Below are 288,358 nucleotides of genomic sequence, written 5' to 3' on the forward strand. Positions count from 1 at the left end.
GGATGAACCTCTCTTCTGATAGATTTAGTAACACCTATTGGGCTGGGATGTAACTCTCTTCTGATAGATTTAGTAACACCTATAGGGCTGGGATGTACCTCTCTTCTGATAGATTTAGTAACAGCTATTGGGCTGGGGTGTAACTCTCTTCTGATAGATTTAGTAACACCTATTGGGCTGGGATGTAACTCTCTTCTGATATATTTAGTAACACCTATAGGGCTGGAATGAACCTCTCTTCTGATAGATTTAGTAACACCTATTGGGCTGGGATGTAACTCTCTTCTGATAGATTTAGTAACACCTATAGGGCTGGGATGTAACTCTCTTCTGATAGATTTAGTAACAGCTATTGGGCTGGGGTGTAACTCTCTTCTGATAGATTTAGTAACACCTATTGGGCTGGGATGTAACTCTCTTCTGATAGATTTAGTAACAGCTATTGTTATCCGTAACATGGACCAAAAAAAAAACCCCAATATTCTATGGCAATATAATCTGGATCAAAGTGTGCTGCTCACGTTTAGGTATCTTTGACGCTTACAATTTTCAGCTTGTCAATAAGTAGAACAATAGTCTCGAATGTTTCTAATATTCTTTTAAGTGCTGCAGCTTCCAGGCGGTCTTCCTCCTTTTGGAAATACAAAGTAATTAGTGTTAACATTTTTATTATACAAACTATCTGAATCTCATTGTTGTCAGTGCATCTTTGTTTAATGGCCACCTTCGTGTGTATAATTTTCAGAGTGTCCTATAGACCTAAACTATATGCTCTCCGTTTTGGTTTCAAGAAGCGCCCCCCAAAAAATGCATTTTGTACCAAGTCATTAAAATCTGAAAATTCTTAAACCCAGCTGACGGAATAATTTGGTTAGCACAACGAACTTAATGCGCAAGTGGATGGTGTTATTGAAGCAATGCCTGAAAGTAATTATACTGTCCACTCATAGTGGAGACACCATTCATTGCAGACAGTTCATTTAAAGATAAATGGGGATTTTTATTCATTCATGGAATATTTTTTTTCACTCAATTTTAGTTTTCACAACTATGAAAACCTAGAGATGACTCTGATTGCTATTTCGTTTTGGTATTCCGTCATCGGAGATCACAAAACATAATATCGCATTATAATGCTAATTTGATGACATTTTTAGTATCTTGTGTGCTGTAAACAATGATAGAGAAAAATGGTGGGATTGGATCTCCTTTTTACTCGAAGTGGTCTATAAGTCAATTTTCTCGTTTTGAATCAGTGAGGTGATTAATTGCGTTTTTTTTTTAAAGAAGTTCTTCCAACATTGGGAAATCCAAACTAGCTATAGGCTACAAAACCCCAGTTTGACATATAGATTTCATGACTTCCAAAAATAATTGTGTATAATTTGAAAATAATCAGTTGACTCCACATTTGAGACCAATAGAAAATCCGCTACAGAGGACAGACGTACACGCGGAAAAAATAAATCTAAATCGACCACCGGCGGACAGTGGTTATGCTTGTGGTACTGTGGCAAAATATGTAGGTCACAGCTGGGGATGAGAATAGCCAAGTGAAATACTGTATTCCTCATTTATCTTCAGACTCGAAAACAAGCCTAATTATAATTTTTAGCGGCCCCCGAAAGGGGAATAGACGCTATTACTTTTGTGCGAAATGTCTGTCCGTCTGCCCGTCCGTCCCGTTTAGATCTCGTAAAGTAGAATTGAAAATCCGACATCACAATATTTTAGACCATTCAAAGTTCTGATGCAACGGCTACTTTTTTTTTTTCTGAAAGCGAAAAAATTAAATTTTTAAAATCAGTTATGCAAGCAGTTTTTTAAAGAGAAAAAGCTAATTAGTATGCATTATAAGTTAGACCTAAATTAAAAAGAATAGTAATCTTGTAAACGTCATTTTCGTGAACAATTTTTTAATTGCGGAAATATTTCAATTTTTTTTATTTTTTTTTTTGAGCATTCGAATAAGAGATTGATCCTTTTCAAAACAATTACATCTATTATAAGACTTCAGTTAGGCCAGGAGAGGCGCGGTAGCTGAGCGGTAAAGCGCTTGGCTTCCGAACCGAGGGCCCCGGGTTCGAATCACTGGCGGATCCAGGGGGGGCGGTAGGGGCGATCGCCCCCCCCCCACTCGGACGAATTTTAGTGTAGAGTTCACATAATTTGTATACGAATGTATTACTTATGTAAATAATATGAATTAATTATTTTTATTTCAACCTATTTTTAGATTATTTCGCCCCCCCCCCAGTATGTTGGCCGATATGGTGGGGTCGGGAGGGGGCGATGGCATCAATCCCGCCCCCCCCCCCTAAACTTTCGAGTGGGTATTTGTAGAAATCACAGCTTGCTAACAGAATCAATTAAATATCTATATGATTAAAACTTGTTATTGATATTTTAACCAATCTTTAAATTATGTCTTTCCCCTGTTAGCCGATTGGGGGGGGGGTGGCCGAATACATCTACTGCCCTTCCAACCTAAACCCTTTGAGTGGGGGGGGGGCGGCGGTCCTACTTTTAATTAGAAATCATAGTTTGTGAACAAAATTAGTTGAATTACAATATAATTATTATATTATGTCGCTACACTTCTGGTATCTTAGCCGATTCGATGAGGTGGGGAGATGATTGCTTCTGCTGCCCTTCCCACTTTAGCCCTCCTATTTTTATGGAGAAATCATAGTATGTGAAAAAAATTAGTTGAATATCTATATAATATAAACTACGTATTGATATGTGAACCCATTGTATATTATGTCGCACCACACTCTAATCTCAAATGTTTTTATTAGTAAATATAAATGAAAAAAAGGTTGTACAAGATGGTAAGGTCGATACATGCAATCACCTTCTCCCCATCGGACAAACCAATACTTTTTTTCTTTTTGTATTTTAGTTAAGAAATTACAAAATAAAAAAAAAAATCTGTGACTAATATAATTCATATATGCTATAAATTAAATTCTTATATCGAGTCGCCCCACCCTTTTCTTTAATGCCAAATACAATCAATAGCAAAAATTATAAAAAGGAGCGTGGTTTAATCATTTTCACTCTACCGCCCCTCCCCTTTCCAGACATAGTTTATGTAATTTCACATGAATTTATCATAATTATTTTAAGAAAGACTTTGCTTTGGAAAAGTTATAATTCAAACGAAATTTTTCAGTAAAAGAGTCACGATTGAGATGAGTTCTAAACCAAGATAATCTTTTCCTAGTCGCCTTTTCCCAACCTTTACTCAATCTGATATTTTTTCTAGTTAAATAAAGTAGGGACTATAACTCACAAATGTTATTGAATTTTGTTTTTTTTCGAATATTTTTTTTTCGGCGGCGATCCTCAAAGCCTTAATTTAAATATGTGGGGTATCTTATCTTTTTAAGGAACAAATCGGTTTTATTTGCAATATATTAAGGGCCTATACATTCATATTAGAACATTTTCAAACATTATTCAAAAGGTCCTTTATAATACGATGAATAATGAGCTATAGGTCAGGAGAATGCTCTTCTTCAGTGATGAATGCAAGGAAACGCTTTTGGCTTCGGGGCTTCGCCCCGAACCTCACTGATAAATGATAAGCTGTAGATGTCAGGAAAATGCGTTACAGCAATGAAGAATGCAAGAAAATGCTTTTTGCGTCGGGGCTTCGCCCCGATCCCCACTGACGAATAATGAGCTGTAGATGTCAGGTGAATGCATTTTTGCAGTGAAGAATGCAATAAAACGCTTTCGGCTTTGCCCCTAACCACACTGATAAATAATGAGCTGTAGCTGTAGGCTAGATGTCAGGAGAATCCGTTTCTGCAGTGAAAAATGCAAGAAAACGCTTTTTGCGTCGGGCCCGAACCAGGGGTAGCTTACAGCGCTCTCCCAGACCCCCAAGTTTGCAATAGAAATATATGTATATGCTGTACGCACGTTTATGTATAGGGTTAGGGTTTACTGGGCGTTAGGGTTAGGGTTTGAAAAAAAATCGCCCCCCCCCCCACTCCAGAGTTCTGGAGTCCGCTAGTGGTTCGAATCCTGGTGAAGACTGGGATTTTCAACTTCGGAATCCTTAGGTGCCTCTGAGTCCACCCAGCTCCAATGGGTAGGCTACCTAATATTAGTTGGGGAAAAGTAAAGGCGGTTGATCGTTGTGCTGGCTACATGACACCCTCGTTAACCGTAGGCCACAAAAACAGATGAACTTTACATCATCTGCCCTATAGACCACAAGGTCTGAAAGGGGAACTAGTTAGGCCAGGTTCACATATCTAACTTTGCATTGACTTGCACCTATCCTTTGATCTGCTGTACCGTTGGGGCACTACACAAGATCTGTTAACCTTCTTTCTCCATTCTTATCTCTCATTTGTCTTTGATATAATTTCATTTGGATGTTCTTTCTGAAAATATTGAAGCCTGCCTGGATGGACCATTTCGGGGGCCGATTTTGAGTTTGTGTTTCCACACAAACTGTCTTTTGTAACCTTGTTTTCTTAATATATTGGGAAATCAAGATAGACAAATAGGCCTATAATGATCTTCGCTATTCATAAGTCTCTTCAAATGTGGGCCCCCATTAAGGTGGGTTCAAGCGCACTGAGGTTACTACACCACATGCTGTGGGCCCCTAATGGTCGTGGGCCCGGTTTCATTGATGCTAAGCCATTGGAAGTGGGAGAAAAAAAGGTCTAAAAGAATCCTCTCGAAGACGGACAGCTAAGAGTGAATAGAATATATGGATTATAAGGTTTGCAGAGTGAGTTATGGTTACTTTTCACCGATCTAGATAGATAGTAGATCTAGATATAGAATACACTGCATATGTAATTTTAAAAAATGTAAAATACGAATTTCATGTCGTATGAACGAAACGAATTTAGATCTAGATAAGATCTATAATCTATAGTTTATAACTATAGTCACTATAGAATAGATCTATATTCTATATACTAGATCTATAGAGAGTGAATAGAGTCTAGACTCTATTAGGACTTTAGTTATTCTAGTAACACCCATTGTTGACATTTTTCATTTGTAGATTTACCTTGATCTAGATCTATTCTATCTATCTATATTAATATTACTAGGTCTATATAATATAAATATATAATATTATATATATATTTAATATTAATATTTATATGTTTTATATATATTATATAATTATAATATAGATCTATATATTAATATATATATAATAATATATATATATAATATATATATTATATAATAATATATAATATATATTTAAATATATTATAATATAGTTACATAGTAGATACTAGATAGTAGATCTGTTATATATGTGAATTAGTATTATTCATGATCAGAACTTTGTCTTTAGCCTTTAGCAAGTTTCTTAAGTTAAACCATTTGATTTTCTTAAACTGACAAAACTAAAACTGACTAAACTGTCAGGTCTAAAGACAAAGTGTAACTAAAGACTAAAGAGCTTTCTAAATTCTAATCTAAATTAGAAAAAGTCTTAACTAAATCTTTTTTTTTTCTATAGATCTAGATCTAGACTATTGTCACTATAGTCGTATAGATCTAGAGTAGTTTATGCTATTCGGACACCTATAGGTCCAAATTTGAAAGTTTGACTTTGACAGCGCATTATTTTACAATGGTTTGACATAGAAAAGAAAATGACGTATCAAAATCTTCTTTAGTTAAAGGAGAATAAGGATGACTACTTATATTTGTTCCCAAAACCTATATTTGTTATTATATTTAAGGTCAAAGAGGCCGTGTGTTTTCATTTAATTCGGACACATTTGACCCACATTATTTGATTCCGGACACCATAATTTATTTCGGACAGTCTCTATATTTAGGCATCAATAAACTCAGATTTTAATTCCATATTAACATTAACTAAATTTTAAGATCCCCAGGCATAGCCCCTCACATGAAATCATTACGATGTTTTCAAACTATGCATAAATACGAACACAAAAAATAAAATTATGAACACACTTATTCTATCAAAATTAGGTCACTGGAATAGTGATTTCTGCACCGACTTTTAGACTTATTTTTTGTTTGTTTATTTTATGTGTGTTGAATGTTTCAGGTTTGCATGATTAGATGTGTGTTGAATGTTTGTGTTTTTTTTTGTTTATTAATTTAATAAATTTGTAATACAGATGATCTTTTGTAGTATAGTAGGCCCCTACAGGTTACGATAGCCATTCTTGCCTAACTGAATTCTCTATATTCTCTCTATATAAATCTAGATCTATCTAGTAGGTCTAGATCTAAGCATTTAACTTCATTCAATGTACCAAGCTCACTCCAAACATTTGCCCATTTATTCTCTATTAAAAAAAAACAACAAACGAACAAATATAATATAAGATCATTTTTATTGATGCCCAAAACTGGCTGTCCGAAATAAATTTTGGTAAGAAAATCGTAATTTAATTCGGACACCGTATTAATTTTTTTTTGGTATGGAATTAGAAAACGTAGCTTATGAATCAAATAAATTAGATCGAAAAACAGAATAAATATTGCCGGGCTCATTAGTACAGACTTAGCCAATCAAAAAATATAGTCTTAACTCTAGGAAGAGGTAAAGTCATCCGGGTAACATAGGAAAAAACAACAACCTGACTAACAAAATTTGAAATTCGTTTTTCTTACATAAAAAGACAGCTAAATGGAAGGAAATTGGGTTAGAATCATTGGAAAATGGACAAGCACATTATACAGCGCACTAGTTTTATAATACATATTAAAATAATTATTTAATGACCACAAAAAAAACAGCGAATGTCCGAATTCATGTAATGTCCGAAATAAATAAACTACTATAGATCTAGATTCTAGCTAGATTAGTCAACTACTATAGTAATAGTAGTCAAACTATAGATCTAGTAGCCGTAATAAGTGAAATTTTAAGTATAGTCTATCTCTATACAGTACAATAATACTACTAATACTAATACTGTAATACTTGTGTCTAGTCTATAGTCAGTATAGTTAATAATAGAACAGTTATAAGTTATAGTCTAGACTCTAGTCACACTCTAGTGTCTACTGAGTCTAGTGTCTCTAGATCTAAAATAATCTAGAATCTAGATCAGACCTAGAGTAGCCTAGAGACAGTCCTAGTTAGTAGATCAAGTAGAGTCAGAGTCTAGTCAGTCTATAGAGTAGTATAGAGTAGTATAGACCTATAGTCTAGTCTCTAGTCTGTCACTACTAGTAATAATAATAATAATAATCTTTATTATCTGTAAGGAAATTTGTCTTACAATTTGTGCATTACACCAAACAAAAAACATTATAACTATAAGAAACCAAAGTGTACATTCACACCAGACTCACTCATAATTTACATGTGACAAAGTTTATACCAGATTGTTCTTATTTAATGATTTGATTGCCAGGGGAACAAAAGAGTGTTTGTGTCTGTTTGTCTTTGCTATCGGTGTCTTGTATCTCTTTTGTGATGGTAAAATCATAAAATCCTGACACAAAGGGTGATTCTTTATTTCGAGGATCTTGTTAGCTTTTTTTATAGATGTTTGTCTCAAACAACTGCCCATATGGGGTTTGTTTTTTGCCAATGATTTTGCCAGCAGCATTGAGGATTCTATTAAGTTTATTCCTATTTTTTAATGCTCAGATTGCCATACCAGGCAGTGATATTGAAACTGAAAATATTGCAGATGTGAGCGTGATAAAACATAGCCAAGGCCTTTTCGCTAACATTAAACGAGGACAGTTTTCTTAGTAGTCGTAATCTTTGCTGCCCTTTTTTGCTGATATAATCAGTATTTGCAGTAAAATTTAGTTTATTGTCTAGGATAGTACCAAGGTATTTAAAGGTTTGCATAATTTCAATAGTCTCTCCAGCTACAGAAACACTCTACTCTGTACTCTCTAAGTAACTAATATGAGACAGATAATGGTTCGACATAGAAAAGAAAATGAAGTACATCAAAATCTTCTTTAGCTAAAGGAGGATAAGGATGACTACTTATATTTGTACCCCTAACCTATATTTGTTATTATATTTAAGGTCAAAGAGGCCATGTGTTTTCATTTTTAATTAAAAAATCAAACAAATTTGACACATATTATTTGATTCCAGGCACCATAATTTATTTCAAACAGTCTCTATATTTTGGCATCAATAAACTCAGATTTTAAAATTATATTAATATTAACTAAATTTTAAGATCCACAGGCATAGCCCATCACATGAAATCATTAAGATGTTTTCAAATTATGCATAAATACGAACAAAAATAAACATGTGAACACACTTATTCTACCAAAATTAGGTCACTGGGATAGTGACTTCTACACCGACTTTTAGACTTATTTTATGTTTGCATGGTGGGAAGCGTGGTCGAGAGGCCAAGTGCGCTTGAACTTGGCTTGGCTTGACTACCTAGAAGGGGGCTCGAGGTTCGACACCCGACTCGGGCAGAGTTGTGTTTACTGAGCGCCTAAAGGCAGCACGGAAAACCAACTCCTAGATACCCCCTCCCCCCCACCGGTCCACAAATGAGATTGGACCAAAAGCGCTCTGAGCATGCTATAAGCATGAAAGTGGCGCTATATAAAAGCTATAATAATAATAATAATAATGATTAAATGTGTGTTGGATGTTTTAGTTTTTTGTTTATTCATTTAATAAATTTCTTATACAGATGATCTTTTGAAGTATAGTACAGGTTAGGAAAGCCATTCTTGCCTAAATAGCTGAATCCTCTATATATTCTCTCTCTATAAATCTAGATCTATTTAGTAGGTCTAGATCTGGGCATTTAACTTCATTCAATGTACCAAGCTCACACAAAACATTTGCCCATTTATTCTCTATAAAAAACAACAACAAACAAACAAATATAATATATGATCATTAAAATTGATGTCCAAAACTGCTATCCGAAATAAATTTTGGTAAGAAAATTGTAATTTAATTCGGACACCCTATTAAATTTTTTTTTGTATGGAATCAAACAACTTGGCTTATGAATCAAATAAATCAGCTCCAAAAACAGAATAAATATTGCCAGGCTCATTAGCATAGACTTAGCCAACCAAAAAATATAATCTTAGCCTAAGGAAGAGGTAAAGTCATCCTGGTTACATAGGAAAAAACAACAACCTGACTTACAAATTTGAAATTCTTTTTTCTTACATAAAAAGACAGCTAAATCAGGGGTTCTCAACCTGTGGGTCATGACCCCCTTGGGGGTCGATTGACGATTTGCCCGGGGTCGCCTAAGACCATTGAAATTATGGTTTGTTATTGTCCATTCTTCTATTGCTGTATGTGTGTGTGTGTGGGGGGGGCCGCTGCAGAGTTGGGAATTGTAAAAAGGGGTCACCGAGCATAAAAGGTTGAGAACCGCTGAGCTTAATGGAAGGAAATTGGGTTAGAATCATTGGAAAATGGACAAGCACATTATACAGTGTGCTATAAGTTTCATATTAAATATCAAAATTAAAGATGTAATGTCCAGATTAAATAAACTACTCTAGATATATTTATCATAATATTTTAAATTAATAATATTATTAATATTCCTAGACTCTAGGGCACAGGATAGATAGATAGATAGAATTAACAACTCTTAGCTTAGCCCTTAGGACTAGATCTAGAAATCTAGACCTAGTCAAGTCAGTCTAGTCTAGTTTTAGTGTTAGACTTAGACTTTAATTAAGGCTTTAGATCTACTAATCATCTACTAATACTACTAATAATAACTAATAGTAATATTCTATATAGTTAATTATACACGTAAATATATTGATCTAGAATTAGATCTAGTCTAGGTCCATATTTTGAATTTAATAAACCATTTCATTTGATTTAATTGTCATTGTAAATTAGCTTTCAATTTAGATTTAGACATAAATTAGGCATTGTAAACCTTAAACTAGATTTAGACCCCTTTAAAAACTAAAATCAACAACAGTCATCATGAAGTTGCTCTGGCTATTTATCCTAATAATTACTAAATACATACTAGCTGAACACAGAACCAGATCTACCTTAGTCAACACTAAACTTAAAAAAGAAACAACAGTCATAATCAATCATCACACTTTAGATCAAAGCAACTTAAAAAATAACCTAACATACACATCCATAACACTAAAGAAGATTACCCATCACAAATGGAAGTTCTCAATCAGACACAGCAGAAATAAATACCTATCACTGTTAATATTAATAGCAGGAGATGTAGAGTCAAATCCAGGGCCTAGATCTAAAGATAGATGCAACATCTGCAAAAAAGTATGCACCATGAAACAGAAAGCCATTCAATGTGACACCTGCGATGAATGGTACCATGCATCATGTCTCCATATGAATACACCTGTGTATTATGCCTTAGGCAACAAAGATGCATCATGGCACTGTGTACCGTGTGGGTTACCTCAGTTTACATCAGGACTGTTTGATTCCTTTGATGCAGACACTTCTAACCCATACAACATCCTAAACACCATCCCAAACCAAACTCACCAACCACTAGCCAGATCCACTCCTGTTAAACCTAAATCTACTAAAATTAATACAACAGCCTCACTAAACAAACCTACTAAAGAAGTAACACCAAAATACCTTAAAACCTTAGTAATAAATTTTCAAAGCATTAGGAACAAAACAGCAGACTTAGAAATTTTATTAGAATGTGAGAAACCAGACATAATTGCAGGCACAGAAACTTGGCTACATCCTGAAATTTATAATGCAGAAATTTTCAATAGTAATTATGAAATTTTTAGAAAAGATAGGGCTGATAATCATGGAGGAGTTCTTTTAGCAATAAAAAACACTCTTATAGCAGAAGAAATTACCTTACCTAACTCAAAAAATATAGAATCAACATTTTGTAAAATTAATACCACCTCAACATCCCTAATAATAGGCAGCATTTACAGACCACCAAATTCTAGTTTAGAATACATGCAGGAACTATGTAATCAGATTACGACACTTAAAGAGACAAATAAAAATGCAGTTTTTTGGATTATGGGTGATTTCAACCTACCTGATATAAATTGGAAAACACTAACCATAGATAAACACCAAAACCTTAAGGACATAAATGAGCTTTTCATAGAAACTTTACACAACCTAAGTTTAGATCAAATCATTAAAAAGCCAACTAGATTAAACAACACATTAGATCTCTTCTTAACCAACAGACCTGGATTAGTAGTTGATTATGATATTATCCCTGGTCTATCAGACCATGAGATCATAAAAATACACAGATAAAAGCAGTAGCCAATACAAAACCCAAAAGAAAAATCTTACTCTGGAATAAATGTAACCTAACACAACTACACCAAGCTGCATTAAACTTTCAACAAACATTCTTATTAGAAAAAGACATTAACCAACCAGTCGATGACCTCTGGAATTTCATTAAAAACCATCTTAAAAGCATTATAGAAAATCAAATACCAACTAAATACACATCAAACAAAATAAATAAATGCTGGTTTAATAATAGACTAAAGAAGCTTTGTAAACAGAAGGAAAACCTATATAGAAAATTTAAAGAAACTAATGCAGAAAGAGTTTACAAAAAGTATATAAAAATTAAACACTTAACCCAAAAAGTAAGCAGACAGCTGCAGAGTGAATACATAAACAATGTAATATCTAAAGACAACAACAAAAACCTATGGTCATACATTAAGTCTAAGAAAATGGAAACAACAGGCGTAGCGCCATTAAAAGATGAACATAACATAATACATAATGATAATGAAACTAAAGCAAACATTCTAAACAAATACTTTGCATCAGCATTCTCAGCCCCAGGAGACAAAAACATATTACTGAATTTGAACCAAGTAGACAACATAGAAGATATAGTAGTACAAGAAAATGGAATTCAAAAACTATTAGCCAACACCAAACCAAATAAAGCTTCTGGACCTGATGGTATTCCAGCTAGATTACTCAAAGAACTAAGTAATGAGCTAGCCCCAGTGTTCAAAATACTCTTTCAGGCTTCACTTAACCAGGGCAGAGTACCAAAGGACTGGAAAGAAGCTAATGTCACCCCCCTATTTAAAAAAGGAGAAAAATCTGACCCAGGAAACCACAGACCAGTATCACTTACCAGCATCACATGTAAAATCCTAGAACACATAATATGTAGCAACATCATAAACCACTTAGACAAACATAATGTCCTCACACCATACCAACATGGCTTTAGGAAATATAGATCATGTGAAACACAACTAATAGGACTAATTGATGATTTTTCAAAAGGTTTAGATAATAGTGAACAAATAGATGCTATCTTACTAGATTTTTCTAAGGCTTTTGACAAAGTTCACCACCATAGTTTGCTTAAAAAATTAAAATATTTCGGCATTAATGGTCCACTGCATCAGTGGATTAAAGACTTTCTGATAGGGAGAGAACAAACTGTAATAATAAATGGCTCTAAATCAACACCGATAACAGTAAATTCAGGTGTGCCTCAAGGAACAGTCTTGGGTCCACTACTATTTTTAATTTACATAAATGATTTACCAAATTGCATTAGTTCAGGAACAAAAGTCAGATTATTTGCAGACGATTGCATAATATATAGAACAATAAAAACAACACAAGACACAGATATTTTACAAAGAGAATTAGATGAATTACAGAAATGGGAATCAAATTGGAGCATGTCTTTCCACCCAGAAAAATGTCAGTTGTTAAGAGTAACAAAAAAACTAAAACAAATTAATTCCACTTATCTTATTCATGGCAAACCAGTAACACAGACTAAAAACGCAAAATACCTAGGTGTTATAATAAATGAAAAACTGTCATGGAATCCACATATTGATGAAACTACAAAAAAATCAAACAAAGCATTTAGGATTTATTAAAAGAAATTTCTATAAATCAAATAAGAACATAAAACTAAAATGTTATTTAACCTTGGTTAGGCCAATAATAGAATATGCATCCTCTGTTTGGGACCCCTCAACTCAAGAAAACATTAAGAAACTGGAACAGACACAAAATAGAGCAGTGCGATTCATAACAAACGAATATTCACATTTGACTAGAGTAACACCTTTAGTAAAATCACTAAATTTAGAAAGCCTTCAGGACAGAAGGCTCAAAAGTAAAGTAGCAATCATACATAAAACACTGAACCATAATCTTCAAATACAAAAACAAAATTTAATAAAATACTCTGAAAGACACAAAGATAAAGGCACATTCCTCGTCCCATATGCTAGGACAAATTTGTACAAATACTCCTTCTTCCCTAGTGCTATTAGAGCATGGAATGGGTTGCCTGAGCTAGCCAGGAAAACCAGTGACTTGGCAGAATTTAAGTCATTGGTTAATATGCATGACTAAATGCATGACGCGTAGGACGTAATCATCTTCTTTTTTGAAGTAACGTCTGTATTATATAAGATAAGATAAGATACAATATTTAATATAGTTAATAGATCTATTTTTATTACTATATTATATATAACTTAATATAAGTATAACTGTAAGTGTAAGATGTACTGTCTATGACACTATCACTGGGTGTCATTGTGTGTAAATGATAAATGTGAGTTATAATTCATTTAGATCTAGGTCTAGTATTAACTTACTGCTAGTCTAGACTAGTCTCTAAGTAGTCTAAGACTAAAGTGAAAGTTACTAGATCTAGAAGCTTCACTAAAGAAATTAAAATGATTTAGATCTAGATTCTATAGTTACTAACTAGTAGAACTAGCCTAGCTTCTAAAATGTAGATCACTATTATGATATAGTCAATAAAAGTAGATCTATAATAAATAAATTAAATATAATTATTTTATTGATTGTGTAGATTGTGTAACTTTGCATTCAGTTGATACAGCTCACCTTAATTTAATTTATTTTGATGGCTATAATGAAACTACTAAATTGTAGCCTAGTGCACAGACCCATATATAATGCTTTTAAAATAGATGTTGTGGATAAAAAAACTTTCTTAGTCATTATAGTCATTGTAGGTGATAAATGGTGATCCATGATCTATAGATATATGCTGTAAAAAAAGAAAAATTAATAAATTATCCATGTCTAGATCATGATTATATTTAAAATACATCTTAACATTTCCTTATCTTAGAAATTTATTGAAGAATAAACAAAAAACAAACATTTAGCACATAATAAATCCTTCAAACATAAAATAACAGTCTAAAAGTCAGTGTAAAAGTCACAATCCCAGTGACCTAATTTAGGGTAGAATAAGAGTGTTCAAATTTTTATTTTTTGTGTTTGTATTTATGCGTAATTTGATAAAATGTTTATGATTCATGTGAGGGTTAGGGTTAGTCAATTTAGTTAATATTAATATAGAATTTCTTGGTGCCAAAATATAGATACTGTATGGAAAAAAGTTATAGTGTTCTGAATCAAATAAAGTGTGCAAAATTTGTTGCAATGAAATGATGACACATGGCCTCTTTTACCTTTAATGTAATAACAAATATAGGTTAGGGGTACAAATATAAGTAGTCATCCTTATTCTCCTTAAACTTAAGAGCGTTTTGGATTCTTTTCTATGTCAAACCATTACCGAATAATTTGTGATCAAACTTAAATTTTCGGCCTAGAAGTGTTTGCAGTGAACACTGTATGTCCTGGGGAAGTAAAAATAAAATGAAAAATTTCCATACCTGTTGACTTTGACCTTCAGTTTCACTTTGTTTTATAATTTGAAATATTAGGTTGGAAATGTTATAAATATGGAGCATGTGAAGTACCTATATAATTGTTAATAGTAAAGCTGCTAAAGCATGATAATATGGTGATGTATCTGCTGTCCTTCAACACAGATTATCATAAATTACTCTATTATGTTACTACAACTATAGTATAAGATAAGTTGTGATTACAATAACACAACAGAAACATTCCAGTAAATAAAACAGACACAACATAAAGAGTTCATTCAGCGACTACACACAGGCATCTTGGTCCTTTTCATGTATCTTGATCAAATGGTGATGTTGATAAAGTCTGACTGATTAAGATACAAACAAGTTTTTGTACCCCCCTGTTCTTGTCTTGATCGACAGTAGTCGCCCACTTCACTACGTCTTGACGTAGTTATGATGTAGCTGGTGGCTGTTGATTTCCAAGATTTTTTCAATTTTTCTTTTGTAAACTCTTCTATCTTGCTTTGATACTGAGTTTCGTCTCCTGAAATAAGACTGACTATGACAGTATCATCAGTGAATTCAATGAGTTAAACTGAGTCATTAATGCTTCTTATATCATTAGCGTAAAGAGTATACAGTACAGGAGAAAGTACATGACCTTGAGGATCACCCATACATAGTACTTGAGTTGATGATTTGGTGTTGTTGACTTTAACATACTTGGGGACGTTGGGTTAAAAAGTTTAAAACCCATGCTTGTACATAATGGTTGACATTTAAGTTACGAAGTTTGTTTATCATTAGATGTGTCTGTATGGTATTGCAAGCCGAGGAGAAATCTACGAAGAGCACTCGTGCATATGGTTTGGATGTGCCGAGATGCTTGTAAAGCTGGTCCATAGGCATAGAATTTGCTTTTTATGCAAAATTGGTGAAGGTCTAGGCTGTTATTGACTTTTGCTACAAGTTGTTTAAGCATATATTTTTCAAAACATAGGTGTAGTGCTACTGGGCAGAAATCATTTAAGCTATCTATTTTTGGTTTCTTTGGTACTGGTACGATCTCTGAAGTTTTCCAGATGTGTTGAACTATGCACATTTGTAACGAGTGGTTAAAGATGTGAGAGAAGATAAAAGAGATTTGTTCCGCACATAGCTTGATCAGCTTGCCACTAATTTTATCTGGTCCAGAAGCTTTTGTTACATTTACTCTTCTAAATAATAAAGTCACCTCATCTCCAGTTACAAAATTGACGTAGTGTTCTTGTTTTTCTTTGGTCAGAGTGTTGAAAATTTCTTCTTGTAGGTCAACAAAATCTTCTTTGTCGAAACGAGAATAAAAATCATTTGGTTCTTTGGCGAATTTCTCCTCATCATCCACTGAAAGTCGTTCTCGTTTTGAGGCGCAGCCTGTTATTGTCTTTAATCCTTCCCAGCATGCTTTTGAGTTGTTATTTCCAAAGAAATTCGTTATTTTCTTATTTTTTAAAATGTTTTTTCCCTTCAATTATTGTTTTTTTAGTGCACTCTCTAAATTGATACAGATGATCACAGCAACCTGTTAATTCTTCCATTTTATTTAGTAAATACCTTTGCCTGTTACGATGGGTGGAAGGAAGCCTCTTTGTCTTCTTCTTCTACACTTAACTTGTATTCTTCCTCTACGTCCTCTCTTCTTACAATTTGCGCCAGGGATTTGTTTGGTTAAAGCCTTAGGCTTAGGCTCGTTATTAAGTTCCAAGATGGCGGTATATTGTCCATACTGTCAAGCATTTTACCAAAAAACTCAACTGAAATACTAGTTTCCACTCAAATTAAATTCCATACCAACATTAGAATCCAAAAGACACAGTGCACATCCATTTAAGCTCTGGAGTATTAACAAATTTCATAAAATATTAACAGAAAAATTGAGTAAAAGAGTCCAGTATAATCAGGTCGCCTGCTGTGCAGCGCCCCAGAATTTAATTCTAGTAATCTAATTGTGTATCCTGAGTGTCTCTACTTTTAAGAACTAAATAAAGACTTTACCTCTAAATATTGATTCTAAATCTAGTTAGCAGTCATGACTCTATGCTACTTCAACCTGTCTAGACTCAAGCTAAGAAATCTAACAAGAGTATCTAGAATAAGTATTCTTCAATTTATAATGTTATCTTTCTAAAAAGGTTTAGGCAGGCAGGATAAAATTTACTATGGCAACAAAAAATCATACACATAGAGACTACGACTCTAAAAGCTCTAAATATGATGATTATATCAACTTTTCAACATCTATGTCTCGTGATGAACTTTTAAAAAAGAAACATATTACATTTTTAAAGAGAGTTTTGCAAGTTCTACCATCACAGCAACTTGACACTCACAGGTAATTATACTATTCAGAATTTAAATATAGACTTGTGTGTAGCAGAGAAATTACTAGATTTTCTGATGAAAACACAAAATAATTGAATGGATAGTTGATTGTAAAAAAAAAAATGTAATGGACCCCTCTCAGACCTTGCAATCTTTGGGTTGATTTTATTCTAATTTAAATAAAAACATTAAAATGATGTACAAAATTGTCACAGAGAATATTTGTTTAAAATAGAAGACTTCTTTCTTTGCTTATATTAAAAGAATGTGTTCAAGGCTTTACTAAGTTGTATTTAAGATTTAGTTTGAATCATGAATTGATTCTAGAAATTAAAGGAAGTCAAGGTTTTAGTTTTATTTGTTGTTAGTCAATTTTTTTGTTTCATTTTAAAATCCTTTAACCTCAGAGTTTCAGTTGCCTATTTTGCCATATCTGGACTTGACGTTCTAGATGCAATGAAAGAAATTGATGATCAACGTAATAATCTAATTCATTGGATTTACAGTTTACAAGTGCAACCTGATCCTAGTGGTAGGCACTTCTTTTACTGACATAAATTTATAATGTACATATAGAATTGTGTCAGATGTAATCATTGCATTATGAGATTCACTTTATCACTAACTATTGTTTTTATAGAAACACAATTTAGTACCTAAGCACAGTAATATAATTAGTATCAAAGTACCTAATCAGTACTGATTGGAAGTCAACATTTCACTTCAGCTTTTTATTTTTTTAAATATTGTTTTACATACATTTTAACAAAGGTTATATCAACTCATAAAGGTTATATCAACTCAATAAAGGTTATTTATATCAACTCACACTGTCATCATGGCTTCACACAACATAAAGCAACACTATGGCACTCCTGTAATAATGCAGTGGGTACCGAGTCATATAGGTGTCACTGGCAACACTATTGCAGCCTCCTTGGCACACTAAGGTGGGCAATTTTCACCCACTGAACAGGCTGTAAGTCTTCATCATGCTCTGGCTATAATTCAAAAAACAGAAATGGAAAAGTGGTTTGAGTGCTGGGACAAGTCCCAAAAAGCCTGTGGACTCTGGGAGCGCATGAGGCGCCTTGACCGCACTTCCCCATGATGGAGGCTGTCCAGGCCTCAGCAAGCTGTTATAGCACAGTGCAGGACAGGCCACTGTCCTGTTGGCTCATATTTCTCATATGGCCGAATTTAAATTCACCGCTACGGGTAAGAAGAGGAAACCGTTCCTTATATTCTGTTTGGCTGCCCCAGACTTGCTGATCTCCGTCTCAACAGGTCTGGGCAACCAAAAATTCTCGACCTGTATGGTGACATGCATGCACTATGCAAGACAGCAGGGTTCTGTCCAGGGCTTTTGCAAGAGAGGATTTGAGCCTCTCAAGCCTCACTCAGGTGGTGTTTGATGATGATGATGATATCAACTCACAAAGGTTATATCAACTCACAAAGGTTATTAACTCACTCTGTCTGTCTGTCTGGTACAATTTTTGTACACTTCCCATTTTCAAATCAAGTTGAAACTTTACACAATTATTAATTGTTCCTACAAAATATAAATCAATAAAAAAAAAATTACCATTTAATTAATTAATTAGTGGTAATATTTTAATTTAGTTTGATATTAATTAAATGAAATAGATCTTACAGTATTGATTAATATGGCTATAAATATACAGTTCTTCCCCATAAACAGGCTTCGTTGTTGTTTTTTAAGTATTTTAAAAATATTTTGCTTGTTATTAATATGTAAGTTTTCATTTAATTTTCACCCTATTTTGCATTTTTGAAGGTAAAAACCTGAGCCAGTGTGGGTTTCGTGGATGTTCAATGCTAGGTCATCTGTATGACTCTCACAAGGTACAGTGAACAATAGTTGTTTATTTGTTATAAAGTACAATATTTCCTTGTCTCCTTTCTGATGCAATGTTCTATTTGTGTGTAGGCTAAAGGTCAATTAATACCATATGACAGCAGCAATATTGCAATGACCTACACATCACTAGTGTCTTTGTTAATCCTTGGAGATGATTTGTCCCAAGTTCACAAAAAGTCTGTGATAGCAGGAATACGAAGTCTACAGCAGTCAGATGGAAGGTGAGTTCTTGGTCTTCTGTGAAGCTTTAGTTATTTCAGTTGCGCTTTGTTTCTATCCATTAAATAAGAGACGAAAAAAAGCCAGCTAAAACTTTGTATAACATTATCAGTCAATTAAAATATTAATTTGTTCAATGTTTTATTTACTTAATTAAAATAGAACATTTCATTCAGCCATTATAAAGGGTGATAAGTTGAAGATAAGTAAAATGATCTTTTTTTCACAAATTTTATTATTTTTTCAGTTTCGTTTCAGTTCTTGAAGGGAGTGAAAGTGATATGAGATTTGTTTACTGTGCTTGTTGTGTCTGTTACATTCTTGATGACTGGACTGGGATGGATGTAGAGAAAACTGTAGCATATATTACCCAAAGTCTTGTAAGTGTTTCTATTCAACTGTATAGTTACAATTAAGACTTGGTTTGACTTGACAAACATAGATAAAGATGACACATCAAGACCAGGATGGTGTGTTTAGACTAACCTGACATCTAGACTAAGCTAACACATCTAGACTAAGTTGACACATCTAGACTTACTGAAAATGTCAAAACCTAATGTGACAAAGTCAACTAAATTAAAAATATGACAGTATAAATAACTCAATTCATCTGTATGCTGGTAAGGCACCGGGACTAGACTCCATCCCTGCTGAAATATACTCAATTGGCAGTTCAGAGCTGACAGCTAAACTAACTGAAATCTACCAGATAATGTGGGAACAAAAGAAACTACCACAAGAGTTCAAAGACGCCTCCATCATTCACCTCTACAAGAGAAAGGGAAATAGGCAGTTATGCGATAACCATCGTGGCATATCCCTCCTATGCATTGCTGGCAAGATTCTGGCTAGGGTGCTATTAAACAGACTACAACACCACCTAGAAACTGGCCTACTTCCAGAAAGTCAATGCGGCTTCAGGCAGGGTAGAGGCACGGTTGACATGATCTTTGCAGTCTGCCAACTCCAAGAGAAACGTAGAGAGCAAAATTCAAATCTCTTTACTGCATTCATAGATTTGACTAAAGCTTTTGATAATATCAGTTGTGAAGGCAAATCATGTCCAAATTCGGTTGCCCGGATCAATTCATAACAATGGTGCGCCAATTCAATGATGACATGTAAGCAAGAGTCCAAGACAACAGATACTACTCCAAGCCTTTTCCTGTCTCAAATGGCGTGAAGCAGGGCTGTGTGCTGGCTCCAACGCTTTTCAGCATAATGTTCACCGCCATGCTGAAAGATGCCTTTCGCATAGAAAGCATTGGAGTTCGCACTGATGCAAGTTTATTTAATGCTCAGAGACTCAAAGCAAAGACCAAGGTAAACTATGACTGCATCAGAGACCTGCTATTTGCAGATGACTGCCCTAAACGCCGCAAATGAAGAAGACCTTCAAAAGAGCCTGTCCCTCTTCGCTAATGCCTGCAAAAATTTTGGCCTCACCATTAATGTAAAAAAGACAGAAGTGCTGCACCAATCTCCTCCAAATAAAGCTGTCACAGAACCAGACATTTTCATAGATGGCCAGAAATTAACAAATATCAAAAAGTTTGTCTATCTGGGAAGTACCATATCAGCAAACGCCCATCTAGATGATGAGGTTGACTTCCGTATTGCTTGTGCCAGTGCTGCTTTTGGCAGACTTCAAGAACAAGTGTGGCAATGGAGAGGACTCAGCATATCTACAAAACTGAAAGTCTACAGTGCTGTAGTTCTCCCGTCACTCCTATATGCATCAGAGTCCTGGACCCTATACTCCCGCCACACCAAAAAGCTAAACTCCTTCCATCTACGCTGTCTAAGGAGTATCCATAAGGTGCGTTGGTCCGACCACATACCAGACACAAATCTTAAAGCTGTCCAACATGCACAGTATCAATGCAACAGTAAAAAGGTCCCAACTTTGATGAGCGGGACATGTAGTCCGCATGCCAGACAATCGCCTTCCCAAGCGACTTCTGTACGGGGAGTTGTGTGCCGTATAAGCGCTCCCAAGGAGGCCAATACAAGCGCTACAAAGACACTCTCAAGAGCTTCATCAAGGAATGCGATATCGACATTCACGGCTAGGAAGCACTAGCTCTCGATCGCTCGTCATGGCGTGAGGCTGTGAGTCTCAGAGTCTCAAGATTTGAAGCAAGAAGAGTGTCCAGGGCGTAAGAGCACCGAACCAACAAAAAGCTGGGAGAAGAAGCAGGCCTATCTGCAACTGACCTAACCCACCCATGCCACATATGCGGGCGGCTTTTTAAAGCGAGGATTGGACTTTACAGCCATCTTCGAGTCCAAAGGAAATGAGAAATGTGCTCATCTTTGACCACGAAGGAGGAGCTATATGCTTCTAGATGGCAATGTGTAGACAATTATGCCTGTCATTTAGCCTACACACTTTTTTTTTTTTTTTACTGTACTCCTGTTTGTCATTATGCATAAAGCTTTTTCAATTTTCTTAACAATTCTGTGATATTTCTATTTCTTTAGTCATATGAAGGCGCCTTTGGTCAGAAGCCATTTAATGAGGCACATGGTAAGTTGATGTGATTTATTGTATTAGTTGCTGTTCTTATGTTTACATGTTGTTGGTATTGTCACATATGTGTGTCATGTTTACTTTATTCAGTGTATATTATAGGCATACTATACAGACATATTTTTTTTAATCTAGTGTTTAATATGTCTGTATGACCGAGAGGCTTAAACGGCTTGACTACCATTTGAGAGGGGGGGGGGGGGCTTTAGCTCAACACTTGAGCAGATTAGATTACTGAGTGCCTAAAGGTGACATGAAAATCTCCCAGATACTACAAAAAGAGATTTGATCATAGTACTTTGAGCATATCATAAATATGTGTGCTATATAAAAGAGAAATAAGAGACACCTGACTTTGTGTACAAAGAGATGTCTAAAGTCTGAGAAGAGTCATTTCAAAGCTATTATAATAGTAGTACCAGTATCTGGACATAACCATTTATAGGAGAAATAGTCTGTCCATAAGTGTTGATCATTAAATTCTGGTAATTTTTAACTCTCCATTTTGGAAAATAAACAAAACTAAAAGCACTATACAAATTTACTTGCATCATTGCCTTAACAGTACTGGAAGTTCAAAAAAGTAGACCATTATGTTTTTATAATTAAGTTTGCAGATTCTAAGCTAACCATAAAAAAATCAAAACAAAATGAAAAAGCCAATTTCTTTTGTACTGTATTCAACTATATGAGATGATGTTTGACCAAGTTTGAAACATCTTTTATGGATTGTCAAGTATGTGTCCAGTTTGTTCTCAAGGACAATCCTATTACCATTTATTTTTTTTTACAAATTAACAAAAATCGTTTAATCAGTAGTATCTAATTTTTTAAAACAGGATCAGAAAACTGCAAAAAACTTTGTGGTTAGTTCTTTTATCACACCTTATTTTACATCTTCCTACACTGTTGGATCTTCTAAAATGATACAGGTTTGTGGTAATATATAAATTACTATAAAATGAATAATTGTATGCTACAGGAGGATCCACATTTTGTGCTGTAGCCTCTCTTGTGCTTCTGGACAGACTTAACAGTGCACTTACTGAAAATCAGCTCTCTAGACTCAAGAGATGGTTGTTACGTCGTCAGGAAAGTGGTTTTACTGGCCGACCCAATAAGCCAGCTGATACTTGTTACTCTTTTTGGGTTGGAGCAACGTTGCAGGTAACATAAACTTTTTCTTTTTTGTTAGTGTGACTAGTATTACCTTGGTTGTGTCTTAATCTACAATTACTTTGTCTTTTTGATTTTTGTTTCATCTGATTGCATAATTACTTTGCCTCATTTCAAATATTTTATTTTTTATGCTGCCATTTTTTAGTCATTGAAAGAACAAAAAAACATAAAAAAAAAAATGAAAGAACTTTGTGTTATTCCATCCCTAATTCTACTTGAATTATTTGGTCTGATACTGGCAAGCTGATTTGCAGTTTCTGAACTATTTTAATTATTAAATGTAATTTATCAAATGGTGATCATTGTTGAAAAATGTATTAATGTTGCTATGTATGACCTACTTCTTCTGTTTTCTGTATCACTTTAAGATGCTTGGTGTACTAGTTTTATCTGATGTGACACTCAACAGATCCTTTGTTTTGAGCACACAATCCCCAGTCACTGGTGGCTTCTCTAAATATCCTGATCATGTTCCTGGTATGTTGGATACATTTTTTTGGTATTATTACTGTCTTGAATAGACTTGAAATGTGTTTTGTGTTTTGCTCATTTCATGCACAATAGAATCACAAATTTTATCCCAAACTAAATGCCAAAAAATTTAATACATTTATTCAAAAATATTTATAAAAAAAACAAAAAAAACAACAACAACTAAACCTTCAAAAATATTAGAAATTATAATCACTAACCAAAATTAAAATTTGTACTAGATTGGGAATTATATTTCAAATAGGAATCACCCATTCTTCTAGTGTGTTCAAATGACATACAAGCCAGTTTTGGAGCCAATCTAAAAATATTGTACATGAATTATTTATTAAAGCATTGAGTGAAGGCTACATAGACTTAGGAACATTTAATCAGATTATCAAGTTTGTTTTAGACGAAATCGCACACTAAAAATTATTGGTATAAGATAAATAGACATATGAACTTAGAAAACATTTTTTTTTCTTTCTAAAGGCAAGTTTACATTGTGCTACAAATAGTTTTCTTATTAAAATTTTCCTTCTAATAGTTTTAAGTCCTTTTAAAAATGTCAATATTTGGAAAAAAAATTGTTCAGAATCTCTAGTGACTGAGTTGAACATGACTCTGAAATCTATTGACCTAGTTGAATATTCCAAAATCTGTTGACCAAACACACCAAAATTTCTAACACTAAAACCAAAATGTGTGTGAACTTTTATATACAGGGTGCGTCAAAAAAATGTATACACACTTTGAACTGTCATAGACAATTTTTTTCCAACTGTCCCCATGTCTTGCCCATCTGCTTCCAAATCATGGGCCATGTATTCCCTCTTCTCACTTTCCTTGGTAGTTCCAAGTTAAGGCTTGTCTAGTTATGTTGGATGTAGGCTTGTAAAGGCTGTGACCTATCCATCTTGAGTGTCACTGAAGGATATCTACTTCAATAGGCTGCTGCTTTGTTCTTGGCCACAGTTCCTCATTAGAGATCTTGTCTGGCCAGTGGATCATAAGAATCTTGATGAATACCTGAATTTTTTTCATGGTGGTGATGGTGGTTCTCCAGGTCTCTGCTCCATAAAGTAGTATTGGCTTAACAATGGTGTTTTAGAGAATGTATTGGTCAGCTTGAGCCAATTATCACTTTAAAAATACTTTGCGCAGGCTGGAGGCAATGCAGTAAAAATCATAATTTTTGTAAAAGATTGTTACTAGTATACATGTTTTGTATGAGTCTATATTTTCTTTTTCTGTCAATCCTGGTTGCAAAATTTTCTTGTAATCCAGCAAGACACATGATGTAGAAAAAGGATGTTTTTCTTGATATTTTGTAATGAATCATTTTTGTCTTATGTTTTTTCAATGGTATTTTTTTATATGAAAAAAAAGGTTTGTTTTTTTCCTTAGTTTTTACAAATTTTTCATGCTTTAAATAATCTTGAAAACTTGGATAAATAAAATATAATTTATTTTATACTTGTATAATCATCATCATCACCTGTCCCTTGAATTTCGTCTTAGGGGTGCAGTCACAGTTAGTGTAACCAATTCCTGGTCAGCAGCTGCTCTATTTATCTTTAATGCTAAACTTAAAAACTATTGTACATTTTTTCTAAAGCTTACCATTTTTATGGAACATTTTCAATGTTATGTCCAACCTTATTATAATACCTTCATTTATTAATTACACTTTTCTATTCTTAGTTGTGACAAAGTATTATATCTTAATTTTTTAAAATATTATATTGGTGATTGTGTTTTGTAATAAACATATTCTTTTCTTTTATGTTTTCTAGATCCTTTACATTCCTACCTTGGTCTGTGTGGCTTGTCACTTATAGGAGAGCCTGGCCTTAGCCCAATATTTCCTGCCTTGAATTTGTCACAGAGAGCTTATGATCATTTATCAAATTTACAAAGACAGTGGCGTGAGAAGCACTAGACAGCAGCTAGATGACTTTGAGCTTAACTTCTCTTATAATTACACATCTTGATGATTTGAGACAATTGTGGCTGTGTGGGGATGTAACTCTGGGAGAAATGTGATCCTCGGCCAAACTGTTTAGAAAGTACTGAAGTCTTGTTGGAGACATTTGAAAAAGGGGACTCTTCATTTTTAGATTAGATTAGTTTCAAGTGTTCACTTCAGTGATACTACCTAGAGTACTTGCAGCAGCACTATTAGTAGTAGGTAGTGGCATTTATAGAGTAGACAGAGGGGTTGTGCTAAACTAATGTTAAAAGGACTTTGAGGAGATCAAACAGTTTTATCTGACTTCAGAGTCCCCCCCCTTCCTTTTGTAATCATTGTGGAAGTTCAAATTGTTATCCACTGTCTGTGAAGAACTTTTCTATTTGTCCAGGTCATTGAACATTTGGACAAGGTGAGAAGTAGTTGCCTCCCTAAATGTAAGCTAAGAAAGTGAATGAAATGTTTCTTTGTCAAAAGCTTTTTGTGTACCATACAGGCTCAATGAAATAATAAAATTTTGTCCATTTGTTGAGATCTTTTAAGTTATTGTACAGTTTTAATAAGAAAAAAAAAACAATAATTATATATAGTGGCCATTTGTAAATGTTATCATGTTTTGAAAACAAAACATTTATTAATACATTTTTTATATATTTTTTTTTAGTCAACCCAATTAGCTAGTGCTTCTCTCATTGCTTCTACCATGCATGATGAACATTGAAAGCATGTTCAATCTGATGGAGGAAATCTAGCAAGTCACATGTCCAATAGGATCATTTCACCTTTTGTTTTTGTTCACCTGTTAGTAGCACAAGAAAATACATCAGTATGTAATAAAAAATAAATAAGTAATATAATTCTTGTTACATAACATTATTTTTACAAGTAACAAAACTTTAGATATAAATGTTAAACAAAATAAAACAAAATTGCCATTCATCCAGTGTAATCCTTTCCAAAAACTATTCTTAGCAAATACAAGACGTTTAACTCTTTAACAAATTGTAAAGACACTACCAGCATCTGGCTTTAACCCTTTACAACCTAATGATGCTACCAGGACTCTGTTGCTTTCTATGTGTTTTATATGTTTTCTCTTCCAATCCAGCTTTGTATTATCAAAATAATTTCCGGGATAACTTGACCAGCCGTTTTAAATTGTGTTTTGTTCTGATACTAAGTTTAAACCTTTTGTTATAATTTTAATAATTTTTCTATGTAATTCACTGTTGCTAGGATATGTTTTTACAATGGCGGATCGTCCTTCTACATCTGGCTCTAGGCTAAATCATTGTTGTACTGCCCATCAGGTTAGAAGATTATTTATAGATATGGATGAGCGATCAGGAAGGATCTAGATCTAGATAGAGTTGACTTGAAAATAACATGGTCACAGTATGAGGGGGCCTACCCCAAGAGTGATTAGTACTAAAAGTAAAGTTCACTTTTCAGACCATGCAGTCTATGGGGTAGATGATGTCAAGGGTGTCATGTGGCCAGCACAACGACCAACTACCTTTACTAAAGTCAGGTACCCATTACAGACTCAAGAGTGACAGTGTATATAAAAAGTTTTATAAAAAACTAATGTTTTTGTTTGAAATTGAATACACTCAAATTTGACATGAATTTTGTTTAACTAGCAGTGTGTAGGAGGATTTTATGCCCCATTGCTAAGTGAATACTTTTTTTGTTTTCTTCATTCAAAAATGTTTTCTTTTCCTAACTGCCAGATTCATTCTAAGACTAAAGTAAGAAATTCAATGCCCTACAATTCTTTAGAGAATATGTATAAATGTTATCTATGACAGGAAAGACAATATTTTGTTGTTATTTCTACCTACATGCTGTATATTCGCTTTTGGCCCTAATTTTTTATCCAATGGCTGATTACACAAAAGTACTGTAAAAAAACATAACTTTTAAAAATCAAATTCAATTCTGAAAAGTTTTCGATGCTAAGAAATGAATACACTTTCACATGGTAGTTGAAATGTTTGAAAAGGCAGAGTGTAAGGTTTGTTTATAATATATGATGTGTGATTTTAATGTTTCAAATTAAAGAAAAAAAACAAGGTTGCAAAAACAGTTTGTTTGGAAACTTAAAATCGGCCCCCGAAGTGGTCCACCTAGGCAGGTAAAAAGGCAGGTTTCAATATTTTCAGAAAGTATATCAGAATGAAATTCTATCCAAGGCAAATGACAGAGAACGGAGAAAGAAGGTTGACAGATCTTGTGTGGAGCCCCAATGGTCCAGCAGACCAAGGGATAAGTGAAGGTGAAGTGAAATGTGAACCTGGTCTAACTGATGTCTTATAATGATTATCTAATTAATCTAATTGTTTTATTAAGAGTCAATCTCTTATTCAAAGCCAAAAAAAAAACAAAAATTTTTCATGCCATTGACGTGCGGTGCAGTTTACTCAATAATATGAAAAACTTATTAATTGTTGTTTTAAATTATGTTCCACTTATATGCATATTAAATAGATTTTTTTTCTCTTTCAAAAAAAGTAAACATCTTTTTGATGAATGTAGTAGCTAGTATGACAGAACTTATATACTTAGCAATACATTAAAAAAGATTTTTTGCATAAAGGTGTTATAAATATATGGTAAATATTCATCTCCCTTACTAAATAGCCTCCTGTGTTTGTTACTATTAATAGTGAATAGTTTGTTAAAGTTGTATTTTATAAAAAAAACTGCTTGATTTTAAAAATTTAATTTTTCGTTTTCAGAAAAGAAAAAAGTAGCAAAGTAGCCGTTGCATCAGAACTTTGAAAGGTCTAAAATACCATGATGTCGGATATTCAATATCATTTCTAGTTTAGGAGATCTAAACGGGACGGACGGACAGACTGACCATACAAAACTAGTAGTGTCTTTTCCCATTTCGGGGTCCGCTAAAGATTACCCCTCTTAATAAATAGATTTTTTTTTCAGTTTGGCAAAAATATATACAAATAAAAAAAGAATCTTATAGTAAATTCAATGCCTTCAATTCCATATACAATATGTCAACATTTCCTTATAATAGTTACAAAAGTAAATAAATGAAAAAAGCTGGAATGTCTGAACTCAACATTGCAGCTCAAACATAGAAGCATACAACTGTCCACCAATGTCACTGATCATCTCCTCCCAGATTTTTTTTGAAATGTAAGCCACCAATGAATAAAATAATTTATTTTCAACTATTGTGTATAACAAGTTGTTTTTATTTGGGGTATCTGGTGTGCAGAAGATAGGAAATCTTTATAACCTTTGTATTGTTGAAAAGGTTGTATGGTCATTTGTGTGCCTTGTTGAGCAGCTGCTGAATCAAAAGTTCTCAAGTCTTGTGTTTAAAACCGAAAGTAAGAGCAGTATCACAGTAGAGAGGAAGTAGTACTATTTCCTCTGTGACAAGGGCTACAACTCAAAATATACTCTGTATAAAAAAAACAACTGGACAACAGCTAAAGGCAATAAAGCAGAATTGATGAGGAAGATCAACTCTTGAGATATTTCATTGACAAAAATGATCTTACAATTAAGCATCCTTGACATTGCTTATTGGATCAAAACTTTCTCAATTTTCCTAGTTCTTGTGTTTTCTATAGGTTTCAATCGTTCCCCCGACACATTTTCCCAGATCACTCCCAGATCTATTCCTTGTTCTTGATTGCTGACTGTGAGATGTGAACACTTGTGATGAAAATGGTCAGTAGTGTACAACTTTCTGTTTCCACTAAGTAAATAGTATTTTTGTAAACAGAACACCCAAACACTGACATGTGTATCAACAAATGTCTAACCTATGTTCAGATTCTTAAAACAAAATTAAGTAATTCTCATAAGCATTTATTTGACAATGTAATAGCAAGAATGTAGACTAACTGTTGGATTCCTGTTTAGCTTCTGACAGCAAGATTTCAGTTATAATGTGTTGCTGAAACATCGTTAAAAAAGTAAAATTCTTCTTTTAATAACAATATTAAACTAGTTTGCTTTGGGCAGAGAAATGTTTATTAATTGCCAATCTGATGTATTTCTTCTATCAATGCAAAGAGCTGAAGATATCACTTTGTATTCACCTGAATATAATATGTAATAACTGGCCATATATAACATACTACTAGCTCAAAATAAAATGTGGACGTAATGACTGGCCATATAAAACATAATAACTTGAATATAAAATATAAGTGTAATAACGTACTGACTACATTTGTTTTGGAAATGTTGATTATCTCATCTATCAAGTCCTCTTACTGCTAGATGAATTGTTATCTTCTCTATATCAAGTCCTCTTACTGCTAGATGAATTGTTATCTTCTCTATATCAAGTCCTCTTACTGCTAGATGAATTGTTATCTTTACTATGAAAACTTGACACTCGTAATATTTTCCATAGCAAACGACAACGTCACGTGTCCACGTCAAAAACAGAAACGAGATTTCCTTATGGGAGTTTCTCCAGACGATTGGTTTATAACTTTTTGCCTTCATGGACAGAAATTCAGAAAGAATTGGAAATATTTCCAACTTTGATTCATTAAGAAAAAGATTTTCTTTAAAAAACTTTCTCCTATGTTTTGCACACGTCTACCTATGATTTACCCAAGTTTTGGGGATTTACTGGCTAGTAAAAACTTGTATTAACCAAAGTTGTGAGTAGGTCAACACTTTTCAGGCACTGACTGCCCGCGCCAACAAACTTTGGCTTGGTGTTTTCCCCGCACTAAGTATTAATATTTATCATTTAAGTATTTATATCATTTAGGAAAATTAATTCTTGGAAAATAAAAAGTACGCAAGTATCACTTGGTATGGCCATAGACTATATATTACATGGTCTACCAACACTTAGGTAACTAAGAATAAGTTCCATTCACCGAGGCGTCTTTGGTTGCATGGTAAATTGACTTCCAGTAGAATTTTTTACTATATATAGAAACCATTCGCGAAGATTTTTATCACCACTTTTACAGCAAATCATAAATGGAAACTTAATTGTCATATACGATGTTACAGAGGTAAGTGTGCACAAATCAATTTGTGACATAGATCTATGACTATAAAGCTTTGTAACTGATTTTCTTCGCCAATATAGACTAATTAGCCAAGCCTGTATTTCGTGTATTCTTGTTTACGACATTGATTGTCTGCTAATTGGTGCTGCCAGTTTGGATTATTTGTTTGTTGTTGTTTTTTTTTATCTCATTTGATAATTATTATTATTTTTACTATGTATATTTTAAATGTGATAAGCGATTTACTGAAAGAGTCAATACATTTTTGAGAGTGTCATTTATTAACTTTGTATATAATGGGTGATATAGACCTAAGTTAAGTCTGTGAATGAGTCAGTCTAAATAAAATAACAATATAGTGAATCAATAAGCCTACAATCTTACACCTTTACCAACTTTTGTTCAGATCTACACCTATTTTTTTTTATTATTCAATTTGATTTTAATTTCAAGATAATGTGCATTTTTATCTATAGTAATGGAAAATCAACCATAAAAAAAAATAATTAATGATGTATGTATGACTAACTGAAAAATCTGCATAAAAATTTCGGCCTTCAAGTTTTTAGTTGTTTTTTTTTTTAACAAACTAGAATCCCAAATAACATCAAATTCTTCTAAAAGCTATAAAAAGATCTGATATTGTTTCCAATATTTCTTCGCCCAATAAAATTTTAGAATCATTAGGCTCTACTTCAATAGAAAGTGATTGTACACATAAACATATAGACTTTCACCCAGATGTAGTGACCTATGGCTTTAAACTTTATCTACAAATATGACCGTACACACAACACACTATATATATATATATATATATATATATATATATATATATATATAATAGAACACTATTTATGCATGGAACTATACTGATTTATGTAAATGCCCCTTTTTTAAGTTGGTAAAATAATAATTTGATTTTATAAAAATCTGGCTATGCCTATAGTACTCTTAACAAAATTATGACTAAAAATATGAACGTCGAATTGCTAGATTCATCTTTGTGTACCTGATAAACCCAGAGAATCAAGATATAGAATCTATATAGGCCCCCTATTATATAGAATCTAGCTCTAGTCGACTCTAGACTAGATCTAGGGTAAATCTCAAGTCTAGATGATCAACTTCATCTTACCTTGATCATGGCATGATCAACATGATGATTAAAAATAAAATTAATCTGACTTCCTGACTTGTTAACTTAAACTTCGTCTTAGCCTTAGCTTCTTCATATCATATGTGAATCAAGAATGGAAGTGCTTGGCTCACAGTGTCACAGATCGTTCTTTAAACTATTTGAAGATCTACCCTATCTTTACTAACGACTCTAATCTATATCTAGTTTCTATATTTTATATAATAATAATAGACCTAGACTCATATACTTATAAGATCTAGAATCTGTATCTAGATCTATTCCTATACACTGATTATACACTACACTGTAGTCTACAGATTTAATGTTTATGATAAGCAATAGGCTACTACTTTCTACAGCCATTGCCGCCCATTGCCCATTAACATAGGCCCTACTCATGTACTAGATCTAGCTCTTTTGATCACAACTCATATCTTGCCTAGATATAAACAACTGTACTAGATTGGACTAGACATTCTAATTGGTTCTATTTTCTTTTTTCATTATTCTCACACAATCCAGTAGGTACCAAATTGTGCTATTTATTCACTGTAGATCTAGATCTTAACTTTTCTCTTAACTACCAAAGAAGTACACAAAGGATGTTGAATGGTACCCAAAGGGCTCTAATTGCTACCATTCAATGTGTGGATTCAAGTATTTACCCAGATACTGCCACAGTATGTTCTTATTGTTTTCAAAGGAGTTTGCACACAGTGCCAGAAGCTGTATAAATACATATTTAACAGTAAGTTTTTAAGTAATTAATAATTTATTTTTAAACGTTATGTAAGTCTATTTTAATTGTAAGAATCCATGTGCTATTTTATTTAAAGCTAATTTTCTAGGTGAATATTTACACAACATTGTTGTTATGTTGTAAATAAAACATATTATATTCCCTCCAGCCTGTGCAGGGTATTTTTAAAGTGATAATTGGCTCATGCAGGCCAATACCACTCTTTTGTTATCTAAGGTCTTTTCCTTCAAATGATACTTTCTTGCATAAGAATTAAATATATTATGCAACAATTCTCAATTAGAAGTACAGATTAACCAGTTATTTTGTTGGAAAAGGATGTCAGATGAGTTGAGAAAATGCTTAAAGAAAGTCTTTACATAATTCTTTGAACTAAGTCACTATAAATATTTTGGAGATTTTAAAAATTTAATTAGAATTTTATTATTGCTCACATTAAAAGCAATTGTTCTTTTCTTTTCCGCAGATGTATATTTCAAGAAGAAATGATGCTTTCTTATTCCTAAGAGTTTATCAATAGGATGGATGCCATAAAACTCACTTGTTATGCCAGAAACTCTTCCTACGAAACTTCCAGTAAATAAAAAAAAAGTAAAGTTTCCCTTTCAGACCTTGTGATCGATAGGGCAGATGATGTAAAGATCATCTGTTTCTGACAATCTGTTGCCTACGGTTAATGAGGGTGTCATGTGGCCAGCACAATGACCAACCGCCTTTCTTTCCCCAACCAATGTCAGGTACCCATTAGAGCTGAGTGGACTCAGACTCAAATTAAAAATTCCAGTCTTCACCAGGATTCGAACCCCGGTTCAGAAGCCAAGCACTTTACCGCTAAGCCACAAGGCCTCCTTCCAGTAAGTAGGGCAGCTTAAAATTTAATACTTTTATCTTAGTGCAAAAAGAATAAAAGCAGTCTTCGAATTCTCCCTTTAAATTTGCAAAGATATGTTTATATTTTAATGTATGCAGTAAAAAATTGTTTCAAACACTCAGTACAATATTCAATGACTCTCTTTATTTGGGTTACCTCAGCATGCTTGTGCAGAAAATTTCCTGAAGTTATTTTTAAATCTGTTCCCTTCACTTTCAAATGCATTTAATGATTCATTAAATTTTCTTAATATTACTGAATATAATGTCAAAGATTAAATATTGTTATTAATTATACTATTCCTTTTTTTTGTGTAATATTTTTGTTTCATAATATGTTCCCATAGCATTATTTATGTACAACCTCTAATATACTTTACTATACTCCTAATATACTTTTATTGAAATATTGTGTTTATAATATTAAGAAAGTGAAGATAATATTGTTCTTACTAATATTATTGACTTATTAAAATAGAAAGCACATCATTACCAATATTCACTTGTCAATAAATGTTAGCATTTTTCAATTTTTAGTTACATGTTCAGACTATTAAATTTTATTATTTAAATTAAAGCAACTTTCTCTTTCAGTCAAGCTTAAGATACATTCATGTAAAAAGTCTATAATAATAAGTTAATGTCGATGTAGTATTGTTCTGACACTTACAAGTTTAATCATCTATGCTTCACAAAAAAAATTATTTGAATCGTTTTCATTTGTTTGTACATCAAATATGTATTAATATAATTATCATTTTTAAATGAAACATTAATTACTGAAGATGACCATTTCAATTTCTGATGTAGGCCTATTCTTATTTCATAAAACAAACAGAATATTATCTGAAATTTCATCCCTTCATTGTTACTGTAACTGGCTTAATTAAAAAATGGAGTGATGACTGGGTTAACAATACATTTTTGTATAAATAATTTAATGCATCAATGAAAGTAGCTTATACTGTTCTATTCCTCATCTTGGAATGTGTGGACTGACAATTTGCTGTTGCATTTTGTTTTCATTAGTCAATGACACATGATACTCTAAATGACAAATATCTTCTACTCATTAGAATAGCACATTTCCATGCTGTTTGTCTAAGTGGAAGCAGATAAAATTTGTTCCTCTATTTGCTGTACAATCTCAAAATTCATGAGCAGCTGAGAAAAAAAGAAAAGAAATTCAAACTAGTTTAGACATGTTATAAATATATATATTTGCTAATAAAAAAATGTAAGACTACTTTATAACAACAATGGACAGCATCTTTAAAGCTGATTTCAATGCAATCACAAGAAATATTTTTTTCTCTACAATTAGGCCTGCTTTACTGATTTTTTTAAAAATGTAAATGAATTTTATGCATAGGATTAAATATAACATTATAACATGTAATTAAGGTGATTTTTTACCTATTATTTCACAAGGACAAGTAATTTAAAGTGATATATGTATGTTTTTAAAAATTACAACACACAATGTTATTGGAGAAAGTAAATAAAAATCTCACTTGTAGTAGATCCCCTTCAATTTGAAAGTTAGTGACAATCAAATCATTCAATTTGAAAGTTAGTGACAATCAAATCAGGTTTTTGGATGTAGTATTCTCCTTTAGTTTAAAAAAAAAAAGAAAAGAAAAATGCATTATAAAAAGTTTTCGTTTTAAATAAAATTTCTCTTGGGTGACTTGAGTAGAAAGTAGTAGAAATATGAACTTCACTTAGCAATATGCTCACACTAAGCAGATGTGGTTTTTACTAGTGAAAATTGTCTGTCCGAATATGCTATTGAAACTACTGTCAGCTTCACATGATAGGAACTGTAAAGTTTGACAGTTCTTCCTCTAAGACTTTTAGGTACCGGTATCAAGATCAGGGTAAAACAAGGATGGGATTTGGCCATCAACACTATTCGGAATTGTTTCGTCTGTACTCTCATAGCGCCTTGGAAGATGGAGTATATATCCACAGTAGATTGGATGGAAGGCTTCTTAAACTGGCTTGACCAAAACGAGGAGAGGACATATCCTGATTAGGGAACTGATGTTTGACGACGATGCGGCTCTCACTACCATTCGCAGTAATGATTACAAAGGCTAGTCAATACTTCGACAGCTGCAGGTCACTAGTTCTGTCTTACAATAACTCACCAAGACAGAAAAAAGGGCATAAAAAGTCACCATCATCATCATCAAACTCCATTTGAGTGAGGGCTTGAGAGGCTCAAATCCTCTCTTGCAAAAGCCCTGGACAGAAACCCTGCTGTATTGCGTAGTGCATACATGTCACCATACAGGTCGAGAATTTTCGGTTTCTCTGACCTGTTGAGACGGAGATCAGCAAGTCTGGGGCAGTCAAACAGAATATGAGGCACGGGGGCACCGGGATTCGAAATTTGGCCATAGCCGTGAGAAACACGAGGCAACAGGGCAGTGGACTGTCCTGCACTGTGTTATAATAACATGCCATAAAACATCACAGAATGTACTTTTTCTATTCTAGCATCGACATCATATATAGGCCAAACATATTTTTCTTACATTTTTCGACTCGGAAAATAAATTAACATCTAGACTTATTACTTTTACTTTAGGCCTACACATAATAAAGGACTTTTTAAAAACTTATAAACGAAAGTTCATTTTAGCCAATTATAGTAAGAGCATATAGATCTAAATGTACCGGGTTATCCTTCTGAATAAGTCTTACTATTTGGTTTATATATATATATTTAGGCTATGCTCTCACAAGAACCTCAATTCAATGTCGTAAACAAGAAAATACACGAAATACAGGCTTGGCTAATTAGTCTATATTGGCTAAGAAAATCAGTTATAAAGCTTTACAGTTATAGATCCAAGTCAGAAATTGATTAGTGCACACTTACCTCTGTAACATCTTCTATAACTATTCAGTTTCCATTTATGATTTGCTGTAAAAGTGGTGGTAAAATTCTTCGGAATGGTTTCTTTATATAGTAACAAAAAATCTACCGGAAGTCAATTTACCATGCAACCAAGGACGCCTCCGTGAACGGGACCTGTTTATTGAAAAATATAGGCTTAGTGCGTAGAGTTGGCAGTTCATGTAATATATATAGTCTATGGTATGGCTTGAAGTTGATCCAAAGGTTTCATAAACTATATATATATAGTCTGAGTGGTTCGCATAGTGAAAGAATCTTCACGTCAGTAAATGTGAAGATAGGCCTAGCTAGTGCCTACATGTTCTTGTATGGTGGTGCTTATGTTGTAGACTATTCCAAATATATTTCAGCGTACAATACAATTTATTTTTTAAATGACTGCCTAGTCGTGTAGCATACGCTCTTGACTGTCGTCTCAATGGTCTCGGGTTCAAACCCCTCTCCGTCCCACTGGAAGTTTTGGACTAGAATGTAAGCCTAATAGTCTTGGACTAGGATGTAGGCCTAATAGTCTTGGACTAGGATGTTGGCCTAATAGTCTTGGACTAGGATGCAAGCCTAATAGTCTTTGTCTAGGATGTAGGCCTAATAGTCTTGGACTAGGATGTAGGCCTAATAGTCTTGGACTAGGATGTAGGCCTAATAGTCTTGGACTAGGATGCAAGCCTAATAGTCTTGGACTAGGATGTAGGCCTAATAGTCTTGGACTAGGATGTAGGCCTAATAGTCTTGGACTAGGATGTAGGCCTAATAGTCTTGGACTAGGATGCAAGCCTAATAGTCTTGGACTAGGATGTAGGCCTAATAGTCTTGGACTAGGATGTAGGCCTAATAGTCTTGGACTAGGATGTAGGCCTAATAGTCTTGGACTAGGATGCAGGCCTAATAGTCTTGGACTAGGATGCAAGCCTAATAGTCTTGGACTAGGATGTAGGCCTAATAGTCTTGGACTAGGATGTAGGCCTAATAGTCTTGGACTAGGATGTAGGCCTAATAGTCTTGGACTAGGATGTAGGCCTAATAGTCTTGGACTAGGATGTAGGCCTAATAGTCTTGGACTAGGATGCAGGCCTAATAGTCTTGGACTAGGATGCAGGCCTAATAGTCTTGGACTAGGATGCAAGCCTAATAGTCTTGGACTAGGATGTAGGCCTAATAGTCTTGGACTAGGATGTAGGCCTAATAGTCTTGGACTAAGATGCAGGCCTAATAGTCTTGGACTAGGATGTAGGCCTAATAGTCTTGGACTAGGATGTAGGCCTAATAGTCTTGGACTAGGATGCAAGCCTAATAGTCTTGGACTAGGATGTAGGCCTAATAGTCTTGGACTAGGATGCAAGCCTAATAGTCTTGGACTAGGATGCAGGCCTAATAGTCTTGGACTAGGATGTAGGCCTAATAGTCTTGGACTAGGATGTAGGCCTAATAGTCTTGGACTAGGATGCAGGCCTAATAGTCTTGGACTAGGATGTAGGCCTAATAGTCTTGGACTAGGATGTAGGCCTAATAGTCTTGGACTAGGATGCAAGCCTAATAGTCTTGGACTAGGATGCAAGCCTAATAGTCTTGGACTAGGATGCAGGCCTAATAGTCTTGGACTAGGATGTAGGCCTAATAGTCTTGGACTAGGATGCAGGCCTAATAGTCTTGGACTAGGATGCAGGCCTAATAGTCTTGGACTAGGATGCAGGCCTAATAGTCTTGGACTAGGATGTAGGCCTAATAGTCTTGGAAATGTAATTTCTCTTTTTCTTGAATGTTCCTTTTGAGGCTATAAAAAAGAAAACTTGGTGTCATGTGTGTGTGTGTGTGGTGAATACTTATCTGCCTATAAAATGTGTATTCATATGTGATGTAGAGTTACTTCTGTATGAGCGTGTTAGCGTTTTAAGTATTTCTTTGAGTGTTTGTATAAATTATCTTATCCAACAAAATTTGATACTGACAACGATCTAGTTTGATTGTTTTTAAACTCAGCAAAGTTTGAAAGGATAGCGAAACGTTATTTGATTAATCTTTTTAAAATACAATAACTACAGTAACACCAAAAAGCAACTTGTTTATTTCTGCAGTATACAGTCACAGACATTATGCAATATATACACTATGATATTATGTATGTCCTTTGACCGTTTTTATTCTGTGCAAGCAGCTGACATCACTTTTATCTACGTGGATAAATCTATATTCATGCACATTACTAATTCTTGGTATGTATTTAAACATTATTTGATCCTTGTTTGACACTCTTTGATCCATGTATTTGACTACTTAACTCTAATGCAGCTACCTAGATTTTGTCTTTATTTATTTTTTCAAATCTAGTAAATGGTCCAAACGGTCATAACGAAAGTCATAGTCAAACAAATGTCCAAACAATCTATACAAGTCTTGTGTCAGTTAAAAGTCTAATCTACGGTACTCTAAAAATTCTCTCTCTAAATCCCTAGATGGCGATATGCCAAGATGGCCAATGCAACCTAATCGGGATGGGATGATCGGTTTTATCGGATGATTCTAGAATGAAATTTCCTAATTGAATCAATTGAAACAATGAAGTGGGCTAAAGAACTGGATGACCTAATGTTATTTTCGGCGTAAAATGACACACACAAACACAATCCTGTTTATTTTATTAAAGGTATACTTTAAAGTCTAAATATTTTAACTGATCCTGTTTCAAGTATTACCAGAATCTATAATAAGTGTCTTTAACTTTTTCCTGGGGACGAAGTTACTGATCCCTTTCTTCTGGTCTCTCAATGCCTGAAACATCATAACGTTTTTATTTTTATTCTCAATATTCAGATTGCCATTCCTGGCTGTGATGTTAAAAACTTAAAATACAGCAGATGTGAGCACGATAAAGTATAAATGTGGTCTTTCTAACACCAAAGGATGACATTTTTCTTAGTAATGTTCAATGTTTCTTGTCTTTAATCTTTGTGAAATACTCTCTGCATTGGAAGTGACATTGAATGCAGCCTCAGGATTGTACAGACTACGTCAACGTTTGGACTATGTCAATGTGCTCTCCAGCCACAAAATCTCATTTTCCTTCTTTTCTCTACGAAATTTGATTATCATTTTTTTTCTCAGTTTCTGAAATAATCATTTTCATCTGTATTCTCTGAGAGCCGGACAAGGACATCAGGGCAAAGAGAGCCGAGAAAGTAGAGCATGGCAAAGAGAGCAGGACAAGGACATCAGGGCAAAGAGAGCCGAGAAAGTAGAGCAGGGCAAAGAGAGCCGAGAAAGTAGAGCAGGGCAAAGAGAGCCGAGAAAGTAGAGCAGGGCAAGGACATCAGGGCAAAGAGAGCCGTGAAAGTAGAGCAGGGCAAAGAGAGCCGAGAAAGTAGAGCAGGGCAAAGAGAGCCGAGAAAGTAGAGCAGGGCAAAGAGAGCCGAGAAAGTAGAGCATGACAAGGACATCAGGGCAAAGAGAGCCGAGAAAGTAGAGCATGACAAGGACATCAGGGAAAGAGAGCCGAGAAAGTAGAGCATGACAAGGACATCAGGGCAAAGAGAGCCGAGAAAGTAGAGCATGACAAGGACATCAGGGCAAAGAGAGCCGAGAAAGTAGAGCACGACAAGGACATCAGGGCAAAGAGAGCCGAGAAAGTAGAGCATGACAAGGACATCAGGGCAAAGAGAGCCGAGAAAGTAGAGCATGACAAGGACATCAGGGCAAAGAGAGCCGAGAAAGTAGAGCATGACAAGGACATCAGGGAAAGAGAGCCGAGAAAGTAGAGCATGACAAGGACATCAGGGCAAAGAGAGCCGAGAAAGTAGAGCATGACAAGGACATCAGGGCAAAGAGAGCCGAGAAAGTAGAGCATGACAAGGACATTAGGGCAAAGAGAGCAGGGCAAAGAAAGCCGAGAAAGAGCAGGGCAAAGAATGCAAGGCAAAGAAAGCCGAGAAAGAGCAGGGCAAAGAATGCAAGGCAAGAAGACCAGAGCAAAGAGCCGGGCAAGGAGAGACACATCCTCTACGAATTTAAGGATGTTAAGAATAGACAAGATTACATAGAGAGTTTGTGTTGTCACACAAACTCAGAGGCGGCCCCCGTCTGAGTCGGATCCCTTTCGGATCCGCCTATTCGCAAGGAATATTCAAGACGTAATTTTGTTTTGATTGTCTAAAGTAATAATGTTTCAAAGATTCATTTGGCGTTGTAAAAAATTGTTTTTTATTCTGTAAAATGTTTTTACATGTTTTGGATGTTCCTTCAAAGTTAAAGATAATTTACTTTCTTATCTAAATCTCCCGATGGACGATGGAGGATGGCAGCTAGCAGGGTATGAAACCGAGACCGTCGAGATAATCAGTCCAGCGCGCTAACTGCACGACCAGGTATTGCTGTTAACTTAATAACAAACTAATAACCTATTATTGATAAAGAGATATATTACACATTACCTGATATGTACAATATGTCAGACCAGCAATTTTAGATAATCTTTTGGTATTGATTTGTAATTGAAAAAGAAAAGAACGAGGCATAGAGCTTGTACTTCGGCAACGTCTGCTCAATGTCCCAACACAGTTACCAACAGAGCTATTGGCATTTTCATTGAAATGGAACTAGAATGAGGATGTAGATCTACCTAAATTAAACTTCTGAATTAGCGCTCTTAAAATCTATATCTACTAGATCTATATCTAAAATATAAATTTGGAATAATGTAGATGTAATTTAGATAAGATTTATGTAAAAAAAAGGCCTAGATAATTTATTAATAGACTGAGTGCAATATTAAATTTAAAAATAGTAGATTAGTTTTAGTATTTTATAACATTGCAATATTGATCTAGACTAAAAATTCTAGACATTTGGAAAAAAAATTACACTTTAAGTCTAGAAATTAAAATTATAGTCTAGATCTAGTCTAAATTGTGGCTGTCTGGTCGTGCGGTTTGCGCACTGGACTGTCGTTTGGATTTATCGATGGTCCCAGGTTCAAACCCTGCCCGCTCCCATCCGACGTCGTCCTACGGGAGGTTTGGACTAGGAAGTAAACATCTTCAACTCTGAAGGAACATCCGAAACATGTAAAACAAACATTCTAAACTAGGCCTAGAAATTCTAGATCTGGAATCTACAATGATTTTAATTAGAATATAAATCTAAATCTAGTAAAAAAAAGGTGTAAAATATCTAGCTCTAGTGTAAAAAAATCTAGATCTATTGTAAAAAATATAGATCTAAATCTAGCTATTATGTCTTTTTTAAATACGAGTCAGATTACGAGGCTTAATAAACATTACTATACCGAGTTGTTTTAGCAATTCATTTAAAGAATTAACGTCAAAGAAAAAAATCCATTACGTCACAATGGGCTAGTTAGACTAAATATATATGTATGTATATATATGGGTGACCCGACTAAATAGCACCGACAAAATAGCGTACGCATACACAGCGCGAAATTTCCCGACCAAATAGCGCAAGACAAAATAGCTCGGACTTATATATGATTTGCATAAAAGTACCGGATTATTAGTAATGTAATATCCTGGGCAGCATTTTTGTTGATATCTCTATCTTTTTCAATTGTAATCGATCGGAAAGTAAGCCAAATTTGCAGAGAACGAGAGTACTTTATATTTTATAACATTCCCAATGTTTAAAATACATAACTTGCTAAAAATAGGATTTTGAATGTGGTGACTTCGTTCAAGCAGTCATGGAATTTCTACTTGACATTTCCTACAATTTAACTTTGTGAAAGTTTGTGTGTGTGCGTGTGTGTATAAATCTTTGCCTGTTTTCAAATTACAATTTTGGAATATAAATATACGATATATCTTTTGCTTATTTATTTTAGTTTTTTATAATTTTTACTTACTGTTTACATATTTTTGTTTTAAGATAGTTAAAGTGTTCCCTCAAAATGACTAAAAAATAATGATAACATTAAAACAAAAAAAATATTGGCCCTATTACGATATCTATAGTATTTCTTTCAAAATGACTAAAATATATTTTTCTGCGCTATTTTGTTCGCACTATTTTGTCGGCGCTATTTTGTTCGCTCTATCTAGTCCGGGTACCATATATATGTATATATATATATATATATATATATATATATATATATATATACTAGACATATGTTACCCGCGACCCGCGGGTCTTTATTTGCGCATTACTTTCGATATAGTCACTGAGAGTGTTTTGTAAACAATTAAACGAAATAATAATGTAATAAGTAAAGCGAATGTGTCAATGTAAAAATAGTGTGAATGAAGCTATCAAATCAAAATAGCTAATAGGCTTAAATCCATTTTTTTTTTCAAATTAAAACTTTTGCTTGTAGGCCTACATATATTTGATTAAAATTTGAGATGAATGGACTAAATTTTGTATGTTCATGTGTATAAAGTAGATCTTGAGGTAGACATAGATCTAAATCTACACTAATCTAGAGTTAAAAAGTGGCTTTTATAGAGTTCATTCTGTGCTGCGCATGCGTGAACTTTTTTTCATGAATGAATATAGGCCTATCTCAACACGGCTACGCAGCTTTAACGAACAGCGAACGAATGTATTAAAAATGCTTTAGAAAAACAAATTTGAATGTTAATTTGATTAAAATATGAAATGAATGGACAATAATTAGTATGTTTATGTGTTAAAGCAGTGATGCCCAGCCATTTTTATTTCTGACAGTCTTGTCGCGGGCCACATGATCAAAAAGCCTACAATACGATATTGACCTTAATTAATGGGATATTTGAAATGTATCTTTTTTCCCCGCTTCTGAAGATGGCTTCATTTCTCTACTTAAAATATCAGCAACATTGTAGCTAGCTTTACATCCGAGTCGTTTTCCTGTCTCTTTTTGGTAAATATTCCCATCAATCCTCCAATTTGTAGGCGTAGTTTAACAATCTTTTTTTCGCGGCTCAAACCAAGAATGCCGTCATATTTGTTTCATAATGTCGTTTATATGTTTTTGTTGTTTTTTTAAATAACCACACTTTCTTTATAAAACCAAATATGTTGGCTTATTATCATGTTCCACAAAAAAGTAAAGAACCGTTCACTTTTCCTGCTAGAAAATGTACATTCTAAACTCAGATACCTAATTCATAAACGCACAAATGTTAAATATCATGGAAAACATCAGGAGAAAAATTGAGGGCCCTAAGCCCCTAATGTAAGTAAAGATACATTTTTACAATTCAATTTTTTTTTTGAAAATGGGGGGATTTTCTACACTTTTCGGCGGGCCGGATGGACTCACGTTGCGGGCCGGATCTGGCCCGCGGGCCGTACTTTGGGCATCACTGTGTTAAAGCATAAAACTATCTTTGCGAAAAGAAGTTTTATCATCTTAGAGTTCAATAAGAGTTTTAGACATAGGCCTAGGAATAGACTCAGTAGAGAGATGTGTTAATGTGTAACCATTTGGTAATGTCTAATGAAAGAATGTTCGCCAGGAAATCTGTAGTCACAGATATCAGGAACTAATTTATGTAAAAAATGCTTTTGAATAATCCACTGGATTGGATTTAGATGTATGTTAAACGAAGCTAATGATCCTTTCACGTTATTTCTCTTTCGCTACGAAAATAAAATTAGTTTTGCGAAAATGGGTTTACCCGAAGTCAATACATTCTTATCTATTAAAAACGAAAAGAGCGATAGCTTTGTTAAATGAATGGGATTATAAAGTGAACAATTAAACGAAATAATTTTTAGTACGCGATTCATGAACGAATATAGATCTAGGCCTATCTCAACTCGGCTTCGCAGCTTTCGTAAACGAATGTGCTTTAGAAAACCAAATTTGAATGTTTATTTGATCAAAATATGAAATGAATGGACTTTAATTAATATGTTAATGTGTTAAAGTATAAAACTATCTGTGCGAAGAGAAGTTTTATCATCTTAGAGTTGAATTGGAGTTTTAGATCTAGGGATGGGATTATAAAGTAAACAATTAAACGAATTAATATTTAGTACGTGATTCATTACGGTATTGTCTAATGAAAGAATGCTCGTCAGGAAATCTGTAGTCACAGATATAAGGATTTAATTTATGTAAAAAATGCTTTTGAAACACAAAATTGAAGGTTAATTTTATTATATAATGAAATCAACGGATCTTCTTTTGTATTTTCATGTGTCAAAGTAAAAAACTATGTGCGCAAAGTGTATTTCTTAAAATTAGATCTAGGTCTAAATCCTTTCTATCTTTTCTCATGTCAACATTGTAGACATGGCCTAGATCCATAAAATACTATAGCTGTAATAGAGTCGGGCAACTTTATTTTTTTTTTAGGGTCTTAAGTTTGTTTTAGGGCTACAATACATACACTACGGTCTAAGTTAGTACCCAAGGAACATTCCTGCCTAGTTTTATCAAGATTGGTCAAGCGGTTTTGATGTCTATAAGTAACATACATACATACATACATACATACATACATACACCTCACATTCTACTTAACCCTTAAAGTGCTGAGCTTCTTTACAGTGAGTGCAAACAAAATGGAATTACAATTCTTATGTTTAGAGGCTAAACTACCACACGCGTTTTAAGGGTTAATAATATAGATAAGGATTAAAGACGCTTTTTTGTGCGTTTTATCTGTCGGTCTTTCTGTCCATATTATTAACGATAATAAATTTGTTTTAAGTAGAAAATACGGAACAATTTGATATCGATAAATAAACTATAGTGACGTATTGTCAAAGAATAAAAGCAAATCAATGCCAACGAATGTTTGTTTGCTCTTCTAACTTCTATTACATTTAATTTCCGTGCTTAAACGTTGCAAAAACACATGATCAATAATATGATTGTTCCGATTTTTTAACGTAAATAGCATATAAATGCTAAATGAAAATCTCTATACTGACTTATATTTCATTAACTATAAAGTTGTTCCGATATTGTTTTATAAAAATAAATTATGTCAAATGATTGTTTGAAATCGCATAATTGACTAATATTGCGCTTTTATTCTTGACAAAAAGCTGCTTAAAGCTAAAAGCTATTGAAAATCTGATTTAACCTTTAATGTTCCTTTCGAAATATCTCAAAAAAATTAAGTATATATAATATATTGTTCCGGCTGTTTTTTTGTGCTTTTATTGCACCTAAACTTTTCAAGCTGTATCCCATGGTGAACAAATATTTTTCATTTCTCTTCTAGTTTTGGAGATCTGAGTGTGACAGACGGACATTTTGCACAAACCTAATAGCGGCTTTTTCCCTTACGGGGGCCGCTAAAAAGAACTATAGATTGAAAATCCTTGGTGTATAAAATGTACTAGAATGGCGATGTCTCCTTGGGGCGCTCCTGTGTTTAATAAACGTCTGTTAGATGATGTGCTCTTTACCCTCTGAGCCTACTCTGAGTGTCTATGTGTCTGAAACTCATTAGCTCATAATATCAAATGCTATCATTTTTATTGCAATATTCTTATTCTTGCTATAAATAACAAACCATGCGGAGTTATTAACGTTACACAAATCTGAGAACCTCTGAACAGCTCTGTCATGTCAACATTTTAATTTTGTCATTCAGAAACTGCATGAAACACTTTGGAGACATTGAACACAGCCACCACCATATTAAGTGGCATTCATTAGACAGAGCCATTGGGCTGTTCCAGGGAGATAAATCACGTCAGGTGAATGAAACGGGATCAAACAGCGACAGACGAGTTTTGTTCAGGCAAATCAAATGTTTTCATTTCACTCTGCTGTAAATAATGCATTTCTCTGAGGACTACATCCAATCAACTAGATTACACCAAATACAATGCCATGTTCGAGTTGCGTTGTCACCGGGCGTTTCACTAAGAAAAAACATCTTCATATCTTCAAAAGTCACTTTATAAGTATGTTTGAATTTGTCTAACAAGTAGATTACTTACTTAAGGTTAGGGGTACGTAGGACATAAATCCTTAAAAAAAAACAAAAAACAAAACTACATGGTCAAACACCCATATGGCACATACGTAAAGAGAAATAGACTTACTTTAGCTTAATATGGGGTACACAGGACATAAATTCAGTGGCGTCGCTAGGGTAGGCGTCATCTGGTACAGTATACCCATGGTGTCTCCCTATTACTCCCTCGCTCTAAAAAAACAACTTCCCAAATAAAAGATAAATATCTTTGGTTTGTTATCATCGCTGGCGGATCCAGGTGGGCGGTAGGGAGGATCTCCCTTCCCCCCACACATAAAAATTGGACGCCTCCCCCAACTCAAAGGGGTTGGGTGGAGAGGACAGTAAATGTAATCACCCCAACCCCACCCCACTGAATCGACCAACATACCAAATGGGGGCGACATAATACAAGATTTGTTAAAGTATCATTAATTAGCTTTATCAAATAGAAATGTAACTAATTCTATAAACAAACTATGACTTCTACACACACACAAATTGGACCGCCCACCCCCACCCCTTGAAGTGTTAGGGTCAGGGGGAGGGACGGGATCGACGCAATTGCCCCCCCCCCCCACACACACACACATCAAATCTGCCAATATACTAGAAAGGGTGCGACATGATCCAAAACATTGGTTAAAATATAAATAATTAGTATATATTATTAACACAAGTAAAAAATTCGTATACTAATTGTGTGATTTCTCTACTTTTATTCGCTCGCACCCCACCCCCCGTGTCGAGCGAGTGGGTGGGCGATCGCCTCTACCGCCCCCCCCCCTCCCGCATCCGCAAGTGCTACTAATATCAATATTGATATTTTTCTTATTTCTTCTACTATTAGTGTTATACTGCTACTAAGTATATACCTTCTGGAAGTCAGTACTACTATTAGTTTTTGCAGTACTTTTATAAATTTTATTTATTACTGCTACTAGCTACTAGCAATACTTCTCTCTCTCTCTCTCTCTTTCTCTCTCTCTCTCTACTTCCAAGCTCTACTCCTTCCTGTACTAGAAACACTTCTTCAATTCAATAACTTATAAATGCTGCGCGGCTTTTCTGTGTCTCAGTACTAACTGTTGTTTGCAACTAGTCCGCCCTAGTGAGTAAACCATTGATTCATCCTGGGAAGTAGTTCACTAGTTACTTGTCACTTTTCTCTGCTCTAAACAATAGAGTACCAGTGCAATGATCATCTGTTGATATTTGTACCTGACTCCTGCACTAATTACCTGCTAACACACACACACACATCTTTTCTATCACGTGAGGTTTGGCAACTTGAGTTCCATGCAGTGAGATCGATGACACATCGACAGACAGACCGGATTAAGACCGGGGGTGATGGCGTGAGAACACGAGCAGGTCTCTATAAATAGAAGCCGCAAGACGACATTTAAAGCTTTTACGCAAATAGATCAGCTGGAGTTTGGAAACGGGGTTGTACTTGCTGGGATGCAAGAAGGTAAATATACATCTACCTGTACACCTTTTTAATATTGGATACTTACTTTTTATCGGAAAAAAAATGCTACCAAGGTTCATACAGTATGACAAGTATGTATTCATTAAATCTAATTAATTTTAAAAAATAGAATAAATAAATAAATCTATTTAATTTGAAAGAAAAAAGTTTTTTTTTAACTTGACAGACTTTGAGAGCCTTGAGTTTGATCATTATCAAATGATGCTGCAAAGAAAACTAATAAACGCAAATATTCCTGTATTTAAAACCTTAAAAAAAAGTTAATAAACTTATACTTTATCATAACATCTATACCACAGATGTTACGGTATGTAAACATAGCCCTTTAATCTGTCCATCACAAACTTTTGATTGGTCAATATTAATGTGATCAATTTGTTTTGGCGCTGAAAGTTTCCTAGACCATGCCCTTATACAAAAGAATTAAATATCTTCTAACAACAGAATAGAAATTCAGTATTTTTAGCTGCACCGTAGGGAAAAGAAGAAATTGATTTTCTGCTGTCCGTCTGTGAGTTTGTCACGTTTAGATCTCAAAAGATAAAAGTACTATTGAAAATGTGCTGCGGGTCGTGATCACACAATAGAGAGATCTGGACTCGGCCGTGATCACACAATAGAGAGATCTAGACTCGGCTGTGATCACACAATAGAGAGATCTTGACTCGCCTATGATCACACAATAGAGAGATCTGGACTCGCCTATGATCACACAATAGAGAGATCTGGACTCGGCTATAATTAATCACCCAATAGAGAGATCTGGACTCGCCTATGATCACACAATATATATATTTTGACTCGGCTATAATCAATCACCCAATAGAGAGATCTGGACTCGGCCGTGATCACACAATAGAGAGATCTGGACTCGGCTGTGATCACACAATAGAGAGATCTGGACTCGGCTATAATTAATCACCCAATAGAGAGATCTGGACTCGCCTATGATCACACAATAGAGAGATCTGGACTCGGCTATAATTAATCACCCAATAGAGAGATCTGGACTCGCCTATGATCACACAATATATATATTTTGACTCGGCTATAATCAATCACCCAATAGAGAGATCTGGACTCGCCTATGATCACACAATATATATATATATATCTTGACTCGGCTATAATCAATCACCCAATAGAGAGATCTGGACTTGGCCGTGATCACACAATAGAGAGATCTGGACTCGGCTGTGATCACACAATATATATATCTTGACTCGGCTATAATCAATCACCCAATAGAGAGATCTGGACTCGCCTATGATCACACAATATATATATATATATCTTGACTCGGCTATAATCAATCACACAATAGAGAGATCTGGACTCGGCCGTGATCACACAATAGAGAGATCTGGACTCGGATGTGATCACACAATAGAGAGATCTGGACTCGGCCGTGATCACACAATAGAGAGATCTGGACTCGGCCGTGATCACACAATAGAGAGATCTGGACTCGGCTGTGATCACACAATATATATATCTTGACTCGGCTATAATCAATCACCCAATAGAGAAATCTGGACTTGGCCGTGATCACACAATAGAGAGATCTGGACTCGGCCGTGATCAACCAATAGAGAGATCTGGACTCGGCCGTGATCACACAATAGAGAGATCTGGACTCGGCCGTGATGACACAATAGAGAGATCTGGACTCGGCCGTGATCACACAATAGAGAGATCTGGACTCGGCCGTGATCACACAATAGAGAGATCTGGACTCGGCCTCGATCACACAATAGAGAGATCTGGACTCGGTCGTGATCACACAATAGAGAGATCTGGACTCGGCCGTGATCACACAATAGAGAGATCTGGACTCGGTCGTGATCACACAATAGAGAGATCTGGACTCGGCTGTGATCACACAATAGAGAGATCTGGACTCGGCTGTGATCACACAATAGAGAGATCTGGTCTCGGCTGTGATCACACAATATATATATCTTGACTCGGCCGTGATCACACAATAGAGAGATCTGGACTCGGCTGTGATCACACAATATATATATCTTGACTCGGCTATAATCAATCACCCAATAGAGAGATCTGGAATCGGCAGTGATCACACAATAGAGAGATCTGGACTCGGCCGTGATCACACAATAGAGAGATCTGGACTCGGCCGTGATCACACAATAGAGAGATCTGGACTCGGCTGTGATCACACAATAGAGAGATCTGGACTCGGCTGTGATCACACAATAGAGAGATCTGGACTCCGCCGTGATAACACAATAGAGAGATCTGGACTCGGCCGTGATCACACAATAGAGAGATCTGGACTCGGCCGTGATCACACAATAGAGAGATCTGGACTCGGCCGTGATCACACAATAGAGAGATCTGGACTCGGCCGTGATCACACAATAGAGAGATCTGGACTCGGCCGTGATCACACAATAGAGAGATCTGGACTCGGCCGTGATCACACAATAGAGAGATCTGGACTCGGCCGTGATCACACAATAGAGAGATCTGGACTTTGAAACACAGCTATTTTAATCTGCTGAAAGTGGATTGGATTGTTTTGAAAATTAAGGATACACATTTGTAAAGTATTTTTTTTAAAGTTTGCGTTTACCTTAAAACCAAAGTTTTAGATTCGGTTTTTCTGTCAGCTTTACCTTAACTTATACCGGATACAAGGGCTAGGTCTATGGTTAGTATGCTGTTCTTTAAAAATGCTTTAAAAATAAAATATGAATTTTTATTTAAATGCATAGTAACATAAACACCATTTTTGAACAACTGTAAAATTATTCTATTTTATAATAATAATATTGAAAATGCATTCCAGCATGTCTCCACACAAGTTACCTAATAATAATAAAAACACTATTTGAATATGGGTTCATGAGGCTGGCCATACTTAGACATTCAAATAACCCTATGTTAAAATAATGCTAACGAATGCACACATTTGCTTTGTAGAACACTACAAGCCATACTGCACGTCGTTTGAAAAGAGCATTTAAAAGGCATTTTCTATTGCAAGGATCGAAACGATCCACAACTGTTTTGATTTGAATTGGTTTGAAACGTAGTAAATGGATATCACTAACCCACAGTGGACGCCTATGAGTTTATGTGTTACACAAACATCTTCCGTTGTCTAGTTTTCTTTCAATTTTTCTTTCTGTTTGACTTTGAAATTATTGATAGGATAGGATTATGTTGATAGGATATGATCATGTTGATAGGATATGATTATATTTTGTAGGTTTTACTTCTGGTTGAATCAGTCAGTAAAATGCACATTTGTCAAACTAATTGACTTTGGTAAACATGACATTGAAATTATTTTTATGAATAATTTAATAATATTCCCTGGCAATGACACATTCGAGCCATGATCTAGGTCATGAAAATCTATCGCTATTCTCAAATAGTGTCCACTGAGAATTGTTCTTATGATGGTGTGTGACGGTGTCTTTCACGTTTAGATTTTAGAAACCAACAGAAATTAAAAATCCGATTTTCTCCTTTTCTGTAGCTTACAGAAAGTAGTAGCAAGTGTAACCTTTGACCTTTCGTTGTTTTTAGATTCAACATGTGAACCTATTTTATCTTTCCAACTTTTCAAAGAAGAGCGTACCATACACTTGGTATGTGCTTAGAAACCACAAAGATTGTTAGTATAGCAAAAGGAAGGACATAGCATTTTTCTATTATATATCAATAAATATTGATGGGAATTAAACTACATTTTAAGAATTATGAAAATGAAACTAAAACTAAGCTTAAACTTTAGAAAAAGAAATGGTTCAACTAATTTCTAAAATTTTTTCACAAATTAAAAAAAAAAAAATTAATCAAACTATAAACATTAAAACAATTTAAAAAAAAAAAAGAAAACCATTCCGATAAACTTGATAGAATTACGTTCTTTTGATTCTAATCAAGCCAAAGAAATCCTTGCAGTCCTTTAGAATTCATTGGTTTATTATAAGGGTTTAGGATTTATAAAACTTGAATTACATGCAGGGCCGCCGCCAGGTTTGTGGCCTCCTGCTTACGAAATACAAAATGCCGCCCCTTATTTTTTTCTAGAAAAAAAAATTCTTACTTTGGAGTTTCTTATTATATGTATGTAGATGCATGATGTAAAGGTGCAAGTGTTAACAGTTGAACACTTGTTGCTTAATCCAAATCTAGGTTCTCGAAGTAAGTATTTCACATTAAAAAATAAATCAGCACATTTTCACTAGAAGTTCTTGTCAAATAAAACAATGAACATATTTTAAAAAAATACATTATTTAATTCATTTAATTTAAATCAAAAAATTTAAAATTTCTTCCTTGCTTTCTGTGAAGCAAAATTTGAATGAGTGATTCTAAATAGAGTGATTCACTTACCTGGCTTCTATTGAGACCATCGCTAGCGCCGATAGATTTTCTTGTGAGATTGTTGATCTTAGGTAATTTTTTATCAGTTTTAATTTTGAAAATGACTTTTCGCCACTAGCCACTGACACAGGGAGAGTAAGAAAAATTCGCAGGACAGTTACTAAATTTGAGCAGGTTGAGGATAAATTATTTTTACAAATATATTCAAGTACTTCAACAGGTTCCCTTTCGGAGTTTAAATAAATTTCAATTGCTCTTAGTTCTTCATACAGCTCCTTTCCATTTCTATCAGTAGGGTTTATCGAAGGATCAGTTAGTTTCAACTACAGATTAGAACAATGTTTTTGTAAATCATCGTTGCTCATATTTTTAATGTTATTTTATATACAATTTGAACAAATGACTGTATGATCTTTCAACATCTCAAATCTGTTATTTAAAGCATTTATCGTTGTATCAAGTATGACATAGAAAAATATTATTTTTTTTTGCGGCATCATTAAGTTACGACTGGGAGCTCAACATGGTACAAAAAACGCCTTAGGATTTCCAATGCTGCTTTTCAACATCATACAATCTTTGCTGAGTTGCATCTATTGTTGTTTTATTTTCAAGAGCAAGTAATAGTTCTGACATTTTTTTAACGTTTTTGATATGACCTGCCTTGTATTTGTGTCTTTTCAAAATGAATGAAATATGGCCACACTCATTTACTCCTTTTGTACCCGCAATGTTTTCTTTATTTATTTTATTTCCTCAAATAACCGACGCGGGCAACGTTGCACAAAATAAAATGACTCTGAATACAAAAGCCATTGGCGGTGTACTTTTTCACCGTTCGGTAAATGGCGATGATGATAAAATGGAGAAAATTTTCTACCATTTTCATTGCGTGGAAAAGGTATGTTGTATATTTGTTTGGGATAATTTTGAATTAAAAATTGAACATCATAAGCATTACATTTTTCAGGACACTTCCTTGGATCATGTGACATTAAGGTGAATCCTAGATTGCCTTGACTGTCCAAAGGTTTATATTTAGATGAATTAGTCTGTGATATTAATGTTTGATCCTCTGCCATAAAAACTTGTTGTTCTTCTGGAGGTATATAACGTTCACTGTCTGGTTTTTCTAGCGATGGTGATGTAATAGACACTTTAGCACTGGATATACGACATTTGCACAATCATTGGAAGCAGGTTTTTCACTTTCAGTATTTTTATAAGATTAATAAAATTTGTTTTATGATCCTTTTCATTTTTTTTTCTACTTCGTTTTTTCGTAACTTTTGTTGTCGATACTGAGCAGTGGTTTTCTTTTCGTTCTGACATTTTTTGAAAACTGGGGGGTACAATTGTAATGAAAATTAATTTAAAATTTGCACCAAACATTAAAAAACTTCAATCTATCACTTTAATATATAACGAATTAGCAAACGTTAGCCACCATACCCACTTAATACAGTCCACTTCAACACTGCACCATTTTTTAAATAAAAAAACAAACAAACATTAATTTACATACCGTAATATTGGAATAATTGGAATTGAATATGACGTAATGTATTTATAAAATAAATAAGTTTTCATTGATTTGAATAAAAGATTTAACATGAAAATATTAGAATGAAGTAAATGATCTAGATCTATATTTAAATGTAGATTTCGATCTACACTTGAAGATATACTATCCAAGGCAAAAACAAAGAGGGAGAAAGAATGTTAACAGATGTTGTTGTGGTGCCCCAACCGTCCAACTAAGGGATAGGTTAAGGAGAAGAGGTGAGGATCTCGAATTTAAATGTAGATTTCGATCTACACTGGAAGATATACTATCCAAGGCAAAAACAAAGAGGGAGAAAGAATGTTAACAGATGTTGTTGTGGTGCCCCAACCGTCCAACTAAGGGATGGGTTAAGGAGAAGAGGTGAGGATCTCGAATTAAATTATTCTAGATCTTTAATGACCCAGAAATATTCTGCTTCATTATTTTGAGATCAATAACTCATCCAAAATGAGCGTGTGAATATTTAAGACTATACAAATACTATACATTCAATAACTACTTACGGGTTAGGGCTGCTCAAAATAAAAAAAATATTTACATTTATCTGTAGTAGATCTACGTACTTTTTTTTTTTAAATGTGTAAACTGGTCTATTTCTGAAAGAAGACTCAATACATATTAAAATAGTATAAACTATTCGCGAAAATTCAAGGTCAGGAAATGAGTGGCATCTCTGGAAAAACCTGTGGGAATCCCTCGCGTGCACGACTGATTTTTTTTTATTGATTCCGAAATAACTTTCAAGTACGAATATCATTGCTGCTTTTTTATGTTTTCCAGGGCAATAATAATTAGAACTATGCATTATATTCAATTAATTTATCAAAATTAAAGTAAATTATTTGTTAAAAAAAATAAAAAAATAAAAAAAAACTTTAAAGTAAGGATTTGGCCTTATTGCACAATAGGTAGCGGCGGCCCTGTAGATGAATGTAGTTGCCAACCTTAGCCCATGGGTTGGTGGAGGGCTTGACTCTGCTATTTCCGCGCCCACTCGTGTAGCTGGTGGATCCACTAGAGACCACAAACTTTTGATTACAACTTAGCAATACTATTGCAGCTAGTAACTGTTTCAATGGACCTCATTCACCAACCGTAAACAAACAACATTTAGCCACGTGGCGCTCTATATCTTCTATATAATTTACGATCTCATGTTTAATTCATGATGGTTGTCACGTGACTGTTTTTTTTCGTTGTTTTATCAATATGATCACGTGACTAAATGTTGTTTGTTTACGATTGGTGAATGAGGTCCATTGCTTTTTTTATTTTTATTTCCTGATTTGTCAGTTTTGTTACGCGATTGATTTCTCTCAGTCAGCTTCGTCTACAGCGCGACACCCTAACGTACTATCGTCTGCTCTATTTCCGCTAGAACTCTGTCAATGATGAGAATGTATTTCAATTAGAACTCTGTCAATGACATCATGACAATGTATTTCAATTAGAAGTCTGTCAATGACATCATGAGAATGTATTTCAATTAGAACTCTGTCAATGATGTCGTGAAAATGTATACCCGTTTACGTCGAATCATTTTCCATTGCAGCTTTTGGTTCAAACCAATAGCCTATAATGATAAGAAGAAATTCTTTGCAATGTTTCTCAAAAGGTGACGTGTACACGTTGATTACCCCAGTGCATAGAATCTAGACGCAACAAACTTTTGGTATGCTCCGTATTCACTCTGGCATCAAATGAGGCTAAATCTTGAGGTTACATGGTAAAACATGGACTTTGTCACAAATCACTTTGTCCCGAATTGACTTGAAATTAATGCTCTAAAGAAAGGGTTCATCCAATTCAATTTGGACATTTAGAAGTTATAGCATTATATATATATATTTAAAGTTTGGATTTATATTATAATAATCTAGTATAAAAAAGGTATAATTACACTGCATAATTTAGGTGTAGGCCTACATCTGGATTAAATCTAAGTCAGTTGTCTATTGAAGTAATTATCGTATTGAAATATATTTTCTGGTTCATGTAGGTCCTAGATAAGTGGAATATGTTTTAAGTGTGATTAAAGCTGCAGGTATTTTCACTGGAATAATGAAAAAAAAAGTTAACAGACGAACTTCAATTAAAATAGCTTGGGAAAGGGGGGGGGGAGAAGGATGCAAAAGATCATTATTAAAATAAATGTCAAACATTGTCAGTATAAAAGTGTACTAAATCAATCTCTTTGACTTACTTGTGTATTCAAAGCTTCATCCATAATCACGAGTAAGCTTGTATAATAATTTGGCTTGTCTTTGAGTCCAAAGAGTCAAGAGAGCAACATTTCACGTGGATACGTAGTCCCAACTGTAACCTACATATTTAGCCACATCCAGCGCAGACATAAACGTCTTCCGCGGTGGTCAATTTAGATTTTCTTTTCGCCGTCTACGTCTGTCCTAGGCAGAAATTTTTCTTTTGGTCTCAAATGTGTATCTCGCGGCCTTTGTAAGCGATCTCCAGCTGTCTCGTTTTGATGCCGCCTGCAACCAGGTGCTGTCTTTCATGTCAGTTTTTAATATATATTTATACATATACCTTTAAATTTTAAAGAAAATCGTTAGAGCCGTTTTCGAAATAAAATTTACATATATACACACTCACACACACACACACATATATATATATATACCATGGGCGTAGCCGGAGGGGGGGTTCTTGGGGGGTTGTTAAGATCAAAATCCCTTTCCGTGGGGGAGGGGGGAAATGCGATTAAACCCCCACTTATTTAAAAAAAATGAAAACGAAAATCCCCAAATTCCAAGAGCATAGCCATGTGGGGTTTTGATTTTACACCCCCCCCCCCCCCGATTTTTTTTAGCGATAAAACCCCCTCTTCACTATAAGACTAAAGCATACACCAGTCACCAGATGCTATGAGTGTAGTGAATAGGGGTTTTGAGTTTACACCTCCCCCCTCCAGCGGGGTTTGAAGATAAAAATCAAAACTTCAAAATAAAAAAACCAAATAACACACTCAAAATTTTATGAGCTTAGCCAAGGAGATTTTGAGTTTAAACCCACTCCTCTAAAGAGCTTTAAGTTTAAAACCCCTCCAGATTGTTTTGAGTTTAAAATCCCCCTACAGATAGTTTTGAGGTTGAAAACCCCCTCTTCAATATTATTCTAAAGCAAACTACAGTCACCAAATTCTATGAGCGTAGCTATGGGGTTTAACCTCCCCCCCCCCCCCCCCCCCCAACAGATGGTTTTGACGATAAAACTTCCATGGTCGATATAAAATCTAAAACAAACAACAATCACCAAAATTCCAAGAGCGTAGCCAAGAGAGGTTACACATTTCTACCAGTCGCTGGGCTCCATTTATAATAGCATGGAATAGCATGGAAGTCATCTGCCGAAATTGAAAAAAGACTAAATGTGGCTCAACAAAGATGGTTTAGACGGATTTTAGGAGTCAGTTATAGAGATAGAGTCTCAATCAACCTATGCCGAACTGGGAGTCGAACACTAAGTGAGGTTGTGACAGAGCGTCGCACGAGGTTTGCGGGACATGTTCTCCGACAAAATGAATTACGCATACAAAGAGTTGCATGACACCGAGGCCGTTACGAGGAAAGCGGAAACAGGGAAATCCTAGTAGGCCCATAACATGGCGCCACACTTTCAAGGAGGACCTCAGAGCAGTAGACACCAGGTGAGAAGAGACTTCCGACATTGCCAATGACAGATTTTTGTGACATCTTGCTGCCCAATGTGCCAAACGGCGCAGAGAATCTAAGTCCTAATTAAGTTTAGGTTTTTGAACTAAAATTTTTAAATAGCAGGATAATGCACTGTAGATAGGCCTACCTCAGAATATGCATTTCTTTTGTTTTAAAAGTTTTTAAATTTCTTGAACTAATTTTACGAATAGTTTTTTTAATTTTGTTATTGTCTTTTTACATCACAACATTTCACCACAAATGTACAATTGTATTTAATGTGAAGCATTTAAATGTTTACATCCGTGCATAATGTTCTGTAACTGTAGAACTAGCTTACTAGTTGTTTAGTACTTGCGACTGCTGTCAAATTACAGTCAGTGAGCATCGACCTGTTCTAACACTTCATAATTTTCAAACAAATGAAATAAAGTGTGTTCACAGATGAATCAGGTTCCGAATAATGTGAAAGCTTCGCAGCAAAGTTGTCTTAAGTATGTGAATACAGCTTCTGGCAGTCATGAAACTTCTGTGAAAGAACTCACTGGAATTACTCTTTCAGATCATAATTAGCTTGGAGGTATGTCATCTGGAGCTAAATCAGCTTCTGCATTAAATGGTGAGCTGATGGTATAAAAACTAGTTCCAATTCTTAAAATTTATTTTCAAATTCCACAATAAAGGAATCCAAAATAAGTCTTGTACTTTCAACCATTTCACTAGAGATAGTTTCACCTTTCAGCTAAGGAAAATGATAAGACCCGATTTCACCGCTGGCTCGAGAAGTAGAAAAACTTTGTTTGAAAAAATTTAAGATGCAGATACATTTCATTTGCAAACAAAACACTTCAATGTCTCCAATGATAAGCATGAAGTCTGTCTTCAACTCTTCGTTAGAAATATTAGTAACACAGTCAATGTCCTTCAATGAACCTAACTATTTCTTCCTTGAGATTCCATATTCTTCTAGTCCAGAGGATGTAACCGAACATCGGAATGTTTTGTTTCCAAATCGTCAAGTACTTCTCGGAACTGCCAGTCATGGCAGGCAGTTAATTGGAAGCCCTTGGCAAAGTGACAACAGTAAAATATTCAATTTATTAAAAACCTATTGTACTTCAACAATAACATTGAGGACAAGTTTCGCTATTTCTTCTTTAAATAATAAAACCGTAGCTAGTGTAAGGCCCTCACCAATTGGGAACCCTAAGCAGTTTGTCTATGCCTAAGGCTGGCCCTTTGCCTATAATAAGATCATTGAGGAATCGATTTCAACAATATATTTGATATTCAATGCTTTATTTAATTAAAAAGCCTGTTTTTCTTAGTCAAAGCACGAGCTCCATTAGTTGTTACACTTGCCATCTTGTACAAGCCGATCCAACACTTTCAACACAGTTTTTGATAGAATTGAATAAATACTGGCTTGTGTTTGTCTTTGACTGAGTGTTTCGAAATATTGCCATTTTAAATAATCTTCGCTTACTTTTTAGAATGACGTTTAAAGACAATGTTTATTTTGCCTCTTCATGATAAGTGATAAGAATCAGAAGTTTCAACTATTTCTAGATCTATAGATATTTACAATTATTTATTTAAATATTTTTGCATTTTTATATGTGTAATGTGTGGGAACATCTGATCTCTTTAGGCGTCGGCGGGCCGCATAAAACACTTCGGCGGGCCGCATGTGGCCCGCGGTTCGTAATTTGCCCACCCCTGTTCTAGAGCTATAGTCTAGACCTGTAAAGTAGATAGAGCGATTATGATCAGTATTAGTAGGCCTCCTAGTGGGTAATAGTGCACTATGCTGTTCGCATAGCCCGTATACTCCAATATATTAATCAACATTGTTGGAGAGAGAGGTACGTATCTGGAAGCAGTAGAGTCACTAGGGGGTGCAAATGGTGCGGTCACACCGGGTGAAACCATTTTGGGGTTGACAATCAAGTTGAAAAAATTATATCTTGGCAAAAGCAGACACATCGGAAAAGATAATTATATTAAAATCTCTAGATATATGCCCAAACATGCCTTAAGTTTAAATGTCAAAGCACAACGTAATACCACTTCTGTGTTAAACTATAACAAAAGAAATCTGTTCAGGTGATGTTAAGTCTGTTTCTAATTTTAATTAAATATCATTGTAAAATTTGCAATAACATTTGAATAAATGTCATAAACAGTTGGATTTTATATTAGAATTGGCGCTCATTTTACATTTGAGTAAAAATCAATAATAGTAGGTAATCAGCTCACTGTATTTGTTCAACAAAAAGAACTAACTAGCAATAGTGTTTATTGGAACATATTTGAAGAAAGTTGATGGGAAGGGATGACACCCTGAGCTACCGCACCAGGTGCCACCGACACTGTCTGGGAGGTTTCCATTCTATTTTTAGGTGATCAGTTCGATCTCTACTCTACTTATTCCAGAAGAGTTAGAAGAGTCTTATCAAAGACGAAGTGTTGTCCTGTTTGCTTTTATGTGAAAAAAAAAACGCCAAATGATTTTTTACAATTTTATTAATTTAAACAACTAAAACAAGACTATGGCTTAAATATTCCTGGTCCATTGGTGACTTCAATGGGGGCCGCCTCTGAGTTTGATAACACAAACTCTCTTTGTAATCTTGTTTTGTAAAAAAAAATAGGTGCCGGTACTCAGTGATGAATTGCCTAACTTTTAACTACTAATATATTAATAATAAACATTAAAATACAAGAAAAGTAATCATTTATCCCCCACATTGAAAAAGGTGCCGGTAAGCCGTGCCGTTGCGTACCGTCACAAAAAAGCCCTTATATATATATACAAGAATTGCTTGTTTAAGAGTATAAGGTTAGAATACATGTACAGAACTGTTTTAGACTTTCCTTTGTTCTTGTAGATTCATTGTGGACATACATCAGACTAAGAATAAATAAATAAAACATAAAAATATGAAAATTTAGCTAGTAGCCTAATGTATTTTTATCCCGTAGCAGCTAAACAATGAATGCTACTCTAGAACCCGGTTCTAACTCCAGGAAGCACGCAGCCAGCCCTAAACTGAAGGACTTGTTTGGACTTCAACGTGAAACTGACAAACGGAAAAAAGCTGAGATTGAACTGGACAATCTTCACTTTAAAATAGTAAGTATCTTTGTATCTTTGTAAGTATCTTTGTAAGTATCTTTGTAAGTATCTTGGTAAGTATCTTTCTATTTCTTCCATTAACGTAGTGTTTATTATATCTATTCTCAATCAAAGAACTAGAAAAAAAAAACGTAAACCTTCTTGTGCTAGGGTTTATAATTTTTAAAGCGAAAATTTCATTTCAAAACCAAATTTTGATGCTTCTCAATGTCTACTGTTATAAAAGAAACTTTCATGCTTCTCAATGTCTACTGTTATAAAAGAAACTTTCATGCTTCTCAATGTCTACTGTTATAAAAGAAACTTTGATGCTTCTCAATGTCTACTGTTATAAAAACAACATTTCATGCTTCTCAATGTCTATCTTTTGTTTTGGTACAATTCAAATTGAAAGCAAGTGAATCTCTAGGCTACATTTTTCCAAACTTTGTACAGAGCAGAACCTATATATTCGATCTCTATTCTTCTCAGGATGCAATGTTATCCAGCATGTCTTCAGACTCAGCAAGCAGGAGAGTTCCACTAGACGAAGAGGTATGGTTAATGTTCAAATCAAACTTAAATGACGAAACAGCTAGTAATCACTTGTGAAGTCCAAGGTACCAGACATGAAGTTTTGTTCGAATAAATAATGAACCCTGCACTAGAGTGCTTCTCCAGTCTCATATACTGGTTACATTGAATAAACGTCCACCAAAAGTTTAATTGGTGATATGTCTGTACTTGGTGACATGTCTTAGCACGTGGTGATATGTCTTTGTACTTGGTGATATGTCTTTGTACTTGGTGGTATGTCTTTGTACTTGTTGGTATGTCTTTGTACTTGGTGATATGTCTTTGTACTCGGTGACATGTCTTTGTACTCTGTGACATGTCTTTGTACTTGGTGATATGTCTTTGTACTCGGTGACATGTCTTTGTACTCGGTGACATGTCTTTGTACTCGGTGACATGTCTTTGTAATTGGTGACATGTCTTTGTACTCTGTGAAATGTCTTTGTAATTGGTGACATGTCTTTGTACTTGTTGGTATGTCTTTGTACTCGGTGACATGTCTTTGTACTCGGTGACATGTCTTTGTAATTGGTGACATGTCTTTGTACTCTGTGACATGTCTTTGTAATTGGTGACATGTCTTTGTACTTGGTGATATGTCTTTGTACTTGTTGGTATGTCTTTGTACTTGGTGACATGTCTTTGTACTCGGTGATATGTCTTTGTACTCAGTGGCATGTCTTTATACTTGGTGATATGTCTTTGTACTCGGTGACATGTCTTTGTAATTGGTGATATGTCTTTGTAATTGGTGATATGTCTTTGTAATTGGTGACATGTCTTTGTACTCGGTGATATGTCTTTGTAATTTGTGATATGTCTTAGTACTTGGTGACATGTCTTTGTACTCGGTGATATGTCTTTGTACTTGGTGATATGTCTTAGTACTTGTTTACATATCTTTGTAATCGGTGACATGTCTTTGTACTTAGTGACATGTCTTTGTACTTGTTGACATATCCTAGCACTTGGTAATATGTCTTAGCACTTGGTGACATATCTAAGCACTTGGTGTCGTGTTTGTGTAAAATAACGACGTGTCTTTAAAGAATAAAATTATTTAAATCTTTCTTAAGGAGCTCTTCAATCTCTGAACGAGGCCAATATTGGGGGAGGGGGAGGTTAGGAAGTAATATAAATGTCATAAACCACGACTTGCCTGCAATAATTTTCATTGGCTGTTTTACAAGATAGCGTTGTGACAGGTGGGGAAATGTGACGTGTGTTTGGCGCGTTTAATGTCTAGGGGATGATTATTTTTAAAGCTATCACACACCAACCTATCTTATCTTATATAATACAGACGTTACTTCAACATATGAATCGGGAGCAGACACGCAACGAGACAAAGCAATGAAAGATAGATACAAAAGTTAAAAATGAAGAATATTTATTTACATAAATACACATATAAGAATAAAAAGGGGGAGGGTTTGCTTCTATCTCTAAATAATACTAGATTTAATCATCACTCTTGCACCTAATAAGAGGGTATGTCACTTTGTCCTCTGACTTAGCTGGTATTCCTGTTGATGTCGCTGCTGGCTGTGTCCTGGCTTGAGGTTCTGCAGCTGGAGGTGGCGCTCTACTGCGGGCAGAGCTGATCTACTGTGGGCAGCGTAGTTGACAGGATATGTCCAGTGAGTTGCAGAGGGTTGGCGTAGCTATGACGTCTCACACAGATCTGACTCTATAGGGACGTCGCACCTAATAGCTTGACAGGTGGGCTGTCGAATAGGCGGGCAATGCCGATAGCGCCAAGTGGTAGAGTTGAGTAGATCTCAGTAGACAAGTGCAGTGCTGAATAGCACTAAATAAATAGGCAGGTCAGTTGAGTGGCGTCGAGTAGACACTGAACAGCAAATAGCAAATAAATAGGCAGGTAAATAGGCAATAGGCAAGTCAGTGGGCTGGTGCAGTGCTGAATAGCACTCAGCACATAGATAGGCAGACACCTGAGGGAGGCTGCGGATAAATAAAGACAAGTTAGGACATGTCTCTCATGCATCTTATCGATGCCCTCGACTGAGGTAAAATTGGTAAAATTGCTTTAGAGCACAATGGGGAGATGATGACAAATGGGATTTGGAGAATAGATGGAGAATAGATGGCAGATAGTAGCAATATAGAAATGTACATAAAAGGGGAAATAATAATACAAGAATGTACATAGAAGGGGAAATACTAATCTCAAATAAACAACACAGGTGGATAGAGAAAGAGAAGGGGGTGGGGGAATGGGCGGTGGTCAGCGACCCAGACGATTTGTTTACATATGACCTTGGGTCGAGAACAATGGAGCGCGCTTGAATGGAGAGGGTGTCCGTTCAAGCGGCGCAACTCTCACTAGAGTAAAATGAGTAAAGGGGAGATAATTCAATACAGGGGAGATAACTCATATCTCCTTTCTAAGCGCAGTATTAGTGCGATAGTAAAATCATCAAGGCGATCAACCGAGATAAAGGAAATAAAATAAGATGTACACATATATACATGGTTGCATCAACGATCAATTGAGCAACGTAGCATTAATAGATTAATGCAATTCATAAATACACACATAGGACATGTCTACGTTCTCTACTTACGCCAGTGAGAAATACACAATGCACTAATTAAATATAAATGAAATAATAAACTACACATGATAAAATCCAATGGAAATATACACAGAGTAATTAAGATGGAACTTGTGATTAAGTTCGGCTTACCACCAGGTATTCCTCTAGGAGTAAGGATAAATGAAGTAGTCCAGACTCAATTGCTCAGCGGTAGAGAAACAAGAGGGTCTGATTTGATTTGGATCTACTTTATATAGGCCTGGAAAATGTGGGCGGACACAGGAAATGTCCTAGGCTAAGAATTATCTTACACGTGGGTGAATTAGACTTAAGATGGGAGTGTCGAGAGGCACTTTGACTCGAGTAATCTCCTAGATGAAAGAGAGACGTAGGAGAAAGGGTGGGGGGAGTGACTTGCATTCCACACAAGGTGGTGTCCACTGCGGCTGTCAGACATCCTGTCGATAAGATCAAAGTCTGTGCGTATCTTTGCCCCGGTCAAGGGAAGATAACTTGAAAAACGTGGCCTTGCTATCTCCAATGTGGTCAACTAAGTCTAGCCTGGAGCGGAAAATGTGTGGCGGGTGAATAATTTAGGGGTAGGATGGGGAAATAATTAAAATAAAATAAATAAATAATGAAAAATAATAATTAATGCTGTGATAATTTTGAGTGACTCTGACAGCGAGTTTTTGACTTGTCACATACGCCGCCGCTAAGATGGATCTATCACAGAAGATCCATAAAGTGCGAGCAGACTGATGTCACTCTAACTTTAAGATCAGTTGTTATCACAGCATTAGAAAAAAAAAATCTGGAAAATAAAGGGATAGCCATGCCAGGAGGAGAGTCTGTCCAAGTTTGTCCGTGGTCTACTTCCCGTCCCTGAGTATGTAGTCACCTGGGTGAAACAGTTGGGGTTGCTTGGGAGAGTAGATTGGGCGATTGGATGAGTGATAATTCCTTCCTGGGGCGGATTGGGGAGCGTGATTGGGGCTTAGGCGGGGTGCCCAAGGCACGTGTGCTCGTTGGGGCTTACCTCCGAAGCCGCTGTGAGGCGCTTCTTCACGAGAGTAAGTAGTCAGCTTACCTCGGTATCGTCTGACACGATCAATGTCAGGGAAGAGTGGCCTGATAAAGAATGTGGAGTTCTGCCGGAGAACGTCCCCACAAGTGCGATAATCTGGCTTACATCGTGGCTTCCTGACCCGGTTAATGCCAGGGGAAGGTTGATATTGAATGGTGGCTGAGGAGCCAGGGTGAGAAGAGTCTTCACGAGCGCGAGGGTTCGGCTTACCTCGTGACTTCCTGACACTATCAATGCCAGGGGGGGGTTGATTCGGAATGGTGGCCGAGGAGCCATGAAGAGGAGTGAGTCCACGAGAGCAAGGGTTAATCTTACCTCGGGGCATTCTGACACTGTCAATGTCAGAGGAATGTTGCATGATTTTGGCTGAGTAGCCTGGGTCAAGTAGACCCTCACGAGTGCGCGGGCACACTTTAACTCGTGACTTCCTAGCAGTGTCAATGCCAGGGCAGAGTGGTTTGAGCTTCGCTGATGAGTCGGGACTAGGCGTGTCAGTGTGGCGACCAGGGCTTCCAACCGGCTGGTTGCGGCCACGTTTCTGCTTCGTCGATCTACCGACGGGCAGAGAGAAGTATGGTTTGTTGACTACTCCAAGAGGGACATATTTGGAGCCTAGGATGAAGTCGTACACTGGCGTGTCCATGACGGCGGCGTCAATGGTGCCATGTACGTACCTACACTCTACGTGTACCCTCGCGACGGGTAGAACCTGCGGAGGAGTGCCACGGTCTATAGACTGGATTTGTCACTGTTCCACCAGTGAGATCCAACGGGTCAATCAGCGTTCTATTTATAACCGCGCCAAACGAACAGCCTGAGTCGTAAAGGCCCAAGACTTCAACACCGTTGGCCAGAATGTTCTCTACTCCCGGAGGAGAAGAGGTGGGGTGAGGTGGCACGGGTGGGAGTTCTGGTTGGCCGAGTTCAATGGCAGTGGGTTGAGGAGCCACGGCCATCGTGGAGACGAAGTATGTGTCCTCCTCCGGTTGGTCAGAAAGATCGATCGCGGAGGGTTGAGAGACTGGCGTCACCGTAGATAGGGTCCGTGGGGCCTGCTGCTGCCGTTGTGGAGTGGGTCTACTGTCACGCGCGCCATGACGTGAGTCACGCTGAGAGTAGTTAGCCTGGTTATAGCGAGACAGGTGGTTGGGGCGGTTACTGTGGTTATTAGGGGCTGATTGCCGGCCTGGTGCCTGGTTGTGCTGGGGAGTTTTAGGAGGAAGGTTGGATTGAGCAGGGGAAGTTGGTTGGTCTGTTTGCTGGTCTGTCGCGGTTGCTTTACCTTTTAAGTCCTTACGGGCGTTCAAGTACCGGTCAGCGGCGGAAGCTATGTCAGCGGGTGCAGTTGCTTGTTTCTCCTTGACATAAACTCTGACCTCCGGGGACATGCATTCTAACAGCTGCTCAGAGAGTATGAGGCATGCTAGGCCATCAAAAGTCTCTGGCAATTGGCTGAGAGCGTGCCACCTGATAAGGTACTTATCCAGCCTTTCGCAGAGGTTGCCGTAGGTCTCTCTGCGTTCGAGGCGGGAGCCTCTGAACTTTTTGTGGTAGGCCTCGGCGGTCAGCTCAAATTGGATCAGTAGCGCCTGCTTGAGGGCTGCGTAATCTTCTCACTGGCCGGAAGGGAGTTTGGAGTAGACTTCGTAGGCTTTGCCTCGGAGGCATTGGGATAGCCGGAAGCACCATTTCTCCTCTGGCAGACCGTAAAAGCGCGCAACTTCCTCAAAACGGACAAGATAAACTTCGATGTTCTCTGTCTTGTCGTCGAAGTGCTCCATTGGCATGTGGGGTAGACCGTTCAAGGAACTTTGAAAGGATGCTGGGCTAGCCGGGCGAGACTCGGATGAAGCCTGGCGGGCGGCCTCGTTCTCTTTGTCCGCGGCTATCTTTTCTCTCGCCGTTATTTGTTGCTCTCTTTCTCGCTCTGTGACTTCCTTAGCAATAGCTATTTCAGCCTCCTTTCTTTCTCTTTCTTTAGCAATGGCTATTTCAGCTTCCTTTCTTTCTCTTTCTTTAGCTATAGCTATTTCCGCTTCCTTTTTTTCCTTCTCTTTTATAGATAGCATGGCCAATTCGTGCTCCCTTGCTAATCTCCTTTCTTCCTTTTCGTCTTCCTTTCTTTCATGCTCCCTTGCTAATCTCCTTTCTTCCTTTTCGTCTTCCTTTCTTTTTTCTTCCTTTTCGTCTTCCTGTCTTCTCAACGCCTCAAATTGTGCTCTCACATATTCTTTCCGTTCTGCCTCATCGTCAAATATGGTGGCTGCGAAGTCCTTCAATTCAGCTAGTTTCTGCCTCATGTCAGAGTCCGCTTTCGAGCGTGTGCCGCTGGCCATAATGATGAGAGGTGGGTAATGAGGGGGATAAAGCAGAATATAGAGTAAGAGGTGGAGACGAGGAAGGAGCTGCTGAAAGCAATTACTTAGAAGTTATAGGGAAGAGTGCAAAAGGAATGTGGTGTCTGCCTAAGCTAATCACAAAGTTCCTGCAAGAAAATATTACACATGAAATGCAATAATAGTAATAAATAAAATATGACAGAAGTGACACTCTTGATAATGCGAAGTGATGATACTTATAAATATTTTAAGGAAAAAAATATTGCTATGGAATTTAGTTATTGCTGCCTGTTCGTGCCTGCTGTACTAATGGGTTAAATCCAGGACGGGCTCGCCAAAATGTGACAGGTGGGGAAATGTGACGTGTGTTTGGCGCGTTTAATGTCTAGGGGATGATTATTTTTAAAGCTATCACACACCAACCTATCAGCATATGAATCGGGAGCAGACACGCAACGAGACAAAGCAATGAAAGATAGATACAAAAGTTAAAAATGAAGAATATTTATTTACATAAATACACATATAAGAATAAAAAGGGGGAGGGTTTGCTTCTATCTCTAAATAATACTAGATTTAATCATCACTCTTGCACCTAATAAGAGGGTATGTCACTTTGTCCTCTGACTTAGCTGGTATTCCTGTTGATGTCGCAGCTGGCTGTGTCCTGGCTTGAGGTTCTGCAGCTGGAGGTGGCGCTCTAGCGGATAGAGGGACGCCGGTGATATAGTTCTTGTGGAGTCTCAATCCCCAAAATCTAATCTCTGTAGTGGGCACAGTAGGGCGGGTGGCCGGCTACCGTGGGCACAAGTGTACTGCGGGCAGAGCTGATCTACCGTGGGCAGCGTAGTTGACAGGATTTGTCCAGTGAGTTGCGGAGGGTTGGCGTAGCTATGACGTCTCACACAGATCTGACTCTATAGGGACGTCGCACCTAATAGCTTGACAGGTGGGCTGTCGAATAGGCGGGCAATGCCGATAGCGCCAAGTGGTAGAGTTGAGTAGATCTCAGTAGACAAGTGCAGTGCTGAATAGCACTAAATAAATAGGCAAGTCAGTTGAGTGGCGTCGAGTAGACACTGAACAGCAAATAGCAAATAAATAGGCAGGTAAATAGGCAATAGGCAAGTCAGTGGGCTGGTGCAGTGCTGAATAGCACTCAGCACATAGATAGGCAGACACCTGAGGGAGGCTGCGGATAAATAAAGACAAGTTAGGACATGTCTCTCATGCATCTTATCGATGCCCTCGACTGAGGTAAAATTGCTTTAGAGCACAATGGGGAGATGATGACAAATGGGATTTGGAGAATAGATGGAGAATAGATGGCAGATAGTAGCAATATAGAAATGTACATAAAAGGGGAAATAATAATACAAGAATGTACATAGAAGGGGAAATACTAATCTCAAATAAACAACACAGGTGGATAGAGAAAGAGAAGGGGGTGGGGGAATGGGCGGTGGTCAGCGACCCAGACGATTTGTTTACATATGACCTTGGGTCGAGAACAATGGAGCGCGCTTGAATGGAGAGGGTGTCCGTTCAAGCGGCGCAACTCTCACTAGAGTAAAATGAGTAAAGGGGAGATAATTCAATACAGGGGAGATAACTCATATCTCCTTTCTAAGCGCAGTATTAGTGCGATAGTAAAATCATCAAGGCGATCAACCGAGATAAAGGAAATAAAATAAGATGTACACATATATACATGGTTGCATCAACGATCAATTGAGCAACGTAGCATTAATAGATTAATGCAATTCATAAATACACACACAGGACATGTCTACGTTCTCTACTTACGCCAGTGAGAAATACACAATGCACTAATTAAATATAAATGAAATAATAAACTACACATGATAAAATCCAATGGAAATATACACAGAGTAATTAAGATGGAACTTGTGATTAAGTTCGGCTTACCACCAGGTATTCCTCTAGGAGTAAGGATAAATGAAGTAGTCCAGACTCAATTGCTCAGCGGTAGAGAAACAAGAGGGTCTGATTTGATTTGGATCTACTTTATATAGGCCTGGAAAATGTGGGCGGACACAGGAAATGTCCTAGGCTAAGAATTATCTTACACGTGGGTGAATTAGACTTAAGATGGGAGTGTCGAGAGGCACTTTGACTCGAGTAATCTCCTAGATGAAAGAGAGACGTAGGAGAAAGGGTGGGGGGGAGTGACTTGCATTCCACACAAGGTGGTGTCCACTGCGGCTGTCAGACATCCTGTCGATAAGATCAAAGTCTGTGCGTATCTTTGCCCCGGTCAAGGGAAGATAACTTGAAAAACGTGGCCTTGCTATCTCCAATGTGGTCAACTAAGTCTAGCCTGGAGCGGAAAATGTGTGGCGGGTGAATAATTTAGGGGTAGGATGGGGAAATAATTAAAATAAAATAAATAAATAATGAAAAATAATAATTAATGCTGTGATAATTTTGAGTGACTCTGACAGCGAGTTTTTGACTTGTCACAAGCGTAGATATCTAAAATGTCATTTGTTCAGTTGTCTTGATCTACTTTTCAATGTGTCCTCAGTGTGTTATCTGTTTCTCTGCACCTGCCATCATGCAGACGTTTCCATGCGGCCACAAAGTTGTCTGCAGGCGATGTTTCGTCAAAACAATTCAAATGGCCGTCTGTCAACGATGTTTGCCACTGCGCTGTGTTGTCTGTCGAGATCAAATTTTGAGACTCAACAATACATTGCCCCACCATAGCCCCTCCACAGCAAGAGTGGTCACCCCAACATTCTTCACTCCACCATTATCAAAATCCAGTCGACTGTCCATTGGTCCACTACTGACCATTAATTTACTGCACAAACCATGGAAACCTAACAATTGCTCATTTCGTGCAAGGCATTCACCAAAGTCAAAACCGGAAAGCAAGATTCCTGCAGTGGAATCCACAACGAGAATGTCTGTAACAGACTCACACAAAGATTCCAGTGATAGAGATTGTGATATAGAAACTTTAGTCTCATCACATAGCGATACATTTACTCGGAATATGAAGACACGAGACTTGAGACAACAGACACCAGACATCAAACAGAAGACACCAGACATCAAACAGAAGACACCAGACATCAAACAGCAGACGACAGACTTTCGATGTCGTATGAAACCAAATGACAAGACATTGGACCATGACGTGTTACGAGGAGGCCAGCACTGTAAAATACACCCAGAATCAAGTCAACCTGTGTATTCCTTTTTAGAGTCGAACCAAGCAGTTGGCGGACCGACTTCTCTGTCTGGTGCTACACCAAAACTTAACAAGGCCACACAATTTTTTAGCAAATTTTGGCCAAGGTCAAGTCGCCATAAACAAACTTCAGCTCTTAAAAAGGATTGATTCAATTATTTATTTAAGTCACACATTAATTAGAAATAAAAAAAAATGTCAATGTAGACTAGTGTATTTCTTTGAAAACTCTGTATCGCCAAAATCACTTGTGCACATCAACCTTGCATTCATGAGGAGTCAAACATTCTATAGACTCACTTTGTAGTCAATGGAAGAAAATACAATTTATTATTTCAAAGTTTTCAATTGTGAATCTTTTCAATTTGTGAATCTTTCTGTCGTGACCTTTAGATGTTTTATTTGATGGTAAGACAATGCCAGCGAATACAAATGTGAAGTTTTCTTTGGTTACATAATAAATTTGTTGAAACATTTTAATTTGAAAATTGATAGGAAAAAAATAAGAAAACTAAAAGTGGTATTTGATAAAATAAAAGTGTTTTTTTTTTCTGAAAGACTCATCTCAGACTTTGAACACATCTATTACTGGACGTATTTACTTGAAATTTTACAAACATTATCCACATAAAGTTCTACTTACTCTCCAACACGATATTCCAAAACACAATGCTATAAAGTTTAACAAACATTGTTCAAATCCAAAGTTCAAATACTAGTCTTAATATCAGAGCAAATAAAGATGTCAATACCATTATACAACTGTGATCTAAAACAAAATAGAAAAGTAGGGGACTTAAAATGTTTGAAGTCTTGACAGTCACAAGTACGTAGTCCTGAAGTAGATGAATTTCTGTCATGTCAGACCTAGTGAACATTGAGACACAATTGAAGCAAACAATCGCACCAGACCTAGAACAGTCTTCTTTATTGCACACCTAGGCATGGGTCATTGTTTGTCTGTTTCTTTGTTTGGTTGTGTCTTTGTTTCTTTGTTTCATTTTTGTGTCTGTTTCTTTGTTTCTTTGCTTCATTATTTCTTTGTTTACTTGTTTGTTAGTAAGCCCCCTTTATGTACTATAATTCGATAAAATACAAAATCTAACCTCAATTTTATCAGGGCTGTCAACTTAAAATTTTATAAGTAACATTGACAGACAAAAGGGATTCAAACTCATCTCGTCAGGTGACCAGCAGAGAGTTTCTTCCAGAAATGTCAGACCAAACTACAGCTCTTAACAATGTTACAAAGGATGTGAATTGTGGAACTAATTGTTCTCTAAATAGAGATGATCTCAACTAAATACAGTCTCTAGGTGAATGTCAAATTGATATTTGTGTTTGCAGTTACGTCATTGGCCAAACGTCTCCCACAGGAGACACACACTCAAACAGCACTGACACAGACACAATGAGTGGATCTATAATTGTACAGTCTAGATTTGTTCACTCAGTGCCGATGTCTTCCGCTAGCTTAGGAAGGAAGGCAAGGGTTGTAACTCTTGGTAGCTATTTCGTAATCCCCCTACCCCCAACAAAATTTCATTGGATAAGTGATAAAGTTTCGGGGTGTTTGTGCGTGTGTGTGTGTGTGTGTGATTGTTTCACCTCAAAATGTATAACTAGTCTTAGTATTCAGGATGTTTATAAAATGTTTTAGATGTTCCATCAAAGTTGAAGACATTCTACATCCTAGTCCAAACCTCCCGCAGTATGACGTGGGATGGCAGCGGGGAAGGTATGAACTATGTACCCTCGAGACAACAGAACGACTGTCCAGGGCGCATACCACAACATCATGCGACTCTCATATTAAATCTTTTTTACATGTTCTGATATTAAATGTTTGTAGATATGTTGTGATGTAAATATTTCTTCTCCCCGCAAAGGTCGCCGATAGCCAGTTGACCTTTGCCCCGAAATCACTAGTAAATGTCCGAACATAAAATTTCAGCTACATCGTGTACATGGTAACTGTTCCGGAACGTCTGACCACTGCCGAATGAAAGCAATCTCCTGAAAACGTTCTTGTACAACTGCAAGTCTGTACCCAAGAACTGGACGAAATGGAAATCAGTCTACACGCTTTTGTCCTTATATTCTTCTGTGCCAAAGCCACCACATATAATCTATTAAATCGTTGTCCTGTTAGTAGGAATATTGTTTCAGAAAGATTTACTTAAATGTGTTCAACTTTTAAAATACCTATATTCTGTCCACAACAGCTGCCAGTGTAAGAGGAATAATTACCATTTGACAGACCTATACTGATATCATGTGATTTCTTTCAAAGTAAGCGGTTTCTAGCAAATCAAAACTCTTTGGTTTGAAATGTCCTCGTGTACTTCATGAAGTCTTGAAACGTCGAAAGTTGGCTCTTCCAAAACAATGTAGAGATTGACATCTCTGTGTCTGAGCACGTGATCTGTCACATAGAGGTTGCTGAGGGTCCAAACACTTAATTCAATATCTAGAACCAAAGAAAATAGAACACGTGACCAGACAAGAGTTACCTCCATTTGTTAACCTCTCCACAGATACGCGGATTCACATTGTTCTACAGCATTAGAGAGTTGAAGTCAGGAGCGTGATAAGTTGGAGTCTTGATTTAAACAAAATAATTCATAAGATACTGCAGTCCACAGAGTGATTCGTCAGAAGGAATGATAAATCGACTCAATGAACTTGTTTGGCATATCTTTGTTGTGCGTTACGATAGAAAAACAAAACACTATCTAGCGTTGTAGTTCATTGTGGTTGGTCGCTTTGTCCAAATGTTTGTCACTGAGAGAATCCATGAAGATTTCTAAATACTAGTACCTTTAGAGATATTTACTTGATCACTACAGTTTAGAGATTCATTCACTTGATCACTACAGTTTAGAGATTCATTCACTTGATCAATACAGTTTAGAGATTCATTCACTTGATCAATACAGTTTAGAGATTCATTCACTTGATCAATACGATAGAAAAACAAAACACTATCTAGCGTTGTAGTTCATTGTGGTTGGTCGCTTTGTCCAAATGTTTGTCACTGAGAGAATCCATGAAGATTTCTAAATACTAGTACCTTTAGAGATATTTACTTGATCACTACAGTTTAGAGATTCATTCACTTGATCACTACAGTTTAGAGATTCATTCACTTGATCAATACAGTTTAGAGATTCATTCACTTGATCAATACAGTTTAGAGATTCATTCACTTGATCAATACAGTTTAGAGATTCATTCACTTGATCAATACAGTTTAGAGATTCATTCACTTGATCAATACAGTTTAGAGATTCATTCACTTGATCAATACAGTTTAGAGATTCATTCACTTGACAAATACAGTTTAGAGATTCATTCACTTGATCAATACAGTTTAGAGATTCATTCACTTGACAAATACAGTTTAGAGATTCATTCACTTGATCAATACAGTTTAGAGATTCATTCACTTGACAAAAACAGTTAAGACACATTCACTTGATCAATACAGTTAAGACACATTTACTTGATCAATACAGTTAAGACACATTCACTTGACAAATACAGTTAAGACACATTCACTTGACAAATACAGTTAAGACACATTCACTTGATCGATACAGTTAAGACACATTCACTTGATCAATACAGTTAAGACACATGCACTTGACAAATACATTTAAGACACATTCACTTGAAAAATACAGAAAAGACACATTACTTGACAAATACAGTTAAGACACATTCACTTGACAGATACAGTTAAGACACATTCACTTGATCAATACAGTTAAGACACATTCACTTGATCAATACAGTTAAGACGCATGCACTTGAAAAATACAGTTAAGACACATTTACTTGACAAATACAGAAAAGACACATTACTTGACAAATACAGTTAAGACACATTCACTTGACAGATACAGTTAAGACACATTCACTAGACAAATACAGTTAAGACACATTCACTTGACAAATACAATTAAGACACATTCACTTGATCAATACAGTTAAAACACATGCACTTGACAAATACAGTTAAGACACATTCACTAGAAAAATACATTTAAGACACATTCACTTGACAGATACAGTTAAGACACATTCACTTGATCAGTACAGTTAAGACACATTCACTTGAAAAATACAGTTACGACACATTCACTTGATCAATACAGTTAAGACGCATGCACTTGACAAATACAGTTAAGACACATTTACTTGACAAATACAGAAAAGACACATTACTTGACAAATACAGTTAAGACACATTCACTTGACAGATACAGTTAAGACACATTCACTAGACAAATACAGTTAAGACACATTCACTTGACAAATACAATTAAGACACATTCACTTGATCAATACAGTAAAGACACATTACTTGACAAATACAGTTAAGACACATTCAGTTGATTAATACAGTTAAGACACATGCACTAGAAAAATACAGTTAAGACACATTCACTTGAGCAATACAGTTAAGACACATTCACTTGATCAATACAGTTAAGACACATGCACTTGACAAATACAGTTAAGACACATTCACTTGAGCAATACAGTTAAGACACATTACTTGACAAATACAGTTAAGACACATTCAGTTGATTAATACAGTTAAGACACATGCACTAGACAAATACAGTTAAGACACATTCACTTGACAAATACAGAAAAGACACATTACTTGACAAATACAGTTAAGACACATTCAGTTGATCAATACAGTTAAGACACATGCACTTGACAAATACAGATAAGACACATTCACTTGATCAATACCGTTAAGACACATGCACTTGACAAATACAGTTAAGACACATTTACTTGACAAATACAGTTAAAACACATTCACTTGAACATGTTGAAGGTCTGGAAAAACGAAACTTGAACTATTTCAGTGAAATATTTATTCTCAGCCTAAGAGTATTCTGCCCATAAGATCAAACAACCAAAGCATGTTGTGTGTGTGTGTTTGAGAGTGGCGAGAGAGAGAGAGAGAGAGAGAGAGAGAGAGAGAGAGAGAATGCATAGAAGGCTATAAATAAATTTTAAGTGGTTAAGTAGTAGCTGAACAAGACACACACAGACAACAGCTTTGGCTGTTTTATTTGAGAAAAAATATGTAGGTCACTGCTGGGTCAGCGAAGCCTCAAGAAATAATGCATATTTCTTCTTCCGATTCCAACATGAAGTTTTGTCATTAAAAAACCCAAACCTGCTAGAATAGACATTGAAAACACTGGAACAGAACCACTTGAGCCACAACTTGGTAACCTTTGCTTCACCAACAGTGCGCTACTAGTTTAGCGTACGGCCAGATACATCTTCCTTTTCTTTTTCTTTCTGTTCTTCTTGCACTCCTAGCCAGTTGAAATGATTCCTACATTTCCCTTCACCAGCAGCTGGTTCTAAGTAGGTCATCTGCTGTGCTGTGCGCGTGTACGGCTGATCGTGTGCTCACGACTAGGTCGATATTGGCCCAGATTGTCTCCGGATGTTGAGCTATTGAGATATGTTCTGTCTCCGGACATAAGTTTACTTCCACTAGACACTGGTCCACCGAGGGAATGCTAAATTACATGTTGTTGCTATTTTTTTCAATGAATACACAGTTTCTTATTAGCGCAGAGATGGATGAAAGAGGTAAATAATCTCTGGCTAGAAATAACATAGAAATCTAGTTTTAGGTAGATACTATTTTTAAACGAACTGGAAACAACGAATTATTGCCCCTGTTTTTTCTGTTTATTCTTGTAAGTACTGTATAACGATGGTTCCCCTTACTAATCAGTCCATCATATGAAGTGATACAAGTTGTTATGAATGAATAAAAATATGCACAACTTCTTTAGGCTAGATCTCTATTCAGATACAACTTGAGCTGAGTTATAAGCCCTGTAAGGTTTACATACATTTAAGAAGGAAATGATCATTATCTCCAGTACTGAATGACTCTGATGAAGTATCACTCAGGTGCTTAGGTGATCGCATGGAGACACTTCACCAAGGGAAACTGCATTGGGTCGCACGTTAACAATGTAAACAAAAACAAAATTAACACGGGGGATTTTTGAAGGAGGTGGGGGAGGACTTCATAGCTCTTGAAATTTATTTCGTCTGAAATTCCCCAAGCCAATCTAAAAGAGACAAGGGTGTAGGTAACGGACGTTTCTAGCCACATTGTTTTCTCTTGGAACTATGGACAGGTGTTTCAATTGCCTTGAGTAGGTATTACTAGACTACAAATCATGGAACACTGGGCCGTTATATATTTCTTTTTTCTATTCTATTTGTTGTGTTAAAATGAACTCCGTAATTTTGAACGAACATTCACTCACATTTGATAGAGACTTTTAGGAGCTGTAGTGAATGAACGCTTAGCATTCCGTCTAGAGATCTTCACATTCCAAGACACTTTCAAATGTTTTCACCAATAACGTTTTTCTTTCCAAACAATTTCGTTTACTGACTAGAAATAAGAGAGACTGGGGGGGGGGGGGAGTTAGGCAGAGAGGATAGAAGAGAAAAGAAGAATAAGGATTGAAACATCGCCACAAGCAGAGATTGTAGTAATGCATTCATTAAGGATTGAAACATGGCCGCAGGGAACAAGCAGAGATTGTAGTAATGCATTCATTAAGAATTGAAACATGGCCGCAGGGAACAAGCAGAGATTGTAGTAATGCATTCATTAAGGATTGAAACATGGCCGCAGGGAACAAGCAGAGATTATAGTAATGCATTCATTAAGGATTGAAACATGGCCGCAGGGAACAAGCAGAGATTGTAGTAATGCATTCATTAAGAATTGAAACATGGCCGCAGGGAACAAGCAGAGATTGTAGTAATGCATTCATTAAGAATTGAAACATGGCCGCAGGGAACAAGCAGAGATTGTAGTAATGCATTCATTAAGGATTGAAACATGGCCGCAGGGAACAAGCAGAGATTGTAGTAATGCATTCATTAAGAATTGAAACATGGCCGCAGGGAACAAGCAGAGATTGTAGTAATGCATTCATTAAGAATTGAAACATGGCCGCAGGGAACAAGCAGAGATTGTAGTAATGCATTCATTAAGGATTGAAACATGGCCGCAGGGAACAAGCAGAGATTGTAGTAATGCATTCATTAAGGATTGAAACATCGCCACAAGCAGAGATTGTAGTGATGCATTCATTAAGAATTGAAACATGGCCGCAGGGAAGAAGCAGAGATTGTAGTAATGCATTCATTAAGGATTGAAACATGGCCGCAGGGAACAAGCAGAGATTGTAGTAATGCATTCATTAAGAATTGAAACATGGCCGCAGGGAACAAGCAGAGATTGTAGTAATACATTCATTAAGAATTGAAACATGGCCGCAGGGAACAAGCAGAGATTGTAGTAATGCATTCATTAAGAATTGAAACATGGCCGCATGGAACAAGCAGAGATTGTAGTAATGCGATCATTAAGAATTGAAACATGGCCGCAGGGAAGAAGCAGAGATTGTAGTAATGCATTCATTAAGGATTGAAACATGGCCGCAGGGAACAAGCAGAGATTGTAGTAATGCATTCATTAAGGAATTAAACATGGCCGCAGGGAAGAAGCAGAGATTGTAGTAATGCATTCATTAAGGATTGAAACATGGCCGCAGGGAACAAGCAGAGATTGTAGTAATGCATTCATTAAGAATTGAAACATGGCCGCAGGGAACAAGCAGAGATTGTAGTAATGCATTCATTAAGAATTGAAACATGGCCGCATGGAACAAGCAGAGATTGTAGTAATGCATTCATTAAGAATTGAAACATGGCCGCATGGAACAAGCAGAGATTGTAGTAATGCATTCATTAAGAATTGGAACATGGCCGCATGGAACAAGCAGAGATTGTAGTAATGCATTCATTAAGAATTGAAACATCGCCACAAGCAGAGATTGTAGTAATGCATTCATAAAGTATTGAAATAATACCCCCCTCTATATTTCTCTCTACATTCTTTCTCTTTCTCTCTCTCTCTCTCTATCACACACACACGCAAACCACTTTATTCATCGATATAGAAAATCTGATGATTGAGAGGCGGTTTACGTCAAACTAGTTGGCAACGTTGAGACTATTGAGACACTCCAAGACAAGGTGGCAAAGACATAGACATTCATAGAGTAGATGGCAACGATAGAGATCCTTGTAATACGATAAGATACGATAAGAAGATAAGATAAGATAATTTTATGGGTCCAAACAAATAGAAACTCAATTTGACAACAATTGTCCACCTCAGCATTAGTACTCGAACAATACAAATAGAAATACAAACACGAACAACATTCATATCTTATCTTATCTTATCTTATATAATACAGACGTTACTTCAAAAAAGAAGATGATTACGTCCTACGTGTCATGCATTCAGTCATGCATATTAACCAATGACTTAAATTCTGCCAAGTCACTGTTTTTTTCCTGGCTAGCTCAGGCAACCCATTCCATGCTCTAATACAGGGGTCTCAAACACGTGACCCGCGGGCCACAGAAACTATTTTGTGTGGCCCGCGACCACGTCCGCGAATTAAAAAAAAAATTAGATAAAATTTACAATGACCACATATAAGCCGTGAAATGATTTACAGCTGCACAAATCAGTAAATGAGGTGTCACTGTCGCCCACCGACCGCTTAGGCTTTCAGCTGGGTGAACGGTGGCCTGATTCTTACCGCTGGCCGATAGCGGCTAGAATCTGGCCACCATTATATCACTGCTCCGACCGTTTGGCCGCGCGGCTAGCGAAACAGGAGAAAGAAAGGGAGATGGGGAGAGATGGGGTACATGTGTCAAGATTCCGTGAAAGCAAGCTTTGTTGTTAGCGAGATGATAGCAAAGGCATCACGACCATTCACTGAAGGCCAGTTTGTAAAAGAATGTATGTTACAGGCGTGTGAAATTATCTGCCCCGAGAAAAAGAAACTCTTCGAAGGCATACGTTTGTCTGCGAACACAGTTACAAGCAGGATCACCGAGTCAGCGACAAATGTTCAACAGCAACTGATTGCCGCTGCAAAAGACTTTGTAGCATATTCCATTACACTGAACTAGTCTACTGGTGTAACAGACACCGCATACTGTGCCGTATTCATTCGTTGGGTCGACGAAAACTTGAACATTGTTGAAGAGCTATTGGACTTACTAGCCATGAAAGGAACGACGACTGGACGCGACGTATTTCAAGAACTGGAAGCTTGTATTGGCAGGTGTGTGGTCTACGTGGGAAAAACTTGTTGAAGTGGCTACGGATGGTGCACCAGCAATGTGTTCAGAGAAGGTTGGTGTTGTTGGATTAATGGTAGAGAAACGGTATCAGCTCAGCTTGGCGGGACCTTTTGCAGCCATACACTGCATTCTGCACCAAGAAGCATTCTGTGGCAAAAGTCTACAAATGAAGAACGTGATGGATGTTGTCGTGAAGACGGTGAACTTCATACGTGCACGGGATCTCAACTACAGACAGTTTGTGTCATTTCTAGCTGATTTAGAAACGGAATACGGAGAGTTGCTTTATCATACGGAAGTCAGATGGTTGAGTCGTGGAAAAGTGCTGCAGAGATTTTTTGAACTGAGACGGGAAATAGCATTGTTCATGGCAATGAAAGACAGAGACATACCTCAGCTCAGTGACCTAATGTTTTTGTCGGATCTTTCTTTTCTTACTGACGTCACGCAACATCTCAATGCAATCAATTCACAACTACAGGCCACAAAGCAGCTGATTACCGTGATGTTTGATTCATTCAGATGCAAGCTGACTTTGTGGGCCACTCAGCTGGCAGATGGAAACCTGGCTCATTTCTCTTTTCTACGGAGCATAGCGGTTGAACCACAGCGCCTAAATGACTACGTAGACATCCTCTTCAGACTACTTGAAGATTTTGAACAACGCTTTCAGCAACTCACTGCTCTCGAACCACAGTTTTTCCTTGTTGCCACTCCGTTGACGTGAAAAACGTTCCAGTGGAAGTCCAGATTGAACTACTGGACCTGCAGTGTGACACTGTTCTGAAGCAAAAATACGCTGATGTTCCAGATTTCTACCAGTTTCATCCCATAGAGAACTTTCCAAACTTATTTTGCGCAGCTGATAGAATTCTTGCGATGTTTGGGGGGTACGTACGTTTGCGAACAGTTTTTCTCCAGAATGAAGATCAACAAAATAGCATTACGATCAAGATTGACTGATGAGCATCTGAGAGCAACCATGCGGCTTGCCACTACACGCGACTTCAGGCCTAACGTCGATGGTCTGGTCTCTGCCAAACGCTCTCAGCTGAGTGGACAGAAACAGAGTGACGAGCCATCTGCAGTAGGCCTCGTAATTATAGTTTTTTTTTTTTTTTTTTTTTTGGGGGGGGGGGGGGGAACTACAGTTTCTACTTTTTTTTTTTATTAGTGACAGAGGCAACGTCAACTTATTTTAGTAAACTAAACTGCCTGTGCATGTATAAACTACAATAAATGTAATTAATAATTATATAAAAAAATTATTTTAGCATTTAACTGCAGTGACAGTAGTGTTTGTAAAATTTAATGAAAAAACATTCTCTTTTCGTGGTGTGGCCCGCTGACTGATTGTTACTTTCCACTGTGGCCCACATGCTGATATGAGTTTGAGACCCCTGCTCTAATAGCACTAGGGAAGAAGGAACATTTGTACAAATTTGTCCTAGCATATGGAACGAGGAATGTGCCTTCATCTTTGTGTCTTTCTGAGTATTTTATTAAATTTTATGTTTGTATTTGAAGATTATGGTTCAGTGTTTACTTGATGAGGACACGTAGAGACGAGGTGGGCCAATTAAAGTCATTTATCAACCAGACACAGTGGAGGCACACATGCATAGTGTTTACTTTTTAAAAATAGAAATATCTTGCATTAACTTTATTTCCTCAAATTTGAAGAGTTCTAGGAACTGTTACAAGGGTAGCTAGGACGGCAAAATAAAGTCTAGCCCTGGGCCGAAACAAAATAAAGTCTAGCCCTGGGCCGAAACAAAATAAAGTCTAGCCCTGGGCCGAAACAAAATAAAGTCTAGCCCTGGGCCGAAACAAAATAAAGTCTAGCCCTGGGCCGAAACAAAATAAAGTCTAGCCCTGGGCCGAAACAAAATAAAGAAAAATCTACGCCTTTGAATCGAAGGATTCGAAGCTATACACAGTACAGCCTCCATTAAGCTATACACACGATACACAGTACAGCCTCCATTAAGCTATACACACGATACACAGTACAGCCTCCATTAAGCTATACACACGATACACAGTACAGCCTCCATTAAGCTATACACACGATACACAGTACAGCCTCCATTAAGCTATACACACGATACACAGTACAGCCTCCATTAAGCTATACACACGATACACAGTACAGCCTCCATTAAGCTATACACACGATACACAGTACAGCCTCCATTTAGCTATAAACAGTACAGTCCCCAATAAGCTATACACAGTACAGTCCCCAATAAGCTATACACAGTACAGTCACCAATAAGCTATACACAGTACAGTCCCCAATACGCTATACACAGTACATTCTCCATAAAAATGTTCAAACGATCAAGTGATAGCTCTAATACCAAAATAAGGTTTTAAAATGTCAGAGTTTTAGTATTAGTATCCTGAGGGGGGGGGGGGAGGGGGCTGCATTGCTGCTTATGAATTGGACTGAATCTCCCCCCCCCCCCTCAGTCGATATGCTGGACCATTTGAACTCTATGTGTGTTTCCTATTTCAATGCATGCACATTTCACGTGGTGTCCCCGTAGGAATATTCAATGACAGTGTCATAGCAATCGTGTATTGAGATGCCAAATATTCATGAGCTCTAATTGAAATGTCATGGTTAGAAGGTGGTAAAGTAAACTGTAAGAAGTCAACATTTAAAGTCCTCTAGCACAGAACACTGCAGCGAAGTCTTCTAGTACATTTGTAAGTATTGAATGGAACTAATCGTTTCATTATCAGGATCAGCTGTTTGTCAATGTACGCACTGACACAAACATACATAGAGACACACATGTAAGAAGAAAGAAAAACAGACTTACAGAGACACACTCTCATAGAGACTCTCAGAGACACACTCTCATAGAGACTCTCAGAGACACACTCTCATAGAGACTCTCAGAGACACACTCTCATAGAGACTCTCAGAAACACACTCTCATAGAGACTCTCAGAAACACACTCTCATAGAGACTCTCAGAAACACACTCTCATAGAGACTCTCAGAAACACACTCTCATAGAGACTCAGAGACACACTCTCATAGAGACTCTCAGTAACTAGCAAACTTTTTATTTTAGAAAGACAAGAGAGAGAGAGAGAGAGAGTGGGCGGAGAGACGCGCCCATCTCCAAGACAGAAAGCAACTAAAGGTCTTGAGAGACCCGTCAAGAGGTCGATACTGTCTTATTGAATGGTGTGCCTGGGTTGGAAAGAAAAAAGATTGAATTAGAAGTCTAGTCACATAATTGCAGATGACGTCAAACTAGGCTTCGGAGAAAATGTTGGCGATAATCATTATTCTTATTATACAAAAATAAACGCAAACTTGATCTAAATACACATGCATGTAAGCATATACACGTACATGCATATGTAGAAAGTTACACATATATATATATATATGTCAGACAATCACATTCATTTGTAGATTATGTACTATTTTGCATACGTTATCTATACTATAAAGTAGAATGTGAGGTGTATGTATGTTACTTATAGACATCAAAACCGCTTGACCAATCTTGATAAAACTAGGCAGGAATGTTTCTTAGGTACCAACTTAGACCGTAGTGTATGTATTGTAGCCCTAAAACAAACTTAAGACCCTCAAAAAAAATAAAGTTGTCCGACTCTATTACAGCTATAGTATTTTATGGATCTAGGCCATGTCTACAATGTTGACATGAGAAAAGATAGAAAGGATTTAGACCTAGATCTAATTTTTAGAAATACACTTTGCGCAGATAGTTTTTTACTTTGACACATGAAAATACAAAAGAAGATCCATTGATTTTATTATATAATAAAATTAACCTTTAATTTTGTGTTTCAAAAGCATTTTTTAAATTTATTAGTTCGTTATATCTGTGACTGCAGATTTCCTGACAAACATTCTTTCATTAGACAATACCGTAATGAATCGCTTACTAAAAATTAATTCGTTTAATTGTTTACTTTATAATCCCATCCCTAGATCTAAAACTCTAATTCAACTCTAAGATGATAAAACTTCTCTTAGCACAGATAGTTTTATACTTTAACACATGAACATACTAATTATAGTCCATTCATTTCATATTTTGATCAAATAAATATTCAAATTTGGTTTTCAAAAGCATTTTTAATAGACTGCATTCGTTTACGAAAGCTGCGAAGCCGGGTTGAGATAGGCCTAGATCTATATTCATTCATGAATCGTGTACTAAAAATTATTTCGTTTAATTGTTCACTTTATAATCCCATTCATTTAACAAAGCTATCGCTCTTTTCGTTTTTAATAGATAAGAATGTATCGGCTTAGGTAAATCCATTTTCGCAAAATTAATTTTATTTTCGTAGCGAAAGAGAAAAAACTTGAAAGGATCATTAGCTACGTTTAACATACATTTAAATCCAATCCACTAGATTAGTAAACACAAACTTAGACCCGCAGGCCGCGGGTAATGTCAGGCTAGTTATATATAAATGTGATAATCTTTTATCTTTTTCATCTGCGTTGATTATTTCCTTTAAAAGTTAACCCAGATAGATAGATAGATAGATAGATAGATAGATAGATAGATAGATTGATTGATTGATTGATTGATAAATAGATAGATAGATTGATTGATTGATTGATAAATATATAGATAGATTGATTGATTGATTGATAAATAGATAGATAGATAGATAGATAGATAGATAGATAGATAGATAGATAGATAGATAGATAGATAGATAGATAGATAGATAGATAGATAGATTGATTGATTGATTGATAAATAGATAGATAGATAGATAGATAGATAGATAAATAGATAGATAGATAGATAGATAGATAGATAGATAGATAGATTGATTGATTGATAAATAGATAGATAGATAGATAGATAGATAGATAGATAGATAGATAGATAGATAGATAGATAGATAGATAGATAGATAGATAGATAGATAGATAGATAGATAGATAGATAGATAGATAGAAATTAACATGTATTTTACTTTCAGATATAAATGAACAAAAACTGCACGAAGATCTATTTCATAAAAACAGTTACAACAGTTTGATCCGACCAGTTGTCAACACCAGCAGTAGCCTAGAGATCAATTTTAGTTTGGTCCTCAGTGCTATCATCAACGTAGATGAGAAGAATCAAGTCATCATTACCAATGTCTGGTTACAAATGGTGAGTTCTATTTCTTTCTGTCTGGTTACAAATGGTGAGTTCTATTTCTTTCTGTCTGGTTACAAATGGTTAGTTCCGTTTCTTTCTGTCTGGTTACAAATGGTGAGTTCCATTTCTTTCTGTTTGATTACAAATGGTGAGTTCCATTTCTTTCTGTCTGGTTACAAATGGTGAGTTCCATTTCTTTCTGTCTAGTTACAAATGGTGAGTTCTATTTCTTTCTGTCTGGTTACAAATGGTGAGTTCCATTTCTTTCTGTCTAGTTACAAATGGTTAGTTCCGTTTCTTTCTGTCTGGTTACAAATGGTGAGTTCCATTTCTTTCTGTCTAGTTACAAATGGTTAGTTCCATTTCTTTCTGTCTGGTTACAAATGGTTAGTTCAATTTCTTTCTGTCTGGTTACAAATGGTTAGTTCCATTTCTTTCTGTCTGGTTACAAATGGTGAGTTCTATTTCTTTCTGTCTAGTTACAAATGGTGAGTTCCATTTCTTTCTGTCTGGTTACAAATGGTTAGTTCCATTTCTTTCTGTCTGGTTACAAATAGTGAGTTCTATTTCTTTCTGTCTGGTTACAAATGGTGAGTTCCATTTCTTTCTGTCTGGTTACAAATGGTTAGTTCCATTTATTTCTGTCTGGTTACAAATGGTTAGTTCCATTTCTTTCTGTCTGGTTACAAATGGTTAGTTCCATTTCTTTCTGTCTGGTTACAAATGGTGAGTTCTATTTCTTTCTGTCTGGTTACAAATGGTAAGTTCTATTTCTTTCTGTCTGGTTACAAATGGTGAGTTCTATTTCTTTCTGTCTGGTTACAAATGGTGAGTTCCATTTCTTTCTGTTTGATTACAAATGGTGAGTTCTATTTCTTTCTGTCTGGTTACAAATGGTGAGTTCCATTTCTTTCTGTCTGGTTACAAATGGTTAGTTCCGTTTCTTTCTGTCTGGTTACAAATTGTGAGTTCCGTTTCTTTCTGTCTGGTTACAAATGGTGAGTTCCATTTCTTTCTGTTTGATTACAAATGGTGAGTTCAATTTCTTTCTGTCTGGTTACAAATGGTTAGTTCCGTTTCTTTCTGTCTGGTTACAAATGGTGAGTTCCATTTCTTTCTGTTTGATTACAAATGGTGAGTTCAATTTCTTTCTGTCTGGTTACAAATGGTTAGTTCCGTTTCTTTCTGTCTGGTTACAAATTGTGAGTTCCGTTTCTTTCTGTCTGGTTACAAATGGTGAGTTCCATTTCTTTCTGTCTGGTTACAAATGGTGAGTTCTTTTTCTTTCTGTCTGGTTACAAATGGTTAGTTCCGTTTCTTTCTGTCTGGTTACAAATTGTGAGTTCCGTTTCTTTCTGTCTGGTTACAAATGGTTAGTTCCGTTTCTTTCTGTCTGGTTACAAATGGTGAGTTCAATTTCTTTCTGTCTGGTTACAAATGGTTAGTTCCATTTCTTTCTGTCTGGTTACAAATGGTTAGTTCCGTTTCTTTCTGCCTGGTTACAAATGGTCAGTTCCGTTTCTTTCTGTCTGGTTACAAATGGTTAGTTCCATTTCTTTCTGTCTGGTTACAAATGGTGAGTTCCATTTCTTTCTGTCTGGTTACAAATGGTGAGTTCCATTTCTTTCTGTTTGATTACAAATAGTTTGTTTTACTTCTTTGCTGCATGCCGGAATAAAATTTTAGTACATTTTAAACAAAATTTTAAAATAAGTTTCAACCACAGACCTATAGATCTATATAGGTCTGTGGTTTCAACAATATTTTCGAAAATCCTTATTAAAATGCGTATCTAAAAATAAAATGTTAGCTTGAACTTAATCCAATGCACGGTTGCAGAACAGTTCTGTTCATATCTAGTTGACAACTTGAGTTCAACGTTTTGCTTGAGGAGTCATTCATATTCAAATGACAATCGATTTTTGAAGAAACAAAATGTCGTCGGAATTATTTGTTTCAATCTCACTTTCGTCTTTAGAACATTGTACATGGATCAATTATTTATAACTTCACACTTTTCTAAATGTTGCTGTCTAAAACTTAATTCACTACTGGCCAGAACTTCACAGCAGAACTTGCAAAGCTCAAAACAATATTGAAAGACAAAGACACTAAAATCAGACTGATGCGCTCCTGATGTGGTCGTGGCCACATTCTTGTATGCTTGCGAAACTTGAATGCTGACTGCAGAACTAGAGAGGAGGATCCTAGCAATGGAATTGAGATGCTTTAGAAGGATCCTAGCAATGAAGTCGAGATGCTTTAGAAGAATCCTATGTATTAACCAACAAAGTCTGCATCACTAATGAGGAGATTCGAAGCAGGATCACTATGACAATAGGGTCCCAAGATGATCAGCTGACTTCTGTCAAAAAAAAACGCAAGCTAAAACTTTATGGCCATATCACAAGATTTTCAGGGCTTGAGAAGACCTTCCTTCACGGAACAATATCAGGAAAAGAAAAAGCAGACGTGGTTTGGCTATCTATCAAAGGGGGACGCGGTTTGAAATCCACCTCGAGCAGAGTTGTGTTTACTGAGCGCCTAAAGGCAGCACAGAGAACCTTCTCCGAGAGACCCCTCTACCCACGGTCCACAAAAGAGATTTGGACCTTAGCGCCTAAAGGCAGCACAGAGAACCTTCTCCGAGAGACCCCTCTACACACGGTCCACAAAAGAGATTTGGACCTTAGCGCCTAAAGGCAGCACAGAGAACCTTCTCCGAGAGACCCCTCTACCCACGGTCCACAAAAGAGATTTGGACCTTAGCGCCTAAAGGCAGCACAGAGAACCTTCTCCGAGAGACCCCTCTACACACGGTCCACAAAAGAGATTTGGACCTTAGCGCCTAAAGGCAGCACAGAGAACCTTCTCCGAGAGACCCCTCTACCCACGGTCCACAAAAGAGATTTGGACCTTAGCGCCTAGAGCATGCTACGAGTACGAATTTTGAGAAAACAAAAGAAAGAAAGATATGCATAGACAAAGACGGTTGACAGATCATGTGTGGTGCCCCAACAGTTTAACAGACTAAGGGATGGGTGAAGTTGATGAAGATCAAACCTCAGTAGCGACAAATATCGCATATCTATCAAAATAACACATCTATCTAATCAGTACATCTATCTAAATCAACACATCTATCTAATCAGTACATCTATCTAATTAATCACCTATCAAAATAACATATCTATCTAATCAGTACATCTACTAAATCAACACATCTATCAAAATAACACATCTATCTAATCAGTACATCTACTAAATCAACACATCTATCTAATCAGTACATCTACTAAATCAACACATCTATCTTATCAATTGTCACGATCATCAATGATGCTAGATGTCACGTTGAAGATTATCTTGATCTAAACAGCACAATCAATGATCGTGATTGTCGAGGATCTAGAAATCGTCAGTTGATAAGATGATCATTTAGAAGTTGCTTTTTTATAAGATGATCATCTAGAAGTTGCTAGTCGATAAGACGATCTAAGTATATTATTATTATATTCAATAAAGAAACTTCTCCTCGTCAAATACAAATACTTTAATTCAAAACTTGGAAAAGCTATTCACAATAATTACAATGATATACTGTGATTGAATAAAACATAAAATATATTTCTACTAGTTTAAATGATCTACACCAGTGATGCCCAAAATACGGCCCGCGGGCCATCTCCAGCCCGCCACGTGATTCAATCCGGCCCGCTGAGAAGTCGGCACAAAGCGTAGAAACCCCCTCCCCTCCAAAGAAAAACTACGTTAAGGCCCTCACATTTTCTCTGATGGATTGGTCAATGACCTTTAAAATTTGTGCGTTTATGTAATGGACTCTGAATCTAACAGGAAGAGTGTACTCATTTTACTTTTGTTGTTGTGTGGATATTAAGCCAACACATTTTATTTGTAAAGAATGTAAGGATGTTTTAAAAGAACAACATATAAACGGCTTTATCAAACGAATCTGACGACTTCTTGGTTTGAGTCGCGAATAAAAGATTGTTACATTTTTTAAAGCCTAGATGGTGGGGGTTGATGGGAATATTTACCAAATAGCGACAAGGAAATGAGTCGGTTGTAAAGCTGGCTACAATGCTGTTCATATTTGAAGTAGAGAAATGAAGCCATTTTCTGACAACTTTAAATATCTCATTAATTAGTGTATTAGATCCACGGATTTGTAATAAAATAATTTCAGGTCAATGTCAATTCTTTTTTTGTACCTTTTCGTTCATGTGGCCCGTGATATGAGTGTTGGAAATTAAAATGGCCCGCAAGTCGAATTAGGTTGGGCATCACTAGTGATGGGCAAAAGTTAACTAAAAAGTTGCTAACTTTTAGTTTAACTAAAAAAAAATAGTTAAGGCCAAAGTTTAATTAAAAAAAAAAGTTTAGTTAAAATTCTAGTTTAATTATTTTTTTTTAGTTACAAACTAAAAAGTTTAATTACAAATTTTACAAACTTTTTTAACATTCATACCAATAAATATTTTAGATCTATGTAATTTGGGGAATATATATGATTAATAATAGAGAGAAGAATAAACTAGAGGGTGCACAGGTCACTAGAAAGCCTTTTGACCTTTACCCTATAATGGTCGCTATTCCCGCCAATTCAAGGTATTTGAAAGGCGAGAAAAATAAACGTGTTCATTATATTTCTAGCAAGTTTCGCTGCTTGATAAATCCTAATAATTCCTTGCTTCTATAGATCTACATTTTGCTGCTTTTTATTAAACACCAGTGTGTTCCTGTATAGCTGCAGGCAAAGAATTTTGCTTTACTACAGATCTAAAAGAAATGTCGACTCTTTTTATTTTAAAACTTTTTACTAGATAATGATAGATCTAGAGTTAGAGTCTAGTGACGTCTAGTCTATTAGACATTAGTATTAGTCTATTACTACTATTAGATCTTTAGTCATGACATAATAGTCTATATTTAATTATTTTAGTCTCTTAGTTTTATTTTAACTCTTAGTAGTCTTAGTCTTAGATCTAGATGTAAATCTAAAATTATAAGTCAATGAATAATATACTTCTTTTTTGAAGTAACGTCTGTATTATATAAGATAAGATCTATTAGTTTAGAGATTCTACTATTCTAGAATTAGAGTCTAGATTAGATCTAGACGATCTAGATTACTTATTATACTAAGACCTAAGATGCATAGATGATAGATCTATAATGACTATAATACTAATAATAGTCGTCACTATACTAGATCAGTAGATCTAATACTAAATTAACTAAATCTAGACTACATCTACATCTACTTCTAATATAATTATACTTATATATCTACTATCTAGATCTATTAGATCTAGTCTTATCTACTAGAGTATATCTATAGATCTAAATACCCATATCTAGTTATAATCATAATTATAATAATCTAAAATCTCTAGATCTAGAGTTACTAAGATATCTACTAGACTAGACTCTATCTAGATTTTAGATCTAGACTAGTAGTAGGCATAACTAGTATTTCTTAGATTATTTTTAGATTAAAATATTAATTATTTGATCTAGGTCTAGTAGCTATATCTAATTCTAGATCCAGATTATATTTCTGATCATTTCGTTTGTAGAAGATATTAGATCCAGAATATTCTAGAATCTAGAGTTAGAGAGTCAACATGCAGTTTTATCATTACTTCTGAAGGTAACTTATATTAGAACTTGGACAATTACTTCTAATTTCTTTCTATAATAGTATCATTCTAGTGATTCTATTAAGATCTACATCTATCCCATAGATATTGTTACGATCTCTCTTCCTAATCAGGTCTACTGTAAACACTGCTAAAACTCAACACAACACATCAACACATCAAGAACTTGACAACAAGAGCTCCACAATATCGGGTACTTTAATAATGAGTGAATAAGTAGATAACAGCCAATACTAGAAATTGGCATCAAACACATCAACAACTAAAATGTCACTCTGTACATCACCGTACAAAACTCTACTGTCTCTCTTTCTGGACTTGTACATCAACACCTAAGGACTCAACCAGGACCGACTTCATGGCCGACTAACAGTCCCGGTCTCGACGCTCTCCGGTCTTGAACTCCTGCTTTCCAACACACTGTCACTCGTACACGCAGGCTTTCGATCACATGACCATAACATTGGTCATGTTTGCGTGTAATCGTGTAATCGTAGTACTGTCCCTTGTCCAAGGCCCCGCTGACCTGAGTGATTGACGTGTGTGTCAGCTGAGCCTATAGTTAACCCTTTTGCGCCGCCAATAGGGTCGTAACAATATAAAGACATTTAAATCTTTTTTCATGTGCACAGATAAATATTACATTTTGCTAAAGAGATTGGTTGTGCTTTATACTTTATATTTTTCATGTTTGGCTTTTTCGTCCTTAAAAAAGGTCAAATTAGTTAGTAAAAGTTTAACTAAAGTTTCTTAGTTTAGTTTAACTTATTTTTTCAATTTGTGATTAACTAAAAGTTTAATTACTTTTTTTTAGTTCAAACTTAGTTTTAGTTTAACTAAAAAAATTTAGTTTAGTTCCCATAACTAGGCATCACTGATCTACACAGTAATATGATCATGTCATCTTTCTTTGAGTTCCAACATGAGACTGACGGTAATATCTAGAATCTTTCAGACCTTTGGGCGTTTACCATGTGACTAATATCTCTTTGTCGCTTGGTTAAACAACTGACCAATAAAATACAGATTATCGTACAATAATTAATATTTCTAACCAATCACATTTATTCCAAAACAGAAGGTTGCTGCATGCTTGGTTTTCCCCGAGCCAGCTGAAATCTTGCCGACAAGCATTGAGCTAAATATAGACAAAGCGTACGTGACATCAATACATCTACTATATCAACACATCTATCTAATCATGAAATCTATCTAATCAGTACATCTATCTAAATCAACTCATCTATCTAATCATCAAATCTATCTATTCAACACATCTAAATTAACATTCAAATAAACACATAATAAAACTTGAAAAAAAAACAACTTTTTTTTTTGGAAAGACATTTTTCTCTTAATACAAATGAATGTTAAATCTTTAAAAACGGAACATTTTGGCTAGAGAACTAGGTCTACATGGAACATTTTGGCTAGAAAGGTAGGTCAACATTGAGATCCAACATCGGTTTCGAAAGGACTATCGTCCTATCGAGGTATTAATGTTCCATTATTTTTTTCTTGTTTAATTGATTTTGAAAAGTCAGAACGAAACCTTCTTCCAGATAACACCCTCCCCCAGTGGTCAACAAAAGTGATTGGACCATAGCCCACTGTTATGCTATAAATATGTTATAATGTAATACTAGACAAAGATCTCACACAGTCGCATCCGGGCAAACAAGCACAGCAGGCGAACACGACTTGGTTACATTTGGAGTCTATTCCAGGATTGATTTGAAATAACTAAATGCAATCTCACTCACATATAAGCACAATTTTGTAAAAAGTATTTTGTAAATATTTTTTGTTTGTTTAGGATTGGATCGACTACCAGCTCGCATGGGATCCATCAAAATATGGAAATATCTCCAAAATCAAAGTAGATAATAAATTTGTTTGGGTTCCTGACGTGGTTCTGTTTAATAAGTAAGTAAATCATGATCTGATTTTAGCCTTACTCTTTGTTACACCTTATAGAATACAGGTCTCATTTCCTTTCTCTCTTACTCTCTCTCTCTCTCTCTCTCTCTCTTTCTCCTATTTTCTCCATTCTATGTTCTCTGCTCCATTCTATGTTCTCTGCTCTATTCTATGTTCTCTGCTCCATTCTATGTTCTCTGCTCCATTCTATGTTCTCTGCTCTATTCTATGTTCTCTGTTCTATTTTATGTTCTCTGTTCTATTCTATGTTCTCTGTTCCATTCTAGGTTCTCTATTCTATTCTATGTTTTCTGTTCTATTCTATGTTCTCTGTTCTATTCTATGTTCTCTGTTCTATTCTATGTTCTCTGCTCTATTCTATCAATGTTTAGTGACTTAATAGATTAATGTAGTCTAGCCACTTTTGTTGGGAAGAGGTTGAACATCACCCCCCCCCCCCCTTATGACCATGACATTTGGTAATTTGTTGTTTTGCTTTAGTTTATTTTGGTGTGAGGGAGTGAACCTTAACCCTCCCCCCTGGCTAAAATTATGGTGACAGTTTTGGTTCTGCTTTAGTTGTTTTTTTTTAGGAGGCGGGGTTTAACATCAACACCCCATTCTTTTGACTACGTTAATAAAATGTTCTGTTTTTTTATTGGAGGGGGATTGCTAATGAGATTTGATGACTATATTTTTTTAAACTCAGATGGGTTAAAAAAAAAACATTATATACGCCCATGAAATTCGGTCACCTTACTTCCGATCAAAAGCTTAAAACCAACCTTTGCTAAGCCAGACGAAATGGGGGGGGGGGGGGGGGGTCACCTTAAACCCTAGAAAAAGCCAAACCAAATCACACTTGTATTTTTTTATTTTGGGGGGGGGGGGATTTTTGTTTATATTTTGGATGGGAATTTTAATTCAAAACCTTTCTTGGCTACGCTACTTTTATTGTAGTGGGTTTCAACTTCAAACCTTCCATTGGATACGCAAATTCAATTTGGTCATCGTAGTACAGCTTTAGTTGTTTATGTGACAGTTCTTGCTAAAAACAAACTCCTTTGCTAGGTTGGCTGTATATAAACAATAGAGTAGAACTAAAACACCATTACGACTTTTTTTTTTATTGAAAGCAGAAGGAGGAGAGATAACTTGAACAAAAAACACCTTTGGTTGCAATCATGGAATTTAGTGTTATTTCGGGCTGGGTTGAACCCCGAACCCTCCCACCCCCGGCTACGCCCATGATTTGAACATCTCCCTATCTCCTCTCATTATTTTGCGCTCTCTCTCTCTTTTGTATCATCAGATGATTCTCTTTCTTCAGTTCCTTGGCAGTACAATAAAACAAAGTTAGGAAATAGTTCAAGTGAAACCCAGTGTGATTGTTTGACTGACCAGTGTGATTGTTTGACTGACCAGTGTGATTGTTTGACAGACCAGTGTGATTGTTTGACTGAGCAGTGTGATTGTTTGACTGACCAGTGTGATTGTTTGACTGACTAGTGTGATTGTTTGACTAACTAGTGTTACCAGTGTGATTGTTTGACTGACCAGTGTGATTGTGATTGTTTGACTGACCAGTGTGATTGTTTGACTGACCAGTGTGATTGTTTGACTGACCAGTGTGATTGTTTGACTGACCAGTGTGATTGTTTGACTGACCAGTGTGATTGTTTGACTGACCAGTGTGATTGTTTTTTTTTATTTGTGGACAGACTGAGAGACTTTTTTTTTAGACTGAATGACGGAACTTATAAAGTATGTTTATGAATGAAAGTGAGAATATTGGTACATTAGTGACTGAATCATGAACGGATAGAATACAATGGAACTGGTTGAAGAATAAAGTTAGAGGGGACACATGCATTGTTTCCATTGTATTAAAAGACAACTTGAGCACTCACTGCTTCTTCCCAGTGCTGATGGAAAGTTTGAACCTTCCTACACACCAAACTGTGTGATTGACAATAGTGGAAGTGTCCAGTTCATCCCTCCAGCAATCTACACCAGCTCGTGCTCAATTGATGTGGAATATTTTCCTTTCGATCAACAAGTGAGTTGTTTTTACACGTCCATGTCTACTAGATAGAAATACAATTAAGAATTGTTCACCTCATGTCTTATAGATGTTACTCGAAATAGTTCTTTAAATATGTAGCGCATCTTCTTGTCTTCCTTATAAACAATCTGTCAGATATACAAACTGTAATGAGACAGACATTCTGTGCTATTATTATACAAACTGTAATGAGACAGACATTATGTGCTATTATTATACAAACTGTAATGAGACAGACATTATAGGCTGTGAGATATACAAACTGTAATGAGACAGACATTATAAGCTGTGAGATATACAAACTGTAATGAGACAGACATTATAGGCTGTGAGATATACAAACTGTAATGAGACAGACATTATAGGCTGTGAGATATACAAACTGTAATGAGACAGACATTATAGGCTGTGAGATATACAAACTGTAATGAGCTATAATTATACAATGTAATGAGCTATAATTATAATGTGCTATAATTATACAAACCTTCATAAGACAGACATTCTGTGCTGTGAGATTTACAAACATTTCTTATGTGAACCTCAGTATTGGACCTGTCTGTGGTTAAGCTAAATTAAATCTTAAAAAGATAATATAAAATTCATCTTGAAAAATGAAGCTTTTCTCTGTGAGTGTCATAGTTTTGTTTCATGGTTAAAACTTGTGTAGTACATAGACTTTAATCAATCCAAACTTGTCTAATACATAGACTTTAATCAATTCAAACTTGTGTAATACATAGACTTTAATCAATCCAAACTTGTGTAGTACATATACTTTAATCAACCCAAATCCAAGACGGAGTCTAAATGTCTAAGTATCAAATAAAAGTATTGAGCACCTTAACAGAAATATATTTAATTTCAATTTGAATTCCTAGGTCGTTATAACCTATCAAATGTTCCATAGTTCAAACTCTATACTTCCGTTTTGTTAGGAATGTGAAATGAAGTTTGGCTCCTGGACTTTTGAAGGCAAGACTTTAAACTATAGTTTCTCAAGAGGCAATGACAGAATGGATCTCTCAGATTATATGAAGAACGGAGCTTGGGATATCATAGATGTTCCGGGTCACAAGTCTACAATAGGGGACTCTATTACAGGGGAGGTAAGTCTACAATATGGAGGCTTCTATTACAGGGGAGGTAAGTCTAGAATATGGGGGCTTCTATTACAGGGGAGGTAAGTCTACAATAGGGGACTCTATTACAGGGGAGGTAAGTCTACAATATTGGGGCTTCTATTACAGGGGAGGTAAGTCTACAATATGGGAGGTTCTATTACAGGGGAGGTAAGTCTACAATATTGGGGCTTCTATTACAGAATAGGTAAGTCTACATTAGGTGACTCTATTACAGGGGAGGTAAGTCTACAATAGGGGACTCTATTACAGGGGAGGTAAGTCTATAATAGGGGACTCTATTACAGGGGAGGTAAGTCTACTATAGAGACTCTGTTACAGGGGAAGTTAGTCAACAATATAGGGGACTCTATATATAGTTTGAGAAGTAAGTCTAAAATACGGGTAATTTATGTTTTACTCAGTTGAAATTAGTATGCAGAGTAGGTAAATATTTCTATTAGACAGTCAGTTATACACACTAGAGAACCTAGAACGTTTTATTGGGAGGAGGGCAATTTTTTTTCCAACCCTAGCCCAAAGTACAACCTAGTCGTACAAACACACACACATATATATGTGAATTCCGAACAATGTTTATTATACTTCGACAGAGAAAATTACGTGGTACTCCTCCACTTCGAAAGCTAGGGTGGTTTGAAGAAGCGCTTTAAGCTTCCAAAGGGGCTCAGGGCGGAGCCCTGACACCAATCGTTTTATTGCATTCTCCTGACCTCTCCAGGTCACTATCCATACTATGGAAAAAAGGTCAAATGAAGTGAAATAAGATAAGGTAGAGGCACGTCCGATACTGAAGTGTGAGGGACAATCAAAATACATGTAGCGTAAAGCATATTCATAGTAAGATTGTCTTCACGTGAATTGAGATCTCTTGTAGTGGGTCTGTTAGGGTCAGCAGAAGATTTGAACGATGGTTCAACGGCCTGGGGAAATTCGACCGTTTTAATGCTTGTAAAACGGGTAGTATTGCTTTGGTGGATACTTCAAAAGCGTAATTTCAAAAGAACTTATTGAATGTTTTTTTACTTGATAAATATTCAAATATGAATTTATAGGCCTTAACTACATAACAAATACAACCGATTTTTTCTCCTAAAAAAGACACCTTCTACCTCTGTCAGCAAAAGGCGCCCTATAGAAAGAGAAAAAAAATTGTCATTGAAAATTAAATTAAAAAAAGAATTTCATTTTACAAAGTTTCAACTCACTCTGAACAGGTAAGTTCTCCCACAACCATTCTCTCGGATCAGGTTGAAACTTTAAACAGTTAACAAAGCTTGAATCTATAACATAAATTAACGAATGAATTAATAATTGGTGATTAATATTGTGTTTGATCTCAAAAAAGGGAAATAGCTTCTCCATAACTGAGATATATAGTTGCAAGTGCGGAGTCCTTCACCTTAGATAACCTTTGTTTTTTAAAATTGATTTTTTTTAAAGTCTGCTTTTGTGAGTCTATCTATTGAAGTTATGTTGTGTGTGTAGAGTGTGACCTTAATCTTCTCATAATTTCAACTTGTAAATTACAATTAATTTAATTTGTGAAGAGGAATATTCTGTTCTTCCTTCACTTAAACAAGTATTTCTGGCAAGGTGTGCAAGTTCCTCCATCCATTGATCTTTTTGCTGAAGGTACAATATATACCACTGAAATCCATTGTAAGTCTAGTAATGCTATATATCGGATGTGCATCAATATCATTGTGAACTGTTTATTTGTATTTCAGCCTAAATCCATCATTGTTTTTAAATTGGTGATTCGAAGAAAGACTTTATTCTACACAGTCAATTTGATCATCCCGTGCTTCCTTCATGCTCTGGTCTGTCTCTGTGTCTTTGTACTTCCCGCTCACGGCTCGGAGAAGATAACTCTAGTCATCTCAGTTCTTGTCTCCCTTGTGGTATTCTTGTTGCTGTTACAAAAGGTAAGCTGTTGCGATAGTTACAGAAAACATAAAGCCAGTTATTACGTGCCTTACGATGATATTGTACCAGTCAAGTTTGTGTTTGTCTTACCCATAAACAGTTAGTTCTCTTCCCATAAACAGTTTTTTTTTATATCATTAATTATTTATCATTTCTACGCACTTGTTTGTTCTTCAAGAAATCTAGAATCTAGATACAAAATAAAGAAACGTCTACAAATGTGTTTTACTATTTGAAATACAACTCGAGAATTTCAAGTGTTCTATTTGACCTTACACTTCAAGTGTTCTATTTGACCTTACACTTCAATGTTCTATTTGACCTTACACTTCAAGTGTTTTATTTGATCTTACACTTCAAGTGTTCTATTTGACCTTACACTTCAATGTTCTATTTGACCTTACACTTCAATGTTCTATTTGACCTTACACTTCAAGTGTTCTATTTGACCTTACACTTCAAGTGTTCTATTTTACCTTAAACTTCAAGTGTTCTGTTTGACCTTACACTTCAAGTGTTTTATTTGATCTTACACTTCAAGTGTTCTATTTGACCTTACACTTCAAGTGTTCTGTTTGACCTTACACTTCAATGTTCTATTTGACCTTACACTTCAAGTGTTCTGTTTGACCTTACACTTCAAGTGTTCTTTTTGACCTTACACTTCAAGTGTGCTGTTTGACCTTAAACTTCAAGTGTTCTGTTTGACCTTACACTTCAAGTGTTCTGTTTGACCTTACACTTCAATGTTCTATTTGACCTTACACTTCAAGTGTTCTGTTTGACCTTACACTTCAAGTGTTCTGTTTGACCTTACACTTCAATGTTCTATTTGACCTTACACTTCAATGTTCTATTTGACCTTACACTTCAATGTTCTATTTGACCTTACACTTTAATGTTCTATTTGACCTTACACTTCAATGTTTTATTTGACCTTACACTTCAATTTTCTATTTGACCTTACACTTCAATGTTCTGTTTGACCTTACACTTCAATGTTCTATTTGACCTTACACTTCAATGTTCTATTTGACCTTACACTTCGATGTTCTATTTGACCTTAAACTTCAATGTTCTATTTGACCTTACACTTCAAGTGTTCTATTTGACCTTACACTTCAAGTGTTCTATTTGACCTTACACTTCAATGTTCTATTTGACCTTACACTTCAATGTTTTATTTGACCTTACACTTCAATGTTCTATTTGACCTTACACTTCAATGTTCTATCTGACCTTACACTTCAATGTTCTATTTGACCTTACACTTCAATGTTCTATCTGACCTTACACTTCAATGTTCTATTTGACCTTACACTTCAAGTGTTCTATTTGACCTTACACTTCAATGTTCTATTTGACCTTACACTTCAATGTTTTATTTGACCTTACACTTCAATGTTCTATTTGACCTTACACTTCAATGTTCTATCTGACCTTACACTTCAATGTTCTATTTAACCTTACACTTCAAGTGTTCTATTTGACCTTACACTTCAATGTTCTATTTGACCTTACACTTCAATGTTCTATTTGACCTTACACTTCAAGTGTTCTGTTTGACCTTACACTTCAATGTTCTATTTGACCTTACACTTTAATGTTCTATTTGACCTTACACTTCAATGTTTTATTTGACCTTACACTTCAATTTTCTATTTGACCTTACACTTCAATGTTCTATTTGACCTTACACTTCAAGTGTTCTATTTGACCTTACACTTCAATGTTCTATTTGACCTTACACTTCAATGTTCTATTTGACCTTACACTTCAATGTTCTATTTGACCTTACACTTCAATGATTGATATTCAAAGAACTTAGTGAACCCTGACTTGTAATTAAAAGCTAGTGTTTCATTATCTTCTAATCTCGATTGTAATGTTCTATTATTTAGATTTAAAATCTTCAACATTAAAATAAAGCCAATGAAATGAAGCATCTAAACAATTCGCTAGCAACGTATCATTAAAGGATATCTATTTGTAATGACATGAATTGACACTCCTAGTTTAGCAATGTTACATCAGATTACACATGCAATAGAGAAACATTTCACCAACTTTCTACTTTGTATTTTGACGTCCTCAGATCTTACCTCCCTCAATGACTATTCCTTTGATTGCCAAATATTTTATTTTTACATTCATCATGAATGTTCTGGAAATTATTATGACAGTGATCATAATCTTCGCTAGTCACAGGAGTCCAAGGACCGCCATTATGCCCAAATGGATTTGTTGGATATTTTTATACAAGTAAGAATCTTTTTTTATTTTTTATTTTGTTTAGAGTTAGACAAATATTGTTTTTGTTCTTATTCAGTTAGAGACAGAAAGGCGATATGCAATCTAGAATGCGAGTGAAAAAATATTTTCGGAATTTGCGTTTTACCAAAAAAATTTTTAGATCAGGCTAGTCATTTGAAACAAGAGTCTAGATTTAGCTCTGTCACTCTCCGCCCAGCTCTCTGTCGTGTTATCTCTGTAAGAACAGCTGTTGACCGTGAGAAGGGATCTGATGACACCAGAGGAAATGTTTTCCTACAGGGTTTTGTCTGTACTAACGTTGTTCACGTTTATTTCTATGTGATTACAATAATTAAACTGGACATTTTTCATAACTATTAATGACAACATTGCTGACCTAACGTTTAAATTCACATTCTTGTGCAGTTATTTGTATTAGAAAGTTATTTATGCGATGTTCTCGTGTTAGGGAATTAGTAAATGACTTTTTATTTGTTATGAATATCATAGTACAATATTCCACATTATTATTTTTTATTCCAAAACTGTTAACTCTTAATAAGTTTGTTAGTTAGCACTCAGTAACTTCGGAGGCGCGGTGGCTGAGCGGTAAAGCGCTTGGCTTCCGAACCGAGGTCCCGGGTTCGAATGCTGGGATTTTAATTTCGGGATGTTTGGGCGCCTCTGAGTCCACCCAGCTCTAATGGGTACCTGACATTAGTTGGGGAAAAGTAAAGGCGGTTAGTCGTTATGCTGGCCGCACAACACCCTCGTTAACCGTGGGCCACAGAAACAGATGACCTTTACATCATCTGCCCCATAGATCGCCAGATCTGAAAGGGGAGTTTTACTTTTACTCAACCACTTCAAATAATAAGAAAGGAGAAAAATGTTTGAATAGGACAGCCTACAGAGAGAGAGGGTGGGTCACGTTCAATCTTAGAATTAAAACAAACTTTCGAGATTGATATATAGGCAAGTGAAAGCAATTATAGCCACACTAACATCAACAAAATTATGCCTACGCGTATCACGTGCACAATATAAGTTTGTGAATCACACATATTACATTGTATTTGACTTACACTATGTTGACTTTCTGAGTGAATGCTAAACTCAACAGACTTGTATTTGACTTAAAATTTGTTGACTTTCTGAGTGAATGCTAAACTCAACAGACTTGTATTTGACTTAAAATATGTTGACTTTCTGAGTGAAGGCTAAACTCAACAGACTTGTATTTGACTTAAAATTTGTTGACTTTCTGAGTGAATGCTAAACTCAACAGACTTGTATTTGACTTAAAATATGTTGACTTTCTGAGTGAATGCTAAACTCAACAGACTTGTATTTGACTTAAAATTTGTTGACTTTCTGAGTGAATGCTAAACTCAACAGACTTGTATTTGACTTAAAATATGTTGACTTTCTGAGTGAAGGCTAAACTCAACAGACTTGTATTTGACTTAAAATTTGTTGACTTTCTGAGTGAATGCTAAACTCAACAGACTTGTATTTGACTTAAAATATGTTGACTTTCTGAGTGAATGCTAAACTCAACAGACTTGTATTTGACTTAAAATTTGTTGACTTTCTGAGTGAATGCTAAACTCAACAGACTTGTATTTGACTTAAAATATGTTGACTTTCTGAGTGAATGCTAAACTCAACAGACTTGTATTTGACTTAAAATATGTTGACTTTCTGAGTGAATGCTAAACTCAACAGACTTGTATTTGACTTAAAATATGTTGACTTTCTGAGTGAATGCTAAACTCAACAGACTTGTATTTGACTTAAAATATGTTGACTTTCTGAGTGAATGCTAAACTCAACAGACTTGTATTTGCTATGTCCAGACTGCCGAAATATTTGTTTATGGAGCGACCAGAACATGACAAAAAATGGCAAAAGAAGAACTGTTCACCTCCACCGTCTTATCCAAATACTCCTCAGGTGAGAACTGGAGTGATAGCTCTTACATGTTTTGAAATGTTCTCGTGTATTTCATCTCAAGATGAACATCAAACTAAGCAGAAGTAAGCAGTGGGAAGAACTATCTAGAAACAAGAGAAATAGAATGCTGTATATAGGCCTGGCTTCATATGTCTTGCAGTGTCAATGTATTCATGAATATGACAAATAATACTATTGAAGTACTTTCTCTATGACGTAACCATTCAGGATATTCTGTACTCTTTATTTTACTTACTTAAGTTACGTATTGATGTTGTACATACAGTTATCTTTTATTTTTATTTTTCTGAACATTGCTATTGTATACTGCAACTTTCAGGCTTATGGCACGCTTAGAGCGCCATGGTGCAATCTCATTTGTGAACCAGTAGGGGGAGGGGGTATCTGGGAGAAGGTTTTTCCGTGTCGAACCTCGTGTCCCTCAAGCCCCCTTGAGATGTAGTCAAGCCCCCTTGATATGTAGTCAAACCCCCTTGATATGTAGTCAAGCCCCCTTGAGATGTAGTCAAGCCCCCTTGATAAGTAGTCAAGCCCCCTTGATATGTAGTCAAGCCCCCTTGATATGTAGTCAAACCCCCTTGATATGTAGTCAAGCCCCCTTTAGTAGGAAGCCAATTCAAGTTCAAGCGTACTTAGCATCTCAGCCACACATCCCACATTGACTACAATAAAAAATTTCCTGAACTAAACAAATGTTTATGTTTCTACTTAATGTTGACAATTATTTATGTTTTCCAAGGTCCCGAGGGCAAATTTATTTGTTCGTCAGCCAGTTCCTGAGAATCAACAGAGAAGACAAAAACCAAAGACTACAGCAACAACAAGCTCAGATCTCAGGTTTGAGTTCACATAACATAGCAACAACAAGCTCAGATCTCAGGTTTGGGTTCACATAACATAGCAACAACAAGCTCAGATCTCAGGTTTGGGTTCACATAACATGACAACAACAAGCTCAGATCTCAGGTTTGGGTTCACATAACATAGCAACAACAAGCTCAGATCTCAGGTTTGGGTTCACATAACATAGCAACAACAAGCTCAGATCTCAGGTTTGGGTTCACATAACATAGCAACAACAAGCTCAGATCTCAGGTTTGGGTTCACATAACATTGCAACAACAAACTTAGATCTCAGGTTTGAGTTCACATAACATAGCAACAACAAGCTCAGATCTCAGGTTTGGGTTCACATAACATAGCAACAACAAGCTCAGATCTCAGGTTTGGGTTCACATAACATAGCAACAACAAGCTCAGATCTCAGGTTTGGGTTCACATAACATAGCAACAACAAGCTCAGATCTCAGGTTTGGGTTCACATAACATAGCAACAACAAGCTCAGATCTCAGGTTTGGGTTCACATAACATAGCAACAACAAGCTCAGATCTCAGGTTTGAGTTCACATGACATAACAACAAGCTCAGATCTCAGGTTTGGGTTCACATAACATAGCAACAACAAGCTCAGATCTCAGGTTTGAGTTCACATAACATAGCAACAACAAACTTAGATCTCAGGTTTGGGTTCACATAACATAGCAACAACAAGCTCAGATCTCAGGTTTGGGTTCACATAACATAGCAACAACAAGCTCAGATCTCAGGTTTGGGTTCACATAACATAGCAACAACAAGCTCAGATCTCAGGTTTGGGTTCACATAACATAGTAACAAGCTTAGATCTCAGGTTTGGGTTCACATATACTGAATGAAAGTGTTCTCAACTTATTGACCGTATTATCTTGTCTTATATTTCATACTAGCCATATGTTGCCCGCGGGTCTTTATTTGCATATCACTGTCAATATAGTCACTGAAAGTGTTTTGTAAACAATTAAACGAAATAATAATGTTTATAGCGAAAGCGTGAATGTAAAAATAGTATGAATGGAGCTATCAAAATAGGTAATCGACCTAAATCCATTTTTTCAAATAAAAACATTTGCTTGTAGGCCTACATATATTTGATTAAAATATGAAATGAATAGACTTTATTTTGTATGCTCATGCGTTAAAGTGTTAAAGTATAAAGTAGATCTATCATCTTTGAATTAGATCTTGTGTTAGAGATAGCCTAGATCTAGACTAATCTAGAGTTAAATTTTGGCTTGGATAGAGTTCTTTCTGCGCGTTCTTGGAGGCTTCGCTCTGCGCATGCGTGACATTTTTTGTTAGATGTACGGAATCATGAATGGAACTATTAAAATGTATGTCAATACGACTTAGCAGCTTTAGCGAACGAATGTATGAAAAATGCTTTAGGAAAACAAATTTGAGTGTTAATTTGATTAAAATATTAAATGGATGGACTATAATTATTATGTTTATGTGTTTAAGTATAAAACTATCTTTGCGAATAGAAGTTCTATCATCTTAGAGTTGAATTAGAGTTTTATAGACTTAGGAATAGAGAGATGTGTAACATTTTGGTCTTGTGTAATGAAAGAATGTAAGTCTGGAATTCTAAATTTGCAGATATAAGGAACAAATTTATGTAAAAATGCTTTTGAAACACAAATTTGAAGGTTAATTTTATTAAATAATGAAATCAATAGACTACATGTTGTATTTTCATGTGTCAATTAAAAACTCTCTGTGCAAAGTGTGGTTTTAACAATTAGATCTAGATCTAGATCCTTTCGATCTAAACATGGTAAACATGGCCTTGATTCATCAAATACTAATACTTTCATAGAGTTGGGCAACTAGTTTTTAGGACCTTTAGTTTGTTTTAGGGCTACTATACATACGTCATGGTTCCAGTTAGCACCCAAGGAACATTTGTGCAAAATTTCATCAAGATTGGTCCAACGATTTCGATTTCTATTCGGAACATACATCCCTCCTTACATTCTACTTGATAGTCTTGAATTCTCTGTGTACTTTTGTCTGCACATTTTGTTGTCTCTTGTCTCATTGTTGACCGTGTACTGTCTCATCTACTATTACCCGTTTTAATGTCTTTATTTCGTATCTTATGTTTTGTGTATACATCTCTTCATTTGTTTAATATTGTCTTGATCTTGCATATCTTGTTGTTTCTATTGTCACAGAGAAAATGAAAGAGTCAATGAAAGAGTCAATGCCTGGAGACAGAAATTCAAAAAGAGCCATTCGCCTGGCGTCACACTCTCATCGTCAGCGTCAGGGAGTCATTTTTCTTCTGATGGTAATGTTATTACTAGATCTAAATGTATTTACCATCCTACAGTTACATGTGTGAGGTATCAGACAGGGGTGGACTGGTTACTGGTAGCATTCTTTTTTTTTTGAAAGGCATTGTTTAGAAGTAAGACAGCACTGACCTATTTTATTGTAGAAATCTAAATTGTAACCATATACAATAAATATATCTATGTATCTCTATGGCAACACTGAAAAGAGAAATTAATTCTAATTTGTTCAATGCTATGAAACTATTTTTTATGTCCAACAGAAAGTCCAACAATCGAAATGCGTGAATTTGCTCCACCTAATCTTCCAACTAATGGGCATCGATGCATTTTGAGAGATCCGGGAACTAGCCAATCAGAAGAGAGTTTGTGTCAAGCAAAACCTTCAGAAATATCCAAATTAATGGCCTTCTCTGATCCAAATTTAAGTCCTATAGATTTAACTCGAGAACTTTACAGTGCCAGTAACGCCATCAAATTTATTTGTCGGCAGATGAAAAACAACGAAGATTACAACACGGTAAGTGACACTTATAAGAATTTGTTGGGATTACAACACAGTAAGTGACACTTATAAGAATTTGTTGGGATTACAACACAGTAAGTGACACTTATAAGAAATTGTTAGGATTACAACACAGTAAGTGACACTTATAAGAATTTGTTTGGATTACAACACAGTAAGTGACACTTATAAGAATTTGTTCGATTACAACACAGTAAGTGACACTTATAAGAATTTGTTCGGATTACAACACAGTAAGTGACACTTATAAGAATTTGTTAGGATTACAGCATGGTAAGTGACACTTATAAGAATTTGTTCGGATTACAACACAGTAAGTGACACTTATAAGAATTTGTTCGGATTACAACACAGTAAGTGACACTTATAAGAATTTGTTCGGATTACAACACAGTAAGTGACAGTGTGAGAATTGTTCTATGATTGTATTGAGGTCTATTTCAGCAGGAACATCATTAGGACACCAGCCCTTGTAATCTGACAAGAATATCGTTAGACATCTATTTTTAGTTTTTGTGAACAAATGTTCTGTTGATGTTCATTGCAGGTTCTAGACGACTGGAAGTATCTTGCAGCTGTACTAGATCGACTCATGATGATTATCTTCATTCTGGTCTCACTGGGAGGTACCTTGGGCGTTCTCATTAATGCCCCACATATCTTAGAGACTGTAGATCAGGATAAGATTATTGCCGATATTATCAAAGCACGCAATTAAACAGTTCACCTGTTGACTTTGTTAGATCTTAGATTCAAACACAAGTGTATGAGAGATGTATTGATGGAATATTATTTTCTTGAAGAGCCCACCGTTCAGGGATGAGTCATTCAGTACAGAGCAAATGTTTTCCAATGTTTGTAGTTGAAGTACTCGAATCAAAAGTGAAACTGAAGGCTTGTGTTGGACAGAAGGAAAATCTAGACACTGTTGATTTGTACATTTGTGTTTCTCTTCCATTGAATTCTTCCTTATTTTCTTTTTGTAATTTATACTGAACGAATACATTCTAGTAAACTCTCAATGCCATATTATATGAAATGTCATACTTTATCGAAAATTTGACAGGTTTTTTTTGTCTTTTTTTTTTCTCCTTCCTTGTCAGTGTTCTATTTGAGCATTGTCCACCATTATTGTCAATATAGTGACTTGGCAGAATTTAAGTCATTGGTTAATATGCATGACTAAATGCATGATGCGTAGGACGTTATCATCTTCTTTTTTGAAGTAACGTTTGTATTATATAAGATAAGATGTAGTCAACTTTTAGAGAATTACTATTCGTTGAATTTAGACCTACAAATTTTTTTGGCCAAATGTTGCTTCAAAAAACATTTTTTTGTTTAAATGTTTGTTCTTTCTTATGAAATATGAAATGTTTTTTAAGTACTATATTATTTTAATTTTGTTATAGTCAGGGTTTATCTCTATTTTTAAAGTCCTCTCTCTTGAAGTGTTTCAAGTGTGTGTGTGTATGAGATTATACAATTGTCTCCCTTTGTCACTATTTACGTGAAACATTAACATTGAAACTTTGAATGTATTTATTTAAGAGGAAGTAGACTAAACACAAAAGAGATGTATTCTGGTTTGAAACTAAATCATTGGAAACTTTTGTAGATTCATTATAGGCTTCCATTATTTTAACTGTGTGAAAGTATTTTAAAAAAAGAAAACATTTTACTTTTGGTTCTTCCTAAAATTTGTTTCATGTCTGAGCCCCTCGCTCCTTTAAGAATCGTTGTGTATACATACGGGCTCCTTTCAGTTTCTTGTGTTGTTTGCTTCTTTACATGGAAGTCATTTCTGGGATCTTGTACTTAGAGTGTTCAACTTTCTGTGGCTCTTGTTGAATTGAAGGGAATGAACTCTACCTGGAGAAATGTTCAATGAGTATATTCTCTTAAAGTATGGAGATAGTTGGATCATCACGATCATTCTATAGATCACATTGAGATTGATAATGAAACTGAGATTGAACTTGAGAACGAAATTGAAATTGAGAATGTAATTGAGAATGAAATAGAAACTGTGAATGAAACTGAGAATGAAATTAAGAATGAAACCGAGAATTCAATTGAGAATGAAATTGAAACTGAGAATGAAACCGAGAATGTAACTGAGAATGAAATTGAAACTGAGAATGAAACCGAGAATGTAACTAAGAATGAAATTGAAACTGAGAATGGCATTGAGATTGAGTCTGAAAGTGCAGAAAGCAGTATTGTTGAGGGGGAAGGGAGATTTACAAGAGTGTATAAATATGATATTTTTATTTATTTTGTTTTAATTTGAAATATTATGATGATCTATTTATTGATCAAATGTTAAACTTCGGAGTAACACTGTGTGTGTCTGTGTGTCTGAACTAAACTCCTCATGAATACGTTGAAGTCAGAAACTTGAGACAGAAACAAAAAAAACCCCTCAGAACTAAGAACAAGGAAACCCTAGCAAGCAAAGACTTGACAAATAGAATGCCGAGTCTATGTCCATTTCTATAAATGGTCACAGCCTAATTTATTTTTTTTATACCTATAGCTTAACGAGAGTTTTTTGTCCAAATATTATGACCAAAGTCACGTGATATACAAATGTGTCTAGAACAACGTTCTTTAAAAAATATCCCAACTTTCAATGGACTTTGAAGAAGTAATGACTACACACCACCACGTAATGACTACACACCACCACGTAGTGACTACACACCACTACGTAATAACTACACACCACCACGTAAAAACTACACACCTCCACGTAATAACTTCACACCACCACGTAGTGACTACACTCCACCACGTAATGACTACACACCACCACGTAGTGACTACACATTACACACATCCCCACGTAATGACTACATACCACCACGTAATAACTACACACCACCACGTAGTGACTACACACCACCACGTAATAACTACACTCCACCACGTAATGACTACACACCACCACGTAGTGACTACACATCACCACGTAGTGACTACACACCCACCACATAGTGACTACACACCACCACGTAATGACTACACACCACCACGTAATGTTTGTCTACACACCACCACGTAATGTTTGTCTACACACCAGACTTAACAAATCTTTGTTTAATTTATAAACTAAACAACGTTGTATTTGGTTCACCTTGTATAGCAATCAATTCACGGCATGGACATTTAATTCTCTATTTTTAAAAAAACTATGTTTACTTACATTTGATATGTTGATATTTGTGTGCAATAGTTTATTAATGGGTGCAATGTTTTACACCTTTTTTTAAACATATTTGATACAGTAGTGCAATATAGGTCAATATGTGAACGAGATTAATTTATTTGTGTAAGAATATAAATATGAAATATATTTGATTTGTGGTTGTATATATTGAATCTGTACACTAAGCTAGTGAGCATTACAAAACTGAAATTATTTTTCATGAAAATATTCAGCAATGTTGCAGTTTTATATTAAAAACTCTATTTAATAATTTTACACTATTGACTTTGTTGTTTACATTAAACCATGATTAAACAAAGATCTAGAGTCTACTTACATTTCTGGGTTTGATATGTTTACATTAAGCCAAGATCTAGAGTCTACTTACATTTCTGGGTTTGATATGTTTACATTAAGCCAAGATCTAGAGTCTAGTTACATTTCTGGGTTTAAAATGTTTACATTAAGCAAATATCTAGAATCTACTTATATTTCTAAGTTAATATGTTTACATTAAAGAAAAGTCTAGAATCTACTTACATTTCTGAGTTAATATATTTACCTTCAAGAACCTATTCTAACTCTAAGGCACAATAAACGTCTTTCGAAAGAATGAAGGGTCAAAATGTAATAAAGATTAATTATGTGCGCGCACACACACACACACACACATATATATATATATATATATATATTGCGGGGGGAGGGGAGAAAAAATCCCCTCAAACACCCCCCCCCAGAAAAAAATCCTGGCTTCGCCCATGATCCTGATACGTTTGCTTCTAAATGTTCACATCAGAACATACACAACAGAATGAGATATATTACCGAAGTTAAAAATCAGAACCAGTGAAATCTGCCCTTTTGAAGTGTCACCAGGGAATGTCGAGCATGTCTTCAGAATGGCATTCTTTATCAAGAGGCCCTAACAAGACACTGGCTCAACCACCCATGAAATTCTTTCAATGATATCAGATCTAAGTTTGTGTAAGAGTTTTTATTTCTGCACATGCCTGGTAAAATCAATGATTTGTCTATAGTGTGAGGTTGTCAGCGTATTACTAGAAATTAACTCTTTCTCTCCGTAATTATTGACCAAGTTCCGATGGAAAGATTCATTTGTACTTCACTATCCTGTTAGGATTAAATTTCAATAACTTTTGTGTATGTCATCATGAAATGTTATATTAGGTATTGAAATATAGAACAATGCATGCTCTTTTTATATAACACAGATTAAAAAATATAAAACCAAAACTTAATTTAATTTAATGGGGTAAAATCAACGTTGGTATCTTCAGTTAGGAGAGAAAGTGTGAAGAGATTGTAAAACGCTCACAAATCATCTTTTCAATATCAGGTGAAAGAGAGATTTTGTGGGTGTATTCTGAACTTTATCTTTAAGTGTTCGAAAGTTTTTCAAGCCTTTATCTTTGTATCTGGGTGACGTCATCTTAAATGATCCTTCAACTTAATTCGTTTCATAGCATCATAAAAAATGGCGCATAGACTCTCGCTATGTCTCGCTTGTTTGATAAGGAAGGAATGAAATCCAAGTTCAAATACTTAACGCTGTACAGTCTACATTTCTTTTTGTTTAAGTTAAAACTAGACTAAATTACGCTACGTAAATTAAATTAAATATAGGCTATAACAACTTTTCATTCAATGAGCTGGATAACAATTTTAAGGATTTTCAAAGGTACAAATCATAAATGTGTGTATCAAAAAATTCCATAGTCAAAATTAAAGTCACGACCTGCTGAAATAAGATTCATTATTATAGACCCCCGTACACATTTCATAGACCCCCAATTTACTTTTTCACTTTCGTAGACCTCTAAGAAGTCTTCGTAGACCCCTGGGGGGTCTAAATAGACCACTTTGGGAATCACTGCTCTAGACTTACTTAGACTTAGACTTAGATCCTCCAGCGCCGTTCGCGCTTTGGGCGACAAGCTGTCTCCACAAAGATCTGTCTGTTATTATTACAAATTAATTGCATGATTGCGTCAAATTAATTGATACAATTACACTTGATATAAGCTTTTTTAAAAAAAGAATTGTTAATATATTGTTTGACAGTTGGAGAGTTGGTATGATTAAACAATCTGATGACTTAGAATCGTTGACTAGCCTAGGCTGGAAGAATATGACCTATTGACTTTTAAATTGACTTTTAAAACCGTCTGTAGTCCTGAAGTCTGGGTCCACTTTCTTGTTACACTAATCCCCCCGTCAAGTAAATGAGCATTTGAAAATGTCGATTTACCAGGAGCTTCTGGAAATCTCCTGAAATTGCAAAATATACGAAAAAGTCCTGGAAATATCCGGAAATTTTAAAATGTTTTGAAAACTCATACATATCTCCTGAAATATATAGACAAAAATGGTCATTTGGGGTGTCATTCAGTATGGAAAACGCCAATCCTACAGGCGATAAAAAAAAACGGCATTATGCATTACCTGTAATTTTGGAATCTAGAGAAAGAAGCTTCTCGCGCCTCAAACTAATGAAGAATTACTTGAGGTCAACAATACTCGTAGATAGATTGATTATTCTTGCTATTGAGCGTGATCTATGTAGGAAACAGAACTCTTTTGATATACTGTATGACTTCGCTACACGCAAGGCTCGTAAAGTAATTCTGTACGTTGTAAAGAAGGAATAAAATGCAAAGACGAATTTATTTTCTAATACAAAATCTTAATGTTCACTTATTATCCGTATTCCTACCCAAACTTGGCCTTGTGAAATCCGTTTCGCATTGGGGCCCACAATGGTTAAGTCCGCACTGCTATTTAGTGATGGGTGAATACAGGGTAGATTACTTGTTCTCTTCCCATGACTTCTTGGTCACAATGGTTAAGTCCGGCCCTGCTATTTAGTGACGGGTAAATACTACTGTTTCCTTCCCCCTCTTTTTTACGTGGGTTAACTCTAGCCCGACTTTCAGAAATAAAAGACTGAAATTTCCTTTACGTCTTGTCCAAACTGTTGAGCCATGAAGAGAATTATATATATAGGTTATACTTATAGGTTTAAGAGGAATAGCGGGAAGGGGAGTGTTAAGTTATTGAGCAACTCAAAATGTGTTTTGTTTTTTAAGGGCTACTAGAATGTGTGGTTCGAGGGAAGGGACGTGGCGGGGCGTTCTAGTGGTGAAAATATATAAGAATAAAGTTCTGGTCAAAATTGCCAGCATATACCAACAATTTCAAAGTACCGAATCGCTAGTATTGACAACAGTAGACGAGCTAAAAAAAAAACGTGTAAAAAGTAATTGGGAGATCCAGTGGCGTCACTAGTGTGAGTGACACCCGGTGTGGTAATTTCACGGTGTCACCACCCTCAGCTTTCCCCTCAAATCTTTCTTATAAAAACTTTTTGATTAGATGGGAGAGCCAAAGTAGAAAACAAAAAAATAACAAAGTTACAAAGACAGTTTGTGTGGAAAAACAAACTCAAAATCGGACCCCGAAGTGGTCCACCCTGGCATGAAAAAAGGCAGGTTTCAATATTTTCAGAAGAATATCTGCATTAAATTCTATCAGAAGTGGTCCACCCAGGCAGGTAAAAAGACAGGTTTAAATATCATGAAATTCTATCAAATCAAATGACAGAGAAGAATGGAGAAAGAAGGTTGACAGATCCTGTGTCCAGCAGACCAAGGGATAGGTGAAAGTGAATGTGAAGTTAGATGTGAACCTGTCCTAACTGATGTCTTATAATGGGTATCTAATTGTTTTGCAAAGGGTCAGTCTCTTATTCAACGCCTCAAGAAAAAAACATCTAAAAAAATCCTTTAGTTTCGTGTTATAAGCGCACTGCATATCACGTGATAATATGAAAAACTACTTATTAATTGTTGTTTTAAATTATGCCCAATTTATTTGCATAGTAAATAGATTTTTTCTCTTTAAAAAAAAAGTTAATATTTTTTCGTAAATGTAGTATTTAGTATGACAGAACTTACATAACTTAGCAATACAATTGTAAAAAATATTTTTTTTTGATCAAAAATCTAAAACCATTAGCGTAAATGTGCTTAAAAAGCCTCCAGTGTTTGTTACTATTAATAGTGAATAGTTGTAAAAAATGGTGTATTTTTATAAAAAAAAATTTGAATGATCTAAAATATCATGATGTTCGATTTTCATTTTCTCTTCTAGTTTCTGAGATCTAAACGGGACGGACGGACAGACAGGCCACACAAAACTAATAGCGTCTTTTATCCTTTTGGAGACCGATAAAAAGGAACAAGTCAGTTGTAACCAGTACACAAATGCTTAAAGAAGATCTAGTAACGCCGGATCTAGAACTTTTGAGTGTGTGGTGGGGGAGGCATTGTTTTCCAAAGCCTAACACCCAGTAAACCTTTACTATATGCACTGGCGGATCCAGGGATACAGAAACACTTTCTCCTGACATCTACATCTCAGTATTCATCCTATTTAAAAAAAAGCAGGTCAAATTAAGTCAAATAAAGTAACGTGGGTGCATGGGTCGATACTGAAGTGTGACTGACAATCGAAGCACAAAAAGTGTAAGTATATCTTTATTGTGAGTATTTATCGTAATATTCTCATTAAGTGAAGACATTTTCTAGTAAACTTATTTTGGTCAGCCAAAGACGTCAAAAGATAGAATAGAATTCAAAGCTCGGAACAACAACATTCGGAAGACTGAGGACTCGATTCTACTCTCCGTGTCATTTTTGGATCATAGTTCCAAACCTATTTCTACACTAGAAAAATCTCAAATTGAGTAAAGGTTGGGAAAAGGCGACTAGAAAAATCTCAGATTGAGTAAAGGTTGGAAAAGGCGACTAGAAAAATCTCAGATTGAGTAAAGGTTGGAAAAGGCGACTAGAAAAATCTCAGATTGAGTAAAGGTTGGAAAAGGCGACTAGAAAAATCTCAGATTGAGTAAAGGTTGGGAAAAGGCGACTAGAAAAATCTCAGATTGAGTAAAGATTGGGAAAAGGCGACTAGAAAAATCTCAGATTGAGTAAAGATTGGAAAAGGCGACTAGAAAAATCTCAGATTGAGTAAAGGTTGGAAAAGGCGACTAGAAAAATCTCAGATTGAGTAAAGGTTGGGAAAAGGCGACTAGAAAAATCTCAGATTTAGTAAAGGTTGGGAAAAGGCGACTAGAAAAATCTCAGATTGAGTAAAGGTTGGGAAAAGGCGACTACAAAAAAAACAAATAATGGGGTTCAAAACTCATCTCAATTGTTACCTTAATACTTCAAAGTTTCTAACTTTTCCAAAATAAAATTTTTCTTTAAATAATTATGACAAGCATTATGACATAGACTCTGTCACCATATCAGACTTTTCTGTTTTAATAGTCATTTCTTCGTCGTAAAAGGGAAGGGGCGATAGATTGAAAACGATGAATCATGTACGAGTCCTCTCTCCATTTTATAATTATTGCTAATGATTGCATTTGGCACTAGAGAGTCAAGTGTGGGGCGACTCTATTTAGGAATTTAATAAATAGCATGATATAACTAATTCTAGTGATAGATTTGTGTGTGTGTGTGTCAAAATATTTGCAATTGTTCACTATACGCTAGAAAAGGTATTGATGTGTATGGAGGAGAGCGATTGCCTCTACCGCACCCCTTCTCCTGGTACCAACCACCATCTTTTAATTTTTATTTTCTGATGATTTCGTTTGAGATTAGAGGTATATACAAGTATATCGATAAGTAGCTTATATTATATAACTGTTCAACTATTTTGTTCCCAAACTTAGATTTCTGCATAAACAATTGGACCGCCCTTCCCGGAATTTCTATGATATCTATTACCATTACCAAAAAATTTTTGCTTTCAAATACCTTTCAGTTTCGGTAAAGACAGCATCTTATGACTTGTCGATTCTACGAGACTATCAATGTTTAACAGTTCACATTGGCATCAATAAAAACTAGTTGCTGGAAGCGACCAATTAAACATCGTTAAATTCGTAAATAAACGGCATCCAATTGGATTTGAATTGAAATAGCTACAACATAAAGTTTAAACCTGTTGAAAGGCTATAGTTAGTTCCACATGAAAGAGTGATAGGTCATTTATAGTGTTGAAACATAAATGCAACTTTTGAAAACAATTATTGTTTTTTATAAAAATGTATAAAGAGATATAGTGTCTTCTTGACTTTAAAGGGGGATAGACAAGGGATTAAGACAAGAGATCAAGACAAGATATCAAGACAAGACGTCAAGACCAGACATCAAGACAAGACATCAAGACAAGACATCAAGACAAAAGGATCAAGACAAGATATCAAGACATCAAGACAAGAGATCAAGACAAGACATCAAGACAAGACATCAAGACAAGAGATCAAGACAAGACATCAAGACAAGACATCAAGACAAGAGATCAAGACAAGAGATCAAGACAAGACATCAAGACAAGACATTAAGACAAGAGATCAAGACAAGAGATCAAGACAAGACATCAAGACAAGACATTAAGACAAGAGATCAAGACAAAATATCAAGACAAGACGTCAAGACAAGACATCAAGACAAGATATCAAGACAAGACATCAAAACAAGACATCAAGACAAGACATCAAGACAAGACATCAAGACAAAAGGATCAAGACAAGATATCAAGACATCAAGACAAGAGATCAAGACAAGACATCAAGACAAGACATCAAGACAAGAGATCAAGACAAGACGTCAAGACCAGACATCAAGACAAGACATCAAGACAAGACATCAAGACAAAAGGATCAAGACAAGATATCAAGACATCAAGACAAGAGATCAAGACAAGACATCAAGACAAGACATCAAGACAAGAGATCAAGACAAGACATCAAGACAAGACATCAAGACAAGAGATCAAGACAAGAGATCAAGACAAGACATCAAGACAAGACATTAAGACAAGAGATCAAGACAAGAGATCAAGACAAGACATCAAGACAAGACATTAAGACAAGAGATCAAGACAAAATATCAAGACAAGACGTCAAGACCAGACATCAAGACAAGACATCAAGACAAGACATCAAGACAAAAGGATCAAGACAAGATATCAAGACATCAAGACAAGAGATCAAGACAAGACATCAAGACAAGACATCAAGACAAGAGATCAAGACAAGACATCAAGACAAGACATCAAGACAAGAGATCAAGACAAGAGATCAAGACAAGACATCAAGACAAGACATTAAGACAAGAGATCAAGACAAGAGATCAAGACAAGACATCAAGACAAGACATTAAGACAAGAGATCAAGACAAAATATCAAGACAAGACGTCAAGACAAGACATCAAGACAAGATATCAAGACAAGACATCAAAACAAGACATCAAGACAAGAGATCAAGACAAGATATCAAGACAAGACATCAAGACAACACATTAAGAAAAGACATCAAGACAAGAGATCAAGACAAGACATTAAGACAAGAGATCAAGACAAGAGACCAAGACAAGAGATCAAGACAAGAGATCAAGACAAGACATCAAGACAAGACATCAAGACAAGACATCAAGACAAGACATTAAGACAAGAGATCAAGACAAGACATCAAGACAAGACATTAAGACAAGAGATCAAGACAAGACATCAAGACAAGACATGAAGACAAGAAATTAAGACAAGAGATCAAGACAAGAGATCAAGACAATGCATCAAGACAAGACATCAAGACAAGAGATCAAGACAAGAGATCAAGACAAGAGATGAAGACAAGAGATCAAGACAAGACATCAAGACAAGAGATCAAGACAAGACATCAAGACAAGAGATCAAGACAAGAGATCAAGACAAGAGATCAAGACAAGACATCAAGACAAGACATGAAGACAAGACATCAAGACAAGAGATCAAGACAAGACATCAAGACAAGAGATCAAGACAAGACATCAAGACATTCGGCGTTTGGACCGCGGATCTAAAAGAAATTATTAGTGCAAAGCGACAAACCAGGAAAGTTCGTGACTGAATCCCTCTCTGACCGTCTAAGCAACGATTTGGTTAATTTCTTAACTATTTCATGTGCTCTAGTTTTCCTCCGTAATAAATAGTTACTTTCCGACTCCAGCTTAGCAGAAATTATTATTATCTAGTTTGTCAATTTTCCATGCAAAATGTTTCTGAGTCATTAGTCACATTTGTTAACCTTAAAGGGCGAAATCTTTCATGCAGAACAATTACAATACAGTATGTAATTAGTGAAAGGCCATTAGTACAGTACCTACGTAAGGTACTATGTTTAGTAGCAATAATAAGGCCTACAACATTAGAGGCGGATACACCCGTTAGCTTGATGTGGTATGGTATTTATAGACTCAGGGCCCCGCATATAAAACTCGCCAAGGGCCCCGCGCTCTGCTAAGGCCGCCTCTGTGTTTTAGTAATGTCATTGAATTACTCAATGATTTAAAAGTCTAAGTTCTGAACAAGAATTACAAACTGTAACTCTCCTAGCAATAGAAGTCAACAATATCTGACTAGCAATAGAAGTCAACAATATCTGACTAGCAATAGAAGTCAACAATATCTGACCAATTTCGATACAGATCGATGATTAAAGGCATTACAAAGTGTTTACCACACATTAAAATACATTTGGATTCGGATTTTTAAATTTCTTGGGTAAATTCCCTTGTTCTGGTTCAAAGTGGTTCCAAATGTTTCAATCCAAAGAAATTTTGCACAAAATAGAATCCCACCTTTTCTATTTCCTTTTTCAGCGCCATATTGCAACAGATGGTCATTGGTTTAATCAACTCATTGTACTTTACCCAGTGTTTCTGATCTAACCGTGGTGACAAAACTAATTAGATCTAGTTCGGTTGAAATCCTGCTGTGTACAATATCTCTATAGCTCGGTGGGTTGCTCAGTTTGTTTTCTGTGCTTACCCTCTCTGGCCAAGGAAATGTAGATTTTAACTAATGGTCACAATGACTTAAGTGGACAATAGCTATGAAGTAGATTTTAAAACTAATGGTCACAATGACTGAAGAGAACCATAGCTATGAAGTAGACTTTACATTGAACATCACGCCGAACTTCACTTTATTATCCGAGAAAACACCACAAGTAGCGTCTCTAACTGCTATCGTACTGTTGACATTATTGTTTTCTGTCATTGTTGTGGTCGGTCTCGTTGGCAACTGTTTGACGATAGCCCTAGTTCTGAGGAACAGCAAGATGAGACAATGTGTGACCAATGTTCTCATCGTCAACGTGGCTGTCTCCGATGTCATCATCATGTCATTTGGAGTGCCCGAAATTGTCATGTTCTTTCTCAACAAAGGCTGGTTACTCCAGGCAGTAGCCTGCAAAGTCAACAGGTTCTTCTTAGTTGTTGCTTTGTATTCTTCTGTTATTTCCCTTGTTGTAATATGCAGTGAAAGGTAAGATTATAATTATCTTTCTAATTGTTATAAATAGAATTTTCTTTCTAATTGTTATTAAAATATAACTTTCACAAATGTCACATGACACACATTGGAGATCCTAAAGAAAAAGCCTTTGTGAGGTGAGGTATAAATTCAAAACATTGTTTCAGTTACTCTTGAGTGATTCCGTGACACCAGATTCGCTTTTTTTTTGTTTCCCAGAAGGGAATCTGAACCTTAAGACCCCCCTTGGGAAACATTTTTATGGAATTGTGGGACTTTTCCTTTCTTTTCTTTTTAGTGGCGGTGTTGTTGTTTGTACACTCAACCTCTCCCTCCATGGCTACGCTGGAGTAGTTTGCTTGACTTTTTTTAATGAAATCATTTTTTTTACTTCAAAACCATAGACCTAAATTATATAGACCTATATATATTATATTTAGACTGGACATGGAGATCTTTGAGCATTACTAAAAATGTAGTGAAAAACTTCAAAAAAGCTGAAACAAGTAGTTGTTCTGTAAAGTAGTTCTAAGAAGTAAAGATAAGTTGTTTTTTGTTGTTACTTTAACCTATGTAACATATAATTTAATATTTAGATCTACTGATCTAGATCTAGTAATTTAACATAGAAAATAAGAGCACTCTTGTCTGATAATTAGTAATTGCAATGTTTAGATACATAATCTAGAAAGATCTAGGTAATCAATCTATTTAAATGTACATAAGATGATTTAAATCAACATGAATTATTTCCATCTAGGATTTTTGAAATATTATCTCAATAGAAACTAACAGGAAATGGCTTTGTTTCATATATGTGAGTGAATATATATATGGCTTCTCTTCGACTCCGAAGATCAATAAAGAATGCAATATTTCATCTGGCTACTCAGGCCCATGTATGACCTACATATTTTGCCACATGAATCACATGCATTACTATTGTCCGCCGGTGGTCGATTAAGATTTTCTTTTCGCCGTCTGCGTCTGTCCTCGACAGCGGATTTTCGTTTGGTCTCAAATGCGTATCCCGCGACCTTTGTGAGTGACCTCCAGCTGTCTCGTTCTGAGGCCTCATTTAACCAGGTGCTCTCTTCTATGTCAGCTAAGGCAAGTTGGCGCCTAAACTGGAGCACCTCTGTTACGTCGGGGTCAAAAGCGGATAAGAATTGTATTTTGTTTTCTAGATATAATATATATAGGTCTGTGTATCAAGCGCAAATATGTGACTGACAATTCTGTATATTTTATTAAACAGAAGTTATGAATAGTATAAAAGTAAAAGCATTCATTTATTTCAGCCATAACCTATATAAGTATTAAAATCTTTCCGTTATTGTTATTTTAAATTTCTAAGCGAGCCTATAATGTCATGTAGGCAAAATGTTCATTTTTTTGTTCTAAAACTATTTTAATTTTAGCTTATTTATGCATTCTGCTGAAAAAAATCCCTAAATAGACAGTAGAATCCGTAACCAGCAAGAGAAGTATCATAGATGCTGCCGCCAAAGCAATGATCGGAAATGCAGGACTGTACAGCTCAAGAAGATCTCAAGAGAGATTTCTTTGTCCCAAACAAAAATCATATTTCTACTCAAAATTTGCTCTATGCACTGGCGGATCCAGAGGGGGGGGCGGTAGGGGCGATCGTTTAACTATCGTTTTTAGCTATCGTTTTTAAGGGCGAAGGGGGGGCGGAAGAATTTTAGTATAGAATTCACACAATTTTTATACGAATTTATTACTTTTGTTAATAATATATACTAATTATTTATATTTCAACCTATTTTTAGATTATTTCGCCCCCTCCCTAGTGTGTTGTTGGCCGATATGGTGGGGTCGGGAGGGGGCGATGGCATCTATCCCGCCCCCCCCCCCCCATAAACTTTTGAGGGGGGGGGGCGGGCCAATTTATTATAGAAATCACAGCCTGCTAACAGAATCAACTAAATATCTATATGATTAAAACTAGTTATTGATATTTTAACCTATCTTTATATTGTGTCGCTCCTCTGTTAGCCGATTGGGGGGTGGGGGGGGGGTGAATACATCTACTGCCCATCCAACCTAAACCCTTTAGTGGGGGGGGGCGGTCCTACTTTTAATTAGAAATAATAGTTTGTGAACAAAATTAGTTGAATAACAATACAATATAATATTTATATTATGTCGCTACACTTCTGGTATCTTAGCCTATTCGGTGAGGGGGGGGGGGGAAATGATTGCTTCTGCTGCCCTTCCCACTCTAGCCCTCTGAATGGGGGGGGGGCGGTCCTGTTTTTATGGAGAAATCATAGTATGTGAACAAAATTAGTAGAATATCTATATAATATAAACTACGTTTTGATATGTGAACCCATTGTACATTATGTCGCACCACACTCTAATCTCAAATTTTTTGATTAGTAAATATAAAATGAAAAAAGGTTGTACCAGGTGGGAGAGGCGATACATGCAATCATCTTCCCACCATCGGACAAACCAATACTTTTTTCTTTTTGTATTTTAGTTAAGAAATTACAAAATTTAAAAAATCTGTCACTAATATAATTCATATTTGCTATAAATTAAATTCTTATATCGAGTCGCCCCACCCCCTATTCTTTAATGCCAAATGCAATCATTAGCAGAAATTATAAAAAGTAGCGAGGATTAATCGTTTTCACTCTACCGCCCCTCTTCTTCCCAGACAGAGTTTGTGTAATTTACATGAATTTATCTTAATTATTTTAAGAAAGACTTTGCTTTGGAAAAGTTATAATTCAAACGAAATTTTTCAGTAAAAGAGTCACGATTGAGATGAGTTCTAAACCCAGATAATCTTTTCCTAGTTACTCAATCTGATTTTTTTTCTAGTTAAATAAATTTGGGACTATAACTCACAATGTATACTTGAATTTTATTGAATTTTTTTTTTCGAATACATTTTTTTTCGGCGGCGATCCTTAAATCCGTAATCGAAATATGTGAAGTATCTTATCTTTTAAAGGAACAAATCGGTTTTATTTGCAATGTATTAAGGGCTTATAAATTTATATTAGAACATTTTTCAACATTATTCAAAAGGTCCTTTATAATACGATGAATAATGAGCTTCAGGTCAGGAGAATGCGCATCTTCGGTGATGAATGCAAGAAAACGCTTTCGGCGTCGAACCTCACTGATGAATGATAAGCTGTAGATGTCAGAAGAATGCAAAAAAACGCTTTTTGCGTCAGGGCTTCGCCCCAAATCTCAATGATGAAATTTCAGGAGAATGCGTTTCTGCAGTGAAGAATGCAAGAAAACGCTTTTTGCGTCACTGGGGAAGCTTTTTTCCATATATATCTTTGTATTTTTCAGTTCTCTTTTTAAATTAAACTGACATTATTATGCTTATAATTTTAAGTGTACCTGATAGAGAAAAAAATTCTGCACAAAAATACGGGTAGTTGGGATATAACCCGATAGAGGCTATATAAAGAAAAGACCTGAAACTAGCGCGTGAAACTACACATTTACAGTACTTTATTTGATGAGTATTTTACCCAAGTTCTGTGTTGTTTTTTTAGGACTAGCTTATTTCATGTACCCGGCATTTTTCGATACACAATTTCATACACAAAATAATTGTTGAAAAAAATTGTAGTGATTTTAAACTTTAAATGATTACTTAAAAAGGTGTTACTCTAATCAATTTTGAATATTATTTTGTTATGAATGTCACTGTTTATTTTGTGTCTGTTCTAGTTTCTTTAATTTTTCTTGAGTAAAGGGGTCGTTTTTCTCCTAATGGGTATACCTGATTTCTCCAAGCAGCCTTTGTAAAATATTGGTCCTAAATAATGCTATGTTTATAAACGAAAAATCGCATGGCTGCATTATGATGAATGTACGTGTTAGTTCAATATATTTTATATTACTAGGTAACTATAAATAACCGCATAAATAGACGTAAGTTTAATTTTTTTTCTGTTAGATAAAGTCATATGGCAAATTTTTGTTTTCTAAAAAGGAATAATAATAGAATTATACAGTAAAAATAATCACTAAGTTTTTCTTTTAATAGTTTTGAAAGTCTGAGTTTGTTTTTGCAGATGTACACAAACTACACTATGAGTCAGTCCATCTCTTCTAATTGTTTAGAAATTAGTGTAAAAATGTAGGCTTCGATATTTTTAGCCTGAATTTAAGAAGTTACAAACTTCAAACAACTAATATATTGCCTCTTCCATTAAACTTTGTACTTAAAAAATAAATTTATCCAATGCTCGAAATCCTGCTTGTATACTTAGGCCCTATTTAAATCGATCCGGTATCAATGTATTAAGTAGCAATAACCCCACACAAAAAAAAATTAAATGAAAGAAGATTGAGATACATATATTTTTGTGACGTTACGCACCGGTGCGGGGTACCGGCACCTTTTTTCAATGTCGGGAAAAATGATTACTTTTCTTGTAATTCAACGTTAATTGTTAATTTATTATTAGTTGAAAGTTAGGCAATCTATCACTGAGTACCGGAGCCTCTTTTTTTATTTTTACAAAAAAAGCACTTTATATACTTTCAGCCGACATGCCGTATTATTAAAAACACCTCTATGTGAACTTCTCAATCATCTAGAGTCATTATTTTAGACTAGATTTAAGTAGAGTCTAGACCTAGATTTAGTAGGCCTAATATTATAAAAAGAAATAAAAATAATCAGTCATTATAGACATCATTCGCAATTTTATTATTAGGTCTAGGCATTGAAAAGTAAATCTATTAATAAACTATAATAGATCTAAGTCTAAGTACTAACTTATTAAATAAGTCATTATAAGTAAAAGTATTATAATGAATATTGTATAGATTTAGATTGACTAGATTATAGATAGATCTATAGATAGATCTCTAGTTTAGTAGATTAAGTATAGAGTATAGTAAACGTATTACAGTATTATTAGATCTATGTCTTATGTCTATATCTAATAATTAAAAAACTTTATAGTCTTTATTAATATCTAGACTTTTTTCTAATAAAAACTGACTATAAGCATAGCATAGGCTAGACTCGGCAATCTAGTCTCAAGATAGAATCTATACTATTACTAGATCTATTCGATTTTTATATATAGATCTAGACTAGAATTAGATTATAGATCTAAATATACTAATGGAGAGATGATATGAGGTGTTAGCTGATAGCGTTGCACAAGAAACAAACCTGGGTTTTTCTAAACTCTAATACTTGGTATGTAATAGTAAAACAGCACCTACTTAAATAAATCGTAACTAGCAATCAAAAACCTATATTTATTGTAGTATATATAGGTCTGTGGTTGTATTTTATATAGCCTTCGTAACTTCTTCTATAGAGAAATGACTTTTGTAATTTCTTTTACTGAAAATTGGGCTATCGCGTCTGACACACATATAATTTTTATGTTCAGCAACAAACCCTATTGTTTAGTGCGAAAGAACTTGTCAAAATTTTTTTTAGATATAAGCAAATGTAATGCATTTTATGGAATATAGAATAGAATTGTGTTATCACACAAACCCAGAGGCGGCCCCCGTTGGATCTCTTTCGGATCCGCCTATTCGCAAGGAATATTCAAGACGGGATTTTATTTTGATTGTCAAAAGTAATAATGTTTCAATGGGATGCCAGCGAACAGGGTATGAGCCCGGGACCGTCGAGATAATCAGTCCAGCACGCTAACCGCACGACCAGGCATTGCGGTTAACTTAATAACAAACTGGTTACAAACTAATAGCCTTTTATTGATAAAGAGATATATTACACATTACGGCATGACATCTACCGGATATGTACAATAGGCCAATGTCAGACAATCGATTTTAGATAACATTTCAGTATTGATTTGTAATTGAAAAAAAAAAGAAGAAAGAACTGGTATATTGCTTGTAGGCCTACTTCCATGTCTCAGCACAGTTAACAACAGAGCTATTGGCATTTTGATTTAAATGATCTTAAGATCTATATCTACTAGATCTAGATCTAAAATATAACTTTGGAATAATTTAGATGTAATTAGATTTATGAAAAAAAAACTAGATAATCTATCGTTAGACTGAATGCAACATTAAATGTAAAAATAAGATTGTTTTTAGTATATTATAGCATTGCAGTATTGATCTAGACCTTCGGAAATCGCATTTTTTGTACGTTTTGTCTGTCAGTCTGTCTGTGGGTCATGTTCTAATGAATATGGCTTCCTGGTCGTGCGGTTTGCGCGCTGGACTCTCGTTTGAATTTATCGATGGTCCAGGGTTCAAACCCTGCCAGCTCCCATCCCCCGTCGTCCTGCGAGAGGTTTGGACTAGAAAGTAAACTATCTTCAACTCTGAAGGAACATCCGAAACATGTAAAACATTTTACAACATACTAATTGCAATATTAAATGCCTGAACGTAACCATTTGAGAAGTTACACTGCAAAGACTTTCTTCCAAGCCTATAATAGCCCAATAGTTTTACGCAAAAGATGCAATGTAAAACGATACGACGTGAGCTGTGATTTTCGATACTATTGGGGGGGGGGGGCTTAAGAGACTTTCTATTCTAATCGCCATGTACAATTACATTGAGAACTGACAGAACGAAAAATCAACTCTTCAGATTGATAGTCTTTACCCGATCGTTCATTTTCGTAATTGCAAAGATATTCCCAAAATGACTTCGGGTATATAGTCTTCCTTAACAAATTATTCATCCGAGAGAGGCTCGGTCACCTGGTATTTAATATAATAATTGCAATATTCAATGTCTGAACGTAACCATTTGAGAAGTTACACTGCAAAGACTTTCTACCAATCCAATAATAGGCCAATAGTTTAACGCAAAAGATTCAATGTGAACTTTGTTTTTCGAGACTACTGTGAAACTTTCTATTCGAATCGCCATGTAGGCCTATGTCATGTACAATGCCATTTAGAACTAAAAGAACACTAAAGCAACACTTCGGATTGGTAGTCTTAAAAAAAAAAGTTTCTAAAATAAGTTCGGGTAAATATTTTTCCTTAATTATTCCTGCGAGCGAGATTCGGTTACCTGGTAGTAGTATGGTTCTGTGATAAATACATAACAATCTATATATAGGTCTGTGACTTGATCAATCGCGGATAAAATTTGTTTCCGTTTTCCAGTCTAGATATAATATATTTAGGTCTGTGATTATAGTATTTGTTATAAAATGTTCGCAGGATACACATTTGAGACTAAAAAAAAAAAAATCCGCTGCCAAGGACAGACGCAGAAGGCGAAGAAAATCTTAACCGACCACCGGAGGACAATGGTGATGCTTGCCCTGGATGTGGCACAGCTGGGGCTGCGTAGCCATGGGAAATAATGCATTCCTCATTAATCTTCGGACTCTAAGACAAGCCTTATTATTATAATTAAATGTTCATATTTAATTTGTTTTATGCATAAGCTTTTTTTTTTTTTAGATTTTGCGGAATACTCTTTCCATTCAAAGTCTATGATGTTTTCATCAAAAGAAATCTTCTACCAATTGTGACTTTGATCTGGTTTATCTCTGGCTTATGTGGTTTGCCAGTGCTTTTATTTAACACAGTAATTCCCACACTGAACGGCTATGATACTTGCCAGATTGTCTTTCCAGGAACACATCGCAACCGAACGTTCTTTATTTATAAATGTTTAGAGTCCATTCTTTTTTATTTCCTTCCTCTGATGACTCAAGTAACAATGTATTCAATGATCAGTCGACGCTTATTTTCCAGCAGCAAGAAATTGTGGGACTCGGAGTCCGCCTCTAAACTCAAGAAGTGGTCTCTAAGAGAGACTATCAAAACACGTCGTAGTGTGGTCAAAATGTTAGTGGCCAGTGTAGGTCTCTACTTTCTTAGTTACTCACCAATTCAATTTCAATTTTTTTATCAAACATTCACATCGGAAAATTCCAAAGACATAAGAAGCTGGGAATTTTTTGTGTTCGCCATGATTTTAACTCACATTAATTCCGCCGCTAACCCAATTCTCTATGGGATATTTAGCCAGAGATACAAAGTGAAATATCAGAGCTATCTATGTCGTTGTGGTAGCAATCAACACACGAAACAGCTGATTTCAACTTCAACCAAATCTACCAGGACTGAGGAAACAGAGATCAAGTCTTAGGTGTACATGTAAGAACTATACAGACAATACAAGAACTAAACAGACAATACTAGAACCATACAGACAATACAAGAACCAAACAGATAATATAAGAATCACACAGATAATATAAGAACCATACAAACAATACACGAACCACACAAACACTACAAGAACCACAAAGACAATACAAGAACTACAAAGACAATACAAGAACTATAAAGACACTGTTGTGACACTCTACTCATAAACGAATAAATAGTCTCAACGATTTTTCATTGTTCACTCTACTCAAGTGAAGTCTAGTGTATCATTTGTTACTGTGCCTTTATTCTAAATGTTTATTATCGATAAACAAAATTAACTGTCATTTTTAATAGCGTATTTATAGTCTCAAGTTTTTGCATAGTCTTAAGGAAAAACTAAAACAACTTATAGATGTTTTTAAATGGACAGATTTTTTCTTAAATGTTCTAATGTTTGCATCTCTAATGAAGAACCAAATGACCCAGAGTTTGAATCCCAATGCTGAAATGTGTGACTTTGTCCTCGTGTTGAAGTAAATGAGGTCAAAGCCACAGCTCTATGTAATAGCCACGTAAGCCGCCTGACCTTCGCTCTGTGTTCAGTCTATATATAGGTCAAACCCACAGCTCTATGTAATAGCCACGTAAGCCGCCTGACCTTCGATCTGTGTTCAGTCTATATAAGGTATTCTTAATTAACCAAGGCAGACTTATGGAGCTGGAACTTGAAATGATCAAAACTACTGAACGGCATTCTTTGTTTTGACCAATAATTGAATTAATTAGTCAACAGTTTAAAATTTTAAATTCATTTAATTAAAAACCAATTTAAAAACGCAAGTGTCTTCTCTTCTTCAATGCACTAATTATTAGCTATTCATTTAGCAATTAATTAAAATGTTTCCTCCGGCGCAATTCTGCCCTTATCTAAGTGTTAGCCTCCTCTTCTGCTTCTCTCGAATCCTCCTCACCAGATCTGCCTTCATCTAAGTGTTAGCCTCCTCTTCTGCTTCAGTCGTATCCTCCTCACCAGATCTGCCCTCGTCTAAGTGTTAGCCTCCTCTTCTGCTTCTCTCGTCTCCTCCTCGATGATTGTTTCATTTTTGTCCACGGGATTGTCTTGCACGTGTATGTACGTCCCCGATGCCATAGCAACAATATCAGCGTACATGTAAGCGCGGATGCTGGGGTCTTCAAACAGGCTATCATCCCATAGGTCAGTGTCATATTTGGTATCGTGTGGGTCCCAGGGTAGGTCAAATGTATCCACTGACTCGTCTTTTTTCTTATCTAGGATTAGAAGAAAATAAAAAAAAGAAAACAAACAAACAAAAAACACGTATATTTTAGAAACAACCAATTTATCCTAATGACTAATTATCCAGTACTAATTGGCATTGATTTATTGTACTGACTAATTAGTAGTCATTTATTGTAAGGTATTACAGTGCTTGGTAGAAGTACTTGTAAAAATAACACATTTGTTTATCAAAGAATCGATATACATACCAATAGAATCTCTTTTCTCCAGGAGCTTTCTGTCAAATAAAAGAGAACAAAAAGTATTGCAGTACACATTGTCTCTACCTACACACTATGTGGTAGTGTACTATGTCTCTACCTACACACTATGTGGTAGGAGTGGTCAAGAGGCTAAGTACGCTTAAACTTGGCTTGAATTAGCTACCTATGAAGGGGGCTCGACACCCGACTCGGGCAGAGTTGTGTTTACTGAGTGCTAAAGGCAGCACGGAAAACCTTCTCCCAGATATTCCACTCCCCCCACTGGTCCATTAATGAGATTGGACCGTAACGCTCTGAGCCTGCTATAAGCATGAAAGTAGCGATAGATAAAAGCTATATATGTATTTTTAGTACACCTATATATCAATATATGGTAGTGTACTATGACTCTATCTACACACTATGTGGTAGTGTACTATGACTCTATCTACACACTATGTGGTAGTGTACTATGACTCTATCTACACACTATGTGGTAGTGTACTATGACTCTATCTACACAAATATGTGGTAGTGTACTATGACTCTATCTACACACTATGTGGTAGTGTACTATGACTCTATCTACACACTATGTGGTAGTGTACTATGACTCTATCTACACACTATGTGGTAGTGTACTATGACTCTATCTACACACTATGTGGTAGCAGTGGCGTCAGTGCTGTTGGCAGGTAAGGTACGTTCAGGGTGTCACCCCCACCTCAAATCTTCGCAATGAAAACTAACGTTCTTTCTGATGCATCATATTAGGTCCAGAGTGAGCCCATTACCTCCCTTTATTGATTGTCGTTACAATGAGTGTCGATTCTGACATGTTCTCATTGGTTATTACATACATCTGAACATACTAACCATCTAAACATACATCTGAACATACATCTGAACATACATCTGAACATGCATCTAAACATACATCTAAACATACATTTAAACATACATCTGAACATACATCTGAACATACATCTGAACATACATCTAAACATACATCTAAACATACATTTAAACATACATCTAAACATACATCTAAACATACATCTAAACATACATCTAAACATACATCTAAACATACATCTAAACATACATCTGAACATACATCTAAACATACATTTAAACATACATCTGAACATACATTTAAACATACATCTAAACATACATCTAAACATACATCTAAACATACATCTAAAACATCTGAACATACATCTAAACATACATCTAAACATACATCTAAACATACATCTAAACATACATCTAAACATACATCTAAACATACATCTAAACATACATTTAAACATACATCTAAACATACATTTAAACATACATCTAAACATACATCTAAACATACATCTAAACATACATCTAGACATACATCTGAACATACATCTGAACATAGATTTAAACATACATCTAAACATACATCTGAACATACATCTAAACATACATCTGAACATACATTTAAACATACATCTAAACATACATCTGAACATACATCTAAACATACATCTAAACATACATTTAAACATACATCTAAACATACATTTAAACATACATCTGAACATATAACTGAACCATCTAAACATACATCTGAACATACATCTAATCATACATCTAAACATACATCTAAACATACATCTAAACATACATCTAAACATACATCTAAACATACATCTGAACATACTTCTAAACATACATTTAAACATACATCTAAACATACATCTAAAACATCTGAACATACATCTAAACATACATCTAAATATACATCTAAACATACATTTAAACATACATCTAAACATACATTTAAACATACATCTAAACATACATCTGAACATACATCTAAACATACATCTAAACATACATCTGAACATACATTTAAACATACATCTAAACATACATCTGAACATACATTTAAACATACATCTAAACATACATCTGAACATACATCTAAACATACATCTAAACATACATCTGAACATACATTTAAACATACATCTAAACATACATCTAAACATACATGTGAACATACATTTAAACATACATCTAAACATACATCTGAACATACATCTAAACATACATCTAAACATACATTTAAACATACATTTGAACATACATCTAAACATACATCTAAACATACATTTAAACATACATCTAAACATACATCTAAACATACATCTGAACATACATTTAAACATACATCTAAACATACATCTGAACATACATTTAAACATACATCTGAACATACATCTGAACATACATCTGAACATACATCTAAACATACATCTAAACATACATCTGAACATACATCTAAACATACATCTAAACATACATCTGAACATACATCTGAACATACATCTAAACATACATCTAAACATACATCTAAACATACATCTAATTATACATCTGAACATACAACTGAACATACATCTAAACATACATCTGAACATACATCTGAACATACATTTAAACATACATCTAAACATACAACTGAACATACATCTAAACATACATCTGAACATACATCTAAACATACATCTAAACATACATCTGAACATACATCTGAACATACATCTAAACATACATTTAAACATACATCTGAACATACATCTGAACATACATTTAAACATACATCTAAACATACATCTAAACATACATCTAAACATACATCTAAACATACATCTAAACATACATCTGAACATACATCTAAACATACATCTAAACATACATCTGAACATACATTTAAACATACATCTAAACATACATCTGAACATACATTTAAACATACATCTGAACATACATCTGAACATACATCTGAACATACATCTAAACATACATCTGAACATACATCTGAACATACATCTAAACATACATTTAAACATACATCTGAACATACATCTGAACATACATTTAAACATACATCTAAACATACAACTGAACATACATCTAAACATACATCTGAACATACATCTAAACATACATCTGAACATACATTTAAACATACATCTAAACATACATCTAAACATACATCTGAACATACAACTGAACATACATCTAAACATACATCTAAACATACATCTAAACATACATCTAAACATACAACTGAACCATCTAAACATACATCTAAACATACATCTAAACATACATCTAAACATACATCTAAACATACAACTGAACCATCTAAACATACATCTAAACATACATCTAAACATACATCTAAACATACATTTAAACATACATCTAAACATACATCTGAACATACAACTGAACATACATCTAAACATACATCTAAACATACATCTAAACATACATCTAAACATACAACTGAACATACAACTGAACATACATCTAAACATACATCTAAACATACATCTAAACATACATCTGAACATACAACTGAACATACATGTAAACATACATCTAAACATACATCTAAACATACATGTAAACATACATCTAAACATACATCTAAACATACATCTAAACATACATCTAAACATACATCTAAACTTACATCTGTAAATGCTTTCCTTAGTAGACTTTAAAGAGCGCCTAACGGAAACAGTTTAATTTTATAGTGCTAGTTTTGTACAAGCTTAATCGGAATGATAAATGTACTTTAGTGTGAAATGTTTGATTTGGGGCAAGCCCCTACCCCAGACTATGTCCACGGAAAGTTGGTTGTATTTTTTGTTTAGCTGTGACTTCAATTCTGGTAGATTTACTCGATGAATGGATCCTACAGATCTGATAGTTTGAAACCTTTCATTAACCTATCATTGCGTCTCTCATGTGTTAACTGTCGTTACTAATAGAGGGAAAGTTGAACATCCCCCGCCCATGGACTTTGGAGTTGAACCTCTACCCCCCCCCCCCCCACCACCTTTGGCTCATAGAATTTTGTGATTGTAGTTTTGATTTACAGGTAATTAGCTGTTTTTTTTTTTAATTGAGGTAAGGGGTTTTAACCTCTACCCCCCCCCCTTTTTTTATTTGCCTATCCTCATGGACTTTGTGAATATAGTTTTCAACCCAACCCTTGCCGCCCCCCCCTCCTTTGGCTACACTTGGACAAGAAGCGGGTTGAGCCTGAAAATATAAACAATGTCATAATTTGTTAGTTGGATTAGACATTAACCAATGTTGTGGCGCGATAATGGACTGAACTTTTACCTTTTGGATTTGCTGGAAAAAAATTTGGTGTGCGGCTTGACATTCATTTTTTGTGTGGCTTCAATGGCCTGGGGAAATAAATAAGTTCTAGCTTGGACATGAACTCAATAGACCTAATCTTTATTCTTCACCAGGAAATGTGTCGCACAGTTTGTGTATTACAAATATATTTTAACTATAGAAACAAATGATACGCTCACACCAGACTCACTCTGTTACATGTTTACATCACCATGTAATCCCCAGCTCTCTGACTGATTCATTCATCATTAACTATGCAGATTGGGTTGGAGGAAAACAAATCTGAGCCTATTTATTGCTTATTCGTCCCGAGACATGACGTTAAACTGCGCTCCTCTTTCCTTAGCACTTTTGGAGCTCAAAAGTGCCCTACTTCTTTTCTATCATTGTGTCTGCCTCCTCTTTTCCTAAGTCTGCCTTCATTGATCATCACACTGTCTCCTTAACTTTAAATTCTTAGTACGTCCTAGACCAGTCCGTTTGCCGTGGACTGCGACGGGTAAGGGGGGATAAAGAGATCCTGGTGTTTGAGTGGTGGCTATCTGAGGATAAACCACCACAACACAATACTTTGGCTCCAAGTTACGTAGACCTGAGGCCCAGATGGCCCGCCCTGGGTCAACCGGCTGGTCATGCCGAGCTACCAGCATAGGTCGTCGACCTATGCTGGAGGGCGGTGGCTGGAGGGTCAATCAGGGAGCTGCTGTATCGGACACATGTCCGATGCAGCAGCTGACTGAGTATAGCACCTGTGTAGCCCTGGCGGGCTCATTCTGGACTCCCGAATGGCCCGTCCCCTTGTTGGACTCGATGGCGGGTGGGGAGCACAGGTGCCAAATTAACAAGAATATACATGGACAAAAAAAAAAACCAACAAACTACTTGCCCCAGATTTAAGTCTGGGCAAGAGACGCCGCATTGAGGCAAAAAAGGAGGAGGCCACAAAAAGCTGTACTACCTGGCCATCATTTTTGGTGGTCAGGTGCACAGAGGAGGGGAAAAGTCTGACAAAGCTGAGCCCTTTCCTTATTTATAAGGGACTCAAGTCAGTAGTGGGAGAGCCCAAGAGTGTGTCTAAGCTGCACAAATCAATGGAACTTCTTGTAGAAGTAGATGGCAAGATACACTCTGATGGGCTTTTAAGATGCAGAAGACTCTGTGATCTCCAAGTGGAATTCATGCCACACAAGAGTCTGAACACCAGTAGAGGTGTAATCAGCTCTAGGGACCTACTGGAATGTTCCGAGAAGGAAATAGTGGAGGGCATTGAAGGAGTCACCCATGCCCGACGCATTACCAGGCGCAGGGATGGTGAGGAGGTCAAAACCGCCACTATAATCCTCACATTCGGAACTAGGACACCGCCAGAGTATGTGAAGGCAGGATACCTACGAGTTCCAGTGAGGCCCTACATACCTAACCCCATGAGGTACTTCAAGTGCCAGGGTTATGGACACGGCGCGGCAGCCTGCAAGAGGAACACTGTGTGTGCCAGATGTGCGGAAGAGGGTCATGAGGACAAGGGCTGCACAGCCCAGTTCAAATGCCCAAACTGTCAAGCTGGCCACTCAGCCTACTCCAAGGACTGCCCTGTGTAGAAACAGGAGGTTGCCGTGCAGGAGTACAAGGCAAGAAATGGATGTACCTTCAGCCAGGCGAAATCGGCTGTACTGGCCCGACCCAAGGGCCAATTCGGCTTGACAAAGACCTACGCCCAGGCTGTTGCTAAGAAAGGAAGATCCATAGCCACACAGACGGACACATTGACCCCACCACCCCCTCCTCCTCCTCCAACTCAGAAGAAAACACCGCCAAAGAACACACCTCTGAAGAAACAAGAAAGCCCTGTTGTCATGCTAAAGAACAGGTTCTCTGTGCTCGCTGATGAGAGCATGGAGACTGAGCAGCATGTCAAAACCAATACTCCGGGAGAACCCGGAGACATCATGCCTGACACAGGTTCTCCTCAGAGAACCCAGCCAGACACCCCAACCTCTACCAAATTAGAGGTTGACCAACTCCCTAAGGGGAGAAATCAAAGCGGAGAGGATGCCCGAGGTGAGAGAGGAGGAAATAACCTCCGCTCTAACCAGAGGGATCTCCCCTCTCCAGAGAGAAAGACTTCCCCCAAAAGGGGGTTGTCCTCCTCTCCATCCAAACCCAAGAATAAAAATACTAAGGTCACTGAAATAAAAGGGAAACCCCTCCGGGGGCCTCCCAAGGCCAAATAGCTCCAAGTAGGTCATCTAGAATAAGCCATGGATTCCAGAATTGTACAGTGGAACTGCAGAGGCCTCAAGGCCAATTACGAGGAAATGCAGCTACAGATGGACTCTGAGACTCCTGCAGCTGTCTGCTTACATGAAACATTTCTGAAAGATTGCATCAGCTTCCGAAACTACCGTGCTTACAGCAAGAATGTTGAGGATGCAGAGAGAGCATCAGATGGAGTCTGTATCCTTGTGAAGGATAGCATCCCCCATGAGAGGGTAGAACTACAGACCACACTACAGGCCGTAGCAGCTAGGATAACCCTTCACAAGGTTATCACTTGCTGCAGCCTGTATCTACCACCAGGCGCTCCATTAAACCCAACAGACATAGAGGACCTATTGCAACAACTCCCCCGGCCTTATTTAATTCTTGGGGATTTCAACGCCCATAACACCATGTGGGGATCCAACAATACCGACACAAGAGGTCGTATGCTGGAGGATATCTTCCTCCAACATGATTTATGCATACTTAATGATGCATCACCGACCTACTTGCACCCAGGAACTGGATCACTCACATGCATTGACCTCACCGTATGCGTCCCCGGACTTCTGGACGATTTTAAATGGTCCGTTAGCAATGATCTACGGGGAAGTGATCACTTCCCAATCATCATTACTAACAATCTCCCTTCATTGGGACGACCTCAGCGGTGGAAACTGAATAAGGCCGATTGGGAACAATTCCAAAAAAGATGCTCCGAGGATATCACAGAAAATATCCTCCATGAACAGAACCCAGCTGATACCTTTGCTAGCAAGCTACTAAGTATAGCCAGGAAAGTTGTACCCCTAACCTCTGCAAATCCAAAACGGCCTAGCAAACCATGGTTTGATACAGCTTGCAAAAGTGCTATTGGCGATAGGAAAAAACGACTGGCTGCATTTATAAAGAATCCTTCCCAGGAAAACCTAAAGCTATTCAGGATAGCTAGAGCAAAGGCTAGACAAACCATACGGTCAGCCAAAAGGAATTCCTGGAGAAGTTTTGTCGGCAGTCTGGATGCCAAAACTTCTGATAGAGCGGCTTGGAAGGCAGTAAGGCGAATCAAAGGGAAAGAATCGAATGCAATAGGGCATTTGAAAAACCAAGCACGAACTGTCACGTCCCCCAGAGAAATAGCTGACTACCTTGCATCCTCAATAGCAGAAAAATCATCCACTGCACACTACACGCCAGTCAAAACCAGGGAGGAAAGACACCCCATTGATTTCAGGTCAGAGAACAATCAAGACTACAACAAACCGTTCTCGCTTGAGGAACTGAGGGAATCGCTGGACAAGTCACATGACACAGCGCCTGGAGAAGACGAAATCCATTACCAGTTCCTCAAGCACCTTCCCGTCCTGCTAGGGGTCTATAACTGTGTGTGGCAAACAGGCGCTTTCCCAAACAGCTGGAGGAAAGCCACAGTTATACCTTTACCTAAACCGGGAAGAGACGGCTCTGACCCAGCTAACTATCGACCAATAGCACTAACAAGCTGCATCTTAAAACCATGGAAAGAATGATTAACAGTAGGCTGGTCTGGTACCTGGAAAGGAATTAAGTGATCTCAAACTACCAGTGCGGATTCCGGCAGGGGCGGACAACAACTGACCACCTGGTAAGGCTGGAAGCTTATATTAGAAATGCATTACTCAGAAGAGAACATCTAGTAGCTGTATTCTACGATATAGAAAAGGCTTATGACACAACCTGGAAACATGGCATTCTACGTGACCTGGCGCTTATGTGGCTTAAGGGACACCTCCCCCGTTTTGTGGAGGAATTCCTGAAAGATCGAAAATTTCAGGTTCGAGTGGGCAACTCCGCTTCTGACACTCATGACCAGGAAATGGGTGTACCCCAGGGCAGCATTCTGTCAGTCACCCTGTTCAACATTAAAATAAATAGCATCATAAATGCGCTGTCCCCTGGCATAGAGTGCTCTTTGTATGTTGATGACTTTGTCATTTTTACTTATGGGAAAAACATGAACACCTTAGAAAGAAAATTACAGTTATGTTTAAACAAAATTCAGGGTTGGGCAAACTATAATGGTTTCAAATTCTCAGACTCCAAAACAGTTAGTATGCATTTTTGTAATGTAAGGGAACTCCACCCAGACACTGAACTATTTATACACAAAAAGAAGATCCCTGTCGTGAAAACTACAAAATATTTAGGCCTCACCTTAGATTCCAAATTTAATTTTCTCCCCCACATTAAGGAACTTAAGAAGAAATGCCAAAAGAAATTAAACATACTAAGAGTACTCAGCCATACGGACTGGGGAGCTGACAGAGATACCTTGCTGCTGCTTTATCGGAGTCTAATTCGATCCAAGCTAGACTACGGATCCATAATATATGGAGCAGCAAGGAAGTCGTATCTAAAAATACTGGAACCAATACAAAATGCTGCCCTGCGTCTCTATCTCGGCGCGTTTTGTACATCACCTATCCCAAGTCTCCATGTGGAGGCTGGAGAACTCCCCATGGATATAAGAATGAAAAAGCTTGCAATGCAGTATATAGTCAAGCTAAAATCCAACCCCACGAACCCTGCTTTTGACTCCATATTTAACCCCACAGAGGTAGAATTATACAATAGAAGGCCTAACGTCATACAGCCGTTGGGCCTTCGAATGAGAGAACCCATCAAAAATTTAACCCCACCCATTGACCAAATCTCTAAAATAGAAACCCCTCAGAATCCTCCTTGGCTAATGAATAAACCCAAATTAAATTTATCCCTCCTTAATTTCAAAAAAGAAAATACAGACCCAAGTATACTACAAGTCCACTTTAGGGAACTGCAGGAGAGCTACGGAGACTGTGGCACCATCTACACAGACGGATCCAAAATGGAGGGAAAGGTCGCGTGTGCCTGCTCCTTTCGGAACAAAACAATCTCCCGTAGACTCCCCGATGGCTGCTCCATCTTTACGGCCGAATTGCACGCAATATTGCTTGCACTTATGGCCTTAAAAGCATCAGAAAGGAGGAAATTTATAATCTGCTCCGACTCCAAATCTGCATTGCAAGCTTTGGGGCGGATGAAGACTGACATCCCATTGGTACATAAGAGCCTGAAGCTGTTGGACCAAATAACAGCCGACCGTAGGGATGTCACCTTCATCTGGGTCCCCTCCCATGTTGGCATTGAGGGAAACGAAGCCGTAGACAGAGAAGCAAAGAGAGCCCTAAATCATGCGGTGTCAGGAACCCAAATTCCCTACTCGGACCTGAGACAAAGTATTGCCTCTGCCACCTATCGAGAGTGGCAGAACCGATGGGAGGCTGAGACTCACAGTAAACTCAGGCAGATTGTGGCGGATGTCAGGTGGCGGCCCACATCTAAGGGTCTGACAAGGCGTGGGAGCACGACCATGTCCAGACTTAGGATTGGCCACACCTACATCACGCACTCTTTTGTACTGAAGAGATAGGAGCCCCCACTTTGTGAGTACTATGACTCTCGCCTCACCGTGGAACATATCCTCGTTGATTGCCCCAGATACCAGGATGTCAGGACGAAATATTTTAGAGCCACTAATTTAAATACACTATTTGATAATGTCGACCCTGGGAAGGTACTGGGCTTTATCCGGGAAGTGAACATGCACTATTTACATTAGATTTTTACCAAATATTTAAATTTTTACTACCTTTACTATTTTAACTGTGAATAGACCTTGATTTTAATGATATGACTGTATAGAATCTGGCCCTTGTTGTTTAGAGAGAGAGAGTAGTCCTTAAGGGACTGCAGGCACGACATGGCTTAAATTGTGCCGATGTGCCTCAAATAAAAAATCAATCATTTATTGCTTATCGTTACCAAGACATAAACAGGGCATACTTTTACAACAAGCAAAATATTATACAAATATTTTCTTTAAAAGAAAAAGCTTCTCTAAATGGAAATAACTCCGCCTTAAAACTATATCTATCAGTAATGTACAAGCTATTTCCCTTATTCAATATCAAACAAAATAATTAATTACCAATAATTAATTAACTAATTGTTTGCTATGAATAAGTGTGCTAGGTTTCAACGTAATCCGAGATCGTGATGGTTGTACCTAGGTATTTATATGTTTGCACTTGTTCTAGGGTTTGGTTGCTTATCTGAATTTCTGAACTACTGGCCTGAATTGCACAGTCCACATCAGCACTGGCAAAACTCAAAACAATATAGAAAGACAAAGGTTTAGCCCTCGACACCAAAGTCAGACTGATGCGCTCCCTGGTCATGGCCACATTCTTATATGCTCGCGAGTCTTGGAGTCTTGGACTGCAGAGCTAGAGAGGAGGATCCTAGCAATGGAATTGAGATGCTACAGAAGGATCCTAGGTATCACATTTAAAGACCGCATTACAAACGTAGTGATTAAAGACAGTGTTACTACAGTGACTGGACCTCACGATGACCTGCTAAAAAAACGCAAACTAAAACTCTATAACCATATTACAAGGTTTTCGGAGCTTGCAAAGATCTTCTTTCAGGGAACAGTACCAGGAAAAGGAAGATGAGGCAGACAAAGAAAGTGATGGGAAGACAACATAAGAGAATAAACGGGCCTGCCATTGAAAGAGGTTTTATCCAACGCAAAAAGACAGATAGGAATGGAGAAAGACGGTTGACAAATCTTGTGTGGTGCCCCAACAGACTAAAAGATAGGTGAAGGTGTAGCAAAAGTGAATCTCGTAAGCCATTGTACTTTAGTAAATGTGTTACTTCTGATACTTTTACGAAACAATGTGTTACTTCTTCTGATACTTTTACGATACAATGTGTTACTTCTTCTGATACTTTTACGATACAATGTGTTACTTCTTCTGATACTTTTACGATACAATGTGTTACTTCTTCTGATACTTTTACGATACAATGTGTTACTTCTTCTGATACTTTTACGATACAATGTGTTACTTCTTCTGATACTTGTACGATACAATGTGTTACTTCTTCTGATACTTTCACGATACAATGTGTTACTTCTTCTGATACTTTTACGAAACAATGTGTTACTTCTTCTGATACTTTTACGATACAATGTGTTACTTCTTCTGATACTTTTACGAAACAATGTGTTACTTCTTCTGATACTTTTACGATACAATGTGTTACTTCTTCTGATACTTTTACGAAACAATGTGTTACTTCTTCTGATACTTTTACGATACAATGTGTTACTTCTTCTGATACTTTTACGAAACAATGTGTTACTTCTTCTGATACTTTTACGATACAATGTGTTACTTCTTCTGATACTTTTACGATACAATGTGTTACTTCTTCTGATACTTTTACGATACAATGTGTTACTTCTTCTGATACTTGTACGAAACAATGTGTTACTTCTTCTGATACTTGTACGAAACAATGTGTTACTTCTTCTGATACTTTTACGAAACAATGTGTTACTTCTTCTGATACTTTTACGAAACAATGTGTTACTTCTGATACTTTCACGACACAATTGTGTTCTGGCCCGATTCTGTCACATGAAAAAAAAGTTAACATACACAATTATGTTTTAAACTTGTTTCTCTCTAGACGTCAGTACAATTCAAATACAATTACCACTAGTTTTCCTTCTAGGAGGCTTATTTCATTCACAAAGTCCATGTATTTGGTACAACAGTATAAAGTGGTTCTGTCCCAGACTGACTTGAGAGTAAAGGGATCCGGTATTGGAAGAATATGGTTACCTGGGAGAAATATGACAGCATTTAGAGCTACACAACAACTGATATCAGACAGCATTTAGAGCTACACAACAACTGATATCTGACAGCATTTAGAGCTACACAACAACTGATATCTGACAGCATTGATAACTCTGTAATATCTTATTTTCATGTATGTGAATATTAGTAATAATTAACAAGAAAAACATTTACTTTTTGTTTAAGACAATACCTCCTTTATACAACTTACAGAGCGATTCATTTTTTATCAATAACTAATGAATGTTAGATTTAAACAAATGTATTGATCTACTAGACTTTATAATATTTCAATGATTCATTTTGCAGTCAGTGTTAAAAAGCGATTCGCAAAATGTTCCTGAACATTAATTGATGAAACTCTTGAATGAAGAATGCCTACATGCGGAAATACCCGAAGACGTATAGCCCCAAGGCAGGGCGGGAAAGGAGGGGCTACAGCCCTGGGAACTCCACAAGGGGCTCCACAAACCACAAAAAGATTTTAATAGTCTCAAAATTTAGACGGTTTATAAAATTTTACTTTTTTTTTCGAACTTTTTTTCACGTATTTTTTTTTTTACCTTAAATCAATTGAGTAGCGTGGTCGAGAGGATAAGTACACTTGGCTTGGCTACCTATGATGGGGCTCGAGGTTCGACACCCAACTCGAGCAGAATTGTTTCCTGAGCGCCTAAAGGCACCACGGAAAACCGTCTCCCAGATACCCGGGTCCTCCTCCCACTGGTCCACAACTGAGATTTCACCGTAGAGCCCTGAGCCTGCTATAAGCTTGAAAGTAGCGCTATATAAAAGCTATAATCTATAATCTTTATCTTATTATTAAATACCATTGCTGCAGAAGCTTTTCTAATAATTTTTTTTTGTCACTTTAAAGTCTTTTAGTTGATCCCAGGTAGGTAACTTCCTGCACCCCCATAAATATGTACTTCATTGTCCGGGGATTTAAAGGCGCTGGCAATCACAACCGAAAAGAAAACGCCCTTTAATGGTGGGGCCAAAACTTGTCCTTGTTTCTGCAGGAACTCCACCGGCTGCATTCCAACATGTAAGTTTGTCAATGGCGTTCTAAATTCCTTTACAGAGGGCGTTTCATCTAATTCATCCAAAATTGAGACAAAACGTTTAGAAAGACATCAACTACCATCTGGTCGAGTTTTCGTAATGCTCTACCCAGTGCACGATCACTGATGATCTTTTGATTTGAGTGGTACGCACGCGCTAGTCTCAGGCTTTTTTCATTACACTGATGTTGCTACATCAAAGCCGGCCTTAGGTATAGACAAACTAGGCAGCCGACTTGGGCCTCCGATAGGTGGGGACCTCGCAGAAGACTCACAACAATTTTTTTAGAGAAACAATACGTGGGCCCAACTTTATTGCTGGAGTCACCAGGCTTTAAATAAATTGTGTCTTTTTTTTTTTTTTTTTGCTGTTTATTTTTAGTTTCTATTTCATTTTGGGACCTCTAATTACCCAAGGCTGACCCTGACTACTGTTAGCACAAGATTGAAAAACCAATCTAAGCATGTCTTAGAAAATACTAAACTGACCATGATAAACCAAATGCAAATCTACAAAGCCTGTTTAGTGAACACTCTTATTTAGGACTCACAAACATACAAAATATTTGTATAAAACTTAAATGGCATATTAAATAATTGTAACGTTTTTTTAAAGTAGGAAAATTAGATAAAATTTAAAAGTACTCTATTTTTAGCGGCCCCCGAAAGGGGAGAAGACGCTATTAGTTTTGTGTGGAATGTCTGTCCGTCTGTCCCGTTTAGATCTAGTAAACTAGAAAAGATAGTGAAAATCTTACACCATAATATTTTAGACCATTCAAAGTTCTGATGCAACGGCTACTTTTTTCTTTTCTGAAAGCGAAAAATCTATTTTTTTACATCACTTATGCAAGCAGTTTTTTCATAAAAATAAACCACTTTTACAAATATTTACTATTAATAGTAACAAACACGGGAGGCTCTTTAGAAGGGGAGGATACATCCGGTATATTTGAAACATATTTATGCAAACGGTTTCAGATTTTGTCAAAAAAAAATTGTTTATTCCATTTGTATTGCTAAGTAAAATAAGTTCTGTCCTACTAGACTATGGCTTCCTTCAGTCGCGAAGCGATATGGATCATCTCATGGATGTTATTACAGCGCCTCGAGCCTACATTTTGTTTGTTAACAGCGCTTTATAAATAAATTATTATTATTAAATTACTATAGATGCGTCTGGGCATTAGCTGTGGTCGGAACGATGTCGCCCACACATCAGTTACCCCCTCTCCACGCAGCTGATGTATCCAAAGGAACGGCAGTGCCGATACAGTTTGGGGTCAGCGGCGTCGCAGGTTCTGCCAGAGTGTAGCACTGGGTGCTACAAACTGCCTTAGGGTCGCCAGCTCCTGATTTTTACTCAGGGTTGACTCCCGAAGCCTTTCCCATGATTGGGTATAGCTGCAAGGCAACAGAGGTTTGAATTCAGAGTTTTCCTTCTCCTAGGTGGGTAGCCAGCCATGTCATACTAACTACTACATTAACACACAAAAAGAGTTTTCGTTTTTTTAAAGAGAAAAAAACTTTTTTCGTATGCATATAAGTTAGATATAATTTAGAACAACAATTAATAAGTACTTTCTCACATTATCGAACTGCAATACAATGAAGCATATACACTACACTTAACTTTTTTTTTTTCACGGAAATATGTTTTTCTTGAGGATTTGAACAAGAGATTGACCCTTTACAAAACAAATAGATCAATTAGATATTCATTATAAGACATTAGTTAGGCCAGGTTCACATCTAGCTTCACATGGTCTGCTGGACCGCTGGGGCACCACACAAGATCTGTCAAACTTCTTTCTCCATTCTTCTCTGTCATATGTTTTTGATAGATTTCATCCTGATGTACTTTCTGAAAATATTGAAACCTGCTTTTTTACTTGCCTGGGTGAACCACTTCGGGGGCCGATTTTGAGTTTGTGATACAAAAGGTTCGCCTCTTCACAGTATTTAGTGGTTACTTCCTTTTGCCAGCCAAAGTGTTGACTAACTCATTGGTCTTCTTTTCCTGGTATCAGATACCCAGCATTTATTCTCTTGTATTCTTCTTTCAGTCTCGGTGTGAGAAACCATTAAGGAAGAATACAGCTTTCATTTGACTAGAAAGATGATGTTATTGTTCCAGATTGTCCTCAGCGGATGTCAAGCCTAAACGGGTTTTTATCTTTTATTGATCTTCCATCACTTGTTAGGTCATTTAGGTTCTTTTTATAGAAGGTAAGAGCCAATCACGACGTACTTTGTGTCTTCTTGTAAGAAGAAAACTATGAAATCTTGTACAAGCCTTTCTGCCATCCGAATCAGCCCATTTAGTAGTGGTATCACTGGCCCATTGGGTACCGGCCCAGCAGGAAGTAGCAAGAATGTCCATACAGCTAGTCCGACCCTTACGACAGGTCAGATATAATCGATATATATAATTCTCTTCTTCCCTCAACGATTTAAACGAGTAGTAAGGAGTAAAGGAAAGATCACTCTGCGGATAGTCCACGAGAAAACAAGAGGGGAGAGAACACGTCGTCACAACCTAGCAGGGACCGTTGCAATATCACTCTTTTTGTTTTGTATTTCTACCTCACGTTAAAATAAAAAGGGGCGGGGGGTAATCTACTCTGTAGTAACTATCAAAGCGACAGAGCACCCTCAAGAGTTTGGACACAATGGAAAGATCACTCTTTTATTTTTGCAACTCGGACGGAGGGAGTTATCCTAGGTAATTTAAGAGTGAAAAAAAAAGACAATTTTCGTCTAAATATTTCAGGAGATTGGTATGAGTTTTCAAAAGATTTTAATAATTTCCGGATTTTTCCAGGACTTTTTCGTATATTTTGCAATTTCAGGAGATTTCCAGGACCTCCTGTTAAATCGACAGGAGGCCGCGGGAAATCTGTTATAAGTTATAAAATGTTTTAATTTAATAATTTATGCACCTAAAATTAGCGCGAGTCCTATAAAAGTGCTGGGCCCACTGCGGTCGCATAGGTTGCAGTGGCCTAAGGTTGGCCCTGCAAAATAGCGGCGTATGCTACGCCGCCGGTCGACGTTTATAAAACTAGTATGTTAACTTGATGTCAAACAGATTTAACTAAATTTTTTTAAAATGTTTATTTCCAAACTGGAAACATTTCCCTCTAAAATTTCAAATGACCTCGTGTTGGACCTACCACACCATTCACAAAATCCTGTCGTCTGTCCAATGGGATTGCCCATGTCATCAAGTGGGATGTCCAGCAGGTCAAACACGCCTTCAGTGTAGGGCTACAGGAGGAAATGAAAACATCTGTGACGTTGCTGTAAATTAAGTTCAATTAATTCGTTTGTTTATAGATGGCGCTGTTAGGTCTAGTGGTTCTAACAGCGAATCAGCGCACAATCACACAAACAATAGTTGAAATTGACACAAATATTAAATAAATGAAATTGTAAAAATGGGAGATAGCGATAGTAAGAAGAAATGCTAAATATAATATATATATATATATATTGAGGATGTACCGGATAGTAGCTCTGTTCCGCCGAATATCCGTACATTTTTCACAATCCGGTCACTCCGGCCGAAAAAAAAATTAGAACATGACTATAGGTATGTTATTTAGAATTGTGCCCAATGTCCAGTGACACGAGTTGATAACAAGACATGTAGGTATCCAGCTTCGACCGCATATCATTTTTTACCATCCGGTACAACCCTATCATATGTATATAAGTGTCAATGACATCACGTAACTGCTGATGGTATTATGTGTGTGTGTGTGTGTGCTATTTGACTCTCAGTGTTCAGTTTTTATCATCTCAGAGGTGTCAAGCCTATTAGCGTAAGTTTCAATGGCGTCAGTTCCAACTGAAGATTGCAGTTGAGATGGAGATTAGTCTCGTTAGTAGATGGCCTTCCAGTTCTTACATGCCTTTGTGGTGTAGGGGGGAAACAGCGGTGGCTGGGATAAAATCACCAGAACGATGTGGAGGCAGGAGGAGTTCGATGCTCTTGAGGGAAGAAGTTAGGGTTAGGGAAAGCTGAGAATCAACTCCAGGTGTAAATACAAACTTCATTTCAACAAATAAGGTGTGATCTCATGTCTGGTGCAATCAATCAGAAAGGCACAGAAAATCATATAGGCACAGAGAGTCAGATAGGCACAGAGAGTCAGATAGGCACAGAGAGTCAGATAGGCACAGAGAGTCAGATAGGCACAGAGAGTCAGATAGGCACAGAGAGTCAGATAGGCACAGAGAGTCAGATAGGCACAGAGAGTCAGATAGGCACAGAGAGTCAGATAGGCACAGAGAGTCAGATAGGCACAGAGAGTCAGATAGGCACAAAGAAATATAGACTAAACATACACAATAAGAGTCAATGGGATTCAATAAGTTTAATTAGAAGGTATATTAGTGTGAACAAATGCATACAGCAAGGGCGATAACAGCATGATAAAAGATAGTGCCCGGACCCTACACATGGTATGAAAAGGCAGTGCCGACAAGGGCGATCAGCCGCAATACAGAAATAAAAATGAACAAATATATATGGTTTTACTAGAACATGTCAGAATGACCCATGATGTTAACCTATGGCTGATGTCGTTTCAAGAAATCAGACAGATCTGTACATATGAAACTAACATACACGTGGTATAATAATTCAAGTAAAAAAAAAAGCTTTCTCACGAGAAATTACACATAAACATTAATACTTAATCAAGTCAGTTATAAGGCCTCAATTTGTAAGAATAAAAGTACATAAAACCATATAATATACTTCACTAGTGACATACAGTGACATACTATAAAACTGAACACTATATGTCATATGTCAGATACATTATAACTTTGTAGGATGTTGCAATGAATTGGGAGAAGATGGCGAGATTTGATTGGCATGGGGCTAGAGAACTGACGCCTGAAACATTTGGAACGCGACTCTATTCAGATTTAGGCGGGCAGAAGAACCCTTTCAAATCAAAGGTCAACAATGTTCCCTATGATTGACTAAACTGCTAAGAGATGTGTTTGGTGGATAAAACAGCCAATGTTAGGATAAAAGTTAAGTTTCTGGCTGAAAACAGTGACCTGGGACAAAGGACAAGACGGGGTTATCAAATGGACGGGGTTATCAAATGGACTGGGGTTATCAAATGGACTGGGACAAAAGACAAGACGGGGTTATCAAATGGACTGGGACAAAAGACAAGACGGGGTTATCAAAGGACGGGGTTATCAAATGGACTGGGACGGTCAGATGAATCGATCGTGTCATTGGAAGAGACAGCGACCTGAAGACATCAAAAGCTGAGAATGCGCCCAGGTGGTCAAAGGGGAATTAACCAATAATGTGAATGTATTGATCTTTTAAACTCATTTCCCGGTGCACTATTTGAGATTGAAAGAATTCACTTACTGACTACAGTTTCTTGATGTTTTTAATAGTTATGCTTCATTATCGTGTGTGTACTGAAATCAAGTGTGTAGAAAGTGAGTTTCTTCTGGCAATAACGATAAACGTCGCGTGGAAAAGGTAAAGGAAAGTTGTTTGTTTGTTTTTTGTTAGATATATACTGTTATGACACGATTAGGAATTAGTTATTTGTTTCGGGAATAGGGGGAAAGTTTTTACTTAGTGACGATGACGTGATATAACTTTAAAAAATGGAAACACTTTAGGAGACGCTATAAACAAGACGCTTTTCTTATCACAGTAGGAATAAGAAGCATTCTATAGACAGCTAGAAGTAGATGACATTCGACGGTTCCCTTCTTGAGTATTAAAAGTGTTTGATGTTCAACACTAGCGTCGACTACCTATATTGATTGTTTCGCCCTTTCGCCAGTGTTACTGAATTAGTTTGAAGGTTAACTCCTGTTTATTTCATTGGTTGTATTCGACATCGCGTAAGAGCCTTAACAATACATCAAGTTTTTTAGTTAATTGCATATACTGTAGCTTTGCGGGTTTTTGTAGAACTCTACCTGAAGTTACAGTCACCATGTTCTATGAACGTTCCAAGGGAGCTTGAGGTTATTCCCCAACCGTTGTCCCTAACTAAATATCTGACATGTTTACAATTACTTACAAGTTTCAGTTTAGGTGCTGAGAGAAAGAAAACAATTATGCTCAAATTATTTCATCTATCTATCTATCTATCTATCTATCTATCTATCTATCTATCTATCTATCTATCTATATCTATCTATCTATCTATATCTATCTATCTATCTATCTATCTATCTATCTATCTATCTATCTATCTATCTATCTATCTATCTATTTATCTATCTATCTATCTATCTATCTATCTATCTATTTATCTATCTATCTATATCTATCTATCTATCTATCTATCTATCTATCTATCTATATCTATCTATCTATCTGTCTATCTATCTATCTATCTATTTATCTATCTATCTATCTATCTATCTATCTATCTATCTATCTATCTATCTATCTATCTATTATCTATCTATCTATCTATCTATTTATCTATCTATCTATCTATCTATTTATCTATCTATCTATCTATACTATCTATTATCTATCTATCTATATCTATCTATCTATCTATCTATCTATCTATCTATTTATCTATCTATTTATCTATCTATCTATCTATCTATCTATCTATCTATCTATCTATCTATATCTATCTATCTATCTATCTATCTATCTATTTATCTATCTATCTATCTATCTATTTATCTATATCTATCTATCTATCTATCTATCTATCTATCTATCTATCTATCTATATCTATCTATCTATCTATCTATCTATCTATCTATCTATTATCTATCTATCTATCTATCTATCTATTTATCTATCTAGCTATCTATCTATCTATTTATCTATCTATCTATCTATCTATCTATACTATCTATTATCTATCTATCTATCTATCTATCTATATCTATCTATCTATCTATTTATCTATCTATCTATCTATCTATTTATCTATCTATCTATCTTTTTATCTATCTATCTATCTATCTATTTATCTATCTATATCTATCTATCTATCTATCTATCTATCTATCTATCTATCTATTTATCTATCTATCTATCTATCTATTTATCTATCTATCTATATCTATCTATCTATCTATCTATTTATCTATCTATCTATCTATATCTATCTATCTATCTATCTATCTATTTATCTATCTATCTATCTATCTATATCTATCTATCTATCTATCCATCTATCTATCTATCTATATATATATATATATACTAGACATATGTTACCCGCGACCCGCGGGTCTTTATTTGCGCATTACTGTCGATATAGTCACTGAGAGTGTTTTGTAAACAATTAAACGAAATAATAATGTAATAAGTAAAGCGAATGTGTCAATGTAAAAATAGTGTGAATGAAGCTATCAAATCAAAATAGCTAATAGGCTTAAATCCATTTTTTAAAATTAAAACATTTGCTTTTGAATAATCTAGTGGATTGGATTTAAATGTATGTTAAACGTAGCTAATGATCCTTTCACGTTATTTCTCTTTCGCTACGAAAATAAAATTATTTTTGCGAAAATGGTTTACCCGAAGTCGATACATTCTTATCTATTAAAAACGAAAAGAGCGATAGCTTTGTTAAATAAATGGGATTATAAAGTGAACAATTAAACGAAATAATTTTTAGTACGCGATTCGTGAATGAATATAGATCTAGGCCTATCTCAACTCGGCTTCGCAGCTTTCGTAAGCGAATGTAGCTTTAGAAAACCAAATTTTAATGTTTATTTGATCAAAATATGAAATGAATGGACTTTAATTAATATGTTTATGTGTTAAAGTATAAAACTATCTGTGCGAAGAGAAGTTTTATCATCTTAGAGTTGAATTAGAGTTTTAGATCTAGGGATGGGATTATAAAGTAAACAATTAAACGAATTAATTTTTAGTACGCGATTCATTACGGTATTGTCTAATGAAAGAATGTTCGTCAGGAAATCTGTAGTCACAGATATAAGGAACTAATTAATGTAAAAAATGCTTTTGAAACACAAAATTGAAGGTTAATTTTATTATCTAATGAAATCAATGGATCTTCTTTTGTCTTTTCATGTGTCAAAGTAAAAAACTATCTGCGCAAAGTGTATTTCTTAAAATTAGATCTAGGTCTAAATCCTTTCTATCTTTTCTCATGTCAACATTGTAGACATGGCCTAGATCCATAAAATACTATAGCTTTAATAGAGTCGGACAACTTTATTTTTTTTGAGGGTCTTAAGTTTGTTTTAGGGCTACAATACATACACTACGGTCTAAGTTGATACCCAAGGAACATTCCTGCCTAGTTTTATCAAGATTGGTCAAGCGGTTTTGATGTCTATAAGTAACATACATACATACATACATACCCCTCACAATCTACTTTATAATATAGATATATATATATATATATATATATATATATATATTATCTATCTATCCATCTATCTATCTATCTATCTATTTAACTATCTATCTATCTATCTATCTATCTATTATCCATCTATCTATCTATCTATTTATCTTTCTATCTTTCTATCTATTTATTATCTATCTATGTATCTATGTATCTATTATCTATCTATCTATCTATCTATCTATCTATCTTATCTATCTTATCTATCTATCTATCTATCTATTATCTATCTATCTATCTTTCTATCTATCTATATCTATCTATCTATCTATCTATTTATCTATCTATTTATCTATCTATCTATCTATATATATATATATATATATATATATATATATATATATATATATATATATATATATATATATATATATATATATATATATAATCTATCTATCTATTTATCTATCTATCTATCTATCTATTATCTATCTATCTATCTATCTATCTATCTATTTATCTTTCTATCTTTCTATCTATTTATTATCTATCTATCTATCTATCTATCTATCTCTCTATTATCTATCTATCTATTATCTATCTATCTATCTATTTATTATCTATCTATCTATTTATTATCTATCTATCTATCTATTTATTATCTATCTATCTATCTATCTATCTATTTATTATCTATCTATCTATCTATCTATTTATTATCTATCTATCTATCTATTTATCTATCTATTTATTATCTATCTATCTTCTATCTTTTTATCTATCTATCTATCTATTTATCTATGTATCTATCTATCTATTTATTATCTATCTATTTATTATCTATCTATTTATCTATTTATCTATCTATCTATCTATCTTTGTATCTATTTATTATCTATCTATTTATTTATTATCTATCTATCTACTTTCTGTCTATCTATCTATCTATGTATCTATCTATCTATTTATCTATTTATTATCTCTATCAATCTTTCTATCTATCTATCTATCTATTTATCTATCTATCTATCTATCTATTTATCTATCTATCTATCTATCTATCTATTTATTATCTCTATCTATCTTTCTATCTATCTATCCATCTTTCTATCTTTCTATCTTTCTATCTATTTTTTATCTATCTATCTATCTATCTATCTATCTATTTATCTATCTATCTATTTATCTATCTATCTCAACATTGACAAAAGTAGAAAGTTTCCTTTCATTAAGATATTGCTTGCCTTCCACAGTGTCCGTTAGAAGGTCAAAGGTCATATCGGTTGAAAAAATGCTCCCTCTGGACATAGTGTCAGAAAACTTTCTTTCTTTCGCTTCTAATATTTCCAGATGATCTCGAATGGAAACTTTTTTAATTCCTTGCGACGAACTCATCTCACTGATGAAATCTTTCGTTGTCGAATCCAGCAGCGAATCTTTCTTGACGTCCAAGATTTCCAGCTTGATTGGTATTGAATCTTTCCTGGTGTCAGTGGGCTTGAAAGAATTCCTCTCGCTCACCATACGATTGGTACTTAGTCGGCTCGAAAGTTGTCTGAGCACTTGAGGAAGCCAGGTACACGGAGTCTGTGTCCACTCATCCAAATAGTGCTCTTCATCTTGAAAATTGAGATTGGAAATCTGAGTCCATTTTGTTGTTGCCGCAAATGTCCTGTCAATACAATTTTAGTGTCACGCAAGGGATTAGTAGTCAAAACATCGGAAGAGACCATCAGACTGTTAAGTTATCAGTAGATAATAAAGTGTGTGTGTGTGTGTGTGAAAAGAGAGAGAGAGAGAAAGAGAATGAAAGACCGAGAGAGAGAGAGCTTTCGTTTGGTAAGGTGTCCTTGACTAACTCGTTTATCACCCCCCTCCCTTAAAATTCTGAAGATTAAGAAAATGTTGAAATGAGAGCTACTTTCAACAAAGCGATGTTTTAAGACCAGGTTAGGGTTCAAAAAAGCAATGTTTTAAGACCAGGTTAGGGTGAACAAAGCGATGTTTTAAGGCCAGGTTTAAAAAAAGCGATGTTTTATGGCCAGGCTTCAACAAAGCGATGTTTTATGGCCAGGTTTCAACAAAGCGATGTTTTATGGCCAGGTTTCAAAAAAGCGATGTTTTATGGCCAGGTTTCAACAAAGCGATGTTTTATGGCCAGGTTTCAACAAAGCGATGTTTTATGGCCAGGTTAGGGTACAACAAAGCGATGTTTTATGGCCAGGTTAGGGTTCAACAAAGCGATGTTTTATGGCCAGGTTATGGTTCAACAAAACTATTTTTATGGCCAGGTGTCAACAAAACGATGTTTTATGGCCAGGTTAGGGTTCAACAAAGCTATGTTTTAAGGCCAGGGTTCAACAAAGCGATGTGTTATGGCCAGGTTAGGGTTCCGTAAAACGATGTTTTATGGACAGGTGTCAACAAAACGATGTTTTATGACTAGGTTAGGGTACAACAAAACAATGTTTTATGACCAGGTTAGGGTTCAACAAAATGATGTTTTATGGCCAGGGTTCAACAAAGCGATGTTTTGTGACCAGGTTAGGGTTCCACAAAACGATGTTTTATGGCCAGGTGTCAACAAAACGATGTTTTTTGACCAGGTTAGGGCACAACAAAACGATGTTTTTTGACCAGGTTAGGGCACAACAAAACGATGTTTTATGACCAGGTTAGGGTTCAACAAAACGATGTTTTATGGCCAGGTTAGGGTTCAACAAAACGATGTTTTATGGCCAGGTTAGGGCACAACAAAGCGATGTTTTATGACCAGGTTAGGGTTCAACAAAGCGATGTTTTATGACCAGGTTAGGGTTCAACAAAACGATGTTTTATGGCCAGGGTTCAACAAAGCGATGTTTTATGACCAGGTTAGGGTTCAACAAAACGATGTTTTATGGCCAGGTGTCAACAAAACGATGTTTTATGACCAGGTTAGGGCACAACAAAACGATGTTTTATGGCCAGGTTAGGGTTCAACAAAGCGATGTTTTATAGCCAGGTTGGGGTTCAACAAAACGATGTTTTATGACCAGGTTAGGGTACAACAAAGCAATGTTTTATGGCCAGATTAGGGTTCAACAAAACGATGTTTAATGACCAGGTTTCAACAAAGCGATGTTTTATGACCAGGTGTCAACAAAACGATGTTTTATGGCCAGGTGTCAACAAAACGATGTTTTATGGCCAGGTGTCAACAAAACGATGTTTTATGGCCAGGTGTCAACAAAACGATGTTTTATGGCCAGTTGTCAACAAAACGATGTTTTATGGCCAGGTGTCAACAAAACGATGTTTTATGGCCAGGTGTCAACAAAACGATGTTTTATGACCAGGTTAGGGCACAACAAAACGATGTTTTATGACCAGGTTAGGGCACAACAAAACGATGTTTTATGGCCAGGTGTCAACAAAACGATGTTTTATGACCAGGTTAGGGTTCAACAAAACGATGTTTTATGACCAGGTTAGGGCACAACAAAACGATGTTTTATGGCCAGGTGTCAACAAAACGATGTTTTATGACCAGGTTAGGGCACAACAAAACGATGTTTTATGACCAGGTTAGGGCACAACAAAACGATGTTTTATGGCCAGGTGTCAACAAAACGATGTTTTATGACCAGGTTAGGGTTCAACAAAGCGATGTTTTATGACCAGGTTAGGGTTCAACAAAACGATGTTTTATGACCAGGTTAGGGCACAACAAAACGATGTTTTATGACCAGGTTAGGGCACAACAAAACGATGTTTTATGACCAGGTTAGGGTTCAACAAAGCGATGTTTTATGACCAGGTTAGGGTTCAACAAAACGATGTTTAATGACCAGGTTAGGGCACAACAAAACGATGTTTAATGACCAGGTGTCAACAAAGCGATGTTTTATGACCAGGTTAGGGTTCAACAAAGCGATGTTTTATGACAAGGTGTCAACAAAACGATGTTTTATGACCAGGTTAGGGTTCAACAAAGCGATGTTTTATGACCAGGTTTCAACAAAACGATGTTTTATGACCAGGTTAGGGTTCAACAAAGCAATGTTTTATGACCAGGTGTCAACAAAGCGATGTTTTATGACCAGGTTAGGGTTCAACAAAGCGATGTTTTATGGCCAGGTTAGGGTTCAACAAATCGATGTTTAATTACCAGGTGTCAACAAAGCGAAATTTTTTTTGACCAGGTTAGGGTTCAACAAAGCGATGTTTTATGACCAGGTGTCAACAAAACGATGTTTTATGACCAGGTTAGGGTTCATCAAAGCGATGTTTTATGACCAGGTTTCAACAAAACGATGTTTTATGACCAGGTTAGGGTTCAACAAAGCAATGTTTTATGACCAGGTGTCAACAAAGCGATGTTTTATGACCAGGTTAGGGTTCAACAAAGCAATGTTTTATGACCAGGTGTCAACAAAACGATGTTTTATGGCCAGGTGTCAACAAAACGATGTTTTATGGCCAGATTAGGGTTCAAGAAAACGATGTTTTATGGCAAGGTGTCAACAAAACGATGTTTTATTGCCAAGCTAGGGTTCAACAAAACGATGTTTTATGGCCAGGATAGGGTTCAACAAAGCGATTTTTTATGGCCAGGTTATGGTTCAACAAAACTATTTTTATGGCCACTTGTCAACAAAATGATGTTTTATGGCCAGGTTAGGGTTCAACAAAGCTATGTTTTAAGGCCAGGGTTCAACAAAGCGATGTGTTATGGCCAGGTTAGGGTTCCGTAAAACGATGTTTTATGAACAGGTGTCAACAAATCGATGTTTTATGACTAGGTTAGGGTACAACAAAACAATGTTTTATGACCAGGTTAGGGTTCAACAAAATGATGTTTTATGGCCAGGGTTCAACAAAGCGATGTTTTGTGACCAGGTTAGGGTTTTACAAAACGATGTTTTATGGCCAGGTGTCAACAAAACGATGTTTTATGACTAGGTTAGGGTACAACAAAACAATGTTTTATGACCAGGTTATGGTTCAACAAAATGATGTTTTATGGCCAGGGTTCAACAAAGCGATGTTTTATGACCAGGTTAGGGTTCCACAAAATGATTTTTTATGGCCAGGTGTCAACAAAACGATGTTTTATGGCCAGGTGTCAACAAAACGATGTTTTTTGACCAGGTTAGGGCACAACAAAACGATGTTTTATGGCCAGGTTAGGGTTCAACAAAGCGATGTTTTATGACCAGGTTAGGGTTCAACAAAACGATGTTTTTTGACCAGGTTAGGGCACAACAAAACGATGTTTTATGACCAGGTTAGGGTTCAACAAAACGATGTTTTATGACCAGGTTAGGGTTCAACAAAACGATGTTTTATGGCCAGGTTAGGGTTCAACAAAACGATGTTTTATGGCCAGGTTAGGGCACAACAAAGCGATGTTTTATGACCAGGTTAGGGTTCAACAAAGCGATGTTTTATGACCAGGTTAGGGTTCAACAAAACGATGTTTTATGGCCAGGGTTCAACAAAGCGATGTTTTATGACCAGGTTAGGGTTCAACAAAACGATGTTTTATGGCCAGGTTTCAACAAAGCGATGTTTTATGGCCAGGTTTCAACAAAGCGATGTTTTATGGCCATTTTAGGGTTCAACAAAACGATGTTTTATGGCCAGGTGTCAACAAAGCGATGTTTTATGGCCAGGTTTCAACAAAGCGATGTTTTATGACCAGGTGTCAACAAAGCGATGTTTTATGGCCAGGTGTCAACAAAGCGATGTTTTATGGCCAGGTGTCAACAAAGCGATGTTTTATGGCCAGGTTAGGGTTCAACAAAGCTATGTTTTATGGTCAGGTTTCAACAAAGCGGTGTTTTATGGCCATGTTAGGGTTTGACAAAGCGATGTTTTATGGTCAGGTTAGGGTTCAACAAAGCGATGTTTTATGGCCAGGTTTCAACAAAGCGATGTTTTATGGCCAGGTTTCAACAAAGCGATGTTTTATGGCCAGGTTAGGGTTCAACAAAGCGATGTTTTATGGCCAGGTGTCAACAAAGCGATGTTTTATGGCCAGGTTTCAACAAAGCGATGTTTTATGGCCAGGTTAGGGTTCAACAAAGCGATGTTTTATGGTCAGGTTTCAACAAAGCGATGTTTTACTGCCAGGTTTCAACAAAGCGATATTTTAAGGCCAGGTTAGGGTACAACAAAGCGATGTTTTATGGCCAGGTTTCAACAAAGCGATGTTTTAAGGCCAGGTTAGGGTTCAACAAAGCGATGTTTTATGGTCAGGTTTCAACAAAGCGATGTTTTATGGCCAGGTTTCAACAAAGCGATGTTTTATGGCCAGGTTTCAACAAAGCGATGTTTTATGGCCAGGGTTCAACAAAGCGATGTTTTATGACCAGGTTAGGGTTCCACAAAATGATTTTTTATGGCCAGGTGTCAACAAAACGATGTTTTATGGCCAGGTGTCAACAAAACGATGTTTTTTGACCAGGTTAGGGCACAACAAAACGATGTTTTATGGCCAGGTTAGGGTTCAACAAAGCGATGTTTTATGACCAGGTTAGGGTTCAACAAAACGATGTTTTTTGACCAGGTTAGGGCACAACAAAACGATGTTTTATGACCAGGTTAGGGTTCAACAAAACGATGTTTTATGACCAGGTTAGGGTTCAACAAAACGATGTTTTATGGCCAGGTTAGGGTTCAACAAAACGATGTTTTATGGCCAGGTTAGGGCACAACAAAGCGATGTTTTATGACCAGGTTAGGGTTCAACAAAGCGATGTTTTATGACCAGGTTAGGGTTCAACAAAACGATGTTTTATGGCCAGGGTTCAACAAAGCGATGTTTTATGACCAGGTTAGGGTTCAACAAAACGATGTTTTATGGCCAGGTTTCAACAAAGCGATGTTTTATGGCCAGGTTTCAACAAAGCGATGTTTTATGGCCATTTTAGGGTTCAACAAAACGATGTTTTATGGCCAGGTGTCAACAAAGCGATGTTTTATGGCCATTTTAGGGTTCAACAAAGCGATGTTTTATGACCAGGTTAGGGTACAACAAAGCGATGTTTTATGACCAGGTTAGGGTTCAACAAAACGATGTTTTATGGCCAGGTGTCAACAAAGCGATGTTTTATGGCCATTTTAGGGTTCAACAAAACGATGTTTTATGGCCAGGTGTCAACAAAGCGATGTTTTATGGCCATTTTAGGGTTCAACAAAGCGATGTTTTATGACCAGGTTAGGGTACAACAAAGCGATGTTTTATGACCAGGTTAGGGTTCAACAAAACGATGCTTTATGGCCAGATGTCAACAAAGCGATGTTTTATGACCAGGTTAGGGTTCAACAAAACGATGTTTCATGGCCAGGTGTCAACAAAGCGATGTTTTGTGGCCAGGTGTCAACAAAGCGATGTTTTATTGCCAGGTTTCAACAAAGCGATGTTTTATGGCCAGGTTTCAACAAAGCGATGTTTTATGACCAGGTGTCAACAAAGCGATGTTTTATGGCCAGGTGTCAACAAAGCGATGTTTTATGGCCAGGTGTCAACAAAGCGATGTTTTATGGCCAGGTTAGGGTTCAACAAAGCTATGTTTTATGGTCAGGTTTCAACAAAGCGGTGTTTTATGGCCATGTTAGGGTTTGACAAAGCGATGTTTTATGGTCAGGTTAGGGTTCAACAAAGCGATGTTTTATGGCCAGGTTTCAACAAAGCGATGTTTTATGGCCAGGTTTCAACAAAGCGATGTTTTATGGCCAGGTTAGGGTTCAACAAAGCGATGTTTTATGGCCAGGTGTCAACAAAGCGATGTTTTATGGCCAGGTTTCAACAAAGCGATGTTTTATGGCCAGGTTAGGGTTCAACAAAGCGATGTTTTATGGTCAGGTTTCAACAAAGCGATGTTTTACTGCCAGGTTTCAACAAAGCGATATTTTAAGGCCAGGTTAGGGTACAACAAAGCGATGTTTTATGGCCAGGTTTCAACAAAGCGATGTTTTAAGGCCAGGTTAGGGTTCAACAAAGCGATGTTTTATGGTCAGGTTTCAACAAAGCGATGTTTTATGGCCAGGTTTCGACAAAGCGATGTTTTATGGCCAGGTTTCAACAAAGCGATGTTTTATGGCCAGGTTTCAACAAAACGATGATTTAAGGCTGTTACAGCCCTCTACTATATCTATACTTTTGGCTCACTTACGTCAAGGTGTCTCTGGGTTCAGCTGTAGTTACGAATACAAACAATTAACAACTCGACAAAAACACAGAAACTTTAATAAACTTCCCGGCACATATCACACGCTGGTCCCTCTCCTTTCTCACAATTAACACAATTCCGATCAGTCGCGCCTTTGTTAAAATAGATTATACATACCTACGGACATTCATCCGTGACATCTCCCCCTCCTAAAATTATAATCAATTTTTTACAAAAATCGCGAAATAACATGATTATAAAACAATTATAAAACATTCAAACACAATACAACAAAAATGTTCATTCGATAGGCCACAAAGGCTCTGGATATGCCACACAGGCGTGTATGAAGTCACACCTCGTCCCGAGACATGACGTTAAACTGCGCTCCTCTTTCCTTAGCACTTTTGGAGCTCAAAAGTGCCCTACTTCTTTTCTATCATTGTGTCTGCCTCCTCTTTTCCTAAGTCTGCCTTCATTGATCATCACACTGTCTCCTTAACTTTAAATTCTCACTACGTCCTAGACCAGTCCGTTTGCCGTGGACTGCGACGGGTAAGGGGGGATAAAGAGATCCTGGTGTTTGAGTGGTGGCTATCTGAGGATAAACCACAACAACACAATACTTTGGCTCCAAGTTCCCCTAGACCTGAGACCCAGATGGCCCGCTCTGGGTCAACCGGCTGGTCATGCCGAGCTACCAGCATAGGTCGTCGACCTATGCTGGAGGGCGGTGGCTGAAGGGTCAATCAGGGAGCTGCTGTATCGGACACATGTCCGATGTAGCAGCTGACTGAGTATAGCACCTGTGTAGCCCTGGCGGGCTCATTCTGGACATCCGAATGGCCCGTCCCCTTGTTGGACTCGATGGCGGGTGGGGAGCACAGGTGCCGAATTAACCAAAATATATATGGACAAAAAAACACACACAAAACTACTTGCCCCAGACCTATGTCTGGGCAAGAAACGACGAATTGACGATAAAAAAGAGGAGGTCCCAAAAAGCTGTGCCACCTGGCCATCATTTCTGGTGGTTAGATGCACAGAGGAGGGAAAAAGCCTGACCAAGTTGAGCCCTTTTATTATCTATAAGGGACTCAAGTCAGTAGTGGGAGAGCCCAAGAGTGTGTCTAAGCTACACAAAACAATGGAACTCCTTGTAGAAGTAGACAGCAAGACACACTCTGATGGGCCTTTAAGATGCAGAAGACTCTGTGAACTCCAAGTGGAAGTCATGCCACACAAGAGTCTGAACACCAGCAGAGGTGTAATCAGCTCTAGGGACCTACTGAAATGTTCCGAGAAGGAAATAGTGGAGGGCATTGAAGGAGTCACCCATGCCCGGCGCATTACCAGGCGCAGGGAGGGTGAGGAGGTCAAAACCGCCACTATTATCCTCACATTCGGAACTAGGACACCGCCAGAGTATGTGAAGGCAGGATACCTACGAGTTCCAGTGAGGCCCTACATACCTAACCCCATGAGGTGCTTTAAGTGCCAGGGTTATGGACACGGCGCGGCAGTCTGTAAGAGGAACACTGTGTGTGCCAGATGTGCTGGAGAGGGTCATGAGGACAAGGGCTGCACAGCCCAGTTCAAATGCCCAAACTGTCAAGCTGGCCACTCAGCCTACTCCAAGGACTGCCCTGTGTGGAAACAGGAGGTTGCCGTGCAGGAGTACAAGGCAAGAAACGGATGTACCTTTAGCCAGGCGAAATCGGCTGTACTGGCCCTACCCAAGGGCCAATTCGGCTTGACAAAGACCTACGCCCAGGCTGTTGCTAAGAAAGGAAGATCCATAGCCACACAGACGGACACATTGACCCCACCACCCCCTCCTCCTCCCCCAACTCAGAAGAAAACACCGCCAAAGAACACACCTCTGAAGAAACAAGAAAGCCCTGTTGTCATGCTAAAGAACAGGTTCTCTGTGCTCGCTGATGAGAGCATGGAGACTGAGCAGCATGTCAAAACCAATACTCCGGGAGAACCCGGAGACATCATGTCTGACACAGGTTCTCCTCAGAGAACCCAGCCAGACACCCCAACCTCTACTGAGTTAGAGGTTGACCAACTCCCTAAGGGGAGAAATCAAAGCGGAGAGGATGCCCGAGGTGAGAGAGGAGGAAATAACCTCCGCTCTAACCAGAGGGATCTCCCCTCTCCAGAGAGAAAGACTTCCCCCAAAAGGGGGTTGTCCTCCTCTCCATCCAAACCCAAGAATAAAAATACCAAGGTCACTGGAATAAAGGGAAACCCCTCCGGGGGCCTCCCAAGGCCAAATAGCTCCAAGTAGGTCATCTAGAATAAGCCATGGATTCCAGAATTGTACAGTGGAATTGTAGAGGCCTCAAGGCCAATTACGAGGAAATGCAGCTACTGATGGACTCTGAGACTCCTGTAGCTGTCTGCTTACAGGAAACATTTCTAAAAGATTGCATCAGCTTCCGAAGCTACCGTGCTTACACCAAGAATGTTGAGGATGCAGAGAGAGCATCAGGTGGAGTCTGTATCCTTGTGAAGGATAGCATCCCCCATGAGAGGGTAGAACTACAGACCACACTACAGGCCGTAGCAGCTAGGATAACCCTTCACAAGGTTATCACTTGCTGCAGCCTGTATCTACCACCAGGCGCTCCATTAAACCGAACAGACATGGAGGACCTATTGAAACAACTCCCCCGGCCTTATTTAATCCTTGGGGATTTCAATGCCCATAACACCATGTGGGGATCCAACAATACCGACACAAGAGGTCGTATGCTGGAGGATATCTTCCTCCAACATGATTTATGCATACTTAATGATGCATCACCGACCTACTTGCACCCAGGAACTGGATCACTCACATGCATTGACCTCACCGTATGCGTCCCCGGACTTCTGGACGATTTTAAATGGTCAGTTAGCAATGATCTACGGGGAAGTGATCACTTCCCAATCATCATTACTAACAATCTCCCTTCATTGGGACGACCTCAGCGGTGGAAACTGAATAAGGCCGATTGGGAACAATTCCAAAAAAGATGCTCTGAGGATATCACAGAAAATATCCTCCATGAACAGAACCCAGCTGATACCTTTGCTAGCAAGTTACTAAGTATAGCCAGGAAAGTTGTACCCCTAACCTCTGCAAATCCAAAACGGCCTAGCAAACCATGGTTTGATACAGCTTGCAAAAGTGCTATTGGTGATAGGAAAAAACGACTGGCTGCATTTATAAAGAATCCTTCCCAGGAAAACCTAAAGCTATTCAGGATAGCTAGAGCAAAGGCTAGACAAACCATACGGTCAGCCAAAAGGAATTCCTGGAGAAGTTTTGTCGGCAGTCTGGATGCCAAAACTTCTGCTAGAGCGGTTTGGAAGGCAGTAAGGCGAATCAAAGGGAAAGAATCAAATGCAATAGGGCATTTGAAAAACCAAGGACGAACTGTCACGTCCCCCAGAGAAATAGCTGACTGCCTTGCATCCTCAATAGCAGAAAAATCATCCACTGCACACTACACGCCAGAGTTCCAAAAAGTCAAAACCAGGGAGGAAAGACACCCCATTGATTTCAGGTCAGAGAACAATGAAGACTACAACAAACCGTTCTCGCTTGAGGAACTGAGGGAATCGCTGGACAAGTCACATGACACAGCGCCTGGAGAAGACGAAATCCATTACCAGTTCCTCAAGCACCTTCCCGAACCCTCATTGGCAGTCCTACTAGGGGTCTATAACTGTGTGTGGCAAACAGGCGCTTTCCCAAACAGCTGGAGGAAAGCCACAGTTATACCGATACCTAAACCGGGAAGAGACGGCTCTGACCCAGCTAACTATCGACCAATAGCACTAACAAGCTGCATCTGCAAAACCATGGAAAGAATGATTAACAGTAGGCTGGTCTGGTACCTGGAAAGGAATAAAGTGATCTCAAACTACCAGTGCGGATTCCGGCAGGGGCGGACAACAACTGACCACCTGGTAAGGCTGGAAGCTTATATTAGAAATGCATTACTCAGAAGAGAACATCTAGTAGCTGTATTCTTCGATATAGAAAAGGCCTATGACACAACCTGGAAACATGGCATTCTACGTGACCTGGCGCTTATGGGGCTTAAGGGACACCTCCCCCGTTTTGTGGAGGAATTCCTGAAAGATCGAAAATTTCAGGTCCGAGTGGGCAACTCCGCTTCTGACACTCATGACCAGGAAATGGGTGTACCCCAGGGCAGCATTCTGTCAGTCACCCTGTTCAACATTAAAATAAATAGCATCATAAATGCGCTGTCCCCTGGCATAGAGTGCTCTTTGTATGTTGATGACTTTGTCATTCTTACTTATGGGAAAAACATGAACACCTTAGAAAGGAAATTACAGTTATGTTTAAACAAAATTCAGGGTTGGGCAAACTATAATGGTTTCAAATTCTCTGACTCCAAAACAGTTAGTATGCATTTTTGTAATCTAAGGGGGCTCCACCCAGACCCTGAACTATTTATACTCAAAAAGAAGATCCCTGTCGTGAAAACTACAAAATTTTTAGGCCTCACCTTAGATTCCAAATTTAATTTTCTCCCCCACATTAAGGAACTTAAGAAGAAATGCCAAAAGTCATTAAACATACTAAGAGTACTCAGCCATACGGACTGGGGAGCTGACAGAGATACCTTGCTGCTGCTCTATCGGAGTCTAATTCGATCCAAGCTAGACTACGGATCCATAATATATGGAGCAGCAAGGAAGTCGTACCTAAAAATACTGGAACCAATACAAAATGCTGCCCTGCGTCTCTGTCTCGGCGCGTTTCGTACATCACCTATCCCAAGTCTCCATGTGGAGGCTGGAGAACTCCCCATGGATATAAGAATGAAAAAGCTTGCAATGCAGTATATAGTCAAGCTAAAATCCAACCCCACAAACCCTGCTTTTGACTCCATATTTAACCCCACAGAGGTAGAATTATACAATCGAAGGCCTAACGTCATACAGCCGTTGGGCCTTCGAATGAGAGAACCCATCCAAAATTTAACCCCACCCATTGACCAAATCTCTAAAATAGAAACCCCTCAGAATCCTCCTTGGCTAATGAATAAACCTAAATTAAATTTATCCCTCCTTAATTTCAAAAAAGAAAATACAGACCCAAGCATACTACAAGTCCACTTTAGGGAACTGCAGGAGAGCTACGGAGATTGTGGCACCATCTACACAGACGGATCCAAAATGGAGGGAAAGGTCGCGTGTGCCTGCTCCTTTCGGAACAAAACAATCTCCCGTAGACTCCCCGATGGCTGCTCCATCTTTACGGCCGAATTGCACGCAATATTTCTTGCACTTATGGCCGTAAAAGCATCAGAAAGGAGTAAATTTATAATCTGCTCCGACTCCAAATCTGCATTGCAAGCTTTGGGGCGGATGAAGACTGACATCCCATTGGTACATAAGAGCCTGAAGCTGTTGGACCTAATAACAGCCGACCGTAGGGATGTCACCTTCATCTGGGTCCCCTCCCATGTTGGCATTGAGGGAAACGAAGCCGCAGACAGAGAAGCAAAGAGAGCCCTAAATCATGCGGTGTCAGGAACCCAAATTCCCTACTCGGACCTGAGACAAAGTATTGCCTCTGCCACCTATCGAGAGTGGCAGAACCGATGGGAGGCTGAGACTCACAGTAAACTCAGGCAGATTGTGGCGGATGTCAGGTGGCGGCCCACATCTAAGGGTCTGACAAGGCGTGGTAGCACAACCATGTCCAGACTTAGGATTGGCCACACCTACATCACGCACTCTTTTATACTGAAGAGAGAGGAGCCCCCACTTTGCGAGTACTGTGACTCTCGCCTCACCGTGGAACATATCCTCGTTGATTGCCCCAGATACCAGGATGTCAGGGCGAAACATTTTAGAGCCACTAATCTAAAAACACTATTTAATAATGTCGACCCTGGGAAGGTACTGGGCTTTATTCGGGAAGTGGGGCTATCTACGAAGATCTGATTTCTGAATTTGTGAACATGCACTATTTACATTAGATTTTTACCAAATATTTAAATTTTTACTACCTTTACTATTTTAACTGTGAATAGACCTTAATTTTAATTATATGACTGTATAGAATCTGGCCATTGTTGTTTAGAGAGAGAGTAGTCCTTAAGGGACTGCAGGCACGACATGGCCTAAATTGTGCCGATGTGCCTCAAATCAACAAATCACAAATCACAATGAAGTCACACAGACTTAAACATAGTCACAAAGATTTTGACGTAGTCACACAGACTTCGATGTAGTCACACATACTTCAATGTACTAGCCACACAGTCTATGTTTAAGACACATAGTCTTAGTAGAAGACAGACAGGGGTTAGTTGTAGACAAACAGTCTACCATCATAAAACAAAGTCTAAGCTGTTGAAGACACAAAGTCTTTGATCAAGCAACACATGCTCGTACGGAGGCACGTAGGCCTTGTATCTATGATAAGCGTGACAGAATGTCCGCTACGGCGTTTCCTTTACCTGGAATATGCTGCACTTCGAACTGAAAGTCCTGAAGCATCAGGGCCCAGCGAGTTACCCTGGAATTCACCGACTTACGTGTGTTTAAACAGCTTAAGGGTGCGTGATCTGTGCGGAGTACGAATGTTCTACCAAACAGGTATCTGGCCAACTTGGATACTGCCCAAACAACTGCCAAGCACTCTCTTTCTACGGGGCTGTATGTTGTTCTGCTGAAGACAACTTTCTACTGACGAGCATCACTGGATGTAGAATGCCCTGTGATTCCTGTGCTAAGCATCCCAGATAGCAACAGCTATCAACAAAGCGATGTTTTAAGGCCAGGTTTCAACAAAGCGATGTTTTAAGGCTAGGTTTCAACACAGAAATGTTTTAAGGCTAGGTTTCAACACAGATATGTTTTAGGCCAAGTTTCAACAATGCGATGTTTTAAGGCTAGGTTTCAACACAGAAATATTTTAAGGCTAGGTTTCAACAATGCGATGTTTTAAGGCCAGGTTTCAACAATGCGATGTTTTAAGGTTAGGTTTCAACACAGAAATGTTTTAAGGCTAGGTTTCAACACAGATATGTTTTAGGCCAAGTTTCAACAAAGCGATGTTTTAAGGCTAGGTTTCAACACAGAAATGTTTTAAGGCTAGGTTTCAACAATGCGATGTTTTAAGGCTAGGTTTCAACACAGATATGTTTTAAGGCCAAGTTTCAACAATGCGATGTTTTAAGGCCAGGTTTCAACACAGATATGTTTTAAGGCCAAGTTTCAACAATGCGATGTTTTAAGGCCAGGTTTCAACACAGATATGTTTTAAGGCCAAGTTTCAACAATGCGATGTTTTAAGGCCAGGTTTCAACACAGATATGTTTTAAGGCTAGGTTTCAACAATGCGATGTTTTAAGGCCAGGTTTCAACAATGCGATGTTTTAAGGCTAGGTTTCAACACAGAAATGTTTTAAGGCTAGGTTTCAACAATGCGATGTTTTAAGGCTAGGTTTCAACAATGCGATGTTTTAAGGCTAGGTTTCAACAATGCGATGTTTTAAGGCCAGGTTTCAACAATGCGATGTTTTAAGGCTAGGTTTCAACAATGCGATGTTTATGGCCAAGTTTCAACAATGCGATGTTTTAAGGCTAGGTTTCAACACAGATATGTTTTAAGGCCAAGTTTCAACAATGCGATGTTTTAAGGCCAGGTTTCAACACAGATATGTTTTAAGGCCAAGTTTCAACAATGCGATGTTTTAAGGCCAGGTTTCAACACAGATATGTTTTAAGGCTAGGTTTCAACAATGCGATGTTTTAAGGCCAGGTTTCAACAATGCGATGTTTTAAGGCTAGGTTTCAACACAGATATATTTTAAGGCCAGGTTTCAACAATGCGATGTTTTAAGGCTAGGTTTCAACAATGCGATGTTTTAAGGCTAGGTTTCAACACAGATATGTTTTAAGGCCAGGTTTCAACAATGCGATGTTTTAAGGCCAGGTTTCAACAATGCGATGTTTTAAGGCTAGGTTTCAACACAGATATGTTTTAAGGCTAGGTTTCAACAATGCGATGTTTTAAGGCCAGGTTTCAACAATGCGATGTTTTAAGGCCAGGTTTCAACAATGCGATGTTTTAAGGCTAGGTTTCAACACAGATATGTTTTAAGGCCAAGTTTCAACAATGCGATGTTTTAAGGCTAGGTTTCAACACAGAAATGTTTTAAGGCTAGGTTTCAACAATGCGATGTTTTAAGGCCAGGTTTCAACAATGCGATGTTTTAAGGTTAGGTTTCAACACATAAATGTTTTAAGGCTAGGTTTCAACACAGATATGTTTTAGGCCAAGTTTCAACAAAGCGATGTTTTAAGGCTAGGTTTCAACACAGAAATGTTTTAAGGCTAGGTTTCAACAATGCGATGTTTTAAGGCTAGGTTTCAACACAGATATGTTTTAAGGCCAAGTTTCAACAATGCGATGTTTTAAGGCCAGGTTTCAACACAGATATGTTTTAAGGCTAGGTTTCAACAATGCGATGTTTTAAGGCCAGGTTTCAACAATGCGATGTTTTAAGGCTAGGTTTCAGCACAGAAATGTTTTAAGGCTAGGTTTCAACAAAGCGATGTTTTAAGGCTAGGTTTCAACAATGCGATGTTTTAAGGCCAGGTTTCAACAATGCGATGTTTTAAGGCTAGGTTTCAACAAAGCGATGTTTATGGCCAAGTTTCAACAATGCGATGTTTTAAGGCTAGGTTTCAACAATGCGATGTTTTAAGGCTAGGTTTCAACAATGCGATGTTTTAAGGCCAGGTTTCAACAATGCGATGTTTTAAGGCTAGGTTTCAACAAAGCGATGTTTATGGCCAAGTTTCAACAATGCGATGTTTTAAGGCTAGGTTTCAATTAGATATGTTTTAAGGCCAAGTTTCAACAATGCGATTTTTTAAGGCTAGGTTTCAACACAGATATGTTTTAAGGCCAAGTTTCAACAATGCGATGTTTTAAGGCCAGGTTTCAACACAGATATGTTTTAAGGCTAGGTTTCAACAATGCGATGTTTTAAGGCCAGGTTTCAACAATGCGATGTTTTAAGGCTAGGTTTCAACACAGATATATTTTAAGGCCAGGTTTCAACAATGCGATGTTTTAAGGCTAGGTTTCAACACAGATATGTTTTAAGGCTAGGTTTCAACAATGCGATGTTTTAAGGCTAGGTTTCAACACAGATATGTTTTAAGGCCAGGTTTCAACAATGCGATGTTTTAAGGCCAGGTTTCAACAATGCGATGTTTTAAGGCTAGGTTTCAACACAGATATGTTTTAAGGCTAGGTTTCAACAATGCGATGTTTTAAGGCCAGGTTTCAACAATGCGATGTTTTAAGGCCAGGTTTCAACAATGCGATGTTTTAAGGCTAGGTTTCAACACAGATATGTTTTAAGGCCAAGTTTCAACAATGCGATGTTTTAAGGCTAGGTTTCAACACAGATATGTTTTAAGGCCAGGTTTCAACAATGCGATGTTTTAAGGCCAGGTTTCAACAATGCGATGTTTTAAGGCTAGATTTCAACACAGATATGTTTTAAGGCTAGGTTTCAACACAGATATGTTTTAAGGCCAGGTTAACAATGTTTGTTTCTTAGTGCAATGCAATGTTTGTTTTGTGTTGAAGAAAATGAAAACCAAAGTGAGTATTGCTCTATAAACGACTGACTAACTAGAAGATTCAAATCTGTGGATCACGTCATTGGCACGAGACTTCTTGGAGCAGTATGCTGAAGTCAGAGTGTTTCCATAGAATAAAGAAAAGAGGTTCACTCAGAGAGTCATATGAACAAGAAAACCAAACAAATATTTTCTTTTCAACAAAGCTTATACGAATTGTAAATGTATCAATTAGTTTGGATCAGTCATGTAATTAACTGTACAGTAGATCTAGACCAAGAACAATAAATCTGTGCGATTAGAATTTTTTTACCAATTGTTTTTGTTTGACGCTATTTCAACTTTTAGATTTCTCAATACGCTAAGATCCTATCTTTTATCTGGACCAGTTGGCGAAATGGCTGGGGGGGGGAGTATGAAAGGGATATCTGGATGAAGTTTATCGTAATCGCTTTTTAAATGCATTTATAAAAAAAGGAGTTACCTGAATTCAAACACATGGCTGAAGCTTCCTTAAGCCGACATACTAACAACTCTGCTGGTGAGATGCTTATAAAAATAGAAGATTGTATAATTAGGCCTATCTATTGTTTAAACTTAAAAGCGGCGACCTATAAAGGGAACTAACATTGCTTATACCAGCACTTCAGTCAAGTACAATTTCTTTTCCTTGTTCGAGATACCAAACAGAATAATTAACTATCATTTGTTAATTAACTAATTGGTATTTTTTTTATTGATTCTTGTGTTGTCAGGTAGAGGAAATAATTGTGCAAAGTTTCAGCTTTATCCGAGATTGGGTGTCGGAGAAATAACGTGTACAAACCTTTTACCTGACAAACAGACAGAGTGAGTTGGTATAAGTTTTGTAAAAAGAGAAGGGGGTGAGTCGTACCGAGGTAGAGAGACAGCCTCGTTGATATCAGGTCTTATGTTAAGTGTGACACGTGGAAGAGTTACTCGCCGTCCTTTTTTGTTCAATTCTTTGGGAGGAGCTGCAAACAAAAAACACACAATAAAACAATAATTTTAACGGCTTTTTTTTTCTATGGTACAAAAAAAACAAACAAAAAAGACAAGCGAATAAAAAAGTTTTAAATTTTACTTTCAAGATGGTTTATAAAGGTGTTTTCAAAACAAATAAAAATAGACCTGATTATCTCAAAAGGAAAGTTGCAAAAGAGAATCGCTCAAAAACTAATAAAAGTCTTTATTCCAAGGTACGACTTGTCAACAAAAACATTTTTATGATGGTCAGTGTTACATGTGGTTTGAACAACATGACCAGGAATTACTAAAGAGGCGAGCTAAGTCAGCCTAAAGTAAAATACAACAAGATTACAAAGAGAGTTTGTGTTGCCACACAAACTAAGAGGCGGCCCCCGTGGGAGACGGATCCCTGTCGGATCCGCATATTCACTGGTCGACTGAGGATGGGATCGAGCAGGGTATAAAACCGAGACTGTAGAGATAATCAGTCCTGCGCGCTACCCGCACGACCAGGCATTGCTCTTAATCTAATGACAAACTAGTTACAAACTAATAGCCTACTATTGATAATATACCTACACATTACGGAATGACAACTACCGGATATGTAGGTACAATAGGTCAGAAGAGCGATTTTAGATAATTGAGCATTTTCATTTAAATGGAACTAGAATAAGGATAAAGATCTACCTAAATTAAACTACTAATTTAGCACTCTTAATATCTATATCTACTAGATCTAGATCTAAAATATATATTTGGGACAATGTAGATGTAATTTAGATAAGATTTATATATAAAAAAAACACTAGATAATCAATTAATAGACTAATTGCAATATGAAATATTAAAATAGTAAATTAGTTTTAGTATTTTATAACATTGCAATATTCACATATTGAAAATCTAGACTTTAGAAATAAAAAACTACACTTTAAGCCTAGAAATTAAAATTATATATCTTGATCTAGTCTAAATCATGGCTGTCTGGTAGTGCGGTTTGCGCGCTGGACTGTCGTTTGGATTCATCGATGGTCCCAGGTTCAAACCCTGCCCGTTTCTACCCCCCGTCGTCCATGTAAAACAACAAACATTCTAAACTAGACCAAGAAATTCTAGATCTAGATTCTATAATGATTTTAATTAGAACTTAAATCTAAATCTAGTGTAAAAAATCTAGCTCTAGTGTTAAAAAAAATCTAGATCTAGTGTGAAAAATCTATATTAGATCTAACTCTAGCTATTATGTCTTTAAAATGCGAGTCACATTTCGAGGTTTAATAAACATTACTATACCGAGTTGTTTTAGCATTTAAAGAATTTATTTACATATGACGTCAAAGGAAAAAAATCCACCACGTCACACGTCCTAGTTAGACAAAAAAAATGTCTTCTATACGAGCAGCTTGTCGAGTGTTCATAGACATTGGTGCACCGAGTGAGATCTTTTAGCATTTCATTTAAAGAATTAACTCCATATGACGTCAAAGGAAAAAAAAGTTCCATTACGTCACACGTCCTAGTTAGACTAAAAAATGTCTTCTATACGAGCAGCTTCTCGAGGGATCATAGACATTGGTGCACCGAGTGAGTTCTTTTAGCATTTCATTTGATGGGCTAGTTAGACTTAATATATATATATAAAAGGATTAAATACGCTTTTTTTGTTTGTATAAATGTTTTGTTTGTAAAAATTTTTACATAATTCGGATGTTCCTTCAGAGTTGAAGATAGTTTACTTCCTAGTCCAAACCTCCCGCAGGACGACGGGGGATGGGAGCGGGCAGGGTTTGAACCCTCGACCGTCGATAAATCCGAACGACAGTCCAGCGAGCAAACCGCACGACCAGGCAGGTTTTGTCTGTCAGTCTGTCTGTCCGTTATGTTAATAGAGGGGAAAAAAAAGCCTAAAAGCTATTGAAAATCTGATTAAAATTTAATTTCCCTTCCGAAACATCGCATTAGTTTTAAGTTTCTATAATAGAGTGTTCCGGATGTTTATATATTTATAGTGAGAGAAAATAAGAATTCCAGATTAATCAAATGCAGTTAATTAAATTTGTGGGATGGTCTGTTATGAAAATTAGATGTACCATAGTCTTATGGAGATTTTTTCAAACCATACTTTGGTGTTAGGAAGTTGTTTTCCTTAAAAATCGGAGCATAATATTAACGATAATTAGATTTTCTAACGTTTTAGCTAGAAAGGTAAATGTAGTGTAAGAGAGAAGTGCGATTTTACATAAATAGAGTTAAACTATTTTTCATAAAAAATCCGGAACAACCAATTTTCGTAAAAGAGAAAATTATTTGTTTTATTTATTAGAAGAGGGATTTCAAACATTTATTAGCGTTATTAGATTTTTCATATAAAATTCGGATCATTTTTGGCGACGATTTGTAAGAAAATTAAGGTAATGTAGGTCAATTTTCTTTTTCAAAACAAAATCCGGAACATTCTTTACCGATTAAACAACTTTTATTATGTTTCGGCAAGAAAATTAACTGTAAAATAAGTCTAAAAATTGATTTTCAATAATCGTTTCTAGTAAATTACTTTCTTATTTTAAAATCCTGAATAACCTATTGTCGATATTTTTGAAAAAAATAAAATTATTTGACATAGGCCTACATTTGTTTTAAGTTAAAAATTCGGAACAATTGATATTGATAAATAAACTATAGTGACGTAGTGTCAAAGAATATAAGTGTAATATTAGTTAATTAATTATGCTATTTCAAACAATCATTTGACATAATTTATTTTTTATAAAACAAGATCGGTAACAACTTTATAGTTAATGCAATATAAATCAGTATAGATATTTTTATTTAGCATTTATATGCTATTTACATTAAAAAACAGGAACGATATATTAAAGATCATGTGTTTTTTGCAACGTTTAAGCATGGAAATAAAATCTAATATAAGTTAGAACAGCAAACAAATATTCATTGGCATTGATTTGTTTTTCACAAAACATCCGGAACAATCTATTATAGATACTTAAAACTATTGCAATATTTCTGAATTAAAAAGTAAAGGTTAAATCAGATTTACAATAGCCTCTAGTGTTATTTGTAAATCTAATCGTGACGGACAGACCGACCAACAGTCAAAACGCACAAAAATAATCTTCTTTTATTCGGATGGGGGCACTAAAAAAAATAAATAATAAAATCTGATTTTTTAAAAAAGTTTAAGGAATTGGTTTAGCACCTGATCATGTTGCGCTACTGCACAAAAATCGCTGCATAAAAAGTCCATTTAAAAAAATGTGCGTGATATTTACATACAAAGTGCATTATTAGCTTTTATAAACAAACAGAAAAGTTTTCTTTTAATTTTAGCAGCAAGTTGAACAGAAAAAACATCTTCAACTATTATTTATATTCGTTGTAAACATTTTCTGTACATTTTATAAATATATTTGACTTAGTGATACTGAAAATACGCAAAAATTGTTCATCTTTGTTAGCATATTGTAACATTGCCTCCCTTACATATACGTAATTGTTTTAGAATTGGTGTATTTTTATGAAAAAACCACTTGCATAATTAATTTTATAAATTAAACGGTTAGCTTTTAGAAAACCAAAAGTAGCCGTTGCACCTAAACTTTTCAAGCCGCATTTAATGATGAAATAATATTTTTCATATCTCTTCTAGTTTTCGAGATCTGAGTGTGACAGACGGACAGACGGACATTTTGCACAAACCTAATAGCGGCTTTTTCCCCTTACGGGAGCCGCTAAAAATATTTGAGTAAAACTAAAAATCCAAACAAATTGATTGAGACTTTTGTGTCAGACCGTCAATTGAGGAGATACCAAACTACTAAGAGAAGTCTCATCATTTTGGCTTCATATCTAGTCAAGAGACAAAACGCAACCACAACGATCATAGTATGACAAAATAAACAAGGTAATGCTTACTTGGCCTGATGTATGGTGGTAATATAAACAAGGTAATGCTTACTTGGCCTGATGTATGGTGGTAATACAAACAAGAAATTGCTTACTTGGCCTAATGTATGGTGACAAATATAGACAAGGTAAGGCTTACTTGGCCTGATGTATGGTGACAAATATAGACAAGGTAAGGTTTACTTGGCCTGATGTATGGTGACAAATATAAACAAGGTAAGGCTTACTTGGCCTGATGTATGGAGGTAATGCAGCCTCCTGTATCATTGAGAAAGTTTTCAGAAGGTGACTAAACTTTTGTGTCAGAAATCGCCTCCGTTTATCTAGCAGCGGATCATACAAGACTCCCATAGAATGATAGCGAGAGAAATTACTTTCTTTTTTCGATTGTATAGGAAGTGAGTTGACTTTCTGTCCAAACAAAAAAAACAATTAATACATAAAGTTAAATCAACACAACTTAGGTTGTGAGAATAGGTGTGGACAAATGGTGGTTTAAAACACAATTCTACACATTGTAATGGGCAAATGAGACTGGACTCTAGACCTCCAGCACCGTCTAAAGCACTTTTGAAGAGATGTCTAGATTAAGGTGCCCGAGTTTGAAACTTCAATGAACCCTGGCCCAAGACTATGAGGTGCCCACAGCCTGTGACGTAACAACCATGGCAAGTGTTTCGTTGCATTTGGGCCCATGGCTCATGTCTAAATGGGGCCCACATAAGCCCTTGGGGATGATTGTTTGTACTTGTATAAAGACGATTTAAAACTAGTTGCATTGGAATGCCTTTTGTTAAATATACACAAACTACTCGATTTTTTCGGCACACACTAAATTTGTCTTATGGGCGGGCACCAACATATTATATTCTTGAACCTGGGCCCTCGGGTACCTTGCTACGCCACTGATATATATATATATATATATATATATATATATATATATATATATATATATATATATATATATATATATAGAGAGAGAGAGAGAGAGAGAGAGAGAGAGAGTGAGTGAGAGAGTGAGAGAGACATTATGAGTTCTAAGAGTAGTGACATCCAGGGCGAGCATAACCATTGTCCGCAGTTCAGATTTTCTTTTCCCCGTCTGCGTCTGTCCTCGGCAGCGGATTTCCCTTTGGTCTCAAATGTGTATCCCGCGGCCTTTGTGAGTGACCTCCAGCTTTCTTGTTCTGAGGCCACATGCAACCAGGTGTTCTTTTCTATGTCAGCTAAGGCATGTTGGCGCCTAAGCTGGTCTTTAAAGCGTTTCCGTGGGGCACCTCTGTTACGTCGACCACCTTTTAGCTCACCAAAATTGACTGCCTTTGGCTTACGTTCGTCTTTCATACGGGATACGTGACCTGCCCAGCGTAACTGTCGGACTGTAAGAAGTCCCTCTATTCTGTCCATACCGGCGTTCGCAAGAACATCGCTGTTTGTAGTGCGGTCCATGATGGAGCGCAAGCATCTTTGGTGAAAGCGCTCAAGAAGTCTTAGTTGTTTTCTGTATAGTGTCCATGTCTCAGAGCCATATAGAAGGGTTGAGAGAACCTTCGCTTGGTAGACATTGATTTTTGTAGGCATGCGGAGCGATTTATTCCGCCAAACTCTCGCCTGAAGGCGTCCAAAATCGCTACTGGTCCTGGCCAGACGGTTATCAACTTCCCTTGAAAGTGAGGCGTCATTTGATACTATACTACCCAGATATGTGAAGTGGTCCACCACGTTAAGGGGCTGTCTGTTTACAGTGACCTTTGGGTCTGAGTAGGTTTTATTGGGTGACTTCTGGAACATGACTTCTGTTTTTACGAGGTTTATAGATAGACAGAAAGAGGCGGCAGCGTATGCAAATTCGTTTACCGCGTGCTGGAGATCATGTTCATTGTGAGCTAGCAGGGCGCAATCATCGGCATAGAGAAGCTCCGTTATGACCATCTCCTTTGTTTTTGTATGGGATAGTAGACATCGAAGATTGAACACATTGCCGTCCGAACAAAACCTGATGTAGACGTAACAGAGGTGCCCCATATATATAATGATTTCCTACTTTGTCTAAGCATTCTATAGACTGACTAGTTCTGCGTCAGGGAAAGTAAAAAAAAAGTCTTATTTAGAAACTTATGAACTAAATATAAACGAGTGAATAAAAATAAATAACAGGATTTCTTAAGACTAAAAATAACTTTCACCTTATACTTTATGCTAAGTGCAATTTCAAGTATTAAATAATCCAATAATTCTTTAAATCAACGAATCGTAATGTTAAAATAGTCATATACATGAGTAAATATAAAGTTGCTTAGTTTTTTTCTAACTAGACCGAACGAAACAAATTAAAAGATGCCGAAATATTGCGCGGGTAAAAATGTCTGCATGCAACTCCTAAAAGCTGCGCTTATTTTAAAATATTTTTGTTAATCTCTCCTTCAATACCAATATAAAACTAATATAATTATGTATCAATCAGTCGTCTTAATTTATGTCATCAAAGGGTAACTACAAACTATCTACAGCTCAAAGAAAATCATGTCTACCACATATTCTGTTTGTACTCATGTTTTGCTTCATTTCCCAACTTTTTCTTGGTCTTTTCTATTTATAAATGATCTTGTGTTGAGAGAACTAACGCAGTGAGACCCACTGAGGTTCACCGGAAACCTTCAAGCCCATAGGAGAACCAAAAACGAGGCACAGCCTTACAAAGAAGGAGAACAACAAATCTAAGAGAAAGTGAACAAGACAAAAAATACTTTTACAAAATTAATGCTTATATTTATCGTAGTTATATCAATTAGTTTGGATCAGTCATATCATTAAATTATAATAGATCTAGAGTAATAATAACAAATCTGTGTGATTACATATATATTACCTTTTTTTTTTGTTTAGTGCAATTTCATGCTTTTAACTTTCTCAATACGCTATCACTTGTCTGCACCAGTTGGAAAATGGTGGGAGGGGGGGGGAGGGAGGAAGGGGTATTTGGGTTATTGATTTTAAATGCATTTATAAAAAAAAAAAGATGAACGACCTGAATTCGAGCTTGAGCGCTAAAGCTTGCTCAGCAAGCTAATGAACTAACCACTGTGCCAGGGAAGTGCTTATGAACATAGAAGGTTTTAGAGTTATCTATTGTTAGTTTCAAACTTTTCTCTCTACAAAGTGTAAAGGGGACTAATTCAACTTATACCACCTTATCAGTCAAGTACAATTTCTTTCCCTTGTTCTAGATACCAAACAAAATAATTAGTTACCAATGGTTAATTAACTAATTGGTTTAATTTTTTAAATGGATTTTTGTGTTGTCACGTAAAAGAAATAATTGAGCGAAATTTCAATTTAATTCGAGATTGGGTGTGGGAGAGATAACGTTTAGAAACTTTGGACCAAACAGACAGACAGAAAGACAGACACATATAGGCTTTGTAAAAAAAACGGCTTACAAAGTATTTAATGAAAAATGTGAGTAAATCATTGGCTGTAAATCATTGGCTGTAAAAGTATTTATTATTATCATCAGCTATCCTACGGGTCTCAGATGAAGTAGATCCAAACAAACAAGAAAACAAAGAATAGATAACCCACTTCCGACATTTTCATCCAATAGTTTTTAGTGCGGAAAAAAATGCTTTTCGTTGGGGAATGTTATTCTCATTTTTTTTCTTACGTGAATGGGAGTTAATTAGATCAAAACCTGATAGCAAGAATTCGAGTGAGAAAATTGTTGTTTTTTCACATAATTTTTTGTTAAATAGCCGCCCCTGAGTTGATTATGAAGCTCAATTTGAAGATGACTTTTTAATAATCGTGTAAGAGCAACTTTTGTTAATGTCCTACTAGATGTATGTTTGAATAGTTCAGACACAAGATGCACTGAAGCCTGCACTTTGTGTTCTCCACCCAACGTTACTTTTAAATCACACAAAACATCTTTTGTATCAACGTAGTGACCTAGTACACTGCAGTTGTACACATCATGAGTGCTTAGAGAGAGGTAACTCAACAAACTCAACCCTTTTAAGAACAAGACTAAAATATTTAGATTAATGGCGAATAGAGATATTATTCCGAGAAATTTAAATTATTAATAAACTAATTTAAATCAGCATTTCACACATTGCCTACGTTATTCATTTCGTACTTTGCCTGACATTTTTAGGCTTTGTATAGAATACCTAGGCTTTCTATCATTAGCGTAGCCGGGGGATCTTGGGGTTCAAACCACCCTCCCGAAATAAACCCCCCCCCCTTCGTAGAATTTTGTGATCGTTTTTTCTTTAGTTTTGTTTATTTAGGTGACATTTGAATTTGAAACTGTCACTTGCCCCAACGCAGCCATAGGAGGTTTTGAGTTTAAAATCCACCTCCAAGGGATTTTGAGGTTAACACCCCCCGCTTAAATATAAAACAAAATGTCACCAAGGGACGGGGGGGGGGGGGGGTGAGTTTAAACACTCCCTTCAGAGTTTAAAAAAAAACTCTTCAATATAAGAATAAAGCAAACTACAGTCACCAAATTCTATAAGTGTAGCCACGTTTTAAGTTTAAAACCCCCTCAAGAGGGGTTTGATTTTAGAGAGCCCCCTCCAGAGAGTCGTGAGCTTCAAAACCCCCTCTTCAATATTAAAAAGCAAACTGAATTTAACCCCCGCCATCTTTCCAGAGGGTTTTGAGGTTAAAAACCCCTCTTAATTATTGAACTAAAGCAAACTACAGTCAACACAATCTATTATCGAAGACAGCTCATAAATGGTTTGGACGATAAAACTCCACTTTTCGATAAAAATCTAGTCACCAAAACTGTCACCAAAACTAGTCACCAAATTCCAAAGAAAGTTTTTGAGGTTAATCCCTCCCCCCTTTCCAATAAAAGGAAAAGTGAAGCTACAATTACTAAATTTCATGAGCGTAGTCAAAAGGGGGTGTTGTGGTTACCCTTCCCCCCTCCAATACATAACTACAGCAAAACTAGAGTTATCCATTTCAACCAGTCGATAGGCTCCATAATTAAATGAATAGCAGATTTGTTTTTCGACCTTCAATTTTAATAGAAGAGTAGCAGGATAATGCACCTTAGATATCCGGGAATAATGTTTGGCGCCCGCTCATCAGACCGTGGCAGGGGGGTCTGTCTGTTGTCTTTCAACTAACTCAAGGAAGAACCTGTTCATGGTTACAAAATACGTCCGAAAAAAATAAAGAGTCAGAATGTAATGAAGATCAGTAACAGGCGCGCACGCACACATGCACACACACACACACATGTATATATATATATATATGGGGGAGGGCAAGAATAACATTTCCCACCCCCGAAATAAATCCTGGCTACGTCCATCATGCATACTATACAATACCTAATTTTGCACTTTGCCGGTAACATATCTACATATAACGCATTTAGTCAGCATTATTAAGGATTAAAGGGGGGGGGGGGGGTCGCGGTGGCTTAGTGGTTAAGCGCTTGGCATCCGAACATGGGGTCATGGGTTTAAATCTCGGTGAGGACTTGGATTTTTAATTCGGGATTTTTATGGCGCCCCTGAGTCCAGGCGAGTAAAGGCTATTGGTCGTTGTGCTGGCTACATGACACCCTGCTAGTTCACCATTGGCCAAAGAAACAGATGAGCTGAACATCCTCTGCCCTAGAGATTGCTAGTCCTGAAATGGGAACTAAAGGGGCTTAAGAAAATAGTTTTCTTACCGATTGGTAACTTTTCCAAGATTCTTGAACACAACATTTGGACTTTTCCAGACGCTTTTGTTGCCTCAACTCTCTCTCCTCTGGAGTTAACACTAACATTGATGAGGTGACTATTGGCCCCACTGCTCTCGTGGGTCTGCGCGATTTCTTCTTTGTGAATGCTGGGGACATAGCATCCTCCATGGACATGTCGATCTCGGGAGAAAGTAAGTCATCTTCTGGAGCCTCCATGGCTTCAATCAGAGGACTCGGCCAAGCTGTGAAGTGGATTACACCTATTAAATCATAGTCTGACTATTACATGTAGTATTCTACTTTTTGCTTGTAGTTGCAGTGAACAATAGAGCAACGTTTCTCAGACTTAAGGTACGCTAGTACTGATTAGAAAAGAAGGCGAGACCGTTCAATTAATTTTTAATTGGAACAAAAAAGTGTTATTCAGGTTTAAATACGAAATAAACTGACAACGTTTCAATAAGTAAACTATTGGAAGTAAAGGACGTTGTTTTATCTTATAAGTAGGAACTTTAAACTGTCTCCAAGGGCGTATGCAACATCTCGACTCTAGACTTTTAGAAGAAGACATTTCAAAACTTTTAGAAGAAGACATTTCAAAATGAGAGAAGCATTAAAAACAAACTATGGCTTAGACTTAATGTGGCTCGTTGCCTGCTCCTACATAGCAATCTTTTTCTTCACTCCCCTGAAGTTATGCGTTAGTAACATCTTTTTTTTTTAAATCATAGATATAAGCTTGCATTTATAAGCTAACAACTTTATAAAATAATATATACATTTTATAATATTTATGAAACGATATATTTTTTTTCCTTCCAAGGAAATAACAGTGAGACAAATTGTAGTTTATCTAGATTTGAGAAATAGCCTGTTTAACAATGAGACTTTTCCCGTAGTTTATCTAGATTTAGGAAATAACCTGCTTAACAATGAGACAAATCGTAGTTTATCTAGAAATAATCTAGATCTAGATTTAACAATGAGAAAAATCGTAGTTTATCTAGAATTAGAAAATAGCCTGTTTAACAATGAGACAATATCGTCGTTGATCTTGATTTAGAGCTTGCCGCGTCTGTGAAAAGACTTCAGCATCTCCAATCCTCTGAGATTTCTTCTGCTTGTTGTTGTACCAGTCAATTCAAGTGATTTATGGTCTTTTGATAGTTTCTTTGTGCGCATTGTTTCGTTTCTATTTTTAGAATGGGATGGAACGCACCACAACACATCCTTACCCATAAGACTGATGCCAATGTTCTATCCACCGTAATTACCTGCATTATTATTCATGTATCCTCCGTAATTACCTGCATAGGTATCCAATGTAGTTACCTGGACAAGTGTCCATATGCCATCAATGAACCCCTCCATGACAATACAATTGGTGTAACTCCGCTCCCGCGCCACACTGATGGTGCGCATGAGCACCATTCAACACAAGTAGTATAAGAGAAGGACTGTTGTAGATCCGGCTGAAGTTATGGGAGTCTGAACAGTCTGGGGCTAAGTGCTGTCCTGTGTGATACTAGTGAACTGATTGGGAGATCTGGAGCGACACTGGGGAGTGTGTCGGTGGTCTGTTCTAGTATTAAATAGGACTCTTAGAACTTATTACTCTCTGTGAATTGATAGCAGAAGTCCAAGTCTAGCTATTTGTTGATAGCTTATAATAAATACATCGTTTATTATTACCTCCTACCTTTCGTTGAGTGCTTGCCTTAGATTTACAACAATATGTGTCTGGAAGTGGGATTTGGGCAGCTCAACGTAAGGAAAGAATGACAACGCTGAGGAAGCTAGACGAACTAAGCTACAAACAGTTGAAGGAAGAGCTTCGAGTCAGAAAGCTGATGATCATTTGGGCCAAAGAAAAGATGAGAGCACGTCTTCGGGAACACCTGGTTGATGAAGGGAAAGATCCCGAGATCTACCTGTTTGAGGTAGAACCAGATATTGGCGAGCTTCTGATCACCATCTAGGACCTGTTACGAGAACAAGAAGAAAATATGTGTACATTGCAGGATTCGATGAATCATTCGATGGACAAACTTAATACACACCGTGCAAGGCCAGATCGATCCTTTAAGAGAGAGGAGTCTAGTATCATTAAAAAACAATGAACAGTTACTCATTCAAGACTGTGGCTGTACTGATAATTACAAAGAATTCGTCGATCTTAGCAAGAAGTACACAAATGAACAGAAAGAGATAGTCGAAAAAATAGAAGAAGTCTGCTATGCGACTGAAGCTTTCGCTGTATCTATTATGAGTACCGCTAAGAGCTGGACAGATCAAGACAACTTTGGGCATGCGTCCAAGCCTGTCGCTTTGGACCTTAAAGACCTCTGTCTATCGTCCAGTGTCCACGAAGAGACTTCGAAGCTTGATAACTGTTACCAGGAGTTAAACAAGAACTGTACATGCGGTGCTTCACGAAGGGAATGCAAAAGTCAAGAAACACACCAACAGGGTCTGAAACCAGTGGAGACTTCGATACTTCTGTTTTCACCAGCGAGAGTAACATGAACGATGGTGAATCAATTTCAACTGGACCCGATGCAGCACTTAATGAACATTTACCCATGGAACATTGCAAGGATGCTTCATGGGCAAACCTTAGTGACACGGCTGACAATGACAATATGTTTGCAACCATGACTACGTGTGGGTCTACAAGTCTGTCATGGGACGTCCATCGAGAAGGTCTGCTGAAGTGACGTGCAGGACCAACTGCTCTGATGACAACTACAGGGATCGCCACTGCATCTATACGTGTCAGAAGGCGAGCGTCACCGACAGCGGTCATGAAGTCAACGATCACGACATGGTCTCAAGAACGGACTCTGGCCAACTGGAGAAAGAGGCACCCACAGAGGACAGTGCAGATCGCTTGGTGGGGAACATGCCGTCTGTGGCTACCACAGACCGACCTCCACCTGCACTGAACAACGCCAACAAAGTGCATATTATGAGGTATCTACAGTGCATTATCCTGATATTAAAATATTTAATTTCAAAAACCTAATCTGCTTTTCATACTTACTTAGATCCTCAGGCGCTGTTCGGCGTATTGGGCAGCAAGCTGCTTCCACAAAAAAACTATCACTGGCAATGTCTAAAGCCTCTTCCCACCTGCTCTGAGGTCCTCCATGAAAGTGTGGTGCCAAGTTATACTAGGATGTCCCTGTTTGCGCTTTCCTCGTAATGGCCTCTATGTCATCGCCACTCTTATTATGCATAATTCATTTTGTCGGAGAACATGCGACGCTCTGTCACAACCTTACTAAGGCTCAACTCCCAGTTCGACATAGGATTTCCTTGATTGAGACTCGATCTCTATAACTGACTCATGAAATCCGTCTTAGCCATCTTTGTTGAGCCACATTTGGTCTTTTTCAATTTCAGCAGATGACTAGTCACTGCACTTTATTAATGGAGTCCAGCTACTGTTAGAAATTTGTAACCTCTCTTGGCTAAGCTCTTGGAATTTGTTAACTGTAGTTTGCTTTTGGTTTTATATGAAAATGCTTTATCGTCAAAAACATCTGTTGGGGTGTTTTAAACTAAAAAAATTTCTGGAGTTTTTTTTAACATATTCAAAATCCCCTTAACTACGCTTATAGAATTTGGTGAATTTAGTTTGCGTTAGAATAATATTGAAGAGAGAGGTTTTCAACCTCAAAAGTCTCTGTAGTGGGTTTTTTAACCCAAAGCCACCTAGAAGGGTTTTTAACTTTAAAAAAAAGCCCTCTGGAGGAAGAGGAATTAAACTCAAAACTCCCTTTGGCTACTCTCATAACATTTTGATTGCGTAATTTGCTTTTTTTTTATATTGAAAAGGTATTTTTTTAGCTTCAAACCCCGCTGAAGGGGCTTTAAACTCAAAACCCCTTTGGCTATGCTCATAGAGTTTTGAGTGTTTACTTTGCTTTTTATATATTGAAGAGGTATTTTTTAGCTTTAAATCCCGTCTTAACCGCTGTAGAACTTGGCAATGCGCTCTGTTCCCTCCTCCTATGTGGTCTGTCTATCAAAGAACATTCAAAGGAGATAATCACACTAACAATTTTGTTAATTACAAGACGAATTTGGGATGATCTACAGAAACATTTTTAATTGTATAAGTGGAGATGAGAGAAGGTTTAAATTTTGAGAGTTCTCCTGGCCGTTTGACTTTTGTTTCGGAATGACCAGCTAGGCCTCGTACATAAAACGTGTACACAATCTGTCTCTCTCACCACTGCATGTCGCTACATGAGATTGTTATGACCGAATCAGAAACCCCATTGGAAGCGAACCATGCTGAGATTTACTGCCTTAGAGCACGTGAAAGGAAGCGAGCAGTGAGTGTTAAGGTCGCCTTGTCCCCGTACAAGGACAGCCCTAATGTCGGACATGCACCAGTTCTCTCTCTATCAAATCCTTGTCCCCGTACAAGGACAGCCCTAGTGTCGGACATGCACCAGTTCTCTCTCTATCAAATCCTTGTACCTGTACAAGGACAGCCCTAATGTCGGACATGCACCAGTTCTCTCTCTATCAAATCCTTGTACCTGTACAAGGACAGCCCTAATGTCGGACATGCTCCAGTTCTCTCTCTCTCTCTCTATCAAATCCTTGTCCCCGTACAAGGACAGCCCTAATGTCGGACATGCTCCAGTTCTCTCTCTATCAAATCCTTGTACCTGTACAAGGACAGCCCTAATGTCGGACATGCTCCAGTTCTCTCTCTCTATCAAATCCTTGTCCCCGTACAAGGACAGCCCTAATGTCGGACATGCTCCAGTTCTCTCTCTATCAAATCCTTGTACCTGTACAAGGACAGCCCTAATGTCGGACATGCTCCAGTTCTCTCTCTATCAAATCCTTGTCCCCGTACAAAAACAGCCCTAATGTCGGACATGCTCCAGTTCTCTCTCTATCAAATCCTTGTCCCCGTACAAAAACAGCCCTAATGTCGGACATGCTCCAGTTCTCTCTCTATCAAATCCTTGTACCCGTACAAGGACAGCCCTAATGTCGGACATGCTCCAGTTCTCTCTCTATCAAATCCTTGTACCTGTACAAGGACAGCCCTAATGTCGGACATGCTCCAGTTCTCTCTCTATCAAATCCTTGTACCTGTACAAGGACAGCCCTAATGTCGGACATGCTCCAGTTCTCTCTCTCTCTCTCTATCAAATCCTTGTCCCCGTACAAAAAAAGCCCTAATGTCGGACATGCACCAGTTCTCTCTCTATCAAATCCTTGTCCCCGTACAAGGACAGCCATAATGTCGGACATGCTCCAGTTTTCTCTCTATCAAATCCTTGTCCCCGTCGTCTTTCATGCAGAACTCGGCTATATAAAGAAGGTGTTCTATTGTCTCGACGTCGTCGATGCAGAGGGCGACAACGTGTGTCGTAGTTTTCTCGAAACCGTCCGCACGATTGAGTTGCCACCACGCATCCTTTCTGTCTGGTCTATTCATTGCCCTGTGGAGCTCAAGGCCCTTATCCGAAGAATCCCAGCCATTGTACCAAAGCGCCAACAATCTTTTGTCGACCAGGGATCGTACACTTCGGTATGTGCACGGCTCATTGCCCACGAGTGCCGTCTGGACCGCGGTTTTTGCGAGGTGATCGGCCAAGTCGTGGCCAACCACGCCACAATGGGCGGGCAACCATTGCAAGGTAACGTTCACACCGAATCGTAGGAGACGCTCTCCGACCGTGAGAAGTTCCCTTTCCCTTCTGACACCTTCTTCTAGCCCTTCGAAGGCCTCTAGAGCGGACATTGAGTCGAAAACATAACCACGTCGTTGGCTGGCGCAGTCCCACTACTTACTTTTCCTTCCACCCATTCCAGTGCCTTGAACATTGCCTCCAGTTCAGCCTCGATGCTGCTTTTTCATTGGCAGGGTCCAGTAAGCTCGTCTCTTTCGGGGGGTGGGGAGAAGAGTCGAACTACGGCCCCAAGCCCAGCTTTCACAGTGATCTGGAGCGTCTGCACGGAGCCGTCTGTGTAGATGGTGGTCACTCCAGCTGGATACGATACAAAAGTCTCTTTGGCTGCATGTAGTAGCCATGTAGGATCACTCTGCCTTGTTACCACTGGATAAAGAAGCACTTCCGTATCGACGGCATGCCGAGAGCCTCCATCGGGAGGAAAGAACCTTACGGTGAAAGAGCAGCCCGTTCCACTGGAAGATTCATCTCTCTGACCAGCCTACGCGCCACATGCATGAAGCAGGGCCGGTTTTTTGAGACGTCTCCTGCCTTCCCAGTTGTCGACCAGAATTTTGAGTTTGCATCCTTCCTCCAGCCGCATATATCTCTCGTGAGCTAGTATAACGGCTCGCTCTCTCCGCATCTTCAACGGCGGCACGTTCGCCATAATTTCGCCAGCACGCAATCGGCGTTTCCCGAAACGTTCCACAGATTAGTCGTATGGCACGATTCTGAACAGCATCTAGACTTGCTAAGTCGTTTGCGAAGCCCAGACCTGAACAGGTAGACTGCAGTCCAAATGAGAGCGTACTTCACCCATGTACAGTCCTCTCAACACACCTGCTCTCGCTCCCCACTTCGTTCCAGCTAGTTTTTTCACAATGTTTAGCTTCTCTGAAGCTTTCTCTCGCACCTGCTGGATAAGGTTGCACATAGTCAGTTTCTGATCGAAGATGACCCAGGAGTACTTGGGCATTTTATTCCCATGCCAAAATCTTTCCACCCATCCGTAACTCAACTGGTTCCTTCAATGTATCACGTCCGAGCGTAAACCAAGAGTAAACCGACTTCGAGTGGTTTACCTCAAGGCTCCACATTCTGGAGTAGCAGGATAATGTTGTTAATGCCTGCTGGAGAATGCCAATGAGCTGCTGGCGATCTCTTCCTGGGTCCCACAACACAACATCATCCGCAAACAGAAGCTTTTCAAGAGAGCCGGCAAGTCGTTAATATAGACAAGGAAAAATGTGCAGCTGAGTGCCAACCCCTGTGGCTCCAGTGAACTCGTGTCTGTACCGTCCGTTCGTAAGGAAATTTTGGATCCTTCTAAACATGTGTGAACCGACACTTATGTTCATCAGCTTTAACAACAAACCAGGCCTCCATACTCCGTCGTAGGCTTGTTTGAGATCGATAAATACTGCTAGCGTGGACTGACCAGGTGTTGCCCCATTGGAAGTAGTCCGCCACCTTCTGCATTAATAACGTCACCTGATCGATCACATTATAATATACACAACCATAATAAGACCAGCAGCAATGTATGCAAGCGAGACCTGGACACTGACTAAGACATCTGAAAATTTACTTAATACTTGGGGACGAAAAATTCTTAGGGAAAATCCATGGTGCCATACAGGATGAAACAGGGTGAAGGACACGCACTAACCATGAGATATATCAATTATATAAAGATCCACCAATAGTGACCGAAATAAAAAAGAACAGACTACGTTGGGAAGGTCACCTTGAAAGAATGTTAGATAACAGAGGAGCGAAAATCGTATAAAGGCATAAACCAAAAGGCAGGCGACCCAAAGACAAACCCTGAATGCAATGGATTGATGATGTGGAAGCAGATCTGCAACAGCTTGTGGTTAGGGCGTGGAGACGAAAGGTCCAGGAGAGATCTGAATTGAAGGATGTGTTGAAGCAGGCCAGAGCCCTCCATGGGCTGTAGCGCCACTGGGATGGATGGATGGATGGATGTTCGATCGCATTTCGGTGCTGCCTGAACCCGCCCTGTTCAAGAGCAATGAAAACCTTTCTTTTCTAAGAACCATGTGAGCCTTTTGTTGATCATACGTTCAGTCGTCTTCCCAAAGTTGAACGTCAACGAGATTGGTCGATAGCTTTCCGCACGATCTGGGACCATCTCCTTCTTGAGAAGGGGAACAATCGTTGCCACTGCCAAGCTTTGGGGAAATCCCCTTGAATCCACGTATGATTGACCAATTCCAACAGTTTCTTTCTGCCGATGGGGCCGAGATTTTTAATTTCGTTGATGAGTCCATTTGGCTCCAGTGCCTTTCGCAATTTGCACTTTCCAAGTGCAGTATCTGGCTCTCCGTGGGTGAAAGAGTTAGTGAATGTGCTCGTCTCATCTTCCCTATATACGATACTGCGTTTCGCTTTGGCTTTCCTGATGCCGTCTGGAGCTTTCGACACTTAGCTCCTTTTAACTGCTTAGAGATAACCGCAAAGGCAAGGTTTTGAGCGTCCGACCTTTTACAATATGTGACCATCATGCTTTGAGCTGTTTGCAGGAGCACTGCTGCTTTTATTTCGTTCGCCCTGGTCAAGTTGTTGAGGAGTTTCCATGCCTGGCGCCCATCCACGAGATCCAGGTTAGTGCATGTCTCAGCCCATTTTAGTCTCGTACCCTCCGAAATAGCTTCTTTCACCTCCGCCGATAGCTTGTTGTAGGCACGTCTGGTTTCATCGGTTTTTCGACGACTGTGCTGCCTTTGTGCAGCCCTCCTCAGTCGGATTAGGCGTGCCAGGTTCCAAAAGGGCCGAAACTTACACCCACATTGGGACCGCGGGATGACCCTTCGAGCGGCACTCAAGACGGCCTCGACAAAGAGTCCGTAAGTCCAGTTTCTTATTGGTTAATCCATTGTTAATGTAAATGTATTGCAAGTGTGATAAAGGAATTGATTTTTGTGATTGATTTAAACTTTTGTTTTAATAATGTGTTACGGCTGAGTTCGTGGACACTTATTTCAATCAACAAATGACATTAACTTTCACAGATACATGAGAAACAAAGACTCATATATTTCCCAATAAAATATTATCTAGTTTATTTTACAGTATCAGTCTTAAAGTCATTGGTATTTTTAACCACTTGAAGTACTGCACTCTTCCATAATCTCCAAAACAATGTCTGGCTACTATATTGTTATAAACCTGGTGTAGCCGACGCTAATCCCCTAGGCCAGCGTGAGACGAGCCAAGACGGTCAACTGCGATGACAGGCGAAGTTTGAAGAAACATCTAGAGTGAATACTACTCAGGCCAGGCACGTGGGATGTGGTCATGTAATTAACCAGAAGGGTCGGGCGACCCTATATTAAGAGCGGAGGTGTCACAGTCAAGACGGTTCTCTACAGTCCGGTTCAGTACAGACGACTTGGTTCAGCGGTGTGGTTCTGTACGGCGCATTACGACGGTTCGGTGCGGAGTACTGTCAAGACACCTCGCTAATACGAGACGGCGTCTTGATCTTGATCTGCGAGTGAGACTGACACAACGAGCCCAGTGTGTGAAGTCAGTCCTGAACAGTTGAACTCAGTGCAAGTCCGGGACGAGACGGAGAGTCCAGTGTGTCACGGCCTGGTTCTTATTATAGGCCTGATGAGGTGAATGTCTCTGTGTGTTATAGATAAATCTTCTGGTACTACTATAATGTTCTTTTGTTTTCTTAACCAAATACTTTCTCACACGCACTAGATTTGCAGGTGCGTGAGAACACTAACATACTGAACTTTCCGACCACAACATTTAGAATTATTAATAGACTCTAGGTTAGCAGACATGGATTTTATTCACATAATATATACATGAAGTATAATTCACAAAAGATATTGGCGACTTCAGCCATCACAAAATACATCCCAGGAAATGTGTCCTGAATACTAGTCAATTATAATAACTTCAATACTTGTACATTGCTCTACTGTAAAAGGTATCCATAACACTCCTCTCTCTACAAGAGTCCAAGATCAACTGAGGTGTCCACATCGTGGTCAGTTACTTGACCAAGCAAAATCTAGTGCTAACTGCACGGAATAGTTCAGTGACTACTTGTCACCAAATATTACAGGGGTTCTAAAACTGATATATGACACAGTGCAAGAGTTCATACGGCGGTACGGGTGTTAACGAAGAAATATTTATATATTGAACAGAATGTGTTACGTGCTGCCAATTGTACAGTATTGGCTGTGATTTATTGGACATTAAAGTATTACGTTATTTGGAAGCCCAGAGTTATCAAGTTCTTTAAGTTGGTGGTGTCGTGTGCAACAGATTGCAGAGAGCCTGAATTGTGAGAAGCGTTACTGTATTTATCGATTAACTCTTTGTAAGTCTTTGCAATGTTTAACATACTTACATAAGATGAATTCTCTGATAAAAAAAATGATTATGCCTTAATTAAATAAACGTAGGCCTAACTATAACAAAAGTGATATGTTCAATCCTAAATCTCAATCAATTTGTCCACATCTTCAATAACGCGACAGCAGTCTCATTCATGTTGTCAGTGTGTCAGTGTAGATAGTAATGACTTGTTTTTGTTCAGGATTCAACAGTCAATATCAAACGGTACTTACAAAAAGACATGATCAAATAAGAGATGGTAATTATAGGTCACTCGACTCGAGACTTGTGACCACTGAGGTGAAGTTCACTTTGCCAATTCTATAAGATAGTTCTGTATTCAGTTTACATTTTAAAAACAAAAAAAAAGTTATTTAGATATTTCTAGGTATTTATTTTCCAAGGAACTGTGTGCACTAATAGAGCGACCAATGAAATCCTTGTAGAAAATATTGCGTATCAAAATTAAAAGTGTAGATAGTGTAGCCCAGTGATTCCCAAAGTGGTCTATATAGACCTCCAAGGGGTCTACGAAAGTGAAAATACCAATTGAGGGTCTATGAGACTTCCAAGGGGGTCTATGATAATAGATTTCTTATAAGCAGGTCGTGACTTTAATTTTTACATCCCATTAATGTAATTCCTCACACTAGATGTAATTTTTAACTTAGTTAATCATTTACATATTTATCCTGCTATTCAAACGAAAAATTGTTGTATTTAATTTCAATACTTATTAAAAATAACTTAATTTTGTCTTCATGTAAATAATGTTTAACAAAAAGAAATGTAGACTATAGCGTTGATTATATAAAATTGTTCATTCTTTCCTTGTCCACTAAGCGGTTGCCGATTGCCTTTTTTATGACGATATGAAACTAATTACGCTTGAGGATAATCTGCGACAATATCACCCTGATAAAAAGATATAGATTTGAAAAACTTTTGAACATTCAAAGATAAAGTTCAGAATAGACCCACAAAATCTCTATTCAACATCATGTAGAGAAGATGGTGGTTTATGAGTCTTACAATATCTGTTCACTTACAGCAAAATATGGGTGTGGTGGTAGTGGTTAAGCGCTTGGCTTCCGTAATTGGGGACCTGGGTTCGAATCTCGGTGAATTTTGAATTTCAGGATTTTAAGGGCTCCTCTGAGTCCACCCAACTCTAATGGGTACCTGAATTATGTTAGTAAAAGTAAAGGCGGTTGGTCGTTGTTCTGGCCACATGACACCCTGCTCGTTAACCGTTGGTCAAAGAAACAGATGACCATAACATCATCACAATGTCTGAAAGGGGAAATTTACTTATTTATGGCAAAATGCGGAAAACACCATAGATAAAACATTAATTTTTACCAGTCGTTGTAGTTTTAAAACCTGTTTTACACAAACCCAGATCTGATATTATTAAAAAAATTTCTTTAAGCAACAATACAGTTCAAGGTTGCTTCGGTGGCATGAGTTATAAAATTAAAAGCTTCATATGTAATTCTTTGCAAACGACATATATAAGTTTGGGCTCAGCAGCGTCACTGGTTCTGACAGGGTGTAGTGATGTGTGCTGCAAACTGCATTATGTTCGCCGGCTCCTTACTTTTCCTCAGGGTTGACCCACAAAACCTTTCCCATGTTTGAGTTGCAAGACTGGAGAGTTTTGAATTCAGTTTTCCTTCTGCTAGGTGGGTACCCAGCCAAAACTAATAAGCCATTCCTGCTCGAAGCTTACGGGTTTAGGTGACAGTTACTCGCCTTCGCTTTCTCCCGATAGTGATAACATCTTCGCGACTCAATATTCGAGCAACACGTGAAACGTCAACAAATACACGAGTAATTCTTTGCGAAAACTCTTACAATGATACTTAAGGCTATTGTGTTTGGAGATTCCACCTATACATATACTATTTTAATTGGTTTTGAATTTTATCAATAAAAAAATCTCTAATATGTAGCTTTAAATTACGTTTTCACTTTTCAACTCTCTACAGATAGAAATTAGGAGGCATTTTGGCTGAGCGGTAAAGTGCTTGGCTTCTGAACCGGGGGTCCCGAGTTTGAATCCTGTTGAAGACTTGGATATTTAATTTCGGGATTTTTTGGGCGCCTCTGAGGCCACCCAGCTTTAATGGGTACCTGACATTAGTTGGGAAAGTAAAGGCTGTTGGTCGTTGTGCTGGCCACATGACACCCTCGATAATCGTAGGCCACAGAAACATGACCTTTACATCATCTGCCCTAAAGACCACAAGGTCTGAGGGGAACTTTACTTTATTTTTGTACAAATAGAAATTAGTTTTAAAAAAATGTTGAATTTGCAAAAATTTGAAAGTTAAGCAGGGGGTCTATCGAAAACCAGAAAACATGGCAAGGGGTCTACGAGGCAAAAAAGTTTGGGAACCACTGGTGTAGCCTAATCTTAATTTTATTAGCCAGCATTAGTGTGTAGATTCCTAGTGGCCGTTCAATTTCAAACTATGACTGCTTGCAATAAACGAAACAGCAGCGCAGAGATTAGTTTCTTTATTAGAAATGGTAGTAGTAGTTGGTGTTGTCGTGTCCATTGTCTGTAGTAGTAGTAGTAGTTGGTGTTGTCGTGTCCATTGTCTGTAGAAATGGTAGTAGTAGTAGTTGGTGTTGTCGTGTCCATTGTCTGTAGAAATGGTAGTAGTAGTAGTTGGTGTTGTCGTGTCCATTGTCTGTAGAAATGGTAGTAGTAGTAGTTGGTGTTGTCGTGTCCATTGTCTGTAGAAATGGTAGTAGTAGTAGTTGGTGTTGTCGTGTCCATTGTCTGTAGAAATGGTAGTAGTAGTTGGTGTTGTCGTGTCCATTGTCTGTAGAAATGAAACCAAAACTGAGAATGTTCCTCAAGGTAATGCCAATATTTGTATATGCTATGAGAATGTTCCTCAAGGTAATGCCAATATTTGTATATGCAATGAGAATGTTCCTCAAGGTAATGCCAATATTTGTATATGCTATGAGAATGTTCCTCAAGGTAATGCCAATATTTGTATATGCTATGAGAATGTTCCTCAAGGTAATGCCAATATTTGTTTATGCTATGAAAATGTTCCTCAAGGTAAATAATGCCAATATTTGTATATGCTATGAGAATTTTCCTCAAGGTAATGCCAATATTTGTATATGCTATGAGAATGTTCCTCAAGGTAATGCCAATATTTGTATATGCTATGAGAATGTTCCTCAAGGTAAATAATGCCAATATTTGTATATGCTATGAGAATGTTCCTCAAGGTAAATAATGCCAATATTTGTATATGCTATGAGAATGTTCCTCAAGGTAATGCCAATATTTGTATATGCTATGAGAATGTTCCTCAAGGTAAATAATGCCAATATTTGTATATACTATGAGAATGTTCCTCAAGGTAATGCCAATATTTGTATATGCTATGAGAATGTTCCTCAAGGTAAATAATGCCAATATTTGTATATGCTATGAGAATGTTCCTCAAGGTAAATAATGCCAATATTTGTATATGCTATTGTGACAAGTCAAAAACTCGCTGTCAGATTCACTCAAATTTATCACAGCATTAATTATTATTTTTCATCATTTATCTATTTTATTTTAATTATTTCCCCATCCTACCTCCAATTTCTTCACCCGCCCCACCTTTCCTCTCTACCAGGCTAGACTTAGTCCACCACCTTGGAGAAAGTTAAGGCGCGTCTTTTCATTTATCTTCCCTTGACCGGGGCAAAGATACACATAGACTCTTTGATCTTATCGCCGGATGTCTGAAGGGCGGTCGCGGTTTACACCACCTTGGTTTGAATGCAAGCTAATCCCCCCCCCCTCCCTTGGGTGGAATGCAGGTCACTCTTCCCCCCCCCCACGTCTCTCTTTGATCTAAGAGATTACGCGGGTCAATACACCGCGTGGTACTCCAAGGTGTGACTCTTGTCGGACTTCACCCACGTGTAAGCTAATTCTTAGCCTAGGACATTTCCGGTGTCCGCCCACACTTTTCAGGCATATATATATAGTAAACCAACTCAAATCACCCTCTCTTTCTCATTCGAGCTGAGCTATCGAGTCTGGACTATATCACTCATTCTTTCTCCTAGAGGAATACCTGGTGGTAAGCCGAACTTAATCACAAGTTCCATCTTAATTACTCTGTGTATATTTCACTGGATATTATCATGTGTATTTTGCTTAGTTCATTTATATTTAATTAGTGCATTGTGTATTTCTCACTGGCGTAAGTAGAAAACATAAACATGTTCTATGTATTTATTTGTGTACTGCATTAATCTATTAATGCTATGTTGCTCAATTGATCGTTGATGCAACCATGTATATATTTGTACATTTTATGTTATTCCTTTATCTCGGCTGACAACCGTGATAATTTTACTAGCGCACTGATACTGCGTTTAGAGAAGATATATGAATTATCTCCGCATTACTCATTTTACTCTTATGAGAGTTACCCCGCTTGAACGGACACACTCTACATTCAAGCACGCTCCATTGTTCTCGACCCACAGTCATATGTAAACAAACCATCTGGGTCACTGACCACCGCCCATTTCACTTCCCCCCCCCCTTCTTTCTCTATCCACCTGTGTTGTTTATTTGAGATTATTATTTCCCCTTCTATGTACATTTTATATTAGTATTTCCCCTTTGCTACTATCTGCCATCTATTCTCCAAATCCCATTTGTCATCTCCCCTTGTGCTCTAAAGCAATTTTACCAATCTGACGAATGCACCTCAGTCGAGGGCATCGATAAGATGCATGAGAGACATGTCCTAACTTGTCTTTATTTATCCGCAGCCTCCCTCAGGTGTCTGCCTATTTATCGGATTACTTACCTGCCTATTTGCCTATCACCTATTGCCTAGTTATTGGATCAACGATCTATTTACCGGCAGTTGTGCTTAGTGCTATTCAGCGCTGCATTTGCCTACTGAGATCTCCTCAACTCTACTACTTGGCGCTATCGGCATTGCCCGCCTATTCGACAGCCCACCTGTCAAGCTATTAGGTGCGACGTCCCTATAGACCAGATCTGTGTGAGACGTCATAGCTACGCCAACCCTCTGCAACTCACTGGACACATCCTGTCAACTACGCTGCCCACGGCAGATCAGCTCTGCCCGCAGTAACCTTGTGCCCACGGTATCCGGCCACCCGCCATACTGTGCCCACTACAGATACTAGAACTTGGGACTGAGACTCCACAAGAACTATATCGCCGGCGTCCCTCTATCCGCTAGAGCGCCACCTCCAGCTGCAGAACCTCAAGCCAGGACACAGCCAGCTGCGACATCAACAGGAAAAACCAGCTAAGTCAGAGGACAAAGTGACATACTCTCATTAGGTGCAAGAGTGATGATTAAACATAGAATATACTAGAGATAGATGCAAACCCTCCCCCTTTTTATTATTATATGTATATTTATGTAAATAAATATCCTTTATTTTAACTTTTGTATCTATCTTTCATTGCTTTGTCTCGTTGCGTGCCTGCTCCCGATTCATATGCTGATAAGTGGGGGTGTGATTGCTTTCAAAAATAATCATCCCCTAGACATAAAACGTGCCAAACACACGTCACATTTCCCCACCTGTCACAGCTATGAGAATGTTCCTCAAGTTAAATTATGCCAATATTTGTATATGCTATGAGAATGTTCCTCAAGGTAATGCCAATATTTGTATATGCTATGATAAGAAGTTTCAAGAAATACAATTGCTAATTTCTACAACATAATTTGAATTGGTTTTTATGTCTTCATGCACATTAAGTAATTAGTTGTTTGTAAAATGTTTGACATGTTTCGGATGTTCCTTCAGAGTTGAAGATAGTTTACTTCCTAGTCCAAACCTCCCGCAGGACGACGGGGGATGGGAGCGGGCAGGGTTTGAACCCTCGACCGTCGTTAAATCCGAACGACAGTCCAGCGCGCAAACCGCACGACCAGGCAGCCATCCAACTGACATAGGCTTTAAATTGTAAAAAAAAAAAAAAAAAGATTTTTTAGGGGTGGGGGTGAATAGATGACTTCATATATTAAGATGTCTGCCTTTACAAATTGGGATGGAGCTGAAATAAATAAAAAAACAAATGCATACTATACATCCATACTCATTACAACCAATATGTATAGATCCTATACATCTACGTTAGGCTTTCAGCATCTACCACTAATCTATCAAAAATATTGATTTAATAAAGAAATATGGATACTCAACGTAACGTGAAGCTTTTTATAGGGATTCATCTTTCAGATGTTATACTCTCTACAGAAAAAAAGTCTATATTATATGCTTTTCATGTTCAAAGAATAAATGGTAAAATAAAAACATAAATTTATTCACAAAAATAAAGTACAAATTGCCATCCAAACTTAGAAGAATAAGGTTATAATAAGTATTTAAAATCACTTTTCTGTTGAGAATATAATGGCATCACGCCTAGATTATAGATTATAATTTCATTACACCTGATATACAGATTATAATTTCCTTACATCTAGGTTATAGATTATAATGTCATTCATTACACTTAGATTATAATTTCATTACACCTAAATTATAGATTACAATGTCATTACACCTAGAGTAAATATCATTACACCAAGATTATAATGTCGTAACATCTTGATTATATATAATGCTGCCATTGCACCAAGATTATAATTTTATTACATCTCAATTATAGATTATAATGCCATTACACCTAGATTAAGTCACTTAACTTAGAACATTTTAAAAATAAGGTTTAAGAGATGGTTCAACAATTATTCTGGTTCGTTTTGTTCTAGAATGCTGGAGGAACTAGCAAGCCTTGCTAAATGTCTAAGGTGCATTCTGCCCTCTGGTGGCGGTGTGGGGAGGGGAGTAAGCCGATTGGCTGTAGCACTTCTAGTGCTATACATAGGAGATAGCTGACGGGTTGTTGCACAGCGGACAAGTCTAGGGCTGTCGCCTTTTACGGTAGCAGAAGTGGACAGCCTGGCACCTAGAGCATGTTTGGTGTTGCCAGGAATGTCCACATGAGAGTATGTGGGTCGGTGATTGTCTTTGTTCACTCTGTCTTGGTTGAAGTATACATCTAAACCTGTCGTTTTATCACTGTGAAGGCATTTCGGAGGGGAAACTTTTCTGTAATTTTTTCTTACTGAAGAGGTTTTGCTCTTATTCTGAAATCTTTTCGAACTGTGACCTTTGGGTAGCTGTTTGTCCTCATTGTGCGTGGAGTCACTGTCTACTGCAAGGAAGGCAGGCATGTCTCGCGAGGCTGTTTCGCTACTCTCCTCCTCAGCCTCGGACATCGTACTCTCTGTTAGAGACTCTAATGTGTCACTTTGAACTTCTCTAGCCAGCAGTTTCGATGCAGAAACCTGAAATCTTCTTGGACATTTGCCCAGTGGACCATTTTTCTCGGACAATACAGGCGATGGATTCTCGAGGGACAACAAATTGACATCGTTTGTTAAACCTTTGCCATTCACAGATGGACGAATATCGAGATAGTTCGAATCATTCATTTCTTTTGATGTGTCCAGGAGAAATTCCGAATTTTGTCTTCTAATTTTGTGTTGATCAAAGATCCAAGTGGATGTACTTAATAGTTTTGACGTCTGCTTCTCTGCAATCGAATGTTCGTTTGAAATGCTTTGTTCTGACCTGACTTTCTTCACGAAATTACTATGCATGTTTTCCATTGGAATAATGTCCTGGTGCACTGGGTGTTCGGTTTTTGCAGATTTAGAACCTTCAGAGACAAATTCTTGGGAGGTTATTCCGTAAAGTGAATCGGCACTGGCATTGTTTCGGCCCAACATAAATGACTTTCTGTTTGCTATTTGGATAGATTCAGACAGTTTACTTCGTGTATCCGACATGTACGTCATGTTGGTCACGTGCTGGTCATTGGCTGAAGTAATCAGAAACAGTTGTGAGGATTGTAGAATAAACTTGTCATTATTCATTTCGTTAGTTGCTGCCAATTCCGAGAGATTGAAACTTTGTTCGCCGCTTGACTTCATTTTGTTCCGTGTATTATCTGACGTTATCTCGTCTTTGAGTTTCAGTGGAAAACTATAGGAGGCCCTAGCAGACGTAACACCATCATGTGCTTGAAGTTGTCTCAGGTGAGGTGGATGTATCGGTCTATTTATAGCATCATGCCCCGTTTTACTTCCCATGACAGTCGCGTGCGAGATGGATACATGAACCCGAGGAGACGCCATTTTTACATGTGCACATTGCGAAGACGTTTCAGGAACGTCGTGTGATGATAAGGGTTGATAAGTTTTATTTTGTTTCAGATACTGTATTCTAAGTTCTGTTTTATCATATTCCAGCGGTGTATATGTTTTGCCATGATTTCTGAGGTAATTAACAAGCTTTCTTTGTCTTTCGAGCTCTTCATTTTCTTTCATAGCAGTATAGATGTTTAAGTTTTCTTTTGTAAGCTTGTCTGAATCGTCTTCAATACTTCCCTGTCCTCTATTCATGTCAATAGTTTCTCTTGAGTTCAAATGTACCATTCGAATTGCTTGACTCCAAAATGAATGCAAATGTTTTTGATACATCCACATAATGAAGGCCAAGAAAAGCACGAGTCCCAGCATACTTCCTATTACATATAAAGAAAGCTCTAACATGTTTCTTGTGCTGTTGTTATTAGGTGAAACTGTTTCACAGCCAGGAAGCGAAGGATCGCTCAGGCAATTGTTGCATTTACCAGTGATATGATTACAAACGCATTCAGGGGGACACATCTCACTGCAACCATCTCCAAAGGTTCCTTCTTCACACGTTACGTTACAGTGAGGTTCCCTGTAACCAGTTAAACAGCGCCAACATACTCCAGTTGCCGGATCACACGTTTTCAGGCAGTTCTTGGGGCAATCCAAGAAACAGTTCTGTCCGTATTTACCAATCTTACACAACTCGTTGCACTGCGAGCCTTGGTAACCGTCTTGGCAATGAAAGCAACTGCCGTTGACAAAATCACAGGAGCCGTCTAGGCACGTTTCTGGACATGCCAGATCACAGTTCTGTCCATAGAAACCTTTGATACACTGACCGTTGCACTTGGTACCTACGTAACCATCAGTGCAGCTGAAGCATGCACCGCTGATTGGATCACATCGTTCATCTTTACACCGTCCGGAACAACGTTTGTCGCAGTTGTTGCCGTAGCGACCGGGCTGGCAAGTAGTATTACAAAACGGCGGGGTATACCCCGGAGAACACAAAGCACAATGCGATGTACTGGTGTTGCACCAAGTCAGACATTGGGATGGACAGTAAAGCCTACACATTTCTTGGTCACTCTCTGCTGCGCAATTGACTGTGCAGTGCTCACCGCTACCAACAACGCACTGGCTGCATGTACCATCAACTGGATCACATAAATCCTTGCAGCTGAGTGGACACCGACTTGCACAATTCAGACCGTATGAGCCAGGCTCACATTTCTTGGTACAATTGGGTAGCTCGACACCAATTTCTTTGCACTTAAGACAATGTCCGGTGACTGCATCACATTGTTCTTTCAAGCAATTTTCACTGCATTTCTTTAAACAATCCCAAGCATAAGTTCCAGGCCAACAAGTCTGGTTACAATAAGGAAGCCTACGGCCTACCTGGGAGCAGTGAGAACATCCTCCATTCAAGTCACAAGTACCGTAGCATGACGTTGGACATTTCTTCATGCACTCTAAACCAAAATACCCCGGTGGACAGTTAGACGCTTTAGTCTTAGATTTGATGACAAGAATATTGTAGGCAAATAGGACGAATACATATCTTACTAAAATAACGTTGAGCATTGGAGCAGCTGACACTGTCTTTGGTTCCACATTGATCTGTTTGTTGTGCCTAGGAGTTGACTAGATGGAAACAAATGGAATAGATAAAGAAACCTTGTTATAATAATAATAATAATAACAATATTAATAGTATGAGAGATACAATTAAGAAATAATTAGCAGATCAATCTCAATGCTGAAATGTACAATAAATTTCAGGCCCTCCTATAACAAAATCAAATCTAGATGCTTAATGGCTTCCTTGAGATATGTAGCACATACAAGTAGGTTTCAGATTCAAGGCAAGAAAAGATTCAGATCTAGACTATATATATATATGTCTTCCTTCAGTCGCGACTATTGGTCCATGAGATGAATGCCTGGGCATTAAGTGTGGTCGGAACTACCTTTAAACTCAAAATAAAAGGCCAATCTGTTTTCTAACGTCATGGAAACTAGAGTAATAGTTAATGTTATTTTATAACAATTGGACCAGCTTATTGAATTAAAGTCTACACATCAAATATATAAAATACAGATTGGAGTAATTTATAGCCTAAAATATTATAAGTGTATAGCATTTTTTTTTATTTACGAAAAATAATAAAATTTGAACAATGCGTTTTGGAAACTCTGAACACTTTGAGGTTTACAATCGTTATTCTGATAAATAAAGAATTGCTAATGTTTAGTTGGCCGCCGGAAGCTTTAGACTTCTTTATCGCAATAGAACTGTAGATCTATTTACATTTCTTTGAGACTCTATCCTAGTGCAGTGCAAAATTCTCCTTTTACTATTGGTCAACTTATCTACTTATAATTTAATCTTTAATTATCTCTAGCTTTCACTTGTGCAACCCGGATTGGTGCCATATTTAGAATTTACGTCTTGCATTTATGAATAGTTCTCATCTTGTCTAGATCTACAATGTTTATCCTACTCACTGATTCTACGCGAAGACGCTGTCGGCAGCCAGTCTAGGAGATGAAAACTCCAATATAAAACCTACAGCCATATGCAATCTACAGACGTCTAAGACTGAGCCACTATGGTCCACATTTGGCAATAAGAGTGGTTTTGGTCTGCGCAATCGACATTCCACTATAAAACTACATAGCTCAGACTGGATGCCTTGCAGTGTATCACGTAATGGCGAATCACCCGCGAGTAAAAAAAGCGGCTACCTATCAAAATTGCATGTTGAAATATTTGCACAATGCAGGACAAAGACGTGAATGACTGTCCGCAGCGGAACTCTGCCCTGGTGGCATTAAAACGTCACGGCTTGGCTTGGACACTTCTCCCCTTAGTGAGAGGTCAACAGAGAGGGGAGCTGGTTACACTCTCTACTGGTCTGGGAGAGGCTCCAAGGAAAACAAGCAATGTGTTACACTCTCTAATGGTCTGGGAGAGGCTCCAAGAAAAACAAGCAATGTTACACTCTCTAATGGTCTGGGAGAGGCTCCAAGAAAAACAAGCAATGTTACACTCTCTTATGGTCTGGGAGAGGCTCCAAGAAAAACAAGCAATGTGTTACACTCTCTAATGGTCTGGGAGAGGCTCCAAGAAAAACAAGCAATGTTACACTCTCTAATGGTCTGGGAGAGGCTCCAAGAAAAACAAGCAATGTTACACTCTCTTATGGTCTGGGAGAGGCTCCAAGAAAAACAAGCAATGTGTTACACTCTCTAATGGTCTGGAAGAGGCTCCAAGAAAAACAAGCAATGTTACACTCTCTAATGGTCTGGGAGAGGCTCCAAGGAAAACAAGCAATGTGTTACACTCTCTAATGGTCTGGGAGAGGCTCCAAGAAAAACAAGCAATGTTACACTCTCTAATGGTCTGGGATAGGCTCCAAGAAAAACAAGCAATGTTACACTCTCTTATGGTCTGGGAGAGGCTCCAAGAAAAACAAGCAATGTGTTACACTCTCTAATGGTCTGGGAGAGGCTCCAAGAAAAACAAGCAATGTTACACTCTCTAATGGTCTGGGAGAGGCTCCAAGAAAAACAAGCAATGTGTTACACTCTCTAATGGTCTGGAAGAGGCTCCAAGAAAAACAAGCAATGTGTTACACTCTCTAATGGTCTGGAAGAGGCTCCAAGAAAAACAAGCAATGTTACACTCTCTAATGGTCTGGAAGAGGCTCCAAGAAAAACAAGCAATGTTACACTCTCTAATGGTCTGGAAGAGGCTCCAAGAAAAACAAGCAATGTTACACTCTCTAATGGTCTGGGAGAGGCTCCAAGAAAAACAAGCAATGTGTTACACTCTCTAATGGTCTGGGAGAGGCTCCAAGAAAAACAAGCAATGTTACACTCTCTAATGGTCTGGAAGAGGCTCCAAGAAAAACAAGCAATGTTACACTCTCTAATGGTCTGGGAGAGGCTCCAAGAAAAACAAGCAATGTTACACTCTGTACTGGTCTGGGAGAGGCTCCAAGGAAAACAAGCAATGTGTTACACTCTCTAATGGTCTGGGAGAGGCTCCAAGAAAAACAAGCAATGTGTTACACTCTCTAATGGTCTGGGAGAGGCTCCAAGAAAAACAAGCAATGTGTTACACTCTCTAATGGTCTGGGAGAGGCTCCAAGAAAAACAAGCAATGTTACACTCTCTAATGGTCTGGAAGAGGCTCCAAGAAAAACAAGCAATGTGTTACACTCTCTAATGGTCTGGGAGAGGCTCCAAGAAAAACAAGCAATGTTACACTCTGTACTGGTCTGGGAGAGGCTCCAAGAAAAACAAGCAATGTTACACTCTCTAATGGTCTGGGAGAGGCTCCAAGAAAAACAAGCAATGTTACACTCTCTAATGGTCTGGGAGAGGCTCCAAGAAAAACAAGCAATGTTACACTCTCTAATGGTCTGGGAGAGGCTCCAAGAAAAACAAGCAATGTGTTACACTCTCTAATGGTCTGAGAGAGGCTCCAAGAAAAACAAGCAATGTTACACTCTCTAATGGTCTGGAAGAGGCTCCAAGAAAAACAGCAATGTTACACTCTCTAATGGTCTGGAAGAGGCTCCAAGAAAAACAAGCAATGTGTTACACTCTCTAATGGTCTGGAAGAGGCTCCAAGAAAAACAAGCAATGTGTTACACTCTCTAATGGTCTGGGAGAGGCTCCAAGAAAAACAAGCAATGTTACACTCTGTACTGGTCTGGGAGAGGCTCCAAGAAAAACAAGCAATGTTACACTCTCTAATGGTCTGGGAGAGGCTCCAAGAAAAACAAGCAATGTTACACTCTCTAATGGTCTGGGAGAGGCTCCAAGAAAAACAAGCAATGTTACACTCTCTAATGGTCTGGGAGAGGCTCCAAGAAAAACAAGCAATGTGTTACACTCTGTACTGGTCTGGGAGAGGCTCCAAGAAAAACAAGCAATGTGTTACACTCTCTAATGGTCTGGAAGAGGCTCCAAGAAAAACAAGCAATGTGTTACGCTCTCTAATGGTCTGGAAGAGGCTCCAAGAAAAACAAGCAATGTGTTACACTCTCTACTGGTCTGGGAGAGGCTCCAAGAAAAACAAGCAATCTGGAGTAGGCTAAATGATAAAGCAAAATATCGCCAACAATCTGCAGGATATACCTGTTGGTCACTCTGATCGATTGCTGTCACTTAGACTCCCACTAAATGGATATATTTTTATTTTATTATTTTTTTAAAAACGCTCACAAACCCCAACAAAAAAAGTCCCTCTACAGAACCTCGTGTAATATTTTGCAGGCAAAGGTTCGCGAATTAAAAAACAACTGGTGGCTGGAGCTTTCAGAAAACATACAAAGGTACGTGGAGGCAGCAGTCACGCGCTCACTCTTTGAATCAACCCGCTCTGATTATGGCCCAACATACCAGACTTTGGCGCCTCTAAGAACTGCCGACGGCCTTGTCTTGCTAACCAAAGCATGCGACTTTATTTAATCGGTGGACAGAGCACTATAGCTTGCTTTTTAGTAACAAAAGGGTTGTGTCTGAGGAGTCTTAATGAAATCCCAAAAGAAACAGTGAAAACAGAACTCTACGAATATCCAAGCCTTGTTGAGATTGAAACAGCCATCGGGAAGCTCAAAAGACACAAAACGCCTGTGGCTCAGACGGTCTTCCAGCTGATGTTTTTAAAATGGGTGGTTCTGCTTTCAAAGAAAGTTTAACATATCTCTTAACCTTGTTCTGGGACACATGTACTATCCCGACAGAACTCCAAGATGCCACAATCATATCCCTGTAACAACAAAGGCGACAAATCAGACTACTCCAATTACCGTGGCACTGTCAGTGGTGGGGAAGATCCTTGCCAGAATAATGTGCTCTCTGAAAGTCGATGTGGTTTTAGAGCTGGTAGAGGCACATCAGGCATGATTTGTGTCTTGCGTCAAATGCAGGGAAACTGCAGGAAGCAGAACCTGGACTTGTACGCTGCATTCATCGTTCTCACAAAAACTTTTGATACAGTGAGTCGCGATGGCTTGTGGAGAATTCTGTCTCAACTCGGATGCCCTGCAAGATTAATCGCCATTCTGAAGCAACTGTATGAGGGTCAAAAGAGTCATGAGATACAATGGTGGCCTGTCAGCTCAATTCTCTATAAAGAATAGTGTGATGCAGGGTTGTATGCTTGCTCCGACACTATTTGGAACATTCTTTGGAGCAATGCTAAATAAAATGAAGCGATGCCTGCATAAGAGCATCTACATTAGGGTCCGCACCGACAGCAACATATTTTACAAAAGGCGCCTGCTTTCCCGTACAAATATTTTTAAAAATTATTGCTACTGAGCTGCTCTATTCGGACGATTACGCCCTTCTTGAACAAACAGGAGTTTCAACTTGCCATCCATGAATTTGCTGAGGTTGCTGCCTCGTTTGGTCTGTCCATCAACCTAAAACAAAAATGGGAGGCCATGCTTCAGAAGTCCCTAATGGGAACTAATCAAGATCTACAAGTCACTGTGGATGGCCATCTCCTTAATGTTGACCACTTTACCTACCTAGGCAACACAGTGTTGAGCGATGCGTCACTATCCAGAGAAATAGACAACCGTCTCGCAAAGGCCAGCAGCGCTTTTGGTAGCCTCAGACTAAGAGTATGGTGGAATAGGTCTCTTCACCTGACAACAAAATCAATGTTTATAAAGCACTGTTTCTCAACACACTTTTGTATGGCTCTGAGACCTAGGTGCTCCATCGGAAGCATTTAAGGCTCCTCGAACGCTTCCATCAAAGGTGCCTTTGTTTAATGATGGGCATACGCTGGCCGGTTTAGACAGTATAAAAGCACTAATTACCACTCGTCAGCTGCGCTGGGTCGAACACTTATACACCTATACCGGATGCCAAAGGCGATCTTCTTTGGCGAGCTTAAAGAAGGACGGCGTAAGTGGGGTGCCCCAAGTAAACGCTATAAAGATCTATTCAGGCGCCAGAGGAAAGTAGCTGTCAGCAGATGGCCTCTTAAAGAGACAGTTGGAGAGCGCTCACAAAGGCTGCGGACAAACATTTTAGACTCAAAGAAAAGCCATTATTGAAGACAGGCGCAGAAGACGGAAAGAAAACTTACATAAACTGCCAGCGGACAACGGTTTTGTTTGTACGAGATTCGGGAAAATATGCAGGTCGTAACTGGGTCTGCATTGTCATATGTGAAACACTGCACTCGTCCTTAATCTTATGAATCGAAGACAATGCCATTATTATATAGGCCTAATGTTTAGTTAAACTATTCTGATTTTATAAAGCAATATTCAATACAATTAGTTAATCCGAGCTAGTTCAATTACGAGACGGATCCAGAACTTTTGGACTCATTTTGAGATGGAAGTGAGAAATAGAGATCTATGGATGGATGAAAAGATAGATAACAGGCAAACAGCCCAGGCTCACTCATCACCATTTCTTCCAGTCGCTTAATTATAAGTTAATTGCGATATTTAAAAAAAAAGAACTCTTCTTGGACTAAGAACATGTTAGCTAAACCAAGGAGTGTTCAAGAAAACTTACAGTTTACGATGTACGATTGTATCGTGTCACAAAACACATTTGGCTAGACTAGACATCGATTTATAGAGACTCTAAATCTAGAATTTAAACTGGTGTCTGTGGGACTAGATCTAATTCTAGATCTAGACTCTAATAGTAATTGAGGTCATATTGTATAAAGTTAGGCCTTCATAAAGTTAACGGCCAAACCTTTAGAATATTTATGTTTACATTGCGCTGATCTATAAACATTAAATTAATAAATTTATAAACTAGACTCCACATTTTTATCTCTCAGGGCGATGTTTTTCTTGGTGCAATCCTGCAGAGAGGTTTCAAGTTTTTAACTTTATTTGATGCGTAAAAATACCCAAACTCCAATATTCATAGCATTTTCACACTAAAAGTAATCACAGTAATCTCCTCTTTGTTGACACTGATTTGTAAGATGCCAATTACATTATTTAAAATAACAATAATAAAAAGGCTTGTCTTCGAGTCCGAAGATGAATGACGAATGCAGTATTTCCCGTGACAACGCAGCACCAGCTGCGACCTACATATTTTGCCACACCAGCGCAGGCTTAAGACTCGAAATTGATATGACATGTGGCGTGGCTTCTATAATGGAAACTAAAAGAGAAAAACATAAAAAGGGGAAAACTGGGAGAGTTTTTGATTTAAAATAGAATTAATACACAAAATAAACCATGTAGAATGATGACAAGTTGGCAACTAAATAATATTTTTTTCTTTGTGCTAGAAGTGAAAAACCTTTGATTCTACTGTGTTGATTCTACTGTGCTAAAAAAAAAGGGCACAGAAATTATTCTAATATTGACTAGCATTGCACACCGGCTACGCCCATTGATTTGACCCTCTATAGTGTTTAGTAGGCCCTTTTCTTTTTAGCCCGTGAATTAGTGTATCTGTTACAATGAAATTAAACGACGCGCTGTCTTTTCTTCTCTCTCTCTGGAACCCCCGGCTTTGGATTGTTTTTTTTGTTGTTGTTGTTGTTTTAACCTGCGCATCGTACTTTCTCCGACATAGATATGATTTAATTTGAAAAGTCCCTCTTTATATCGAGACCCTACACGCACAAATGCTTTGGGAATTCTTGTATCAGTTTTATTTATCCCCTCCCTGTCCACAACAAATAAAAAAAAAGGTTAGTTCTACCTACAATCTGACTTTTCTTCGGCTTAATAATTCAATCTAGGCCTATATTGTATTTCGACCGTGACGCCCCACCCCCTTACACACACATATATCTACACACAACCGCTTTTAAACTTTTCGGCACATTTTCATTACAATAACCTTTAACTTTTTAAGCATCTCCAACTGATCGACCCATCAAGCATCTCCAACTGATCGACCCATCAAGTATCTCCAACTGATCGACCCATCAAGCATCTCCAACCTATCGACCCATCAAGCATCTCCAACTGATCGACCCATCAAGCATCTCCAACTGATCGACCCATCAGCACAAACTCTTCAGTCTTGTAATTCTTTATTACATTTGGTTTTACTTCTTTTTTTTTATCTTAAAGCAAGCAATGTACGGTACCGGTATAAGACATCGCAAACATTTCTTTAAACAATCAGGCCTAGAGATAAAAATCCTGCACCATAGACTTACATATATTGTATCTAGCATGGGCGTAGCCAGGATTTTTTTTCGGGGGGGGGGTGTGGATTTTGGAGGTACCTGCAGTGCATTATTTTGCTATTAAAAAGTTTTATTTCAAAAACATAATGTGCTATTCTTACTGACTTAGACCCTCCCGCACCTTTCGGCGCATTTGCTGGCAAGCTGTTTCCACAAAAATCTGTCACTAGCAATGTCTAAAGCCTCTTCCCATCTGTTCTGAGGATCTCCATGAAAGTGTGGCGCCAAGTTGTACTAGGATGTCATCGCAACTCTTATTATGCGTAATTCATTTTGTCGGAGAACATGTCCTGCAAACCTCATGCGACGCTCTGTTACAACCTTACTAAGGGGTCGACTCCCACTTTGCATAGGATTTCCTTGGTTTAGACCCAATCTCTATAACTGACTCCTAAAATCCGTCTTAGCCATCTTTGTAGAGACACATTTAGTGCTTTTCAATTTCATTGCACTTTATTAATGGAGCCCAGCCATTGGTAGACATGTGTAACTTCTCTTGATTACGATCTTGGAATTAGGTAACTATTTTGCTTTAAATGTTATATCGAAAAGGGATGTTTTATCGTCAAAATCATCTGTTGAGGGGGGGGGGGGTAAACTAAAATATATCTGGAGTTGTTTTTTTTAATTTTATTTTGAAGATGTTTTTTTTACATCAAACCCCTCTGAAGAAAAATTTAAACTCAAAACACCCAATAGGCTTGGCTACGCTCATAGCATTTTGATTGCGAAATTATTTTTTTTTTAATTTTGAAGATTTATTTTTTAGCTTCAAACCCCACTTGCGGGGGTTTTAAACTAAAAACCCCTTTGGCTATGTTCATAGCATTTTGAGTGCGTAATTTACTTTTTTTTTATATTGAAGAGGTATTTTTAGCTTCAAACCCAGCTGAGTGTAATTTACTTTTTTTACATTGAAGAGGGGTTTATCGTAAATTTTGGAGAGGGGTTTAAAATCAAAATCTTCCTTAGATGTGCTCTTGGAATTTGGGGATTGTCGTTTGCATTTTTTTTTCTTTTATAGAAAAGGGGATTTAAATGCAAGACCCCCTGGTAGGGGGTTTTAAGTCTAAAAACCTCTTGGCTGTGCTAGGGAAGTGATGGTTTAGTGTTAAAATTTCACCTAAAATAAACAAAATTACAGCAAATATTAGTCATTAAACTCCGACACCCCTGAACCCCACCCTGGCTACGCCCATGGTATCTAGACTGGACATGGAGATCTTTTAAAACTACAAAAATGTCGTGATTTTTTTTTTAAAGTTGAAACAAGCCGTTGTTTTGTAAAGAGTCATAAGAAGTGAAGTCTTTTTTTCAAAGCTAACCTATGTAACATACGATTTAATATTGAGGTCTAGATCTAGTAATTGAACATCAAAAATAAGAGTACTCGCGTCTAATAATTTTGCAATTTTTTAGATACATAATCTGACATATCTAGGTAATCAATCTGTTTAGGGCTCCTTCTTTCTCGAAAGACAATGCATGCGCCCAGATAAATCACTCCTTTAGTTTTTTCTCTCTCGAGTCCGGGCAGATTCTTGAGCGGCAAAGTTTGCAACAGTTCGTGCATGTGGATGTGTCTTAGGGCTATCTGCCTCCATGCTGGCCCCCATCTTGCGTGATTTCCTCCCACATACTTTCATTGATGACTGAAGTTCTCAGATCTCGCTTGCAACCTCTGTAGGTTAGTCTTGGGCGTCCGAGCCAACGTAGTCTTGTGTGTGTCTAAAGAGCATGGATACTGTGTTTATTTGCCCATTTTAAAACTTCCAGATTGGAGACACGACTCTACAAGATGCACATTATACTTCGAAAGGCAGCACAAGTGACAACTCTTGAATCCTTGCTCTGGATGCATGCATGTTGACTAGCTCTCACTACCACCAAGAAGAGAGCGTTGTACACTAGCAGTTTGCTTACCGTAGTCAGTCCGGTTAGACACGATTCATTAAACATGTATTAAATCTCTTCCTTGAAATCTTTCTTCGAAATACTTTCAATAAATCTCCCTAATAGATGGAAGTAGATAAGAAAACACTGTGATATTAAAGCTCCAAGTAAGTCACATGACCAGATACTTCACAGAGTAGGATTTTAGTTGACAGCTATTCTGTTGTATTGACTACAGACCTACTATTAATGTTACAATTCTAAAGAATGTTGTATCAGTTTTAGATCACTAGTACTTCCAATGAAAAGTGATTTAGTATCACAAAAGAGGAGATAAAGGATACTTTCAGTCGAACTAAATTCTCTGTTAAACTTTTCAATGAAATGTTGATGAGAACTAAACCTGACTGACAGAAATCACAGCCTTCCCTAATATTTGAATGAAAATATGCATTTCTTAAACTAAAACAAAATCAAATTGAAAACAAGTTCTTCTTTATTTCTCAGACAATAAGTTTGTTCATCTTTATTTAATTTACACATCTGTGTTGAAATAAAACACTACTGACTATAGTGTAAAAGATATCACATTAAAAAAAAAAGTAATGTTAAAAAAATAAAATAAAATTATGAAAACAAAAATGTGGAGCAATGTTATGGCTTGTAAACAAATTGGAATCTTTTGAAACTCAACTTTATAGTCACGTACAAAATTGTACTTCTATGTCAGGGACTATACTTTCCAGTGACTAATTTCAGAGCAAGAAGTCAGAGGCAAAGGGCAAGGGAGATCACAGGTACTGGACTTAAAGGCAAAGAAGATTACAGACATTGACTTAAGGACAAAGGAAATTACAGGTACCAGTACTGGATTTAAGGGCAAGGGAGATCACCTGTAGGCCAACTGGATTGAGGAACAAAGGAGATCTGAAGTACTGGGGAGAGGGAACTGGTCTTTTTACAGTGATACTAACAAAGAGCAAGTAGAAAGTGTTCTCCCTGTGTCCTGGTTGCCAGAGCATTGTCATGTGTGATACCTGCTGGGAACCATTTTCTTCCAGGAAGAACAGACTGTGATTGGGCTGGAGTCTCATGACATTTGGCAGAGAATGAGGTAGGACAAAGTAAGGTGGAGATGCACATCAAGCAATCATTGAATAAATGCTAGCATTACAAAATATTTGCAGTCATTTATTATTCTAGCATACACAATCACAGTGGATGTCTGAAATATACAGCTTCTAATAGTTTTAACCCAATCCACACTTCTCAATGTTAGAGCAGTAGTGAAAAGAAAAAGTAGAAGACCGAAAATGATCATTACAATTTGTGATACACTTTTACTTAGAAATAAATCTCATAGAAATACTTAAAATTGTTTGATTAACAATTAATAGCAACTTTTCAACTAAATCAAATTATTTGCAGCTTCTCTCCTTCAAAACTTTTTATTTTACATTTTTCAAAAAAATACAAAAATGAATAATTATAAAAAGTAATTTTCAAATCTCATTATATCTGTGGCATCTTAAATAATAATTTTTGGTATATCTAATACAATATTACCAGAGGTTAATTTAATATATGAATGAAACTATGGGAATGAATTTCATATTCATCGTTTCTATTTGTCAATCATTCTACAACTGCCTGTTTATTGTCATAAACATAACTTACAAATAATTTGCACATTAAATATATCTGATAGTAAAGCTATGACCCAACTCAGAATCCAACACCATTAAAAAACTCAAGGATATATACATATACACATCCTAAGCATTTAAAACTACACAAGACTACACACACAAAATCTAAAAGTAATTAGGACTAGAAAATGAAGTAGTGGGTCGCACACAACTCAAGAAATTATTTGCTTTTATAACAAATGCACTGAAACTAAATGCAGATGTAATAGTTGTCATATAATTTTAAGAATCATTTTTAATAAACAACAGACACATCAACTTTGGTTATCAAGTTGGATTATAATTGTAGATGAGTGCTGCAATTAAAATGAAGAATGCTGAGATAACAAACTCGCTGTGTATGTGTAAGTCAAACAGGTAATAAGACAGAGCTGTTGTCACAAATGGAGCTGCAGCAATAATAAACAGTCGAACAATGTTACTGTTGTATTTCATGATAAGGGAAAATAAAATGCCAGTCATAGCCTGAAATAAAGAGGATAATTGTAAAATAATATTGACAAACTGTTGTGTCTAAGCATAAAAAAATAAAAAATGCCATAGTAATAACTGAAGTAATAACATAAACAGGAAAAGAAAAGTGAAATAAATGGTTAAATGTTAAGCGTAGTGATGCTAATGTCTGACAGAGCTAAGATGGAGAAACTATTTTTACTCATTCATTTGCCAGGCACCAAACTAATAAGAATAATAACAAACAATAAATTAATAATGTCATGAGTTAGCTCCCTCTGTTTGTTGTAAAACAAAATATATTGCATTATAATTGCTAAATATATATTATATATAAATAGATTAAGCTCAGATATATAAGAATGTGTTTATGACTTAAGATATGAGATCAGGAGAAAAAATAAATATGTGTTTGGACCTTGTGGTATGTGCTATCTGAATGTTAGGGTTTGTTATATCTTATTGATTGCATCTTGAGGGTCTCTTTCTAGAATTGAGCACTAAAGATTCCACTTATTCTCCTTACCAAATGTCTCCTGTGCTTGTTTCTATTGAGTGAGATGAAGGGATTGAAGGAACTATTGAGCCTGACAGACTTATTTTGTCATAGAAGCTGATGTCAGGTTGTGAGGAATATTGTAGATCATAGGTATTACAAGGTTAACAGGTCTATTTATAGAAATCGAGATTACAGAGATAAAAGATAAATAAGGAGAGATTGAGGAATCTAAACTAGCTACAAAAATAATTATATTCTTTTTTTATACATGCCATTGGTACACTTTAAACAAGAGAAAATCTCTCATCAATTATTTTCTAGTTGGCAGCCATGTGTTTACTCCTTCAAAAAAACTATTCATGTATCCAGTATTTCCCTTTTATGTGATATAAAACCAATACCTGTGTTATAATAACAGTCCATGTGTAGAGTGAGTACCCGTGAAAGATGTCAAAGTAATCTGTAAATAGTTTAGAACATATATAACTAGTAAATAAAATAAATGTTTATAAAACCAAAAATTAATTTAATTTTGGATTATGAAAATTAAAAAGAAAATGTACCGAATTAGGAGAAGTCTCCTGGATCTAGATCCAAATTGGAAAAAAAAAATTATGATATGTACTATTTTGACTAAACTTTATATGTAACATATATAATGGCTGTCTTGAGCTCATTATTCCCTGTCCCTATCGTATGGAACATCTATCTAAATTTAAGCACCTTGTTTCAAAAACACAAACTAAAACTCAGCCCCCGAAGTGGTCCAACCAGGCAGGTAAAAAGACAGGTTTCAATATTTTCAGAAAATACGAAAAACATGCATGTATGTAACCCTGCCAGACCAAGTTATATATGTTTGTTTTTCCTATTTTCTATACAGTCGTTTACCCCTGCAGCAGTAAATCTTTGTTTTTTGAGTCTTTGAACCTTCAATATTTTCAGAAAGAATATGAGAATGAAATTCTATCAAAGCCAAATGACAGAGAAGAATGGAGAAAGAAGGTTGACCGATCTTGTGTGGTACCCCAATGGTCCAGCAGATAAAGGGATAGGTAAAAGTGAAGCCAAAGTTAGATGTCAACTTAGCCTAACTGATGTCATATAATGATTTAACTAATTGTTTTGTAAAGGGCCAATCTTTTATTCAAAGCCTCAAGGAAAAAAAAAACATTACCGTAAAAAGAATAAATTTTAAAAATCTTTTAGCTGATTGTGCTGTGCTGCAGTTCACGTGATAATATTGTTATAAACTTGGTGGTGGCACAGAGAGGGGTAGTGGTGTGTGTGTAGTCAGCCGACGCAAATCGCCCCAGGCCAGCGCTAGACGAGCGGTCAACCGTGACGAGCTACGACGGTCAGCCGAGTCGAGTGTCAACAGGACAGTTCGGGAAAGATCGCCGTCGTGAACAAGAGCTCAGGAGCGTCACGAGAGTTGTAGTCATCTGACCACCTAGAAACGTCGAGCGGCGTTCTGTCCGGTTCGAGAAGGCCAGTAGGGACCCTATATAAGAGCGGAGGCGACGCAGTCAAGACGGTTCAGAAAGCGGGTTCACGACAGGAGTTCAGAGCACGGTCGACTACAGCACAGTTCAACGGTGTGGTTCTGTACAGAGCATTACGACGGTTCAGTGCGGAGTACTGTCAAGTACAGTTGAGACGAACGGCGTCTTGATCTTGGTCTGTGATCGAGTCCGACACAACGAGCCCAAGTGTGTGAAGTCAGTCCCGAACTGTTGAACCCAGTGCAAGCCCGGAACGAGACGGAGAGGCCAGTGCAAGACTTGATACGGCGGAGAGATATTTGTTATCGCAGAGCTATTTGTACTGTTCTACGTGCTGCCAATTGTACAGTATTGGCTGTTATTTATGGACATTAAACCTTTACGTTATCTTAGAGCCCTGACTTGTCAAGTTCTTTAAGTTGGTGGTGTATGGTGCAGTTTGCAGAGAGCCTGGATAGTGAGATTCGTAACAACTGGTGTCAGAAGTGGGATCGGATCGGAATCGGATTGGATCGGATCTACTATGGCTCGTCTGAAACTGCTGTACGAACTTGAATTTATAGAACTGAGGCGAGAACTGCGTGAACGAGGGCTGAAGAATGGCGGTAAGAAGGAAACCTTACAAGCACGCCTCCGAGAAGACATTGTGGAAGAAGGGGAAGATCCGGACACATATCTGTTTGAAATTAAACCAACTTTAGGAGAGCTCTTGCACAAACAGCTAGATGAATGGAAGGAAGAGTTGCGGGCTATGAATACGACATGGAAGAAGTCCAACGAAGAGACCTGTACCAAGCTTGAAAAGATGTATATTTCGGTGAAGGAAATCACGAGCCCCATGGTGAAGACGATGGACGTGTTGGAAGAAACCCCGTACGACCAAGGAGACATGAAAGATAAAGGAGCTGCGCCATCGTTAAACAATGAACAAAGCTTTGAAGAAATATGCAGTGACAACGGCAATGCTGATGAATGTGGTGCTGCCTGTCAATCTGAAAACAGGGAGTACAGACCTGTGGAGCCGAAAGAGACAGATGAAGAGACAATGGAAGCTGCCCATAGTTCGAACGAATCTTGTGCTGAAGCTTTACCTGATATGATCACCTCAAACAGCAAAACAGATCAAGAGAGCGCTGATTCTGCCTACAAGCCTGTTGCTAAGGGACGTTTACATGATGAAAGCTACCAGCGAGGCTTGGACCCTACAGACGTTCGTCCAGATGCTAAGCTCAGCGAGAGAAGCCCTGGTGGTGATAATGAGGACCCATTGAAACCTGACGAAGCCGTTGAGAGACATATGCAAGTCGAGAGATACCAGCCAGGTCCGAACCTAACAGACGTTGGTTCAGCTGCCAAGACTGGAGAGGCAAGTCCTTATGGTGGTAAAGAGAATCCAAGGCAGTCTGACGTTAACATTGATGGACATTTGAAAGACGAAAGTCATCGACAAGGTCTGAAACCAACAAGTGATTGGCCCGATACTGAGACGAGAGAGAGAGATCCTGATGGTGGTGAAGAAAGCCGAATGGAGCGTGAAGCCGAAGACGAGGGACCTTTGCACGAGGAGTGTTGCCAACCTGCCCCACGAGCATGCCCTCCAGACAAGGCTGAAGATGATGACCTATTTCACAATTCCCTGTCCTGTGGATTTGAAGCCCATCCCAGTCCTTCTTCGCAAAGCCCTATGAAGCCACCTCTTTTGCCAACAATCTTGGTATCCCCAGCCCTTACATCCTATACCTCTCCATGTGCCAAACGGCTGCACTCAATACCGAACGACAAGAGAGCGACGCGACCACGACATCACTGCAGCCACATGAAGACCAACTGGTGGAGAAGAAGACTACTTTTGTTGAATGCAAGATGGATGACGATGCAACCTCGATATCACTGCAACCACACGAAGACCAACTGGCGGAGAAGAAGGAGAAGGCGACTTTTGCTGAGTGCAATATGGATTACCATGCGATCACGAGGTCGATACAACCAGATGAAGGCTAACTGGAGGAAAAGAAGAAAACGTTTACTAAATTTGACGTGGGTGGCGATGAAAGCACGACGTCGAGGCAAACAGTTGAAGGCCAACTGGAAAAGAAGAAGGAAGCAGACTGCAACATGGATGGCTCCATCAAGCTCAAGGGGCAAGCCAACTGCCACCGATCGACCCCCACCTACAGCGATGAAACCTCACAGTCAATGCCATGATGTTGATTCTGTCCGGGACGGACAGATCTAAGGAGGGGGCAGTGTTATAAACTTGGTGGTGGCACAGAGAGGGGTAGTGGTGTGTGTGTAGTCAGCCGACGCAAATCGCCCCAGGCCAGCGCTAGACGAGCGGTCAACCGTGACGAGCTACGACGGTCAGCCGAGTCGAGTGTCAACAGGACAGTTCGGGAAAGATCGCCGTCGTGAACAAGAGCTCAGGAGCGTCACGAGAGTTGTAGTCATCTGACCACCTAGAAACGTCGAGCGGCGTTCTGTCCGGTTCGAGAAGGCCAGTAGGGACCCTATATAAGAGCGGAGGCGACGCAGTCAAGACGGTTCAGAAAGCGGGTTCACGACAGGAGTTCAGAGCACGGTCGACTACAGCACAGTTCAACGGTGTGGTTCTGTACAGAGCATTACGACGGTTCAGTGCGGAGTACTGTCAAGTACAGTTGAGACGAACGGCGTCTTGATCTTGGTCTGTGATCGAGTCCGACACAACGAGCCCAAGTGTGTGAAGTCAGTCCCGAACTGTTGAACCCAGTGCAAGCCCGGAACGAGACGGAGAGGCCAGTGCAAGACTTGATACGGCGGAGAGATATTTGTTATCGCAGAGCTATTTGTACTGTTCTACGTGCTGCCAATTGTACAGTATTGGCTGTTATTTATGGACATTAAACCTTTACGTTATCTTGGAGCCCTGACTTGTCAAGTTCTTTAAGTTGGTGGTGTATGGTGCAGTTTGCAGAGAGCCTGGATAGTGAGATTCGTAACAATATGAAAAAGTACTTATTAATTGTTTTTGTAAACTATGTTCCACTTATATGCATATTATATCATATTATATTCATATTAAATTTTTTCTCTTTTAAAAAAAGGTAAACATTTTTTTTTTGTAAATGTAGTAATTAGTGTGACAGAACTTATTTAACTGAGCAATACATCTGTAAAAAAAAATTTTTGACAAAAAATCTAAAACAGTTTGCATAAATGTGCTTAAAATGTTATATAGTTCTCTCACTTACTAAATAGCCTCCAGTGTTTGTTACTATCAATAGCGAATAGTTGTAAAAATAGTGTATTTTTATGAAAAAACTGCTTGCATAGTTGATTTTAAAAATTAAATTTTTCACTTTGAAAGGTCTAAAATATCATGATGTTGGATTTTCAATATCTTTTCTAGTTTACGAGATCTAAACTGGACGGACGGATGGACAGTAGACCACACAAAACTAATAGCGTCTATTCCCCTTTCGGGGACAGCTAAAAATTACTTCAAATACAAACACTGACAGTGTTTATTTAACAAAAAGGACCGGTTCAAATTGACGCTGGAAGCATTGCAAAGGGAGAAAAACTTTTTTTTTCCCCGTACATGAACATGACTCAATAGTTTTTTCAAGTATTTGTAACTTGTCATAAACATGATGCAATTGTTTCCACAAGTATTTGTAACTTATAATATACAAGGAGGCCTGTAAGGTATTATTTTAAAAAGTTGTAAAAAAAAGTTTTTATTGTTTTTTTTAATAAATTTTTTAATTTAATCTACAAACCAATTTCATTTTACATTACTGAATTTAATTTTAATGATTTATTTCATTTTCTAGTTTACAAGCATACCATACAAAGAATAAACCATTTCATAAAACAAAATATCATTAAAGGCTTGATTAATGTAAAAACTGAATGTTATAAGACATTATTTTCAAGAGTCTATAAACAAAATAAGAGAAATCAAGTCTTAGAATAAATAAAAATTGTATGCAAATTTTTCAGACTTATGGAAGTTTTGGGGAATTCAAAAAGTTACGTTACAGATTACAAAACTTAACAACATTTTCAACTAATAGTTTTATTACTATATTACTTATTTTGAGACATTTTGCTCATTTCAATAGGCCTTGTATAGATAAACTACATATGTTAAATAATGAAGCTTGAGTGCCAAGACCCAAAATGGCCATAAATGTATAAAAATCTCAAATTGAGTACTATTATGGGTTTGTATTTTAAAAATTAAAAAATGAGTAACTTTTTTTTTTTGTTAAAAACTTTATTTATTGAAACTGTAACAGTTGAGCCTAGAAACTTACAATTCAAAGCATAGTGTTAAAGGGCAATGAGTATTTTTAACTTATTCTGTGTGATATATGGCTCCTTTTGTCTCGAAAGGCAAATGATGCACCCACTGGTTTTGGTTTAGTCTTGAGAACCATTCTAGAGACTTTGCCACAATTCATGCATGTGTATGCATCTGATTCAGGGCTGGCGGACAGGGCAGCTTTCTTTTTTAAACTCTTGATTAAGGCTGCTTCGTTTCTTTTGCTCTAAGCGAGGATCGTCCCAGCACGCACAGTCTGTCTCTATGCACTCCGGTCTTTGGCCATTTCTTCCCACATACTTTTGTTGATGTCTGTGGCTCTCATGTCTCGCTTGCAGACATCTCTATATGTTGGTCTTGGGCGGCCCTTGGGTCTGACTCCCTCCACTAGCTCAGCATACAAGATATCTTTTGGGATTCTACCATCTGGCATGCGAGTGACATATCCGAACCAGTGTAATCTTCTTTGTGTCAGGAGAGCATACAGGCTGTTCATATTGGCCAATCTCAGAACTTCCTGGTTGGAGACATGGTCCCTCCAAGAGATGCAAAAGCCTTTCCAACTATGCTAAGTAGTGAGATGCCTCTATAATTGTTACAATCAAAGCGGTCGCCTTTATTTTTATAAACTGTAACTATGTTGGAGTCTTTCAATTTCAGTTCGTAGAGTTGCTTGATTAGGGCTTGTTTTCCAGCCTTTACTCAGTTCCTTACCTAGGGCGTTTCGTCTAATTCCCTCAAAACTGGAAGTGATGGGAAGTTGGAAACAGCATTTGGTGAGATGGCGTTTTCAATCTGGTAGAGTTCTGCATAGTGCTCTACCCATCTGTCCATTTGAAGCGCATGATCACTGATGATTGAGCCATCTTTTGACTTGAGCAGGGCACACTTGCTGGTGTGAGGTCCAAAGGCTTTTCTCATGCCCTCGTATAGTCCTCTTATGTTACCACAGTCGGCACAAGATTGAATATCTTCACATAGCTCCTGCCAGTATTTGTTAGCGCACTGTCTCGCTATTCTTTGGGCATTGTTCCGTGCAGTTCTGAGCCTTTTTAAGTTGCTTGTGGTGGGATCCTTCTTGTAGTTTAGCATGGCTGCTCTCTTGTTCGTAGTGGCAGTTTCCATTTCTGGTAGACTTGCTTCAAACCAGTCTTCGCTTTTCTTGGTTTTGTTTCCAAAGACCAGTGATGATGTTTGGTAGATTGTATCACGCATAAACGTCCAGCTTTTTTCTACCTCAGTCACAGAGAAGTTTTTAAAAGCTTCCTCTAATTTGTTCTCAAGTTCGGTGCAAAGATCAGGATTTTTTGTGCAAGTGGTATTCAGGCGTGGTTTTCTTTTTCCCTGTGATGTGTGAATCTTAGTTGGCATTAGTCTAGTCTGGCAGGAAACTTAAGTATGATCAGTATCACAATCCGAGCTTTGGTAGCTACATGTCAGCATCCATGTGATATTTCTTTACTAATATGACATTTATGGACTAAGTAATCACAAACTCCCTACAGGAAGCCCAACTTTTTAAAATCGAGTTTGTATGCAATTACATAAAAATAACACTATATTGTGATGCCAACTTCTGTAATCATAACAACAACACTCAATGTGTTCAGAGAAGCTTACTTTGATTGGTTGAAACATATTTCTGATAAGCTTGAACAAGCCAACAAATAAGATTAAACATGACCCCAAACGTGTAGAGTAGTACATTTTGATAAAACACAGACAACTGAAATAGATAAAATTATGTTTTGTAATTAAGAAACAAAATATTTTTTTAAACTTGCTCTTTAAAAAAAAACTAATAGAATCATCACAGATTTAATAACTTTGATTTCTTTAAATTATAATCTTTTTCTTAGAAAACTATTTTTTCAAATACAGACTTAGGGGAGCAATACATTGTAGTGATATTATGTAAAAATGTTAATGATTTTCATTAATTTTTTTTTTTTTAAAGTTGTCATGTATACTTGAACAATGAACTTTGGGCAACAAATTTACTGTCAACTCTGAAATATCAATTTATTCCAAAAATGCCATCAAAAGATAAAGGTTGTCAGCATGAGTGTTCCAAATGAAATCCTGCTAAGAAGTGATTCATTTCTAATTTCTCCAACACTTGGATATGAAAGATGACAAACTGCAAACATAATAATCTTGCAAGAAATCAATTAAATGAGTTACACTCAATCTTTTGTTTCTTTGGTTTCATCTCTTCCAAATATTTAACCCACAACATTATGTCCTATGTAATACACTGTTACCTTGGCTGACATTGTTAACTCTCGAAGCATTTGGCACGAAGGTTGTTTTGGCGCAAGGGACATTTTGGCGCGAAATACATTATGCACCTTCATTGTATTATTTCTTTAAAAAGAATTATGCATATTTATGTTTTGCATGAGTGTTTGTGTAAAGACATATTTTTCATGTACAGAAGAAAAAATACTTTTGTCCGCTATTTTTGGTATTTAAGTTTGTTATGTAATTATTGTTAAATTTCTACTATGACCCAACACCAGGCTGCCATCCAAACTTCATACTGTGGTCTGCACTATCAAAAACATAGAGATATCCTTCAGGCAAAATTTTGTCTTTTCCTCGCTTCGACTGGACTTTTTCCATTGTTTGTATAGACTGCCACAGGTTTTCAGTTAAAAATATAATAGAATGAAATGGCGAAAGTTTTTCTAGTCTGTCAGCGTGCTGGAAAAATGATTAGTGAATGGTCCAAACTACGCGAGCTTATAAAGACATAGGGATGAAGAGATTGAAATAGAGGGGTAGACCTTGGGCCACTCTCGTAATGACCAGTCCCAAGGAGATGATTGCCAGACGCATGACGCCAACGACCAGTGCTCAGTGCTGGTCTTGTCTTCATTTGTTTAACTATACCTGCGTCAATGCGAGATGTGTCACCCAAATAACCCCTACCCTATTTCTCAAAATATATATTTTCAAAGTATCTTAGTGTCGTGTATTTGTTTCTATCTATTGTCGCCCCTAGTGTTTGTTTACATTGGTGGATTCATGTTAGAGTTTGTACTGACCACATTCAGTGTCTTGATCTTTACTATGTGTGGATTTATTGTCGTCATTCAGCGTAATAAAGCTTTAGATGTTAACATGTTTTTTGTTATATGAAAGTATTACACTAATGTCAAATAAAAAAATGTGTCTTTTGGAAAGAAATCAAAAAATGTCATACAGTGCGATTAGCAGAACTCACATATAAATAAAGGGGAGGGGATAGCACGTCATTAACATTCAGAAATCTGACTTTTTATAGGCCTATATTCATGAAATAAGCAAAACCTTTATATTTATAAAAAACAATTCGCTGGACAATGTTAGAATTCATACTATACATACAATATTACGGTACAGTGAAATAAATATTCTAAGTCTAAAAATACGTTATAAACAATACGTGCTTATTAAATTATCGTCAAATTATATCTCGCGCAAAAACATCACCAGCGCCAAAACGTCACGTACCGGTTAACTCTTATGTCTTGGTGCCTACTGATTTCACTACAGACAAGTAAAAAATGAAAGTTGACTGACATACATACATACTAACATACATATTTCCACCACTTTTCCAGAAAGTGAAACTTTAATTTGTTGTACAACATATTCAGTCATCACATATAAATAACTTGTCAATAGAGGATCACAAACTTATGAAGGGCACAAGAAATTGAAATGAAATAAAACTGATACAAACTTTACAAAATGGAAAAAGCAATAAACACAATGAAGAATCTTAAAACATCAACAAAAACAAGTCAAACTAGAACCTTAGTAATAAAAGGATCCCATCTAACTCAAGCAGATATCTTTGAAAAATGATCAGAATTCAATGATAATGTTAACAATTATGAAATAAATCTCAACTTAGAGCTAAAAAGCTTAGAACTCTGGAACATTAAAGAGGTAATTCCCAAAATTAGAGAAGACAGTAGTAGATGCAGAAAGTAAATAACATATCAGAATTAAAAAAGAAATAGATTAATTCCAAATTACAGAAAGTAAATGGTAACATCAGAATCCCTAAAGAAATTGATCAATTCCAAATTAGAAGATACAGAAAGTAAATGATAGAAAATACGAAAAACATGCAAATATGTAACCCTGCCGGATCAAGCTAAACAAAGGACATTTGGGCCAAGAGGCCTTCATCAGCTACAAAACAAACAAAAAAAAATGTGACAAACAATTAACACAAAATAGTCTTAAGTTAACTTATCTGTATGTTGTTCTTTATCGAGGCAGATAACATAACATCAGAATTGCTAAAGCATAAGTCTCATTAGACAAAGGATTTTTTTTTCCCTCTGATGTCTATGTTACATTTATTGTCATGTGTAGCTTTTTATGTCAATAACATTTGGTCACTTTTAATCAAATTTATTCAATTTCTAGTTTAATGCTTTTAAATTTTACTATTCTTTGCTATATTGCTACCTTTAATGCTAGTGTCATTGAAATCTTTACTTTCATTGTTACCTCTAAGTTTTTCTTCAGGATATATTCAGTATAAACACCAGCAAAGCCAGAGATAAAGCAGTAACAAAGAAGTATAGCCAAGCCAAGGAATGTTGTATGAATTTCTGAAAGTGCTAGAGTTTTGCCTTTAAGGGCAGCAATACTAGAGAGGAATAAAATGGTCAAGAAATAAATCAAACAAGGTTATAGGAAAACAAAAATGTTAGCGTTTTGTTTTTTATTTATTAAATGATGATACATATTTCTTGTTTGTGATTACATTGTTACGTGTTAATATAAAAAGCTTTCATGTGATGATGGCCATTGAATAATGCTGATTATTTCAAAATGTAACATTGATTTGAGCTGAAATTTAGTTCTTGTGTAAAAAATGAAAATGATTATCGATGTTTTAAAAATTATTAGATTAAATATCAGCATAAAACTATTTACTAAGTAGGTCTACAGAGAAGAGCAAAATACAGTTTCCTTTTTTTAATTTTTTTTTTTTAAGTAAAATATTTATTTTTGCAGTTTCCAAGGGCTATCATCTTATTAAAAATGTAAATATCAGAAATATATAATGATAAAACAATATAACATGTTTATTGTTAAGGATAAATAAATCAGTTCCTGACAAAACCAGTCACTTGGAGAGGAAGATCTTAATAGTATAGTAGTTATGCTGAGGTGGACAACTGTAGTCTAACTGAATTTCCTTTTGTTTTGGCCAATAAAATTATCATATCTTAAAAGTGTAAGAGAATATTATACCTTATTACATCATAAGTAAAATGTTCTTGATATATATATATGGTTAAATTCTTTAAAGTACAGCTAGCCTTTGGAGATCCAATTGTTTGGTAATTGACCCCACCCCCCAGGGCCAGTTCATTGGACTATTTAGAGCCAACTGTACATTTATTTAATACTTATGTATAAAAGTTTTTAAAAGCTTTTTAAACAAATGCAATATATTGAAACAATACATAAATTTGTTATAAAAATCTTTTTTTAAGATTTTCTGTTCTTTGTTAAAGATTCAGCCTAATGACACCTTCACATCAGAAATTGTCATGTCCTTTATTTTGAATGTATGCTTCTATTTTTGTTCACTTTGAGCAAGTTACAACAGAAGACTAGTGAAGTATAAACTATAACATTACTTAGACGCTCTATAGATAGTCTAATCTTTATTTTAAAAATATGAAATGAGTACAGAGACCTGATATACTCTAGAAAAGGTTTATAAGATATATATTTATTTGATGCTCAGCCAAAATAAAATAAAAATAGAATAGAAAAAAAAAAATAGAATGTACCAATTTCACAATTATTTATCATAAATAAAAATAAATATATATGTGTATTTTTTTTTTTTAATAATAAAAAAAATGAAATAGAAAATTAAAGAAAACCAAAGATAGTGAATTTAAAGTATATTACCTATTAAACTATAAATTAAAAAAGCAATTAGACGCAAGCAAGAAAAAAAAAAGTGCTTTTTTTAAAAAAGAGAAAAAAAATAAAATTCAAAAAGGAAAACCTGTTTATGATTCCACCAATAGTCAGTAAACAGATAGCCAGCCACTGGATGTCACTGAATTTTCTAAAAATAAATGAATAAAAAGTTGACTTTTATTATAAAAGTCTTATCATCATTAATTATCCCTATTAATAAATATATATTAATGTCTATAAAAAAAAAACTGCAGGGAAAATTGATACTTACTATAGTGCTCTAATGCACATTTAGTAGGAAAAGTGAAAAGCTGAACCAAAGCTACATGAAGGATAGTTCATAAGCAACTTCTAAAACTAAGACAAAAACCAAGATTCCAACACAACTAAATGCAGCCATAAAGTTGTTGTTTTTTTTTAAGACATCAACTTTAGAAATTTAAAACAGTAAATTTAAAAAAAAAAATAATACGGATGTTATTAGTTTAATTAATAATTTAGCACTAAAAAATGTTAATGAGTACTCAAATTTAATCTGATTTTTAAGATCTTAGCTACCATCAAGATTCTTTTAACTTATAAAACACAGGCAACAATTTCAACCTCTATAATATTGAAGTAATGAGAACTCTACTTACTTGTTGATAATGATTTTATACAGAATAGCTGTTGTCACAATTTTTAAATTACCAAGAATCTAAAAATAAAAAAAGTCCAATTATGTTCTAAAAATAATATTGTCAGGGTGAGATGATTATAAATATAATATCCAATTCAAGCACAAACTTTAAAATAAATCCAACACCTAGATATACATAGATCAGCATTTAAAACAAGAGTAATCCACAGACAATTCACATAAAAACATTGCTGGCCATGTTGAGATGTTTGACTAACACTATAGAGCACCTTAAGATTCTTAGGACTTTATTATGGACACATCTAAGTCATTCAGGATCTATGAGTATTCTTTTACAGTCACCAAGTGACATCAAACTATTTCTAGGCTTATATAATTTACTGAATAGAGGAATAGAAATCTGAAAGGAGATCGTCTAGAGAAAAAAAATTATTTGAAGAAAATTGTTTCATTGTTAGGTCACATATCTTTATATATTGGGGGTGCACTGGATTACACTTTTTGAAATCCGCCCGGAGACGAATATAGCCAGATAGTAAAATATCTGTCCAGAGCCAGATATAGTACCTACATGTCTAGTAAATAGCAATATACTGAACATTTTGCAAAACTTCTAAATAACATACCCAAGTTATATTTTTATTTTACTTTTTTTTTCACCATATTGTTTTGAATTCTATTGATAAGTATTTATTAACATGTATTAACAGATATTAAAAACTGTGTAACCCGTTTGGCAATGTAGAATATTACATGTATATTGTACTAATGGAAAGAAATCAAAGATAGAGTGTAATCTGGGTGGTATAGTGGGTAGATGTATGTGTTCATGTACTTCAAACCATCAAATGATCATCAGGCTTGTGTTTTAAAGCCCACAAACTGCTTCTGGTACTAGAATGAAGGGCCTGATACTGATAGTGGCTAGGTACATATCATAAAAATATTATAATAAGGAGTTACCTGACATTCCCAAAATATTAAGAATATGGTTTTCAAATTAAGACACTCAATGGAGGAGTAAGATTAGAAGTTAGCACGTTAGGACAAGTAATTCAACAGTAATAGCTATTTGCATTGTCTATAAGCAAGTTGCGTTAATCCATTCTGGCTTTAAAATGGTCAATGTTTATCAATAAATTTAATGCCAAGGACTACTTAAAGAGTTGGTGTTTAGCTCTCCTTTGATCAGTGTCTTTTATGCTAATAGGCTATACTCAGATCAGAGCTTTGTACTTTTATCTACATCAAAATTAGTTTCTGGCTTACTGTGCTATGAAATATGGAAGTATACAAGTGGTTTGTGTAGCAAAAGGTCACTTGTTTAGGTGTGTGTTTTATAATCCAGCCTCCTAATTGAGATTTGTCTCCAAGTAAGCAAACTCAGTATCATGTAGAGGTGAGGCTTGTAGTCCAGCCCCCCTCCCCCCCCTCAATTGTGATTTATCTTCAAGTAAGCATACTCATTACCTGGTTACCCATGTAGAGGTTTGGCTTGAAGTCCAGCCCCCTAATTAAGATTTTTCTCCAAGTAAATAAACTTAGTTCCCTCATAAGGTGTGACCTCTATACAGTGTAAACATGTTGACATTACGTCCATCCTATCTGACTTAATGTGCTCACATCTCAATATAATGTACTAAACAAATAGTGGTGGTAATTGTTCATCTCTAACTCGAGATACACCCACACAGCTAGACAGACCTTTAATCAGCATGACATAGTTAAGGAACATAACATGTTAACTAATCCACTCAAAGGTCAGAACAAACAAAGTTTTACAAATTGCCAGCCATCGCTGCTATGTATGTAATGTGCATTTATATTGTAAAGTTTCATTTCTATTTGTCTTTGTAATAAAAGACGTTTTGGTGAATATTCATATATTTGAAGCCCATTATTTATTTAAAATATAAATGTTAATACATTTTAAAACAGATATTAATGGAACCACATTGTCTTGATTGGTCATTAACAAAAGGATTTTATCCAACAACCAGGTGTGGACTGGGAGCTCTTCGGCTCATGACATGTCTCAGGGTTCTACAATGACAGCAACCATTGTGGTTTAGTTTAAACTGGTTTGGGTTGTGTCATATACATAGCGCCCAGCCCCTGATGTACAGCCCACTTGCTATAAGCAGCCAAAGCCACACTATGATGAATATTCCTCTACTGTAACTGCCATAATACCATGGGAAGATGGCTGTACCAGCTTGCCATTATCGATAACTTCCTTTGTGGAATGGTGTGGCAAACTTGGTGGACTAGTTTGTGGGGGACTGTTCCATCCTCACCCTAAGCTAGATTAAAATATTTAAAAAAACTTGGTGGCTTGTGATCACTACCAGTTATTCTCTTATCTAGCTACTACCACTGACGTTTCCGCAGAGGCACCATGATGAGGCTATGGGAGCTGGAGTGCTCCATCTTCAAGCACCAGAACCAGCTCTTTTCACAAATGATCTACAGGTCAAGTTCAAATACTAGATTGTGATGGTTTTGTACTGTGGAAATCCTAAACTGCAACTTGTATAGAAATGCACTTTAATTAGACCTCCTAATGTTGCACAAGAAAGAGGAGGCCAGGGATAAATACCTACAAGATGGTTTATTCTCAAAAAATTTTCTGGCTCTCTATCAAACAGGTGGCTCTCAGTGCAGAGAGGCTAAATAAGTACCTTGAAGTCAACTTAAATTCTCTCAGCATTTCCAGGAAATTGCAAGAAAGGCCCTAAGCATTGGTCTCCTATTGGTAGAAGCTATTAGCCTCATGCAGTATGGACCACTGTCCCATTAATTTCTATTTTGCAAAGCTTAAGCCAGACTTTAACTCACAGTAATACCATAATGTCCTACTGTCATGAATCAATACAATAGTTAGCTATGACTTTTTATCCAGAAATTTCAGATCAACAGAAAAATCATGCAATATTTACACAATAATTAATAATGAACCAATCAGATATCGAAGTTATTAATATCAGTACTAGAAAATGGTTCCCAGTCTTTTCATCCCGTGTCATTTTATCCTTGGTCACTTCATACCCTGGTCACTTCATCCCCTGGCCATTTCTTCCGCTAATCCATCAAATAATAATTGTAAAAAGTATGAAATTAACAATATTTCATAGATTTATTTTTATTTACATGACAAAAAGAATTAAACATTAATAAATAAGAATAGAATATAATGTCAATAAAAATATAATAATTTAACATTCATAAATATAGAGTTAATGTAAAAAAATTGTTTTTGCGTGTTAATTGAAATCAAAAAGATAAGCTATTGATAGTAGGTACAGAAGACGATCCATTGATTCGTATTGCTGTACATCATTTTGTAATTTCTTGGCCAGTGTTGCGTATTTCTTGAAGTCAGCATTTATAAAAAATAAAACATTATATCAGGGTTTGAAATGACACGCTCATATTTAAGAAAGAACGATTGACAAATAAAGTGAAAGATGGCCTTCAGGAGATAAGTTATCAGCGGCAAAATCATAAGTATTCTAATCATTCTTATCTCTCAAAAGATTTCCACTAATGCCACTACACCTTGGATAAATGATAAATTATGAGCGCAGAGCGACATGATCATAATTATTCAAATCGTACTTCTATCTCTCAAAAGATTTTCCCAACTTCCACCACACCTTGGCCTTTGATCATTACATCACGCAATATGCACATGATAATATTGACATCCCTACAACAAACAGAAACAATATAACTAAATTCAAACTCCGCATTACAAAATATCTACTTGTTGAAATATATTCTTTCATTTCTCAACAAGTATGAAGAGAGTATGGGAAAACTATAAACACTATAATAGCATGTCCAAAATATCAAAAAGTTTTCTAAATAAACATATTTATATATTAGATGAAACGAGGGCTTAAAGACAAAGTCTTAACAACACAATTACACAATAGCTAAGTAAAAAATATTTAATTGGAGATGAAGTGACCAGGGACGAAGTGACCAAGGATGAAATTATCAGGGATGAAATGACCAGTCACCCTAGAAAACAACAAAAAGAAGGAATAATGGAATATATTAATGAACAAGGTTAGAAAAAAATCAATTTCGGACCCCAAAGTGGTCTTTTAACTTTTTTAATTGACTTCTTCAAATTACACATTTAAGTAACTTCTCAATTCAATACCAATTTGACTTAAATATCTTCATAAAATAAAAACTTAAAGATACAACAACTTCAACTAGTATAACTTCTATTAATGGACCTGCAAAAGTTTAAACTCATTCTAACACAAAACCGTTACTAAGCAAAGATTGTTACAATGCAAAGACCCCGACTAACTAACTTTCCCCTAATTTATACTGTTCTCAATTGTACTTTCCAGAATCATAAAAATTTCTTCCCTAATTATTTTATTAACTGTGACCTTCTAGAAGCTGACGTATGCTATTTTTTCCCCTTAACCTCTTTCTTTGATTGGATGACTAAAATTTACTTGTTTACTCTGGTCAACTCTGACTTGACCTGGGCTTCTAGAAACTGGTCGAAATAGGTTACAGTATCGACTCGTGACGATAATATGAAAAATTACTAGTTAATTGTTGTTTTAAAGTATATGCATACTAAAAAGATTTTTTCTCTTTAAAAAAAGTTAACATTTTTTTGTGTGTAAATGTAGTAGTTAGTATGACAGAACTTACTTAACAATACAAATGTAAAAAAAATATTTTTTTTTGACAAAAAATCTAAAACCATTTGCATAAATGTGTTAAAAATATGGTAAATAGTCACCTCACTTACTCAATAGCCTCCCATGTTTGTTATTATTAATAGGGAAAAGTTGTAAAAGTGGTGTATTTTTATGAAAAAACTACTCGCATAAGTGATTTTAAAAAATTAGTTTTTACTCTTTCAGAAAAGAAAAAAGTAGCTGTTGCATCAGAACTTTGAAAGGTCTAAAATATTATGATGTCAGATTTTCACTATCTTTTCTAGTTTACGAGATCTAAACGGGACGGACAGATGGATGCCGCTAAAAAGTATAAATAGAAGAAGATTAGCTTAGTCGTGAGGATTTGGGGAGGATTAGTACAAAGTTCAAACTGGGAATGTGAGTTCCATTGAAACAAATTTATATTAGTCATTGTAATTGTAAAGATTTAAAGTGAAAACTCATTCATTAATCTAGATTTATAAAGAAATATTGAGTATATAATTCATTCATATCTATTCAAAAGAAAATTATTAAAGTGTTAAAATTATATGCTGGAGTTTCTTCAGTAATTTAGTAATTGATTAATCTGCTTGTGTTATTGGAATAATAATACAAATGTAAGAAAGAACTATACTATCGACACAATCCCACAGTAAACACAACATAATACCTACCATATATGTAGCTGGATCCATCTGTGTCTGCATGAATACTGCCAGATTGTTGTTCACAGCATAACATAGTGCAGGCAAAGAAAAGGGAAGAACTACCTTCCATGTTAACAAAGGGAGTAGATGTACTTTGTATTGAGCTAACAAGACCAAGAGACAAATGAACAGCTGAAACATCAAATAGAGTACAAAATGGAAATTATTTTCAATTAGATACTTCAATCTATAAACAAATGTGTTCAATTGATTTTTTAAAAAATGATCGTGTGATTTAAACAATATAATTTTTTTATAATTTTTATAGGAAAAATATTGTAAAAATTTATTATGTTTTTGATAGAAAAACAATATTTAGCAGACATGAAAATAAGTAATAAGCAACAAATTGTTTAATAAAACTATATCATCATTAATACAGCCAATGTCAAAATGACTAAATGATAAGCATAAAAACTAATATGCAACTAAAGATACATGGTATATAGCTAAAAATACCTTTAAAATTTCTGTCAACAATACTGATGATGCTGTAAGAAATGGAATTTCTCCATCTACTTTACACAGGTCTATTAATACACCATAGCAGCCATACATTAATACCCTACAGAAATACAACAAAAGCTGAGGTAAAAGTCACAAACTCACACAAAAAAAGTTCAAAAAATGATGATGTTCTTAAAAGCTAACTTAGTTACTGTTTGTCACTTGGTGTGTAGGCTGACACAGACCTTTATTATTACTTGTTCATAGACATTTTTTTTCATTTTCTTTTGTAAACATTTCTTTTGAATTTTGAAATTAAGGAAACATTTTGTTTGAGCTTGGTGGGTTCCAATAACTAGTCCATTAGAATAATTAGTTTTGCATTGTGCTCTGTTCAGGATTTTAGTGTTCACTACATTCCTATGAGTAGTCCATTATCCTATCTTATATAATACAGACGTTACTTCAAAAAAGAAGATGATTACATTCCAAGCGTCATGCATTCAGTCATGCATATTAATCAATGACCTAAATTCTGCCAAGTCACTGGTTTTCCTGGTTAGCTCAGGCAACCCATTCCATGCTCTAATAGCTCTAGGGAAGAAGGAGCATTTGTACAAATTAGTCCTAGCATATGGAACGAGGAATGTGTTTTATCTTTGTGTCTTTCTGAGTATTGTATTAAATTTTGTTTTTGTATTTGATGATTATGGTTCAGTGTTTTATGTATAATTGCTACTTTACCTTTTAGTCTTCTATCCTGAAGGCTTTCTAAATTTAGTGATTTTACTAAATGAGTTATCTTATCTTATCTTATATAATACAGACGTTACTTCAAAAAAGAAGATGATTACGTCCTACGCGCCATGCATTTAGTCATGCATATTAACCAATGACTTAAATTCTGCCAAGTCACTGGTTTTCCTGGCTAGCTCAGGCAACCCATTCCATGCTCTAATAGCACTAGGGAAGAAGGAGTATTTGTACAAATTTGTCCTAGCATATGGGACGAGGAATGTGCCTTTATCTTTGTGTCTTTCAGAGTATTTTATTAAATTTTGTTTTTGTATTTGAAGATTATGGTTCAGTGTTTTATGTATGATTGCTACTTTACTTTTGAGCCTTCTGTCCTGAAGGCTTTCTAAATTTAGTGATTTTACTAAAGGTGTTACTCTAGTCAAATGTGAATATTCGTTTGTTATGAATCGCACTGCTCTATTTTGTGTCTGTTCCAGTTTCTTAATGTTTTCTTGAGTTGAGGGGTCCCAAACAGAGGATGCATATTCTATTATTGGCCTAACCAAGGTTAAATAACATTTTAGTTTTATGTTCTTATTTGATTTATAGAAATTTCTTTTAATAAATCCTAAATGCTTTGTTTGATTTTTTTGTAGTTTCATCAATATGTGGATTCCATGACAATTACTCTAGTCAAATGTGAATATTCGTTTGTTATGAATCTCACTGCTCTATTTTGTGTCTGTTCCAGTTTCTTAATGTTTTCTTGAGTTGAGGGGTCCCAAACAGAGGATGCATATTCTATTATTGGCCTAACCAAGGTTAAATAACATTTTAGTTTTACGTTCTTATTTGATTTATAGAAATTTCTTTTAATAAACCCTAATGCTTTGTTTGATTTTTTAATAGTTTCATTAATATGGGGATTCAATGACAGTTTTTCATTTGTTATAACACCTAAGTATTTTGCATTTTGGTCTGTGCTCCAATTTGATTCCCATTTCTGTAATTCATCTAATTCTCTTTGTAAAATTTCTTTTTCTTGTGTTGTTTTTATTGTTCTATATATTATGCAATCATCTGCAAATATTCTGACTTTTGTTCCTGAACTAATGCAATTTGATAAATCATTTATGTAAATTAAAAATAGTAGTGGACCTAACACTGTTCCTTAAGGTACACCTGAGTCTACTATTATTGGTGTTGATTTAGAGCCATTTTTTATTACAGTTTGTTCTCTCCCTATCAGAAAATCTTTAATCCACTGATGCAATGGACCATTTATGCCAAAATATTTTATTTTTTAAGCAAACTATGGTGGTGAACTTTGTCAAAAGCCTTGGAAAAATCTAGTTAGATAGTCTATTTGCTCACTATTATCTAAACCTTTTAAAAAATCATCAATTAGTCATATTAGTTGTGTTTCACATGATCTATATTTCCTAAAGCCATGTTGGTATGGAGTAAGGACATTATGTTTGTCTAAGTGGTTTATGATGTTGCTACATATTATGTGTTCTAGGATTTTACATGTGACACTGGTAAATGATACTGGTTTGTAGTTTCCTGGGTCAGATTTTCCTCTTTTTTTAAATAGAAGGTGACATTAGCTTCTTTCCAGTCCCTTGGTACTCTGCCCTGGTTAAGAGATGCCTGAAAAAGCTCATTGCTTAGTTCTTTGAATAATCTAGCTGGAAAACCATCAGGTCCTGATGCTTTATTTGTGTTACTGTTCACTAATAGTTTTTGGATCCCTTTTTCTTGTACTTCTATATGTTGGCTACTTGGTTCAAATTAAGTAATATGTCTTTGTTTCCTGGGGTTGAGAATGCTGATGCAAAGTATTTATTTAGGATGTTAGCTTTAGTTTCATTATCATTATGTGTTAAGTTATATTCTCCTTTTAATGGTGCTATGCCTGTTGTTTCCATTTTCTTGGTCTTAATGTATGACCATAGGTTTTTGTTGTAATCCTTGGATATTACATTGTGTAAGTATTTACTCTGCAGCTGTCTGCTTACTTCTTGGGTTAGGTGTTTAATTTTAATATACTTTTTATAAACTCTTTCTGCCTTAGTTTCTTTAAATTTTCTATATAGGTTTTCCTTCTGTTTACAAAGCTTCTTTAGTCTATCCTTAGATATTACATTGTGTAAGTATTTACTCTGCAGCTGTCTGCTTACTTCTTGGGTTAGGTGTTTAATTTTAATATACTTTTTATAAACTCTTTCTGCCTTAGTTTCTTTAAATTTTCTATATAGGTTTTCCTTCTGTTTACAAAGCTTCTTTAGTCTTTTATTAAACCAGCATTTATTTATTTTGTTTGATGTATATTTAGTTGGTATATGATTATCTATAATGTTTTTAAGATTGTTTTTAATGAAATTCCAGAGGTCATCGACTGATTAGTTAATGTCTTTTTCTGATAAGAATGTTTGTTGAAAATTTAATTCAGCTTGGTGTAGTTGTGTTAGGTTGCATTTGTTCCAGAGTAAGATTTTTCTTTTGGGTTTTATATTGGCTACTACTTTTACCTGTGTATTTTAATGACATCATGGTCTGATAGACCAGGGATAATATCATAATCTACTACTAATCCAGGTCTGTTGGCTAATGTGTTGTTTAATCTAGTTGGTTTTTTAATGATTTGATCTAAACTTAGGTTGTGTAAGGTTGTGTAAGGTTTCTATGGAAAGCTCATTTATGTCCATAAGGTTTTGGTGTTTATCTATAGTTAGTGTTTTCCAATTTATATCAGGTAGGTTGAAATCACCCATAATCCAAAAAAAACTGCATTTTTTTTTCTTTAAGTGTAGTTAACTGATTTCATAGTTCTTGTATGTACTCGAGACTAGAATTTGGTGGTCTATAAATACTGCCTATTATAAGGGATGTTGAGGTGGTGTTGATTTTACTAAATGTTGATTCTAAATTTTTTGAGGTAGGTAAGTAATTTCTTCAGCTATAAGAGTGGGGTTTTTTATTGCTAAAAGAACTCCTTCATGATTTTTTGCCCTTTATTTTCTAAAAATTTCATAATCACTATTGAAAATTTCTGCATTATAAATTTCAGGATATAGCCAATTTTCTGTTGCTGCAATTATGTCTGGTTTCTCACGTTTTAATAAAATTTCTAAGTCTGCTGTTTTGTTTCTAATGCTTTGAAAATTTATTACTAAGGTTTTAAGGTATTTTGGTATTACTTCTTTAGTAAGTTTATTTAATGAGGGTGTTGTATTAGTTTTAGCAGATTTAACAGATGTCCATTAGGACAATGAGCTTTGCACTGTGCTCTGTTCAAGTTTTTTTGTCTATCTACTGGATCATAAGTATCTATCTGGTGTAGTTTATAAATTTTAAGAGGTCCAAATTAAATTTGATTTGCACAAAGAAAAAAAAAATTATGCTCTCATTATTATAGTTGCTATAATATATTCTATAATATTTTCTTGAAAATCAGTTTGTTGGTACGTCCTCAGCCTGACACGTTGCCACAAAGAACCAAAAACATATCCATATCTCATTCGAAAGCCTTTGCTAGAATATCATCCATGGTGATAACTTTCTTTCTTTTCTGGTTAAGTTAACAAAAAGATACCTCTTCCATTTTTTTTATCATTGGATGCAAATGTGGTCAAACTAGTATTATGTCATGTGTACCTGTGAGGCAATTAACTTTCTCTAATTGGACAAATGGGTCCAAGAAGCATTCACTTTTTTCAATTCAACTTTTTCTGCTTGTCTGCAACCATGACATTTGTAAGAGCAGAGCACTAAACATTGTTAGGCTTTCTTTCTTAAAGCTAGGGTTCATGTGCAGCCTATCCTTAAGTAAAAAGTATCCAACTTATATACTGAATTCATAAATGCTTGCTCTAGTATTTTCTGGATTCATATATGGTCCTTATATACCATGTTTTAATACCGTTAACAGTATTCTGCAGAAGTTTGCCTTGTAACATTTTTTTCTATACATTGTTGGTTTAAAAGGATGAAAATGAAAATAGTGAGGGATGAGTGTGAAAGACAGTACAGAAGAGCTGATTAAAAAATCATAGATGAAAGCAAAAAAATGTTCAATGATTCAATTTTAACAAAACAAAAGAAAGAAAGAAATATATATTTATACCTATATGTATAGTTTAATTTTTCAGGTAAAATGTGTAGCCTTACTTACAAAATCATTTGCACAGATGTCTGATAAAAGAATACTTACACTAGAAAAAGAACAAAACCCCACAACAGTTGTCTACAATTCACTGACATAATAGATTTAATTATTCTTTTTTGACACAACCAATCTGAAGAAAGATATTTGAAACAACTTGAAGATTAGGTTCATCTTCAACATTTTCAGTTTGTGCATTTCTTCAATAATAAAAATTATCTGTCACAATGTATTTTGAATTCAGTCTTTAAGGGAAAATCATTTTTTTGTTTTGTACTGTCTGTCAAGGTTAGACCTTAAAAGCTTAAAGGACTTTTATTATCTTTTAAAATTATATTTTATTATATTTATAGTTAGTAAAAGCTCGTCTTTCATTGAAATTTAAATGTAACCAATATTGCAGCAGAAGTTAATGTACAGAAATAATAGCATTCTATTTAATACTAGTATCTATTTTTTTAAAATTATTTCAAGACATCAAAACTTCTGTGCATTAATTATATTCTTGTCTTAGGTGCTCGAAATCAGCTAATGTAATAAAGCTTGTCAAAAACAGATGGGGGGAGATAAATGTAGTAAATGTGCTTGTATAGGTTAAAAAGCACAAAAAAAAATATATTATTGTTTTAGTTTGAAAATGAACTGCATTCATAATTGAAATCCTGTCAGTGTTCCTGCAAACCCATTCATTCATTCTAGTAACACATGAGAAAAGTTTTCCAAGATATTCAAACAATATGAACATTTATTTTTATTAGTGGCGCCTATAGAGAAAAAGACACTAATGATTGTATGCTCTTTGTCCATCTGCCACATTTAGACCCCAAAAACTTTTCTGCATGCTGTTATCTATTTTAATCTAAAAATGCCATTGAAAATTCAATTTCAATAGACAATAGTGTCCTTATTGTGTCTGAAATAGGTACAAATGCTATTTAAGACAACAACTAATATTTAAAAAATTAAAGATGAATATTTTATGTAAATACTAGCTGATACTTGTGCTTGGCTACAGTTGAAATGGTATTGAAATGTTTATTTTGACTGCGACATTTTGTTTTCATCCTTCACCTTCAATGTTAAGCCCCCCCCCCCCTTTTTCATACCACACCATTCACTTTTCTGACCTTTGAACGTCAGCACTTCTCTTGACATTTCTAGGTACGACTTATAAGTCAACCTGGTCTTGTGGTGGAGAATCTTTAATTAATGAACTTAATGACACTTCCTAATTAATTAGTTTTGTGTTATAAATATGTGTATGTTTATTTCATGATGGACCAAAGTAAGTTGAATTTACTTTATTTCATTATTATCTCATCAACTGGTATAATTCATTTTATTAGTTGATAATTACACCCCCCAAGCATTTGTGCTAAGAATGATGATGAAACATTCTCACTAAGAGATGCATCCCCCCCCCCCCCCATTTTCTTTTCTTGCTGTATAAATAAATAGTACAGTTAATTTTCATGTTTGTATCTTACTCTATTGTCTGTTTGTTGCAGGCCTATTTCTGTGGTGACCCAGCATATTGCACACTCAAACAATCATCCCCTACTAGACACCAAACAAGCCACACATACAAAAAGAATACATGCCAGTTGTCACACCGCATCACAAACCAAGAGATTAGAGACAGGATTTCTACAGCTATTGGACCCACGATGACCTGCTAACTTTTATAACAAAAACTCAGACTAAAACTCTATGGCCATGCCATAATACGTCTTTGAAGTTTGCAAAGACCTCCCTTCAGGAAACAGTACCAAGAAACAGAAGAAGAAAGTGATGGGAAGACAACATTAAAGAATGGACGGCCATTGAAAGAGATTCTATCCAAGGCAAAAGACAGAGAGGAATGGAGAAAGACAGTTGACAAATCTTGTGTGGTGCCCCATTTGTACAAGATTATACCTCAGCTTTAAATTATTTTTTGTGTGTAATTTCATCCATTACTAACACTCACTTAAAAGCTCAGTGGGTAGAGCATCTGACTTTAAATCGGAGGGTCATAGACTTTAGAAATGCTACAGCTTTCTGACTTTCAATGCACCAAGAAAAAGATTTAGAATAGAACTAGATCTAGATTTACATAAAAATTTTAATGTAGAGTAGATTAGATTTTATAATAGTGGTAGAGCCTATATCTAGATCTATCTACTATTTTAATTAAACAGCTATATAGAGTACCATTATCTAGATCAGCGGTTCTCAACCTTTTTAGCTCTGCGACTCTATTTGCAATTGGCCACTATGCTGTGACCCCTAACCATAAAATCATATTTTCACTAATGTTATAAAATCATATTAATAATGTAAATATTTGATATGAATTACCAAAGCTGTGTGTTTAATCATGATACACTAAATATTTCAGTTTTTACCAAACTAAAAAAATAAACAAATTTTAACTTTATTACAGAAATTTATTTACTTTTTTATCGCGTGCTAACCTATAAATCTGTTATACTTATGTGGCAATTATGGAAGCATTACAGCTAAGGCAACTGTATTCTACATTGGTTCAAAGTTGTTGCGCCAGTTAGAGAAAAACTATCAACGTCATTGTGATGGTTGATCTTATTTCTGTTTCATCAGATTAGAAATTTTAGTGGATAATTTAAAACACTTGATCTCACAAAATTGAAAGAATTAACATCATTTTCTATTAATTTTTGTAATTCTTGTGACATTTACTAATACTCATCAATGAGTTTTGATGATTTTTGGTGACTGGAGACTCATTCTGTACCAAAACTTGAAATCCAGACCAACATCCAAGCATACTTGAAGCAGCAGCTTTGTAGACACTGCAAATATTTTTGCAAGAGTTTTTATACTTCTTCAGAATGAACACATTTGACAAATACATTAGGTGCTGTAGCAGTCATTTCAAGAAGAGAAACCAGCTTTAACAATAGCCATCCTCAGGTAAACAAGTAATTATGATCAATTTGCAACATCTTAGAATTCTTCAAGCTGGATGATAAAAGTCTGAAGTGGAACCACACCGTTCATAAGTCTGCATCCAACATTACAATACTAGCCTTCACCTATAACCCCAAAAGAATACATGGTGCCGTTATTTGGAATCCTATGCCAAGCAGATGTTGGGACAGTTGGAGAGATTTGCCAAAACTGAGATGTCTGGAGGAAGTTGGTTCATGGTCCCCAGAAGGGACCAAAGGCAGAGTGTTATATAATTTCCAGGATTATCTGATTGATAAATCACTAGACAGCATTTCTATCATTAGATACGGAGATGAACTAAATTGAGCAGATCTAACAAATTCGGCTCCAATAATTACTAGAACAATTTATTTGGCCGCTGGCAAAAGTAAGTTATCAGCTATAATGTGAGGTTTTGTAGCTACAGCATTTCTGATGGCCAAAAAACAAGAAGCTTAGACTGCTATGTTTTGTTTATTTGCCAGCAGTCAAGTTAGGGCTTTCTTGATTCAGTTTACATTTCAAATAGGCCTACTGTATGTTGTTATTGGTAAAGTTTGGATGTTTGATATCAAAATGACTTTCAGATTGTCCAGATTAATTGATTCTGATAATAGAACATCGTTACAAATGACGCAAAGTGGTTTCTCAATCCCTGCATTAACCATTGAAAAAAAAACTATGGTAAAAAAGCGTCATTAGATTTTCTTTTCTCAACGATCATTTTCACTGGTAGTTCCATAACAAAACTATTACCTTTTCTAGCATAGACTATAAAATGATTGTGTAGTACTAATTATAAACGGATGTGGTTTTACATGCATAAATATTCCCCATGGAAATAAAATCTCTTGGTTCTTCAATGGTTTAACGCTGTGTCTCATCACACAGTTTGATTAACAATCATTTAAACTGTAACAAATACTTATGCTCTGACAATTAAAAGTTTGGAATGGTTTGGATTCAGTTGTCTGCAATATCTATTAGCAAATGGCAATTATAGTAAAATAAAAAATGTGCACAATGGCAAAAATATATTTTTTTCGATGGTCCTAGGTGACCCCTGGAAATTGTCCTTTGAAACCCAAGGGGGTCACGAACCACAGGTTAAGAGCCCCTGATCTAGATCTTAGTCAGTCTTAGCATCTAGATCTAGTAACTTATCTAGTATAGTAGATAGATTATTATTATAAAAGATAAAAAGATAGATTCATTCTTTGATGAGCTCACCATTAACCCCTGCTTTCCATTGATTTCATTGTGAATAAATGTGACTTGTTGATTCCATCTATATTCTATACCTAGACTCTACAAGTCTAACTCCAAGTAGGCTATTCTAATAGACTAAATTACGTAAACTAGATCTAGATGTTGGATTAACTAACTTAGATTTGACTAAGTAGATCTATTAATATTAATATAGATCTAGATCTAGAACTAATAATAATATTACTTTAATGTTAATGGTATTGTTATGCATATTTGCACTGTTATGCCAGTTATGGTTGAATAAATGTAATCATTAAATAAATTTCACAAACACACTCATCTTCATGTCACTTGCCACTCATGACTAAATTTATTATATTCTAGATCTAGAAGATCATATAGATTATAGATAATATAGATCTAGGACTAGGTCTAGACTGTATAATATTAATATAATATTGTTATGACTCTACATTGCGCACTGTCATTTGGCGCGACATTGTGTACCAGAGGACACGATGGAGAACAGAGGAAGGAAGATGGCCGATGATTAGAGATGTAAACAAGAAGGCCTGAGATGTTACTCTGGGTTTGGCTCTAGATCCTGTTTATAATTGATTATTAAACGTTCTGTTTTATATAACTTTCGTTGAGGTTAATTGCTAAGATATAGCAATATATAGATCTAAATATATAGAATTTATATAATTCAATAATATAGATCTAGATCAGATCTAAGACTAAGCTGCTCAGATATAGATTATCATAGATCTAGAATCTAGATGATTAGATGTCTATTACTATCTATATATAGGCCTATATTGCCTTAGATCTAGACTAGAATCTATTCTAGTGACTAGTCTATATAGTAACAATATAGTTACTGAATGATCTTTGCAATAAGTTAGACCCATATATAGAATTTATATAATTCAATAATATAGATCTAGATCAGATCTAAGACTAAGCTGCTCAGATATAGATTATCATAGATCTAGAATCTAGATGATTAGATGTCTATTACTATCTATATATAGGCCTATATTGCCTTAGATCTAGACTAGAATCTATTCTAGTGACTAGTCTATATAGTAACAATATAGTTACTGAATGATCTTTGCAATAAGTTAGACCCTTTACAATTTGCTTACCAAAAGGGTAAAGGTGTAGACGATGCCATCCTAAATATTTTAAACTGTGTCTACAAACATCTGGACTTACCGAACACTTATGTAAGATTGTTCTTTATTGATTTCTCATCAGCTTTTAACACTATACAACTTCATTTACTCATTGAAAAGATGAAAGCGTTGCAGATTAGTCCATACATAATACTATGGGCTAATGAATTTTTGACCCAGAGAGCTCAGAGGGTTAGGGTAAACAATGTTATATCTAATGAACGCATAGTTAACACAGGGGCACCCCAGGGGGCTGTGACATCGCCTTTGTGGTTCATTTTGTACACCAATGATTTTCAATCCGATAGTTCTTGTTGCTCCTTCACAAAATTCGCTGATGATGCGGCTCTTCTTGCCCTGCTCTCAGAGAGCTCAGACGTAAATGAGTATTTCAAAGAATTAGAACACATTGAAGAATACTGTAAAGATAATTTTTTATTATTTAATGTAAAAAAAAACAAAGAAATGATAATCGATTTTCGCAGGGACAAGAAGGAAAATGATATTGTTTCTGTAGCTGGAGAGACTATTGAAATTGTGCAAACCTTTAAATACCTTGGTACTATCCTAGACAATAAACTAAATTTTACTGCAAATACTGATTATATCAGCAAAAAAGGGCAGCAAAGATTACGACTACTAAGAAAACTGTCCTCGTTTAATGTTAGCGAAAAGGCCTTGGCTATGTTTTATCACGCTCACATCTGCAATGTTTTCAGTTTCAATATCACTGCCTGGTATGGCAATCTGAGCATTAAAAATAGGAATAAACTTAATAGAATCCTCAATGCTGCTGGCAAAATCATTGGCAAAAAACAAACCCCATTTGGGCAGTTGTTTGAGACAAACATCTATAAAAAAGCTAACAAGATCCTTGAAATAAAGAATCACCCTTTGTGTCAGGATTTTGTGATTTTACCATCACAAAAGAGATACAAGACACCGATAGCAAAGACAAACAGACACAAACACTCTTTTGTTCCCCTGGCAATCAAATCATTAAATAAGAACAATCTGGTACAAACTTTGTCACATGTAAATTATGAGTGAGTCTGGTGTGAATGTACACTTTGGTTTCTTATAGTTATAATGTTTTTTGTTTGGTAATGCACAAATTGTAAGACAAATTTCCTTACGGATAATAAAGATTATTATTATTATTATTCTAATATATTAATTATATATATATATATATATATTATTATATATATATATAGTAGCTTCTTATATTAGGCACAGCTCATCAAATTCTCCTTTTAGAAACATGTCGCTTTTTTTGTTTATAATTAATTTGTTTTTATGTTTGGAGCTAAAAACGATGTTTCGGGACAGTGCATGTCCAATTTAAGATAAGTTCCTGTATTTTTGTTCCGCTTTTCCAAAGCAGATGGCAGTTTTTTAGATTCTCGGTAACCAAGTATGTAAAGCTATTGTTTAAACCTCCCCCGGCAATTCATACCCATATAAGGGATGAAGGCTATATTATGAGCCTGTTTGATCGTAGGCTGGTGGATCTATCAAAATAAGCTTCCAAACATCTTTAGAAAGACATTCCAATCACATTCATACTGTTAGCTGTCAAATAAAATTAAAAAAGGAGGTGTTTCAATGAATAATAATGAATTAAACACATTCTCCTATAGTGCACAAGGCAAAATCGTAATAAGAAATATTATTGGGATTAATAAATCTATGATTTTTTTCAATAAATAAATGTGACCTAGATCGAGATATCTAGAATATATAATTTATGAATGAAAGAAAAAGTGCGGGCTGCTAATTTGAAGCCAGAGACCATGCCCACTGCAGGTGATCACGCCAGGCGAGCGCTGGTGGTGAGGAGAGGTATACACTAAGCGTGTAGTGTCACAACCTATCATACAGGCAGTGGAGGGAAGGGGGAGAGAGTCATGAAAAGAATTATAAGCATCTATGGGAGGGAGGGGATGTAACAAAGCGAACATCCAAATTATGAAAAGAAGAGGGTCCTTGGATGGGAATTAAAAGAAAGAGACAGAGAATACATGTAGCCTAGTTGAAAATATCATGTTTGTTACATTGTAATAATTAATTTATAGATCTATAATTATATAGATTTATTTCTGTTTCTACACATAGATTATATAGGTAGGCATATATATATATATATATATAGAGAGAGAGAGAGATAGAGAGAGAGAGAGAGAGGCAATATACTATAAATACATATTGCAGAAGTGAATCTACTTCTTTTAATACAATCTAAATAATTTTTAATTAACACAGATATAATTTATTAGCAATAACATAGTGGTGTTTCTTAACGGTGCTCGATGTGTGCTGAAGGAGAAAGCACAAAAACTGCGTTTATTATAGGAGCATGAAGTGACCTGATTTATTTTAAAATAAAATCTTGACTATGAGTGGTAATTCAAAGAAACACAGCTATTTTTATAGTCCTTTAGTTGCAGAATAAGAATCTGCTTTCAGTTTTTTTGTAAGTTAAACCGTCACCAAATAAAAAAATAAAATAAAAATTTGACCTAGTTCCCGAATACGGTGTGCCTAATATAAGAATCTACTATATATATATATAATATACTAGACTATACTAACTAGTACTACATCTAGTAGATTAGATTAGATCTATCTATAGAGTATAGACTTATAGACTATAGAGACTCAGATCTAGATTCTAGTCTATGTATAGATTATAGATCTAGATCTAGATCTAATCTAGTAAAATCTAGGTCTAATTTAGTATAAGATAATAAGTATAATCATAATATTAATATAGATCTAGATCTAGACTAGATTCTAGTTATCATCATAGTATTTCTGACTTATTCTTAGATCTAGACTTATAGACTAGTAGATCTAGATCAATATAGTGTCAATAGTGACAATAGTTACAGTATAACTAGAATTAACTAGATTCTAGATCTAGATTTATAATGAATACAAAATAGTACAGACTAGTACTAGTACAGTGAATAGTGATAGTGACTAGTAGTCGATATCTCTATTATAGTCTATATAGAATATAGATCTACATCTAGTATGATCTAGACCAAGATTTAGATCTATACTAGACTATATAGACATAGAACTATATTGTTACTATATAGACTAGTCACTAGAATAGATTCTAGTCTAGATCTAAGGCAATATTTTATAGGCCTATTATACTATTATACTTAAACAGCTGTTTTTTTGTTGTTGTTTTTTTCCCTTTCAAATCAAATGCAAATCATAGGCATAATAAACGTCAATTTTTCATATCGCATAATAAAATTAAATTTTCTAACAGTATAGCATATTATAGGGTTAGCCGGTTTGTAGGCTAACTAGTCACTAATGGGTTCCACTGCAAATCGTTCAGACATTTCATTCACCGACCATTAAGTCAATTATATTAATTTGTTCACCCGACTATTCATTGATCTGACTATTCGTTCACCAGCAACTGGTTTAGGCTACAGACAACTTGTCTTGTTCACTGACAATTGGTTCACCGAAAAATCGTGCACCGACATAGCGTTCACGCGATAGTAACATAATATTGTTATATTCGCGTCGGCCGAGATGGTAAAGCGCTTGAATTCCGAACCGGGTTCGAATCCTGGTGAAGACTCGGATTTAATTTCGGGATCTTTGGACGCCTTTGAGTCCACCCAGCTCTGATGGGTACCTGACATTAGTTGGGGAAAAGTAAAGGCGGTTGCTCGTTGTGCTGGCCGCATGACACCTTCGTTAACCGTGGGCCACAGAAACAGATGACCTTTACATCATCTGCCCTCTAGATCGCAAGGTCTGAAAGGGGAACTATATTCGCGTCGTGTGTTTAATTTGTTTTTGGGGCTGAGTAGGTTTTATTGGGTAACTTCTGGAACATGACTTCTGTTTACCCGAGGTTTATAGGTAAACCGAAAGAGGCGGCAGCGTATGCAAATTCGTTGGCCGCGATCTGGAGATCATGGTCATAGTGAGCTAGCAGGGCACAATCATCGGCCTAGAGAAGCTCTGTTATGACCATTTTTTTTAGTTTTTGGATGGGATATTAGACGTCGATTGAACACATTGCCATCTGAGCGAAACCTGACGTAGATGCCTTCGTGCAATCTCTGCCTCATTTGACCCAGCATTACGCCAAAGAGGATTGCGAATAGAGTAGGATCATGTACCTACACAGAACTGCTTCACGCCATTTTCTATTGAGAAGTGATCAGACAGGTCACCATTGTGTCTGATCTGGCCTTTTGGTTCCACATGGCACTGCTTGAGAATGGATATGAACGTAGGTGGGCATCCGAGCCTGGTAAAAAATCCTCCACAAACCATCGCGACTGACCGTGTCGAAAGCCTTGGTGAGGTCCACAAAGGCAGCGTAAAGGTTTATGTTCTGCGCTTTGCATTGTTTTTGTAATTGTCACAGAACAAATATCATGCCAGATGTTCCTCTGCCGGCTTTAAAGTCATGTTGGCTCTTAGATAGCACCTCGACCACTAAAGAGTAAGAGTGGGTTAGTCGGTCGAGCAAGAATCGTGCAAAGATCTTTCCTGCTACTGACAGAAGTGTCATACCTCGATAGTTGGAGAAGTTAGACTTGTCACGCTTTTTGTATTGGGATATGATTACGGAAGTTCCGGTGGAACAATCCACTTCTTCCAGCGTAGAGCGAACAAGTCTGTTAGCCTTTCAGTTATGGCGACAACTCCCATTTTAATTATTTTAGCCGGAAGGCCATCAGAGCCAGGTGCTTTTTTTTTTTTTTTTTTTGTTTTGAAATTCTGTTTCAACTTCCTCAAATGTCGGTGTGTCATCGAGCTCCTCTCTCATAATTTTCTGAGGAATATTTGCCAGCGATTCCTCCGATACATACCTAGTCACCAAATAGCAGGCTAAAGATATATAGTGTTCTGTTCTGTTCAGCGATTTAGTATATCCGCCTTGCTAGTTAATACGGTGCAACCATCGGAAGATCTTTAGCGGCGCCGTAGTCTGGCACATCTAAGCGACTCATAGAAAGAGAATGTGTCAGCATGTCTCTGCATGTTTACGGACAGTTCAAGCCACCTTTTAGTTCCCGGACCATTATTTGCATAATATGACAAGAAGCTTTATATAGAGGCTGCCTTGTCATTAGGGGTCGCAAGAACAGAGCGATAGCAGTTGTCTTTTTTTTTTCTTTAACAGCTCTTGAATTTTCACATTGTTCTCATCAAACCCGTCTCTATTGGGTTTACTGCAGTATCCCGCGACTTTGGCTGTCACGTACTGAAATATTGTTTTTAGCTGGCTTCAGTTACTCACTGGATCATCGTCCTGCAGCTTTCTGAGATCAATCTCGTATAGAATTCTGAATCGCCTATCAAAATTTAGCTTTTTTGCCCTAAAAAAGCCATGCTTCTGTTTATTATCTTGATGGTGATGTGCAGCTTCGTTCGAAAAAACGTTGGTCCGTGTAACAGTCGGCGCTCAGCATTATTCTGGTGTGCACCACATCTTTAACATCGCACTGTCTCACTAGTATGTAATTACCATTTCATGCATCTAGACCATGATCTAGACCTATCAAATTCTAGTCTAGTTTTCGATTTCGCATTCATTACTGATCTAAGCAGATCCCAGTATATTACATTCAGTTATTGTGAAGATAGTTATAGGTCTACAAAAATAGAAAGTTTATAAAAGTTGATAAAATCTGCAAATCTAATCTAGATCTCATAGCCTACGTATGATGTAATGTATTGGACACATGGGAGTGTGCACATTCGAAATGAAATCCCTCTCCGCAGGGGGGGGGGGGGGTGTTGGAATTTTGTCTTTGTTTTTTTGTTTGTTTGTTTGATTTTGTTTATTTTAGGTAAGATTTTAATGTTAAACTATCACTTTCTCCAGCGCGACCAAATGGGTTTTGAGTTTAAAATCCCCTTCCAGGCAGATAGGCTCTTCTTGTAGAGGAAAGACTGTAGACACCTCGATGGGTTAAGGCTAAAGCACTATTTCCGGTATTTAAAAAAATGCATATTCTGAGGTATCTACAGTGCATTATCCTGCTTTTAAAAAGAAATTAGTTCAAAAACCAAATCTGCATTTCACTGCACTTTATTAATGGAGCCCAGCGACTGGTAGAAATTTGTAATCCCCCTCACCCCCCCTCTGGAGGGGTGTTTTAAACACAAAACACATCTTGGCTACCCTCATAGTATTTGGTGACTGTTGTATGCTTTAGTCTTTTATTTTATTGAAGAGGGAGTTTTAAACTCAAAATCACCCTTGGCTACGCTCATTGAATTTGGTGACTGTCGGTTATATATATATTACATTACGGACATAAGTGTAAAAAAGGGCCTACATATATAGTGAAGGTAAAAATGCTGCCTATAGTTAAGTAAGGGTTCATTTCAATTGTTCAGCTAGTTTGTTGTAAGATCCCAGACTGTAGTCAACTATCCCCTTGCTCGTCTCCGCCAACCGTGAATGGTGAAGAAGAAGATCCGGAGACTTAAACCTATTTGAAATAAGTCGGAGATTGTTGAGTTGCTTGGCAAGATGCATGAACAAATTAACAGGATGGGGAACAAGTTAGATGAAAGTGTATTGCAAGTGGAAGGTATAATACATCGAATTGATAAAATGGTGTCACAAGCGAAAGGAGGAATAGACTCGTTGGTGAAGGAGCAGTTGCCTGTAGGCTCGTTGGTAAAGGAGAAGTTGCATGGTTAATAGAACTGTGGCTGCACAAACAGTCGTGACGGAGACACTGGGAATGGAGCACCGTCTGTGACTGTGTCTTTGGGCAAGTCTTGCGGGTTTGACTTTCAAGACGACAAACGTGACAACATTTGCTGCGTAGATCTCAACGAGATGTATCGAATTGAAAGGAAAGAGACAAATGAAGAAACTAGAGAAGTCTGTTATGTGCCTGAAGCTTTTGTTCCTGGTATACCCATAACGAGTACCTCAATGAATTGGACAGATCAAGACAACTTGGGTCTGCGTCCAAACCTGTTGCTATGGACCTTAAAGATCTATATCTGTCTGCCAGTGCATTCGAGGGAGACTCAAATCTTAATAACTGCACAATGGCGTGTAGCAAGAACTGTACGGGCGGCGTCTCGAATGGTGATACTTGCTAATGTGTGGCAGAGAAGATACCAGCAAACTGTGTGGCAGAGAAGATACCTGCAAACTGTGTGGCAGATCAGATACCTGCAAACTGCGTGGCAGAGAAGATACCTGCAAACTGCGCATCAGAAGAGATCCCTGCAAAGAGCGTGGCATAGGAGATACTTGCAAAATGTATGGCAGAGGAGCTACCAGCTAACTGCATTGCTGGCATTAGGAGTTGAAGCAAAGATTAGATACGACCCGGACCTAGTCTCAAGAACAGACAGGTCAACTGGAGAAAGAGAAAGCGACAATGAAGGAAAACAGCGCAGATGGCTTCATGGGGAACACGCTGCCTGCCGTCTGTGGCTCCCATCAATCGACCTCCACCTGAACTGTCAAACCTCCACTGCACTGTTTTATTTCGGGACTAAAAGCATTATGGAGCTACCATAGACTTATATATAGATCTAGAAATTGAACATCAAAAATAAGAGTAGGCCTACTCTCGTCTCATAATTATTATTTTGCAATTTTCAGATACATAATCTAGAAAGATTTAGGTAAACAATCTATTTAAATGGGCATAAGATGATTAAAATCAAAAGACATGAATTATTTCGATTTAGGATTTTTGAAACAGTAGGCTAGGCCTATCTCATTGGAAACTAACAGGAAATGGCTTTGTTTCATAAATTAGCGTGAATATAAAGTTCTGTGATTAACAGCCCATTCTAAAGAAAATCCAAGAAATGATTTTGCATTATTTCTAAACTTTGAAAACTAAAGATCATTACTTTTTCAAGACAGAAAAGATTGATGATTGATTGGGCGACTTCCTTTAGAGCTTGAAAAAGAGTTACGTACAGAAAAAAAAAAATATATTTATAGGTCTGTGAATTGATCAATCGTGGATAAGATTTCGTTTCCGGTCTCCAGTCTAGATATAATAACGAAATTGTGCCCAAGTCTAAGACCTATAAAGATTCTGTACTCGAGTCAAAGCAGACATTGTTCTGTGTAGACCTATTTGTGATGTCCTCTAGAGAAAAAACATCTGTGTGCCTATATTGCCCTATATCGTTGAGTTGCCTGCCTTAATTAAGTTATTACAGTATCAATCCCCTATATATATATATATGTACTTTTAATGTAAACAAGTTTAAAACGCGACGAGAATATAATAACAGTACGCTACTATCCAGTGGAGTGAACGTATTAATTTCTCTTCCTTTATATTAGGCTATAATACTTCTGCTTTTTTTATGCTTTAATCAACTTCAATGAGATTTTAATTGAAGTCATAATCTTAAGGGAGACTTCCTTGCACCAATCTCAATTTAGGAAACACAATTGCTACAGCTTCGATTTTAATTATTATTTATTTAGAGTATTTTAGAGAGAGATGTACATCTAGTCTATCGGTATTGAACATAAAAGGTTTACAAAGTTATTTTGTAAGTGGGTGAATGGGTTTATTTTACAATCTTGGGATTTTTTAATAAATTTTCTTGAATGGAAAAATTATAACAGCTCAGGTACAGACAACTCTAATTCTTTACTCCAGCAAGGTCATAGATACTACTTTCTAAATCCAGATCTAGATCTACACTCAGTTCAGTTAATTGAGTTAACATTTTAAAAAAAAATTATAAAGGTATTGTGCATGTTTTATTTTTCAAATTATAAAAAAACTAATTAGACTCTTTGTGTTTAAACCTATTCTATCCTAATTTCTAGACTTAGGTCTAGATTTTATCAAATTGTTCACAGCAATAAATGAATAGATCTATATTTAATTAATATTATTAATAATTATTAATAATATATTAATAATATTATAATGTAGGGAGGTGAAATAAAAAATTGATCTTTGAAAAAACAATTTTTCGTTAGTACATCATTAAAATACTTATAAAGAACTTTCCAATGGTGTTTAAATTATGACTGTATGTCTAATAGTAATAGTTAGAAAGTTATGATTTTTTTTGTGTCGTTTTGGCCTAACATTGTTGACATGGAATCGTCATGGAACAAGTAAGATGAGTCATCATGAAAGCGTCTCTCTCGCTAAGCCAGCGAGACACACCGCCCGCTCAAAAAGTTAAAAAGTTGGAATTGAGTTTCGTAGAGGATAAATCTACTTATTAAATTTAAATAAGAAATTTAATAGTAGATTTAGTATTCATAGTGAATTTCTAGCTCACAAATCTGATTTCATTTATATTTATGTACTTTACTTGTTTAAAATGTAAATATTGATGAAATAAACAAATTATCGGGTCTAGATCTACAAGAATTGTCAGAGAGGCGGAGACAAAATGGCGGCGTTCTGATGGCAGAAAATAACAAAATATTTAAAAAGTGGGATCAAAATCGTCTGAAACAATTATTTTTCAAATGCGCTTTATAATTCATGCGACGACGATTAATACATAAAATCTATTTGAATATATCCAGAATATTAGGCCTTACATGGCCTCCAGTGGTTTTACATTGATGACGAAATTTTCTTATCAAAATTCAGTAAATTCTGAAAATCCCATAGCCCCCAATGGTAAACCATATTTTCAAGTTTTTGAGCGATGCGACGGAGATATCGCGATAAAACTTGGTAGAATTATAGCCAGGCATGATATCTACCGTGGGAAAAAAAATGAATCATTGATCATTTTCCTGGACCCTGTATTGCTCAAAACAAAAAATGAGTATTTTTTATAATAAATGTAAAAATGAGAAATAACTTTTTAAAAAAGCCGTAATTAAGCGTTATATAGGCCATTGTCTAAAGTAATCGATAACACAACTTTAAAACTTCTCTTATTTCATTCAAAAGTGTACTAAATTTGCAAGTGTGGTTTATGTGAAAAAAAGTCAAAAACGCAATCTCAAGTTTATCGGTCATTTTTTACTTTCACACTTCCGCGTTTTTTGGCCTAGCTTTATTATGAATTTAAAGTTGAATTTAACTAATCTTGAATTAGATTAGATCTACTCCTGAACAGTGATCTACTCATGACCTAGACCTAGACTCTAGTTGAATTTATTAATATATAAGTTATAACTGAAAAGTAAACTTTAACGAATAAGTTCATTTATAAGTCTAAGTCACCAAAGCAATGCCAAAGGCAAATAGTTTCAGATACCAAATTTATGTCATTGACTCATTCCATTATGATTAGTTAAATATTAGTATACTAGTCACTACTTCTAGTCTAGTATTAATACTTTACTTTAAGATTCTAGTACATAATATAGGGATGTTAAATAAAAAAATTATCTTTGAAAAAACAATTTTTCGTTAGTACATTATTAAAATACTTTGAAAGAACTTTCCAATGGTGTATAAATTATGAATGTAAGTTAAACAGTTAGAAAGCTATGATTTTTTTGGAGGCGTTTTGACCTAACATTGGTTGACATGGAACAACGAAGATGAGAGCGTCTCGCTTGCTAAGCCAGCGAGACACACACCCCCCCTCAAAAAGTGAAAAAAGTTGGAATTGAGTTTCGTAGAGGATAAATCTACTTATTAAATAAGAAATTTAATAGTAGATCTAGTATTATAAGTAAATTTCTAGCTCACAAATCGGATTTCATTTATAATTATGAACTTCACTTGTTTAGAATGTAAAAATTGATAAAATAAACAAATTATCGGGTCTAGAGCTACAAGAAATGTCTGAGGGGTGTGGACAAAATGGCGGCATTGTGATGGGAGAAATTAACAAAATATTTAAAAAGTGGGATCAAAATCGCCTGAAACAATTTTTTTCAAATGCGCTTTAAAATAAAAAAAAAAAAAAAAGAAGCAACCAAAAAAACTCTTTAAAATCTATTTAGACCTATACATAATTGCTATATCTACTAGCCTATGCAAGTTTTTATTCTTAAAATAGTTTAGTTTTCAAAAAAAATTAAAAAATTAAAAATCCCATAGGGAGCAGTGCAAATTTATGCATCAACATTATAATCGATAACAATTAAAGTGAGCATGGTGTCGTGATAAAACTTGGCAGAAATATGGCCAGATATATATTCTATTAGCACAAAAAAAATCAAGTTCTAAAACGTAACCTGAAATCAGTATCAGTAAAAAGAAAAATACATATATACTTTCAAGTAAACAAAAAGTAAGAAAATACACATTTTTTTTTTTTTAAGTCCACATGAAAAAAGTGTTCCTCAATATAAAATGTATCCATATTCACCTCTTTTAGCCATGATTCCAATGGATTTAAAATCATAATCGATTTCAATTAAGAGCCTATGTACACAAAGTAAGAAAAAAACTATCTCAAAATTTGATGCCATTTTTTAACTTCCGGTCTTACGGATTTTCACATATCTACATAATACATATTAGTAGGGCCATGGCATAGGCCAGGGCCAGGGGCTATGTCCTATGGCTATGGGCCTTCAGTTTTAAAATAGTTTATTTACTTTTAAGTTAGATCTATAAACATGGGCAGATTTCACTGGTTCCAATTTTGAGCTTCCGGTGCATGTGTTGTCGCATTCTGTTGTGTCCAGTCCTGAGTTGAAAGATTAGACGTTGGTCATGTCGGGATAGCTTATAGTAAGCGTCATCTTTCTTGTGATTTGGATGGGAGCTCGTCCATTTCTCATTTATTTTATCTATAATTAATTTCTTCATTTCTTCTGGATAGAGTGCAGAGTTTACTTGTGAGTTTGTTCTCCTACTCTTGGCGAGTGTGTCAGCCTTCTCATTTCCTGCTAGTTGTATATGAGCTGGTATCCATTGAATAACAGTTTTTTAGCTGTTGTTGTTGAGCTTTGTAAGTGCTGTTCTGAGGTTTTTAATATAAGAGGAATCAGAGTTTTGCAAGCTTTGGAGGGTTGTTTTCGCATCTGTTAGAAAGACAATCTGACTGTGAGGGGAACTTGGATGATTTGCTAGCATGGTAGCAGCTAGTGCTAGTGCTTCCCTTTCTGCTCAGTGACTGTCAGAGAGCTCTCCAGTTGCAATGGATTTTTCTAGTTTTCCTCCATCTGGCCATTCGATAAGTATTCCAGCTCCTCCATTTGTGGTGGCTTTATGGAAAGAGCCATCCCGCATCCGTGTAAACTCTGATCCACTGATTGCTAGGGTAATTGGTATGTAGAAAACAGTTCACTATTTCCTTGAGCTCTGTTGGTCTGTAATCAGATTTTTTTTAATGTTTTCAATATGGTCCCTTATAGTAGGAAGAGGGCTTTCGTCCCAGGGTGGAGATTCATTATAGTGTATCGAGGATTCCAGAGTAATTTTTTCAAGTTGGTGTTTCTTTTTTAGGTTTAGAGATTCCTGTATGAAATTGGTCCTTTTGAGAGTTTTTTTTTTGTGCCAGTTTTGTGGATTTTTGTTCTGAGTGGGTGCCTCTCCAAGATTTCCAATTTAGTGAATTGGGAAAGGATTTTTATTTCTCTTTTTTCATCCAGAGAGATCAGGGCAGCAGTTTCCTCCATAGCTCTTATGGGTGTTGTTTTGATTGCTCCTGTCATTATCCTTAGACCAATATTTTGAACCTTGTCTATTTTTCTTAGGTTGGTTTGGGCTGCTGAGCCCCATGCTGTGGCACCATATTCTAGTACAGGTCTTACATAACTGGTATAGGTCTTTTTCAGGATGTTGTGATTAGCTCCCCAATCTGTGCCAGCTAATTTTTTCAAGAGGGATAGTCTCTGGATGCCTTTACTCTGTGTTTTATCTATTTGGTTTTTCCAGGTTAGTCTCGGGTCATAGGTGACTCCCAAGATATGTAGGGCTGTCATTTTTTTCTAAAGCTTCCTTATCTAATGTTAATTTTATTGTTTGTTGTTTTGTTGACAGTGAGAATATGGTAAATGTTGTCTTTTTTGTGTTGATGGACATGCCCCAGTCTTTGGACCAATTATTGAGTTTATCAAGAGCATCTTGTAATCGAAATTTCGATGTTCCTACATATTCTTTTGTGCTAATTAAGGCAAGGTCATCTGCATACATGCTGCTTTTAACTTTTCTTGATAGGTTTTTATTTAGATCGTTTATGAATATTAGGAAAAGTGTTGAGGATAGGACTCCTCCTTGAGGGATGCCATTTTTTATACTCACTGTGTGGTTTCTTTGTCCTTGCATGCAAACTAAGGCTTTTCTATTATTTAGGTATTCCTTTATCCAGTTGTACATTCTGTGGGATATGTGATGCTGTATTAGCTTGAGCAAGAGACCTTGTTCCCAGACTTTGTCAAATGCTTTTTCTAAGTCAACCCACACAATTGTTGTTGGTTTCTTTTCTTGAAAGCCGTCTTCTATTTCTTGTGTGATGAAAGCAATTTGATCTTCTGATGATCTGCCTTTTCTAAAGCCAGCCTGGGCTTCGGTGAGTAGGTTATTTGACTCAAGGATCCATGTCAGCCTTCTATTTATCACTCTTTCCATCAGTTTGCAATTACAGCTAGTGAGGCTGATGGGACGGTAGCTATCCAGTTTATTTCTTGGTTTGCCATGCTTTAGTATAGGGATCATAATGGCTTTTTTCCAGATGTTTGGAATTCTGCCAGATTTCCAGCTAGCATTGACTATTTGTAGCAGTTTTCTTTTGGTTTGAGGACCCAAGTGAAGAAGCATGTCATTTGATATTTTGTCTGGGCCCGGGGCTTGTTTTGGTTTGAGGACTTTTAGGGATTCATCTAGTTCCTTCATTTTAAGATTAGTGGTCATTCCCAAGGAGTAAGCTGGATTGTTTTCTTGGATTTCTGAGTTTACATCTTTATTTCTACTTTCATTAATTTGTATTTGTCCTACGCTTTGGAAAAACTTAATGAATTCATTTGCTGCTTCTTGGCCTTTCAGGGGTTTGTTGTCCTTTTCTATTACTATAGGAGTTGTTCTGTTTTCTTCCTGGTTGAGACATTTGGCTATAGGCCAGAGTTTGTGGCCATCTCTATCTACGTTTAGTTGTTCTGTTTTTTCATGCCAACTTTTCCTTATGGCGGAAAGGTAATTTTTCCTGAAAACTGCGTTAGCTGCTTTTAGATTTATGTTATTTTCTATACAAGGGTTATTTTCTAGTGTGTTTCTGGCTTCAATAGTGGCATTGTGGAGTTGTTGAAGGTGATCAGACCAGTTGGGGATATAATCTTTTCTTGCTCCTCTAGGAATTGATTCCTTAGCTGCTAGGAGGATTGCTTTGGAGAAAGCTGAGAATGACTTATTAACCTGATTTGATTTGCTGTTTATTGAAGTTGTGTATAGGTCTGTGAGTTTTGAGAATAGGTGCCAGTTGGCTTTTTTGTAGTTCCATCTGGGGATGGTGGAGTTTTCTGATATTTTGAAGGAGGTATCGATACTGATCAATATGGGTCTGTGTTCACTGGTGGCTAGCTGGTCTGCAACTTCTCTGGTGCACTTTTTGGATAAGTTGTCAGTTGCAAAGGCTAGATGTGGTTGATGTTAGCCAGGCTCTTGAGAAAAAGGTTGGTTTATCCTCAGGTTTATTAAGCAAGATAAGTCTGTTCTCTGCTTGCCATTCTTCAATTTCTTCTCCCCCTGGCATTTAGGTCTGGGTATCCCCAGCTCTGAGAGTGACTATTCATATCTCCTAAGATTAGACAGTCTTCTTGGTCAGGTATTTGTATGTGGTCAATCTCTATTTCCTTGTCTGGTGGGAAGTAGCAGTTAAATAGATTAATATTTCCATCTGGGAGAATTAGCTTAGTTCCCATTATTTCTGATTCTGAGGAGTTGGGCATAGTTATGTCTGTGGTAGGGATGTCATTTTTAATGAGGGTGAGGATTACTCCTTTGGGTCTGATTTGTCTATCTTGTCTGATGCAGGTGTAGCCTCTAATGGAGAAACGAAGATTACTGTTCAAATGAGTTTCTTGGATGCAAGCTACATCAATTTCTTTCTCATGCAGAAATATTTTTAGATCTTCTTTTTTCTTTTGGATGCCCTCTGCGTTCCATTGTAAGATTTTTAGACTTTTGGTCTTGGAGTGCTGGCCAGTAGTATTTACTTTCTTGTCCCTGCTCCTGGCTCCACAGGCAGAGATAGAAGAACCACCAGCTCGCTTGTGTGGGCTCCTTCGAGGCGGAGAGCCCGGCCCCCTATCTGAGCGGCGGGATTCCACAGGCAGGACGCCACATCTATTAGAATCGTTACTGAACTCCAACATAGATGAGGTTGCGTGTCAATGTGTTATGCGCCAAGAGGCCCATTGACTCCGACTTCAGCCTGCTTTTCTTTCTGGGTGTGCTCCCATAGCCTTTGATCGTCCAAGATCATCTGCAAGGCAGCAGGTGTTTATTTTGGAAGTTTTCTCTCCTAGATGAACTGCTGTCCCTAGCTAACGGGTTTCATCTACCCGGGTTTAGAGTTAGAGTCCCTATACTCGCTTTTTGCAATCATTTACCTGGATTTCTGAGATGTTTTTAGTAAATATTCTAACCACTGAAATACTTCACCTCATCCTCCATGACTGCAAACCAGTTGGTCCGCGGCTGTTCATTTGCTATTCACAGCTAACCCTTATATCTAAGGGTCTTTCCCCTATCCGCCACCTGGGGACGCACTTGGTAGAAGGTGGTAGCTCCCCCAAGATTGGATAATTGAAAGATACGCAATGAACATTGACTCAATATTAGATTGTCTTAAAAGTAATTCATAAAATAATTTTTTCATGGATTAACTCTAGATATTGTAACTATTGCATTTGGTTTTTCAATTTCAGTAGCCATAACAGCACTACATTACAATGGCTGGAGATTTTGTTCCTGAGTCAGAACTTAACCTGAAAGGCTGGCAAAGACACTTTAACTCGTACACATTAAGGGGCAGATTTAATGTAATTATAAACTTTGTTTCATTTCTTGTCTAAGTTTCAAATATTTTTGTAGACTGCCGGTACTAGATATCTTTTTAAATATTTTTTTCTATAGCTATCTTTTTTTCTTTTGTTGATATTAAATAGCAAGTGATATTATTTTGAAAAAAAAAATTTCATGAACTCTTGATGATCTTATACATTGTACCTATTTTATCGTGCTTAATTCGTACATTCTACAAACATGTCAATTTTGCAATTTTTTTTACAGTGGGTAGTTGCAACATATGGAACATTATTTGGTAGCTACTTTCTCTACAAACTATTAAAGAGAAAACCCAAAGCTGTGGAAATCAAGCATTGACAATGAAGTCTGTGTCTTCTGACAGTGTGGAACAGTTGCCTACAATGTACATTTGTCTAGCTTTTACTATACATCCTGCTTCATAGTGTTGTTGATTTTTTTTAAAACAAATTTATATGTATATTCATATTTTACAGCAGTTGATTTATTATAACAATTTATTTTTATTTTTTTGCTGTAGTTTCTTTGTTAAATTATGTACTATAGGTATTGTCAGATGTATAAAAAAAGAAATTAATGTTATTCCAAATACCAAAAAAAACTCTACAGATCTTGTGTAAAAGACTCATCAAATAAAGTACCGGTACTGTAATTGTGTAGTTTCACATGCTTTTTTCAGGTCTTTTCTTTCTATAGCCTCTATCGGGTTTGATCCCAACTCCCCGTATTTTCGTGCAGAATTTTTTTTTCTCTATCAGGTAGACCCCTACACTTCAATTCACATCCTAATAATGTTACTTAATTTAAAAAGAGAACTGAAAAATGCAAAAGATATAGGAAGAAGGGAAAAAGTACTTCCAGACCAATTCACTCATTCTAGTTTTAATCCAAGAACATCCAAAATAAGAGCACTCTCGTCTAATAATTATTATTTTGCAATTTTTAGTAGAGAAATCTAGGTAATCTATTTAAATGTATATAAGATGATTAAAATAGACGTGAATTACCGGTATTTCGATCAAGGATTTTCGAAACATTATCTCATGGGAAACAACAGGAAATGGCTTTATTTAATAAATTTGCGTGAATATATAGTTCTGTAATTAATAGCGCATTGTACCAAAAATCCGCAAAATGGTTTTGCATTATTTCTAAACTTTGAAAACTTAAGTAGGCTTACATAACAACCTCTATATGTATATAGGTCTGTGATCTGATCATTATCGTATAAGAATCTCTTTCCGTTTACCAGTCTAGTTGTAATATGGGGACACGACTATTCGTTCACTGACATTTCGTTCACCGGCAAATCGTTCACTGACATTTCGTTCACCGACAAATCGTTCAGGACTTTTCGTTCACCCGACAAATCGCTCACTGACAACTTCATTCACGAAATGTCGTGGAACCGTATAATATATATTGGTGGCTTGAGCTGTCCATAAACATGCAGAGACATGCTGACACTACGATATTAACTAACAAGGTGAACATACTAAATCGCTGGACGGAGCACTACAGCATACTGTTTGGTGATAAAAGGCACGTATCGGAGGAATCGCTGGCAAATGTCCCTCAGAAAACTATGAGAGAGGATCTCGACGACCCACATTTGAGGAAATTGAGACAGCAATATCTAAACTCAAAAAACACAAGGCACCTAGCTCTGATTGACTTCCCGCTAAAATATTTAAAATGGGTGGTGTCGCCCTAACCGAGAGGCTAACAGACTTGTTCGCTCTATGCTGGGAGAAGTGCGTGATCCCACCTGAACTTCGAGACTCCGTTATCATATATCTATACAAAAAGGTGGAAAGAAGCTAATGTCACCCCCCTATTTAAAAAAGGAGAAAAATCTGACCCAGGAAACTACAGACCAGTATCACTTACCAGCATCACATGTAAAATCCTAGAACACATAATATGTAGCAGCATCATAAACCACTTAGACAAACATAATGTCCTCACACCATACCAACATGGTTTTAGGAAATATAGATCATGTGAAACACAACTAACAGGACTAATTGATGATTTTTCAAAAGGTTTAGATAATAGTGAACAAATAGATGCTATCTTACTAGATTTTTCTAAGGCTTGTGACAAAGTTCACCACCATAGTTTGCTTAAAAAATTAAAATATTTCGGCATTAATGGTCCACTGCATCAGTGGATTGAAGATTTTCTGATAGGGAGAGAACAAACTGTAATAATAAATGGCTCTAAATCAACACCGATAACAGTAAACTCAGGTGTACCTCAAGGAACAGTCTTGGGTCCATTACTATTTTTAATTTACATAAATGATTTACCAAATTGCATTAGTTCAGGAACAAAAGTCAGATTATTTGCAGACGATTGCATAATATATAGAACAATAAAAACAACACAAGACACAGATATTTTACAAAGAGAATTAGATGAATTACAGAAATGGGAATCAAATTGGAGCATGTCTTTCCACCCAGAAAAATGTCAGTTGTTAAGAGTAACAAAAAAACTAAAACAAATTAATTCCACTTATCTTATTCATGGCAAACCAGTAACACAGACTAAAAACGCAAAATACCTAGGTGTTATAATGAAAAACTGTCATGGAATCCACATATTGATGAAACTACAAACAAAGCATTAGGATTTATTAAAAGAAATTTCTATAAATCAAATAAGAACATAAAACTAAAGTGTTGTTTAACCTTGGTTAGGCCAATAATAGAATATGCATCCTCCGTTTGGGATCCTTCAACTCAAGAAAACATTAAGAAACTAGAACAGACACAAAATAGAGCAGTGCGATTCATAACAAACGAATATTCACATTTGACTAGAGTAACACTTTTAGTAAAATCACTAAATTTAGAAAGCCTTCAGGACAGAAGGCTCAAAAGTAAAGTAGCAATCATACATAAAACACTGAACCATAATCTTCAAATACAAAAACAAAATTTAATAAAATACTCTGAAAGACACAAAGATAAAGGCACATTCCTCGTCCCATATACTAGGACAAATTTGTACAAATACTCCTTCTTCCCTAGTGCTATTAGAGCATGGAATGGGTTGCCTGAGCTAGCCAGGAAAACCAGTGACTTGGCAGAATTTAAGTCATTGGTTAATATGCATGATCGTCCCGAGACATGACGTTAAACTGCGCTCCTCTTTCCTTAGCACTTTTGGAGCTCAAAAGTGCCCTACTTTTTTTCTATCATTGTGTCTGCCTCCTCTTTTCCTAAGTCTGCCTTCATTGATCATCACACTGTCTCCTTAACTTTAAATTCTCACTACGTCCTAGACTAGTCCGTTTGCCGTGGACTGCGACGGGTAAGGGGGGATAAAGAGATCCTGGTGTTTGAGTGGTGGCTATCTAAGGATAAACCACAACAACACAATACTTTGGCTCCAAGTTCCCCTAGACCTGAGACCCAGATGGCCCGCTCTGGGTCAACCGGCTGGTCATGCCGAGCTACCAGCATAGGTCGTCGACCTGGAGGGTCAATCAGGGAGCTGCTGTATCGGACACATGTCCGATGTAGCAGCTGACTGAGTATAGCACCTGTGTAGCCCTGGCGGGCTCATTCTGGACATCCGAATGGCCCGTCCCCTTGTTGGACTCGATGGCGGGTGGGGAGCACAGGTGCCGAATTAACCAAAATATATATGGACAAAAAAACACACACAAAACTACTTGCCCCAGACCTATGTCTGGGCAAGAAACGTCGAATTGATGATAAAAAAAGAGGAGGTCCCAAAAAGCTGTGCCACCTGGCCATCATTTCTGGTGGTTAGGTGCACAGAGGAGGGAAAAAGCCTGACAAAGTTGAGCCCTTTTATTATCTATAAGGGACTCAAGTCAGTAGTAGGAGAGCCCAAGAGTGTGTCTAAGCTACACAAATCAATGGAACTCCTTGTAGAAGTAGACAGCAAGACACACTCTGATGGGCTTTTAAGATGCCGAAGACTCTGTGATCTCCAAGTGGAAGTCATGCCACACAAGAGTCTGAACACCAGCAGAGGTGTAATCAGCTCTAGGGACCTACTGGAATGTTCCGAGAAGGAAATAGTGGAGGGCATTGAAGGAGTCACCCATGCCCGGCGCATTACAAGGCGCAGGGAGGGTGAGGAGGTCAAAATCGCCACTATTATCCTCACATTCGGAACTAGGACACCGTCAGAGTATGTGAAGGCAGGATACCTACGAGTTCCAGTGAGGCCCTACATACCTAACCCCATGAGGTGCGGCGCGGCAGTCTGCAAGAGGAACACTGTGTGTGCCAGATGTGCTGGAGAGGGTCATGAGGACAAGGGCTGCACAGCCCAGTTCAAATGCCCAAACTGTCAAGCTGGCCACTCAGCCTACTCCAAGGACTGCCCTGTGTGGAAACAGGAGGTTGCCGTGCATGAGTACAAGGAAAGAAACGGATGTATCTTTAGCCAGGCGAAATCGGCTGTACTGGCCCTACCCAAGGGCCAATTCGGCTTGACAAAGACCTACGCACAGGCTGTTGCTAAGAAAGGAAGATCCATAGCCACACAGATGGACACATTGACCCCACCACCCCCTCCTCCTCCTCCAACTCAGAAGAAAACACCGCCAAAGAACACACCTCTGAAGAAACAAGAAAGCCCTGTTGTCATGCTAAAGAACAGGTTCTCTGTGCTCGCTGATGAGAGCATGGAGACTGAGCAGCATGTCAAAACCAATACTCCGGGAGAACCCGGAGACATCATGTCTGACACAGGTTCTCCTCAGAGAACCTAGCCAGACACCCCAACCTCTACCGAGTTAGAGGTTGACCAACTCCCTAAGGGGAGAAATCAAAGCGGAGAGGATGCCCGAGGTGAGAGAGGAGGAAATAACCTCCGCTCTAACCAGAGGGATCTCCCCTCTCCAGAGAGAAAGACTTCCCCCAAAAGGGGGTTGTCCTCCTCTCCATCCAAACCCAGGAATAAAAATACCAAGGTCACTGGAATAAAGGGAAACCCCTCCGGGGGCCTGCCAAAGCCAAATAGCTCCAAGTAGGTCATCTAGAATAAGCCATGGATTCCAGAATTGTACAGTGGAATTGTAGAGGCCTCAAGGCCAATTACGAGGAAATGCAGCTACTGATGGACTCTGAGACTCCTGTAGCTGTCTGCTTACAGGAAACATTTCTGAAAGATTGCATCAGCTTCCGAAGCTACCGTGCTTACAGCAAGAATGTTGAGGATGCAGAGAGAGCATCAGGTGGAGTCTGTATCCTTGTGAAGGATAGCATCCCCCATGAGAGGGTAGAACTACAGACCACACTACAGGCCGTAGCAGCTAGGATAACCCTTCACAAGGTTATCACTTGCTGCAGCCTGTATCTACCACCAGGCGCTCCATTAAACCGAACAGACATGGAGGACCTATTGAAACAACTCCCCCGGCCTTTTTTAATCCTTGGGGATTTCAATGCCCATAACACCATGTGGGGATCCAACAATACCGACACAAGAGGTCGTATGCTGGAGGATATCTTCCTCCAACATGATTTATGCATACTTAATGATGCATCACCGACCTACTTGCACCCAGGAACTGGATCACTCACATGCATTGACCTCACCGTATGCGTCCCCGGACTTCTGGACGATTTTAAATGGTCAGTTAGCAATGATCTACGGGGAAGTGATCACTTCCCAATCATCATTACTAACAATCTCCCTTCATTGGGACGACCTCAGCGGTGGAAACTGAATAAGGCCGATTGGGAACAATTCCAAAAAAGATGCTCTGAGGATATCACAGAAAATATCCTCCATGAACAGAACCCAGCTGATACCTTTGCTAGCAAGCTACTAAGTATAGCCAGGAAAGTTGTACCCCTAACCTCTGCAAACCCAAAACGGCCTAGCAAACCATGGTTTGATACAGCTTGCAAAAGTGCTATTGGTGATAGGAAAAAACGACTGGCTGCATTTATAAAGAATCCTTCCCAGGAAAACCTAAAGCTATTCAGGATAGCTAGAGCAAAGGCTAGACAAACCATACGGTCAGCCAAAAGGAATTCCTGGAGAAGTTTTGTCGGCAGTCTGGATGCCAAAACTTCTGCTAGAGCGGTTTGGAAGGCAGTAAGGCGAATCAAAGGGAAAGAATCAAATGCAATAGGGCATTTGAAAAACCAAGGACGAACTGTCACGTCCCCCAGAGAAATAGCTGACTGCCTTGCATCCTCAATAGCAGAAAAATCATCCACTGCACACTACACGCCAGAGTTCCAAAAAGTCAAAACCAGGGAGGAAAGACACCCCATTGATTTCAGGTCAGAGAACAATGAAGACTACAACAAACCGTTCTCGCTTGAGGAACTGAGGGAATCGCTGGACAAGTCACATGACACAGCGCCTGGAGAAGACGAAATCCATTACCAGTTCCTCAAGCACCTTCCCGAACCCTCATTGGCAGTCCTGCTAGGGTTCTATAACTGTGTGTGGCAAACAGGCGCTTTCCCAAACAGCTGGAGGAAAGCCACAGTTATACCGATACCTAAACCGGGAAGAGACGGCTCTGACCCAGCTAACTATCGACCAATAGCACTAACAAGCTGCATCTGCAAAACCATGGAAAGAATGATTAACAGTAGGCTGGTCTGGTACCTGGAAAGGAATAAAGTGATCTCAAACTACCAGTGCGGATTCCGGCAGGGACGGACAACAACTGACCACCTGGTAAGGCTGGAAGCTTATATTAGAAATGCATTACTCAGAAGAGAACATCTAGTAGCTGTATTCTTCGATATAGAAAAGGCCTATGACACAACCTGGAAACATGGCATTCTACGTGACATGGGGCTTAAGGGACACCTCCCCCGTTTTGTGGAGGAATTCCTGAAAGATCGAAAATTTCAGGTTCGAGTGGGCAACTCCGCTTCTGACTTTCATGACCCGGAAATGGGTGTACCCCAGGGCAGCATTCTGTCAGTCACCCTGTTCAACATTAAAATAAATAGCTTCATAAATTCGCGGTCCCCTGGCATAGAGTGCTCTTTGTATGTTGATGACTTTGTCATTCTCACTTATGGGAAAAACATGAACACCTTAGAAAGAAAATTACAGTTATGTTTAAACAAAATTCAGGGTTGGGCAAACTATAATGGTTTCAAATTCTCAGACTCCAAAACAGTTAGTATGCATTTTTGTAATCTAAGGGGACCTCACCCAGACCCTGAACTATTTATACACAAAAAGAAGATCCCTGTCGTGAAAACTACAAAATTTTTAGGCCTCACCTTAGATTCCAAATTTAATTTTCTCCCCCACATTAAGGGACTTAAGAAGAAATGCCAAAAGTCATTAAACATACTAAGAGTACTCAGCCATACGGACTGGGGAGCTGACAGAGATACCTTGCTGCTGCTCTATCGGAGTCTAATTCGATCCAAGCTAGACTACGGATCCATAATATATGGAGCAGCAAGGAAGTCGTACTTAAGAATACTGGAACCAATACAAAATGCTGCCCTTCGTCTCTGTCTCGGCGCGTTTCGTACATCACCTATCCCAAGTCTTCATGTGGAGGCTGCTTTTGACTCCATATTTAACCCCACAGAGGTAGAATTATACAATCGAAGGCCTAACGTCATACAGCCGTTGGGCCTTCGAATGAGAGAACCCATCAAAAATTTAACCCCACCCATTGACCAAATCTCTAAAATAGAAACCCCTCAGAACCCTCCTTGGCTAATGAATAAACCCAAATTAAATTTATCCCTCCTCAATTTCAAAAAAGAAAATACAGACCCAAGCATACTACAAGTTCACTTTAGGGAACTGCAGGAGAGCTACGGAAATTGTGGCACCATCTACACAGACGGATCCAAAATGGAGGGAAAGGTCGCGTGTGCCTGCTCCTTTCGGAACAAAACAATCTCCCGTAGACTCCCCGATGGCTGCTCCATCTTTACGGCCGAATTGCACGCAATATTGCTTGCACTTATGGCCGTAAAAGCATCAGAAAGGAGGAAATTTATAATCTGCTCCGACTCCAAATCTGCATTGCAAGCTTTGGGGCGGATGAAGACTGACATCCCATTGGTACATAAGAGCCTGAAGCTGTTGGACCAAATAACAGCCGAACGTAGGGATGTCACCTTCATCTGGGTCCCCTTCCATGTTGGCATTGAGGGAAATTAAGCCGCAGACAGAGAAGCAAAGAGAGCCCTAAATCATACGGTGTCAGGAACCCAAATTCCCTACTCGGACCTGAGACAAAGTATTGCCTCTGCCACCTATCGAGAGTGGCAGAACCGATGGGAGGCTGAGACTCACAGTAAACTCAGGCAGATTGTGGCGGATGTCAGGTGGCGGCCCACATCTAAGGGTCTGACAAGGCGTGGTAGCACGACCATGTCCAGACTTAGGATTGGCCACACCTACATCACGCACTCTTTTGTGCTGAAGAGAGACTTTGTGAGTACTGTGACTCTCGCCTCACCGTGGAACATATCCTCGTTGATTGCCCCAGATACCAGGATGTCAGAGCGAAATATTTTAAAGTCACTAATTTAAATACACTATTTGATAATGTCGACCCTGGGAAGGTACTGGGCTTTATCCGGGAAGTGGGGCTATCTACGAAGATCTGATTTATGAATTTGTGAACATGCACTATTTACATTAGATTTTTACCAAATATTTAAATTTTTACTACCTTGACTATTTTAACTGTGAATAGACCTTGATTTTAATGATATGACTGTATAGAATCTGGCCCTGTTGTTTAGAGAGAGAGTAGTCCTTAAGGGACTGCAGGCACGACATGGCCTAAATTGTGCCGATGTGCCTCAAATCAAACAAACAATATGCATGACGCGTAGGACGTAATCATCTTCTTTTTTGAAGTAACGTCTGTATTATATAAGATAAGAAGGGTGACAAGTCTAACTGCTCCAACTATCGAGGCATTACACTTCTGTCAGTAGCAGGAAAGATCTTTGCTCGAGTGTTGCTTGACCGACTAACCCATTCTTTAGTGCACGAGGTGTTAGAGCCAATGTGGCTTTAGAGCCGGTAGAGGTACACCTGACTTGATATTTGTTCTGCGACAATTACAAGAAAAAGAGCAGAACCTAAACCTATACGCTGCCTTTGTGGACCTCACCAAGGCTTTCGAAACGGTCAATCACGATGGTTTGTGGAGGATTTTGGCTAGGCTGCGATGCGCACCTACGTTCCTATCCATTCTCAAGCAGTTTCATGTGGGACACAAAGGCCAGATTAGACACAATGGTGACCTGTCTGATCACTTCTCAATAGAAAATGGCGTGAAGCAGGGCTGTGTACTTGCTCCTACTCTATTCGCTATCTTCTTCGGCGTAATGCTGGGTCCAATGAGGCAGCGATTGCACGAAGACATCTACATCCGGTTTTGTTCAGTCAGCAATGTGTTCAATCTTCGATGTCTACTATCCCATACAAAAACAAAGGAGATGGTCTATGCCGATGCTAGCTCACAATGAACATGAACTCCAGAACGCGGTAAACGAATTTGCATACGCTGCCGCCTCTTTCGGTCTATCTATAAACCTCGGGAAAACAGATGTCATGTTCCAGAAGTCACCCAATAAAACCTACTCAGACCCAGGAACACCGTAAACGGACAGCCCCTTAACGTGGCAGACCACGTCACATATCTAGGTAGTATGGTGTCAAATGACGCCTCACTGCCAGCGTAAGAAAAAATTGTAAGACCAGAGTTGATAGAAGCTATGGAAAAAATGTCCCCCCCCCCCATATCTTTCCCAGGAAAAACTCCTGGCTATACCCATGCCTTATATACTCATGAATACAAGTCATAGAAGTAGCCTAGTCCTATTGCCTTTTGAGCATGTAACTAACCGAGTGTCAGAAATAACAGTAATAAGTCAAGTATGTTTGAGTCTCCAATTTATATGAAAGATTAAGTTAACACATTGATACGAATATGACTTCATATTTAGTTTCTTTTAAGGAGAGTTTGTACTTCATAAGACGACATTAAAAGTAAATTCTTCAACATGAAATCAACATGCATTCCCCATAAATTCGTGAATATTTTCGTGAGAAAATAAGAAATCAAGTTAAAACTTACCACTTATAGGAAGGTATAAAATAACAACCGATTATATACTTTAACGATAACTAAAATCAGTGCAAATCCTTCCAATGATATTAAATTTCAGTTGACTATTGAACCCAATATGTGCAGCAGCTTGGGTTACATTCAAGGGCGTACTGGGGGTAAAAATCGGCTCACAAATCGAGTGTCAGATGTTGGTAAATATTTGAAGCTTCATAATGCGTTGGAAAATTAAAAACCAATGCTTGGGTTTACATAACGTACCGGTATTGTATTTTTACGTGTAGCTTTGCTGGTAAGCTAGTCTAGATGAAATTTAAATGTATTTTTAAAAAATTACACTGTCAAAATTTTTAAAAATTGTATTACTAAGTTAATTAGTCTCTACCTATATTCACAAAAAAAAAGTTTACCTTTTTTAAAAAAAAAAAAGAAAAAATATATTTAATCTGCATACAAGTGGAACTTAATATAAAAACAACAATTAATAAGCAGCGTTTCATATTATAGACGTAAACCATAGCGCATTGCTTTACATCTGGAACACTTAACTAAAGGGAAAGGTTTTATTTGTTGAGACTTTAAATGAGAGATTGACCCTTTATAAAACAATTAGATCAATTAGATAATCATTCAATAAGATCAGTTAGGCCAGGTTCACATTTGACTTCACCTATCCCTTAGTTTGTTGGATCAAACACAAAATATGTCTACGGGTACCATCTTTCTTCATTCCTCTATCCTTTGCCTGTGATAGAATTTTCATTCACTGTCAGGCCCGTCCATTCTTTGATGTTGTCTTCCCCTCGCTTTCTCTGTCTTCCTCTTCTTCCTGGTAGGCCTACTGTTCCCTGAAGAAAGGTCTTTGCGACCCATTAGGACCTTGTGATGTGGCAATGGAGCTTGAGTTTTTTGACAATGGTTGGCAGGTCATCGTGTGGTCCAATAGCTGTATCAATCCTGTTTATAATCTCTTCATTAGTGATGCTGTTTTTGTAAGTGATACCTAGGATTCTGATATTAGTTCTGAAAGTATTGAAACCTGCCTTTTTACTGCCTGAGCGGACCTTTTAGGGGGCCGATTTTGAGTTTGTGCTTCCACACAAACTATTTGTAACCTTGTTTTTTTTTGTCTAAATGTAAGCTTGAAGCAGAAATGGTCTCAATCTGCATCTATCAGTGCACGAGTACTTCAAACTTTATGTAGCCGATCTAATTTGATGAGTTCTAGATTAACTTGAATAAATCTAAAGAAACAGCCACAAACAGCTCTATACAAATCAAACATCTGGTCTCTTTTCCTGGTATTTACTACATTCAGAGTCTACTTTTCGTTTCTTCGATTCTCCAAGTTCATTAACACACACATATTAAATCACTAGCGGATCCAGAACTTTGTAGTTGGGGGGGGGCGATTTTTTTCCAAAACCCCAACCCTAACGCCCAGTAAATCCTAACCCTATGCATAAACGTGAGTACAGCATAAATATATATATATATATATATGTATGTATGTATGTATGAGAAATAGAAAAAAGCAGTGTTTCTCAACTTTCTGCGAAGACATGTTGAGCCCTTTCTCTTGATAGTTTGGGGGTCTAGGGGAGCGCTGTAAGGCTCCTTAGTGGGGTTCGTTTTTTTTTTTTTGCATTCTTCACTGTAGAAACGCATTCTTCTGACATTAACAGCTCATTATCCATCAGTGGGGTTCGGGGCAAGGCCCCGACGCCAAAAGCGTTTTCTTGCATTTTTCACTGCTGAAACGCATTCTCCTGACATCTACAGTTCATTATTCATCCTATTAAAAATGACCTTTTCAATAATGTTTTACCTGAAAAAACATTCTATTATGAATTAGAAAGGCCCTTACTACATTGCAAATAAAACTATTTGAAGATTTACGCTTTGAAGATCGCCGACGAAAATAATATATTAGAATAATATTTTTTAAAAAAAAAGATCATTTGTAAGTGATACATTTTGTTCAATAAGCATGTTTGTAACTTTTTTAGCGGCCCCCGTAAGGGGAAAAAGCCGCTATTAGGTTTGTGCAAAATGTCCGTCTGTTCGTCTGTCACACTCAGATCTCGAAAACTAGAAGAGATATGAAAAATATTATTTCATCATTAAATGCGGCTTGAAAAGTTTAGGTGCAACGGCTACTTTTGGTTTTCTAAAAGCAAACCGTTTAATTTATAAAATTAATTATGCAAGCGATTTTTTCATAAAAATACACCAATTCTAAAACAATTAAGTAAATGTAAGGGAGGCAATGTTACAATATGCTAACAAAGATGGACATTTTTTTTGTATTTTCAGTATCACTAAGTCAAATATATTTTAAAAATGTACACGAAATGTTTACAACAAAAATAAATAATAGTTAAAGATGTTTTTTCTGGTCAACTAGCTGCTAAAATTAAAAGAAAACATTTCTGTTTGTTTATAAAGGCTAATAATGCACTTTGTATGTAAATATCACGCACATTTTTTTAAATGGACTTTTTATGCAGCGATTTTCGTGCAGTAGCGTAACGTCGCTACATGACCAGGTGCTAAACCAATTCCTTAAACTTTTTAAAAAAATCAGATTTTTTTTTTGTTTAGTGCCCCCATCCAAATAAAAGAAGATTATTTTTGTGCGTTTTGTCTTTTGGTCGGTCTGTCCGTCACGATTAGATTAAAAAAACTAGAACTCTAAAAGCTATTGAAAATCTGTTTACACTTTAATGTTCCTCCCGTAACATCTCAATAGTTTTAAGTATCTAAAAATTGATTGTTCCGGATTTTTTTGTGCAAAACTAATCAACCCCAACAAATGTTTGTTTGCTTTTCTAATTTATATTACATTCAATTTCCATGCTTAAACGTTGCAAAAACACATTATCAATAATATGTTGTTCCGTTTTTTATGTAAATAGCATATTGTAATAACTTAAGTGAGGCAACTCAACGAGGATATAGACGTTTATTTACACGAGGACATCACAAACACTTAGTAACGTCTGCCTTTAGTACAACATCTCCATATTGGCTCTCTAACTGGGCGGAAATCGTTAGTCTCTTATGTCAACATCCGACTTGTCTGGTCACTGATAGTGCGCACCTTCTTTCTGCACTATCTTGGATGGTGGTGCGCATGGCAAAGTCATAACATTGCCCCCGTCTTAGCACTTTTCGTCCCGAAAAGAAACACTGCAGCTGAGGTTTGACAGTTCAGGTGGAGGTCGATCAGTGGGAGCCACAGGTGGCAGGGAGCGTGTTCCCCACGAGGCCATCCGCATTGTTTTCTTCCAGTGCCGCTTTCTCCTTCTCCAGTTGACCAGGCTGTTGTTGCGATAATGACGTGGCCGTTTGCCACACAAAGAGATATGGTCGAGCACTGTTTTCTTCAGCACAGCCGTTGATCGGACACGCTGTCTCAGCAGACCTTACCGACATACGCCTCTCAAGGGAGCTTCAGGTTCGCTTGCAGCCACGTTGCAAGCAAAGTCCAATGCACCGAAGTCATCCTCAGACAACAGTCTTTCGTCCAGAAGATAGGTCTCTTCAGGTTCAAGTGGAAAATGTCTTTCTCTTGACAGCTCAGATTTAGAGTGATTTGATTGACATTCATCTATGCCAATGTCGATGATGATGGTAGAAGTACATATGCGCTGTTGGTGGTTTTCTTGGCATCTAAATTTTATGTGTGAAGCGCCGCACGTACAGTTCATGCTAAACTTCTTGATGCAGTTGTCAAGCTTCGAATTTCCCTCGTGAGCACCGACAGATAGGCAGAGGTCTTTAAGGTCCATAGCAACAGGCTTGAAAGCAGACCCAACGTTGTCTTGATCTGTCCGGCTCATTGAGGTACTGGTAACAGGTACAACAGGAACAAACGCTTCAGGCACATAACAGACTTCAGTTAAGGTACTGGTAACAGGTACAACAGGAACAAATACTTCATTTGTCTCTTTCCGTTCGACTCGGTACACCCGTTGAGATCATCACAGCAATCGCCATCACGTTTCTCGTCTTGAAAGTCACAACCACAAGACTTGCCCACAACACAGACACAGACGGCGCTCAAATCCCCAGCGTCTCCGTCACCACTGTTTGTGCAACCACAGTCTTGACCACGCAACTTCTTAACCAACGAGTCTACAGGCAACTGCTCCTTTACAAACGAGTTAACTCCTTCTTTCAGCTGAGACAACATTTTATCTACCTTGTTCCCCATACTGTTAATTTGTTCACACATTGCTTCATTTATCTTGCCAATAAGCTCATAAATCTCCGGTTCAATTTCAAATAAGTAGGTATCTGGATCTTCGTCTTCATCTATCAAGGCTTGCCGGAGACGAGTTGTAAGCACCTCCTTGGTACCACCAATTATCTCATATCGGTTACGAAGTTCCTTCCTAAGCTCTCTAACTGAGAGTTGGTCTAATCGTTTCAAAGCTGCCATTGTAAATCCTACCTCCTCTCGTTGAGTTGCCTATAATCCCACTTCTGACAACCAATTGTAATAACTTAAGTGAGGCAACTCAACGAGGACATAGACGTTTATTTACACGAGGACATCACAAACACTTAGTAACGTCTGCCTTTAGTACAACATCTCCATATTGGCTCTCTAACTGGGCGGAAATCGTTAGTCTCTTATGTCAACATCCGACTTGTCTGGTCACTGATAGTGCGCACCTTCTTTCTGCACTATCTTGGATGGTGGTGCGCATGGCAAAGTCATAACAATATTAATGCTAAATCAAAATCTCTATACTGACTTATATTCATTAAGTGTAAAAATGTTCCGGATATTGTTTTATAAAGCATGAATTATGCCTAATGATTGTTTGAAATCGCATAATTTACTAATATTACACTTATATTATTTGACAATGCGTCACTATAATTTGGTTATCAATATCGAATTGTTCCGTATTTTCATCTTTAAACAAATTTTAAAAATATCGACAATAGGTTGTTCAGGGCTTTAAAAAAAAGTAATTTACTAGAATTGATTACTGAAAATTACTTTTTAAACATTTATTTTTCTTGCTAAAACATAACATAGAAGTTTTGTAATCGATAAAGAAAGTTCCGGATTTTGTTTCTTACAAATCGTCGCCAGAAATTTCCGAATTTATTTAAAAATCTACTAACGCCAAATAATTGTTTGAACTCCCTCTTCTAATTAATTAACAAATAATCTTCTCATTTACGAAATAATGTTTTTACGGATTTTTATGAAAAATATTTTAACTCACTACTCTCTTACAGTACATTTAACTTTCTACCTAAAACATTATAAAATTATAAAATCTAATTATCGTTAATATTATGTTCCGATTTTTAAGGAAAACAGAATCCAAACACCAAAGTAAGGTTTGAAAATTTCTCCACATGGCTGTAGTGCATCTAATTTTTATACGAGACCATCCAAAAAGTTAATTAACGGTATTACATTTATCTGAAATTCTCTTTTTCTTTTACTATTTATACAAACATCCGGAACAATCTATTATATAAACTTTTCAATTGTGTTCATACCTAAAAATTATTGCGATGTTTTGAAACGTAAAATAAAGGTTAATCAATTTTTAATAACTTTTAGTTGTTGTTTTTTTTATATCAAGATGACGGACAGACCGACTGACAGACAAAACGCAAAAACAATGCGGATTTGATCCTTTTTAAATAAATTCTATTAGAACTCAGTGCACCAATGTCTATGAACCCTCGTTAAATATCTCGTGTAAATAAAGACTTTTTTTAATGGGGAACAAGGTAGATAAAATGTTGTCTCAGCTGAAAGAAGGAGTTAACTCGTTTGTAAAGGAGCAGTTGCCTGTAGACTCGTTGGTTACTAGCCTATTGTGAGGTAATGGAATTTTTTTTCTTTGACGTCATATGAATGGACTCTTTAAATGTAATGTTAAAAGAACGCACTCGGTGCACCAATGTCTATGAACACTCGATAAATGGCTCGTAATGATAAAGGCGATTTTTAGTCTAGCTAGGCCGTGTGACGTAGTGTTTTTTTTTCTTTTGACGTCATATGGAATGAATTCTTTAAAAGAAATGCTAAAAGAACGCACTCGGTGCACCAATGTCTATGAACACTCGATAAATGGCTCGTAATGATAAAGGCGATTTTTAGTCTAGCTAGGCCGTGTGACGTAGTGTTTTTTTTTTCTTTTGACGTCATATGGAATGAATTCTTTAAAAGAAATGCTAAAAGAACGCACTCGGTGCACCAATGTCTATGAACACTCGATAAATGTCTCGTAATGATGAAGGCGATTTTTAGTCTAGCTAGGCCGTGTGACGTAGTGTTTTTTTCCTTTGACGTCATATGGAATGAATTCTTTAAATGAAATGCTTAAAGAACGCACTCGGTGCACCAAAGTCTATGAACACTCGATAAATGGCTCGTAATGATGAAGGCGATTTTTAGTCTAGCTAGGCCGTGTGACGTAGTGTTTTTTTCCCTCTGACGTTATATGGAATTAATTCTTCAAATGAAATGAAAAAAGAACTCGGTATAGTAATGTTTATTAAGCCTCGTTATGTGACTCGCGTTTAAAAAAGGAATGATATCTTGATTTAGATCTAATCTAGATTTTTTAAACTAGATCTAGATTTTTATTACAGTATATCTAGATCTGGATTTATATTCTAATTAAAATTATTCTAGATCTAGAATTTCTAGATCTAGTTTAGACTAAAATAGACTAGATTAAGATGTAGAATTTCAATTTCTAAACTTAAAGTGTAAAAAAAAAGTGTAGATTTTCATTTCCAAACGTTTTGATCAATATTGTAATGTTTTAATATACTAAAACTAATCTACTATATTTTATTTAATTTAAATTTACGGCAAATGAATCTTTGAAACATTATTACTTTTGACCATCAAAATTAAATCACCTCAAGAATATTATTTGCGAATATGCAGATCCGACAGGGATCCGACTTCGACGGGGGCCGCCTCTGAGTTTGTGTAACACAAACTCTCTTTGTAATCTTGTTTTGTTACAGAACTATCATTCAAAGCTCTAACATAAAATTTCGGAAGTGTGAGGAGAAATTAAGTGGACAAATTAGACTGTACTCTAAATTTGTTTGCATTTTTAGGATTGTAGCATAAATTATGAGCTATAGTCCCAAATTTATTTAACTAGAAAAATAGTAGAGTGAGTAAACGTTGGTAAAGGCGACTAGGAAAAGAATATTTGGGTTCAGAACTCATCTCAATCGTTACTCTTATACTGAAAAATTTCGTATGAATTCTAAATATTCCAAATCAAAGTCTAACTTTTAAAAATTATGATAAATTTATGTGAAATTATATAAACTCTGTCGCCATATTTGACTATTTTGTTTTAAAACATCATGTTTTCGTCTGGAAAGGGAAGGGGCGGTAGAATGCAAACGATTAACCCTCGCTCCTTTTTATAATTTCTGTTAATGATTGCATTTGGCATTAAAGAATAGGTGTTGTGCGATTTGATATAAGAATTTAATTTAAAGCACATATAAAGTATATTAGTGACAGATTTTTCTTATAATTTTGTAATTTCTAAACTATAATTCAAAAAGAAAAAGTATTGGTTTGTCCGATGGGCGGAAGGCGATTGTATGTATCGCCCCTCCCACCTGGTACAACCCTTTTTCATCTTATATTTACTAATGATAAAATTTGAGATTAGAGTGTGTGTGCGACATAATATAGCCTACAAATGGGTTCACATATAAATACGTACCTTATATTATATAGATATTCAACCAATTTTGTTCACAAACTATGATTTCCCCATAAAAGTATGACCGCCCCCTCCCACACTCAAAGGGAATCGAAAAACAGGGGAACGACATAATATAAAGATCGGTTAAAACACCAATAACACGTTTTAATCATATTATTTAATTGATTCTGTTAGCAAGCTGTGATTTCTACAAATTTATAGGACCGCCCCCCCCCACTCGAAAGTATATGGGGTGGGGGCGGGATTGATGCCATCGCCCCCTACCGACCCCACGAAATCGGCCAAAATGCCTGAGGGGGGGGGCGAAATAATCTAAAAATAGGTTGAAATATAAATAATTAGCATATATTATTAAAATAAGTAATACATTCGTATACAAATTGTGTGAATTATATACTGAAATTCGTCCGCCCCCCCCCCCTGGTGGGGGGGTCGGCCGAGTGGGGAGATCGCCCCTACCGACTCCCTCCCCCTGGATCCTCCAGTGTATTATATGGTACGGCACCCTTAGTGTTATACCAAAGGAAGACAGCCCACATTGACGCAGGAAAGAAGCACACACAAGATGTCAAAGACAAGGCCAGCTCAAGAAGGCAGAAGAATGTTTCGAGCATTAAAAATCATGTCGCTGAAAACTTTATTTTTTTAAATAGAAGATTGCAAAATTTTTGGTTAAGGTAAGGACTGTTCGTTCGGTTCGGTTCGTACCGATCAGTTTTAAAGGTCGGGTTCGGTTTGTCAATAGTATAGTGTCATATATCAGTTTTAGAACCCCTGTAATATTTGGTGACTAGTAGTCACTGAACTATTCCGTGCAGTTAGCACTAGATTTTGCTTGGTCAAGTAACTGACCACCTCAGTTGATCTTGGACTCTTGTAGAGAGAGGAGTGTTATGGATACCTTTTACAGTAGAGCAATGTACAAGTATTGAAGTTATTATAATTGACTAGTATTCAGGACACATTTCCTTGGATGTATTTTGTGATGGCTGAAGTCGCCAATATCTTTTGTGAATTATACTTCATGTATATATTATGTGAATAAAATCCATGTCTGCAAACCTAGAGTCTATTAATAATTCTAAATGTTGTGGTCGGAAAGTTCAGTATGTTAGTGTTCTCACGCACCTGCAAATCTAGTGCGTGTGAGAAAGTATTTGGTTAAGAAAACAAAAGAATATTATAGTAGTACCAGAGGAGGTATCTACAACACACAGAGACATTCGTGTCATCAGGCCTATAATAAGAACCAGGCCGTGACATATAGTTTAGTATGTCTGGATACTTAGGTGACTCTAGCCCCTGTCACAGATGAAACCCACCCAGTAGCGCTAACATCTGCCTAATGTTAATAATTTAATGTTGAGCAGAGAAAAGGTCTCACTCAGCGCCTTCTGACCTGCTCATATATATATATATATATATATATATATATATATATATATATATATATATATATATATATATATATATTGTTACGTTTCTCTCTCCTACTCAGGCCTTCTGTAAACACTGCTAAACACAACACAACACATCAAGAACTGGACAACAAAGCTCCAAATAATCTGGTACTTTAATAATGGTCAAATCAAACAGCCAATACGACACAATTGGCAACACAATCAACTGCTACAACATTAGACCGTATATCACTGTACTAAATCATAACTCTACGCTGTCTCTTCCTGGACTCGTATGTTTCACTGGAGGACTGCACCAGGACCGACTTCATGGCTGACTAACAGCCCGGTCTCAACGCTCTCCGGTCTTGAACTGCCGCTTACCTACACACTGTGTCTGGTCTGCGCAGGCTTATGATCATAACACGGGCGCTATTCACGTGCAAAGTTCATGCCAGTACTGTCCATTGCCTTTCAATATAACTGTATTATTGGCCGGTGTCACAAATGTCAGCTGCTCACACACAGTTAACCCTTTTGCGTCGCGAATAGGGTTATAACAATATGTTTGTATGGATATATATGTGTGTGCATAATTAACCTATATTACATTTTGACCTTTTATTCTCTTGGAAGACGTTTATTGTGCCCTTGAATAGGTTCTTCTCTATCTATCTATCTATCTATCTATCTATCTATCTATCTTCTCTATCTATCTATCTATCTATCTATCTATCTATATCTATCTATCTATCTATCTATCTATCTATATCTATCTATCTATCTATCTATATCTATCTATCTATCTATTTATCTCTCTCTCTCTGTATATATATATATATAATTTCCCAAGCCCACCACCGAGAAAAACCCTTGCCACTCCCATGATATACACCCGAAAGGAAAAACAATAAACAGGTTCAACTTAATTTAACGTACACATAGTGGAACTGGTGGGTTAAAACAAAATATTTCAAAATAATTAGAAAAATAACTTACCTTTTGTTGGTACTTTCAACTTTGTAAGAAAAAGGGAAATAATTTTCAACATGGCAAAACAGTTTTTATCATGCGTTCCAGAGAATTTTACATCTATTCAAATTTTTTATTGTGTGATTAAAAACAAAGGGCTTTGTTGCTGAACATAATGATTATATATGTGTCAGACGCGAATAGCCCAATTTTTAAGTAAAAGAAATTACGGGAAAGTTTACACAAAGCTGCATTAAATCTCAAGTTATAAGGATATACAATTCGTCATAACAGTTTTGGCGTTGTTTTTACAAATTATAATAACTTTATTTACCTTGCACCTATAGTATTTACTTGCCACAAAATCCTGGTTAAGATTCGGACTCGAAGACAAGACTTATATCATGCCATAGCGACAATAATAAATAAAATAAAGACTTTTTTTTTTTACGATGAATAAAAAGATCATAGGCCTATATAGATTTCAAAGCTTGGTTTGTCTTCTCTGCAAATATGGTAGGATTGTGTAGTAAAAAGTGTAGTTGGAACCTCTTGTGGATACATTTATGTAAAGGTGGCATATTTTCTTGATCCGATTGTGTTCCAGATGCTAGTATCATAACTATGACGACTTAGATAAGAAGATTAAGTCACACATTGTCATCCCTCAATAGATAGCTTATTTATAATTCCACTTTCGCCTTTTTTTTTCTTAACATTTCTAGTTCTGCATTGTCCTTGTCGATATTGTTGCTACTGACATTTTAGTGCAATACTTTTTTTTTCTTTAAATTGATCAATGTCGTGATCCATGTGATCCCAACTAATATCAACATACGTAGTTTTTAGGTTCAGGAAAGTGGAGACCGAAGTAGTTAAATATCAAAAATACTTTAAAAAAAAACAAACAACAAAGCTTATATTGAGTGAAATTGCATCAATTATTTTGAATCAATCACGTATCAAAGATTTGTAATGGAATAGAATGTAGACTAATAAGAATAAATTTGTGCGTTTGGAAATATTAATAGTATTTTTGTAGCGCAACTTTCATGCTTAGTGAACGCTCAGTACGCTAGGGTCAAATCACTTTTTTGGAAGGGTTTCCGTGCTGCTGTTTCAAAAGTTAGGTTAAAAACAAAAGTAGACAGCCTCCATGATGGAACACCGACACGTTAGCAACTGAGCTTTTCAAGTACCTTTCTAAATAAAATGTCTTATAAGTCTAAAAAATTGTAAAGTTTAAAATTGTTAGCGAACGACCTAATTCTCTACACTATGCTTAGCTCCTCTTAACTGTGTACAATTCTATATTAATTAAATTTATTTATTAATTACCGCTTTGTGATTATATAATTGATTAATTTTTTATTGATTCATGTGCCAAGTTTCAACTTGATCTGAAGAAGTGGGAGAAAAAACGGGTAAAAGATTCCACCCAGACAGACAGACAGACGGAGTGAGTCACTTTGTAAAAAAACAAAATCGTGTTAGGTGAATGCAGTTTTTTTTTAACTTGTGTTTTGCACAATTTATAAAAGTTCTGTTGCCTAGGTAGACTGGTGTAGATAGGACCGTATTTAAAAATGAGAAGGCCCTAAGCCACTAGCGGATCCAGAACTTTGGAGTGGGGGGGGGGGCGATTTGTTTCCAAACCCTAACCCTAACGCCCAGTAAACCCTAACCCTATGCATATACGTGCGTACAGTACACACACACACACTTATATATATGAGAATTTTTAAAAAGCAGCATTTCTCAACCTTCGGCGAAAAACAAACTAACTGGGGCAGCGCTATAAGGTTCTCTTGTGGGGTTCGGGGCAAAGCCCTTCACTGCAAAAACGCACTCTCCTGACAAGTACAGCTCTTTATTCATCAATGGAGTTCGGGGCGAAGCCCCGACGCCAAAAGCGTTTTCTTCTTTTTTCACTGCAGAAACGTATTCTCCTGACATCTACAGTTCATTATTCATCAATGGAGTTCGAAGCTCATTATTCATACTATTAAAAAAGGACCTTTTGAATAATGTTGTACTTGAAAATTATTTTAATATGAATTTATATTATAGGCCCTTAATACATTGCAAATAAAACCGATTTGTTCCTTGAAAAGATAAGATACCCCACATATTTAGATTTTGGCTTAGGGGATCGCCGCCGAAAAAAAAAATTCAATAAATAGTATTCAATAATATTGAAGTATAAATTGTGAGTTATTGTCCCAAATTTATTTAACTAGAAAAATATCAGATTGGGTAAAGGTTGGTAAAAGGCGACTATGAAATATTATATGAGTTTTTAAGTCATCTTAATCATGGCTCTTATACTGAAAAATTTCGTTTGAATTCTAACTTTTCCAATGCAAAATACACTTTGCGCAGATAGTTTTTTACTTTGACACATGAAAATACAAAAGAAGATATTTCTTAAAATTAGATCTAGGTCTAAATCCTTTCTATCTTTTCTCATGTCAACATTGTAGACATGGCCTAGATCCATAAAATACTATAGCTGTAAAAGGGTCGGACAACTTTATTTATTTTTTTTTTGAGGGTCTTAAGTTTGTTTTAGGGCTACAATACATACACTACGGTCTTAAGTTAGTACCCAAGGAACATTCCTGCCTAGTTTTATCAAGATTGGTCAAGCGGTTTTGATGTCTATAAGTAACATACATGCATACATACATACATACATACATACATACACCTCACATTCTACTTTATAATATAGATAGATATTCAACTAATTTTGTTCACAAACTATGATTCTCCACAAAAATTGGACCCCCCCCCCCAAGCACTTAGAGGGCTATAGTGGGGAGGGCAGTACATGCAATCGCCCCCCCCCCCCTTTACCCCACCGAATCGGCCAAAATACCAGAAAGGGAGCGACATAATATACAATGCATATATTAATTATTAAAAAAGATAGTCTTCTATGTCAAAGTCTCTGTTATTATTATTGTAATTATTAATTAATGTCTACAGTAATTTATTTATTTCTCTGTGACAACAGAACAGTTGGTAAGGAGTATGGAGTATGTATACATTTTTTTGATGCTGCTGCTACATATTATGTGTTCTGGGATTTTACATGATATACTGGTTAGTGATAGGCTTACTGGTCTGTAGTGTTCTGGGTCTTAGCTCTTTCCTATTTTAATAGGGAAATGACGCTAACTTCTCTGCAGTCGCTCGTTACTCTTCCCTGGTTAAGTGATGCCTGAAAAAGTATTTTTAACACTAGTGCTAGCTTATTACTTAGTTGTAATCTAGTGGGAATACCATCATGTCCAGATGCTTTATTCGGTTTTATTTTTTGCTAATAGTTTTTGGATCCCCTTTTATTGTACTTCTATATCTCCTTTGCTGTGGCGTATCTATGGGGCCGCTAATGTCACCCATTAAGGGTTGACACCTTAATGAAAAAAAATATTGGCAAAAACTAGCAAATTTAAAAAAATCTCTAGATATATAAACAAACATGCCTCGGCATATCTACAGTACTAATCTAGATCTATCTATATATTAAGGCCCTATTGTAAATATTTTATTTTTCTTTGGTAAAAAAATGTCGCTGGGGGAGCTTTAAGCGCTCCGCGAGACTAATATAGGACTAAGGTAACGACAAACGTACATTTTCTACTAGTCAAAGTTTGAATAACAGCATAATGTTATAACAATGTTATACCGTTTCCTTCTGAAAGTTTAACCATGGTTTAACAAAGGAAACATATTCCAGTGATGTTAATATACATCGTAAAATATGCAAAACTATTTTTAAAATGTCATAAACAATGGGATTATAAAATAGAATTAACACTCATTTTACATTTGTGTCAAAATCGATGAAAGTAGGTAATCAGCAAACTGTTTTGGTTCAACAAAAAAGAATTAACGATAGTTTCAATTGGGAAATGTTTTGGGGGGGGGGGCATCCAGAGCTAACCGCAACGGGTGACAGCCACCCTAGTGACGTCACTGTTCCTATGTAGTCGACTTGTTTCTAATTAGGTAATATATCTTTGTCTCCTGTGGATGAGAATGCTGATGCAAAGTATTTATTTTGATTTTTAGCTTTAGTTTCATTATCATTATGTGTTAAGTTTTCTCCTTTTAATAGTGTTATACCTGTTGTTTTGATTGTCTTAGATTTAATGTATGACCATAGGTTTTTATTGTTATCCTTAGATATTACATTGTTTATGAATTCACTCTGCAGTTGTCTATTATAAACTCATTCTGCCTTAGTCTCTTTAAATTTTCTACATAGGTTTTGCAAAGTTTCTTTATTATTAAACCAGTAGGCCTATTTATTTATTTTGTTTCACTAGTAACCGATTGGTATTTGATTTTTTTTAATAATGTTTTTAAGATTTATTTTAATGAAATTCCAGAGGTCATCAACTGGTTGGTAATGTCTTTTTCTGAAAAGAATGGGTTTTTTAAAAAGCCAGCAGCTTGGACTTTCATCAGGTCGATTGCAATGGTGAAGCTAAAGTATAGAAAAGTTCCCCTTTCAAATCCTGCGATCTATGGTGCAGATCATGTAAAGGTTATCTATTTCTGTGGCCCACGGTTAACGAGGTTATCATGTGGCCAGCACAACGACCAAATCCATTTACTTCCCCCCAACTAATGTAGAAAAAACAACAACATTAGAGCTGGGTGGACTTAGGGCCCCCTAAGGGACCCCTTCACCCCCCTCGGTTCAGAAACCAGGCAATTTACCACTCAGAAACCGTGCCTCCTTGACCGTAATGGTGGCTTCTCCTGCGTTTTGGCGGCCATTGTTACCAGTCGTCCCATTCTTTTTTTTTTCAGTGTGTGTTCATAAAATCCTTGAAAAAGGGGGGGGGGGAGGAAAGATAGTTTGCTTAAGATTATATTAATGTTTTGCACAGAAAAAAGGGGGCAGCGACAATGAATATTAGGTCTATAAGGATAGTCCTGATGGTCACTAATAAAAAAAATTAGACAAAGCTGCTAATTATTCAACTTTCGCAAAGCTCAATCTGCTACTTTATTTTCAAGTTTTCCAAACATTATCACAGCATACTTATTATCTCTGACATTATGCTAGTTTGTTCAACATAGAGGTCATTCTCGAAGTTGCGATTGATCAAGCATTTTGTAAGAATTTCTATAAGCAAGTTGGCTCCACATGGTGTTCTTTCCGCTGATCGAGAAACAGCCAAAAGTTTAGAAACTGAGTTTGCTACTCACAAGGCCAGAAAAATTTTAGTATTAAAAAAAATGTTTTTTACTGTTGAAATTGAAAACTAGGCCTAGAACTAGATACTAGTTTATATCTTTGTTTAATAGTTTACATGTAGAAGTGTTTTCTTAATGTTTTAAGTTGTAACATTGTGTTAAGAAGAAGTATAAACATTGACTTTTAAGACATTATTTCTAAATCTAACGCAATGATATTATTACTTATATAAAAAAAAAGGTTCACTACTTGCTTTTGGAATGTCTTTTGGTAAATGTCTAATACATTCAAATGACTCAATTTTTTTTTATTGTCCTACACTGAATTCGTTTTATTGAGGAGAGGGGCCCACCGAGATATTCTTGAGCCCGGGCCCACGGGTACCTTGCTGCGCCACTGCTCTTAAAACTGGTGGGCAAGGGGGCACTGAACATTACCATCACACTGTGTTGTGCACACGTTTCAGAAAGCCTGCAACTAATTTGGGTTCAAACTTCCCCATTGGCAATTATTTTTATAATAAATGAAAAACTATCACGGAATCCACATATTGATGAAACTACAAAAAAAAAATCAAACAAAGCATTAGGATTTATTAAAAAAAATTTCTATAAATCAAATAAGAACATAAAACTAAAATGTTATTTAACCTTGGTTAGGCCAATAATAGAATATGCATCCTCTGTTTGGGACCCCTCAACTCAAGAAAACATTAAGAAACTAGAACAGACACAAAATAGAGCAGAGCGATTCATAACAAACGAATATTCACATTTGACTAGAGTAACACCTTTAGGTAAAATCACTAAATTTAGAAAGCCTTCAGGACAGAAGGCTCAAAAGTAAAGTAGCAATAATACATAAAACACTGAACCATAATCTTCAAATACAAAAACAAAATTTAATAAAATACTCTGAAAGACACAAAGATAAAGGCACATTCCTCGTCCCATATGCTAGGACAAATTTGTACAAATACTCCTTCTTCCCTAGTGCTATTAGAGCATGGAATGGGTTGCCTGAGCTAGCCAGGTAAACCAGTGACTTGGCAGAATTTAAGTCATTGGTTAATATGCATGACTAAATGCATGACGCGTAGGACGTAATCATCTTCTTTTTTTGAAGTAACGTCTGTATTATATAAGATAAGTTTACCAATTAATTCAATAAAAACGAGATATTTGACGAAATGAACTACCGGAATATGGGAAAGTTCGCAAGATATCTGATTGGGGTTCCAGGATCGATGTTCGGTGGGCTAAAACTTTCTTTTATTTTGTGAAGACTTTTTTTCTCTTCCGAGAAGTACAAAAGATTGTTGAATTCTTTTTGAAAAGTATTCTCTGCAGTGAATGTGAACCAGAAAAAAACACTCAAAGTTGAAAAACTAAAACAAATTCATCGTGAAGTGTAATTTTGACAACGAATCTTGTAGAAATCTTTGTGACCAAATGTAGGACAAACTTGCTCAAACCAAAACTTGAGAGATTCTTATTTTCATGAGGTAAGAGTTCCAGAGAGAAACAGCCACACAAAGTGACGGGAGATAAGATGGTTTTTCTTTTTTTTTTTTTTTCATTTTTTAAAAGGCTTATTGTAATAACGTATAGAAAGCACCATTGCTTTGCAACATCTGAGCAGAGTCTGTATTTGTAAAGTCATATGATCGACATGTGTCCAGCTTTATCGCATTCAATATTTAGTCAACTTGGTAAAGGATATAGGCCCTATACAAGCACATTATTAGAATTACTTTTCCATATTAATTATTGGCTTAAATATTTCTTATCTATGGTAAGTCGGGGGCCGCCCCCTCTTTGTGATCTTGATTTATTTTGCCGACCTGTGGGGGAAGCGAAATCTGGGAGAAGATTTTTGTGAGGCCTTTACAAAAGCAATTTAAGAAAAAAATGTTAGTCACCTAGGATTTCTTATGCAAACTTTGCAAGTACACGAACTGCTTTGTAAATGTTGGCAAGAAGAATAGATGTTCCAAGAACTGCTGAAATAATTAACTAGATCCGTAAGAAGTAAGAGCTGATTGCAAAGATTTTTGGCCCAGTAAGGGCCCTAACTGGGCCAGCCCATACTAACCATATGGGCCCCAAATGGGGAATGAACATTGGCCCAAACGGGCGCCCAGAAAATCCCCTTGTGAAACCTGTGTGGGGCCAGTAAGGGGAAGGACTTGTGGGCCACAACGTAGCCAAAGATACTCGGCCCCTTGGCGGGCATTAATGAAAGCCCAAATGGGGCCCTTAAGGGGCGGCCCAGATGAAGCTCTGATGGAACCCTCATGGGGCAAACATCGAAGGGCCTGAAAGGGCTAACCACATGGGCCCCATTTGGGGGATGAACGTTGGCCCAAACGGTCACACGGGTGTTACATTACATGAGGAAAGTCAAAATGATGCCTAAGTGAATGTCCATTTACAGCTAATCTGTTGCAAGTGTTGTAAAGTCAAAAATTGCTTTTTTTTTACTAGAAAAAAAAACAACACTCGAGATCATATTAATCGCACATTTTTATCGAGCCAGCTCTGGAAAAATCTTGCAGCTAGACAATGACCCAATTTTAGCGGCCCCCGTAAGGAGAAAAAGTCGCTATTAGGTTTGTGCAAAATGTCCGTCTGTCACACTCAGATCTCGAAAACTATAAGAGATATGAAAATTATTTTTTCACCATTAAATGCGGCTTGAAAAGTTTAGGTGGAATGGCTACTTTTTTGGTTTTCTAAAAGCAAACCGTTTAATTTATAAAATTAATTATGCAAGCGATTTTTTCATAAAAATACACCAATTGTAAAACAATTACGTAAATGTAAGGGAGGCTATGTTACAATATGCTAACAAAGATGTAGAAGTTTTGTGTATTTTCAGTATCACTAAGTCAAATACATTTATAAAATGTACAAGAAATGTTTACAACAAATATAACAAAAATAGTTAAAGGTGTTTTTTCTGGTCAACAAGCTGCTAAAATTAAAAGAAAACATTTCCGTTTGTTTATAAAGGCTAATAATGCACTTTGTATGAAAATATTACGCACAATTTTTAAATTGGACTTTTTATAAAGCGACTTTCGTGCACTAGCGTAACGTATCGCAGCATCCCATAACGCTAAACCAATTCCTTCAACTTTTTTAAAAAATCAGATTTTATTTATTTTTTGTTTAGTGCCCCCATTCGAATAAAAGAAGCTTATTTTTTGTGCGTTTTGTCTGTTGGTCGGTCTGTCCTTCACGATTAGATTAACAAATAACACTAAAGGCTATTGTAAATCTGATTTAACCTTTGATTTTTCATTCAGGAATATTGCAATAGTTTTAAGTATATATAATAGATTGTTCCGGATGTTTTGTGAAAAATAAATCAATGCCAGCGAATATTTGTTTGCTCTTCTAACTTATATTAGATTTTATTTCCATGCTTAAACGTTGCAATAAACACATGATCTTTAATACATTGTTCCGTTTTTTTTTTTTAATGCAAATAGCATATAAATGCTAAATAAAAATATCTATACTGATTTATATTTCATTAACAATAAAGTTGTTCCGGATATAGTTGTATAAAAAATAAATTATGTCAAATGATTGTTTGAAATTGCATAATTGACTAATATTACACTTATATTCTTTGACACTACGTCACCATAGTTTATTTATCAATATCAATTGTTCCGAATTTTTAACTTAAAACAAATTTAATATGTCAAATGACTATTTTTTTTTCAAAAATATCGACAATAGGTTGTTTAGGATTTTAAAATAAGATAGTAATTTACTAGAAACGATTATTGAAAATCACTTTTTAGACTTATTTTACAGTTAATTTTCTTGCCGAAACATAATAAAAGTTGTTAAATCGGTAAAGAATGTTCCGGATTTTGTTTTGAAAAAGAAATCGACCTACATTAGGCTACCTTAATTTTCTTACAAATCGTCGCCAAAAATGATCCGAATTTTATATGAAAAATCTAATAACGCTAATAAATGTTTGAAATTCCTCCTCTAATAAATAAAACAAATAATTTTCTCATTTACGAAAATTGGTTGTACCGGATTTTTTATGAGAAATATTTTAACTCTATTTATGTAAAATCGCACTTCTCTCTTACACTACATTTAACTTTCTAGCTAAAACGTTAGAAAATCTAATTATCGTTAATATTATGTTCCGATTTTTAAGGAAAAAAACTTCCTAACACCAAAGTATGGTTTGAAAATCTCTCCATAAGGCTATTTTTTTGGTACATCTAATTTTCATAAGAGACATCCCACAAATTTAATTAAAGGTATTTGATTAATCTAGAATTCTTATTTTCTCTCACTATAAATATATAAACATCCGGAACAATCTATTAGCCTATAGAAACTTAAAACTAACGCGGTGTTTCGGAAGGGAAATTAAATTTTAATCAGATTTTCAATAGCTTTTAGTCTTTTTTTTTCTCGCTACTAACATGACGGACAGACAGACTGACAGACAAAACAAAAAAAAAAGTCTTTAATCCTTTTATATAAATGTTATATACATATTTAGTCTAACTAGCCCATCAAATGAAATGCTAAAAGAACTCACTCGGTGCACCAATGTCTATGAACCCTCGAGAAGCTGCTCGTATAGAAGACATTTTTTAGTCTAACTAGGACGTGTGACGTAATGGAATTTTTTCCTTTGACGTCATATGGAGTTAATTCTTTAAATGAAATGCTTAAAGATCTCACTCGGTGCGCCAATGTCTATGAACACTCAACAAACTCGGTATAGTAATGTTTATTAAACCTCGTAATGTGACTCGCATTTTAAAAAGACAATAGCTAGATTTAGATCTAATCTAGATTTTTTACACTAGATCTAGAATTTTTTTAACACTAGAGTAGATTTTTTACACTAGATCTAGATTTCTTTTTACATTAGAGCTAGATTGTTAAAACTAGATTTAGATTTAAGTTCTAATTAAAATCATTTTAGAATTTAGATCTAGATTTTCTTGGTCTAGTTTAGAATGTTTGTTGTTTTACATGTTTCGGATGTTCCTTCAGAGTTGTAGTCCAAACCTCCCGCAGGACGACGGGGGATGGGAGCGGGCTGCAGGGTTTGAACCTGGGACCATCTTATGAATCCAAACGACAATCCAGCGCAAACCGCACTACCAGACAGCCATGATTTAGACTAGATCAAGATCTATAATTTTAATTTCTAGACTTAAAGTGTAGATTTTTATTTCTAATATTGTCAATATTGCAATGATATAAATACTAAAACTAATCTACTATTTTAAAATTTAATATTGCGATTAGTCATTTAATTGATTAGCTAGTGTTTTTTTTTTACATAAATCTTATCTGAATTACATCTACATTATCCCAAATATATATTTTATATCTAGATCTAGTAGATATAGATATTGAGAGTGCTAAATTAGAAGTTTAATCCTCATTCTAGTTCCATTTAAATGAAAATGCTCAATAACAAAAGATTATCTAAAATCGCTCTTCTGACATATTGTACATATACGGTAATGTCATTCCGTAATGTGTAGGTATATTATCAATAATAGGCTATTAGTTTGTAACCAGTTTATCATTAGGTTAAGAGCAATGCCTGGTCGTGCGGTTAGCGCGCAGGACTGATTATCTCTACGGTCTCGGTTTCATACCCTGCTCGATGCCATCCTCCGTCGACCAGTGGGCGTCTTAACATAAAAAAAAAATTTTTTTTACAACGCCAAATGAATCTTTGAAACATTATTACTTTTAACAATCAAAACAAAATCACGTCTTGAATATTCCTTGCGAATATGCGGATCCGACAGGGATCCGTCTCCCACGGGGGCCGCCTCTGAGTTTGTGTGGCAGCACAAACTCTCTTTGTAATCTTGTTTTTAAAGTGTCACGTATTATATTAGATCAAGAAATTTTTAATTGGCATAGAATATATGCATAGTTCATACACACGCGCGCGCAAACAAACACGCACACACACATATATCATATTGTTACGATCTCTCCTAATCAAGCGTTCAGTAAATACTGCTAAACACACAACACATCAACACAATAACCTGGTCCTTTCATAATGGTCAAATAAATAAATAACAGCCAATACTAGACAATTGGCATTACATCAACAACTAAAAATGCAACACTGTACATCACCGTACTAAACTCTTCTGACTCTATCTCTTCTTAGACATTCACTTTAGGACTCCACCAGGGCCAACTTCATGGCCGACTAACAGTCCCTGTCTCCTCGCTGTCCTGTCTTGAACAGCCCTGCCTTACACACTCTATAATGTCTCCTGTCCATACATGCCTATCATCAGATGACCATAACACAGGTCATATTCACGTGCAAAGTTTATACCAGTACTGACCCTTGCCCTTCGATATAGCACTCTAAACTGTATTACTGGCCTGTCACAAAAGTCAGCTAATCACACACAGTTAACCCTATCGGGTCGCCAATAGGGTTACACCAATATAAATTTCGTTATAGTATAAACATTTTGAACTACTGTGAGAAGAATAAAGAAAAAACATAAAGCACTTTTTGACTTCGTGACCCTTTGTGTTATAGCTAAAAATTACAATCTAATTTATTTAATAAAGTGTAATTTAAAATAAACTCATCACAATTTCGATATCAGCATTTTATAACGTTAAATGCAAAGAAAGAAAAAAAGCAGTAAAACATAGGAACCTATACACATTTCTATGAAAATAAAATAATTAAAAACAGAAATATTGTTTGAATTAATAATCTAAGAGAGTCTATTCGAACCAACATCAAGGTCATGTTTTTCTGTTTTTCTTTTACCTCCCCTCGAGTTATGTTACGTAATAACTTTCTGTGCCCACTTTCTCGTCTGAGATAACAGCTAGACGGGGGGAGCATTCCTTGTCAGTAGGGAGGAAAGGGAGAGAGACGGCTTGACTTTATCTGTATCGCGTAAAATCTGACCAGCAGCCAACACCGAGCGATGATTCAAAGGGGCAAATACCTTCATCCACTGCTAGCCAAGGGCTCCCTTTGTTTTAGGGGAATTCTGAAGGGGCCCCGATCAAGCGTAAAAACGAGCGGCCGAGCTTTATTGTATGCAGCGTGTATACTGGTATTTATATTGCTCGTAGGAAACTTTTATGATAAATTTGAAATACTAAAATATTTAGTTTGAAAAAGGCTTTAATCGTTTTCATAAAATATGTAAATAAAATATTAAATCGAAAGAATAATCATACATCCACTAAATATAATTAAACACTTGTTTTTATTTCATAGCTTTATATACAATAAAATAAAATAGTTCAATGTAAAAAAAGAAAAACAAAAAAAAAACGGAGCACTAAAAGTTTATAGACACATTTATAGATTTATTGGGTTTATTGTGTGTTTAGAATGAATCGTAAACAAACACCCCTCAAGTCACGTGACAACCATGGCATCAGCTTAATCTAGACACCAACATGGAATCTATTGTGAATACTATTGTTAGAAAACCACTCTTGCTTGTAAATTTTACTTTGGTATTAGTATACGACACTAGAAACGCTAAATCAGGTTTCTTTTATATTTTCAGAATATGCAGAAAAAAATACAGATTACAAATATGTAATTTGATTTACTCGGAGATAAATAGTTTTTAAAATATATATTTTTAAGTTTTATTTCTTATTACCATATATTGTCATTGGAAATACGCCATTTTGGTTTTAAGGCGTAGTACTAGACTATCTCCCTTGAATTACTTGCCAACTTTTTTCTGTTGCTGCTTTGTCTTTCTTTCTAGCAGCTATTAGATCTAATATTAAAATTCATTTAAAATGCAAACATTCTTTTGTACTTTGAAAAATAACTAAAAAATCGAAATTAAAATCATGTAGTTAAAGTAATACAACAGACAAAAAAATTAATAGAAAAATAAATAAATAACTCTAAGCCTAACAAAATATCTTTTATTGGCAAAATAAAAGTAATTAAATAAATAGATATCGGTACCCTGACTTTAAATACATGAAAATAATAGACATTAAATCTTATTTAAGATATTAAAAGCATGCAAGAAAAAAATCAAATAGCCAAATAGATCTAATCTGAATAGATTGTAAGATGAAATATTAATCAACACTTAAAAATTTAGGCTAAAGCATCATACTCCAAGCAGTGGATTTGGCAAAAAAACAGTTACATGTGGCCTCTTGTGGTACAACCACATCAAAGTGATTACCATTTGTATGCAATAGTGTTATGTTGCAGCATATATGGTTGTCTGGGTGAGATAGTATGTATGTGTTTGCATCATGAAATAAAGGTTTTAATAATAGCCATGAGTATTTTGTTTTGTTGTGGTTTGGTGAGAATGTATAGATGTCTCTTTGCAGTAGTGTAGCAGCTGCAAGCATTTCTGCAGTTGTGGCCCATGTTGTATCTTTTTTCATCAGCTCCATATGCTGCTGTTAAAAAAAAAATATGGTAGCTATAAGTACAAGTTCTTTATCCTTCTCTTATTATGTACGGTAACTTATAATCATATTGAATGAAAAACAATGCACAATATAAGAACAAGCAATATCTACAACAAGGTAGAGAAAGTAATGATAGGACTGAAGAGTGGAAGGGAACTCCTTTTATAACAGATTCGGGAAATGTTACAATGGCATCACAGTTAGTAACCTTGTGATGGCTCCAAATAGGGATGGGGCGATGAAAATCAAAGGCTTTATCAAATCTCTTTAATGAGATGAAAGAGCTTCAAGATAAAAAATACTATGTCACTACTTCTGTTGACCAAATAGGGGAGGGGGACTAGACTCTATGACAATCAGAGTGTATTTGTCATACATAACTACTTCTTGATGTAACTACTTATAGACTGCCGGCCAACACGATATGATCCAACCACGGGAGTTTTTGTCGTACATAACTATCTGTACAAGCTGGCCGACATTATAGGATACAACCAAGAGAATTTTGATCGTGACATCGTTATGTTGCGTCACGTTTCAGTCAGTCTCATCCGACTAGACCTCAGTTGAACAGTATGTCGGTGAAACGAACCGACAAAGA

At 36.7% G+C, this 288,358-nt stretch overlaps 9 protein-coding genes and 2 long non-coding RNA genes across 20 annotated transcripts; 7 read left to right on the plus strand and 4 right to left on the minus strand.

Annotated features, from left to right (window-relative positions):
• The first annotated feature begins 4,072 nt into the window (after positions 1-4,072).
• LOC106060015 (geranylgeranyl transferase type-1 subunit beta-like) lies at positions 4,073-28,481 on the plus strand. Of its 2 annotated transcripts, none has more exons than XM_056039860.1 (10): positions 4,073-4,759; positions 16,830-17,029; positions 17,427-17,551; positions 18,821-18,888; positions 18,974-19,125; positions 19,371-19,503; positions 21,611-21,656; positions 22,642-22,826; positions 23,207-23,315; positions 25,109-28,481. In XM_056039860.1, the coding sequence occupies exons 2-10, from the start codon at positions 16,857-16,859 to the stop codon at positions 25,252-25,254; spliced, it is 1,137 nt and encodes a 378-aa protein (XP_055895835.1). In that variant the 5' UTR covers positions 4,073-4,759; positions 16,830-16,856; the 3' UTR covers positions 25,255-28,481. The 2 variants fall into 2 exon arrangements, with proteins under 2 accessions (XP_055895835.1, XP_013073193.1); XM_013217739.2 differs by lacking the exon at positions 4,073-4,759 and adding an exon at positions 4,850-5,008.
• Positions 28,482-45,006: 16,525 nt separating this feature from the next.
• Positions 45,007-70,261, plus strand: LOC106078270 (uncharacterized). Of its 5 annotated transcripts, none has more exons than XM_056039887.1 (6): positions 45,007-45,863; positions 47,197-47,390; positions 52,913-52,976; positions 60,003-60,153; positions 60,628-60,690; positions 69,247-70,261. In XM_056039887.1, exons 4-6 carry the CDS (start codon positions 60,013-60,015, stop codon positions 70,066-70,068), a joined length of 1,026 nt encoding a protein of 341 aa, XP_055895862.1. In that variant the 5' UTR covers positions 45,007-45,863; positions 47,197-47,390; positions 52,913-52,976; positions 60,003-60,012; the 3' UTR covers positions 70,069-70,261. The 5 variants fall into 5 exon arrangements, with proteins under 5 accessions (XP_055895862.1, XP_055895869.1, XP_055895845.1 ...); XM_056039894.1 differs by having other exon boundaries at positions 45,008-45,863; positions 60,006-60,153; XM_056039870.1 differs by lacking the exon at positions 52,913-52,976 and having other exon boundaries at positions 45,008-45,863.
• Positions 70,262-72,977: 2,716 nt separating this feature from the next.
• LOC129924765 (uncharacterized) lies at positions 72,978-73,391 on the minus strand. Its single transcript, XM_056021463.1, has one exon. The coding sequence runs from the start codon at positions 73,389-73,391 to the stop codon at positions 72,978-72,980; it is 414 nt and encodes a 137-aa protein (XP_055877438.1).
• A 1,950-nt stretch (positions 73,392-75,341) lies between these two features.
• On the plus strand, positions 75,342-108,495 carry LOC106058549 (acetylcholine receptor subunit beta-like 1). Of its 2 annotated transcripts, none has more exons than XM_056039912.1 (12): positions 75,342-75,552; positions 84,169-84,347; positions 91,836-91,945; positions 93,863-93,998; positions 94,943-95,113; positions 96,877-97,074; positions 99,171-99,337; positions 101,167-101,284; positions 102,045-102,142; positions 104,363-104,478; positions 104,746-105,002; positions 105,556-108,495. In XM_056039912.1, the coding sequence occupies exons 1-12, from the start codon at positions 75,477-75,479 to the stop codon at positions 105,724-105,726; spliced, it is 1,797 nt and encodes a 598-aa protein (XP_055895887.1). In that variant the 5' UTR covers positions 75,342-75,476; the 3' UTR covers positions 105,727-108,495. The 2 variants fall into 2 exon arrangements, with proteins under 2 accessions (XP_055895887.1, XP_055895894.1); XM_056039919.1 differs by having other exon boundaries at positions 75,344-75,552; positions 101,188-101,284.
• LOC106072229 (uncharacterized protein DDB_G0283697-like) lies at positions 106,585-115,131 on the plus strand. The gene is made up of 3 exons (XM_013232568.2): positions 106,585-106,594; positions 106,952-107,261; positions 114,396-115,131. Exons 1-3 carry the CDS (start codon positions 106,585-106,587, stop codon positions 115,129-115,131), a joined length of 1,056 nt encoding a protein of 351 aa, XP_013088022.2.
• Positions 115,132-117,081: 1,950 nt separating this feature from the next.
• LOC106072232 (neuropeptide receptor 15-like) lies at positions 117,082-126,406 on the plus strand. Its single transcript, XM_013232570.2, has 2 exons — positions 117,082-117,622; positions 125,050-126,406. The coding sequence occupies exons 1-2, from the start codon at positions 117,210-117,212 to the stop codon at positions 125,741-125,743; spliced, it is 1,107 nt and encodes a 368-aa protein (XP_013088024.2). The 5' UTR covers positions 117,082-117,209; the 3' UTR covers positions 125,744-126,406.
• A 135-nt stretch (positions 126,407-126,541) lies between these two features.
• On the minus strand, positions 126,542-178,462 carry LOC106052011 (uncharacterized). The gene is made up of 11 exons (XM_056039943.1): positions 178,361-178,462; positions 177,308-177,564; positions 171,831-172,014; positions 167,582-167,681; positions 150,127-150,554; positions 146,599-146,615; positions 143,695-143,788; positions 139,309-139,436; positions 131,437-131,504; positions 127,258-127,286; positions 126,542-127,038 (listed from the first exon to the last, which is right to left on the minus strand). The coding sequence occupies exons 2-11, from the start codon at positions 177,536-177,538 to the stop codon at positions 126,794-126,796; spliced, it is 1,524 nt and encodes a 507-aa protein (XP_055895918.1). The 5' UTR covers positions 177,539-177,564; positions 178,361-178,462; the 3' UTR covers positions 126,542-126,793.
• An 8,241-nt stretch (positions 178,463-186,703) lies between these two features.
• On the plus strand, positions 186,704-219,908 carry LOC129928037 (uncharacterized). The gene is made up of 3 exons (XR_008779630.1): positions 186,704-187,399; positions 210,376-210,485; positions 219,775-219,908. It is a non-coding gene; the product is annotated as an uncharacterized LOC129928037 (long non-coding RNA).
• LOC106066134 (uncharacterized) lies at positions 193,751-203,525 on the minus strand. The gene is made up of 2 exons (XM_013225098.2): positions 203,220-203,525; positions 193,751-197,303 (listed from the first exon to the last, which is right to left on the minus strand). Exon 2 carries the CDS (start codon positions 197,241-197,243, stop codon positions 194,199-194,201), a length of 3,045 nt encoding a protein of 1,014 aa, XP_013080552.2. The 5' UTR covers positions 197,244-197,303; positions 203,220-203,525; the 3' UTR covers positions 193,751-194,198.
• Positions 208,018-241,379, minus strand: LOC106066135 (probable UDP-sugar transporter protein SLC35A4). Of its 4 annotated transcripts, XM_056039961.1 has the most exons (11): positions 241,115-241,129; positions 236,779-237,143; positions 232,645-232,729; positions 227,703-227,808; positions 227,211-227,375; positions 221,835-221,893; positions 221,282-221,344; positions 219,757-219,898; positions 216,865-216,970; positions 209,832-209,890; positions 208,018-208,943 (listed from the first exon to the last, which is right to left on the minus strand). In XM_056039961.1, exons 3-11 carry the CDS (start codon positions 232,692-232,694, stop codon positions 208,746-208,748), a joined length of 948 nt encoding a protein of 315 aa, XP_055895936.1. In that variant the 5' UTR covers positions 232,695-232,729; positions 236,779-237,143; positions 241,115-241,129; the 3' UTR covers positions 208,018-208,745. The 4 variants fall into 4 exon arrangements, with proteins under 4 accessions (XP_055895936.1, XP_055895957.1, XP_055895948.1 ...); XM_056039982.1 differs by lacking the exons at positions 236,779-237,143; positions 241,115-241,129 and adding an exon at positions 241,346-241,379; XM_056039973.1 differs by lacking the exon at positions 236,779-237,143 and having other exon boundaries at positions 241,115-241,196.
• Positions 241,380-246,531: 5,152 nt separating this feature from the next.
• On the plus strand, positions 246,532-254,516 carry LOC106076284 (uncharacterized). The gene is made up of 3 exons (XR_008779631.1): positions 246,532-246,688; positions 253,747-253,860; positions 254,111-254,516. It is a non-coding gene; the product is annotated as an uncharacterized LOC106076284 (long non-coding RNA).
• Positions 254,517-288,358: the final 33,842 nt, after the last annotated feature.

Source organism: Biomphalaria glabrata, chromosome 1 (genome assembly GCF_947242115.1).
Source record: "Biomphalaria glabrata chromosome 1, xgBioGlab47.1, whole genome shotgun sequence".
In the NCBI taxonomy this organism is placed as follows: Eukaryota; Metazoa; Mollusca; class Gastropoda; family Planorbidae; genus Biomphalaria; species Biomphalaria glabrata.

Excerpts from the sequence above, each read along its gene's own strand:
- LOC106060015 (XM_056039860.1), top strand. The coding sequence starts at position 16,857 with ATGGCAACAAAAAATCATACACATAGAGACTACGACTCTAAAAGCTCT. Across the intron at positions 19,504-21,610 it reads CATATATTACCCAAAGTCTT|TCATATGAAGGCGCCTTTGG; the intron begins GTAAGTGTTTCT and ends CTATTTCTTTAG. Across the intron at positions 23,316-25,108 it reads ATATCCTGATCATGTTCCTG|ATCCTTTACATTCCTACCTT; the intron begins GTATGTTGGATA and ends TATGTTTTCTAG.
- LOC106078270 (XM_056039887.1), top strand. The coding sequence starts at position 60,013 with ATGAATGCTACTCTAGAACCCGGTTCTAACTCCAGGAAGCACGCAGCC. Across the intron at positions 60,154-60,627 it reads ACAATCTTCACTTTAAAATA|GATGCAATGTTATCCAGCAT; the intron begins GTAAGTATCTTT and ends TATTCTTCTCAG. Across the intron at positions 60,691-69,246 it reads GAGTTCCACTAGACGAAGAG|TGTGTTATCTGTTTCTCTGC; the intron begins GTATGGTTAATG and ends ATGTGTCCTCAG.
- LOC129924765 (XM_056021463.1), bottom strand. The coding sequence starts at position 73,391 with ATGTGTCTTAACTGTTTTTGTCAAGTGAATGAATCTCTAAACTGTATT.
- LOC106058549 (XM_056039912.1), top strand. The coding sequence starts at position 75,477 with ATGCTAAATTACATGTTGTTGCTATTTTTTTCAATGAATACACAGTTT. Across the intron at positions 84,348-91,835 it reads CCAATGTCTGGTTACAAATG|GATTGGATCGACTACCAGCT; the intron begins GTGAGTTCTATT and ends TTGTTTGTTTAG. Across the intron at positions 93,999-94,942 it reads ATTTTCCTTTCGATCAACAA|GAATGTGAAATGAAGTTTGG; the intron begins GTGAGTTGTTTT and ends CCGTTTTGTTAG.
- LOC106072229 (XM_013232568.2), top strand. Across the intron at positions 107,262-114,395 it reads GAAGGGAGATTTACAAGAGT|GGGGATAGACAAGGGATTAA; the intron begins GTATAAATATGA and ends TTGACTTTAAAG.
- LOC106072232 (XM_013232570.2), top strand. The coding sequence starts at position 117,210 with ATGGTCACAATGACTGAAGAGAACCATAGCTATGAAGTAGACTTTACA. Across the intron at positions 117,623-125,049 it reads GTTGTAATATGCAGTGAAAG|ATTTTGCGGAATACTCTTTC; the intron begins GTAAGATTATAA and ends TTTTTTTTTTAG.
- LOC106052011 (XM_056039943.1), bottom strand. The coding sequence starts at position 177,538 with ATGGAGGCTCCAGAAGATGACTTACTTTCTCCCGAGATCGACATGTCC. Across the intron at positions 172,015-177,307 it reads CTTGGAAAAGTTACCAATCG|AAAGTCAACTCACTTCCTAT; the intron begins GTAAGAAAACTA and ends TTGTTTGGACAG. Across the intron at positions 131,505-139,308 it reads TCCTAGAAGGAAAACTAGTG|GCCATTGAAGCCACACAAAA; the intron begins GTAATTGTATTT and ends TTATTTCCCCAG.
- LOC106066134 (XM_013225098.2), bottom strand. The coding sequence starts at position 197,243 with ATGCTCAACGTTATTTTAGTAAGATATGTATTCGTCCTATTTGCCTAC.
- LOC106066135 (XM_056039982.1), bottom strand. The coding sequence starts at position 232,694 with ATGTCAGTGAATTGTAGACAACTGTTGTGGGGTTTTGTTCTTTTTCTA. Across the intron at positions 227,809-232,644 it reads GGTTTTGTTCTTTTTCTAGT|GGTATTAATGTATGGCTGCT; the intron begins GTAAGTATTCTT and ends GTATTTCTGTAG. Across the intron at positions 219,899-221,281 it reads ATTGGTGGAATCATAAACAG|TATTGCTGCCCTTAAAGGCA; the intron begins GTTTTCCTTTTT and ends ATTCCTCTCTAG.